Source organism: Spermophilus citellus (assembly GCF_964194105.1).
Source record: "Spermophilus citellus genome assembly, chromosome: 7".
In the NCBI taxonomy this organism is placed as follows: Eukaryota; Metazoa; Chordata; class Mammalia; order Rodentia; family Sciuridae; genus Spermophilus; species Spermophilus citellus.
In genome coordinates, this window is record NC_138188.1 from 21,581,357 (window position 1) to 21,869,714 (window position 288,358).

The window sequence follows — 288,358 nt, forward strand, 5'->3', positions numbered from 1 at the left end:
CAAATCACTTTCATGGAAAGGGTTTGCCAAGCTTCCAAAAAACTAGGAGTTTCCTGAAATCTCAGCACAAATTTTTTCACCCAATCTTGATGACACTTTCAGGTAATGATCAGAACCCCAATCCCACTTGGCTCACCAAATTTCGTTCTTCTAGTTTAAACCGTTCGCTGGCAGTAACAGTTTTAATTTTTAGGTTTCACTCTGTTTTCTCCTATATGGATACATGTAGTTGGAACTCTAAATCAAACACGGTGTGTGCTAGCTCTTTGAAACTTAACACAATCAAGTAGTTCCAAGTTCTATCTCTATGGTTTGTTTCCTATTGATGTAGCCATATGCAGAGACTGTCGCAAATCACTTTCATGGAAAGGGGTTGCCAAGCTTCCAAAAAACTACGAGTTTCCTGAAATCTCAGCACACATTTTTTCAAGCAATCTTGATGACACTTTCAGGTAATGATCAGGACCCCAATCCCACTTGGCTCACCAAATTTCGTTCTTCTAGGTTAAACAGTTCGTTGGCAGTAACAGTTTTAATTTTTAGGTTTCACTCTGTTTTCTCCCATATAGATACTTGTAGTTGGAACTCTAAATCAAACACAGTTTGTGCTAGCTCTTTGTAACTTGACACAATCAAGTAGTTCCAAGTTGTATATCTAGGTTTTTTTTTCCTATTGATATAGCCCTAAGCAGAGACTGGCGCAAATCACGTTCTTGGAAAGGGGTTGCCAAGCTTCCATAAACTACGAGTTTCCTGAAATCTCAGCACACATTTTTTCACCCAATCTTGATGACACTTTCAGGTAATGATCAGTACCCCAATCCCACTTGGCTCACCAAATTTCGTTCTTCTAGGTTAAACCGTTCATTGGCAGTAACAGTTTTAATTTTTAGGTTTCACTCTGTTTTCTCCTATATGGATACATGTACTTGGAACTCTAAATCAAACACTGTTTGTGCTAGCTCTTTGAAACTTGACACAACCAAGTAGTTCCAAGTTCTATCTCTATGGTTTGTTTCCTATTGATGTAGCCCTAAGCAGAGATTGGAGCAAATCACTTTCATGGAAAGGGGTTGCCAAGCTTCCAAAAAACTACGAGTTTCCTGAAATCTCAGCACACATTTTTTCACCCAATCTTGATGACACTTTCAGGTAATGATCAGTACCCAATCCCACTTGGCTCACCAAATTTAGTTCTTCTAGGTTAAACCGTTCGTTGGCAGTAATAGTTTTAATTTTTAGGTTTCACTCTGTTTTCTCCTATATGGATACATGTAGTTGGAACTCTAAATCAAACACGGTTTGTGCTAGGTCTTTGAAACTTGACACTTCCAAGTAGTTCCAAGTTCTATCTTTATGGTTTTTTTCCTATTGATTTAGCCCTTAGCAGAGACTGGTGCAAATCACGTTCATGGAAAGGGTTTGCCAAGCTTCCAAAAAACTACGAGTTTCCTGAAATCTCAGCACAAATTTTTTCACCCAATCTTGATGACACTTTCAGGTAATGATCAGAACCCCAATCCAACTTGGCTCACCAAATTTCGTTCTTCTAGTTTAAACCGTTCGTTGGCAGTAACAGTTTTAATTTTTAGGTTTCACTCTGTTTTCTCCTGTATGGATACATGTAGTTGGAACTCTAAATCAAACACAGTTTGTGCTAGCTCTTTGTAAATTGACACAATCAAGTAGTTCCAAGTTCTATCGCTATGTTTTTTTTTTTTTTTTTTTCCTATTGATATAGCCCTAAGCAGAGACTGGCGCAAATCACGTTCATGGAAAGGGGTTGCCAAGCTTCCAAAAAACTACGAGTTTCCTGAAATCTCAGCACACATTTTTTCACCCAATCTTGATGACACTTTCAGGTAATGATCAGTACCCCAATCCCAATTGGCTCACCAAATTTCGTTCTTCTAGGTTAAACCGTTCGTTTTCAGTAACAGTTTTAATTTTTAGGTTTAACTCTGTTTTCTCCTATATGGATACATATAGTTGGAACTCTAAATCAAACACGGTTTGTGCTAGGTCTTTGAAACTTGACACAACCAAGTAGTTCGGAGTTCTATCTCTATGGTTTGTTTCCTATTGATGTAGCCCTAAGCAGAGACTGGTGCAAATCACTTTCATGGAAAGGGTTTGCCAAGCTTCCAAAAAACTACGAGTTTCCTGAAATCTCAGCACACATTTTTTCACCCAATCTTGATGACACTTTCAGGTAATGATCAGAACCCCAATCCCACTTGGGTCACCAAATTTCGTTCTTCTAGTTTAAACCGTTCGTTGGCAGTAACAGTTTTAATTATTAGGTTTCACTCTGTTTTCTCCTATATGGATACATGTAGTTGGAACTCTAAATCAAACACGGTTTGTGCTAGCTCTATGAAACTTGACACAATCAAGGAGTTCCAAGTTCTATCTCTATGGTTTGTTTCCTATTGATGTAGCCATAAGCAGAGACTGTCACAAATCACTTTCATGGAAAGGGGTTGCCAAGCTTCTAAAAAACTACGAGTTTTCTGAAATCTCAGCACACATTTTTTCAACCAATCTTGATGACACTTTCAGGTAATGATCAGGACCCCAATCCCACTTGGCTCACCAAATTTCGTTCTTCTAGTTTAATCCGTTCGTTGGCAGTAACAGTTTTAATTTTTAGGTTTCACTCTGTTTTCTCCTCTATGGATACATGTAGTTGGAACTCTAAATCAAACACAGTTTGTGCTAGCTCTTTGTAAATTGACACAATCAAGTAGTTCCAAGTTCTATCGCTATGTTTTTTTTTTTCCTATTGATATAGCCCTAAGCAGAGACTGGCGCAAATCACGTTCATGGAAAGGGGTTGCCAAGCTTCCAAAAAACTACGAGTTTCCTGAAATCTCAGCACACATTTTTTCACCCAATCTTGATGACACTTTCAGGTAATGATCAGTACCCCAATCCCACTTGGCTCACCAAATTTCGTTCTTCTAGGTTAAACCGTTCATTGGCAGTAACAGTTTTAAATTTTAGGTTTCACTCTGTTTTCTCCTATATGGATACATATAGTTGGAACTCTAAATCAAACACGGTTTGTGCTAGGTCTTTGAAACTTGACACAACCAAGTAGTTCGGAGTTCTATCTCTATGGTTTGTTTCCTATTGATGTAGCCCTAAGCAGAGACTGGTGCAAATCACTTTCATGGAAAGGGTTTGCCAAGCTTCCAAAAAACTACGAGTTTCCTGAAATCTCAGCACATATTTTTTCACCCAATCTTGATGACACTTTCAGGTAATGATCAGAACCCCAATCCCACTTGGGTCACCAAATTTCGTTCTTCTAGGTTAAACCGTTCATTGGCAGTAACAGTTTTAATTTTTAGGTTTCACTCTGTTTTCTCATATAGGGATACATATAGTTGGAACTCTAAATCAAACACGGTTTGTGCTAGGTCTTTGAAACTTGACACAACCAAGTAGTTCCAAGTTCTATCTCTATGGTTTTTTTCCTATTGATGTAGCCCTAAGCAGAGACTGGTGCAAATCACTTTCATGGAAAGGGTTTGCCAAGCTTCCAAAATACTACGAGTTTCCTGAAATCTCAGCACACATTTTTTCACCCAATCTTGATGACACTTTCAGGTAATGATCAGAACCCCAATCCCACTTGGGTCACCAAATTTCGTTCTTCTACTTTAAACCGTTCGTTGGCAGTAACAGTTTTAATTTTTAGGTTTCACTCTGTTTTCTCCTATATGGATACATGTAGTTGGAACTCTAAATCAAACACGGTTTGTGCTAGCTCTTTGAAACTTGACACAATCAAGTAGTTCCAAGTTCTATCTCTATGGTTTGTTTCCTATTGATGTAGCCATAAGCAGAGACTGTCGCAAATCACTTTCATGGAAAGGGGTTGCCAAGGTTCCAAAAAACTACGAGTTTTCTGAAATCTCAGCACACATTTTTTCACCCAATCTTGATGACACTTTTAGGTAATGATCAGGACCCCAATCCCACTTGGCTCACCAAATTTCGTTCTTCTAGGTTAAACCGTTCATTTTCAGTAACAGTTTTAATTTTTAGGTTTAACTCTGTTTTCTCCTATATGGATACATGTAGTTGGAACTCTAAATCAAACACAGTTTGTGCTAGCTCTTTGTAAATTGACACAATCAAGTAGTTCCAAGTTCTATTTCTATGTTTTTTTTTTTTTTTCCTATTGATGTAGCCCTAAGCAGAGACTGGCGCAAATCACGTTCATGGATAGGGGTTGCCAAGCTTCCAAAAAACTATGAGTTTCCTGAAATCTCAGCACACATTTTTTCACCCAATCTTGATGACACTTTCAGGTAATGATCAGGACCCCAATCCCACTTGGCTCACCAAATTTCGTTCTTCTAGATTAAACCGTTCGTTGGCAGTAACAGTTTTAATTTTTAGGTTTCACTCTGTTTTCTCCTATATGGATACATGTAGTTGGAACACTAAATCAAACACGGTTTGTGCTAGCTCTTTGAAACTTGAAACAATCAAGTAGTTCCAAGTTCTATCTCTATGGTTTGTTTCCTATTGATGTAGCCTTAAGCAGAGACTGGCACAAATCACATTCATTGAAAGGGGTTGCCTGCTTCCAAAAAACTACGAGTTTCCTGAAATCTCAGCACACATTTTTTCACCCAAATTGATGACACTTTCCGGTAATGATCAGTACCCCAATCCCACTTGGCTCACCAAATTTCGTTCTTCTAGGTTAAACAGTTCGTTGGCAGTAACAGTTTTAATTTTTAGGTTTCACTCTGTTTTCTCCTATATGGATACATGTAGTTGGAACTCTAAATCAAACACGGTTTGTGCTAGGTCTTTGAAACTTGACACAACCAAGTAGTTCCAAGTTCTATCTCTATCGTTTGTTTCCTATTGATGTAGCCCTAAGCAGAGACTGGTGCAAATCACTTTCATGGAAAGGGTTTGCCAAGCTTCCAAAAAACTAGGAGTTTCCTGAAATCTCAGCACAAATTTTTTCACCCAATCTTGATGACACTTTCAGGTAATGATCAGAACCCCAATCCCACTTGGCTCACCAAATTTCGTTCTTCTAGTTTAAACCGTTCGCTGGCAGTAACAGTTTTAATTTTTAGGTTTCACTCTGTTTTCTCCTATATGGATACATGTAGTTGGAACTCTAAATCAAACACGGTGTGTGCTAGCTCTTTGAAACTTAACACAATCAAGTAGTTCCAAGTTCTATCTCTATGGTTTGTTTCCTATTGATGTAGCCATATGCAGAGACTGTCGCAAATCACTTTCATGGAAAGGGGTTGCCAAGCTTCCAAAAAACTACGAGTTTCCTGAAATCTCAGCACACATTTTTTCAAGCAATCTTGATGACACTTTCAGGTAATGATCAGGACCCCAATCCCACTTGGCTCACCAAATTTCGTTCTTCTAGGTTAAACAGTTCGTTGGCAGTAACAGTTTTAATTTTTAGGTTTCACTCTGTTTTCTCCCATATAGATACTTGTAGTTGGAACTCTAAATCAAACACAGTTTGTGCTAGCTCTTTGTAACTTGACACAATCAAGTAGTTCCAAGTTGTATATCTAGGTTTTTTTTTCCTATTGATATAGCCCTAAGCAGAGACTGGCGCAAATCACGTTCTTGGAAAGGGGTTGCCAAGCTTCCATAAACTACGAGTTTCCTAAAATCTCAGCACACATTTTTTCACCCAATCTTGATGACACTTTCAGGTAATGATCAGTACCCCAATCCCACTTGGCTCACCAAATTTCGTTCTTCTAGGTTAAACCGTTCATTGGCAGTAACAGTTTTAATTTTTAGGTTTCACTCTGTTTTCTCCTATATGGATACATGTACTTGGAACTCTAAATCAAACACTGTTTGTGCTAGCTCTTTGAAACTTGACACAACCAAGTAGTTCCAAGTTCTATCTCTATGGTTTGTTTCCTATTGATGTAGCCCTAAGCAGAGATTGGAGCAAATCACTTTCATGGAAAGGGGTTGCCAAGCTTCCAAAAAACTACGAGTTTCCTGAAATCTCAGCACACATTTTTTCACCCAATCTTGATGACACTTTCAGGTAATGATCAGTACCCAATCCCACTTGGCTCACCAAATTTAGTTCTTCTAGGTTAAACCGTTCGTTGGCAGTAATAGTTTTAATTTTTAGGTTTCACTCTGTTTTCTCCTATATGGATACATGTAGTTGGAACTCTAAATCAAACACGGTTTGTGCTAGGTCTTTGAAACTTGACACTTCCAAGTAGTTCCAAGTTCTATCTTTATGGTTTTTTTCCTATTGATTTAGCCCTTAGCAGAGACTGGTGCAAATCACGTTCATGGAAAGGGTTTGCCAAGCTTCCAAAAAACTACGAGTTTCCTGAAATCTCAGCACAAATTTTTTCACCCAATCTTGATGACACTTTCAGGTAATGATCAGAACCCCAATCCAACTTGGCTCACCAAATTTCGTTCTTCTAGTTTAAACCGTTCGTTGGCAGTAACAGTTTTAATTTTTAGGTTTCACTCTGTTTTCTCCTGTATGGATACATGTAGTTGGAACTCTAAATCAAACACAGTTTGTGCTAGCTCTTTGTAAATTGACACAATCAAGTAGTTCCAAGTTCTATCGCTATGTTTTTTTTTTTTTTTTCCTATTGATATAGCCCTAAGCAGAGACTGGCGCAAATCACGTTCATGGAAAGGGGTTGCCAAGCTTCCAAAAAACTACGAGTTTCCTGAAATCTCAGCACACATTTTTTCACCCAATCTTGATGACACTTTCAGGTAATGATCAGTACCCCAATCCCACTTGGCTCACCAAATTTCGTTCTTCTAGGTTAAACCGTTCATTGGCAGTAACAGTTTTAAATTTTAGGTTTCACTCTGTTTTCTCCTATATGGATACATATAGTTGGAACTCTAAATCAAACACGGTTTGTGCTAGGTCTTTGAAACTTGACACAACCAAGTAGTTCGGAGTTCTATCTCTATGGTTTGTTTCCTATTGATGTAGCCCTAAGCAGAGACTGGTGCAAATCACTTTCATGGAAAGGGTTTGCCAAGCTTCCAAAATACTACGAGTTTCCTGAAATCTCAGCACACATTTTTTCACCCAATCTTGATGACACTTTCAGGTAATGATCAGAACCCCAATCCCACTTGGGTCACCAAATTTCGTTCTTCTACTTTAAACCGTTCGTTGGCAGTAACAGTTTTAATTTTTAGGTTTCACTCTGTTTTCTCCTATATGGATACATGTAGTTGGAACTCTAAATCAAACACGGTTTGTGCTAGCTCTTTGAAACTTGACACAATCAAGTAGTTCCAAGTTCTATCTCTATGGTTTGTTTCCTATTGATGTAGCCATAAGCAGACACTGTCGCAAATCACTTTCATGGAAAGGGGTTGCCAAGGTTCCAAAAAACTACGAGTTTTCTGAAATCTCAGCACACATTTTTTCACCCAATCTTGATGACACTTTTAGGTAATGATCAGGACCCCAATCCCACTTGGCTCACCAAATTTCGTTCTTCTAGGTTAAACCGTTCATTTTCAGTAACAGTTTTAATTTTTAGGTTTAACTCTGTTTTCTCCTATATGGATACATGTAGTTGGAACTCTAAATCAAACACAGTTTGTGCTAGCTCTTTGTAAATTGACACAATCAAGTAGTTCCAAGTTCTATTTCTATGTTTTTTTTTTTTTCCTATTGATATAGCCCTAAGCAGAGACTGGCGCAAATCACGTTCATGGATAGGGGTTGCCAAGCTTCCAAAAAACTATGAGTTTCCTGAAATCTCAGCACACATTTTTTCACCCAATCTTGATGACACTTTCAGGTAATGATCAGGACCCCAATCCCACTTGGCTCACCAAATTTCGTTCTTCTAGATTAAACCGTTCGTTGGCAGTAACAGTTTTAATTTTTAGGTTTCACTCTGTTTTCTCCTATATGGATACATGTAGTTGGAACACTAAATCAAACACGGTTTGTGCTAGCTCTTTGAAACTTGAAACAATCAAGTAGTTCCAAGTTCTATCTCTATGGTTTGTTTCCTATTGATGTAGCCTTAAGCAGAGACTGGCACAAATCACATTCATTGAAAGGGGTTGCCTGCTTCCAAAAAACTACGAGTTTCCTGAAATCTCAGCACACATTTTTTCACCCAAACTTGATGACACTTTCCGGTAATGATCAGTACCCCAATCCCACTTGGCTCACCAAATTTCGTTCTTCTAGTTTAAACAGTTCGTTGGCAGTAACAGTTTTAATTTTTAGGTTTCACTCTGTTTTCTCCTATATGGATACATGTAGTTGGAACTCTAAATCAAACACGGTTTGTGCTAGGTCTTTGAAACTTGACAAAACCAAGTAGTTCCAAGTTCTATCTCTATGGTTTGTTTCCTATTGATGTACCCCTAAGCAGAGACTGGTGCAAATCACTTTCATGGAAAGGGTTTGCCAAGCTTCCAAAAAACTACGAGTTTCCTGAAATCTCAGCACAAATTTTTTCACCCAATCTTGATGACACTTTCAGGTAATGATCAGAACCCCAATCCCACTTGGCTCCCCAAATTTCGTTCTTCTAGTTTAAACCGTTCGTTGGCAGTAAGAGTTTAAATTTTTAGGTTTCACTCTGTTTTCTCCTGTATTGATACATGTAGTTGGAACTCTAAATCAAACACAGTTTGTGCTAGCTCTTTGTAAATTGACACAATCAAGTAGTTCCAAGTTCTATCGCTATGTTTTTTTTTTTTCCTATTGATATAGCCCTAAGCAGAGACTGGCGCAATTCACGTTCATGGAAAGGGGTTGCCAAGCTTCCAAAAAACTACGAGTTTCCTGAAATCTCAGCACACATTTTTTCACCCAATCTTGATGACACTTTCAGGTAATGATCAGTACCCCAATCCCACTTGGCTCACCAAATTTCGTTTTTCTAGGTTAAACCGTTCGTTTTCAGTAACAGTTTCAATTTTTAGGTTTCACTGTGTTTTCTCCTATATGGATACATATAGTTGGAACTCTAAATCAAACACGGTTTGTGCTAGGTCTTTGAAACTTGACACAACCAAGTAGTTCGGAGTTCTATCTCTATGGTTTGTTTCCTATTGATGTAGCCCTAAGCAGAGACTGGTGCAAATCACTTTCATGGAAAGGGTTTGCCAAGCTTCCAAAAAACTACGAGTTTCCTGAAATCTCAGCACACATTTTTTCACCCAATCTTGATGACACTTTCAGGTAATGATCAGAACCCCAATCCCACTTGGGTCACCAAATTTCGTTCTTCTAGTTTAAACCGTTCGTTGGCAGTAACAGTTTTAATTTTTAGGTTTCACTCTGTTTTCTCCTATATGGATACATGTAGTTGGAACTCTAAATCAAACACGGTTTGTGCTAGCTCTTTGAAACTTGACACAATCAAGTAGTTCCAAGTTCTATCTCTATGGTTTGTTTCCTATTGATGTAGCCATAAGCAGAGACTGTCGCAAATCACTTTCATTGAAAGGGGTTGCCAAGCTTCCAAAAAACTACGAGTTTTCTGAAATCTCAGCACACATTTTTTCACCCAATCTTGATGACACTTTCAGGTAATGATCAGGACCCCAATCCCACTTGGCTCACCAAATTTCGTTCTTCTAGTTTAAACCGTTCGTTGGCAGTAACAGTTTAAATTTTTAGGTTTCACTCTGTTTTCTCCTGTATGGATACATGTAGTTGGAACTCTAAATCAAACACAGTTTGTGCTAGCTCTTTGTAAATTGACACAATCAAGTAGTTCCAAGTTCTATCGCTATGTTTTTTTTTTTTTTTTCCTATTGATATAACCGTAAGCAGAGACTGGCGCAAATCACGTTCATGGAAAGGGGTTGCCAAGCTTCCAAAAAACTACGAGTTTCCTGAAATCTCAGCACACATTTTTTCACCCAATCTTGATGACACTTTCAGGTAATGATCAGTACCCCAATCCCACTTGGCTCACCAAACTTCGTTCTTCTAGGTTAAACCGTTCGTTTTCAGTAACAGTTTTAATTTTTAGGTTTCACTCTGTTTTCTCCTATATGGATACATATAGTTGGAACTCTAAATCAAACACGGTTTGTGCTAGGTCTTTGAAACTTGACACAACCAAGTAGTTCGGAGTTCTATCTCTATGGTTTGTTTCCTATTGATGTAGCCCTAAGCAGAGACTGGTGCAAATCACTTTCATGGAAAGGGTTTGCCAAGCTTCCAAAAAACTACGAGTTTCCTGAAATCTCAGCACACATTTTTTCACCCAATCTTGATGACACTTTCAGGTAATGATCAGAACCCCAATCCCACTTGGGTCACCAAATTTCGTTCTTCTAGTTTAAACCGTTCGTTGGCAGTAACAGTTTTAATTTTTAGGTTTCACTCTGTTTTCTCCTATATGGATACATGTAGTTGGAACTCTAAATCAAACACGGTTTGTGCTAGCTCTTTGAAACCTGACACAATCAAGTAGTTCCAAGTTCTATCTCTATGGTTTGTTTCCTATTGATGTAGCCATAAGCAGAGACTGTCGCAAATCTCTTTCATGGAAAGGGGTTGCCAAGCTTCCAAAAAACTACGAGTTTCCTGAAATCTCAGCACACATTTTTTCACCCAATCTTGATGACACTTTCAGGTAATGATCAGGACCCCAATCCCACTTGGCTCACCAAATTTCGTTCTTCTAGGTTAAACCGTTCGCTGGCAGTAACAGTTTTAATTTTTAGGTTTCACTCTGTTTTCTCCTATATGGATACACGTAGTTGGAACTCTAAATCAAACACAGTTTGTGCTAGCTCTTTGTAACTTGACACAATCAAGTAGTTCCAAGTTCTATCTCTATTGTTTGTTTCCTATTGATGTAGCACTAAGCAGAGACAGGCGCAAATCACTTTCATGGAAAGGGGTTGCCAAGCTTCCAAAAAACTATGAGTTTCCTGAAAACTCAGCACACATTTTTTCACCCAAACTTGATGACACTTTTAGGTAATGATAAGTATCCCAATCCCACTTGGCTCACCAAATTTCATTCTTCTAGATTAAACCGTTCGTTTGCAGTAACAGTTTAAATTTTTAGGTTTCACTCTGTTTTTTCCTATATGGATATATGTAGTTGGAAATCTAAATCAAACACGGTTTGTGCTAGCTGTTTGAAACTTGTCACAATCAAGTATTTCCAAGTTCTATCTCTATGGTTTGTTTCCTATTGATGTAGCCCTAAGCAGAGACTGGCACAAATCACTTTCATGGAAACGGGTTGCCAAGCTTCCAAAAAACTACGAGTTTCCTGAAATCTCAGCACACATTTTTTCACCCAATCTTGATGACACTTTCAGGTAATGATCAGTACCCCAATCGCACTTGGCTCACCAAATTTCGTTCTTCTAGGTTAAACCGTTCGTTGGCAGTAACAGTTTTAATTTTTAGGTTTCACTCTGTTTTCACCTATATGGATACAAGTAGTTGGAAATCTAAATCAAACATGGTTTGTGCTAGCTCTTTTAAACTTGTCACAATCAAGTAGTTCCAAGTTCTATCTCTATGGTTTGTTTCCTATTGATGTAGCCGTAAGCAGAGACTGGCGCAAAGCACTTTCATGGAAATGGGTTGCCAAGCTTCCAAAAATCTACGAGTTTCCTGAAATCTCAGCACACATTTTTTCAAGCAATCTTGATGACACTTTCAGGTAATGATCAGGACCCCAATCCAAATTGGCTCACCAAATTTCGTTCTTCTAGGTTATACCGTTCGTTGGCAGTAACAGTTTTAATTTTTAGGTTTCACTCTGTTTTCTCTTATATGGATACATGTAGTTGGAACTCTAAATCAAACACGGTTTGTGCTAGCTTTTTGAAACTTGGCACAATCAAGTAGTTTCAAGTTCTATCTCTATGGTTTGTTTTCTATTGATGTAGCCCTAAGCAGAGACTGGCGCAAATCACTTTCATGGAAAGTGATTGCGAAGCTTCCAAAAAACTACGAGTTTCCTGAAATCTCAGCACACATTTTTTCACCCAATCTTCATGACACTTTCAGGTAATGATCAGTACCCCAATCCCACTTGGCTCACCATATTTCGTTCTTCTAGGTTAAACTGTTCGTTGGCAGTAACAGTTTTAATTTTTAGGTTTCATTCTGTTTTCTCCTATATGGATACATGTAGTTGGATCTCTAAATCAAACACAGATTGTGCTAGCTCTTTGTAAATTGACACAATCAAGTAGTTCCAAGTTCTATCTCTATGTTTTTTTTTTCCTATTGATATAGCCCTAAGCAGAGACTGGCGCAAATCACGTTCCTGGATAGGGGTTGCCAAGCTTCCAAAAAACTACGAGTTTCCTGAAATCTCAGCACACATTTTTTCACCCAATCTTGATGACACTTTCAGGTAATGATCAGTACCCCAATCCCACTTGGCTCACCAAACTTCGTTCTTCAAGTTTAAACCGTTCATTTTCAGTAACAGTTTTAATTTTTAGGTTTAACTCTGTTTTCTCCTATATGGATACATATAGTTGGAACTCTAAATCAAACACGGTTTGTGCTAGGTCTTTGAAACTTGACACAACCAAGTAGTTCGGAGTTCTATCTCTATGGTTTGTTTCCTATTGATGTAGCCCTAAGCAGAGACTGGTGCAAATCACTTTCATGGAAAGGGGTTGCCAAGCTTCCAAAAAACTACGAGTTTCCAGAAATCTCAGCACACATTTTTTCACCCAATCTTGATGACACTTTCAGGTAATGATCAGAACCCCAATCCCACTTGGGTCACCAAATTTCGTTCTTCTAGTTTAAACCGTTCGTTGGCAGTAACAGTTTTAATTTTTAGGTTTCACTCTGTTTTCTCCTATATGGATACATGTAGTTGGAACTCTAAATCAAACACGGTTTGTGCTAGCTCTTTGAAACCTGACACAATCTAGTAGTTCCAAGTTCTATCTCTATGGTTTGTTTCCTATTGATGTAGCCATAAGCAGAGACTGTCGCAAATCACTTTCATGGAAAGGGGTTGCCAAGCTTCCAAAAAACTACGAGTTTCCTGAAATCTCAGCACACATTTTTTCACCCAATCTTGATGACACTTTCAGGTAATGATCAGGACCCCAATCCCACTTGGCTCACCAAATTTCGTTCTTCTAGGTTAAACCGTTCGCTGGCAGTAACAGTTTTAATTTTTACGTTTCACTCTGTTTTCTCCTATATGGATACACGTAGTTGGAACTCTAAATCAAACACAGTTTGTGCTAGCTCTTTGTAACTTGACACAATCAAGTAGTTCCAAGTTCTATCTCTATTGTTTGTTTCCTATTGATGTAGCACTAAGCAGAGACAGGCGCAAATCACTTTCATGGAAAGGGGTTGCCAAGCTTCCAAAAAACTATGAGTTTCCTGAAAACTCAGCACACATTTTTTCACCCAAACTTGATGACACTTTTAGGTAATGATAAGTATCCCAATCCCACTTGGCTCACCAAATTTCATTCTTCTAGATTAAACCGTTCGTTTGCAGTAACAGTTTAAATTTTTAGGTTTCACTCTGTTTTTTCCTATATGGATATATGTAGTTGGAAATCTAAATCAAACACGGTTTGTGCTAGCTTTTTGAAACTTGTCACAATCAAGTATTTCCAAGTTCTATCTCTATGGTTTGTTTCCTATTGATGTAGCCCTAAGCAGAGACTGGCACAAATCACTTTCATGGAAACGGGTTGCCAAGCTTCCAAAAAAACTACGAGTTTCCTGAAATCTCAGCACACATTTTTTCACCCAATCTTGATGACACTTTCAGGTAATGATCAGTACCCCAATCGCACTTGGCTCACCAAATTTCGTTCTTCTAGGTTAAACCGTTCGTTGGCAGTAACAGTTTTAATTTTTAGGTTTCACTCTGTTTTCACCTATATGGATACAAGTAGTTGGAAATCTAAATCAAACATGGTTTGTGCTAGCTCTTTTAAACTTGTCACAATCAAGTAGTTCCAAGTTCTATCTCTATGGTTTGTTTCCTATTGATGTAGCCGTAAGCAGAGACTGGCGCAAAGCACTTTCATGGAAATGGGTTGCCAAGCTTCAAAAATCTACGAGTTTCCTGAAATCTCAGCACACATTTTTTCACCCAATCTTGATAACACTTTCAGGTAATGGTCAGTACCCAATCCCACTTGGCTCACCAAATTTCGTTCTTCTAGGTTAAACCGTTCGTTGGCAGTAACAGTTTTAATTTTTAGGTTTCACTCTGTTTTCTCTTATATGGATACATGTAGTTGGAACTCTAAATCAAACACGGTTTGTGCTAGCTTTTTGAAACTTGGCACAATCAAGTAGTTTCAAGTTCTATCTCTATGGTTTGTTTTCTATTGATGTAGCCCTAAGCAGAGACTGGCGCAAATCACTTTCATGGAAAGTGGTTGCGAAGCTTCCAAAAAACTACGAGTTTCCTGAAATCTCAGCACACATTTTTTCACCCAATCTTCATGACACTTTCAGGTAATGATCAGTACCCCAATCCCACTTGGCTCACCATATTTCGTTCTTCTAGGTTAAACTGTTCGTTGGCAGTAACAGTTTTAATTTTTAGGTTTCATTCTGTTTTCTCCTATATGGATACATGTAGTTGGATCTCTAAATCAAACACAGATTGTGCTAGCTCTTTGTAAATTGACACAATCAAGTAGTTCCAAGTTCTATCTCTATGTTTTTTTTTCCTATTGATATAGCCCTAAGCAGAGACTGGCCCAAATCACGTTCATGGATAGGGGTTGCCAAGCTTCCAAAAAACTACGAGTTTCCTGAAATCTCAGCACACATTTTTTCAAGCAATCTTGATGACACTTTCAGGTAATGATCAGGACCCCAATCCCACTTGGCTCACCAAATTTCGTTCTTCTAGGTTAAACCGTTCGTTGGCAGTAACAGTTTTAATTTTTAGGTTTCACTCTGTTTTCTCCTGTATGGATACATGTAGTTGGAACTCTAAATCAAACACAGTTTGTGCTAGCTCTTTGTAAATTGACACAATCAAGTAGTTCCAAGTTCTATCGCTATGTTTTTTTTTTTTTTTCCTATTGATATAGCCCTAAGCAGAGACTGGCGCAAATCACGTTCATGGAAAGGGGTTGCCAAGCTTCCAAAAAACTACGAGTTTCCTGAAATCTCAGCACACATTTTTTCACCCAATCTTGATGACACTTTCAGGTAATGATAAGTACCCCAATCCCACTTGGCTCACCAAATTTCGTTCTGCTAGGTTAAACCGTTCGTTTTCAGTAACAGTTTTAATTTTTAGGTTTAACTCTGTTTTCTCCTATATGGATACATATAGTTGGAACTCTAAATCAAACACGGTTTGTGCTAGGTCTTTGAAACTTGACACAACCAAGTAGTTCGGAGTTCTATCTCTATGGTTTGTTTCCTGTTGATGTAGCCCTAAGCAGAGACTGGTGCAAATCACTTTCATGGAAAGGGTTTGCCAAGCTTCCAAAAAACTACGAGTTTCCTGAAATCTCAGCACACATTTTTTCACCCAATCTTGATGACACTTTCAGGTAATGATCAGAACCCCAATCCCACTTGGGTCACCAAATTTCGTTCTTCTAGTTTAAACCGTTCATTGGCAGTAACAGTTTTAATTTTTAGGTTTCACTCTGTTTTCTCCTATATGGATACATGTAGTTGGAACTCTAAATCAAACACGGTGTGTGCTAGCTCTTTGAAACTTGACACAACCAAGTAGTTCCAAGTTCTATCTCTAGGTTTTTTTTTTCCTATTGATATAGCCCTAACAGATACTGGCGCAAAACACGTTCTTGTAAAGGGGTTCCCAAGCTTCCATAAACTACGAGTTTCCTGAAATCTCAGCACACATTTTTTCAACCAATCTTGATGACACTTTCAGGTAATGATCAGTACCCCAATCCCACTTGGCTCACCAAATTTTGTTCTTCTAGGTTAAACCGTTCATTGGCAGTAACAGTTTTAATTTTTAGGTTTCACTCTGTTTTCTCCTTTATGGATACAAGTAGTTGGAACTCTAAATCAAACATGGTTTGTGCTAGCTCTTTGAAATTTGTCACAATCAAGTAGTTCCAAGTTCTATCTCTATGGTTTGTTTCCTATTGATGTAGCCCTAAGAAGAGACTGGCGCAAATCACTTACATGGAAAGGGGTTGCCAAGCTTCCAAAAAACTACGAGTTTCCTGAAATCTCAGCACACATTTTTTCACCCAATCTTGATGACACTTTCAGGTAATGGTCAGTACCCAATCCCACTTGGCTCACCAAATTTCGTTCTTCTTGGTTAAACCGTTCGTTGGTATTAACAGTTTTAATTTTTAGGTTTCACTCTGTTTTCACCTATATGGATACAAGTATTTGGAAATCTAAATCAAACATGGTTTGTGCTAGCTCTTTTAAACTTGTCACAATCAAGTAGTTCCAAGTTCTATCTCTATGGTTTGTTTCCTATTGATGTAGCCCTAAGCAGAGACTGGCCCAAATCACGTTCATGGATAGGGGTTGCCAAGCTTCCAAAAAACTACGAGTTTCCTGAAATCTCAGCACACATTTTTTCAAGCAATCTTGATGACACTTTCAGGTAATGATCAGGACCCCAATCCCACTTGGCTCACCAAATTTCGTTCTTCTAGGTTAAACCGTTCGTTGGCAGTAACAGTTTTAATTTTTAGGTTTCACTCTGTTTTCTCCTATATGGATACATGTACTTGGAACTCTAAATCAAACACGGTTTGTGCTAGCTCTTTGAAACTTGACACAACCAAGTAGTTCCAAGTTCTATCTCTATGGTTTGTTTCCTATTGATGTAGCCCTAAGCAGAGATTGGTGCAAATCACTTTCATGGAAAGGGGTTGCCAAGCTTCCAAAAAACTATGAGTTTCCTGAAATCTCAGCACACATTTTTTCACCCAATCTTGATAACACTTTCAGGTAAAGATCAGTACCCCAATCCCACTTGGCTCACCAAATTTCGTTCTTCTAGTTTAAACCGTTCGTTGGCAGTAACAGTTTTAATTTTTAGGTTTAACTCTGTTTTCTCTTATATGGATACATGTAGTTGGAACTCTAAATGAAACACGGTTTTTGCTAGCTCTTTGAAACTTGTCACAATCAAGTAGTTCCAAGTTCTATCTCTATGGTTTGTTTCCTATTGATGTAGCCCTATGCAGAGAATGGCGCAAATCACTTTCATGGAAAGGGGTTGCCAAGCTTCCAAAAAACTATGAGTTTCCTGAAATCTCAGCACACATTTTTTCACCCAATCTTGATGACACTTTCAGGTAATGATCAGTACCCCAATCCCACTTGGCTCAACAAATTTCGTTCTTCTAGGTTAAACCGTTCGTTGGAAGACAGTTTTAATTTTTAGGTTTCACTCTGTTTTCTCCTTTATGGATACAAGTAGTTGGAACTCTAAATCAAACATGGTTTTTGCTATCTCTTTGAAACTTGTCACAATCAAGTAGTTCCTAGTTCTATCTCTATGGTTTGTTTCCTATTGATGTAGCCCTAAGCAGAGACTGGCGCAAATCACTTACATCAAAGGGGTTGCCAAGCTTCCAAAAAACTACGAGTTTCCTGAAATCTCAGCACACATTTTTTCACCCAATCTTGATGACACTTTCAGGTAATGGTCAGTACCCAATCCCACTTGGCTCATCAAATTTCGTTCTTCTAGGTTAAACCGTTCGTTGGCAGTAATAGTTTTAATTTTTAGATTTCACTCTGTTTTCTCCTATATGGATACATGTAGTTGGAACTCTAAATAAAACACGGTTTGTGCTAGCTCTTTGAAACTTGACACAATCAAGTAGTTCCAAGTTCTATCTCTATGGTTTGTTTCCTATTGATGTAGCCCTAAGCAGAGACTGGCGCAAATCACTTTCATGGAAAGGGGTTGCCAAGCTTCCAAAAAACTACGAGTTTCCTGAAATCTCAGCACACATTTTTTCACCCAATCTTGATAACACTTTCAGGTAATGATCAGTACCCCAATCCCACTTGGCTCACCAAATTTCGTTCTTCTAGGTTAAACCGTTCGTTTTCAGTAACAGTTTTAATTTTTAGGTTTAACTCTGTTTTCTCCTATATGGATACATGTAGTTGGAACTCTAAATCAAACACAGTTTGTGCTAGCTCTTTGTAAATTGACACAATCAAGTAGTTCCAAGTTCTATCTCTATGTTTTTTTTTTTCCTATTGATATAGCCCTAAGCAGAGACTGGCGCAAATCACGTTCATGGAAAGGGGTTGCCAAGCTTCCAAAAAACTATGAGTTTCCTGAAATCTCAGCACACATTTTTTCACCCAATCTTGATGACACTTTCAGGTAATGATCAGGACCCCAATCCCACTTGGCTCACCAAATTTCGTTCTTCTAGATTAAACCATTCGTTGGCAGTAACAGTTTTAATTTTTAGGTTTCACTCTGTTTTCTCCTATATGGATACATGTAGTTGGAACACTAAATCAAACACGGTTTGTGCTAGCTCTTTGAAACTTGACACAATCAAGTAGTTCCAAGTTCTATCTGTATGGTTTGTTTCCTATTGATGTAGCCCTAAGCAGAGACTGGCACAAATCACATTCATTGAAAGGGGTTGCCTGCTTCCAAAAAACTACGAGTTTCCTGAAATCTCAGCACACATTTTTTCACCCAATCTTGATGACACTTTCAGGTAATGATAAGTACCCCAATCCCACTTGGCTCACCAAATTTCGTTCTGCTAGGTTAAACCGTTCGTTTTCAGTAACAGTTTTAATTTTTAGGTTTAACTCTGTTTTCTCCTATATGGATACATATAGTTGGAACTCTAAATCAAACACGGTTTGTGCTAGGTCTTTGAAACTTGACACAATCAAGTAGTTCCAAGTTCTATCTCTATGGTTTGTTTCCTATTGATGTAGCCATAAGCAGAGACTGTCGCAAATCACTTTCATGGAAAGGGTTTGCCAAGCTTCCAAAAAACTACGAGTTTCCTGAAATCTCAGCACACATTTTTTCACCCAATGTTGATGACACTTTCAGGTAATGATCAGAACCCCAATCCCACTTGGGTCACCAAATTTCGTTCTTCTAGTTTAAACCGTTCGTTGGCAGTAACAGTTTTAATTTTTAGGTTTCACTCTGTTTTCTCCTATATGGATACATGTAGTTGGAACTCTAAATCAAACACGGTTTGTGCTAGCTCTTTGAAACTTGACACAATCAAGTAGTTCCAAGTTCTATCTCTATGGTTTGTTTCCTATTGATGTAGCCATAAGCAGAGACTGTCGCAAATCACTTTCATGGAAAGGGGTTGCCAAGCTTCCAAAAAACTACGAGTTTTCTGAAATCTCAGCACACATTTTTTCACCCAATCTTGATGACACTTTCAGGTAATGATCAGTACCCCAATCGCACTTGGCTCACCAAATTTCGTTCTTCTTGGTTAAACCATTCGTTGGTATTAACAGTTTTAATTTTTAGGTTTCACTCTGTTTTCACCTATATGGATACAAGTATTTGGAAATCTAAATCAAACATGGTTTGTGCTAGCTCTTTTAAACTTGTCACAATCAAGTAGTTCCAAGTTCTATCTCTATGGTTTGTTTCCTATTGATGTAGCCCTAAGCAGAGACTGGCCCAAATCACGTTCATGGATAGGGGTTGCCAAGCTTCCAAAAAACTACGAGTTTCCTGAAATCTCAGCACACATTTTTTCAAGCAATCTTGATGACACTTTCAGGTAATGATCAGGACCCCAATCCCACTTGGCTCACCAAATTTCGTTCTTCTAGGTTAAACCGTTCGTTGGCAGTAACAGTTTTAATTTTTAGGTTTCACTCTGTTTTCTCCTATATGGATACTTGTAGTTGGAACTCTAAAGCAAACTCAGTTTGTGCTAGCTCTTTGTAACTTGACACAATCAAGTAGTTCCAAGTTCTATCTCTATGTTTTTTTTTTTTCCTATTGATATAGCCCTAAGCAGATACTGGCGCAAATCACGTTCATTGAAACGGGTTCCCAAGCTTCCATAAACTACGAGTTTCCTGAAATCTCAGCACACATTTTTTCACCCAATCTTGATGACACTTTCAGGTAATGATCAGTACCCCAATCCCACTTGGCTCACCAAATTTTGTTCTTCTAGGTTAAACCGTTCATTGGCAGTAACAGTTTAAATTTTTAGGTTTCACTCTGTTTTCTCCTATATGGATACATGTACTTGGAACTCTAAATCAAACACGGTTTGTGCTAGCTCTTTGAAACTTGACACAACCAAGTAGTTCCAAGTTCTATCTCTATGGTTTGTTTCCTATTGATGTAGCCCTAAGCAGAGATTGGTGCAAATCACTTTCATGGAAAGGGGTTGCCAAGCTTCCAAAAAACTATGAGTTTCCTGAAATCTCAGCACACATTTTTTCACCCAATCTTGATAACACTTTCAGGTAAAGATCAGTACCCCAATCCCACTTGGCTCACCAAATTTCGTTCTTCTAGTTTAAACCGTTCGTTGGCAGTAACAGTTTTAATTTTTAGGTTTCACTCTGTTTTCTCTTATATGGATACATGTAGTTGGAACTCTAAATGAAACACGGTTTTTGCTAGCTCTTTGAAACTTGTCACAATCAAGTAGTTCCAAGTTCTATCTCTATGGTTTGTTTCCTATTGATGTAGCCATAAGCAGAGACTGTCGCAAATCACTTTCATGGAAAGGGGTTGCCAAGCTTCCAAAAAACTACGAGTTTCCTGAAATCTCAGCACACATTTTTTCACCCAATCTTGATGACACTTTCAGGTAATGATCAGGACCCCAATCCCACTTGGCTCACCAAATTTCGTTCTTCTAGGTTAAACCGTTCGCTGGCAGTAACAGTTTTAATTTTTACGTTTCACTCTGTTTTCTCCTATATGGATACACGTAGTTGGAACTCTAAATCAAACACAGTTTGTGCTAGCTCTTTGTAACTTGACACAATCAAGTAGTTCCAAGTTCTATCTCTATTGTTTGTTTCCTATTGATGTAGCACTAAGCAGAGACAGGCGCAAATCACTTTCATGGAAAGGGGTTGCCAAGCTTCCAAAAAACTATGAGTTTCCTGAAAACTCAGCACACATTTTTTCACCCAAACTTGATGACACTTTTAGGTAATGATAAGTATCCCAATCCCACTTGGCTCACCAAATTTCATTCTTCTAGATTAAACCGTTCGTTTGCAGTAACAGTTTAAATTTTTAGGTTTCACTCTGTTTTTTCCTATATGGATATATGTAGTTGGAAATCTAAATCAAACACGGTTTGTGCTAGCTTTTTGAAACTTGTCACAATCAAGTATTTCCAAGTTCTATCTCTATGGTTTGTTTCCTATTGATGTAGCCCTAAGCAGAGACTGGCACAAATCACTTTCATGGAAACGGGTTGCCAAGCTTCCAAAAAAACTACGAGTTTCCTGAAATCTCAGCACACATTTTTTCACCCAATCTTGATGACACTTTCAGGTAATGATCAGTACCCCAATCGCACTTGGCTCACCAAATTTCGTTCTTCTAGGTTAAACCGTTCGTTGGCAGTAACAGTTTTAATTTTTAGGTTTCACTCTGTTTTCACCTATATGGATACAAGTAGTTGGAAATCTAAATCAAACATGGTTTGTGCTAGCTCTTTTAAACTTGTCACAATCAAGTAGTTCCAAGTTCTATCTCTATGGTTTGTTTCCTATTGATGTAGCCGTAAGCAGAGACTGGCGCAAAGCACTTTCATGGAAATGGGTTGCCAAGCTTCAAAAATCTACGAGTTTCCTGAAATCTCAGCACACATTTTTTCACCCAATCTTGATAACACTTTCAGGTAATGGTCAGTACCCAATCCCACTTGGCTCACCAAATTTCGTTCTTCTAGGTTAAACCGTTCGTTGGCAGTAACAGTTTTAATTTTTAGGTTTCACTCTGTTTTCTCTTATATGGATACATGTAGTTGGAACTCTAAATCAAACACGGTTTGTGCTAGCTTTTTGAAACTTGGCACAATCAAGTAGTTTCAAGTTCTATCTCTATGGTTTGTTTTCTATTGATGTAGCCCTAAGCAGAGACTGGCGCAAATCACTTTCATGGAAAGTGGTTGCGAAGCTTCCAAAAAACTACGAGTTTCCTGAAATCTCAGCACACATTTTTTCACCCAATCTTCATGACACTTTCAGGTAATGATCAGTACCCCAATCCCACTTGGCTCACCATATTTCGTTCTTCTAGGTTAAACTGTTCGTTGGCAGTAACAGTTTTAATTTTTAGGTTTCATTCTGTTTTCTCCTATATGGATACATGTAGTTGGATCTCTAAATCAAACACAGATTGTGCTAGCTCTTTGTAAATTGACACAATCAAGTAGTTCCAAGTTCTATCTCTATGTTTTTTTTTCCTATTGATATAGCCCTAAGCAGAGACTGGCCCAAATCACGTTCATGGATAGGGGTTGCCAAGCTTCCAAAAAACTACGAGTTTCCTGAAATCTCAGCACACATTTTTTCAAGCAATCTTGATGACACTTTCAGGTAATGATCAGGACCCCAATCCCACTTGGCTCACCAAATTTCGTTCTTCTAGGTTAAACCGTTCGTTGGCAGTAACAGTTTTAATTTTTAGGTTTCACTCTGTTTTCTCCTATATGGATACTTGTAGTTGGAACTCTAAAGCAAACTCAGTTTGTGCTAGCTCTTTGTAACTTGACACAATCAAGTAGTTCCAAGTTCTATCTCTATGTTTTTTTTTTTTCCTATTGATATAGCCCTAAGCAGATACTGGCGCAAATCACGTTCATTGAAACGGGTTCCCAAGCTTCCATAAACTACGAGTTTCCTGAAATCTCAGCACACATTTTTTCACCCAATCTTGATGACACTTTCAGGTAATGATCAGTACCCCAATCCCACTTGGCTCACCAAATTTTGTTCTTCTAGGTTAAACCGTTCATTGGCAGTAACAGTTTAAATTTTTAGGTTTCACTCTGTTTTCTCCTATATGGATACATGTACTTGGAACTCTAAATCAAACACGGTTTGTGCTAGCTCTTTGAAACATGACACAACCAAGTAGTTCCAAGTTCTATCTCTATGGTTTGTTTCCTATTGATGTAGCCCTAAGCAGAGATTGGTGCAAATCACTTTCATGGAAAGGGGTTGCCAAGCTTCCAAAAAACTATGAGTTTCCTGAAATCTCAGCACACATTTTTTCACCCAATCTTGATAACACTTTCAGGTAAAGATCAGTACCCCAATCCCACTTGGCTCACCAAATTTCGTTCTTCTAGTTTAAACCGTTCGTTGGCAGTAACAGTTTTAATTTTTAGGTTTCACTCTGTTTTCTCTTATATGGATACATGTAGTTGGAACTCTAAATGAAACACGGTTTTTGCTAGCTCTTTGAAACTTGTCACAATCAAGTAGTTCCAAGTTCTATCTCTATGGTTTGTTTCCTATTGATGTAGCCATAAGCAGAGACTGTCGCAAATCACTTTCATGGAAAGGGGTTGCCAAGCTTCCAAAAAACTACGAGTTTCCTGAAATCTCAGCACACATTTTTTCACCCAATCTTGATGACACTTTCAGGTAATGATCAGGACCCCAATCCCACTTGGCTCACCAAATTTCGTTCTTCTAGGTTAAACCGTTCGCTGGCAGTAACAGTTTTAATTTTTACGTTTCACTCTGTTTTCTCCTATATGGATACACGTAGTTGGAACTCTAAATCAAACACAGTTTGTGCTAGCTCTTTGTAACTTGACACAATCAAGTAGTTCCAAGTTCTATCTCTATTGTTTGTTTCCTATTGATGTAGCACTAAGCAGAGACAGGCGCAAATCACTTTCATGGAAAGGGGTTGCCAAGCTTCCAAAAAACTATGAGTTTCCTGAAAACTCAGCACACATTTTTTCACCCAAACTTGATGACACTTTTAGGTAATGATAAGTATCCCAATCCCACTTGGCTCACCAAATTTCATTCTTCTAGATTAAACCGTTCGTTTGCAGTAACAGTTTAAATTTTTAGGTTTCACTCTGTTTTTTCCTATATGGATATATGTAGTTGGAAATCTAAATCAAACACGGTTTGTGCTAGCTTTTTGAAACTTGTCACAATCAAGTATTTCCAAGTTCTATCTCTATGGTTTGTTTCCTATTGATGTAGCCCTAAGCAGAGACTGGCACAAATCACTTTCATGGAAACGGGTTGCCAAGCTTCCAAAAAAACTACGAGTTTCCTGAAATCTCAGCACACATTTTTTCACCCAATCTTGATGACACTTTCAGGTAATGATCAGTACCCCAATCGCACTTGGCTCACCAAATTTCGTTCTTCTAGGTTAAACCGTTCGTTGGCAGTAACAGTTTTAATTTTTAGGTTTCACTCTGTTTTCACCTATATGGATACAAGTAGTTGGAAATCTAAATCAAACATGGTTTGTGCTAGCTCTTTTAAACTTGTCACAATCAAGTAGTTCCAAGTTCTATCTCTATGGTTTGTTTCCTATTGATGTAGCCGTAAGCAGAGACTGGCGCAAAGCACTTTCATGGAAATGGGTTGCCAAGCTTCAAAAATCTACGAGTTTCCTGAAATCTCAGCACACATTTTTTCACCCAATCTTGATAACACTTTCAGGTAATGGTCAGTACCCAATCCCACTTGGCTCACCAAATTTCGTTCTTCTAGGTTAAACCGTTCGTTGGCAGTAACAGTTTTAATTTTTAGGTTTCACTCTGTTTTCTCTTATATGGATACATGTAGTTGGAACTCTAAATCAAACACGGTTTGTGCTAGCTTTTTGAAACTTGGCACAATCAAGTAGTTTCAAGTTCTATCTCTATGGTTTGTTTTCTATTGATGTAGCCCTAAGCAGAGACTGGCGCAAATCACTTTCATGGAAAGTGGTTGCGAAGCTTCCAAAAAACTACGAGTTTCCTGAAATCTCAGCACACATTTTTTCACCCAATCTTCATGACACTTTCAGGTAATGATCAGTACCCCAATCCCACTTGGCTCACCATATTTCGTTCTTCTAGGTTAAACTGTTCGTTGGCAGTAACAGTTTTAATTTTTAGGTTTCATTCTGTTTTCTCCTATATGGATACATGTAGTTGGATCTCTAAATCAAACACAGATTGTGCTAGCTCTTTGTAAATTGACACAATCAAGTAGTTCCAAGTTCTATCTCTATGTTTTTTTTTCCTATTGATATAGCCCTAAGCAGAGACTGGCCCAAATCACGTTCATGGATAGGGGTTGCCAAGCTTCCAAAAAACTACGAGTTTCCTGAAATCTCAGCACACATTTTTTCAAGCAATCTTGATGACACTTTCAGGTAATGATCAGGACCCCAATCCCACTTGGCTCACCAAATTTCGTTCTTCTAGGTTAAACCGTTCGTTGGCAGTAACAGTTTTAATTTTTAGGTTTCACTCTGTTTTCTCCTGTATGGATACATGTAGTTGGAACTCTAAATCAAACACAGTTTGTGCTAGCTCTTTGTAAATTGACACAATCAAGTAGTTCCAAGTTCTATCGCTATGTTTTTTTTTTTTTTTTTCCTATTGATATAGCCCTAAGCAGAGACTGGCGTAAATCACGTTCATGGAAAGGGGTTGCCAAGCTTCCAAAAAACTACGAGTTTCCTGAAATCTCAGCACACATTTTTTCACCCAATCTTGATGACACTTTCAGGTAATGATAAGTACCCCAATCCCACTTGGCTCACCAAATTTCGTTCTGCTAGGTTAAACCGTTCGTTTTCAGTAACAGTTTTAATTTTTAGGTTTAACTCTGTTTTCTCCTATATGGATACATATAGTTGGAACTCTAAATCAAACACGGTTTGTGCTAGGTCTTTGAAACTTGACACAACCAAGTAGTTCGGAGTTCTATCTCTATGGTTTGTTTCCTGTTGATGTAGCCCTAAGCAGAGACTGGTGCAAATCACTTTCATGGAAAGGGTTTGCCAAGCTTCCAAAAAACTACGAGTTTCCTGAAATCTCAGCACACATTTTTTCACCCAATCTTGATGACACTTTCAGGTAATGATCAGAACCCCAATCCCACTTGGGTCACCAAATTTCGTTCTTCTAGTTTAAACCGTTCATTGGCAGTAACAGTTTTAATTTTTAGGTTTCACTCTGTTTTCTCCTATATGGATACATGTAGTTGGAACTCTAAATCAAACACGGTTTGAGCTAGCTCTTTGAAACTTGACACAATCAAGTAGTTCCAAGTTCTATCTCTATGGTTTGTTTCCTATTGATGTAGCCATAAGGAGAGACTGTCGCAAATCACTTTCATGGAAAGGGGTTGCCAAGCTTCCAAAAAACTACGAGTTTTCTGAAATCTCAGCACACATTTTTTCACCCAATCTTGATGACACTTTCAGGTAATGATCAGGACCCCAATCCCACTTGGCTCACCAAATTTCGTTCTTCTAGGTTAAACCGTTCGCTGGCAGTAACAGTTTTAATTTTTAGGTTTCACTCTGTTTTCTCCTATATGGATATATGTAGTTGGAAATCTAAATCAAACACGGTTTGTGCTAGCTTTTTGAAACTTGTCACAATCAAGTATTTCCAAGTTCTATCTCTATGGTTTGTTTCCTATTGATGTAGCCCTAAGCAGAGACTGGCACAAATCACTTTCATGGAAACGGGTTGCCAAGCTTCCAAAAAAACTACGAGTTTCCTGAAATCTCAGCACACATTTTTTCACCCAATCTTGATGACACTTTCAGGTAATGATCAGTACCCCAATCGCACTTTGCTCACCAAATTTCGTTCTTCTAGGTTAAACCGTTCGTTGGCAGTAACAGTTTTAATTTTTAGGTTTCACTCTGTTTTCACCTATATGGATACAAGTAGTTGGAAATCTAAATCAAACATGGTTTGTGCTAGCTCTTTTAAACTTGTCACAATCAAGTAGTTCCAAGTTCTATCTCTATGGTTTGTTTCCTATTGATGTAGCCGTAAGCAGAGACTGGCGCAAAGCACTTTCATGGAAATGGGTTGCCAAGCTTCAAAAATCTACGAGTTTCCTGAAATCTCAGCACACATTTTTTCACCCAATCTTGATAACACTTTCAGGTAATGGTCAGTACCCAATCCCACTTGGCTCACCAAATTTCGTTCTTCTAGGTTAAACCGTTCGTTGGCAGTAACAGTTTTAATTTTTAGGTTTCACTCTGTTTTCTCTTATATGGATACATGTAGTTGGAACTCTAAATCAAACACGGTTTGTGCTAGCTTTTTGAAACTTGGCACAATCAAGTAGTTTCAAGTTCTATCTCTATGGTTTGTTTTCTATTGATGTAGCCCTAAGCAGAGACTGGCGCAAATCACTTTCATGGAAAGTGGTTGCGAAGCTTCCAAAAAACTACGAGTTTCCTGAAATCTCAGCACACATTTTTTCACCCAATCTTCATGACACTTTCAGGTAATGATCAGTACCCCAATCCCACTTGGCTCACCATATTTCGTTCTTCTAGGTTAAACTGTTCGTTGGCAGTAACAGTTTTAATTTTTAGGTTTCATTCTGTTTTCTCCTATATGGATACATGTAGTTGGATCTCTAAATCAAACACAGATTGTGCTAGCTCTTTGTAAATTGACACAATCAAGTAGTTCCAAGTTCTATCTCTATGTTTTTTTTTCCTATTGATATAGCCCTAAGCAGAGACTGGCCCAAATCACGTTCATGGATAGGGGTTGCCAAGCTTCCAAAAAACTACGAGTTTCCTGAAATCTCAGCACACATTTTTTCAAGCAATCTTGATGACACTTTCAGGTAATGATCAGGACCCCAATCCCACTTGGCTCACCAAATTTCGTTCTTCTAGGTTAAACCGTTCGTTGGCAGTAACAGTTTTAATTTTTAGGTTTCACTCTGTTTTCTCCTGTATGGATACATGTAGTTGGAACTCTAAATCAAACACAGTTTGTGCTAGCTCTTTGTAAATTGACACAATCAAGTAGTTCCAAGTTCTATCGCTATGTTTTTTTTTTTTTTTTTCCTATTGATATAGCCCTAAGCAGAGACTGGCGTAAATCACGTTCATGGAAAGGGGTTGCCAAGCTTCCAAAAAACTACGAGTTTCCTGAAATCTCAGCACACATTTTTTCACCCAATCTTGATGACACTTTCAGGTAATGATAAGTACCCCAATCCCACTTGGCTCACCAAATTTCGTTCTGCTAGGTTAAACCGTTCGTTTTCAGTAACAGTTTTAATTTTTAGGTTTAACTCTGTTTTCTCCTATATGGATACATATAGTTGGAACTCTAAATCAAACACGGTTTGTGCTAGGTCTTTGAAACTTGACACAACCAAGTAGTTCGGAGTTCTATCTCTATGGTTTGTTTCCTGTTGATGTAGCCCTAAGCAGAGACTGGTGCAAATCACTTTCATGGAAAGGGTTTGCCAAGCTTCCAAAAAACTACGAGTTTCCTGAAATCTCAGCACACATTTTTTCACCCAATCTTGATGACACTTTCAGGTAATGATCAGAACCCCAATCCCACTTGGGTCACCAAATTTCGTTCTTCTAGTTTAAACCGTTCATTGGCAGTAACAGTTTTAATTTTTAGGTTTCACTCTGTTTTCTCCTATATGGATACATGTAGTTGGAACTCTAAATCAAACACGGTTTGAGCTAGCTCTTTGAAACTTGACACAATCAAGTAGTTCCAAGTTCTATCTCTATGGTTTGTTTCCTATTGATGTAGCCATAAGGAGAGACTGTCGCAAATCACTTTCATGGAAAGGGGTTGCCAAGCTTCCAAAAAACTACGAGTTTTCTGAAATCTCAGCACACATTTTTTCACCCAATCTTGATGACACTTTCAGGTAATGATCAGGACCCCAATCCCACTTGGCTCACCAAATTTCGTTCTTCTAGGTTAAACCGTTCGCTGGCAGTAACAGTTTTAATTTTTAGGTTTCACTCTGTTTTCTCCTATATGGATACATGTAGTTGGAACTCTAAATCAAACACGGTGTGTGCTAGCTCTTTGAAACTTGACACAACCAAGTAGTTCCAAGTTCTATCTCTAGGTTTTTTTTTTCCTATTGATATAGCCCTAACAGAGACTGGCGCAAAACACGTTCTTGGAAAGGGGTTCCCAAGCTTCCATAAACTACGAGTTTCCTGAAATCTCAGCACACATTTTTTCACCCAATCTTGATGACACTTTCAGGTAATGATCAGTACCCCAATCCCACTTGGCTCACCAAATTTTGTTCTTCTAGGTTAAACCGTTCATTGGCAGTAACAGTTTTAATTTTTAGGTTTCACTCTGTTTTCTCCTTTATGGATACAAGTAGTTGGAACTCTAAATCAAACATGGTTTGTGCTAGCTCTTTGAAATTTGTCACAATCAAGTAGTTCCAAGTTCTATCTCTATGGTTTGTTTCCTATTGATGTAGCCCTAAGAAGAGACTGGCGCAAATCACTTACATGGAAAGGGGTTGCCAAGCTTCCAAAAAACTACGAGTTTCCTGAAATCTCAGCACACATTTTTTCACCCAATCTTGATGACACTTTCAGGTAATGGTCAGTACCCAATCCCACTTGGCTCACCAAATTTCGTTCTTCTTGGTTAAACCGTTCGTTGGTATTAACAGTTTTAATTTTTAGGTTTCACTCTGTTTTCACCTATATGGATACAAGTATTTGGAAATCTAAATCAAACATGGTTTGTGCTAGCTCTTTTAAACTTGTCACAATCAAGTAGTTCCAAGTTCTATCTCTATGGTTTGTTTCCTATTGATGTAGCCCTAAGCAGAGACTGGCCCAAATCACGTTCATGGATAGGGGTTGCCAAGCTTCCAAAAAACTACGAGTTTCCTGAAATCTCAGCACACATTTTTTCAAGCAATCTTGATGACACTTTCAGGTAATGATCAGGACCCCAATCCCACTTGGCTCACCAAATTTCGTTCTTCTAGGTTAAACCGTTCGTTGGCAGTAACAGTTTTAATTTTTAGGTTTCACTCTGTTTTCTCCTATATGGATACATGTACTTGGAACTCTAAATCAAACACGGTTTGTGCTAGCTCTTTGAAACTTGACACAACCAAGTAGTTCCAAGTTCTATCTCTATGGTTTGTTTCCTATTGATGTAGCCCTAAGCAGAGATTGGTGCAAATCACTTTCATGGAAAGGGGTTGCCAAGCTTCCAAAAAACTATGAGTTTCCTGAAATCTCAGCACACATTTTTTCACCCAATCTTGATAACACTTTCAGGTAAAGATCAGTACCCCAATCCCACTTGGCTCACCAAATTTCGTTCTTCTAGTTTAAACCGTTCGTTGGCAGTAACAGTTTTAATTTTTAGGTTTAACTCTGTTTTCTCTTATATGGATACATGTAGTTGGAACTCTAAATGAAACACGGTTTTTGCTAGCTCTTTGAAACTTGTCACAATCAAGTAGTTCCAAGTTCTATCTCTATGGTTTGTTTCCTATTGATGTAGCCCTATGCAGAGAATGGCGCAAATCACTTTCATGGAAAGGGGTTGCCAAGCTTCCAAAAAACTATGAGTTTCCTGAAATCTCAGCACACATTTTTTCACCCAATCTTGATGACACTTTCAGGTAATGATCAGTACCCCAATCCCACTTGGCTCAACAAATTTCGTTCTTCTAGGTTAAACCGTTCGTTGGAAGACAGTTTTAATTTTTAGGTTTCACTCTGTTTTCTCCTTTATGGATACAAGTAGTTGGAACTCTAAATCAAACATGGTTTTTGCTATCTCTTTGAAACTTGTCACAATCAAGTAGTTCCTAGTTCTATCTCTATGGTTTGTTTCCTATTGATGTAGCCCTAAGCAGAGACTGGCGCAAATCACTTACATCAAAGGGGTTGCCAAGCTTCCAAAAAACTACGAGTTTCCTGAAATCTCAGCACACATTTTTTCACCCAATCTTGATGACACTTTCAGGTAATGGTCAGTACCCAATCCAACTTGGCTCATCAAATTTCGTTCTTCTAGGTTAAACCGTTCGTTGGCAGTAATAGTTTTAATTTTTAGATTTCACTCTGTTTTCTCCTATATGGATACATGTAGTTGGAACTCTAAATAAAACACGGTTTGTGCTAGCTCTTTGAAACTTGACACAATCAAGTAGTTCCAAGTTCTATCTCTATGGTTTGTTTCCTATTGATGTAGCCCTAAGCAGAGACTGGCGCAAATCACTTTCATGGAAAGGGGTTGCCAAGCTTCCAAAAAACTACGAGTTTCCTGAAATCTCAGCACACATTTTTTCACCCAATCTTGATAACACTTTCAGGTAATGATCAGTACCCCAATCCCACTTGGCTCACCAAATTTCGTTCTTCTAGGTTAAACCGTTCGTTTTCAGTAACAGTTTTAATTTTTAGGTTTAACTCTGTTTTCTCCTATATGGATACATGTAGTTGGAACTCTAAATCAAACACAGTTTGTGCTAGCTCTTTGTAAATTGACACAATCAAGTAGTTCCAAGTTCTATCTCTATGTTTTTTTTTTTCCTATTGATATAGCCCTAAGCAGAGACTGGCGCAAATCACGTTCATGGAAAGGGGTTGCCAAGCTTCCAAAAAACTATGAGTTTCCTGAAATCTCAGCACACATTTTTTCACCCAATCTTGATGACACTTTCAGGTAATGATCAGGACCCCAATCCCACTTGGCTCACCAAATTTCGTTCTTCTAGATTAAACCATTCGTTGGCAGTAACAGTTTTAATTTTTAGGTTTCACTCTGTTTTCTCCTATATGGATACATGTAGTTGGAACACTAAATCAAACACGGTTTGTGCTAGCTCTTTGAAACTTGACACAATCAAGTAGTTCCAAGTTCTATCTGTATGGTTTGTTTCCTATTGATGTAGCCCTAAGCAGAGACTGGCACAAATCACATTCATTGAAAGGGGTTGCCTGCTTCCAAAAAACTACGAGTTTCCTGAAATCTCAGCACACATTTTTTCACCCAATCTTGATGACACTTTCAGGTAATGATAAGTACCCCAATCCCACTTGGCTCACCAAATTTCGTTCTGCTAGGTTAAACCGTTCGTTTTCAGTAACAGTTTTAATTTTTAGGTTTAACTCTGTTTTCTCCTATATGGATACATATAGTTGGAACTCTAAATCAAACACGGTTTGTGCTAGGTCTTTGAAACTTGACACAATCAAGTAGTTCCAAGTTCTATCTCTATGGTTTGTTTCCTATTGATGTAGCCATAAGCAGAGACTGTCGCAAATCACTTTCATGGAAAGGGTTTGCCAAGCTTCCAAAAAACTACGAGTTTCCTGAAATCTCAGCACACATTTTTTCACCCAATGTTGATGACACTTTCAGGTAATGATCAGAACCCCAATCCCACTTGGGTCACCAAATTTCGTTCTTCTAGTTTAAACCGTTCGTTGGCAGTAACAGTTTTAATTTTTAGGTTTCACTCTGTTTTCTCCTATATGGATACATGTAGTTGGAACTCTAAATCAAACACGGTTTGTGCTAGCTCTTTGAAACTTGACACAATCAAGTAGTTCCAAGTTCTATCTCTATGGTTTGTTTCCTATTGATGTAGCCATAAGCAGAGACTGTCGCAAATCACTTTCATGGAAAGGGGTTGCCAAGCTTCCAAAAAACTACGAGTTTTCTGAAATCTCAGCACACATTTTTTCACCCAATCTTGATGACACTTTCAGGTAATGATCAGTACCCCAATCCCACTTGGCTCACCAAATTTCGTTCTTCTTGGTTAAACCATTCGTTGGTATTAACAGTTTTAATTTTTAGGTTTCACTCTGTTTTCACCTATATGGATACAAGTATTTGGAAATCTAAATCAAACATGGTTTGTGCTAGCTCTTTTAAACTTGTCACAATCAAGTAGTTCCAAGTTCTATCTCTATGGTTTGTTTCCTATTGATGTAGCCCTAAGCAGAGACTGGCCCAAATCACGTTCATGGATAGGGGTTGCCAAGCTTCCAAAAAACTACGAGTTTCCTGAAATCTCAGCACACATTTTTTCAAGCAATCTTGATGACACTTTCAGGTAATGATCAGGACCCCAATCCCACTTGGCTCACCAAATTTCGTTCTTCTAGGTTAAACCGTTCGTTGGCATTAACAGTTTTAATTTTTAGGTTTCACTCTGTTTTCTCCTATATGGATACTTGTAGTTGGAACTCTAAAGCAAACTCAGTTTGTGCTAGCTCTTTGTAACTTGACACAATCAAGTAGTTCCAAGTTCTATCTCTATGTTTTTTTTTTTCCTATTGATATAGCCCTAAGCAGATACTGGCGCAAATCACGTTCATTGAAACGGGTTCCCAAGCTTCCATAAACTACGAGTTTCCTGAAATCTCAGCACACATTTTTTCACCCAATCTTGATGACACTTTCAGGTAATGATCAGTACCCCAATCCCACTTGGCTCACCAAATTTTGTTCTTCTAGGTTAAACCGTTCATTGGCAGTAACAGTTTTAATTTTTAGGTTTCACTCTGTTTTCTCCTATATGGATACATGTACTTGGAACTCTAAATCAAACACGGTTAGTGCTAGCTCTTTGAAACTTGACACAACCAAGTAGTTCCAAGTTCTATCTCTATGGTTTGTTTCCTATTGATGTAGCCCTAAGCAGAGATTGGTGCAAATCACTTTCATGGAAAGGGGTTGCCAAGCTTCCAAAAAACTATGAGTTTCCTGAAATCTCAGCACACATTTTTTCACCCAATCTTGATGACACTTTCAGGTAATGATCAGTACCCCAATCCCACTTGGCTCAACAAATTTCGTTCTTCTAGGTTAAACCGTTCGTTGGAAGACAGTTTTAATTTTTAGGTTTCACTCTGTTTTCTCCTTTATGGATACAAGTAGTTGGAACTCTAAATCAAACATGGTTTTTGCTAGCTCTTTGAAACTTGTCACAATCAAGTAGTTCCTAGTTCTATCTCTATGGTTTGTTTCCTATTGATGTAGCCCTAAGCAGAGACTGGCGCAAATCACTTACATCAAAGGGGTTGCCAAGCTTCCAAAAAACTACGAGTTTCCTGAAATCTCAGCACACATTTTTTCAAGCAATCTTGATGACACTTTCAGGTAATGATCAGGACCCCAATCCCACTTGGCTCACCAAATTTCGTTCTTCTAGGTTAAACCGTTCGTTGGCAGTAACAGTTTTAATTTTTAGGTTTCACTCTGTTTTCTCCTATATGGATACTTGTAGTTGGAACTCTAAAGCAAACTCAGTTTGTGCTAGCTCTTTGTAACTTGACACAATCAAGTAGTTCCAAGTTCTATCTCTATGTTTTTTTTTTTCCTATTGATATAGCCCTAAGCAGAGACTGGCGCAAATCACGTTCATGGAAAGGGGTTGCCAAGCTTCCAAAAAACTATGAGTTTCCTGAAATCTCAGCACACATTTTTTCACCCAATCTTGATGACACTTTCAGGTAATGATCAGGACCCCAATCCCACTTGGCTCACCAAATTTCGTTCTTCTAGATTAAACCATTCGTTGGCAGTAACAGTTTTAATTTTTAGGTTTCACTCTGTTTTCTCCTATATGGATACATGTAGTTGGAACACTAAATCAAACACGGTTTGTGCTAGCTCTTTGAAACTTGACACAATCAAGTAGTTCCAAGTTCTATCTCTATGGTTTGTTTCCTATTTATGTAGCCATAAGCAGAGACTGTCGCAAATCACTTTCATGGAAAGGGTTTGCCAAGCTTCCAAAAAACTACGAGTTTCCTGAAATCTCAGCACACATTTTTTCACCCAATCTTGATGACACTTTCAGGTAATGATCAGAACCCCAATCCCACTTGGGTCACCAAATTTCGTTCTTCTAGTTTAAACCGTTCGTTGGCAGTAACAGTTTTAATTTTTAGGTTTCACTCTGTTTTCTCCTATATGGATACATGTAGTTGGAACTCTAAATCAAACACGGTTTGTGCTAGCTCTTTGAAACTTGACACAATCAAGTAGTTCCAAGTTCTATCTCTATGGTTTGTTTCCTATTGATGTAGCCATAAGCAGAGACTGTCGCAAATCACTTTCATGGAAAGGGGTTGCCAAGCTTCCAAAAAACTACGAGTTTTCTGAAATCTCAGCACACATTTTTTCACCCAATCTTGATGACACTTTCAGGTAATGATCAGGACCCCAATCCCACTTGGCTCACCAAATTTCGTTCTTCTAGGTTAAACCGTTCGCTGGCAGTAACAGTTTTAATTTTTAGGTTTCACTCTGTTTTCTCCTATATGGATACATGTAGTTGGAACTCTAAATCAAACACGGTGTGTGCTAGATCTTTGAAACTTAACACAATCAAGTAGTTCCAAGTTCTATCTCTATGGTTTGTTTCCTATTGATGTAGCCATAAGCAGAGACTGTCGCAAATCACTTTCATGGAAAGGGGTTGCCAAGCTTCCAAAAAACTACGAGTTTCCTGAAATCTCAGCACACATTTTTTCACCCAATCTTGATGACACTTTCAGGTAATGATCAGGACCCCAATCCAAATTGGCTCACCAAATTTCGTTCTTCTAGGTTAAACCGTTCGTTGGCAGTAACAGTTTTAATTTTTAGGTTTCACTCTGTTTTCTCCTATATGGATACTTGTAGTTGGAACTCTAAATCAAACACAGTTTGTGCTAGCTCTTTGTAACTTGACACAATCAAGTAGTTCCAAGTTCTATCTCTAGGTTTTTTTTTTTTTCCTATTGATATAGCCCTAACAGAGACTGGCGCAAATCACATTCTTGGAAAGGGGTTCCCAAGCTTCCATAAACTACGAGTTTCCTGAAATCTCAGCACACATTTTTTCACCCAATCTTGATGACACTTTCAGGTAATGATCAGTACCCCAATCCCACTTGGCTCACCAAATTTCGTTCTTCTAGTTTAAACCGTTCATTGGCAGTAACAGTTTTAATTTTTAGGTTTCACTCTGTTTTCTCCTATATGGATACATTTACTTGGAACTCTAAATCAAACACGGTTTGTGCTAGCTCTTTGAAACTTGACACAACCAAGTAGTTCCAAGTTCTATCTCTATGGTTTGTTTCCTATTGATGTAGCCCTAAGCAGAGATTGGCGCAAATCACTTTCATTGAAAGGGGTTGCCAAGCTTCCAAAAAACTACGAGTTTCCTGAAATCTCAGCACACATTTTTTCACCCAATCTTGATAACACTTTCAGGTAAAGATCAGTACCCCAATCCCACTTGGCTCACCAAATTTCGTTCTTCTAGTTTAAACCGTTCGTTGGCAGTAACAGTTTTAATTTTTAGGTTTCACTCTGTTTTCTCTTATATGGATACATGTAGTTGGAACTCTAAATGAAACATGGTTTGTGCTAGCTCTTTGAAACTTGTCACAATCAAGTAGTTCCAAGTTCTATCTCTATGGTTTGTTTCCTATTGATGTAGCCCTATGCAGAGAATGGCACAAATCACTTTCATGGAAATGAGTTGCCAAGCTTCCAAAAAACTACGAGTTTCCTGAAATCTCAACACACATTTTTTCACCCAATCTTGATGACACTTTCAGGTAATGATCAGTACACCAATCCCACTTGGCTCACCAAATTTCGTTCTTCTAGGTTAAACCGTTCGTTGGCAGTAACAGTTTTAATTTTTAGGTTTCACTCTGTTTTCTCCTTTATGGATACAAGTAGTTGGAACTCTAAATCAAACATGGTTTGTGCTAGCTCTTTGAAACTTGTCACAATCAAGTAGTTCCAAGTTCTATCTCTATGTTTTTTTTTTTTTTTTCCTATTGATATAGCCCTAAGCAGAGACTGGCGCAAATCACTTTCATGGAAAGGTGTTGCCAAGCTTCCAAAAAACTACGAGTTTCCTGAAATCTCAGCACACATTTTTTCACCCAATCTTGATAACACTTTCAGGTAATGGTCAGTACCCAAACCCACTTGGCTCACCAAATTTCGTTCTTCTAGGTTAAACCCTTCATTGGCAGTAACAGTTTTAATTTTTAGATTTCACTCTGTTTTCTCCTATATGGATACATGTAGTTGGAACTCTAAATCAAACACGGTTTGTGCTAGCTCTTTTAAACTTGGCACAATCAAGTAGTTCCAAGTTCTATCTCTATGGTTTGTTTCCTATTGATGTAGCCCTAAGCAGAGACTGGCGCAAATCACTTTCATGGAAGGGGTTGCCAAGCTTCCAAAAAACTACGAGTTTCCTGAAATCTCAGCACACATTTTTTCACCCAATCTTGATGACACTTTCAGGTAATGATCAGTACCCCAATCCCACTTGGCTCACCAAATTTCGTTCTTCTAGGTTAAACCGTTCGTTGGCAGTAACAGTTTTAATTTTTAGTTTTCACTCTGTTTTCTCTTATATGGATACATGTATTTGGAACTCTAAATCAAACACGGTTTTTGCTAGCTCTTTGAAACTTGACACAACCAAGTAGTTCCAAGTTCTATCTCTATGGTTTGTTTCCTATTGATGTAGCCCTAAGCAGAGACTGGCGCAAATCACTTTCATGGAAAGGGGTTGCCAAGCTTCCAAAAAACTACGAGTTTCCTGAAATCTCAGCACACATTTTTTCACCCAATCTTGATGACACTTTCAGGTAATGATCAGTACCCCAATCCGACTTGGCTCACCAAATTTCGTTCTTCTAGGTTAAACCGTTCATTGGCAGTAACAGTTTTAATTTTTAGGTTTCACTCTGTTTTCTCCTATATGGATACATGTAGTTGGAACTCTAAATCAAACACGGTTTGTGCTAGCTCTTTGAAACTTGACACAATCAAGTAGTTCCAAGTTCTATCTCTATGGTTTGTTTCCTATTGATGTAGCCCTAAGCAGAGACTGGCGCAAATCACTTTCATGGAAAGGTGTTGCCAAGCTTCCAAAAAACTACGAGTTTCCTGAAATCTCAGCACACATTTTTTCACCCAATCTTGATAACACTTTCAGGTAATGGTCAGTACCCAAACACACTTGGCTCACCAAATTTCGTTCTTCTAGGTTAAACCCTTCATTGGCAGTAACAGTTTTAATTTTTAGATTTCACTCTGTTTTCTCCTATATGGATACATGTAGTTGGAACTCTAAATCAAACACGGTTTGTGCTAGCTCTTTTAAACTTGGCACAATCAAGTAGTTCCAAGTTCTATCTCTATGGTTTGTTTCCTATTGATGTAGCCCTAAGCAGAGACTGGCGCAAATCACTTTCATGGAAGGGGTTGCCAAGCTTCCAAAAAACTACGAGTTTCCTGAAATCTCAGCACACATTTTTTCACCCAATCTTCATGACACTTTCAGGTAAGGATCAATACCCCAATCCCACTTGGCTCACCAAATTTCGTTCTTCTAGGTTAAACCGTTCGTTGGCAGTAACAGTTTTAATTTTTAGTTTTCACTCTGTTTTCTCTTATATGGATACATGTAGTTGGAACTCTAAATCAAACACGGTTTTTGCTAGCTCTTTGAAACTTGACACAACCAAGTAGTTCCAAGTTCTATCTCTATGGTTTGTTTCCTATTGATGTAGCCCTAAGCAGAGACTGGCGCAAATCCCTTTCATGGAAAGGGGTTGCCAAGCTTCCAAAGAACTACGAGTTTCCTGAAATCTAAGCACACATTTTTTCACCCAATCTTGATGACACTTTCAGGTAATGGTCAGTACCCAAACCCACTTGGCTCACCAAATTTCGTTCTTCTAGGTTAAACCCTTCGTTGGCAGTAACAGTTTTAATTTTTAGATTTCACTCTGTTTTCTCCTATATGGATAAATGTAGTTGGAACTCTAAATCAAACACGGTTTGTGCTAGCTCTTTTAAACTTGGCACAATCAAGTAGTTCCAAGTTCTATCTCTATGGTTTGTTTCCTATTGATGTAGCCCTAAGCAGAGACTGGCGCAAATCACTTTCATGGAAGGGGTTGCCAAGCTTCCAAAAAACTACGAGTTTCCTGAAATCTCAGCACACATTTTTTCACCCAATCTTGATGACACTTTCAGGTAATGATCAGTACCCCAATCCCACTTGGCTCACCAAATTTCGTTCTTCTAGGTTAAACCGTTCGTTGGCAGTAACAGTTTTAATTTTTAGTTTTCACTCTGTTTTCTCTTATATGGATACATGTATTTGGAACTCTAAATCAAACACGGTTTTTGCTAGCTCTTTGAAACTTGACACAACCAAGTAGTTCCAAGTTCTATCTCTATGGTTTGTTTCCTATTGATGTAGCCCTAAGCAGAGACTGGTGCAAATCACTTTCATGGAAAGGGGTTGCCAAGCTTCCAAAAAACTACGAATTTCCTGAAATCTCAGCACACATTTTTTCACCCAATCTTGATGACACTTTCAGGTAATGATCAGTACCCCAATCCGACTTGGCTCACCAAATTTCGTTCTTCTAGGTTAAACCGTTCATTGGCAGTAACAGTTTTAATTTTCAGGTTTCACTCTGTTTTCTCCTATATGGATACATGTAGTTGGAACTCTAAATCAAACACGGTTTGTGCTAGCTCTTTGAAACTTGACACAATCAAGTAGTTCCAAGTTCTATCTCTATGGTTTGTTTCCTATTGATGTAGCCCTAAGCAGAGACTGGCGCAAATCACTTTCATGGAAAGGTGTTGCCAAGCTTCCAAAAAACTACGAGTTTCCTGAAATCTCAGCACACATTTTTTCACCCAATCTTGATAACACTTTCAGGTAATGGTCAGTACCCAAACACACTTGGCTCACCAAATTTCGTTCTTCTAGGTTAAACCCTTCATTGGCAGTAACAGTTTTAATTTTTAGATTTCACTCTCTTTTCTCCTATATGGATACATGTAGTTGGAACTCTAAATCAAACACGGTTTGTGCTAGCTCTTTTAAACTTGGCACAATCAAGTAGTTCCAAGTTCTATCTCTATGGTTTGTTTCCTATTGATGTAGCCCTAAGCAGAGACTGGCGCAAATCACTTTCATGGAAGGGGTTGCCAAGCTTCCAAAAAACTACGAGTTTCCTGAAATCTCAGCACACATTTTTTCACCCAATCTTCATGACACTTTCAGGTAAGGATCAATACCCCAATCCCACTTGGCTCACCAAATTTCGTTCTTCTAGGTTAAACCGTTCGTTGGCAGTAACAGTTTTAATTTTTAGTTTTCACTCTGTTTTCTCTTATATGGATACATGTAGTTGGAACTCTAAATCAAACACGGTTTTTGCTAGCTCTTTGAAACTTGACACAACCAAGTAGTTCCAAGTTCTATCTCTATGGTTTGTTTCCTATTGATGTAGCCCTAAGCAGAGACTGGCGCAAATCCCTTTCATGGAAAGGGGTTGCCAAGCTTCCAAAGAACTACGAGTTTCCTGAAATCTAAGCACACATTTTTTCACCCAATCTTGATGACACTTTCAGGTAATCGTCAGTACCCAATCCCACTTGGCTCACCAAATTTCGTTCTTCTAGGTTAAACCGTTCGTTGGCAGTAATAGTTTTCATTTTTAGGTTTCACTCTGTTTTCTCCTATATGGATACATGTAGTTGGAACTCTAAATCAAACACGGTTTGTGCTAGCTCTTTGAAACTTGACACAATCAAGTAGTTCCAAGTTCTATCTCTATGGTTTGTTTCCTATTGATGTAGCCCTAAGCACAGACTGGCGCAAATCACTTTCATGGAAAGGGGTTGCCAAGCTTCCAAAAAACTACGAGTTTCCTGAAATCACAGAACACATTTTTTCACCCAATCTTCATGACACTTTCAGGTAATGATCAGTACCCGAATCCCACTTGGCTCACCAAATTTCATTCTTCTAGGTTAAACAAATCTTTGGCAGTAACAGTGTTAATTTTTAGGTTTCACTCTGTTTTCTCCTATATGGATACATGTAGTTGGAACTCTAAATCAAACACGGTTTGTACTAGCTCTTTGAAACTTGACACAATAAAGTAGTTCCAAGTTCTATCTCTATTGTTTGTTTCCTATTGATGTAGCACTAAGCACAGACAGGCGCAAATCACTTTCATAGAAAGGGGTTGCCAAGCTTCCAAAAAACTACGGGTTTCCTGAAAACTCAGCACACATTTCTTCAACAAATCTTGATGATACTTTCAGGTAATGATAAGTATCCCAATCCCACTTGGCTCACCAAATTTCATTCTTCTAGATTAAACCGTTCGTTGGCAGTAACAGTTTAAATTTTTAGGTTTCACTCTGTTTTCTCCTATATGGATATATGTAGTTGGAACTCTAAATCAAACACGGTTTGTGCTAGCTCTTTGAAACTTGGCACAATCAAGTAGTTCCAAGTTCTATCTCTATGGTTTGTTTCCTATTGATGTAGCCGTAAGCAGAGACTGGCGCAAATCACTTTCATGGAAAGGGGTTGCCAAGCTTCCAAAAACTACGAGTTTCCTGAAATCTAAGCACACATTTTTTCACCCAATCTTGATGACACTTTCAGGTAATGGTCAGTACCCAATCCCACTTGGCTCACCAAATTTCATTCTTCTAGGTTAAACCGTTCGTTGGCAGTAATAGTTTTAATTTTTAGGTTTCAATCTGTTTTCTCCTATATGGATACATGTAGTTGGAACTCTAAATCAAACACGGTTTGTGCTAGCTCTTTGAAACTTGACACAATCAAGTAGTTCCAAGTTCTATCTCTATGGTTTGTTTCCTATTGATGTAGCCCTAAGCAGAGACTGGCACAAATCACTTTCATGGAAAGGTGTTGCCAAGCTTCCAAAAAACTACGAGTTTCCTGAAATCTCAGCACACATTTTTTCACCCAATCTTGATGACACTTTCAGGTAATGATCAGTACCCCAATCCGACTTGGCTCACCAAATTTCATTCTTCTAGGTTAAACCGTTCATTGGCAGTAACAGTTTTAATTTTTAGGTTTCACTCTGTTTTCTCCTATATGGATACATATAGTTGGAACTCAAAATCAAACACGGTTTGTGCTAGGTCTTTGAAACTTGATACAACCAAGTAGTTCCAAGTTCTATCTCTATGGTTTTTTTTTTTCCTATTGATATAGCCCTAAGCAGAGACTGGCGCAAATCACGTTCATGGAAAGGGGTTCCCAAGCTTCCAAAAAACTACGAGTTTCCTGAAATCTCAGCACACATTTCTTCACCCAATCTTGATGACACTTTCAGGTAATGATAAGTATCCAAATCCCACTTGGCTCACCAAATTTCATTCTTCTAGATTAAACCGTTCGTTGGCAGTAACAGTTTAAATTTTTAGGTTTCACTCTGTTTTCTCCTATATGGATATATGTATTTGGAACTCTAAATCAAACACGGTTTGTGCTAGCTCTTTGAAACTTGTCACAATCAAGTAGTTCCAAGTTCTATCTCTATGGTTTGTTTCCTATTGATGTAGTCCTAAGCAGAGACTGGCACAAATCACTTTCATGGAAAGGGGTTGCCAAGCTTCCAAAAAACTATGAGTTTCCTGAAATTTCAGCACACATTTTTTCACCCAATCTTGATGACACTTTCAGGTAATGATCAGTACCCCAATCCCACTTGGCTCACCAAATTTCGTTCTTCTAGGTTAAACCGTTCGTTGGCAGTAACAGTTTTAATTTTTAGGTTTCACTCTGTTTTCTCCTATATGGATACAAGTAGTTGGAACTCTAAATCAAACATAGTTTGTGTTAGCTCTTTGAAACTTGTCACAATCAAGTAGTTCCAAGTTCTATCTCTATGGTTTGTTTCCTATTGATGTAGCCGTAAGCAGAGACTGGCGCAAATCACTTTCATGGAAAGGTGTTTCCAAGCTTCCAAAAAACTACGAGTTTCCTGAAATCTCAGCACACATTTTTTCACCCTATCTTGATAACACTTTCAGGTAATGGTCAGTACCCAAACCCACTTGGCTCACCAAATTTCGTTCTTCTAGGTTAAACCCTTCGTTGGCAGTAACAGTTTTAATTTTTAGATTTCACTCTGTTTTCTCCTATATGGATACATGTAGTTGGAACTCTAAATCAAACACGGTTTGTGCTAGCTCTTTTAAACTTGGCACAATAAAGTAGTTCCAAGTTCTATCTCTATTGTTTGTTTCCTATTGATGTAGCACTAAGCAAGGACATGCGCAAATCACTTTCATGGAAAGGGGTTGCAAAGCTTCAAAAAAATTACGGGTTTCCTGAAAACTCAGCACACATTTCTTCACCCAATCTTGATGACACTTTCAGGTAATGATCAGTACCCCAATCCCACTTGGCTAACCAAATTTCATTCTTCTAGATTAAACCGTTCGTTGGCAGTAACAGTTTAAATTTTTAGGTTTCACTCTGTTTTCTCCTATATGGATATATGTATTTGGAACTCTAAATCAAACACGGTTTGTGCTAGCTCTTTGAAACTTGTCACAATCAAGTAGTTCCAAGTTCTATCTCTATGGTTTGTTTCCTATTGATGTAGTCCTAAGCAGAGACTGGCACAAAACACTTTCATGGAAAGGGGTTGCCAAGCTTCCAAAAAACTATGAGTTTTTTGAAATTTCAGCACACATTTTTTCACCCAATCTTGATGACACGTTCAGGTAATGATCAGTACCCCAATCCCACTTGGCTCACCAAATTTCGTTCTTCTAGGTTAAACCGTTCGTTGGCAGTAACAGTTTTAATTTTTAGGTTTCACTTTGTTTTCTCCTATATGGATACAAGTAGTTGGAACTCTAAATCAAACATAGTTTGTGTTAGCTCTTTGAAACTTGTCACAATCAAGTAGTTCCAAGTTCTATCTCTATGGTTTGTTTCCTATTGATGTAGCCCTAAGCAGAGACTGGCGCAAATCACTTTCATGGAAAGGGGTTGCCAAGCTTCCAAAAAACTACGAGTTTCCTGAAATCTCAGCACACATTTTTTCACCCAATCTTGATAACACTTTCAGGTAATGGTCAGTACCCAATCCCACTTGGCTCACCAAATTTCGTTCTTCTAGGTTAAACCGTTCGTTGGCAGTAATAGTTTTAATTTTTAGGTTTCACTCTGTTTTCTCCTATATGGATACATGTAGTTGGAACTCTAAATCAAACACGGTTTGTACTAGCTCTTTGAAACTTGACACAATAAAGTAGTTCCAAGTTCTATCTCTATTGTTTGTTTCCTATTGATGTAGCCCTAAGCACAGACTGGCGCAAATCACTTTCATGGAAAAGGGTTGCCAAGCTTCCAAAAAACTACGAGTTTCCGGAAATCACAGAACACATTTTTTCACCCAATCTTCATGACACTTTCAGGTAATGATCAGTACCCGAATCCCACTTGGCTCACCAAATTTCATTCTTCTAGGTTAAACCAATCTTTGGCAGTAACAGTGTTAATTTTTAGGTTTCACTCTGTTTTCTCCTATATAGATACATGTAGTTGGAACTCTAAATCAAACACGGTTTGTACTAGCTCTTTGAAACTTGACACAACAAAGTAGTTCCAAGTTCTATCTCTATTGTTTGTTTCCTATTGATGTAGCACTAAGCACAGACAGGCGCAAATCACTTTCATGGAAAGGGGTTGCAAATCTTCAAAAAAACTACGGGTTTCCTGAAAACTCAGCACACATTTCTTCACCCAATCTTGATGACACTTTCAGGTAATGATAAGTATCCCAATCCCACTTGGCTCACCAAATTTCATTCTTCTAGATTAAACCGTTCGTTGGCAGTAACAGTTTAAATTTTTAGGTTTCACTCTGTTTTCTCCTATATGGATATATGTAGTTGGAACTCTAAATCAAACACGGTTTGTGCTAGCTCTTTGAAACTTGTCACAATCAAGTAGTTCCACGTTCTATCTCTATGGTTTGTTTCCTATTGATGTAGTCCTAAGCAGAGACTGGCACAAATCACTTTCATGGAAAGGGGTTGCCAAGCTTCCAAAAAACTATGAGTTTCCTGAAATTTCAGCACACATTTTTTCACCCAATCTTGATGACACGTTCAGGTAATGATCAGTACCCCAATCCCACTTGGCTCACCAAATTTCGTTCTTCTAGGTTAAACCGTTCGTTGGCAGTAACAGTTTTAATTTTTAGGTTTCACTCTGTTTTCTCCTATATGGATACAAGTAGTTGGAACTCTAAATCAAACATAGTTTGTGTTAGCTCTTTGAAACTTGTCACAATCAAGTAGTTCCAAGTTCTATCTCTATGGTTTGTTTCCTATTGATGTAGCCGTAAGCAGAGACTGGCGCAAATCACTTTCATGTAAAGGGGTTGCCAAGCTTCCAAAAAACTACGAGTTTCCTGAAATCTCAGCACACATTTTTTCACCCAATCTTGATGACACTTTCAGGTAATGATCAGTACCCCAATCCCACTTGGCTCACCAAATTTCGTTCTTCTAGGTTAAACCGTTCGTTGGCAGTAACAGTTTTAATTTTTAGATTTCACTCTGTTTTCTCCTATATGGATACAAGTAGTTGGAACTCTAAATCAAACATAGTTTGTGTTAGCTCTTTGAAACTTGTCACAATCAAGTAGTTCCAAGTTCTATCTCTATGGTTTGTTTCCTATTGATGTAGCCGTAAGCAGAGACTGGCGCAAATCACTTTCATGTAAAGGGGTTGCCAAGCTTCCAAAAAACTACGAGTTTCCTGAAATCTCAGCACACATTTTTTCACCCAATCTTGATGACACTTTCAGGTAATGATCAGTACCCCAATCCCACTTGGCTCACCAAATTTCGTTCTTCTAGGTTAAACCGTTCGTTGGCAGTAACAGTTTTAATTTTTAGATTTCACTCTGTTTTCTCCTATATGGATACAAGTAGTTGGAACTCTAAATCAAACATAGTTTGTGTTAGCTCTTTGAAACTTGTCACAATCAAGTAGTTCCAAGTTCTATCTCTATGGTTTGTTTCCTATTGATGTAGCCGTAAGCAGAGACTGGCGCAAATCACTTTCATGGAAAGGTGTTGCCAAGCTTCCAAAAAACTACGAGTTTCCTGAAATCTCAGCACACATTTTTTCACCCTATCTTGATAACACATTCAGGTAATGGTCAGTACCCAAACCCACTTGGCTCACCAAATTTCGTTCTTCTAGGTTAAACCCTTCGTTGGCAGTAACAGTTTTAATTTTTAGATTTCACTCTGTTTTCTCCTATATGGATACATGTAGTTGGAACTCTAAATCAAACACGGTTTGTGCTAGCTCTTTTAAACTTGGCACAATAAAGTAGTTCCAAGTTCTATCTCTATTGTTTGTTTCATATTGATGTAGCACTAAGCACAGACATGCGCAAATCACTTTCATGGAAAGGGGTTGCAAAGCTTCAAAAAAATTACGGGTTTCCTGAAAACTCAGCACACATTTCTTCACCCAATCTTGATGACACTTTCAGGTAATGATAAGTATCCCAATCCCACTTGGCTAACCAAATTTCATTCTTCTAGATTAAACCGTTCGTTGGCAGTAACAGTTTTAATTTTTAGAATTCACTCTGTTTTCTCCTATATGGATACATGTAGTTGGAACTCTAAATCAAACACGGTTTGTGCTAGCTCTTTTAAACTTTGCACAATCAAGTAGTTCCAAGTTCTATCTCTATGGTTTGTTTCCTATTGATGTAGCCCTAAGCAGAGACTGGCGCAAATCACTTTCATGGAAGGGGTTGCCAAGCTTCCAAAAAACTACGAGTTTCCTGAAATCTCAGCACACATTTTTTCACCCAATCTTGAAGACACTTTCAGGTAATGATCAGTACCCCAATCCCACTTGGCTCACCAAATTTCGTTCTTCTAGGTTAAACCGTTCGTTGGCAGTAACAGTTTTAATTTTTAGTTTTCACTCTGTTTTCTCTTATATGGATACATGTAGTTGGAACTCTAAATCAAACACGGTTTTTGCTAGCTCTTTGAAACTTGACACAACCAAGTAGTTCCAAGTTCTATCTCTATGGTTTGTTTCCTATTGATGTAGCCCTAAGCAGAGACTGGCGCAAATCACTTTCATGGAAAGGGGTTGCCAAGCTTCCAAAGAACTACGAGTTTCCTGAAATCTAAGCACACATTTTTTCACCCAATCTTGATGACACTTTCAGGTAATCGTCAGTACCCAATCCCACTTGGCTCACCAAATTTCGTTCTTCTAGGTTAAACCGTTCGTTGGCAGTAATAGTTTTCATTTTTAGGTTTCACTCTGTTTTCTCCTATATGGATACATGTAGTTGGAACTCTAAATCAAACACGGTTTGTGCTAGCTCTTTGAAACTTGACACAATCAAGTAGTTCCAAGTTCTATCTCTATGGTTTGTTTCCTATTGATGTAGCCCTAAGCAGAGACTGGCGCAAATCACTTTCATGGAAATGGGTTGCCAAGCTTCCAAAAAACTACGAGTTTCCTGAAATCACAGAACACATTTTTTCACCCAATCTTCATGACACTTTCAGGTAATGATCAGTACCCGAATCCCACTTGGCTCACCAAATTTCATTCTTCTAGGTTAAACAAATCTTTGGCAGTAAGAGTGTTAATTTTTAGGTTTCACTCTGTTTTCTCCTATATGGATACATGTAGTTGGAACTCTAAATCAAACACGGTTTGTACTAGCTCTTTGAAACTTGACACAATAAAGTAGTTCCAAGTTCTATCTCTATTGTTTGTTTCCTATTGATGTAGCACTAAGCACAGACATGCGCAAATCACTTTCATAGAAAGGGGTTGCCAAGCTTCCAAAAAACTACGGGTTTCCTGAAAACTCACCACACATTTCTTCACCAAATCTTTATGATACTTTCAGGTAATGATAAGTATCCCAATCCCACTTGGCTCACCAAATTTCATTCTTCTAGTTTAAACCGTTCGTTGGCAGTAACAGTTTAAATTTTTAGGTTTCACTCTGTTTTCTCCTATATGGATATATGTAGTTGGAACTCTAAATCAAACACGGTTTGTGCTAGCTCTTTGAAACTTGACACAATCAAGTAGTTCCAAGTTCTATCTCTATGGTTTGTTTCCTATTGATGTAGCCATAAGCAGAGACTGGCACAAATCACTTTCATGGAAAGGGGTTGCCAAGCTTCCAAAAAACTACGAGTTTCCTGAAATCTAAGCACACATTTTTTCACCCAATCTTGATGACACTTTCAGGTAATGGTCAGTACCCAATCCCACTTGGCTCACCAAATTTCATTCTTCTAGGTTAAACCGTTCGTTGGCAGTAATAGTTTTAATTTTTAGGTTTCAATCTGTTTTCTCCTATATGGATACATGTAGTTGGAACTCTAAATCAAACACGGTTTGTGCTAGCTCTTTGAAACTTGACACAATCAAGTAGTTCCAAGTTCTATCTCTATGGTTTGTTTCCTATTGATGTAGCCCTAAGCAGAGACTGGCGCAAATCACTTTCATGGAAAGGTGTTGCCAAGCTTCCAAAAAACTACGAGTTTCCTGAAATCTCAGCACACATTTTTTCACCCAATCTTGATGACACTTTCAGGTAATGATCAGTACCCCAATCCGACTTGGCTCACCAAATTTCATTCTTCTAGGTTAAACCGTTCATTGGCAGTAACAGTTTTAATTTTTAGGTTTCACTCTGTTTTCTCCTATATGGATACACATAGTTGGAACTCAAAATCAAACACGGTTTGTGCTAGGTCTTTGAAACTTGATACAACCAAGTAGTTCCAAGTTCTATCTCTATGGTTTTTTTTTTCCTATTGATATAGCCCTAAGCAGAGACTGGCGCAAATCACGTTCATGGAAAGGGGTTCCCAAGCTTCCAAAAAACTACGAGTTTCCTGAAATCTCAGCACACATTTCTTCACCCAATCTTGATGACACTTTCAGGTAATGATAAGTATCCAAATCCCACTTGGCTCACCAAATTTCATTCTTCTAGATTAAACCGTTCGTTGGCAGTAACAGTTTAAATTTTTAGGTTTCACTCTGTTTTCTCCTATATGGATATATGTATTTGGAACTCTAAATCAAACACGGTTTGTGCTAGCTCTTTGAAACTTGTCACAATCAAGTAGTTCCAAGTTCTATCTCTATGGTTTGTTTCCTATTGATGTAGTCCTAAGCAGAGACTGGCACAAATCACTTTCATGGAAAGGGGTTGCCAAGCTTCCAAAAAACTATGAGTTTCCTGAAATTTCAGCACACATTTTTTCACCCAATCTTGATGACACTTTCAGGTAATGATCAGTACCCCAATCCCACTTGGCTCACCAAATTTCGTTTTCTAGGTTAAACCGTTCGTTGGCAGTAACAGTTTTAATTTTTAGGTTTCACTCTGTTTTCTCCTATATGGATACAAGTAGTTGGAACTCTAAATCAAACATAGTTTGTGTTAGCTCTTTGAAACTTGTCACAATCAAGTAGTTCCAAGTTCTATCTCTATGGTTTGTTTCCTATTGATGTAGCCGTAAGCAGAGACTGGCGCAAATCACTTTCATGGAAAGGTGTTGCCAAGCTTCCAAAAAACTACGAGTTTCCTGAAATCTCAGCACACATTTTTTCACCCTATCTTGATAACACTTTCAGGTAATGGTCAGTACCCAAACCCACTTGGCTCACCAAATTTCGTTCTTCTAGGTTAAACCCTTCGTTGGCAGTAACAGTTTTAATTTTTAGATTTCACTCTGTTTTCTCCTATATGGATACATGTAGTTGGAACTCTAAATCAAACACGGTTTGTGCTAGCTCTTTTAAACTTGGCACAATAAAGTAGTTCCAAGTTCTATCTCTATTGTTTGTTTCCTATTGATGTAGCACTAAGCAAGGACATGCGCAAATCACTTTCATGGAAAGGGGTTGCAAAGCTTCAAAAAAATTACGGGTTTCCTGAAAACTCAGCACACATTTCTTCACCCAATCTTGATGACACTTTCAGGTAATGATAAGTATCCCAATCCCACTTGGCTAACCAAATTTCATTCTTCTAGATTAAACCGTTCGTTGGCAGTAACAGTTTAAATTTTTAGGTTTCACTCTGTTTTCTCCTATATGGATATATGTATTTGGAACTCTAAATCAAACACGGTTTGTGCTAGCTCTTTGAAACTTGTCACAATCAAGTAGTTCCAAGTTCTATCTCTATGGTTTGTTTCCTCTTGATGTAGTCCTAAGCAGAGACTGGCACAAAACACTTTCATGGAAAGGGGTTGCCAAGCTTCCAAAAAACTATGAGTTTCCTGAAATTTCAGCACACATTTTTTCACCCAATCTTGATGACACGTTCAGGTAATGATCAGTACCCCAATCCCACTTGGCTCACCAAATTTCGTTCTTCTAGGTTAAACCGTTCGTTGGCAGTAACAGTTTTAATTTTTAGGTTTCACTCTGTTTTCTCCTATATGGATACAAGTAGTTGGAACTCTAAATCAAACATAGTTTGTGTTAGCTCTTTGAAACTTGTCACAATCAAGTAGTTCCAAGTTCTATCTCTATGGTTTGTTTCCTATTGATGTAGCCCTAAGCAGAGACTGGCGCAAATCACTTTCATGGAAAGGGGTTGCCAAGCTTCCAAAGAACTACGAGTTTCCTGAAATCTAAGCACACATTTTTTCACCCAATCTTGATGACACTTTCAGGTAATGGTCAGTACCCAATCCCACTTGGCTCACCAAATTTCGTTCTTCTAGGTTAAACCGTTCGTTGGCAGTAATAGTTTTCATTTTTAGGTTTCACTCTGTTTTCTCCTATATGGATACATGTAGTTGGAACTCTAAATCAAACACGGTTTGTGCTAGCTCTTTGAAACTTGACACAATCAAGTAGTTCCAAGTTCTATCTCTATGGTTTGTTTCCTATTGATGTAGCCGTAAGCAGAGACTGGCGCAAATCACTTTCATGGAAAGGGGTTGCCAAGCTTCCAAAAAACTACGAGTTTCCTGAAATCTCAGCACACATTTTTTCACCCAATCTTGATAACACTTTCAGGTAATGGTCAGTACCCAATCCCACTTGGCTCACCAAATTTCGTTCTTCTAGGTTAAACCGTTCGTTGGCAGTAATAGTTTTAATTTTTAGGTTTCACTCTGTTTTCTCCTATATGGATACATGTAGTTGGAACTCTAAATCAAACACGGTTTGTACTAGCTCTTTGAAACTTGACACAATAAAGTAGTTCCAAGTTCTATCTCTATTGTTTGTTTCCTATTGATGTAGCCCTAAGCACAGACTGGAGCAAATCACTTTCATGGAAAGGGGTTGCCAAGCTTCCAAAAAACTACGAGTTTCCTGAAATCACAGAACACATTTTTTCACCCAATCTTCATGACACTTTCAGGTAATGATCAGTACCCGAATCCCACTTGGCTCACCAAATTTCATTCTTCTAGGTTAAACCAATCTTTGGCAGTAACAGTGTTAATTTTTAGGTTTCACTCTGTTTTCTCCTATATAGATACATGTAGTTGGAACTCTAAATCAAACACGGTTTGTACTAGCTCTTTGAAACTTGACACAACAAAGTAGTTCCAAGTTCTATCTCTATTGTTTGTTTCCTATTGATGTAGCACTAAGCACAGACAGGCGCAAATCACTTTCATGGAAAGGGGTTGCAAATCTTCAAAAAAACTACGGGTTTCCTGAAAACTCAGCACACATTTCTTCACCCAATCTTGATGACACTTTCAGGTAATGATAAGTATCCCAATCCCACTTGGCTCACCAAATTTCATTCTTCTAGATTAAACCGTTCGTTGACAGTAACAGTTTAAATTTTTAGGTTTCACTCTGTTTTCTCCTATATGGATATATGTAGTTGGAACTCTAAATCAAACACGGTTTGTGCTAGCTCTTTGAAACTTGTCACAATCAAGTAGTTCCACGTTCTATCTCTATGGTTTGTTTCCTATTGATGTAGTCCTAAGCAGAGACTGGCACAAATCACTTTCATGGAAAGGGGTTGCCAAGCTTCCAAAAAACTATGAGTTTCCTGAAATTTCAGCACACATTTTTTCACCCAATCTTGATGACACGTTCAGGTAATGATCAGTACCCCAATCCCACTTGGCTCACCAAATTTCGTTCTTCTAGGTTAAACCGTTCGTTGGCAGTAACAGTTTTAATTTTTAGGTTTCACTCTGTTTTCTCCTATATGGATACAAGTAGTTGGAACTCTAAATCAAACATAGTTTGTGTTAGCTCTTTGAAACTTGTCACAATCAAGTAGTTCCAAGTTCTATCTCTATGGTTTGTTTCCTATTGATGTAGCCCTAAGCAGAGACTGGCGCAAATCACTTTCATGGAAAGGGGTTGCCAAGCTTCCAAAGAACTACGAGTTTCCTGAAATCTAAGCACACATTTTTTCACCCAATCTTGATGACACTTTCAGGTAATGGTCAGTACCCAATCCCACTTGGCTCACCAAATTTCGTTCTTCTAGGTTAAACCGTTCGTTGGCAGTAATAGTTTTCATTTTTAGGTTTCACTCTGTTTTCTCCTATATGGATACATGTAGTTGGAACTCTAAATCAAACACGGTTTGTGCTAGCTCTTTGAAACTTGACACAATCAAGTAGTTCCAAGTTCTATCTCTATGGTTTGTTTCCTATTGATGTAGCCGTAAGCAGAGACTGGCGCAAATCACTTTCATGGAAAGGGGTTGCCAAGCTTCCAAAAAACTACGAGTTTCCTGAAATCTCAGCACACATTTTTTCACCCTATCTTGATAACACTTTCAGGTAATGGTCAGTACCCAAACCCACTTGGCTCACCAAATTTCGTTCTTCTAGGTTAAACCCTTCGTTGGCAGTAACAGTTTTAATTTTTAGATTTCACTCTGTTTTCTCCTATATGGATACATGTAGTTGGAACTCTAAATCAAACACGGTTTGTGCTAGCTCTTTTAAACTTGGCACAATAAAGTAGTTCCAAGTTCTATCTCTATTGTTTGTTTCCTATTGATGTAGCACTAAGCACAGACATGCGCAAATCACTTTCATGGAAAGGGGTTGCAAAGCTTCAAAAAAATTACGGGTTTCCTGAAAACTCAGCACACATTTCTTCACCCAATCTTGATGACACTTTCAGGTAATGATAAGTATCCCAATCCCACTTGGCTAACCAAATTTCATTCTTCTAGATTAAACCGTTCGTTGGCAGTAACAGTTTAAATTTTTAGGTTTCACTCTGTTTTCTCCTATATGGATATATGTATTTGGAACTCTAAATCAAACACGGTTTGTGCTAGCTCTTTGAAACTTGTCACAATCAAGTAGTTCCAAGTTCTATCTCTATGGTTTGTTTCCTATTGATGTAGTCCTAAGCAGAGACTGGCACAAAACACTTTCATGGAAAGGGGTTGCCAAGCTTCCAAAAAACTATGAGTTTCCTGAAATTTCAGCACACATTTTTTCACCCAATCTTGATGACACGTTCAGGTAATGATCAGTACCCCAATCCCACTTGGCTCACCAAATTTCGTTCTTCTAGGTTAAACCGTTCGTTGGCAGTAACAGTTTTAATTTTTAGGTTTCACTCTGTTTTCTCCTATATGGATACAAGTAGTTGGAACTCTAAATCAAACATAGTTTGTGTTAGCTCTTTGAAACTTGTCACAATCAAGTAGTTCCAAGTTCTATCTCTATGGTTTGTTTCCTATTGATGTAGCCCTAAGCAGAGACTGGCGCAAATCACTTTCATGGAAAGGGGTTGCCAAGCTTCCAAAGAACTACGAGTTTCCTGAAATCTAAGCACACATTTTTTCACCCAATCTTGATGACACTTTCAGGTAATGGTCAGTACCCAATCCCACTTGGCTCACCAAATTTCGTTCTTCTAGGTTAAACCGTTCGTTGGCAGTAATAGTTTTCATTTTTAGGTTTCACTCTGTTTTCTCCTATATGGATACATGTAGTTGGAACTCTAAATCAAACACGGTTTGTGCTAGCTCTTTGAAACTTGACACAATCAAGTAGTTCCAAGTTCTATCTCTATGGTTTGTTTCCTATTGATGTAGCCGTAAGCAGAGACTGGCGCAAATCACTTTCATGGAAAGGGGTTGCCAAGCTTCCAAAAAACTACGAGTTTCCTGAAATCTCAGCACACATTTTTTCACCCAATCTTGATAACACTTTCAGGTAATGGTCAGTACCCAATCCCACTTGGCTCACCAAATTTCGTTCTTCTAGGTTAAACCGTTCGTTGGCAGTAATAGTTTTAATTTTTAGGTTTCACTCTGTTTTCTCCTATATGGATACATGTAGTTGGAACTCTAAATCAAACACGGTTTGTACTAGCTCTTTGAAACTTGACACAATAAAGTAGTTCCAAGTTCTATCTCTATTGTTTGTTTCCTATTGATGTAGCCCTAAGCACAGACTGGCGCAAATCACTTTCATGGAAAGGGGTTGCCAAGCTTCCAAAAAACTACGAGTTTCCTGAAATCACAGAACACATTTTTTCACCCAATCTTCATGACACTTTCAGGTAATGATCAGTACCCGAATCCCACTTGGCTCACCAAATTTCATTCTTCTAGGTTAAACCAATCTTTGGCAGTAACAGTGTTAATTTTTAGGTTTCACTCTGTTTTCTCCTATATAGATACATGTAGTTGGAACTCTAAATCAAACACGGTTTGTACTAGCTCTTTGAAACTTGACACAACAAAGTAGTTCCAAGTTCTATCTCTATTGTTTGTTTCCTATTGATGTAGCACTAAGCACAGACAGGCGCAAATCACTTTCATGGAAAGGGGTTGCAAATCTTCAAAAAAACTACGGGTTTCCTGAAAACTCAGCACACATTTCTTCACCCAATCTTGATGACACTTTCAGGTAATGATAAGTATCCCAATCCCACTTGGCTCACCAAATTTCATTCTTCTAGATTAAACCGTTCGTTGGCAGTAACAGTTTAAATTTTTAGGTTTCACTCTGTTTTCTCCTATATGGATATATGTAGTTGGAACTCTAAATCAAACACGGTTTGTGCTAGCTCTTTGAAACTTGTCACAATCAAGTAGTTCCACGTTCTATCTCTATGGTTTGTTTCCTATTGATGTAGTCCTAAGCAGAGACTGGCACAAATCACTTTCATGGAAAGGGGTTGCCAAGCTTCCAAAAAAGTATGAGTTTCCTGAAATTTCAGCACACATTTTTTCACCCAATCTTGATGACACGTTCAGGTAATGATCAGTACCCCAATCCCACTTGGCTCACCAAATTTCGTTCTTCTAGGTTAAACCGTTCGTTGGCAGTAACAGTTTTAATTTTTAGGTTTCACTCTGTTTTCTCCTATATGGATACAAGTAGTTGGAACTCTAAATCAAACATAGTTTGTGTTAGCTCTTTGAAACTTGTCACAATCAAGTAGTTCCATGTTCTATTTCTATGGTTTGTTTCCTATTGATGTAGCCATAAGCAGAGACTGGCGCAAATCACTTTCATGGAAAGGGGTTGCCAAGCTTCCAAAAAACTACGAGTTTCCTGAAATCTCAGCACACATTTTTTCACCCTATCTTGATAACACTTTCAGGTAATGGTCAGTACCCAAACCCACTTGGCTCACCAAATTTCGTTCTTCTAGGTTAAACCCTTTGTTGGCAGTAACAGTTTTAATTTTTAGATTTCACTCTGTTTTCTCCTATATGGATACATGTAGTTGGAACTCTAAATCAAACACGGTTTGTGCTAGCTCTTTTAAACTTGGCACAATCAAGTAGTTCCAAGTTCTATCTCTATGGTTTGTTTCCTATTGATGTAGCCCTAAGCAGAGACTGGCGCAAATCACTTTCATGGAAGGGGTTACCAAGCTTCCAAAAAACTACGAGTTTCCTGAAATCTCAGCACACATTTTTTCACCCAATCTTCATGACACTTTCAGGTAATGATCAGTACCCCAATCCCACTTGGCTCACCAAATTTCGTTCTTCTAGGTTAAACCGTTCGTTGGCAGTAACAGTTTTCATTTTTAGTTTTCACTCTGTTTTCTCTTATATGGATACATGTAGTTGGAACTCTAAATCAAACACGGTTTTTGCTAGCTCTTTGAAACTTGACACAACCAAGTAGTTCCAAGTTCTATCTCTATGGTTTGTTTCCTATTGATGTAGCCCTAAGCAGAGACTGGCGCAAATCACTTTCATGGAAAGGGGTTGCCAAGCTTCCAAAAAACTACGAGTTTCCTGAAATCTCAGCACACATTTTTTCCCCCAATCTTGATGACACTTTCAGGTAATGATCAGTACCCCAATCCGACTTGGCTCACCAAATTTCGTTCTTCTAGGTTAAACCGTTCGTTGGCAGTAACAGTTTTAATTTTTAGGTTTCACTCTGTTTTCTCCTATATGGATACATATAGTTGGAACTCTAAATCAAACACGGTTTGTGCTAGGTCTTTGAAACTTGACACAACCAAGTAGTTCCAAGTTCTATCTCTATGGTTTGTTTCCTATTGATGTAGCCCTAAGCAGATACTGGCGCAAATCACTTTCATGGAAAGGGGTTGCCAAGCTTCCAAAAAACTACGAGTTTCCTGAAATCTCAGCACACATTTTTTCACCCAATCTTGATGACACTTTCAGGTAATGGTCAGTACCCAATCCCACTTGGCTCACCAAATTTCGTTCTTCTAGGTTAAACCGTTCGTTGGCAGTAATAGTTTTAATTTTTAGGTTTCACTCTGTTTTCTCCTATATGGATACATGTAGTTGGAACTCTAAATCAAACACGGTTTGTACTAGCTCTTTGAAACTTGACACAATAAAGTAGTTCCAAGTTCTATCTCTATTGTTTGTTTCCTATTGATGTAGCACTAAGCACAGACATGCGCAAATCACTTTCATGGAAAGGGGTTGCAAAGCTTCAAAAAAATTACGGGTTTCCTGAAAACTCAGCACACATTTCTTCACCCAATCTTGATGACACTTTCAGGTAATGATAAGTATCCCAATCCCACTTGGCTAACCAAATTTCATTCTTCTAGATTAAACCGTTCGTTGGCAGTAACAGTTTAAATTTTTAGGTTTCACTCTGTTTTCTCCTATATGGATATATGTATTTGGAACTCTAAATCAAACACGGTTTGTGCTAGCTCTTTGAAACTTGTCACAATCAAGTAGTTCCAAGTTCTATCTCTATGGTTTGTTTCCTATTGATGTTGTCCTAAGCAGAGACTGGCACAAAACACTTTCATGGAAAGGGGTTGCCAAGCTTCCAAAAAACTATGAGTTTCCTGAAATTTCAGCACACATTTTTTCACCCAATCTTGATGACACGTTCAGGTAATGATCAGTACCCCAATCCCACTTGGCTCACCAAATTTCGTTCTTCTAGGTTAAACCGTTCGTTGGCAGTAACAGTTTTAATTTTTAGGTTTCACTCTGTTTTCTCCTATATGGATACAAGTAGTTGGAACTCTAAATCAAACATAGTTTGTGTTAGCTCTTTGAAACTTGTCACAATCAAGTAGTTCCAAGTTCTAACTCTATGGTTTGTTTCCTATTGATGTAGCCCTAAGCAGAGACTGGCGCAAATCACTTTCATGGAAAGGGGTTGCCAAGCTTCCAAAGAACTACGAGTTTCCTGAAATCTAAGCACACATTTTTTCACCCAATCTTGATGACACTTTCAGGTAATGGTCAGTACCCAATCCCACTTGGCTCACCAAATTTCGTTCTTCTAGGTTAAACCGTTCGGTGGCAGTAATAGTTTTCATTTTTAGGTTTCACTCTGTTTTCTCCTATATGGATACATGTAGTTGGAACTCTAAATCAAACACGGTTTGTGCTAGCTCTTTGAAACTTGACACAATCAAGTACTTCCAAGTTCTATCTCTATGGTTTGTTTCCTATTGATGTAGCCGTAAGCAGAGACTGGCGCAAATCACTTTCATGGAAAGGGGTTGCCAAGCTTCCAAAAAACTACGAGTTTCCTGAAATCTCAGCACACATTTTTTCACCCAATCTTGATAACACTTTCAGGTAATGGTCAGTACCCAATCCCACTTGGCTCACCAAATTTCGTTCTTCTAGGTTAAACCGTTCGTTGGCAGTAATAGTTTTAATTTTTAGGTTTCACTCTGTTTTCTCCTATATGGATACATGTAGTTGGAACTCTAAATCAAACACGGTTTGTACTAGCTCTTTGAAACTTGACACAATAAAGTAGTTCCAAGTTCTATCTCTATTGTTTGTTTCCTATTGATGTAGCCCTAAGCACAGACTGGCGCAAATCACTTTCATGGAAAGGGGTTGCCAAGCTTCCAAAAAACTACGAGTTTCCTGAAATCACAGAACACATTTTTTCACCCAATCTTCATGACACTTTCAGGTAATGATCAGTACCCGAATCCCACTTGGCTCACCAAATTTCATTCTTCTAGGTTAAACCAATCTTTGGCAGTAACAGTGTTAATTTTTAGGTTTCACTCTGTTTTCTCCTATATAGATACATGTAGTTGGAACTCTAAATCAAACACGGTTTGTACTAGCTCTTTGAAACTTGACACAATAAAGTAGTTCCAAGTTCTATCTCTATTGTTTGTTTCCTATTGATGTAGCCCTAAGCACAGACTGGCGCAAATCACTTTCATGGAAAGGGGTTGCCAAGCTTCCAAAAAACTACGAGTTTCCTGAAATCACAGAACACATTTTTTCACCCAATCTTCATGACACTTTCAGGTAATGATCAGTACCCGAATCCCACTTGGCTCACCAAATTTCATTCTTCTAGGTTAAACCAATCTTTGGCAGTAACAGTGTTAATTTTTAGGTTTCACTCTGTTTTCTCCTATATAGATACATGTAGTTGGAACTCTAAATCAAACACGGTTTGTACTAGCTCTTTGAAACTTGACACAACAAAGTAGTTCCAAGTTCTATCTCTATTGTTTGTTTCCTATTGATGTAGCACTAAGCACAGACAGGCGCAAATCACTTTCATGGAAAGGGGTTGCAAATCTTCAAAAAAACTACGGGTTTCCTGAAAACTCAGCACACATTTCTTCACCCAATCTTGATGACACTTTCAGGTAATGATAAGTATCCCAATCCCACTTGGCTCACCAAATTTCATTCTTCTAGATTAAACCGTTCGTTGGCAGTAACAGTTTAAATTTTTAGGTTTCACTCTGTTTTCTCCTATATGGATATATGTAGTTGGAACTCTAAATCAAACACGGTTTGTGCTAGCTCTTTGAAACTTGTCACAATCAAGTAGTTCCACGTTCTATCTCTATGGTTTGTTTCCTATTGATGTAGTCCTAAGCAGAGACTGGCACAAATCACTTTCATGGAAAGGGGTTGCCAAGCTTCCAAAAAAGTATGAGTTTCCTGAAATTTCAGCACACATTTTTTCACCCAATCTTGATGACACGTTCAGGTAATGATCAGTACCCCAATCCCACTTGGCTCACCAAATTTCGTTCTTCTAGGTTAAACCGTTCGTTGGCAGTAACAGTTTTAATTTTTAGGTTTCACTCTGTTTTCTCCTATATGGATACAAGTAGTTGGAACTCTAAATCAAACATAGTTTGTGTTAGCTCTTTGAAACTTGTCACAATCAAGTAGTTCCATGTTCTATTTCTATGGTTTGTTTCCTATTGATGTAGCCATAAGCAGAGACTGGCGCAAATCACTTTCATGGAAAGGGGTTGCCAAGCTTCCAAAAAACTACGAGTTTCCTGAAATCTCAGCACACATTTTTTCACCCTATCTTGATAACACTTTCAGGTAATGGTCAGTACCCAAACCCACTTGGCTCACCAAATTTCGTTCTTCTAGGTTAAACCCTTTGTTGGCAGTAACAGTTTTAATTTTTAGATTTCACTCTGTTTTCTCCTATATGGATACATGTAGTTGGAACTCTAAATCAAACACGGTTTGTGCTAGCTCTTTTAAACTTGGCACAATCAAGTAGTTCCAAGTTCTATCTCTATGGTTTGTTTCCTATTGATGTAGCCCTAAGCAGAGACTGGCGCAAATCACTTTCATGGAAGGGGTTACCAAGCTTCCAAAAAACTACGAGTTTCCTGAAATCTCAGCACACATTTTTTCACCCAATCTTCATGACACTTTCAGGTAATGATCAGTACCCCAATCCCACTTGGCTCACCAAATTTCGTTCTTCTAGGTTAAACCGTTCGTTGGCAGTAACAGTTTTCATTTTTAGTTTTCACTCTGTTTTCTCTTATATGGATACATGTAGTTGGAACTCTAAATCAAACACGGTTTTTGCTAGCTCTTTGAAACTTGACACAACCAAGTAGTTCCAAGTTCTATCTCTATGGTTTGTTTCCTATTGATGTAGCCCTAAGCAGAGACTGGCGCAAATCACTTTCATGGAAAGGGGTTGCCAAGCTTCCAAAAAACTACGAGTTTCCTGAAATCTCAGCACACATTTTTTCCCCCAATCTTGATGACACTTTCAGGTAATGATCAGTACCCCAATCCGACTTGGCTCACCAAATTTCGTTCTTCTAGGTTAAACCGTTCGTTGGCAGTAACAGTTTTAATTTTTAGGTTTCACTCTGTTTTCTCCTATATGGATACATATAGTTGGAACTCTAAATCAAACACGGTTTGTGCTAGGTCTTTGAAACTTGACACAACCAAGTAGTTCCAAGTTCTATCTCTATGGTTTGTTTCCTATTGATGTAGCCCTAAGCAGATACTGGCGCAAATCACTTTCATGGAAAGGGGTTGCCAAGCTTCCAAAAAACTACGAGTTTCCTGAAATCTCAGCACACATTTTTTCACCCAATCTTGATGACACTTTCAGGTAATGGTCAGTACCCAATCCCACTTGGCTCACCAAATTTCGTTCTTCTAGGTTAAACCGTTCGTTGGCAGTAATAGTTTTAATTTTTAGGTTTCACTCTGTTTTCTCCTATATGGATACATGTAGTTGGAACTCTAAATCAAACACGGTTTGTACTAGCTCTTTGAAACTTGACACAATAAAGTAGTTCCAAGTTCTATCTCTATTGTTTGTTTCCTATTGATGTAGCACTAAGCACAGACATGCGCAAATCACTTTCATGGAAAGGGGTTGCAAAGCTTCAAAAAAATTACGGGTTTCCTGAAAACTCAGCACACATTTCTTCACCCAATCTTGATGACACTTTCAGGTAATGATAAGTATCCCAATCCCACTTGGCTAACCAAATTTCATTCTTCTAGATTAAACCGTTCGTTGGCAGTAACAGTTTAAATTTTTAGGTTTCACTCTGTTTTCTCCTATATGGATATATGTATTTGGAACTCTAAATCAAACACGGTTTGTGCTAGCTCTTTGAAACTTGTCACAATCAAGTAGTTCCAAGTTCTATCTCTATGGTTTGTTTCCTATTGATGTTGTCCTAAGCAGAGACTGGCACAAAACACTTTCATGGAAAGGGGTTGCCAAGCTTCCAAAAAACTATGAGTTTCCTGAAATTTCAGCACACATTTTTTCACCCAATCTTGATGACACGTTCAGGTAATGATCAGTACCCCAATCCCACTTGGCTCACCAAATTTCGTTCTTCTAGGTTAAACCGTTCGTTGGCAGTAACAGTTTTAATTTTTAGGTTTCACTCTGTTTTCTCCTATATGGATACAAGTAGTTGGAACTCTAAATCAAACATAGTTTGTGTTAGCTCTTTGAAACTTGTCACAATCAAGTAGTTCCAAGTTCTAACTCTATGGTTTGTTTCCTATTGATGTAGCCCTAAGCAGAGACTGGCGCAAATCACTTTCATGGAAAGGGGTTGCCAAGCTTCCAAAGAACTACGAGTTTCCTGAAATCTAAGCACACATTTTTTCACCCAATCTTGATGACACTTTCAGGTAATGGTCAGTACCCAATCCCACTTGGCTCACCAAATTTCGTTCTTCTAGGTTAAACCGTTCGGTGGCAGTAATAGTTTTCATTTTTAGGTTTCACTCTGTTTTCTCCTATATGGATACATGTAGTTGGAACTCTAAATCAAACACGGTTTGTGCTAGCTCTTTGAAACTTGACACAATCAAGTACTTCCAAGTTCTATCTCTATGGTTTGTTTCCTATTGATGTAGCCGTAAGCAGAGACTGGCGCAAATCACTTTCATGGAAAGGGGTTGCCAAGCTTCCAAAAAACTACGAGTTTCCTGAAATCTCAGCACACATTTTTTCACCCAATCTTGATAACACTTTCAGGTAATGGTCAGTACCCAATCCCACTTGGCTCACCAAATTTCGTTCTTCTAGGTTAAACCGTTCGTTGGCAGTAATAGTTTTAATTTTTAGGTTTCACTCTGTTTTCTCCTATATGGATACATGTAGTTGGAACTCTAAATCAAACACGGTTTGTACTAGCTCTTTGAAACTTGACACAATAAAGTAGTTCCAAGTTCTATCTCTATTGTTTGTTTCCTATTGATGTAGCCCTAAGCACAGACTGGCGCAAATCACTTTCATGGAAAGGGGTTGCCAAGCTTCCAAAAAACTACGAGTTTCCTGAAATCACAGAACACATTTTTTCACCCAATCTTCATGACACTTTCAGGTAATGATCAGTACCCGAATCCCACTTGGCTCACCAAATTTCATTCTTCTAGGTTAAACCAATCTTTGGCAGTAACAGTGTTAATTTTTAGGTTTCACTCTGTTTTCTCCTATATAGATACATGTAGTTGGAACTCTAAATCAAACACGGTTTGTACTAGCTCTTTGAAACTTGACACAACAAAGTAGTTCCAAGTTCTATCTCTATTGTTTGTTTCCTATTGATGTAGCACTAAGGACAGACAGGCGCAAATCACTTTCATGGAAAGGGGTTGCAAATCTTCAAAAAAACTACGGGTTTCCTGAAAACTCAGCACACATTTCTTCACCCAATCTTGATGACACTTTCAGGTAATGATAAGTATCCCAATCCCACTTGGCTCACCAAATTTCATTCTTCTAGATTAAACCGTTCGTTGGCAGTAACAGTTTAAATTTTTAGGTTTCACTCTGTTTTCTCCTATATGGATATATGTAGTTGGAACTCTAAATCAAACACGGTTTGTGCTAGCTCTTTGAAACTTGTCACAATCAAGTAGTTCCAAGTTCTAACTCTATGGTTTGTTTCCTATTGATGTAGCCCTAAGCAGAGACTGGCGCAAATCACTTTCATGGAAAGGGGTTGCCAAGCTTCCAAAGAACTACGAGTTTCCTGAAATCTAAGCACACATTTTTTCACCCAATCTTGATGACACTTTCAGGTAATGGTCAGTACCCAATCCCACTTGGCTCAACAAATTTCGTTCTTCTAGGTTAAACCGTTCGTTGGCAGTAATAGTTTTCATTTTTAGGTTTCACTCTGTTTTCTCATATATGGATACATGTAGTTGGAACTCTAAATCAAACACGGTTTGTGCTAGCTCTTTGAAACTTGACACAATCAAGTAGTTCCAAGTTCTATCTCTATGGTTTGTTTCCTATTGATGTAGCCGTAAGCAGAGACTGGCGCAAATCACTTTCATGGAAAGGGGTTGCCAAGCTTCCAAAAAACTACGAGTTTCCTGAAATCTCAGCACACATTTTTTCACCCAATCTTGATAACACTTTCAGGTAATGGTCAGTACCCAATCCCACTTGGCTCACCAAATTTCGTTCTTCTAGGTTAAACCGTTCGTTGGCAGTAATAGTTTTAATTTTTAGGTTTCACTCTGTTTTCTCCTATATGGATACATGTAGTTGGAACTCTAAATCAAACACGGTTTGTACTAGCTCTTTGAAACTTGACACAATAAAGTAGTTCCAAGTTCTATCTCTATTGTTTGTTTCCTATTGATGTAGCCCTAAGCACAGACTGGCGCAAATCTCTTTCATGGAAAGGGGTTGCCAAGCTTCCAAAAAACTACGAGTTTCCTGAAATCACAGAACACATTTTTTCACCCAATCTTCATGACACTTTCAGGTAATGATCAGTACCCGAATCCCACTTGGCTCACCAAATTTCATTCTTCTAGGTTAAACCAATCTTTGGCAGTAACAGTGTTAATTTTTAGGTTTCACTCTGTTTTCTCCTATATAGATACATGTAGTTGGAACTCTAAATCAAACACGTTTTGTACTAGCTCTTTGAAACTTGACACAACAAAGTAGTTCCAAGTTCTATCTCTATTGTTTGTTTCCTATTGATGTAGCACTAAGGACAGACAGGCGCAAATCACTTTCATGGAAAGGGGTTGCAAATCTTCAAAAAAACTACGGGTTTCCTGAAAACTCAGCACACATTTCTTCACCCAATCTTGATGACACTTTCAGGTAATGATAAGTATCCCAATCCCACTTGGCTCACCAAATTTCATTCTTCTAGATTAAACCGTTCGTTGGCAGTAACAGTTTAAATTTTTAGGTTTCACTCTGTTTTCTCCTATATGGATATATGTAGTTGGAACTCTAAATCAAACACGGTTTGTGCTAGCTCTTTGAAACTTGTCACAATCAAGTAGTTCCACGTTCTATCTCTATGGTTTGTTTCCTATTGATGTAGTCCTAAGCAGAGACTGGCACAAATCACTTTCATGGAAAGGGGTTGCCAAGCTTCCAAAAAAGTATGAGTTTCCTGAAATTTCAGCACACATTTTTTCACCCAATCTTGATGACACGTTCAGGTAATGATCAGTACCCCAATCCCACTTGGCTCACCAAATTTCGTTCTTCTAGGTTAAACCGTTCGTTGGCAGTAACAGTTCAAATTTTTAGGTTTCAATCTGTTTTCTCCTATATGGATACATGTAGTTGGAACTCTAAATCAAACATGGTTTGTGCTAGCTCTTTGAAACTTGACACAATCAAGTAGTTCCAGGTTCTATCTCTATGGTTTGTTTCCTATTGATGTAGCCCTAAGCAGAGACTGGCGCAAATCACTTTCATGGAAAGGTGTTGCCAACCTTCCAAAAAACTACGAGTTTCCTGAAATCTCAGCACACATTTTTTCACCCAATCTTGATAACACTTTCAGGTAATGGTCAGTACCCAAACCCACTTGGCTCACCAAATTTCGTTCTTCTAGGTTAAACCCTTTGTTGGCAGTAACAGTTTTAATTTTTAGATTTCACTCTGTTTTCTCCTATATGGATACATGTAGTTGGAACTCTAAATCAAACACGGTTTGTGCTAGCTCTTTTAAACTTGGCACAATCAAGTAGTTCCAAGTTCTATCTCTATGGTTTGTTTCCTATTGATGTAGCCCTAAGCAGAGACTGGCGCAAATCACTTTCATGGAAGGGGTTGCCAAGCTTCCAAAAAACTACGAGTTTCCTGAAATCTCAGCACACATTTTTTCACCCAATCTTCATGACACTTTCAGGTAATGATCAGTACCCCAATCCCACTTGGCTCACCAAATTTCGTTCTTCTAGGTTAAACCGTTCGTTGGCAGTAACAGTTTTCATTTTTAGTTTTCACTCTGTTTTCTCTTATATGGATACATGTAGTTGGAACTCTAAATCAAACACGGTTTTTGCTAGCTCTTTGAAACTTGACACAACCAAGTAGTTCCAAGTTCTATCTCTATGGTTTGTTTCCTATTGATGTAGCCCTAAGCAGAGACTGGCGCAAATCACTTTCATGGAAAGGGGTTGCCAAGCTTCCAAAAAACTACGAGTTTCCTGAAATCTCAGCACACATTTTTTCACCCAATCTTGATGACACTTTCAGGTAATGATCAGTACCCCAATCCGACTTGGCTCACCAAATTTCGTTCTTCTAGGTTAAACCGTTCGTTGGCAGTAACAGTTTTAATTTTTAGGTTTCACTCTGTTTTCTCCTATATGGATACATATAGTTGGAACTCTAAATCAAACACGGTTTGTGCTAGGTCTTTGAAACTTGACACAACCAAGTAGTTCCAAGTTCTATCTCTATGGTTTGTTTCCTATTGATGTAGCCCTAAGCAGAGACTGGCGCAAATCACTTTCATGGAAAGGGGTTGCCAAGCTTCCAAAAAACTACGAGTTTCCTGAAATCTCAGCACACATTTTTTCACCCAATCTTGATGACACTTTCAGGTAATGGTCAGTACCCAATCCCACTTGGCTCACCAAATTTCGTTCTTCTAGGTTAAACCGTTCGTTGGCAGTAATAGTTTTAATTTTTAGGTTTCACTCTGTTTTCTCCTATATGGATACATGTAGTTGGAACTCTAAATCAAACACGGTTTGTACTAGCTCTTTGAAACTTGACACAATAAAGTAGTTCCAAGTTCTATCTCTATTGTTTGTTTCCTATTGATGTAGCCCTAAGCAGAGACTGGCGCAAATCACTTTCATGGAAAGGGGTTGCCAAGCTTACAAAAAACTACGAGTTTCCTGAAATCACAGAACACATTTTTTCACCCAATCTTCATGACACTTTCAGGTAATGATCAGTACCCGAATCCCACTTGGCTCACCAAATTTCATTCTTCTAGGTTAAACCAATCTTTGGCAGTAACAGTGTTAATTTTTAGGTTTCACTCTGTTTTCTCCTATATGGATACATGTAGTTGGAACTCTAAATCAAACACGGTTTGTACTAGCTCTTTGAAACTTGACACAATCAAGTAGTTCCAAGTTCTATCTCTATTGTTTGTTTCCTATTGATGTAGCACTAAGCACAGACAGGCGCAAATCACTTTCATGGAAAGGGGTTGCAAAGCTTCAAAAAAACTACGGGTTTCCTGAAAACTCAGCACACATTTCTTCACCCAATCTTGATGACACTTTCAGGTAATGATAAGTATCCCAATCCCACTTGGCTAACCAAATTTCATTCTTCTAGATTAAACCGTTCGTTGGCAGTAACAGTTTAAATTTTTAGGTTTCACTTTGTTTTCTCCTATATGGATATATGTAGTTGGAACTCTAAATCAAACACGGTTTGTGCTAGCTCTTTGAAACTTGTCACAATCAAGTAGTTCCAAGTTCTATCTCTATGGTTTGTTTCCTATTGATGTAGTCCTAAGCAGAGACTGGCACAAATCACTTTCATGGAAAGGGGTTGCCAAGCTTTTAAAAAAACTATGAGTTTCCTGATATCTCAGCACACATTTTTTCACCCAATCTTGATGACACGTTCAGGTAATGATCAGTACCCCAATCCCACTTGGCTCACCAAATTTCGTTCTTCTAGGTTAAACCGTTCGTTGCAAGTAACAGTTTTAATTTTTAGGTTTCACTCTGTTTTCTCCTATATGGATACATGTAGTTGGAACTCTAAATCAAACATAGTTTGTGTTAGCTCTTTGAAACTTGTCACAATCAAGTAGTTCCAAGTTCTATCTCTATGGTTTGTTTCCTATTGATGTAGCCGTAAGCAGAGACTGGCGCAAAGCACTTTCATGGAAAGGGGTTGCCAAGCTTCCAAAAATCTACGAGTTTCCTGAAATCTCAGCACACATTTTTTCACCCAATCTTGATAACACTTTCAGGTAATGGTCAGTACCCAAACCCACTTGGCTCACCAAATTTCGTTCTTCTAGGTTAAACCCTTTGTTGGCAGTAACTTTTTTAATTTTTAGATTTCACTCTGTTTTCTCCTATATGGATACATGTAGTTGGAACTCTAAATCAAACACGGTTTGTGCTAGCTCTTTTAAACTTGGCACAATCAAGTAGTTCCAAGTTCTATCTCTATGGTTTGTTTCCTATTGATGTAGCCCTAAGCAGAGACTGGCGCAAATCACTTTCATGGAAGGGGTTGCCAAGCTTCCAAAAAACTACGAGTTTCCTGAAATCTCAGCACACATTTTTTCACCCAATCTTCATGACACTTTCAGGTAATGATCAGTACCCCAATCCCACTTGGCTCACCAAATTTCGTTCTTCTAGGTTAAACCGTTCGTTGGCAGTAACAGTTTTCATTTTTAGTTTTCACTCTGTTTTCTCTTATATGGATACATGTAGTTGGAACTCTAAATCAAACACGGTTTTTGCTAGCTCTTTGAAAGTTGACACAACCAAGTAGTTCCAAGTTCTATCTCTATGGTTTGTTTCCTATTGATGTAGCCCTAAGCAGAGACTGGCGCAAATCACTTTCATGGAAAGGGGTTGCCAAGCTTCCAAAAAACTACGAGTTTCCTGAAATCTCAGCACACATTTTTTCCCCCAATCTTGATGACACTTTCAGGTAATGATCAGTACCCCAATCCGACTTGGCTCACCAAATTTCGTTCTTCTAGGTTAAACCGTTCGTTGGCAGTAACAGTTTTAATTTTTAGGTTTCACTCTGTTTTCTCCTATATGGATACATATAGTTGGAACTCTAAATCAAACACGGTTTGTGCTAGGTCTTTGAAACTTGACACAACCAAGTAGTTCCAAGTTCTATCTCTATGGTTTGTTTCCTATTGATGTAGCCCTAAGCAGAGACTGGCGCAAATCACTTTCATGGAAAGGGGTTGCCAAGCTTCCAAAAAACTACGAGTTTCCTGAAATCTCAGCACACATTTTTTCACCCAATCTTGATGACACTTTCAGGTAATGGTCAGTACCCAATCCCACTTGGCTCACCAAATTTCGTTCTTCTAGGTTAAACCGTTCGTTGGCAGTAATAGTTTTAATTTTTAGGTTTCACTCTGTTTTCTCCTATATGGATACATGTAGTTGGAACTCTAAATCAAACACGGTTTGTACTAGCTCTTTGAAACTTGACACAATAAAGTAGTTCCAAGTTCTATCTCTATTGTTTGTTTCCTATTGATGTAGCCCTAAGCAGAGACTGGCGCAAATCACTTTCATGGAAAGGGGTTGCCAAGCTTACAAAAAACTACGAGTTTCCTGAAATCACAGAACACATTTTTTCACCCAATCTTCATGACACTTTCAGGTAATGATCAGTACCCGAATCCCACTTGGCTCACCAAATTTCATTCTTCTAGGTTAAACCAATCTTTGGCAGTAACAGTGTTAATTTTTAGGTTTCACTCTGTTTTCTCCTATATGGATACATGTAGTTGGAACTCTAAATCAAACACGGTTTGTACTAGCTCTTTGAAACTTGACACAATCAAGTAGTTCCAAGTTCTATCTCTATTGTTTGTTTCCTATTGATGTAGCACTAAGCACAGACAGGCGCAAATCACTTTCATGGAAAGGGGTTGCAAAGCTTCAAAAAAACTACGGGTTTCCTGAAAACTCAGCACACATTTCTTCACCCAATCTTGATGACACTTTCAGGTAATGATAAGTATCCCAATCCCACTTGGCTAACCAAATTTCATTCTTCTAGATTAAACCGTTCGTTGGCAGTAACAGTTTAATTTTTTAGGTTTCACTTTGTTTTCTCCTATATGGATATATGTAGTTGGAACTCTAAGTCAAACACGGTTTGTGCTAGCTCTTTGAAACTTGTCACAATCAAGTAGTTCCAAGTTCTATCTCTATGGTTTGTTTCCTATTGATGTAGTCCTAAGCAGAGACTGGCACAAATCACTTTCATGGAAAGGGGTTGCCAAGCTTCCAAAAAACTATGAGTTTCCTGAAATCTCAGCACACATTTTTTCACCCAATCTTGATGACACGTTCAGGTAATGATCAGTACCCCAATCCCACTTGGCTCACCAAATTTCGTTCTTCTAGGTTAAACCGTTCGTTGCAAGTAACAGTTTTAATTTTTAGGTTTCACTCTGTTTTCTCCTATATGGATACATGTAGTTGGAACTCTAAATCAAACATGGTTTGTGCTAGCTCTTTGAAACTTGTCACAATCAAGTAGTTCCAAGTTCTATCTCTATGGTTTGTTTCCTATTGATGTAGCCCTAAGCAGAGACTGGCGCAAATCACTTTCATGGAAAGGGGTTGCCAAGCTTCCAAAAATCTACGAGTTTCCTGAAATCTCAGCACACATTTTTTCACCCAATCTTGATGACATTTTCAGGTAATGGTCAGTACCCAATCCCACTTGGCTCACCAAATTTCTTTCTTCTAGGTTAAACCGTTCGTTGGCAGTAATAGTTTAAATTTTTAGGTTTCAATCTGTTTTCTCCTATATGGATACATGTAGTTGGAACTCTAAATCAAACATGGTTTGTGCTAGCTCTTTGAAACTTGACACAATCAAGTAGTTCCAAGTTCTATCTCTATGGTTTGTTTCCTATTGATGTAGCCCTAAGCAGAGACTGGCGCAAATCACTTTCATCGAAAGGGGTTGCCAAGCTTCCAAAAAACTATGAGTTTCCTGAAATCTCAGCACACATTTTTTCACCCAATCTTCATGACACTTTCAGGTAATGATCAGTACCCCAATCCCACTTGGCTCACCAAATTTCGTTCTTCTAGGTTAAACCGTTCGTTGGCAGTAACAGTTTTAATTTTTAGTTTTCACTCTGTTTTCTCTTATATGGATACATGTAGTTGGAACTCTAAATCAAACACGGTTTTTGCTAGCTCTTTGAAACTTGACACAACCAAGTAGTTCCAAGTTCTATCTCTATGGTTTGTTTCCTATTGATGTAGCCCTAAGCAGAGACTGGCGCAAATCACTTTCATGGAAAGGGGTTGCCAAGCTTCCAAAAAACTACGAGTTTCCTGAAATCTCAGCACACATTTTTTCCCCCAATCTTGATGACACTTTCAGGTAATGGTCAGTACCCAATCCCACTTGGCTCACCAAATTTCGTTCTTCTAGGTTAAACCGTTCGTTGGCAGTAATAGTTTTAATTTTTAGGTTTCACTCTGTTTTCTCCTATATGGATACATGTAGTTGGAACTCTAAATCAAACACGGTTTGTACTAGCTCTTTGAAACTTGACACAATAAAGTAGTTCCAAGTTCTATCTCTATTGTTTGTTTCCTATTGATGTAGCCCTAAGCAGAGACTGGCGCAAATCACTTTCATGGAAAGGGGTTGCCAAGCTTACAAAAAACTACGAGTTTCCTGAAATCACAGAACACATTTTTTCACCCAATCTTCATGACACTTTCAGGTAATGATCATTACCCGAATCCCACTTGGCTCACCAAATTTCATTCTTCTAGGTTAAACCAATCTTTGGCAGTAACAGTGTTAATTTTTAGGTTTCACTCTGTTTTCTCCTATATAGATACATGTAGTTGAAACTCTAAATCAAACACGGTTTGTACTAGCTCTTTGAAACTTGACACAATAAAGTAGTTCCAAGTTCTATCTCTATTGTTTGTTTCCTATTGATGTAGCACTAAGCACAGACAGGCGCAAATCACTTTCATGGAAAGGGGTTGCAAAGCTTCCAAAAAACTATGGGTTTCCTGAAAACTCAGCACACATTTCTTCACCCAATCTTGATGACACTTTCAGGTAATGATAAGTATCCCAATCCCACTTGGCTCACCAAATTTCATTCTTCTAGATTAAACCGTTCGTTGGCAGTAACAGTTTAAATTTTTAGGTTTCACTCTGTTTTCTCCTATATGGATATATGTATTTGGAACTCTAAATCAAACACGGTTTGTGCTAGCTCTTTGAAACTTGTCACAATCAAGTAGTTCCAAGTTCTATCTCTATGGTTTGTTTCCTATTGATGTAGCCCTAAGCAGAGACTGGCGCAAATCACTTTCATGGAAAGGGGTTGCCAAGCTTCCAAAAAACTACGAGTTTCCTGAAATTTCAGCACACATTTTTTCACCCAATCTTGATGACACGTTCAGGTAATGATCAGTACCCCAATCCCACTTGGCTCACCAAATTTCGTTCTTCTAGGTTAAACCGTTCGTTGGCAGTAACAGTTCAAATTTTTAGGTTTCAATCTGTTTTCTCCTATATGGATACATGTAGTTGGAACTCTAAATCAAACATGGTTTGTGCTAGCTCTTTGAAACTTGACACAATCAAGTAGTTCCAGGTTCTATCTCTATGGTTTGTTTCCTATTGATGTAGCCCTAAGCAGAGACTGGCGCAAATCACTTTCATGGAAAGGTGTTGCCAACCTTCCAAAAAACTACGAGTTTCCTGAAATCTCAGCACACATTTTTTCACCCAATCTTGATAACACTTTCAGGTAATGGTCAGTACCCAAACCCACTTGGCTCACCAAATTTCGTTCTTCTAGGTTAAACCCTTTGTTGGCAGTAACAGTTTTAATTTTTAGATTTCACTCTGTTTTCTCCTATATGGATACATGTAGTTGGAACTCTAAATCAAACACGGTTTGTGCTAGCTCTTTTAAACTTGGCACAATCAAGTAGTTCCAAGTTCTATCTCTATGGTTTGTTTCCTATTGATGTAGCCCTAAGCAGAGACTGGCGCAAATCACTTTCATGGAAGGGGTTGCCAAGCTTCCAAAAAACTACGAGTTTCCTGAAATCTCAGCACACATTTTTTCACCCAATCTTCATGACACTTTCAGGTAATGATCAGTACCCCAATCCCACTTGGCTCACCAAATTTCGTTCTTCTAGGTTAAACCGTTCGTTGGCAGTAACAGTTTTCATTTTTAGTTTTCACTCTGTTTTCTCTTATATGGATACATGTAGTTGGAACTCTAAATCAAACACGGTTTTTGCTAGCTCTTTGAAACTTGACACAACCAAGTAGTTCCAAGTTCTATCTCTATGGTTTGTTTCCTATTGATGTAGCCCTAAGCAGAGACTGGCGCAAATCACTTTCATGGAAAGGGGTTGCCAAGCTTCCAAAAAACTACGAGTTTCCTGAAATCTCAGCACACATTTTTTCACCCAATCTTGATGACACTTTCAGGTAATGATCAGTACCCCAATCCGACTTGGCTCACCAAATTTCGTTCTTCTAGGTTAAACCGTTCGTTGGCAGTAACAGTTTTAATTTTTAGGTTTCACTCTGTTTTCTCCTATATGGATACATATAGTTGGAACTCTAAATCAAACACGGTTTGTGCTAGCTCTTTGAAACTTGACACAACCAAGTAGTTCCAAGTTCTATCTCTATGGTTTGTTTCCTATTGATGTAGCCCTAAGCAGAGACTGGCGCAAATCACTTTCATGGAAAGGGGTTGCCAAGCTTCCAAAAAACTACGAGTTTCCTGAAATCTCAGCACACATTTTTTCACCCAATCTTGATGACACTTTCAGGTAATGGTCAGTACCCAATCCCACTTGGCTCACCAAATTTCGTTCTTCTAGGTTAAACCGTTCGTTGGCAGTAATAGTTTTAATTTTTAGGTTTCACTCTGTTTTCTCCTATATGGATACATGTAGTTGGAACTCTAAATCAAACACGGTTTGTACTAGCTCTTTGAAACTTGACACAATAAAGTAGTTCCAAGTTCTATCTCTATTGTTTGTTTCCTATTGATGTAGCCCTAAGCAGAGATTGGCGCAAATCACTTTCATGGAAAGGGGTTGCCAAGCTTACAAAAAACTACGAGTTTCCTGAAATCACAGAACACATTTTTTCACCCAATCTTCATGACACTTTCAGGTAATGATCAGTACCCGAATCCCACTTGGCTCACCAAATTTCATTCTTCTAGGTTAAACCAATCTTTGGCAGTAACAGTGTTAATTTTTAGGTTTCACTCTGTTTTCTCCTATATGGATACATGTAGTTGGAACTCTAAATCAAACACGGTTTGTACTAGCTCTTTGAAACTTGACACAATCAAGTAGTTCCAAGTTCTATCTCTATTGTTTGTTTCCTATTGATGTAGCACTAAGCACAGACAGGCGCAAATCACTTTCATGGAAAGGGGTTGCAAAGCTTCAAAAAAACTACGGGTTTCCTGAAAACTCAGCACACATTTCTTCACCCAATCTTGATGACACTTTCAGGTAATGATAAGTATCCCAATCCCACTTGGCTAACCAAATTTCATTCTTCTAGATTAAACCGTTCGTTGGCAGTAACAGTTTAAATTTTTAGGTTTCACTTTGTTTTCTCCTATATGGATATATGTAGTTGGAACTCTAAATCAAACACGGTTTGTGCTAGCTCTTTGAAACTTGTCACAATCAAGTAGTTCCAAGTTCTATCTCTATGGTTTGTTTCCTATTGATGTAGTCCTAAGCAGAGACTGGCACAAATCACTTTCATGGAAAGGGGTTGCCAAGCTTTTAAAAAAACTATGAGTTTCCTGATATCTCAGCACACATTTTTTCACCCAATCTTGATGACACGTTCAGGTAATGATCAGTACCCCAATCCCACTTGGCTCACCAAATTTCGTTCTTCTAGGTTAAACCGTTCGTTGCAAGTAACAGTTTTAATTTTTAGGTTTCACTCTGTTTTCTCCTATATGGATACATGTAGTTGGAACTCTAAATCAAACATAGTTTGTGTTAGCTCTTTGAAACTTGTCACAATCAAGTAGTTCCAAGTTCTATCTCTATGGTTTGTTTCCTATTGATGTAGCCGTAAGCAGAGACTGGCGCAAAGCACTTTCATGGAAAGGGGTTGCCAAGCTTCCAAAAATCTACGAGTTTCCTGAAATCTCAGCACACATTTTTTCACCCAATCTTGATAACACTTTCAGGTAATGGTCAGTACCCAAACCCACTTGGCTCACCAAATTTCGTTCTTCTAGGTTAAACCCTTTGTTGGCAGTAACTTTTTTAATTTTTAGATTTCACTCTGTTTTCTCCTATATGGATACATGTAGTTGGAACTCTAAATCAAACACGGTTTGTGCTAGCTCTTTTAAACTTGGCACAATCAAGTAGTTCCAAGTTCTATCTCTATGGTTTGTTTCCTATTGATGTAGCCCTAAGCAGAGACTGGCGCAAATCACTTTCATGGAAGGGGTTGCCAAGCTTCCAAAAAACTACGAGTTTCCTGAAATCTCAGCACACATTTTTTCACCCAATCTTCATGACACTTTCAGGTAATGATCAGTACCCCAATCCCACTTGGCTCACCAAATTTCGTTCTTCTAGGTTAAACCGTTCGTTGGCAGTAACAGTTTTCATTTTTAGTTTTCACTCTGTTTTCTCTTATATGGATACATGTAGTTGGAACTCTAAATCAAACACGGTTTTTGCTAGCTCTTTGAAAGTTGACACAACCAAGTAGTTCCAAGTTCTATCTCTATGGTTTGTTTCCTATTGATGTAGCCCTAAGCAGAGACTGGCGCAAATCACTTTCATGGAAAGGGGTTGCCAAGCTTCCAAAAAACTACGAGTTTCCTGAAATCTCAGCACACATTTTTTCCCCCAATCTTGATGACACTTTCAGGTAATGATCAGTACCCCAATCCGACTTGGCTCACCAAATTTCGTTCTTCTAGGTTAAACCGTTCGTTGGCAGTAACAGTTTTAATTTTTAGGTTTCACTCTGTTTTCTCCTATATGGATACATATAGTTGGAACTCTAAATCAAACACGGTTTGTGCTAGGTCTTTGAAACTTGACACAACCAAGTAGTTCCAAGTTCTATCTCTATTGTTTGTTTCCTATTGATGTAGCACTAAGCACAGACAGGCGCAAATCACTTTCATGGAAAGGGGTTGCAAAGCTTCAAAAAAACTACGGGTTTCCTGAAAACTCAGCACACATTTCTTCACCCAATCTTGATGACACTTTCAGGTAATGATAAGTATCCCAATCCCACTTGGCTAACCAAATTTCATTCTTCTAGATTAAACCGTTCGTTGGCAGTAACAGTTTAAATTTTTAGGTTTCACTTTGTTTTCTCCTATATGGATATATGTAGTTGGAACTCTAAGTCAAACACGGTTTGTGCTAGCTCTTTGAAACTTGTCACAATCAAGTAGTTCCAAGTTCTATCTCTATGGTTTGTTTCCTATTGATGTAGTCCTAAGCAGAGACTGGCACAAATCACTTTCATGGAAAGGGGTTGCCAAGCTTCCAAAAAACTATGAGTTTCCTGAAATCTCAGCACACATTTTTTCACCCAATCTTGATGACACGTTCAGGTAATGATCAGTACCCCAATCCCACTTGGCTCACCAAATTTCGTTCTTCTAGGTTAAACCGTTCGTTGCAAGTAACAGTTTTAATTTTTAGGTTTCACTCTGTTTTCTCCTATATGGATACATGTAGTTGGAACTCTAAATCAAACATGGTTTGTGCTAGCTCTTTGAAACTTGTCACAATCAAGTAGTTCCAAGTTCTATCTCTATGGTTTGTTTCCTATTGATGTAGCCCTAAGCAGAGACTGGCGCAAATCACTTTCATGGAAAGGGGTTGCCAAGCTTCCAAAAATCTACGAGTTTCCTGAAATCTCAGCACACATTTTTTCACCCAATCTTGATGACATTTTCAGGTAATGGTCAGTACCCAATCCCACTTGGCTCACCAAATTTCTTTCTTCTAGGTTAAACCGTTCGTTGGCAGTAATAGTTTAAATTTTTAGGTTTCAATCTGTTTTCTCCTATATGGATACATGTAGTTGGAACTCTAAATCAAACATGGTTTGTGCTAGCTCTTTGAAACTTGACACAATCAAGTAGTTCCAAGTTCTATCTCTATGGTTTGTTTCCTATTGATGTAGCCCTAAGCAGAGACTGGCGCAAATCACTTTCATCGAAAGGGGTTGCCAAGCTTCCAAAAAACTATGAGTTTCCTGAAATCTCAGCACACATTTTTTCACCCAATCTTCATGACACTTTCAGGTAATGATCAGTACCCCAATCCCACTTGGCTCACCAAATTTCGTTCTTCTAGGTTAAACCGTTCGTTGGCAGTAACAGTTTTAATTTTTAGTTTTCACTCTGTTTTCTCTTATATGGATACATGTAGTTGGAACTCTAAATCAAACACGGTTTTTGCTAGCTCTTTGAAACTTGACACAACCAAGTAGTTCCAAGTTCTATCTCTATGGTTTGTTTCCTATTGATGTAGCCCTAAGCAGAGACTGGCGCAAATCACTTTCATGGAAAGGGGTTGCCAAGCTTCCAAAAAACTACGAGTTTCCTGAAATCTCAGCACACATTTTTTCCCCCAATCTTGATGACACTTTCAGGTAATGGTCAGTACCCAATCCCACTTGGCTCACCAAATTTCGTTCTTCTAGGTTAAACCGTTCGTTGGCAGTAATAGTTTTAATTTTTAGGTTTCACTCTGTTTTCTCCTATATGGATACATGTAGTTGGAACTCTAAATCAAACACGGTTTGTACTAGCTCTTTGAAACTTGACACAATAAAGTAGTTCCAAGTTCTATCTCTATTGTTTGTTTCCTATTGATGTAGCCCTAAGCAGAGACTGGCGCAAATCACTTTCATGGAAAGGGGTTGCCAAGCTTACAAAAAACTACGAGTTACCTGAAATCACAGAACACATTTTTTCACCCAATCTTCATGACACTTTCAGGTAATGATCATTACCCGAATCCCACTTGGCTCACCAAATTTCATTCTTCTAGGTTAAACCAATCTTTGGCAGTAACAGTGTTAATTTTTAGGTTTCACTCTGTTTTCTCCTATATAGATACATGTAGTTGAAACTCTAAATCAAACACGGTTTGTACTAGCTCTTTGAAACTTGACACAATAAAGTAGTTCCAAGTTCTATCTCTATTGTTTGTTTCCTATTGATGTAGCACTAAGCACAGACAGGCGCAAATCACTTTCATGGAAAGGGGTTGCAAAGCTTCCAAAAAACTATGGGTTTCCTGAAAACTCAGCACACATTTCTTCACCCAATCTTGATGACACTTTCAGGTAATGATAAGTATCCCAATCCCACTTGGCTCACCAAATTTCATTCTTCTAGATTAAACCGTTCGTTGGCAGTAACAGTTTAAATTTTTAGGTTTCACTCTGTTTTCTCCTATATGGATATATGTATTTGTAACTCTAAATCAAACACGGTTTGTGCTAGCTCTTTGAAACTTGTCACAATCAAGTAGTTCCAAGTTCTATCTCTATGGTTTGTTTCCTATTGATGTAGCCCTAAGCAGAGACTGGCGCAAATCACTTTCATGGAAAGGGGTTGCCAAGCTTCCAAAAAACTACGAGTTTCCTGAAATCTCAGCACACATTTTTTCACCCAATCTTGATGACACTTTAAGGTAATGATCAGAACCCCAATCCCACTTGGCTCACCAAATTTCGTTCTTCTAGGTTAAACCGTTCGTTGTCAGTAACAGTTTTAATTTTTAGGTTTCACTCTGTTTTCTTCTATATGGATATATGTAGTTGGAACTCTAAATCAAACACAGTTTGTGCTAGCTCTTTGTAACTTGACACAATCAAGTAGTTCCAAGTTCTATCTCTAGGTTTTTTTTTTTCCTATTGATATAGCCCTAAGCAGAGACTGGTGCAAATCACGTTCATGGAAAGGGGTTCCCAAGCTTCCAAAAAACTACGAGTTTCCTGAAATCTCAGCACAGATTTTTTCACCCAATCTTGATGACACTTTCAGGTAATGATCAGTACCCCAATCCCACTTGGCTCACCAGATTTCGTTCTTCTAGGTTAAACCGTTCATTGGCAGTAACAGTTTTAATTTTTAGGTTTCACTCTGTTTTCTCCTATATTGATACATGTACTTGGAACTCTAAATCAAACACGGTTTGTGCTAGCTCTTTGAAACTTGACAAAACCAAGTAGTTCCAAGTTCTATCTCTGTGGTTTGTTTCCTATTGATGTAGCCCTAAGCAGAGATTGGCGCAAATCACTTTCATGGAAAGGGGTTGCCAAGCTTCCAAAAAACTACGAGTTTCCTGAAATCTCAGCACATATTTTTTCTCCCAATCTTGATAACACTTTCAGGTAATGATCAGTACCCCAATCCCACTTAGCTCACCAAATTTCGTTCTTCTAGGTTAAACCGTTCGTTGGCAGTAACAGTTTTAATTTTTAGGTTTCACTCTGTTTTCTCTTATATGGATACATGTAGTTGGAACTCTAAATCAAACACGGTTTGTGCTAGCTCTTTGAAACTTGACACAATCAAGTAGTTCCAAGTTCTGTCTCTATGGTTTGTTTCCTATTGATGTAGCCCTAAGAAGAGACTGGCGCAAATCACTTTAATGGAAAGGGGTTGCCAAGCTTCCAAAAAACTACGAGTTTCCTGAAATCTCAGCACACATTTTTTCACCCAATCTTGATGACACTTTCAGGTAATGATCAGTACCCCAATCCCACTTGGCTCACCAAATTTCGTTCTTCTATGTTAAACCGTTCGTTGGCAGTAACAGTTTTAATTTTTAGGTTTCACTCTGTTTTCTCCTATATGGATACAAGTAGTTGGAACTCTAAATCAAACATGGTTTGTGCTAGCTCTTTGAAACTTGTCACAATCAAGTAGTTCCAAGTTCTATCTCTATGGTTTGTTTCCTATTGATGTAGCCCTAAGCAGAGACTGGCGCAAATCACTTTCATGGAAAGGGGTTGCCAAGCTTCCAAAAAACTACGAGTTTCCTGAAATCTCAGCACACATTTTTTCACCCAATCTTGATGACACTTTCAGGTAATGGTCAGTACCCAATCCCACTTGGCTCACCAAATTTCGTTCTTCTAGGTTAAACCGTTCGTTGGCAGTAATAGTTTTCATTTTTAGGTTTCACTCTGTTTTCTCCTATATGGATACATGTAGTTGGAACTCTAAATCAAACACGGTTTGTGCTAGCTCTTTGAAACTTGACACAATCAAGTAGTTCCAAGTTCTATCTCTATGGTTTGTTTCCTATTGATGTAGCCCTAAGCAGAGACTGGCGCAAATCACTTTCATGGAAAGGGGTTGCCAAGCTTCCAAAAAACTACGAGTTTCCTGAAATCTCAGCACACATTTTTTCACCCAATCTTGATAACACTTTCAGGTAATGGTCAGTACCCAATCCCACTTGGCTCACCAAATTTCATTCTTCTAGGTTAAACCGTTCGTTGGCAGTAATAGTTTTAATTTTTAGGTTTCACTCTGTTTTCTCCTATATGGATACATGTAGTTGGAACTCTAAATCAAACACGGTTTGTACTAGCTCTTTGAAACTTGACACAATAAATTAGTTCCAAGTTCTATCTCTATTGTTTGTTTCCTATTGATGTAGCCCTAAGCAGAGACTGGCGCAAATCACTTTCATGGAAAGGGGTTGCCAAACTTCCAAAAACTACGAGTTTCCTGAAATCACAGAACACATTTTTTCACCCAATCTTCATGACACTTTCAGGTAATGATCAGTACCCGAATACCACTTGGCTCACCAAATTTCATTCTTCTAGGTTAAACCAATCTTTGGCAGTAACAGTGTTAATTTTTAGGTTTCACTCTGTTTTCTCCTATATGGATACATGTAGTTGGAACTCTAAATCAAACACGGTTTGTACTAGCTCTTTGAAACTTGACACAATAAAGTAGTTCCAAGTTCTATTTCCATTTTTTGTTTCCTATTGATGTAGCACTAAGCACAGACAGGCGCAAATCACTTTCATGGAAAGGGGTTGCAAAGCTTCCAAAAAACTACGGGTTTCCTGAAAACTCAGCACACATTTCTTCACCCAATCTTGATGACACTTTCAGGTAATGATAAGTATCCCAATCCCACCTGGCTCACCAAATTTCATTCTTCTAGATTAAACCGTTCGTTGGCAGTAACAGTTTAAATTTTTAGGTTTCACTCTGATTTCTCCTATATGGATATATGTAGTTGGAACTCTAAATCAAACACGGTTTGTGCTAGCTCTTTGAAACTTGTCACAATCAAGTAGTTCCAAGTTCTATCTCTATGGTTTGTTTCCTATTGATGTAGTCCTAAGCAGAGACTGGCACAAATCACTTTCATGGAAAGGGGTTGCCAAGCTTCCAAAAAACTATGAGTTTCCTGAAATCTCAGCACACATTTTTTCACCCAATCTGGATGACACTTTCAGGTAATCGTCAGTACCCAATCCCACTTGGCTCACCAAATTTCGTTCTTCTAGGTTAAACCGTTCGTTGGCTGTAACAGTTTTAATTTTTAGGTTTCACTCTGTTTTCTCCTATATGGATACAAGTAGTTGGAACTCTAAATCAAACATAGTTTGTGTTAGCTCTTTGAAACTTGTCACAATCAAGTAGTTCCAAGTTCTATCTCTATGGTTTGTTTCCTATTGATGTAGCCGTAAGCAGAGACTGGCGCAAATCACTTTCATGGAAAGGGGTTGCCAAGCTTCCAAAAAACTACGAGTTTCCTGAAATCTCAGCACACATTTTTTCACCCAATCTTGATGACACTTTCAGGTAATGGTCAGTACCCAATCCCACTTGGCTCACCAAATTTTGTTCTTCTAGGTTAAACCGTTCGTTGGTAGTAATAGTTTTAATTTTTAGGTTTCAATCTGTTTTCTCCTATATGGATACATGTAGTTGGAACTCTAAATCAAACATGGTTTGTGCTAGCTCTTTGAAACTTGACACAATCAAGTAGTTCCAAGTTCTATCTCTATGGTTTGTTTCCTATTGATGTAGCCCTAAGCAGAGACTGGCGCAAATCACTTTCATGGAAAGGTGTTGCCAAGCTTCCAAAAAACTACGAGTTTCCTGAAATCTCAGCACACATTTTTTCACCCAATATTGATAACACTTTCAGGTAATGGTCAGTACCCAAACCCACTTGGCTCACCAAATTTCGTTCTTCTAGGTTAAACCCTTCGTTGGCAGTAACAGTTTTAATTTTTAGATTTCACTCTGTTTTCTCCTATATGGATACATGTAGTTGGAACTCTAAATCAAACACGGTTTGTGCTAGCTCCTTTAAACTTGGCACAATCAAGTAGTTCCAAGTTCTATCTCTATGGTTTGTTTCCTATTGATGTAGTCCTAAGCAGAGACTGGCACAAATCACTTTCATGGAAAGGGGTTGCCAAGCTTCCAAAAAACTATGAGTTTCCTGAAATTTCAGCACACATTTTTTCACCCAAACTTGATGACACTTTCAGGTAATGATCAGTACCCCAATCCCACTTGGCTCACCAAATTTCGTTCTTCTAGGTTAAACCGTTCGTTGGCAGTAACAGTTTTAATTTTTAGGTTTCACTCTGTTTTCTCCTATATGGATACAAGTATTTGGAACTCTAAATCAAACATAGTTTGTGTTAGCTCTTTGAAACTTGTCACAATCAAGTAGTTCCAAGTTCTATCTCTATGGTTTGTTTCCTATTGATGTAGCCGTAAGCAGAGACTGGCGCAAATCACTTTCATGGAAAGGGGTTGCCAAGCTTCCAAAAAACTACGAGTTTCCTGAAATCTCAGCACACATTTTTTCACCCAATATTGATGACACTTTCAGGTAATGGTCAGTACCTAATCCCACTTGGCTCACCAAATTTCGTTCTTCTAGGTTAAACCGTTCGTTGGCAGTAATAGTTTTAATTTTTAGGTTTCAATCTGTTTTCTCCTATATGGATACATGTAGTTGGAACTCTAAATCAAACATGGTTTGTGCTAGCTCTTTGAAACTTGACACAATCAAGTAGTTCCAAGTTCTATCTCTATGGTTTGTTTCCTATTGATGTAGCCCTAAGCAGAGACTGGCGCAAATCACTTTCATGGAAAGGTGTTGCCAACCTTCCAAAAAACTACGAGTTTCCTGAAATCTCAGCACACATTTTTTCACCCAATCTTCATGACACTTTCAGGTAATGATCAGTACCCCAATCCCACTTGGCTCACCAAATTTCGTTCTTCTAGGTTAAACCGTTCGTTGGCAGTAACAGTTTTAATTTTTAGTTTTCACTCTGTTTCCTCTTATATGGATACATGTAGTTGGAACTCTAAATCAAACACGGTTTTTGCTAGCTCTTTGGAACTTGACACAACCAAGTAGTTCCAAGTTCTATCTCTATGTTTTGTTTCCTATTGATGTAGCCCTAAGCAGAGACTGGCGCAAATCACTTTCATGGAAATGGGTTGCCAAGCTTCCAAAAAACTACGAGTTTCCTGAAATCTCAGCACACATTTTTTCCCCCAATCTTGATGACACTTTCAGGTAATGATCAGTACCCCAATCCGACTTGGCTCACCAAATTTCGTTCTTCTAAGTTAAACCGTTCATTGGCAGTAACAGTTTTAATTTTTAGGTTTCCCTCTGTTTTCTCCTATATGGATACATATAGTTGGAACTCTAAATCAAACACGGTTTGTGCTAGCTCTTTGAAACTTGACACAATCAAGTAGTTCCAAGTTCTATCTCTATGGTTTGTTTCCTATTGATGTAGCCCTAAGCAGAGACTGGCGCAAATCACTTTCATGGAAAGGGGTTGCCAAGCTTCCAAAAAACTACGAGTTTCCTGAAATTTCAGCACACATTTTTTCACCCAATCTTGATGACACTTTCAGGTAATGATAAGTATCCCAATCACACTTGGCTCACCAAATTTCATTCTTCTAGATTAAACCGTTCGTTGGCAGTAACAGTTTAAATTTTTAGGTTTCACTCTGTTTTCTCCTATATGGATATATGTAGTTGGAACTCTAAATCAAACACGGTTTGTGCTAGCTCTTTGAAACTTGTCACAATCAAGTAGTTCCAAGTTCTATCTCTATGGTTTGTTTCCTATTGATGTAGCCCTAAGCAGAGACTGGCGCAAATCACTTTCATGGAAAGGGGTTGCCAAGCTTCCAAAAAACTACGAGTTTCCTGAAATCTCAGCACACATTTTTTCACCCAATCTTGATGACACTTTAAGGTAATGATCAGAACCCCAATCCCACTTGGCTCACCAAATTTCGTTCTTCTAGGTTAAACCGTTTGTTGTCAGTAACAGTTTTAATTTTTAGGTTTCACTCTGTTTTCTTCTATATGGATACATGTGGTTGGAACTCTAAATCAAACACAGTTTGTGCTAGCTCTTTGTAACTTGACACAATCAAGTAGTTCCAAGTTCTATCTCTAGGTTTTTTTTTTCCTATTGATATAGCCCTAAGCAGAGACTGGCGCAAATCACGTTCATGGAAAGGGGTTCCCAAGCTTCCAAAAAACTACGAGTTTCCTGAAATCTCAGCACACATTTTTTCACCCAATCTTGATGACACTTTCAGGTAATGATCAGTACCCCAATCCCACTTGGCTCACCAGATTTCGTTCTTCTAGGTTAAACCGTTCATTGGCAGTAACAGTTTTAATTTTTAGGTTTCACTCTGTTTTCTCCTATATGGATACATGTACTTGGAACTCTAAATCAAACACGGTTTGTGCTAGCTCTTTGAAACTTGACAAAACCAAGTAGTTCCAAGTTCTATCTCTGTGGTTTGTTTCCTATTGATGTAGCCCTAAGCAGAGATTGGCGCAAATCACTTTCATGGAAAGGGGTTGCCAAGCTTCCAAAAAACTACGAGTTTCCTGAAATCTCAGCACACATTTTTTCACCCAATCTTGATAACACTTTCAGGTAATGATCAGAACCTCAATCCCACTTGGCTCACCAAATTTCGTTCTTCTAGGTTAAACCGTTCGTTGGCAGTAACAGTTTTAATTTTTAGGTTTCACTCTGTTTTCTCTTATATGGATACATGTAGTTGGAACTCTAAATAAAACACGGTTTGTGCTAGCTCTTTGAAACTTGACACAATCAAGTAGTTCCAAGTTCTGTCTCTATGGTTTGTTTCCTATTGATGTAGCCCTAAGCAGAGACTGGCGCAAATCACTTTAATGGAAAGGGGTTGACAAGCTTCCAAAAAACTACGAGTTTCCTGAAATCTCAGCACAAATTTTTTCACCCAATCTTGATGACACTTTCAGGTAATGATCAGTACCCCAATCCCACTTGGCTCACCAAATTTCGTTCTTCTATGTTAAACCATTCGTTGGCAGTAACAGTTTTAATTTTTAGGTTTCACTCTGTTTTCTCCTATATGGATACAAGTAGTTGGAACTCTAAATCAAACATGGTTTGTGCTAGCTCTTTGAAACTTGTCACAATCAAGTAGTTCCAAGTTCTATCTCTATGGTTTGTTTCCTATTGATGTAGCCCTAAGCAGAGACTGGCGCAAATCACTTTCATGGAAAGGGGTTGCCAAGCTTCCAAAGATCTACGAGTTTCCTGAAATCTAAGCACACATTTTTTCACCCAATCTTGATGACACTTTCAGGTAATGGTCAGTACCCAATCCCACTTGGCTCACCAAATTTCGTTCTTCTAGGTTAAACCGTTCGTTGGCAGTAATAGTTTTCATTTTTAGGTTTCACTCTGTTTTCTCCTATATGGATACATGTAGTTGGAACTCTAAATCAAACACGGTTTGTGCTAGCTCTTTGAAACTTGACACAATCAAGTAGTTCCAAGTTCTATCTCTATGGTTTGTTTCCTATTGATGTAGCCCTAAGCAGAGACTGTCGCAAATCACTTTCATGGAAAGGGGTTGCCAAGCTTCCAAAAAACTACGAGTTTCCTGAAATATCAGCACACATTTTTTCACCCAATCTTGATGACACTTTCAGGTAATGGTCAGTACCCAATCCCACTTGGCTCACCAAATTTCGTTCTTCTAGGTTAAACCGTTTGTTGGCAGTAATAGTTTTAATTTTTAGGTTTCACTCTGTTTTCTCTTATATGGATACATGTAGTTGGAACTCTAAATCAAACACGGTTTTTGCTAGCTCTTTGAAACTTGACACAATCAAGTAGTTCCAAGTTCTATCTCTATGGTTTGTTTCCTATTGATGTAGCCCTAAGCAGAGACTGTCGCAAATCACTTTCATGGAAAGGGGTTGCCAAGCTTCCAAAAAACTACGAGTTTCCTGAAATCACAGAACACATTTTTTCACCCAATCTTCATGACACTTTCAGGTAATGATCAGTACCCGAATCCCACTTGGCTCACCAAATTTCATTCTTCTAGGTTAAACCAATCTTTGGCAGTAACAGTGTTAATTTTTAGGTTTCACTCTGTTTTCTCCTATATAGATACATGTAGTTGGAACTCTAAATCAAACACGGTTTGTACTAGCTCTTTGAAACTTGACACAATAAAGTAGTTCCAAGTTCTATCTCTATTGTTTGTTTCCTATTGATGTAGCACTAAGCACAGACAGGCGCAAATCACTTTCATGGAAAGGGGTTGCAAAGCTTCCAAAAAACTACGGGTTTCCTGAAAACTCAGCACACATTTCTTCACCCAATCTTGATGACACTTTCAGGTAATGATAAGTATCCCAATCCCACTTGGCTCACCAAATTTCATTCTTCTAGATTAAACCGTTCGTTGGCAGTAACAGTTTAAATTTTTAGGTTTCACTCTGTTTTCTCCTATATGGATATATGTAGTTGGAACTCTAAATCAAACACGGTTTGTGCTAGCTCTTTGAAACTTGTCACAATCAAGTAGTTCCAAGTTCTATCTCTATGGTTTGTTTCCTATTGATGTAGCCCTAAGCAGAGACTGGCGCAAATCACTTTCATGGAAGGGGTTGCCACGCTTCCAAAAAACTACGAGTTTCCTGAAATCTCAGCACACATTTTTTCACCCAATCTTGATGACACTTTCAGGTAATGATCAGTACCCCAATCCGACTTGGCTCACCAAATTTCGTTCTTCTAGGTTAAACCGTTCATTGGCAGTAACAGTTTTAATTTTTAGGTTTCACTCTGTTTTCTCCTATATGGATACATATAGTTGGAACTCTAAATCAAACACTGTTTGTGCTAGGTCTTTGAAACTTGACACAACCAAGTAGTTCCAAGTTCTATCTCTATTGTTTGTTTCCTATTGATGTAGCACTAAGCACAGACAGGCGCAAATCACTTTCATGGAAAGGGGTTGCAAAGCTTCCAAAAAACTATGGGTTTCCTGAAAACTCAGCACACATTTCTTCACCCAATCTTGATGACACTTTCAGGTAATGATAAGTATCCCAATCCCACTTGGCTCACCAAATTTCATTCTTCTAGATTAAACCGTTCGTTGGCAGTAACAGTTTAAATTTTTAGGTTTCACTCTGTTTTCTCCTATATGGATATATGTAGTTGGAACTCTAAATAAAACACGGTTTGTGCTAGCTCTTTGAAACTTGTCACAATCAAGTAGTTCCAAGTTCTATCTCTATGGTTTGTTTCCTATTGATGTAGCCCTAAGCAGAGACTGGCGCAAATCACTTTCATGGAAAGGTGTTGCCAACCTTCCAAAAAACTACGAGTTTCCTGAAATCTCAGCACACATTTTTTCACCCAATCTTCATGACACTTTCAGGTAATGATCAGTACCCCAATCCCACTTGGCTCACCAAATTTCGTTCTTCTAGGTTAAACCGTTCGTTGGCAGTAACAGTTTTAATTTTTAGTTTTCACTCTGTTTCCTCTTATATGGATACATGTAGTTGGAACTCTAAATCAAACACGGTTTTTGCTAGCTCTTTGGAACTTGACACAACCAAGTAGTTCCAAGTTCTATCTCTATGGTTTGTTTCCTATTGATGTAGCCCTAAGCAGAGACTGGCGCAAATCACTTTCATGGAAATGGGTTGCCAAGCTTCCAAAAAACTACGAGTTTCCTGAAATCTCAGCACACATTTTTTCACCCAATCTTGATGACACTTTCAGGTAATGATCAGTACCCCAATCCGACTTGGCTCACCAAATTTCGTTCTTCTAAGTTAAACCGTTCATTGGCAGTAACAGTTTTAATTTTTAGGTTTCACTCTGTTTTCTCCTATATGGATACATATAGTTGGAACTCTAAATCAAACACGGTTTGTGCTAGCTCTTTGAAACTTGACACAATCAAGTAGTTCCAAGTTCTATCTCTATGGTTTGTTTCCTATTGATGTAGCCCTAAGCAGAGACTGGCGCAAATCACTTTCATGGAAAGGGGTTGCCAAGCTTCCAAAAAACTACGAGTTTCCTGAAATTTCAGCACACATTTTTTCACCCAATCTTGATGACACTTTCAGGTAATGATAAGTATCCCAATCACACTTGGCTCACCAAATTTCATTCTTCTAGATTAAACCGTTCGTTGGCAGTAACAGTTTAAATTTTTAGGTTTCACTCTGTTTTCTCCTATATGGATATATGTAGTTGGAACTCTAAATCAAACACGGTTTGTGCTAGCTCTTTGAAACTTGTCACAATCAAGTAGTTCCAAGTTCTATCTCTATGGTTTGTTTCCTATTGATGTAGCCCTAAGCAGAGACTGGCGCAAATCACTTTCATGGAAAGGGGTTGCCAAGCTTCCAAAAAACTACGAGTTTCCTGAAATCTCAGCACACATTTTTTCACCCAATCTTGATGACACTTTAAGGTAATGATCAGAACCCCAATCCCACTTGGCTCACCAAATTTCGTTCTTCTAGGTTAAACCGTTTGTTGTCAGTAACAGTTTTAATTTTTAGGTTTCACTCTGTTTTCTTCTATATGGATACATGTAGTTGGAACTCTAAATCAAACACAGTTTGTGCTAGCTCTTTGTAACTTGACACAATCAAGTAGTTCCAAGTTCTATCTCTAGGTTTTTTTTTTTCCTATTGATATAGCCCTAAGCAGAGACTGGCGCAAATCACGTTCATGGAAAGGGGTTCCCAAGCTTCCAAAAAACTACGAGTTTCCTGAAATCTCAGCACACATTTTTTCACCCAATCTTGATGACACTTTCAGGTAATGATCAGTACCCCAATCCCACTTGGCTCACCAGATTTCGTTCTTCTAGGTTAAACCGTTCATTGGCAGTAACAGTTTTAATTTTTAGGTTTCACTCTGTTTTCTCCTATATGGATACATGTACTTGGAACTCTAAATCAAACACGGTTTGTGCTAGCTCTTTGAAACTTGACAAAACCAAGTAGTTCCAAGTTCTATCTCTGTGGTTTGTTTCCTATTGATGTAGCCCTAAGCAGAGATTGGCGCAAATCACTTTCATGGAAAGGGGTTGCCAAGCTTCCAAAAAACTACGAGTTTCCTGAAATCTCAGCACATATTTTTTCACCCAATCTTGATAACACTTTCAGGTAATGATCAGAACCTCAATCCCACTTGGCTCACCAAATTTCGTTCTTCTAGGTTAAACCGTTCGTTGGCAGTAACAGTTTTAATTTTTAGGTTTCACTCTGTTTTCTCTTATATGGATACATGTAGTTGGAACTCTAAATAAAACACGGTTTGTGCTAGCTCTTTGAAACTTGACACAATCAAGTAGTTCCAAGTTCTGTCTCTATGGTTTGTTTCCTATTGATGTAGCCCTAAGCAGAGACTGGCGCAAATCACTTTAATGGAAAGGGGTTGACAAGCTTCCAAAAAACTACGAGTTTCCTGAAATCTCAGCACAAATTTTTTCACCCAGTCTTGATGACACTTTCAGGTAATGATCAGTACCCCAATCCCACTTGGCTCACCAAATTTCGTTCTTCTATGTTAAACCGTTCGTTGGCAGTAACAGTTTTAATTTTTAGGTTTCACTCTGTTTTCTCCTATATGGATACAAGTAGTTGGAACTCTAAATCAAACATGGTTTGTGCTAGCTCTTTGAAACTTGTCACAATCAAGTAGTTCCAAGTTCTATCTCTATGGTTTGTTTCCTATTGATGTAGCCCTAAGCAGAGACTGGCGCAAATCACTTTCATGGAAAGGGGTTGCCAAGCTTCCAAAGATCTACGAGTTTCCTGAAATCTAAGCACACATTTTTTCACCCAATCTTGATGACACTTTCAGGTAATGGTCAGTACCCAATCCCACTTGGCTCACCAAATTTCGTTCTTCTAGGTTAAACCGTTCGTTGGCAGTAATAGTTTTCATTTTTAGGTTTCACTCTGTTTTCTCCTATATGGATACATGTAGTTGGAACTCTAAATCAAACACGGTTTGTGCTAGCTCTTTGAAACTTGACACAATCAAGTAGTTCCAAGTTCTATCTCTATGGTTTGTTTCCTATTGATGTAGCCCTAAGCAGAGACTGGCGCAAATCACTTTCATGGAAAGTGGTTGCCAAGCTTCCAAAAAACTACGAGTTTCCTGAAATCTCAGCACACATTTTTTCACCCAATCTTGATAACACTTTCAGGTAATGGTCAGTACCCAATCCCACTTGGCTCACCAAATTTCGTTCTTCTAGGTTAAACCGTTCGTTGGCAGTAATAGTTTTAATTTTTAGGTTTCACTCTGTTTTCTCCTATATGGATACATGTAGTTGGAACTCTAAATCAAACACGGTTTGTACTAGCTCTTTGAAACTTGACACAATAAAGTAGTTCCAAGTTCTATCTCTATTGTTTGTTTCCTATTGATGTAGCCCTAAGCAGAGACTGGCGCAAATCACTTTCATGGAAAGGGGTTGCCAAGCTTCCAAAAAACTAAGAGTTTCCTGAAATCACAGAACACATTTTTTCACCCAATCTTCATGACACTTTCAGGTAATGATCAGTACCCGAATCCCACTTGGCTCACCAAATTTCATTCTTCTAGGTTAAACCAATCTTTGGCAGTAACAGTGTTAATTTTTAGGTTTCACTCTGTTTTCTCCTATATAGATACATGTAGTTGGAACTCTAAATCAAACACGGTTTGTACTAGCTCTTTGAAACTTGACACAATAAAGTAGTTCCAAGTTCTATCTCTATTGTTTGTTTCCTATTGATGTAGCACTAAGCACAGACAGGCGCAAATCACTTTCATGGAAAGGGGTTGCAAAGCTTCCAAAAAACTACGGGTTTCCCGAAAACTCAGCACACATTTCTTCACCCAATCTTGATGACACTTTCAGGTAATGATAAGTATCCCAATCCCACTTGGCTCACCAAATTTCGTTCCTCTAGATTAAAACTTTCGTTGGCAGTAACAGTTTAAATTTTTAGGTTTCACTCTGTTTTCTCCTATATGGATATATGTAGTTGGAACTCTAAATCAAACACGGTTTGTGCTAGCTCTTTGAAACTTGTCACAATCAAGTAGTTCCAAGTTCTATCTCTATGGTTTGTTTCCTATTGATGTAGTCCTAAGCAGAGACTGGCACAAATCACTTTCATGGAAAGGGGTTGCCAAGCTTCCAAAAAACTATGAGTTTCCTGAAATTTCAGCACACATTTTTTCACCCAAACTTGATGACACTTTCAGGTAATGATCAGTACCCCAATCCCACTTGGCTCACCGAATTTCGTTCTTCTAGGTTAAACCGTTCGTTGGCAGTAACAGTTTTAATTTTTAGGTTTCACTCTGTTTTCTCCTATATGGATACAAGTAGTTGGAACTCTAAATCAAACATAGTTTGTGTTAGCTCTTTGAAACTTGTCACAATCAAGTAGTTCCAAGTTCTATCTCTATGGTTTGTTTCCTATTGATGTAGCCGTAAGCAGAGACTGGCGCAAATCACTTTCATGGAAAGGGGTTGCCAAGCTTCCAAAAAACTACGAGTTTCATGAAATCTCAGCACACATTTTTTCACCCAATATTGATGACACTTTCAGGTAATGGTCAGTACCTAATCCCACTTGGCTCACCAAATTTCGTTCTTCTAGGTTAAACCGTTCGTTGGCAGTAATAGTTTTAATTTTTAGGTTTCAAACTGTTTTCTCCTATATGGATACATGTAGTTGGAACTCTAAATCAAACATGGTTTGTGCTAGCTCTTTGAAACTTGACACAATCAAGTAGTTCCAAGTTCTATCTCTATGGTTTGTTTCCTATTGATGTAGCCCTAAGCAGAGACTGGCGCAAATCACTTTCATGGAAAGGTGTTGCCACGCTTCCAAAAAACTACGAGTTTCCTGAAATCTCAGCACACATTTTTTCACCCAATCTTCATGACACTTTCAGGTAATGATCAGTACCCCAATCCCACTTGGCTCACCAAATTTTGTTCTTCTAGGTTAAACCGTTCGTTGGCAGTAACAGTTTTAATTTTTAGTTTTCACTCTGTTTCCTCTTATATGGATACATGTAGTTGGAACTCTAAATCAAACACGGTTTTTGCTAGCTCTTTGGAACTTGACACAACCAAGTAGTTCCAAGTTCTATCTCTATGGTTTGTTTCCTATTGATGTAGCCCTAAGCAGAGACTGGCGCAAATCACTTTCATGGAAATGGGTTGCCAAGCTTCCAAAAAACTACGAGTTTCCTGAAATCTCAGCACACATTTTTTCACCCAATCTTGATGACACTTTCAGGTAATGATCAGTACCCCAATCCGACTTGGCTCACCAAATTTCGTTCTTCTAAGTTAAACCGTTCATTGGCAGTAACAGTTTTAATTTTTAGGTTTCACTCTGTTTTCTCCTATATGGATACATATAGTTGGAACTCTAAATCAAACACGGTTTGTGCTAGCTCTTTGAAACTTGACACAATCAAGTAGTTCCAAGTTCTATCTCTATGGTTTGTTTCCTATTGATGTAGCCCTAAGCAGAGACTGGCGCAAATCACTTTCATGGAAAGGGGTTGCCAAGCTTCCAAAAAACTACGAGTTTCCTGAAATTTCAGCACACATTTTTTCACCCAATCTTGATGACACTTTCAGGTAATGATAAGTATCCCAATCACACTTGGCTCACCAAATTTCATTCTTCTAGATTAAACCGTTCGTTGGCAGTAACAGTTTAAATTTTTAGGTTTCACTCTGTTTTCTCCTATATGGATATATGTAGTTGGAACTCTAAATCAAACACGGTTTGTGCTAGCTCTTTGAAACTTGTCACAATCAAGTAGTTCCAAGTTCTATCTCTATGGTTTGTTTCCTATTGATGTAGCCCTAAGCAGAGACTGGCGCAAATCACTTTCATGGAAAGGGGTTGCCAAGCTTCCAAAAAACTACGAGTTTCCTGAAATCTCAGCACACATTTTTTCACCCAATCTTGATGACACTTTAAGGTAATGATCAGAACCCCAATCCCACTTGGCTCACCAAATTTCGTTCTTCTAGGTTAAACCGTTTGTTGTCAGTAACAGTTTTAATTTTTAGGTTTCACTCTGTTTTCTTCTATATGGATACATGTAGTTGGAACTCTAAATCAAACACAGTTTGTGCTAGCTCTTTGTAACTTGACACAATCAAGTAGTTCCAAGTTCTATCTCTAGGTTTTTTTTTTCCTATTGATATAGCCCTAAGCAGAGACTGGCGCAAATCACGTTCATGGAAAGGGGTTCCCAAGCTTCCAAAAAACTACGAGTTTCCTGAAATCTCAGCACACATTTTTTCACCCAATCTTGATGACACTTTCAGGTAATGATCAGTACCCCAATCCCACTTGGCTCACCAGATTTCGTTCTTCTAGGTTAAACCGTTCATTGGCAGTAACAGTTTTAATTTTTAGGTTTCACTCTGTTTTCTCCTATATGGATACATGTACTTGGAACTCTAAATCAAACACGGTTTGTGCTAGCTCTTTGAAACTTGACAAAACCAAGTAGTTCCAAGTTCTATCTCTGTGGTTTGTTTCCTATTGATGTAGCCCTAAGCAGAGATTGGCGCAAATCACTTTCATGGAAAGGGGTTGCCAAGCTTCCAAAAAACTACGAGTTTCCTGAAATCTCAGCACACATTTTTTCACCCAATCTTGATAACACTTTCAGGTAATGATCAGAACCTCAATCCCACTTGGCTCACCAAATTTCGTTCTTCTAGGTTAAACCGTTCGTTGGCAGTAACAGTTTTAATTTTTAGGTTTCACTCTGTTTTCTCTTATATGGATACATGTAGTTGGAACTCTAAATAAAACACGGTTTGTGCTAGCTCTTTGAAACTTGACACAATCAAGTAGTTCCAAGTTCTGTCTCTATGGTTTGTTTCCTATTGATGTAGCCCTAAGCAGAGACTGGCGCAAATCACTTTAATGGAAAGGGGTTGACAAGCTTCCAAAAAACTACGAGTTTCCTGAAATCTCAGCACAAATTTTTTCACCCAGTCTTGATGACACTTTCAGGTAATGATCAGTACCCCAATCCCACTTGGCTCACCAAATTTCGTTCTTCTATGTTAAACCGTTCGTTGGCAGTAACAGTTTTAATTTTTAGGTTTCACTCTGTTTTCTCCTATATGGATACAAGTAGTTGGAACTCTAAATCAAACATGGTTTGTGCTAGCTCTTTGAAACTTGTCACAATCAAGTAGTTCCAAGTTCTATCTCTATGGTTTGTTTCCTATTGATGTAGCCCTAAGCAGAGACTGGCGCAAATCACTTTCATGGAAAGGGGTTGCCAAGCTTCCAAAGATCTACGAGTTTCCTGAAATCTAAGCACACATTTTTTCACCCAATCTTGATGACACTTTCAGGTAATGGTCAGTACCCAATCCCACTTGGCTCACCAAATTTCGTTCTTCTAGGTTAAACCGTTCGTTGGCAGTAATAGTTTTCATTTTTAGGTTTCACTCTGTTTTCTCCTATATGGATACATGTAGTTGGAACTCTAAATCAAACACGGTTTGTGCTAGCTCTTTGAAACTTGACACAATCAAGTAGTTCCAAGTTCTATCTCTATGGTTTGTTTCCTATTGATGTAGCCCTAAGCAGAGACTGGCGCAAATCACTTTCATGGAAAGTGGTTGCCAAGCTTCCAAAAAACTACGAGTTTCCTGAAATCTCAGCACACATTTTTTCACCCAATCTTGATAACACTTTCAGGTAATGGTCAGTAACCAATCCCACTTGGCTCACCAAATTTCGTTCTTCTAGGTTAAACCGTTCGTTGGCAGTAATAGTTTTAATTTTTAGGTTTCACTCTGTTTTCTCCTATATGGATACATGTAGTTGGAACTCTAAATCAAACACGGTTTGTACTAGCTCTTTGAAACTTGACACAATAAAGTAGTTCCAAGTTCTATCTCTATTGTTTGTTTCCTATTGATGTAGCCCTAAGCAGAGACTGGCGCAAATCACTTTCATGGAAAGGGGTTGCCAAGCTTCCAAAAAACTAAGAGTTTCCTGAAATCACAGAACACATTTTTTCACCCAATCTTCATGACACTTTCAGGTAATGATCAGTACCCGAATCCCACTTGGCTCACCAAATTTCATTCTTCTAGGTTAAACCAATCTTTGGCAGTAACAGTGTTAATTTTTAGGTTTCACTCTGTTTTCTCCTATATAGATACATGTAGTTGGAACTCTAAATCAAACACGGTTTGTACTAGCTCTTTGAAACTTGACACAATAAAGTAGTTCCAAGTTCTATCTCTATTGTTTGTTTCCTATTGATGTAGCACTAAGCACAGACAGGCGCAAATCACTTTCATGGAAAGGGGTTGCAAAGCTTCCAAAAAACTATGGGTTTCCTGAAAACTCAGCACACATTTCTTCACCCAATCTTGATGACACTTTCAGGTAATGATAAGTATCCCAATCCCACTTGGCTCACCAAATTTCATTCTTCTAGATTAAACCGTTCGTTGGCAGTAACAGTTTAAATTTTTAGGTTTCACTCTGTTTTCTCCTATATGGATATATGTAGTTGGAACTCTAAATAAAACACGGTTTGTGCTAGCTCTTTGAAACTTGTCACAATCAAGTAGTTCCAAGTTCTATCTCTATGGTTTGTTTCCTATTGATGTAGCCCTAAGCAGAGACTGGCGCAAATCACTTTCATGGAAGGGGTTGCCACGCTTCCAAAAAACTACGAGTTTCCTGAAATCTCAGCACACATTTTTTCACCCAATCTTGATGACACTTTAAGGTAATGATCAGAACCCCAATCCCACTTGGCTCACCAAATTTCGTTCTTCTAGGTTAAACCGTTCGTTGGCAGTAACAGTTTTAATTTTTAGGTTTCACTCTGTTTTCTCCTATATGGATACATGTAGTTGGAACTCTAAATCAAACATGGTTTGTGCTAGCTCTTTGAAACTTGACACAATCAAGTAGTTCCAAGTTCTATCTCTATGGTTTGTTTCCTATTGATGTAGCCATAAGCAGAGACTGTCGCAAATCACTTTCATGGAAAGGGGTTGCCAAGCTTCCAAAAAACTACGAGTTTCCTGAATTCTCAGCACACATTTTTCACCCAATCTTGATGACACTTTCAGGTAATGATCAGGACCCCAATCCCACTTGGCTCACCAAATTTCGTTCTTCTAGGTTAAACCGTTCGTTGGCAGTAACAGTTTTAATTTTTAGGTTTCACTCTGTTTTCTCCTATATGGATACATGTATTTGGAACTCTAAATCAAACACAGTTTGTGCTAGCTCTTTGTAACTTGACACAATCAAGTAGTTCCAAGTTCTATCTCTAGGTTTTTTTTTTTTTCAAAATGATATAGCCCTAAGCAGAGACTGGCGCAAATCACGTTCATGGAAAGGGGTTCCCGAGCTTCCAAAAAACTACGAGTTTCCTGTAATCTCAGCACACATTTTTGCACCCAATCTTGATGACACTTTCAGGTAATGATCAGTACCCCAATCCCACTTGGCTCACCAAATTTCGTTCTTCTAGGTTAAACCGTTCGTTGGCAGTAACAGTTTTAATTTTTAGGTTTCACTCTGTTTTCTCCTATATGGATACAAGTAGTTGGAACTCTAAATCAAACATGGTTTGTGCTAGCTCTTTGAAACTTGTCACAATCAAGTATTTCCAAGTTCTATCTCTATGGTTTGTTTCCTATTGATGTAGCCCTAAGCAGAGACTTGCGCAAATCACTTTCATGGAAAGAGGTTGCCAAGCTTTTAAAAAACTACGAGTTTCCTGAAATCTCAGCACACATTTTTTCACCCAATCTTGATGACACTTTCATGTAATGATCAGTACCCCAATCCCACTTTTCTCACCAAATTTCATTCTTCTAGGTTAAACCGATCTTTGGCAGTAACAGTTTTAGTTTTAGGTTTCACTCTGTTTTCTCCTATATGGATACATGTAGTTGGAACACTAAATCAAACACGGTTTGTGCTAGCTCTTTGAAACTTGACACAACCAAGAAGTTCCAAGTTCTATCTCTATGGTTTGTTTCCTATTGATGTAGCCCTAAGCAGAGATTGGCGCAAATCACTTTCATGGAAAGGGGTTGCCAAGCTTCCAAAAAACTACGAGTTTCCTGAAATCTCAGCACACATTTTTTCACCCAATCTTGATAACACTTTCAGGTAATGATCAGTATCCCAATCACACTTGGCTCACCAAATTTCTTTCTTCTAGATTAAACCGTTCGTTGGCAGTAACAGTTTTAATTTTTAGGTTTCACTCTGTTTTCTCCTATATGGATACATGTAGTTGGAACACTAAATCAAACACGGTTTGTGCTAGCTCTTTGAAACTTGACACAATCAAGTAGTTCCAAGTTCTATCTTTATGGTTTGTTTCCTATTGATGTAGCCATAAGCAGAGACTGTTTCAAATCACTTTCATGGAAAGGGGTTGCCAAGCTTCCAAAAAACTACGAGTTTCCTGAAATCTCAGAACACATTTTTTCACCCAAACTTGATGACACTTTCAGGTAATGATCAGTACCCCAATCCCACTTGGCTCACCAAATTTCGTTCTTCTAGGTTAAACCGTTCGTTGGCAGTAACAGTTTTAATTTTTAGGTTTCACTCTGTTTTCTCCTATATGGATACAAGTAGTTGGAACTCTAAATCAAACATAGTTTGTGTTAGCTCTTTGAAACTTGTCACAATCAAGTAGTTCCAAGTTCTATCTCTATGGTTTGTTTCCTATTGATGTAGCCGTAAGCAGAGACTGTCGCAAATCACTTTCATGGAAAGGGGTTGCCAAGCTTCCAAAAAACTACGAGTTTCCTGAAATATCAGCACACATTTTTTCACCCAATCTTGATGACACTTTCAGGTAATGGTCAGTACCCAATCCCACTTGGCTCACCAAATTTCGTTCTTCTAGGTTAAACCGTTTGTTGGCAGTAATAGTTTTAATTTTTAGGTTTCACTCTGTTTTCTCTTATATGGATACATGTAGTTGGAACTCTAAATCAAACACGGTTTTTGCTAGCTCTTTGAAACTTGACACAATCAAGTAGTTCCAAGTTCTATCTCTATGGTTTGTTTCCTATTGATGTAGCCCTAAGCAGAGACTGTCGCAAATCACTTTCATGGAAAGGGGTTGCCAAGCTTCCAAAAAACTACGAGTTTCCTGAAATCACAGAACACATTTTTTCACCCAATCTTCATGACACTTTCAGGTAATGATCAGTACCCGAATCCCACTTGGCTCACCAAATTTCATTCTTCTAGGTTAAACCAATCTTTGGCAGTAACAGTGTTAATTTTTAGGTTTCACTCTGTTTTCTCCTATATAGATACATGTAGTTGGAACTCTAAATCAAACACGGTTTGTACTAGCTCTTTGAAACTTGACACAATAAAGTAGTTCCAAGTTCTATCTCTATTGTTTGTTTCCTATTGATGTAGCACTAAGCACAGACAGGCGCAAATCACTTTCATGGAAAGGGGTTGCAAAGCTTCCAAAAAACTACGGGTTTCCTGAAAACTCAGCACACATTTCTTCACCCAATCTTGATGACACTTTCAGGTAATGATAAGTATCCCAATCCCACTTGGCTCACCAAATTTCATTCTTCTAGATTAAACCGTTCGTTGGCAGTAACAGTTTAAATTTTTAGGTTTCACTCTGTTTTCTCCTATATGGATATATGTAGTTGGAACTCTAAATCAAACACGGTTTGTGCTAGCTCTTTGAAACTTGTCACAATCAAGTAGTTCCAAGTTCTATCTCTATGGTTTGTTTCCTATTGATGTAGCCCTAAGCAGAGACTGGCGCAAATCACTTTCATGGAAGGGGTTGCCACGCTTCCAAAAAACTACGAGTTTCCTGAAATCTCAGCACACATTTTTTCACCCAATCTTGATGACACTTTCAGGTAATGATCAGTACCCCAATCCGACTTGGCTCACCAAATTTCGTTCTTCTAGGTTAAACCGTTCATTGGCAGTAACAGTTTTAATTTTTAGGTTTCACTCTGTTTTCTCCTATATGGATACATATAGTTGGAACTCTAAATCAAACACTGTTTGTGCTAGGTCTTTGAAACTTGACACAACCAAGTAGTTCCAAGTTCTATCTCTATTGTTTGTTTCCTATTGATGTAGCACTAAGCACAGACAGGCGCAAATCACTTTCATGGAAAGGGGTTGCAAAGCTTCCAAAAAACTATGGGTTTCCTGAAAACTCAGCACACATTTCTTCACCCAATCTTGATGACACTTTCAGGTAATGATAAGTATCCCAATCCCACTTGGCTCACCAAATTTCATTCTTCTAGATTAAACCGTTCGTTGGCAGTAACAGTTTAAATTTTTAGGTTTCACTCTGTTTTCTCCTATATGGATATATGTAGTTGGAACTCTAAATAAAACACGGTTTGTGCTAGCTCTTTGAAACTTGTCACAATCAAGTAGTTCCAAGTTCTATCTCTATGGTTTGTTTCCTATTGATGTAGCCCTAAGCAGAGACTGGCGCAAATCACTTTCATGGAAGGGGTTGCCACGCTTCCAAAAAACTACGAGTTTCCTGAAATCTCAGCACACATTTTTTCACCCAATCTTGATGACACTTTAAGGTAATGATCAGAACCCCAATCCCACTTGGCTCACCAAATTTCGTTCTTCTAGGTTAAACCGTTCGTTGGCAGTAACAGTTTTAATTTTTAGGTTTCACTCTGTTTTCTCCTATATGGATACATGTAGTTGGAACTCTAAATCAAACATGGTTTGTGCTAGCTCTTTGAAACTTGACACAATCAAGTAGTTCCAAGTTCTATCTCTATGGTTTGTTTCCTATTGATGTAGCCATAAGCAGAGACTGTCGCAAATCACTTTCATGGAAAGGGGTTGCCAAGCTTCCAAAAAACTACGAGTTTCCTGAATTCTCAGCACACATTTTTCACCCAATCTTGATGACACTTTCAGGTAATGATCAGGACCCCAATCCCACTTGGCTCACCAAATTTCGTTCTTCTAGGTTAAACCGTTCGTTGGCAGTAACAGTTTTAATTTTTAGGTTTCACTCTGTTTTCTCCTATATGGATACATGTATTTGGAACTCTAAATCAAACACAGTTTGTGCTAGCTCTTTGTAACTTGACACAATCAAGTAGTTCCAAGTTCTATCTCTAGGTTTTTTTTTTTTTCAAAATGATATAGCCCTAAGCAGAGACTGGCGCAAATCACGTTCATGGAAAGGGGTTCCCGAGCTTCCAAAAAACTACGAGTTTCCTGTAATCTCAGCACACATTTTTGCACCCAATCTTGATGACACTTTCAGGTAATGATCAGTACCCCAATCCCACTTGGCTCACCAAATTTCGTTCTTCTAGGTTAAACCGTTCGTTGGCAGTAACAGTTTTAATTTTTAGGTTTCACTCTGTTTTCTCCTATATGGATACAAGTAGTTGGAACTCTAAATCAAACATGGTTTGTGCTAGCTCTTTGAAACTTGTCACAATCAAGTATTTCCAAGTTCTATCTCTATGGTTTGTTTCCTATTGATGTAGCCCTAAGCAGAGACTTGCGCAAATCACTTTCATGGAAAGAGGTTGCCAAGCTTTTAAAAAACTACGAGTTTCCTGAAATCTCAGCACACATTTTTTCACCCAATCTTGATGACACTTTCATGTAATGATCAGTACCCCAATCCCACTTTTCTCACCAAATTTCGTTCTTCTAGGTTAAACCGATCTTTGGCAGTAACAGTTTTAGTTTTAGGTTTCACTCTGTTTTCTCCTATATGGATACATGTAGTTGGAACACTAAATCAAACACGGTTTGTGCTAGCTCTTTGAAACTTGACACAACCAAGAAGTTCCAAGTTCTATCTCTATGGTTTGTTTCCTATTGATGTAGCCCTAAGCAGAGATTGGCGCAAATCACTTTCATGGAAAGGGGTTGCCAAGCTTCCAAAAAACTACGAGTTTCCTGAAATCTCAGCACACATTTTTTCACCCAATCTTGATAACACTTTCAGGTAATGATCAGTATCCCAATCACACTTGGCTCACCAAATTTCTTTCTTCTAGATTAAACCGTTCGTTGGCAGTAACAGTTTTAATTTTTAGGTTTCACTCTGTTTTCTCCTATATGGATACATGTAGTTGGAACACTAAATCAAACACGGTTTGTGCTAGCTCTTTGAAACTTGACACAATCAAGTAGTTCCAAGTTCTATCTTTATGGTTTGTTTCCTATTGATGTAGCCATAAGCAGAGACTGTTGCAAATCACTTTCATGGAAAGGGGTTGCCAAGCTTCCAAAAAACTACGAGTTTCCTGAAATCTCAGAACACATTTTTTCACCCAAACTTGATGACACTTTCAGGTAATGATCAGTACCCCAATCCCACTTGGCTCACCAAATTTCGTTCTTCTAGGTTAAACCGTTCGTTGGCAGTAACAGTTTTAATTTTTAGGTTTCACTCTGTTTTCTCCTATATGGATACAAGTAGTTGGAACTCTAAATCAAACATAGTTTGTGTTAGCTCTTTGAAACTTGTCACAATCAAGTAGTTCCAAGTTCTATCTCTATGGTTTGTTTCCTATTGATGTAGCCATAAGCAGAGACTGTCGCAAATCACTTTCATGGAAAGGGGTTGCCAAGCTTCCAAAAAACTACGAGTTTCCTGAAATATCAGCACACATTTTTTCACCCAATCTTGATGACACTTTCAGGTAATGGTCAGTACCCAATCCCACTTGGCTCACCAAATTTCGTTCTTCTAGGTTAAACCGTTTGTTGGCAGTAATAGTTTTAATTTTTAGGTTTCACTCTGTTTTCTCTTATATGGATACATGTAGTTGGAACTCTAAATCAAACACGGTTTTTGCTAGCTCTTTGAAACTTGACACAATCAAGTAGTTCCAAGTTCTATCTCTATGGTTTGTTTCCTATTGATGTAGCCCTAAGCAGAGACTGTCGCAAATCACTTTCATGGAAAGGGGTTGCCAAGCTTCCAAAAAACTACGAGTTTCCTGAAATCACAGAACACATTTTTTCACCCAATCTTCATGACACTTTCAGGTAATGATCAGTACCCGAATCCCACTTGGCTCACCAAATTTCATTCTTCTAGGTTAAACCAATCTTTGGCAGTAACAGTGTTAATTTTTAGGTTTCACTCTGTTTTCTCCTATATAGATACATGTAGTTGGAACTCTAAATCAAACACGGTTTGTACTAGCTCTTTGAAACTTGACACAATAAAGTAGTTCCAAGTTCTATCTCTATTGTTTGTTTCCTATTGATGTAGCACTAAGCACAGACAGGCGCAAATCACTTTCATGGAAAGGGGTTGCAAAGCTTCCAAAAAACTACGGGTTTCCTGAAAACTCAGCACACATTTCTTCACCCAATCTTGATGACACTTTCAGGTAATGATAAGTATCCCAATCCCACTTGGCTCACCAAATTTCATTCTTCTAGATTAAACCGTTCGTTGGCAGTAACAGTTTAAATTTTTAGGTTTCACTCTGTTTTCTCCTATATGGATATATGTAGTTGGAACTCTAAATCAAACACGGTTTGTGCTAGCTCTTTGAAACTTGTCACAATCAAGTAGTTCCAAGTTCTATCTCTATGGTTTGTTTCCTATTGATGTAGCCCTAAGCAGAGACTGGCGCAAATCACTTTCATGGAAGGGGTTGCCACGCTTCCAAAAAACTACGAGTTTCCTGAAATCTCAGCACACATTTTTTCACCCAATCTTGATGACACTTTCAGGTAATGATCAGTACCCCAATCCGACTTGGCTCACCAAATTTCGTTCTTCTAGGTTAAACCGTTCATTGGCAGTAACAGTTTTAATTTTTAGGTTTCACTCTGTTTTCTCCTATATGGATACATATAGTTGGAACTCTAAATCAAACACTGTTTGTGCTAGGTCTTTGAAACTTGACACAACCAAGTAGTTCCAAGTTCTATCTCTATGGTTTGTTTCCTATTGATGTAGCCCTAAGCAGAGACTGGCGCAAATCACTTTCATGGAAAGGGGTTGCCAAGCTTCCAAAAAACTACGAGTTTCCTGAAATCTCAGCACACATTTTTTCACCCAATCTTGATGACACTTTAAGGTAATGATCAGAACCCCAATCCCACTTGGCTCACCAAATTTCGTTCTTCTAGGTTAAACCGTTCGTTGGCAGTAACAGTTTTAATTTTTAGGTTTCACTCTGTTTTCTCCCATATGGATACATGTAGTTGGAACTCTAAATCAAACACGGTTTGTGCTAGCTCTTTGAAACTTGACACAATCAAGTAGTTCCAAGTTCTATCTCTATGGTTTGTTTTCTATTGATGTAGCCATAAGCAGAGACTGTCGCAAATCACTTTCATGGAAAGGGGTTGCCAAGCTTCCAAAAAACTACGAGTTTCCTGAAATCTCAGCACACATTTTTCACCCAATCTTGATGACACTTTCAGGTAATGATCAGGACCCCAATCCCACTTGGCTCACCAAATTTCGTTCTTCTAGGTTAAACCGTTCGTTGGCAGTAACAGTTTTAATTTTTAGGTTTCACTCTGTTTTCTCCTATATGGATACATGTAGTTGGAACTCTAAATCAAACACAGTTTGTGCTAGCTCTTTGTAACTTGACACAATCAAGTAGTTCCAAGTTCTATCTCTAGGTTTTTTTTTTTTCAAAATGATATAGCCCTAAGCAGAGACTGGCGCAAATCACGTTCATGGAAAGGGGTTCCCGAGCTTCCAAAAAACTACGAGTTTCCTGTAATCTCAGCACACATTTTTGCACCCAATCTTGATGACACTTTCAGGTAATGATCAGTACCCCAATCCCACTTGGCTCACCAAATTTCGTTCTTCTAGGTTAAACCGTTCGTTGGCAGTAACAGTTTTAATTTTTAGGTTTCACTCTGTTTTCTCCTATATGGATACAAGTAGTTGGAACTCTAAATCAAACACGGTTTGTGCTAGCTCTTTGAAACTTGACACAATCAAGTAGTTCCAAGTTCTATCTCTATGGTTTGTTTCCTATTGATGTAGCCCTAAGCAGAGACTTGCGCAAATCACTTTCATGGAAAGAGGTTGCCAAGCTTTTAAAAAACTACGAGTTTCCTGAAATATCAGCACACATTTTTTCACCCAATCTTGATGACACTTTCAGGTAATGATCAGTACCCCATTCCCACTTTTCTCACCAAATTTCGTTCTTCTAGGTTAAACCGATCTTTGGCAGTAACAGTTTTAATTTTTAGGTTTCACTCTGTTTTCTCCTATATGGATACATGTACTTGGAACACTAAATCAAACACGGTTTGTGCTAGCTCTTTGAAACTTGACACAACCAAGTAGTTCCAAGTTCTATCTCTATGGTTTGTTTCCTATTGATGTAGCCCTAAGCAGAGATTGGCGCAAATCACTTTCATGGAAAGGGGTTGCCAAGCTTCCAAAAAACTACGAGTTTCCTGAAATCTCAGCACACATTTTTTCACCCAATCTTGATGACACTTTCAGGTAATGATCAGTATCCCAATCACACTTGGCTCACCAAATTTCGTTCTTCTAGATTAAACCGTTCGTTGGCAGTAACAGTTTTAATTTTTAGGTTTCACTCTGTTTTCTCCTATATGGATACATGTATTTGGAACACTAAATCAAACACGGTTTGTGCTAGCTCTTTGAAACTTGACACAATCAAGGAGTTCCAAGTTCTATCTCTATGGTTTGTTTCCTAATGATGTAGCCCTAAGCAGAGATTGGCACAAATCACATTCATTGAAAGGGGTTGCCTGCTTCCAAAAAACTACGATTTTTCTGAAATCTCAGCACACATTTTTTCAACCAATCTTGATGACACTTTCAGGTAATGATCAGTATCCCAATCACACTTGGCTCACCAAATTTCGTTCTTCTAGATTAAACCGTTCGTTGGCAGTAACAGTTTTAATTTTTAGGTTTCACTCTGTTTTCTCCTATATGGATACATGTAGTTGGAACACTAAATCAAACACGGTTTGTGCTAGCTCTTTGAAACTTGACACAATCAAGTAGTTCCAAGTTCTATCTCTGTGGTTTGTTTCCTATTGATGTAGCCCTAAGCAGAGATTGGCGCAAATCACTTTCATGGAAAGGGGTTGCCAAGCTTCCAAAAAACTACGAGTTTCCTGAAATCTCAGCACACATTTTTTCACCCAATCTTGATAACACTTTCAGGTAATGATCAGTACCCCAATCCCACTTGGCTCACCAAATTTCGTTCTATTATGTTAAACCGTTCGTTGGCAGTAACAGTTTTAATTTTTAGGTTTCACTCTGTTTTCTCTTATATGGATACATGTAGTTGGAACTCTAAATCAAACACGGTTTGTGCTAGCTCTTTGAAACTTGACAAAATCAAGTAGTTCCAAGTTCTGTCTCTATGGTTTGTTTCCTATTGATGTAGCCCTAAGCAGAGACTGGCGCAAATCACTTTAATGGAAAGGGGTTGCCAAGCTTCCAAAAAACTACGAGTTTCCTGAAATCTCAGCACACATTTTTTCACCCAATCTTGATGACACTTTCAGGTAATGATCAGTACCCTAATCCCACTTGGCTCACCAAATTTCGTTCTTCTATGTTAAACCGTTCGTTGGCAGTAACAGTTTTAATTTTAAGTTTCACTCTGTTTTCTCCTATATGGATACAAGTAGTTGGAACTCTAAATCAAACATGGTTTGTGCTAGCTCTTTGAAACTTGTCACAATCAAGTAGTTCCGAGTTCTATCTCGAAGGTTTGTTTCCTATTGATGTAGCCCTAAGCAGAGACTGGCGCAAATCACTTTCATGGAAAGGGGTTGCCAAGCTTCCAAAGAACTACGAGTTTCCTGAAATCTAAGCACACATTTTTTCACCCAATCTTGATGACACTTTCAGGTAATGGTCAGTACCCAATCCCACTTGGCTCACCAAATTTCGTTCTTCTAGGTTAAACCGTTCGTTGGCAGTAATAGTTTTCATTTTTAGGTTTCACTCTGTTTTCTCCTATATGGATACATGTAGTTGGAACTCTAAATCAAACACGGTTTGTGCTAGCTCTTTGAAACTTGACACAATCAAGTAGTTCCAAGTTCTATCTCTATGGTTTGTTTCCTATTGATGTAGCCCTAAGCAGAGACTGGCGCAAATCACTTTCATGGAAAGGGGTTGCCAAGCTTCCAAAAAACTACGAGTTTCCTGAAATCTCAGCACACATTTTTTCACCCATTCTTGATAACACTTTCAGGTAATGGTCAGTACCCAATCCCACTTGGCTCACCAAATTTCGTTCTTCTAGGTTAAACCGTTCGTTGGCAGTAATAGTTTTAATTTTTAGGTTTCACTCTGTTTTCTCCTATATGGATACATGTAGTTGGAACTCTAAATCAAAGACGGTTTGTGCTAGCTCTTTGAAACTTGACACAATCAAGTAGTTCCAAGTTCTATCTCTATGGTTTGTTTCCTATTGATGTAGCCCTAAGCAGAGACTTGCGCAAATCACTTTCATGGAAAGGGGTTGCCAAGCTTCCAAAAAACTACGAGTTTCCTGAAATCACAGAACACATTTTTTCACGCAATCTTGATAACACTTTCAGGTAATGATCAGTACCCCAATCCCACTTGGCTCACCAGATTTCGTTCTTCTAGGTTAAACCGTTCATTGGCAGTAACAGTTTTAATTTTTAGGTTTCACTCTGTTTTCTCCTATATGGACACATGTACTTGGAACTCTAAATCAAACACGGTTTGTGCTAGCTCTTTGAAACTTGACACAACCAAGTAGTTCCAAGTTCTATCTCTATGGTTTGTTTCCTATTGATGTAGCACTAAGCACAGACAGGCGCAAATCACTTTCATGGAAATGGGTTGCCAAGCTTCCAAAAAACTACGGGTTTCCTGAAAACTCAGCACACATTTCTTCACCCAATCTTGATGACATTTTCAGGTAATGATAAGTATCCCAATCCCACTTGGCTCACCAAATTTCATTCTTCTAGATTAAACCGTTCGTTGGCAGTAACAGTTTAAATTTTTAGGTTTCACTCTGTTTTCTCCTATATGGATATATGTATTTGGAACTCTAAATCAAACACGGTTTGTGCTAGCTCTTTGAAACTTGTCACAATCAAGTAGTTCCAAGTTCTATCTCTATGGTTTGTTTCCTATTGATGTAGTCCTAAGCAGAGACTGGCACAAATCACTTTCATGGAAAGGGGTTGCCAAGCTTCCAAAAAACTATGAGTTTCCTGAAATTTCAGCACACATTTTTTCACCCAATCTTGATGACACTTTCAGGTAATGATCAGTACCCCAATCCCACTTGGCTCACCAAATTTCGTTCTTCTAGGTTAAACCGTTCGTTGGCAGTAACAGTTTTAATTTTTAGGTTTCACTCTGTTTTCTCCTATATGGATACAAGTAGTTGGAACTCTAAATCAAACATGGTTTGTGCTAGCTTTTTGAAACTTGTCACAATCAAGTAGTTCCAAGTTCTATCTCTATGTATTTTTTTTCTATTGATATAGCCCTAAGCAGAGACTGGCGCAAATCACGTTCATGGATAGGGGTTGCCAAGCTTCCAAAAAACTACGAGTTTCCTGAAATCTCAGCACACATTTTTTCACGCAATCTTGATAACACTTTCAGGTAATGATCAGTACCCCAATCCCACTTGGCTCACCAGATTTCGTTCTTCTAGGTTAAACCGTTCACTGGCAGTAACAGTTTTAATTTTTAGGTTTCACTCTGTTTTCTCCTATATGGACACATGTACTTGGAACTCTAAATCAAACACGGTTTGTGCTAGCTCTTTGAAACTTGACACAACCAAGTAGTTCCAAGTTCTATCTCTATGGTTTGTTTCCTATTGTTGTAGCCCTAAGCAGAGATTGGCGCAAATCACTTTCATGGAAAGGGGTTGCCAAGTTTCCAAAAAACTACGAGTTTCCTGAAATCTCAGCACACATTTTTTCACCCAATCTTGATAACACTTTCAGGTAATGATCAGTACCCCAATCCCACTTGGCTCACCAAATTTCGTTCTTCTAGGTTAAACCGTTCGTTGGCAGTAACAGTTTTAATTTTTAGTTTTCACTCTGTTTTCTCTTATATGGATACATGTAGTTGGAACTCTAAATCAAACACGGTTTGTGCTAGCTCTTTGAAACTTGGCACAATCAAGTAGTTCCAAGTTCTATCTCTATGGTTTGTTTCCTATTGATGTAGCCCTAAGCAGAGACTGGCACAAATCACTTTCATGGAAAGTGGTTGCCAAGCTTCCAAAAAACTACGAGCTTCCTGAAATCTCAGCACACATTTTTTCACCCAATCTTCATGACACATTCAGGTAATGATCAGAACCCCAATCCCACTTGGCTCACCAAATTTCGTTCTTCTAGGTTAAACCGTTCGTTGGCAGTAACAGTTTTAATTTTTAGGTTTCACTCTGTTTTCTCTTATATGGATACATGTAGTTGGAGCTCTAAATCAAACACGGATTGTGCTAGCTCTTTGAAACTTGACACAATCAAGTAGTTCCAAGTTCTCTCTCTATGGTTTGTTTCCTATTGATGTAGCCCTAAGCAGAGATTGGCACAAATCACATTCATTGAAAGGGGTTGCCTGCTTCCAAAAAACTACGATTTTTCTGAAATCTCAGCACACATTTTTTCAACCAATCTTGATGACACTTTCAGGTAATGATCAGTATCCCAATCACACTTGGCTCACCAAATTTCGTTCTTCTAGATTAAACCGTTCGTTGGCAGTAACAGTTTTAATTTTTAGGTTTCACTCTGTTTTCTCCTATATGGATACATGTAGTTGGAACACTAAATCAAACACGGTTTGTGCTAGCTCTTTGAAGCTTGACACAATCAAGTAGTTCCAAGTTCTATCTCTATGGTTTGTTTCCTATTGATGTAGCCATAAGCAGAGACTGTCGCAAATCACTTTCATGGAAAGGGGTTGCCAAGCTTCCAAAAAACTACGAGTTTCCTGAAATCTCAGCACACATTTTTTCACCCAATCTTGATGACACTTTCAGGTAATGATCAGGACCCCAATCCCACTTGGCTCACCAAATTTCGTTCTTCTAGGTTAAACCGTTCGTTGGCAGTAACAGTTTTAATTTTTACGTTTCACTCTGTTTTCTCCTATATGGATACATGTAGTTGCAACTCTAAATCAAACACAGTTTGTGCTAGCACTTTGTAACTTGACACAATCAAGTAGTTCCAAGTTCTATCTCTAGGTTTTTTTTTCCTATTGATATATCCCTAAGCAGAGACTGGCGCAAATCACGTTCATGGAAAAAGGTTCCCAAGCTTCCAAAAAACTACGAGTTTCCTGAAATCTCAGCACACATTTTTTCACCCAATCTTGATGACACTTTCAGGTAATGGTCAGTACCCAATCCCACTTGGCTCACCAAATTTCGTTCTTCTAGGTTAAACCGTTGGTTGGCAGTAATAGTTTTAATTTTTAGGTTTCACTCTGTTTTCTCCTATATGGATACATGTAGTTGGAACTCTAAATCAAACACGGTTTGTGCTAGCTCTTTGAAACTTGACACAATCAAGTAGTTCCAAGTTCTATCTCTATGGTTTGTTTCCTATTGATGTAGCCCTAAGCAGAGACTGGCGCAAATCACTTTCATGGAAAGAGGTTGCCAAGCTTCCAAAAAACTACGAGTTTCCTGAAATCTCAGCACATATTTTTTCACCCAATCTTGATGACACTTTCAGGTAATGATCAGTACCCCAATCCCACTTGGCTCACCAAATTTCGTTCTTCTAGGTTAAACCGTTCGTTGGCAGTAACAGTTTTAATTTTTAGGTTTCACTCTGTTTTCTCCTATATGGATACAAGTAGTTGGAACTCTAAATCAAACACGGTTTGTGCTAGCTCTTTGAAACTTGTCACAATCAAGTATTTCCAAGTTCTATCTCTATGGTTTGTTTCCTATTGATGTAGCCCTAAGCAGAGACTTGCGCAAATCACTTTCATGGAAAGAGGTTGCCAAGCTTTTAAAAAACTACGAGTTTCCTGAAATCTCAGCACCCATTTTTTCACCCAATCTTGATGACACTTTCAGGTAATGATCAGTATCCCAATCACACTTGCCTCACCAAATTTCGTTCTTCTAGATTAAACCGTTCGTTGGCAGTAACAGTTTTAATTTTTAGGTTTCACTCTGTTTTCTCCTATATGGATACATGTATTTGGAACACTAAATCAAACACGGTTTGTGCTAGCTCTTTGAAACTTGACACAATCAAGGAGTTCAGAGTTCTATCTCTATGGTTTGTTTCCTATTGATGTAGCCCTAAGCAGAGATTGGCACAAATCACATTCATTGAAAGGGGTTGCCTGCTTCAAAAAAACTACGAATTTTCTGAAATCTCAGCACACATTTTTTCAACCAATCTTGATGACACTTTCAGGTAATGATCAGTATCCCAATCACACTTGGCTCACCAAATTTCATTCTTCTAGATTAAACCGTTCGTTGGCAGTAACAGTTTTAATTTTTAGGTTTCACTCTGTTTTCTCCTATATGGATACATGTAGTTGGAACTCTAAATCAAACACGGTTTGTGCTAGCTCTTTGAAACTTGACACAATCAAGTAGTTCCAAGTTCTATCTCTCTGGTTTGTTTCCTATTGATGTAGCCCTAAGCAGAGACTGGCGCAAATCACTTTCATGGAAAGGGGTTGCCAAGCTTCCAAAAAACTACGAGTTTCCTGAAATCTCAGCACACATTTTTTCACCCAATCTTGATAACACTTTCAGGTAATGGTCAGTACCCAATCCCACTTGGCTCACCAAATTTCGTTCTTCTAGGTTAAACCGTTGGTTGGCAGTAATAGTTTTAATTTTTAGGTTTCACTCTGTTTTCTCCTATATGGATACATGTAGTTGGAACTCTAAATCAAACACGGTTTGTGCTAGCTCTTTGAAACTTGACACAATCAAGTAGTTCCAAGTTCTATCTCTATGGTTTGTTTCCTATTGATGTAGCCCTAAGCAGAGACTGGCGCAAATCACTTTCATGGAAAGAGGTTGCCAAGCTTCCAAAAAACTACGAGTTTCCTGAAATCTCAGCACATATTTTTTCACCCAATCTTGATGACACTTTCAGGTAATGATCAGTACCCCAATCCCACTTGGCTCACCAAATTTCGTTCTTCTAGTTTAAACCGTTCGTTGGCAGTAACAGTTTTAATTTTTAGGTTTCACTCTGTTTTCTCCTATATGGATACATGTAGTTGGAACTCTAAATCAAACACGGTTTGTGCTAGCTCTTTGAAACTTGACACAATCAAGTAGTTCCAAGTTCTATCTCTATGGTTTGTTTCCTATTGATGTAGCCCTAAGCAGAGACTGGCGCAAATCACTTTCATGGAAAGAGGTTGCCAAGCTTTTAAAAAACTACGAGTTTCATGAAATCTCAGCATCCATTTTTTCACCCAATCTTGATGAAACTTTCAGGTAATGATCAGTATCCCAATCACACTTGGCTCACCAAATTTCGTTCTTCTAGATTAAACCGTTCGTTGGCAGTAACAGTTTTAATTTTTAGGTTTCACTCTGTTTTCTCCTATATGGATACATGTATTTGGAACACTAAATCAAACACGGTTTGTGCTAGCTCTTTGAAACTTGACACAATCAAGGAGTTCAGAGTTCTATCTCTATGGTTTGTTTCCTATTGATGTAGCCCTAAGCAGAGATTGGCACAAATCACATTCATTGAAAGGGGTTGCCTGCTTCCAAAAAACTACGATTTTTCTGAAATCTCAGCACACATTTTTTCAACCAATCTTGATGACACTTTCAGGTAATGATCAGTATCCCAATCACACTTGGCTCACCAAATTTCGTTCTTCTAGATTAAACCGTTCGTTGGCAGTAACAGTTTTAATTTTTAGGTTTCACTCTGTTTTCTCCTATATGGATACATGTAGTTGGAACTCTAAATCAAACACGGTTTGTGCTAGCTCTTTGAAACTTGACACAATCAAGTAGTTCCAAGTTCTATCTCTCTGGTTTGTTTCCTATTGATGTAGCCCTAAGCAGAGACTGGCGCAAATCACTTTCATGGAAAGGGGTTGCCAAGCTTCCAAAAAACTACGAGTTTCCTGAAATCTCAGCACACATTTTTTCACCCAATCTTGATAACACTTTCAGGTAATGGTCAGTACCCAATCCCACTTGGCTCACCAAATTTCGTTCTTCTAGGTTAAACCGTTGGTTGGCAGTAATAGTTTTAATTTTTAGGTTTCACTCTGTTTTCTCCTATATGGATACATGTAGTTGGAACTCTAAATCAAACACGGTTTGTGCTAGCTCTTTGAAACTTGACACAATCAAGTAGTTCCAAGTTCTATCTCTATGGTTTGTTTCCTATTGATGTAGCCCTAAGCAGAGACTGGCGCAAATCACTTTCATGGAAAGAGGTTGCCAAGCTTCCAAAAAACTACGAGTTTCCTGAAATCTCAGCACATATTTTTTCACCCAATCTTGATGACACTTTCAGGAAATGATCAGTACCCCAATCCCACTTGGCTCACCAAATTTCGTTCTTCTAGGTTAAACCGTTCGTTGGCAGTAACAGTTTTAATTTTTAGGTTTCACTCTGTTTTCTCCTATATGGATACAAGTAGTTGGAACTCTAAATCAAACACGGTTTGTGCTAGCTCTTTGAAACTTGTCACAATCAAGTATTTCCAAGTTCTATCTCTATGGTTTGTTTCCTATTGATGTAGCCCTAAGCAGAGACTTGCGCAAATCACTTTCATGGAAAGAGGTTGCCAAGCTTTTAAAAAACTACGAGTTTACTGAAATCTCAGCACCCATTTTTTCACCCAATCTTGATGACACTTTCAGGTAATGATCAGTATCCCAATCACACTTGGCTCACCAAATTTCGTTCTTCTAGATTAAACCGTTCGTTGGCAGTAACAGTTTTAATTTTTAGGTTTCACTCTGTTTTCTCCTATATGGATACATGTATTTGGAACACTAAATCAAACACGGTTTGTGCTAGCTCTTTGAAACTTGACACAATCAAGGAGTTCCAAGTTCTATCTCTATGGTTTGTTTCCTATTGATGTAGCCCTAAGCAGAGATTGGCACAAATCACATTCATTGAAAGGGGTTGCCTGCTTCCAAAAAACTACGATTTTTCTGAAATCTCAGCACACATTTTTTCAACCAATCTTGATGACACTTTCAGGTAATGATCAGTATCCCAATCACACTTGGCTCACCAAATTTCGTTCTTCTAGATTAAACCGTTCGTTGGCAGTAACAGTTTTAATTTTTAGGTTTCACTCTGTTTTCTCCTATATGGATACATGTAGTTGGAACACTAAATCAAACACGGTTTGTGCTAGCTCTTTGAAACTTGACACAATCAAGTAGTTCCAAGTTCTATCTCTATGGTTTGTTTCCTATTGATGTAGCCATAAGCAGAGACTGTCGCAAATCACTTTCATGGAAAGGGGTTGCCAAGCTTCCAAAAAACTACGAGTTTCCTGAAATCTCAGCACACATTTTTTCACCCAATCTTGATGACACTTTCAGGTAATGATCAGGACCCCAATCCCACTTGGCTCACCAAATTTCGTTCTTCTAGGTTAAACCGTTCGTTGGCAGTAACAGTTTTAATTTTTACGTTTCACTCTGTTTTCTCCTATATGGATACATGTAGTTGCAACTCTAAATCAAACACAGTTTGTGCTAGCACTTTGTAACTTGACACAATCAAGTAGTTCCAAGTTCTATCTCTAGGTTTTTTTTTTCCTATTGATATATCCCTAAGCAGAGACTGGCGCAAATCACGTTCATGGAAAGGGGTTGCCAAGCTTCCAAAAAACTACGAGTTTCCTGAAATCTCAGCACACATTTTTTCACCCAATCTTGATGACACTTTAAGGTAATGATCAGTACCCCAATCCCACTTGGCTCACCAAATTTCGTTCTTCTATGTTAAACCGTTCGATGGCAGTAACAGTTTTAATTTTTAGGTTTCACTCTGTTTTCTCCTATATGGATACAAGTAGTTGGAACTCTAAATCAAACATGGTTTGTGCTAGCTCTTTGAAACTTGTCACAATCAAGTAGTTCCAAGTTCTATCTCTATGGTTTGTTTCCTATTGATGTAGCCCTAAGCAGAGACTGGCGCAAATCACTTTCATGGAAAGGGGTTGCCAAGCTTCCAAAGAACTACGAGTTTCCTGAAATCTAAGCACACATTTTTTCACCCAATCTTGATGACACTTTCAGGTAATGGTCAGTACCCCAATCCCACTTGGCTCACCAGATTTCGTTCTTCTAGGTTAAACCGTTCGTTGGCAGTAATAGTTTTAATTTTTAGGTTTCACTCTGTTTTCTCCTATATGGATACATGTACTTGGAACTCTAAATCAAACACGGTTTGTGCTAGCTCTTTGAAACTTGACACAACCAAGTAGTTCCAAGTTCTATCTCTATGGTTTGTTTCCTATTGATGTAGCCCTAAGCAGAGACTGGTGCAAATCACTTTCATGGAAAGGGTTTGCCAAGCTTCCAAAAAACTACGAGTTTCCTGAAATCTCAGCACACATTTTTTCACCCAATCTTGATGACACTTTCAGGTAATGATCAGAACCCCAATCCCACTTGGCTCACCAAATTTCGTTTTTCTAGGTTAAACCGTTCATTGGCAGTAACAGTTTTAATTTTTAGGTTTCACTCTGTTTTCTCCTTTATGGATACATGTAGTTGGAACTCTAAATCAAACACGGTTTGTGCTAGCTCTTTGAAACTTGACACAATCAAGTAGTTCCAAGTTCTATCTCTATGGTTTGTTTCCTATTGATGTAGCCCTAAGCAGAGACTGGTGCAAATCACTTTCATGGAAAGGGTTTGCCAAGCTTCCAAAAAACTACGAGTTTCCTGAAATCTCAGCACACATTTTTTCACCCAATCTTGATGACACTTTCAGGTAATGATCAGTACCCCAATCCCACTTGGCTCACCAAATTTCGTTCTTCTAGGTTAAACCGTTCGTTGGCAGTAACAGTTTTAATTTTTAGGTTTCACTCTGTTTTCTCCTATATGGATACATGTAGTTGGAACACTAAATAAAACACGGTTTGTGCTAGCTCTTTGAAACTTGCCACAATCAAGTAGTTCCAAGTTCTATCTCTATGGTTTGTTTCCTATTGATGTAGCCCTAAGCAGAGACTGGCACAAATCACATTCATTGAAAGGGGTTGCCTGCTTCCAAAAAACTACGAGTTTTCTGAAATCTCAGCAAACATTTTTTCACCCTATCTTGATGACACTTTCCGGTAATGATCAGTACCACAATCCCACTTGGCTCACCAAATTTCGTTCTTCTAGGTTAAACCGTTCGTTGGCAGTAACAGTTTTAATTTTTAGGTTTCACTCTGTTTTCTCCTATATGGATACATGTAGTTGGAACTCTAAATCAAACACAGTTTGTGCTAGCTCTTTGAAACTTGGCACAATCAAGTAGTTCCAAGTTCTATCTCTATGGTTTGTTTCCTATTGATGTAGCCCTAAGCAGAGACTGGCACAAATCACTTTCATTGAAAGAGGTTGCCAAGCTTCCAAAAAACTACGAGTTTCCTGAAATCTCAGCACACATTTTTTCACCCAATCTTCATGACACTTTCAGGTAATGATCAGTACCCCAATCCCACTTGGCTCACCAAATTTCGTTCTTCTAGGTTAAACTCTTCGTTGGCTGTAACAGTTTTAATTTTTAGGTTTCACTCTGTTTTCTCCTATATGGATACATGTAGTTGGAACTCTAATTCAAACACAGTTTGTGCTAGCTCTTTGTAAATTGACACAATCAAGTAGTTCCAAGTTCTATCTCTATGTTTTTTTTTTTTTTCCTATTGATATAGCCCTAAGCAGAGACTGGCGCAAATCACCTTCATGGAAAAGGGTTGCCAAGCTTCCAAAAAACTGTGAGTTTCCTGAAATCTCAGCACACATTTTTTCACCCAATCTTGATGACACTTTCAGGTAAAGATCATTTCCCCAATCCCACTTGGCTCACCAAATTTCATTCTTCTAGTTTAAACCGTTCATTGGCAGTAACAGTTTTAAATTTTAGGTTTCACTCTGTTTTCTCTTATATGGATACATGTAGTTGGAACTCTAAATGAAACACGGTTTGTGCTAGCTCTTTGAAACTTGTCACAATCAAGTAGTTCCAAGTTCTATCTCTATGGTTTGTTTCCTATTGATGTAGCCCTAAGCAGAGACTGGCGCAAATCACATTCAAGGAAAGGGGTGGCCAAGCTTCCAAAAAACTACGAGTTTCCTGAAATCTCAGCACACATTTATTCACCCAATCTTCATGACACTTTCAGGTAATGATCAGTACCCCAATCCCACTTGGCTCACCAAATTTCGTTCTTCTAGGTTAAACCGTTCGTTGGCAGTAACAGTTGTAATTTTTAGGTTTCACTCTGTTTTCTCCTATATGGATACATGTAGTTGGAACTCTAAATCAAACACAGTTTGTGCTAGCTCTTTGAAACTTGGCACAATCAAGTAGTTCCAAGTTCTATCTCTATGGTTTGTTTCCTATTGATGTAGCCCTAAGCAGAGACTGGCACAAATCACTTTCATTGAAAGAGGTTGCCAAGCTTCCAAAAAACTACGAGTTTCCTGAAATCTCAGCACACATTTTTTCACCCAATCTTCATGACACTTTCAGGTAATGATCAGTACCCCAATCCCACTTGGCTCACCAAATTTCGTTCTTCTAGGTTAAACTCTTCGTTGGCTGTAACAGTTTTAATTTTTAGGTTTCACTCTCTTTTCTCCTATATGGATACATGTAGTTGGAACTCTAATTCAAACACAGTTTGTGCTAGCTCTTTGTAAATTGACACAATCAAGTAGTTCCAAGTTCTATCTCTATGTTTTTTTTTTTTTTCCTATTGATATAGCCCTAAGCAGAGACTGGCGCAAATCACCTTCATGGAAAAGGGTTGCCAAGCTTCCAAAAAACTGTGAGTTTCCTGAAATCTCAGCACACATTTTTTCACCCAATCTTGATGACACTTTCAGGTAAAGATCATTTCCCCAATCCCACTTGGCTCACCAAATTTCATTCTTCTAGTTTAAACCGTTCATTGGCAGTAACAGTTTTAAATTTTAGGTTTCACTCTGTTTTCTCTTATATGGATACATGTAGTTGAAACTCTAAATGAAACACGGTTTGTGCTAGCTCTTTGAAACTTGTCACAATCAAGTAGTTCCAAGTTCTATCTCTATGGTTTGTTTCCTATTGATGTAGCCCTAAGCAGAGACTGGCGCAAATCACTTTCAAGGAAAGGGGTGGCCAAGCTTCCAAAAAACTACGAGTTTCCTGAAATCTCAGCACACATTTATTCACCCAATCTTCATGACACTTTCAGGTAATGATCAGTACCCCAATCCCACTTGGCTCACCAAATTTCGTTCTTCTAGGTTAAACCGTTCGTTGGCAGTAACAGTTGTAATTTTTAGGTTTCACTCTGTTTTCTCCTTTATGGATACATGTAGTTGGAACTCTAAATCAAACATGGTTTGTGCTAGCTCTTTGAAACTTGTCACAATCAAGTAGTTCCAAGTTCTATCTCTATGGTTTGTTTCCTATTGATGTAGCCCTAAGCAGAGACTGGCGCAAATCACTTTCATGGAAAGGGGTTGCCAAGCTTCCAAAAAACTACGAGTTTCCTGAAATCTCAGCACACATTTTTTCACCCAATCTTGATAACACTTTCAGGTAATGATCAGTACCCCAATCCCACTTGGCTCACCAAATTTCGTTCTTCTAGGTTAAACCGTTCGTTGGCAGAAACAGTTTTAATTTTTAGGTTTCACTCTGTTTTCTCTTATATGGATACATGTAGTTGGAACTCTAAATCAAACACGGTTTGTGCTAGCTCTTTGAAACTTGTCACAATCAAGTAGTTCCAAGTTCTATCTCTATGGTTTGTTTCATATTGATGTAGCCCTAAGCAGAGACTGGCGCAAATCACTTTAATGGAAAGTGGTTGCCAAACTTCCAAAAAACTACGAGTTTCCTGAAATCTCAGCACACATTTTTTCACCCAATCTTGATGACACTTTCAGGTAATGATCAGTACCCCAATCCCACTTGGCTCATCAAATTTCATTCTTCTTGGTTAAACCGTTCGTTGGCAGAAACAGTTTTAATTTTTAGGTTTCACTCTGTTTTCTCTTATATGGATACATGTAGTTGGAACTCTAAATCAAACACGGTTTGTGCTAGCTCTTTGAAACTTGTCACAATCAAGTAGTTCCAAGTTCTATCTCTATGGTTTGTTTCCTATTGATGTAGCCCTAAGCAGAGACTGGCGCAAATCACTTTAATGGAAAGTGGTTGCCAAACTTCCAAAAAACTACGAGTTTCCTGAAATCTCAGCACACATTTTTTCACCCAATCTTGATGACACTTTCAGGTAATGATCAGTACCCCAATCCCACTTGGCTCACCAAATTTCGTTCTTCTATGTTAAACCGTTCGTTGGCAGTAACAGTTTTAATTTTTAGGTTTCACTCTGTTTTCTCCTATATGGATACAAGTAGTTGGAACTCTAAATCAAACATGGTTTGTGCTAGCTCTTTGAAACTTGACACAATAAAGTAGTTCCAAGTTCTATCTCTATTGTTTGTTTCCAATTGATGTAGCCCTAAGCAGAGACTGGTGCAAATCACTTTCATGGAAAGAAGTTGCCAAGCTTCCAAAAAACTACGAGTTTCCTGAAATCTCAGCACACATTTTTTCACCCAATCTTGATGACACTTTCAGGTAATGATCAGTATCCCAATCACACTTGGCTCACCAAATTTCGTTCTTCTAGATTAAACCGTTCGTTGGCAGTAACAGTTTTAATTTTTAGGTTTCACTCTGTTTTCTCCTATATGGATACATGTAGTTGGAACACTAAATCAAACACGGTTTGTGCTAGCTCTTTGAAACTTGACACAATCAAGGAGTTCCAAGTTCTATCTCTATAATTTGTTTCCTATTGATGTAGCCCTAAGCAGAGACTGGCACAAATCACATTCATTGAAAGGGGTTGCCTGCTTCCAAAAAACTACGAGTTTCCTGAAATCTCAGCACACATTTTTTCACCCAATCTTGATGACACTTTCCGGTAATGATCAGTACCACAATCCCACTTGGCTCACCAAATTTCGTTCTTCTAGGTTAAACCGTTCGTTGGCAGTAACAGTTTTAATTTTTAGGTTTCACTCTGTTTTCTCCTATATGGATACATGTAGTTGGAACTCTAAATCAAACACGGTTTGTGCTAGCTCTTTGAAACTTGGCACAATCAAGTAGTTCCAAGTTCTATCTCTATGGTTTGTTTCCTATTGATGTAGACCTAAGCAGAGACTGGCACAAATCACTTTCATGGAAGAGGTTGCCAAGCTTCCAAAAAACTACGAGTTTCCTGAAATCTCAGCACACATTTTTTCACCCAATCTTCATGACACTTTCAGGTAATGATCAGTACCCCAATCCCACTTGGCTCAACAAATTTCGTTCTTCTATATTAAACTCTTCGTTGGCTGTAACAGTTTTAATTTTTAGGTTTCACTCTGTTTTCTCCTATATGGATACATGTAGTTGGAACTCTAATTCAAACACAGTTTGTGCTAGCTCTTTGTAAATTGACACAATCAAGTAGTTCCAAGTTCTATCTCTATGTTTTTTTTTTTTTTCCTATTGATATAGCCCTAAGCAGAGACTGGCGCAAATCACGTTCATGGAAAAGGGTTGCCAAGCTTCCAAAAAACTATGAGTTTCCTGAAATCTCAGCACACATTTTTTCACCCAATCTTGATGACACTTTCAGGTAAAGATCAGTTCCCCAATCCCACTTGGCTCACCAAATTTCGTTCTTCTAGTTTAAACCGTTCGTTGGCAGTAACAGTTTTAAATTTTAGGTTTCACTCTGTTTTCTCTTATATGGATACATGTAGTTGGAACTCTAAATGAAACACGGTTTGTGCTAGCTCTTTGAAACTTGTCACAATCAAGTAGTTCCAAGTTCTATCTCTATGGTTTGTTTCCTATTGATGTAGCCCTAAGCAGAGACTGGCGCAAATCACTTTCATGGAAAGGGGTTGCCAAGCTTCCAAAAAACTACGAGTTTCCTGAAATCTCAGCACACATTTTTTCACCCAATCTTGATAACACTTTCAGTTAATGATCAGTACCCCAATCCCACTTGGCTCACCAAATTTCGTTCTTCTAGGTTAAACCTTTCGTTGGCAGTAACAGTTTTAATTTTTAGGTTTCACTCTGTTTTCTCCTATATGGATACATGTAGTTGGAACTCTAAATCAAACACGGTTTGTGCTAGCTCTTTGAAACTTGACACAATCAAGTAGTTCCAAGTTCTATCTCTATGGTTTGTTTCCTATTGATGTACCCCTAAGCAGAGACTGGCGCAAATCACTTTCATGGAAAGGGGTTGCCAAGCTTCCAAAAAACTACGAGTTTCCTGAAATCTCAGCACACATTTTTTCACCCAATCTTGAAGACACTTTCAGGTAATGATCAGTACCCCAATCCCACTTTTCTCACCAAATTTCGTTCTTCTAGGTTAAACCGTTCGTTGGCAGTAACAGTTTGAAATTTTAGGTTTCACTCTGTTTTCTCCTATATGGATACATATTTGGAACTCGAATTCAAACACAGTTTGTGCTAGCTCTTTGTAAATTGACACAATCAAGTAGATCCAAGTTCTATCTCTATGTTTTTTTTTTCCTATTGATATAGCCCTAAGCAGAGACTGGCGCAAATCACGTTCATGGAAAAGGGTTGCCAAGCTTCCAAAAAACTATGAGTATCCTGAAATCTCAGAACACATTTTTTCACCCAATCTTGATGACACTTTCAGATAAAGATCAGTTCCCCAATCCCACTTGGCTCACCAAATTTCGTTCTTCTAGTTTAAACCGTTCGTTGGCAGTAACAGTTTTAAATTTTAGGTTTCACTCTGTTTTCTCTTATATGGATACATGTAGTTGGAACTCTAAATGAAACACGGTTTGTGCTAGCTCTTTGAAACTTGTCACAATCAAGTAGTTCCAAGTTCTATCTCTATGGTTTCTTTCCTATTGATGTAGCCCTAAGCAAAGACTGGCGCAAATCACTTTCATGGAAAGGGGTTGCCAAGCTTCCAAAAAACTACGAGTTTCCTGAAATCTCAGCACACATTTTTTCACCCAATCTCCATGACACTTTCAGGTAATGATCAGTACCCCAATCCCACTTGGCTCACCAAATTTCGTTCTTCTAGGTTAAACCGTTCGTTGGCAGTAACAGTTTTAATTTTTAGGTTTCACTCTGTTTTCTCCTTTATGGATACATGTAGTTGGAACTCTAAATCAAACATGGTTTGTGCTAGCTCTTTGAAACTTGACACAATCAAGTAGTTCCAAGTTCTATCTCTATGGTTTGTTTCCTATTGATGTAGCCCTAAGCAGAGACTGGCGCAAATCACTTTCATGGAAAGGGGTTGCCAAGCTTCCAAAAAACTACGAGTTTCCTGAAATCTCAGCAAACATTTTTTCACCCAATCTTGATGACACTTTCAGGTAATGGTCAGTACCCAATCCCACTTGGCTCACCAAATTTCGTTCTTCTAGGTTAAACCGTTCGTTGGCAGTAATAGTTTTAATTTTTAGGTTTCACTCTGTTTTCTCCTATATGGATACATGTAGTTGGAACTCTAAATCAAACACGGTTTGTGCTAGCTCTTTGAAACTTGACACAATCAAGTAGTTCCAAGTTCTATCTCTATGGTTTGTTTCCTATTGATGTAGCCCTAAGCAGAGACTGGCGCAAATCACTTTCATGGAAAGGGGTTGCCAAGCTTCCAAAAAACTATGAGTTTCCTGAAATCTCACCACACATTTTTTCACCCAATCTTGATAACACTTTCAGGTAATGGTCAGTACCCAATCCCACTTGGCTCACCAAATTTCGTTCTTCTAGGTTAAACCGTTCGTTGGCAGTAATAGTTTTAATTTTTAGGTTTAACTCTTTTTTCTCCTATATGGATACATGTAGTTGGAACTCTAAATCAAACACGGTTTGTGCTAGCTCTTTGAAATTTGACACAATCAAGTAGTTCCAAGATCTATCTCTATGGTTTGTTTCGTATTGTTGTAGCCCTAAGCAGAGACTGGCGCAAATCTCTTTCATAAAAAGGGGTTGCCAAGCTTCCAAAAAACTACGAGTTTCCTGAAATCTCAGAACACATTTTTTCACCTAATCTTCATGACACTTTCAGGTAATGATCAGTACCCCAATCCCACTTGGCTCACCAAATTTCATTCTTCTAGGTTAAACCGTTCGTTGGCAGTAACAGTTTTAATATTTAGGTTTCACTCTGTTTTCTCCTATATGGATACATGTAGTTGGAACTCTAAATCAAACACGGTTTGTGCTAGCTTTTTGAAACTTGTCACAATCAAGTAGTTCCAAGTTCTATCTCTATGGTTTGTTTCCTATTGATGTAGCCCTAAGCAGAGACTTGCGCAAATCACTTTCATGGAAAGGGGTTGCCAAGCTTCCAAAAAACTACAAATTTCCTGAAATCTCAGAACACATTTTTTTGACCCAATCTTCATGACACTTTCAGGTAATGATCAGTACCCCAATCCCACTTGGCTAACCAAATTTCATTCTTCTAGGTTAAACCGTTCGTTCGCAGTAACAGTTTTAATTTTTAGGTTTCACTCTGTTTTCTCCTATATGGATACATGTAGTTGGAACTCTAAATCAAACACAGTTTGTGCTAGCTCTTTGTAACTTGACACAATCAAGTAGTTCCAAGTTCTATCTCTATGTTTTTTTTTTCCTATTGTTATAGCCCTAAGCAGAGACTGGCACAAATCACGTTCATGGAAAGGGGTTCCCAAGCTTCCAAAAAACTACGAGTTTCCTGAAATCTCAGCACACATTTTTTCACCCAATCTTGATGACACTTTCAGGTAATGATCAGTACCCTAATCCCACTTGGCTCACCAAATTTCGTTCTTCTAGTTTAAACCGTTCGTTTTCAGTAACAGTTTTAATTTTTAGGTTTAACTCTGTTTTCTCCTATATGGATAAATGTAGTTGGAACTCTAAATCAAACACGGTTTGTGCTAGCTCTTTGAAACTTGGCACAATCAAGTAGTTCCAAGTTCTATCTCTATGGTTTGTTTCCTATTGATGTAGCCCTAAGCAGAGAATTGTGCAAATCACTTTCATGGAAAGAGGTTGCCAAGCTTCCAAAAAACTACGAGTTTCCTAAATCTCAGCACACATTTTTTCACCCAATCTTGATGACACTTTCAGGTAATGATCAGTACCCCAATCCCACTTTTCTCACCAAATTTCGTTCTTCTAGGTTAAACCGTTCGTTGGCAGTAACAGTTTTAATTTTTAGGTTTCACTCTGTTTTCTCCTATATGGATACATGTAGTTGGAACTCTAAATCAAACACAGTTTGTGCTAGCTCTTTGTAACTTGACACAATCAAGTAGTTCCAAGTTCTATTTCTATGTTTTTTTTTTTCCTATTGTTACAGCCCTAAGCAGAGACTGGCGCAAATCACGTTCATGGAAAGGGGTTCCCAAGCTTCCAAAAAACTACGAGTTTCCTGAAATCTCAGCACACATTTTTTGACCCAATCTTGATGACACTTTCAGGTAATGATCAGTACCCCAATCCCACTTGGCTCACCAAATTTCGTTTCTAGGTTAAACTGTTCACTGGCAGTAACAGTTTTACTTTTTAGGTTTCACTCTCTTTTCTCCTATATGGATACATGTATTTGGAACTCTAAAACAAACAAGGTTTGTGCTAGCTCTTTGAAATTTGACACAACCAAGTAGTTCCAAGTTCTATCTCTATGGTTTGTTTCCTATTGATGTAGCCCTAAGCAGAGATTGGCGCAAATCACTTTCATAGAAAGGGGTTGCCAAGCTTCCAAAAAACTACGAGTTTCCTGAAATCTCAGCACACATTTTTTCACCCAATCTTGATAACACTTTCAGGTAATGATCAGTACCCCAATCCCACTTGGCTCACCAAATTTCGTTCTTCTAGGTTAAACCGTTCGTTTTCAGTAACAGTTTTAATTTTTAGATTTAACTCTGTTTTCTCCTATATGGATACATGTAGTTGGAACTCTAAATCAAACACGGTTTGTGCTAGCTCTTTGAAACTTGTCAAAATCAAGTAGTTCCAAGTTCTATCTCTATGGTTTGTTTCCTATTGATGTAGTCCTAAGCAGAGACTGGCACAAATCACTTTCATGGAAAGGGGTTGCCAAGCTTCCAAAAAACTATGAGTTTCCTGAAATTTCAGCACACATTTTTTCACCCAATCTTGATGACACTTTCAGGTAATGATCAGTAACCCAATCCCACTTGGCTCACCAAATTTCGTTCTTCTAGGTTAAACCATTCGTTGGCAGTAACAGTTTTAATTTTTAGGTTTCACTCTGTTTTCTCCTATATGGATACAAGTAGTTGGAACTCTAAATCAAACATAGTTTGTGTTAGCTCTTTGAAACTTGTCACAATCAAGTAGTTCCAAGTTCTATCTCTATGTATTTTTTTTTCTATTGAAATAGCCCTAAGCAGAGACTGGCGCAAATCACTTTCATGGAAAGGGGTTGCCAAGCTTCCAAAAAACTACGAGTTTCCTGAAATCTCAGCACACATTTTTTCACCCAATCTTGATAACACTTTCAGGTAATGATCAGTACCCCAAACCCACTTGGCTCACCAGATTTCGTTCTTCTAGGTTAAACCGTTTGTTGGCAGTAACAGTTTTAATTTTTAGGTTTCACTCTGTTTTCTCCTATATGGATACATGTACTTGGAACTCTAAATCAAACACGGTTTGTGCTAGCTCTTTGAAACTTGACACAACCAAGTTGTTCCAAGTTCTATCTCTATGGTTTGTTTCCTATTGATGTAGCCCTAAGCAGAGACTGGTGCAAATCACTTTCATGGAAAGGGTTTGCCAAGCTTCCAAAAAACTACGAGTTTCCTGAAATCTCAGCACACAATTTGCTCCCAATCTTGATGACACTTTCAGGTAATGATCAGTACCCCAATCCCACTTGGCTCACCAAATTTCGTTCTTCTAGGTTAAACCTAGCAGAGATTGGTGCAAATCACTTTCATGGAAAGGGGTTGGCGCAAATCACTTTCATGGAAAGGGGTTGCCAAGCTTCCAAAAAACTACGAGTTTCCTGAAATCTCAGCACACATTTTTTCACCCAATCTTCATGACACTTTCAGGTAATGATCAGTACCCCAATCCGACTTGGCTCACCAAATTTCGTTCTTCTAGGTTAAACCGTTCATTGGCAGTAACAGTTTTAATTTTTAGGTTTCACTCTGTTTTCTCCTATATGGATACATATAGTTGGAACTCTAAATCAAACACGGTTTCTGCTAGGTCTTTGAAACTTGACACAACCAAGTAGTTCCAAGTTCTATCACTATGGTTTGTTTCCTATTGATGTAGCCCTAAGCAGAGACTGGTGCAAATCACTTTCATGGAAAGGGTTTGCCAAGCTTCCAAAAAACTACGAGTTTCCTGAAATCTCAGCACACATTTTTTCACCCAATCTTGATGACACTTTCAGGTAATGATCAGAACCCCAATCCCACTTGGCTCACCAAATTTCGTTCTTCTAGGTTAAACCGTTCATTGGCAGTAACAGTTTTAATTTTTAGGTTTCACTCTGTTTTCTCCTTTATGGATACATGTAGTTGGAACTCTAAATCAAACACGATTTGTGCTAGCTCTTTGAAACTTGACACAATCAAGTAGTTCCAAGTTCTATCTCTATGGTTTGTTTCCTATTGATGTAGCCCTAAGCAGAGACTGTTGCAAATCACTTTCATGGAAAGGGTTTGCCAAGCTTCCAAAAAACTACGAGTTTCCTGAAATCTCAGCACACATTTTTTCACCCAATCTTGATGACACTTTCAGGTAATGATCAGTACCCCAATCCCACTTGGCTGATCAAATTTCGTTCTTCTTGGTTAAACCGTTCGTTGACAGTAACAGTTTTAATTTTTAGGTTTCACTCTGTTTTCTCCTATATGGATACATGTAGTTGGAACTCTAAATCAAACACAGTTTGTGCTAGCTCTTTGAAACTTGCCACAATCAAGTAGTTCCAAGTTCTATCTCTATGGTTTGTTTCCTATTGATGTACCCCTAAGCAGGGACTGGCGCAAATCACTTTCATGGAAAGGGGTTGCCAAGCTTCCAAAAAACTACGAGTTTCCTGAAATTTCAGCACACATTTTTTCACCCAATCTTGATGACACTTTCAGGTAATGATCAGTACCCCAATCCCACTTGGCTCACCAAATTTCGTTTCTAGGTTAAACTGTTCACTGGCAGTAACAGTTTTACTTTTTAGGTTTCACTCTCTTTTCTCCTATATGGATACATGTATTTGGAACTCTAAAACAAACAAGGTTTGTGCTAGCTCTTTGAAATTTGACACAACCAAGTAGTTCCAAGTTCTATCTCTATGGTTTGTTTCCTATTGATGTAGCCCTAAGCAGAGATTGGCGCAAATCACTTTCATGGAAAGGGGTTGCCAAGCTTCCAAAAAACTACGAGTTTCCTGAAATCTCAGCACACATTTTTTCACCCAATCTTGATAACACTTTCAGGTAATGATCAGTACCCCAATCCCACTTGGCTCACCAAATTTCGTTCTTCTAGGTTAAACCGTTCGTTTTCAGTAACAGTTTTAATTTTTAGATTTAACTCTGTTTTCTCCTATATGGATACATGTAGTTGGAACTCTAAATCAAACACGGTTTGTGCTAGCTCTTTGAAACTTGTCAAAATCAAGTAGTTCCAAGTTCTATCTCTATGGTTTGTTTCCTATTGATGTAGTCCTAAGCAGAGACTGGCACAAATCACTTTCATGGAAAGGGGTTGCCAAGCTTCCAAAAAACTATGAGTTTCCTGAAATTTCAGCACACATTTTTTCACCCAATCTTGATGACACTTTCAGGTAATGATCAGTAACCCAATCCCACTTGGCTCACCAAATTTCGTTCTTCTAGGTTAAACCATTCGTTGGCAGTAACAGTTTTAATTTTTAGGTTTCACTCTGTTTTCTCCTATATGGATACAAGTAGTTGGAACTCTAAATCAAACATAGTTTGTGTTAGCTCTTTGAAACTTGTCACAATCAAGTAGTTCCAAGTTCTATCTCTATGTATTTTTTTTTCTATTGAAATAGCCCTAAGCAGAGACTGGCACAAATCACGTTCATGGATAGGGGTTGCCAAGCTTCCAAAAAACTACGAGTTTCCTGAAATCTCAGCACACATTTTTTCACCCAATCTTGATAACACTTTCAGGTAATGATCAGTACCCCAAACCCACTTGGCTCACCAGATTTCGTTCTTCTAGGTTAAACCGTTCGTTGGCAGTAACAGTTTTAATTTTTAGGTTTCACTCTGTTTTCTCCTATATGGATACATGTACTTGGAACTCTAAATCAAACACGGTTTGTGCTAGCTCTTTGAAACTTGACACAACCAAGTAGTTCCAAGTTCTATCTCTATGGTTTGTTTCCTATTGATGTAGCCCTAAGCAGAGACTGGTGCAAATCACTTTCATGGAAAGGGTTTGCCAAGCTTCCAAAAAACTACGAGTTTCCTGAAATCTCAGCACACATTTTTGCTCCCAATCTTGATGACACTTTCAGGTAATGATCAGTACCCCAATCCCACTTGGCTCACCAAATTTCGTTCTTCTAGGTTAAACCTAGCAGAGATTGGTGCAAATCACTTTCATGGAAAGGGGTTGGCGCAAATCACTTTCATGGAAAGGGGTTGCCAAGCTTCCAAAAAACTACGAGTTTCCTGAAATCTCAGCACACATTTTTTCACCCAATCTTGATAACACTTTCAGGTAATGATCAGAACCCCAATCCCACTTGGCTCACCAAATTTCGTTCTTCTAGGTTAAACCGTTCGTTGGCAGTAACAGTTTTAATTTTTAGGTTTCACTCTGTTTTCTCTTATATGGATACATGTAGTTGGAACTCTAAATCAAACACGGTTTGTGCTAGCTCTTTGAAACTTGTCACAATCAAGTAGTTCCAAGTTCTATCTCTATGGTTTGTTTCCTATTGATGTAGCCCTAAGCAGAGACTGGCACAAATCACTTTCATGGAAAGAGGTTGCCAAGCTTCCAAAAAACTACGAGTTTCCTGAAATCTCAGCACACATTTTTTCACCCAATCTTCATGACACTTTCAGGTAATGATCAGTACCCCAATCCGACTTGGCTCACCAAATTTCGTTCTTCTAGGTTAAACCGTTCATTGGCAGTAACAGTTTTAATTTTTAGGTTTCACTCTGTTTTCTCCTATATGGATACATATAGTTGGAACTCTAAATCAAACACGGTTTCTGCTAGGTCTTTGAAACTTGACACAACCAAGTAGTTCCAAGTTCTATCACTATGGTTTGTTTCCTATTGATGTAGCCCTAAGCAGAGACTGGTGCAAATCACTTTCATGGAAAGGGTTTGCCAAGCTTCCAAAAAACTACGAGTTTCCTGAAATCTCAGCACACATTTTTTCACCCAATCTTGATGACACTTTCAGGTAATGATCAGAACCCCAATCCCACTTGGCTCACCAAATTTCGTTCTTCTAGGTTAAACCGTTCATTGGCAGTAACAGTTTTAATTTTTAGGTTTCACTCTGTTTTCTCCTTTATGGATACATGTAGTTGGAACTCTAAATCAAACACGATTTGTGCTAGCTCTTTGAAACTTGACACAATCAAGTAGTTCCAAGTTCTATCTCTATGGTTTGTTTCCTATTGATGTAGCCCTAAGCAGAGACTGTTGCAAATCACTTTCATGGAAAGGGTTTGCCAAGCTTCCAAAAAACTACGAGTTTCCTGAAATCTCAGCACACATTTTTTCACCCAATCTTGATGACACTTTCAGGTAATGATCAGAACCCCAATCCCACTTGGCTCACCAAATTTCGTTCTTCTAGGTTAAACCGTTCGTTGGCAGTAACAGTTTTAATTTTTAGGTTTCACTCTGTTTTCACCTTTATGGATACATGTAGTTGGAACTCTAAATCAAACACGGTTTGTGCTAGCTCTTTGAAACTTGACACAATCAAGTAGTTCCAAGTTCTATCTCTATGGTTTGTTTCCTATTGATGTAGCCCTAAGCAGAGACTGGCGCAAATCACTTTCATGGAAAGGGTTTGCCAAGCTTCCAAAAAACTACGAATTTCCTGAAATCTCAGCACACATTTTTTCACCCAACCTTGATGACACTTTCAGGTAATGATCAGTACCCCAATCCCACTTGGCTGATCAAATTTCGTTCTTCTTGGTTAAACCGTTCGTTGACAGTAACAGTTTTAATTTTTAGGTTTCACTCTGTTTTCTCCTATATGGATACATGTAGTTGGAACTCTAAATCAAACACAGTTTGTGCTAGCTCTTTGAAACTTGCCACAATCAAGTAGTTCCAAGTTCTATCTCTATGGTTTGTTTCCTATTGATGTACCCCTAAGCAGGGACTGGCGCAAATCACTTTCATGGAAAGGGGTTGCCAAGCTTCCAAAAAACTACGAGTTTCCTGAAATCTCAGCACACATTTTTTCACCCAATCTTGATGACACTTTCAGGTAATGATCAGTACCCCAATCCCACTTGGCTCACCAAATTTCGTTCTTCTAGGTTAAACCGTTCGTTGGCAGTAACAGTTTTAATTTTTAGGTTTCACTCTGTTTTCTCCTATATGGATACATGTAGTTGGAACTCTAAATCAAACACGGTTTGTGCTAGCTCTTTGAAACTTGGCACAATCAAGTAGTTCCAAGTTCTATCTCTATGGTTTGTTTCCTATTGATGTAGCCCTAAGCAGAGACTGGCACAAATCACTTTCATGGAAAGAGGTTGCCAAGCTTCCAAAAAACTACGAGTTTCCTGAAATCTCAGCACACATTTTTTCACCCAATCTTCATGACACTTTCAGGTAATGATCAGTACCCCAATCCGACTTGGCTCACCAAATTTCGTTCTTCTAGGTTAAACCGTTCATTGGCAGTAACAGTTTTAATTTTTAGGTTTCACTCTGTTTTCTCCTATATGGATACATATAGTTGGAACTCTAAATCAAACACGGTTTCTGCTAGGTCTTTGAAACTTGACACAACCAAGTAGTTCCAAGTTCTATCACTATGGTTTGTTTCCTATTGATGTAGCCCTAAGCAGAGACTGGTGCAAATCACTTTCATGGAAAGGGTTTGCCAAGCTTCCAAAAAACTACGAGTTTCCTGAAATCTCAGCACACATTTTTTCACCCAATCTTGATGACACTTTCAGGTAATGATCAGAACCCCAATCCCACTTGGCTCACCAAATTTCGTTCTTCTAGGTTAAACCGTTCATTGGCAGTAACAGTTTTAATTTTTAGGTTTCACTCTGTTTTCTCCTTTATGGATACATGTAGTTGGAACTCTAAATCAAACACGATTTGTGCTAGCTCTTTGAAACTTGACACAATCAAGTAGTTCCAAGTTCTATCTCTATGGTTTGTTTCCTATTGATGTAGCCCTAAGCAGAGACTGGTGCAAATCACTTTCATGGAAAGGGTTTGCCAAGCTTCCAAAAAACTACGAGTTTCCTGAAATCTCAGCACACATTTTTTCACCCAATCTTGATGACACTTTCAGGTAATGATCAGTACCCCAATCCCACTTGGCTCACCAAATTTCGTTCTTCTAGGTTAAACCGTTCGTTGGCAGTAACAGTTTTAATTTTTAGGTTTCACTCTGTTTTCTCCTATATGGATACATGTAGTTGGAACACTAAATAAAACACGGTTTGTGCTAGTTCTTTGAAACTTGACACAATCAAGGAGTTCCAAGTTCTATCTCTATGGTTTGTTTCCTATTGATGTAGCCCTAAGCAGAGACTGGCACAAATCACATTCATTGAAAGGGGTTGCCTGCTTCCAAAAAACAACGAGTTTTCTGAAATCTCAGCACACATTTTTTCACCCAATCTTGATGACACTTTCCGGTAATGATCAGTACCACAATCCCACTTGGCTCACCAAATTTCGTTCTTCTAGGTTAAACCGTTCGTTGGCAGTAACAGTTTTAATTTTTAGGTTTCACTCTGTTTTCTCCTATATGGATACATGTAGTTGGAACTCTAAATCAAACACAGTTTGTGCTAGCTCTTTGAAACTTGGCACAATCAAGTAGTTCCAAGTTCTATCTCTATGGTTTGTTTCCTATTGATGTAGCCCTAAGCAGAGACTGGCACAAATCACTTTCATGGAAAGAGGTTGCCAAGCTTCCAAAAAACTACGAGTTTCCTGAAATCTCAGCACACATTTTTTCACCCAATCTTGATGACACGTTCAGGTAATGATCAGTACCCCAATCCCACTTGGCTCACCAAATTTCGTTCTTCTAGGTTAAACCGTTCGTTGGCAGTAACAGTTCAAATTTTTAGGTTTCAATCTGTTTTCTCCTATATGGATACATGTAGTTGGAACTCTAAATCAAACATGGTTTGTGCTAGCTCTTTGAAACTTGACACAATCAAGTAGTTCCAAGTTCTATCTCTATGGTTTGTTTCCTATTGATGTAGCCCTAAGCAGAGACTGGCGCAAATCACTTTCATGGAAATGGATTGCCAAGCTTCCAAAAAACTACGAGTTTCCTGAAATCTCAGCACACATATTTTCACCCAGTCTTGATGACACTTTCAGGTAATGATCAGTACCCCAATCCCACTTGGCTCACCAAATTTCGTTCTTCTAGGTTAAACCGTTCGTTGGCAGTAACAGTTTTAATTTTTAGGTTTCACTCTGTTTTCTCCTATATGGATACATGTAGTTGGAACTCTAATTCAAACACAGTTTGTGCTAGCTCTTTGTAAATTGACACAATCAAGTAGTTCCATGTTCTATCTCTATGTTTTTTTTTTTTCCTATTGATATAGCCCTAAGCAGAGACTGGCGCAAATCACCTTCATGGAAAAGAGTTGCCAAGCTTCCAAAAAACTGTGAGTTTCCTGAAATCTCAGCACACATTTTTTCACCCAATCTTGATGACACTTTCAGGTAAAGATCATTTCCCCAATCCCACTTGGCTCACCAAATTTCATTCTTCTAGTTTAAACCGTTCGTTGGCAGTAACAGTTTTAAACTTTAGGTTTCACTCTGTTTTCTCTTATATGGATACATGTAGTTGGAACTCTAAATGAAACACGGTTTGTGCTAGCTCTTTGAAACTTGTCACAATCAAGTAGTTCCAAGTTCTAACTCTATGGTTTGTTTCCTATTGATGTAGCCCTAAGCAGAGACTGGCGCAAATCACTTTCAAGGAAAGGGGTGGCCAAGCTACCAAAAAACTACGAGTTTCCTGAAATCTCAGCACACATTTTTTCACCCAATCTTCATGACACTTTCAGGTAATGATCAGTACCCCAATCCCAATTGGCTCACCAAATTTCGTTCTTCTAGGTTAAACCGTTCGTTGGCAGTAACAGTTGTAATTTTAGGTTTCACTCTGTTTTCTCCTTTATGGATACATGTAGTTGGAACTCTAAATCAAACATGGTTTGTGCTAGCTCTTTGAAACTTGTCACAATCAAGTAGTTCCAAGTTCTATCTCTATGGTTTGTTTCCTATTGATGTAGCCCTAAGCAGAGACTGGCGCAAATCACTTTCATGGAAAGGGGTTGCCAAGCTTCCAAAAAACTACGAGTTTCCTGAAATCTCAGCACACATTTTTTCACCCAATCTTGATGACACTTTCAGGTAATGATCAGTACCCCAATCCCACTTGGCTCACCAAATTTCGTTCTTCTAGGTTAAACCGTTCGTTGGCAGTAACAGTTTTAATTTTTCGGTTTCACTCTGTTTTCTCCTATATGGATACATGTAGTTGGAACTCTAAATCAAACACGGTTTGTGCTAGCTCTTTGAAACTTGCCACAATCAAGTAGTTCCAAGTTCTATCTCTATTGTTTGTTTCCTATTGATGTACCCCTAAGCAGAGACTGGCGCAAATCACTTTCATGGAAAGGGGTTGCCAAGCTTCCAAAAAACTACGAGTTTCCTGAAATCTCAGCACACATTTTTTCACCCAATCTTGATGACACTTTCAGGTAATGATCAGTATCCCAATCACACTTGGCTCACCAAATTTCGTTCTTCTAGATTAAACTGTTCGTTGGCAGTAACAGTTTTAATTTTTAGGTTTCACTTTGTTTTCTCCTATATGGATACATGTAGTTGGAACACTAAATCAAACACGGTTTGTGCTAGCTCTTTGAAACTTGTCACAATCAAGTAGTTCCAAGTTCTATCTCTATGGTTTGTTTCCTATTGATGTAGCCCTAAGCAGAGACTGGCGCAAATCACTTTCATGGAAAGGGGTTGCCAAGCTTCCAAAAAACTACGAGTTTCCTGAAATCTCAGCACACATTTTTTCACCCAATCTTGATGACACTTTCAGGTAATGGTCAGTACCCAATCCCACTTGGCTCACCAAATTTTGTTCTTCTAGGTTAAACCGTTCGTTGGCAGTAATAGTTTTAATTTTTAGGTTTCACTCTGTTTTCTCCTATATGGATACATGTAGTTGGAACTCTAAATCAAACACGGTTTGTGGTAGCTCTTTGAAACTTGACACAATCAAGTAGTTCCAAGTTCTATCTCTATGGTTTGTTTCCTATTGATGTAGCCCTAAGCAGAGACTGGCGCAAATCACTTTCATGGAAAGGGGTTGCCAAGCTTCCAAAAAACTACGAGTTTCCTGAAATCTGACCACACATTTTTTCACCCAATCTTGATAACACTTTCAGGTAATGGTCAGTACCCAATCCCACTTGGCTCACCAAATTTCGTTCTTCTAGGTTAAACCGTTCGTTGGCAGTAATAGTTTTAATTTTTAGGTTTAACTCTTTTTTCTCCTATATGGATACATGTAGTTGGAACTCTAAATCAAACACGGTTTGTGCTAGCTCTTTGAAATTTGACACAATCAAGTAGTTCCAAGTTCTATCTCTATGGTTTGTTTCGTATTGTTGTAGCCCTAAGCAGAGACTGGCGCAAATCTCTTTCATAAAAAGGGGTTGCCAAGCTTCCAAAAAACTACGAGTTTCCTGAAATCTCAGAACACATTTTTTCACCCAATCTTCATGACACTTTCAGGTAATGATCAGTACCCCAATCCCACTTGGCTCACCAAATTTCATTCTTCTAGGTTAAACCGTTCGTTGGCAGTAACAGTTTTAATATTTAGGTTTCACTCTGTTTTCTCCTATATGGATACATGTAGTTGGAACTCTAAATCAAACACAGTTTGTGCTAGCTTTTTGAAACTTGTCACAATCAAGTAGTTCCAAGTTCTATCTCTATGGTTTGTTTCCTATTGATGTAGCCCTAAGCAGAGACTTGCGCAAATCACTTTCATGGAAAGGGGTTGCCAAGCTTCCAAAAATCTACGAATTTCCTGAAATCTCAGAACACATTTTTTCACCCAAACTTCATGACACTTTCAGGTAATGATCAGTACCCCAATCCCACTTGGCTAACCAAATTTCATTCTTCTAGGTTAAACCGTTCGTTGGCAGTAACAGTTTTAAATTTTAGGTTTCACTCTGTTTTCTCCTATATGGATACATATAGTTGGAACTCTAATTCAAACACAGTTTGTGCTAGCTCTTTGTAAATTGACACAATCAAGTAGATCCAAGTTCTATCTCTATGTTTTTTTTTTCCTATTGATATAGCCCTAAGCAGAGACTGGCGCAAATCACGTTCATGGAAAAGGGTTGCCAAGCTTCCAAAAAACTATGAGTTTCCTGAAATCTCAGAACACATTTTTTCACCCAATCTTGATGACACTTTCAGGTAAAGATCAGTTCCCCAATCCCACTTGGCTCACCAAATTTCGTTCTTCTAGTTTAAACCGTTCGTTGGCAGTAACAGTTTTAAATTTTAGGTTTCACTCTGTTTTCTCTTATATGGATACATGTAGTTGGAACTCTAAATGAAACACGGTTTGTGCTAGCTCTTTGAAACTTGTCACAATCAAGTAGTTCCAAGTTCTATCTCTATGCTTTGTTTCCTATTGATGTAGCCCTAAGCAAAGACTGGCGCAAATCACTTTCATGGAAAGGGGTTGCCAAGCTTCCAAAAAACTACGAGTTTCCTGAAATCTCAGCACACATTTTTTCACCCAATCTTCATGACACTTTCAGGTAATGATCAGTACCCCAATCCCACTTGGCTCACCAAATTTCGTTCTTCTAGGTTAAACCGTTCGTTGGCAGTAACAGTTTTAATTTTTAGGTTTCACTCTGTTTTCTCCTTTATGGATACATGTAGTTGTAACTCTAAATCAAACATGGTTTGTGCTAGCTCTTTGAAACTTGTCACAATCAAGTAGTTCCAAGTTCTATCTCTATGGTTTGTTTCCTATTGATGTAGCCCTAAGCAGAGACTGGCGCAAATCACTTTCATGGAAAGGGGTTGCCAAGCTTCCAAAAAACTACGAGTTTCCTGAAATCTCAGCACACATTTTTTCACCCAATCTTGATGACACTTTCAGGTAATGGTCAGTACAAAATCCCACTTGGCTCAATAATTTTGTTCTTCTAGGTTAAACCGTTCGTTGGCAGTAATAGTTTTAATTTTTAGGTTTCACTCTGTTTTCTCCTATATGGATACATGTAGTTGGAACTCTAAATCAAACACGGTTTGTGGTAGCTCTTTGAAACTTGACACAATCAAGTAGTTCCAAGTTCTATCTCTATGGTTTGTTTCCTATTGATGTAGCCCTAAGCAGAGACTGGCGCAAATCACTTTCATGGAAAGGGGTTGCCAAGCTTCCAAAAAAATACGAGTTTCCTGAAATCTCACCACACATTTTTTCACCCAATCTTGATAACACTTTCAGGTAATGGTCAGTACCCAATCCCACTTGGCTCACCAAATTTCGTTCTTCTAGGTTAAACCGTTCGTTGGCAGTAATAGTTTTAATTTTTAGGTTTAACTCTTTTTTCTCCTATATGGATACATGTATTTGGAACTCTAAATCAAACACGGTTTGTGCTAGCTCTTTGAAATTTGACACAATCAAGTAGTTCCAAGTTCTATCTCTATGGTTTGTTTCGTATTGTTGTAGCCCTAAGCAGAGACTGGCGCAAATCTCTTTCATAAAAAGGGGTTGCCAAGCTTCCAAAAAACTACGAGTTTCCTGAAATCTCAGAACACATTTTTTCACCCAATCTTCATGACACTTTCAGGTAATGATCAGTACCCCAATCCCACTTGGCTCACCAAATTTCATTCTTCTAGGTTAAACCGTTCGTTGGCAGTAACAGTTTTAATATTTAGGTTTCACTCTGTTTTCTCCTATATGGATACATGTAGTTGGAACTCTAAATCAAACACGGTTTGTGCTAGCTTTTTGAAACTTGTCACAATCAAGTAGTTCCAAGTTCTATCTCTATGGTTTGTTTCCTATTGATGTAGCCCTAAGCAGAGACTTGCGCAAATCACTTTCATGGAAAGGGGTTGCCAAGCTTCCAAAAAACTACGAATTTCCTGAAATCTCAGAACACATTTTTTCACCCAAACTTCATGACACTTTCAGGTAATGATCAGTACCCCAATCCCACTTGGCTCACCAAATTTCGTTCTTCTAGGTTAAACCGTTCGTTGGCAGTAACAGTTTTAATTTTTCGGTTTCACTCTGTTTTCTCTTATATGGATACATGTAGTTGGAACTCTAAATCAAACACGGTTTGTGCTAGCTCTTTGAAACTTGGCACAATCAAGTAGTTCCAAGTTCTATCTCTATGGTTTGTTTCCTATTGATGTAGCCCTAAGCAGAGACTGGCACAAATCACTTTCATGGAAAGAGGTTGCCAAGCTTCCAAAAAACTACGAGTTTCCTGAAATCTCAGCACACATCTTTTCACCCAATCTTCATGACACATTCAGGTAATGATCAGTACCCCAATCCCACTTGGCTCACCAAATTTCGTTCTTCTAGGTTAAACTCTTCGTTGGCTGTAACAGTTTTAATTTTTAGGTTTCACTCTGTTTTCTCCTATATGGATACATGTAGTTGGAACTCTAAATCAAACACAGTTTGTGCTAGCTCTTTGAAACTTGCCACAATCAAGTAGTTCCAAGTTCTATCTCTATGGTTTGTTTCCTATTGATGTACCCCTAAGCAGAGACTGGCGCAAATCACTTTCATGGAAAGGGGTTGCCAAGCTTCCAAAAAACTACGAGTTTCCTGAAATCTCAGCACACATTTTTTCACCCAATCTTGATGACACTTTCAGGTAATGATCAGTACCCCAATCCCACTTGGCTCACCAAATTTCGTTCTTCTAGGTTAAACCGTTCGTTGGCAGTAACAGTTTTAATTTTTAGGTTTCACTCTGTTTTCTCCTATATGGATACAAGTAGTTGGAACTCTAAATCAAACATGGTTTGTGCTAGCTCTTTGAAACTTGACACAATAAAGTAGTTCCAAGTTCTATCTCTATTGTTTGTTTCCAATTGATGTAGCCCTAAGCAGAGACTGGTGCAAATCACTATCATGGAAAGGGGTTGCCAAGCTTCCAAAAAACTACGAGTTTCCTGAAATCTCAGCACACATTTTTTCACCCAATCTTGATGACACTTTCAGGTAATGATCAGAACCCCAATCCCACTTGGCTCACCAAATTTCTTTCTTCTAGTTTAAACCGTTCGTTGGCAGTAACAGTTTTAATTTTTAGGTTTCACTCTGTTTTCACCTTTATGGATACATGTAGTTGGAACTCTAAATCAAACACGGTTTGTGCTAGCTCTTTGAAACTTGACACAATCAAGTAGTTCCAAGTTCTATCTCTATGGTTTGTTTCCTATTGGTGTAGCCATAAGCAGAGACTGGCGCAAATCACTTTCATGGAAAGGGGTTGCCAAGCTTCCAAAAAACTACGAGTTTCCTGAAATCTCAGCACACATTTTTTTACCAAACCTTGATGACACTTTCAGGTAATGATCAGTACCCCAATCCCACTTGGCTGATCAAATTTCATTCTTCTAGTTTAAACCGTTCGTTGGCAGTAACAGTTTTAATATTTAGGTTTCACTCTGTTTTCTCCTATATGGATACATGTAGTTGGAACTCTAAATCAAACACGGTTTGTGCTAGCTCTTTGAAACTTGACACAATCAAGTAGTTCCAAGTTCTATCTCTATGGTTTGTTTCCTATTGATGTAGCCATAAGCAGAGACTGGCGCAAATCACTTTCATGGAAAGGGGTTGCCAAGCTTCCAAAAAACTACGAGTTTCCTGAAATCTCAGCACACATTTTTTCACCCAATCTTGGTGACACTTTCAGGTAATGATCAGGACCCCAATCCCACTTGGCTCACCAAATTTCGTTCTTCTAGGTTAAAACGTTCGTTGGCAGTAACAGTTTTAATTTTTAGGTTTCACTCTGTTTTCTCCTATATGGATACATGTAGTTGGAACTCTAAATCAAACACAGTTTGTGCTAGCTCTTTGTAACTTGACACAATCAAGTAGTTCCAAGTTCTATCTCTAGGTTTTTTTTTTTCCTATTGATATAGCCCTAAGCAGAGACTGGCGCAAATCACGTTCATGGAAAGGGGTTCCCGAGCTTCCAAAAAACTACGAGTTTCCTGAAATCTCAGCACACATTTTTGCACCCAATCTTGATGACACTTTCAGGTAATGATCAGTACCCCAATCCCACTTGGCTCACCAAATTTCGTTCTTCTAGTTTAAACCTAGCAGAGATTGGCGCAAATCACTTTCATGGAAAGGGGTTGGCGCAAATCACTTTCATGGAAAGGGGTTGCCAAGCTTCCAAAAAACTACGAGTTTCCTGAAATCTCAGCACACATTTTTTCACCCAATCTTCATAACACTTTCAGGTAATGATCAGAACCCCAATCCCCCTTGGCTCACCAAATTTCGTTCTTCTAGGTTAAACCGTTCGTTGGCAGTAACAGTTTTAATTTTTAGGTTACACTCTGTTTTCTCTTATATGGATACATGTAGTTGGAACTCTAAATCAAACACGGTTTGTGCTAGCTCTTTGAAACTTGTCACAATCAAGTAGTTCCAAGTTCTATCACTATGGTTTGTTTCCTATTGATGTAGCCCTAAGCAGAGACTGGCGCAAATCACTTTCATGGAAAGGGGTTGCCAAGCTTCCAAAAAACTACGAGTTTCCTGAAATCTCAGCACACATTTTTTTACCAAACCTTGATGACACTTTCAGGTAATGATCAGTACCCCAATCCCACTTGGCTGATCAAATTTCATTCTTCTAGTTTAAACCGTTCGTTGGCAGTAACAGTTTTAATATTTAGGTTTCACTCTGTTTTCTCCTATATGGATACATGTAGTTGGAACTCTAAATCAAACACGGTTTGTGCTAGCTCTTTGAAACTTGACACAATCAAGTAGTTCCAAGTTCTATCTCTATGGTTTGTTTCCTATTGATGTAGCCATAAGCAGAGACTGGCGCAAATCACTTTCATGGAAAGGGGTTGCCAAGCTTCCAAAAAACTACGAGTTTCCTGAAATCTCAGCACACATTTTTTCACCCAATCTTGGTGACACTTTCAGGTAATGATCAGGACCCCAATCCCACTTGGCTCACCAAATTTCGTTCTTCTAGGTTAAACCGTTCGTTGGCAGTAACAGTTTTAATTTTTAGGTTTCACTCTGTTTTCTCCTATATGGATACATGTAGTTGGAACTCTAAATCAAACACAGTTTGTGCTAGCTCTTTGTAACTTGACACAATCAAGTAGTTCCAAGTTCTATCTCTAGGTTTTTTTTTTTCCTATTGATATAGCCCTAAGCAGAGACTGGCGCAAATCACGTTCATGGAAAGGGGTTCCCGAGCTTCCAAAAAACTACGAGTTTCCTGAAATCTCAGCACACATTTTTGCACCCAATCTTGATGACACTTTCAGGTAATGATCAGTACCCCAATCCCACTTGGCTCACCAAATTTCGTTCTTCTAGTTTAAACCTAGCAGAGATTGGCGCAAATCACTTTCATGGAAAGGGGTTGGCGCAAATCACTTTCATGGAAAGGGGTTGCCAAGCTTCCAAAAAACTACGAGTTTCCTGAAATCTCAGCACACATTTTTTCACCCAATCTTCATAACACTTTCAGGTAATGATCAGAACCCCAATCCCCCTTGGCTCACCAAATTTCGTTCTTCTAGGTTAAACCGTTCGTTGGCAGTAACAGTTTTAATTTTTAGGTTACACTCTGTTTTCTCTTATATGGATACATGTAGTTGGAACTCTAAATCAAACACGGTTTGTGCTAGCTCTTTGAAACTTGTCACAATCAAGTAGTTCCAAGTTCTATCACTATGGTTTGTTTCCTATTGATGTAGCCCTAAGCAGAGACTGGCGCAAATCACTTTAATGGAAAGTGGTTGCCAAGCTTCCAAAAAACTACGAGTTTCCTGAAATCTCAGCACACATTTTTTCACCCAACCTTGATGACACTTTCAGGTAATGATCAGTACCCGAATCCCACTTGGCTCATCAAATTTCGTTCTTCTTGGTTAAACCGTTCGTTGGCAGTAACAGTTTTAATTTTTAGGTTTCACTCTGTTTTCTCCTATATGGATACATGTATTTGGAACTCTAAATCAAACACAGTTTGTGCTAGCTCTTTGTAACTTGACACAACCAAGTAGTTCCAGGTTCTATCTCTATGGTTTGTTTCCTATTGATGTACCCCTAAGCAGAGATTGGCGCAAATCACTTTCATGGAAAGGGGTTGCCAAGCTTCCAAAAAACTACGAGTTTCCTGAAATCTCAGCACACATCTTTTCACCCAATCTTGATAACACTTTCAGTTAATGATCAGTACCCCAATCCCACTTGGCTCACCAAATTTCGTTCTTCTAGGTTAAGCCGTTCGTTGGCAGTAACAGTTTTAATTTTTAGGTTTCACTCTGTTTTCTCCTATATGGATACATGTAGTTGGAACTCTAAATCAAACACAGTTTGTGCTAGCTCTTTGAAACTTGCCACAATCAAGGAGTTCCAAGTTCTATCTCTATGGTTTGTTTCCTATTGATGTACCCCTAAGCAGAGACTGGCGCAAATCACTTTCATGGAAAGGGGTTGCCAAGCTTCCAAAAAACTACGAGTTTCCGGAAATCTCAGCACACATTTTTTCACCCAATCTTGATGACACTTTCAGGTAATGATCAGTACCCCAATCCCACTTGGCTCACCAAATTTCGTTCTTCTAGGTTAAACCGTTCGTTGGCAGTAACAGTTTTAATTTTTAGGTTTCACTCTGTTTTCTCCTATATGGATACAAGTAGTTGGAACTCTAAATCAAACATGGTTTGTGCTAGCTCTTTGAAACTTGGCACAATCAAGTAGTTCCAAGTTCTATCTCTATGGTTTGTTTCCTATTGATGTAGCCCTAAGCAGAGACTGGCACAAATCACTTTCATGGAAAGAGGTTGCCAAGGTTCCAAAAAACTACGAGTTTCCTGAAATCTCAGCACACATTTTTTCACCCAATCTTCATGACACTTTCAGGTAATGATCAGTACCCCAATCCCACTTGGCTCACCAAATTTCGTTCTTCTAGGTTAAACTCTTCGTTGGCTGTAACAGTTTTAATTTTTAGGTTTCACTCTGTTTTCTCCTATATGGATACATGTAGTTGGAACTCTAATTCAAACACAGTTTGTGTTAGCTCTTTGTAAATTGACACAATCAAGTAGTTCCAAGTTCTATCTCTATGTTTTTTTTTTTTTCCTATTGATATAGCCCTAAGCAGAGACTGGCGCAAATCACCTTCATGGAAAAGGGTTGCCAAGCTTCCAAAAAACTATGAGTTTCCTGAAATCTCAGCACACATTTTTTCACCCAATCTTGATGACACTTTCAGGTAAAGATCATTTCCCCAATCCCACTTGGCTCACCAAATTTCGTTCTTCTAGGTTAAACCGTTCATTGGCAGTAACAGTTTTAATTTTTAGGTTTCACTCTGTTTTCTCCTATATGGATACATATAGTTGGAACTCTAAATCAAACACGGTTTCTGCTAGGTCTTTGAAACTTGACACAACCAAGTAGTTCCAAGTATTATCACTATGGTTTGTTTCCTATTGATGTAGCCCTAAGCAGAGACTGGTGCAAATCACTTTCATGGAAAGGGGTTGCCAAGCTTCCAAAAAACTACGAGTTTCCTGAAATCTCAGCACACATCTTTTCACCCAATCTTGATAACACTTTCAGTTAATGATCAGTACCCCAATCCCACTTGGCTCACCAAATTTCGTTCTTCTAGGTTAAGCCGTTCGTTGGCAGTAACAGTTTTAATTTTTAGGTTTCACTCTGTTTTCTCCTATATGGATACATGTAGTTGGAACTCTAAATCAAACACAGTTTGTGCTAGCTCTTTGAAACTTGCCACAATCAAGGAGTTCCAAGTTCTATCTCTATGGTTTGTTTCCTATTGATGTACCCCTAAGCAGAGACTGGCGCAAATCACTTTCATGGAAAGGGGTTGCCAAGCTTCCAAAAAACTACGAGTTTCCTGAAATCTCAGCACACATTTTTTCACCCAATCTTGATGACACTTTCAGGTAATGATCAGTACCCCAATCCCACTTGGCTCACCAAATTTCGTTCTTCTAGGTTAAACCGTTCGTTGGCAGTAACAGTTTTAATTTTTAGGTTTCACTCTGTTTTCTCCTATATGGATACAAGTAGTTGGAACTCTAAATCAAACATGGTTTGTGCTAGCTCTTTGAAACTTGGCACAATCAAGTAGTTCCAAGTTCTATCTCTATGGTTTGTTTCCTATTGATGTAGCCCTAAGCAGAGACTGGCACAAATCACTTTCATGGAAAGAGGTTGCCAAGGTTCCAAAAAACTACGAGTTTCCTGAAATCTCAGCACACATTTTTTCACCCAATCTTCATGACACTTTCAGGTAATGATCAGTACCCCAATCCCACTTGGCTCACCAAATTTCGTTCTTCTAGGTTAAACTCTTCGTTGGCTGTAACAGTTTTAATTTTTAGGTTTCACTCTGTTTTCTCCTATATGGATACATGTAGTTGGAACTCTAATTCAAACACAGTTTGTGTTAGCTCTTTGTAAATTGACACAATCAAGTAGTTCCAAGTTCTATCTCTATGTTTTTTTTTTTTTTCCTATTGATATAGCCCTAAGCAGAGACTGGCGCAAATCACCTTCATGGAAAAGGGTTGCCAAGCTTCCAAAAAACTATGAGTTTCCTGAAATCTCAGCACACATTTTTTCACCCAATCTTGATGACACTTTCAGGTAAAGATCATTTCCCCAATCCCACTTGGCTCACCAAATTTCGTTCTTCTAGGTTAAACCGTTCATTGGCAGTAACAGTTTTAATTTTTAGGTTTCACTCTGTTTTCTCCTATATGGATACATATAGTTGGAACTCTAAATCAAACACGGTTTCTGCTAGGTCTTTGAAACTTGACACAACCAAGTAGTTCCAAGTATTATCACTATGGTTTGTTTCCTATTGATGTAGCCCTAAGCAGAGACTGGTGCAAATCACTTTCATGGAAAGGGTTTGCCAAGCTTCCAAAAAACTACGAGTTTCCTGAAATCTCAGCACACATTTTTTCACCCAATCTTGATGACACTTTCAGGTAATGATCAGAACCCCAATCCCACTTGGCTCACCAAATTTCGTTCTTCTAGGTTAAACCGTTCATTGGCAGTAACAGTTTTAATTTTTAGGTTTCACTCTGTTTTCTCCTTTATGGATACATGTAGTTGGAACTCTAAATCAAACACGGTTTGTGCTAGCTCTTTGAAACTTGACACAATCAAGTAGTTCCAAGTTCTATCTCTATGGTTTGTTTCCTATTGATGTAGCCCTAAGCAGAGACTGGTGCAAATCACTTTCATGGAAAGGGTTTGCCAAGCTTCCAAAAAACTACGAGTTTCCTGAAATCTCAGCACACATTTTTTCACCCAATCTTGATGACACTTTCAGGTAATGATCAGAACCCCAATCCCACTTGGCTCACCAAATTTCGTTCTTCTAGGTTAAACCGTTCGTTGGCAGTAACAGTTTTAATTTTTAGGTTTCACTCTGTTTTCTCCTTTATGGATACATGTAGTTGGAACTCTAAATCAAACACGGTTTGTGCTAGTACTTTGAAACTTGACACAATCAAGTAGTTCCAAGTTCTATCTCTATGGTTTGTTTCCTATTGATGTAGCCCTAAGCAGAGACTGGCGCAAATCACTTTCATGGAAAGGGGTTGCCAAGCTTCCAAAAAACTACGAGTTTCCTGAAATCTCAGCACACATTTTTTCACCCAACCTTGATGACACTTTCAGGTAATGATCAGTACCCGAATCCCACTTGGCTCATCAAATTTCGTTCTTCTTGGTTAAACCGTTCGTTGGCAGTAACAGTTTTAATTTTTAGGTTTCACTCTGTTTTCTCCTATATGGATACATGTAGTTGGAACTCTAAATCAAACACAGTTTGTGCTAGCTCTTTGAAACTTGCCACAATCAAGTAGTTCCAAGTTCTATCTCTATGGTTTGTTTCCTATTGATGTACCCCTAAGCAGAGACTGGCGCAAATCACTTTCATGGAAAGGGGTTGCCAAGCTTCCAAAAAACTACGAGTTTCCTGAAATCTCAGCACACATTTTTTCACCCAATCTTGATGACACTTTCAGGTAATGATCAGTACCCCAATCCCACTTGGCTCACCAAATTTCGTTCTTCTAGTTTAAACCGTTCGTTGGCAGTAACAGTTTTAATTTTTAGGTTTCACTCTGTTTTCTCCTATATGGATACATGTAGTTTCAACACTAAATCAAACACGGTTTGTGCTAGCTCTTTGAAACTTGACACAATCAAGGAGTTCCAAGTTCTATCTCTATGGTTTGTTTCCTATTGATGTAGCCCTAAGCAGAGACTGGCACAAATCACATTCATTGAAAGGGGTTGCCTGCTTCCAAAAAACTACGAGTTTCCTGAAATCTCAGCACACATTTTTGCACCCAATCTTGATGACACTTTCAGGTAATGATCAGTACCCCAATCCCACTTGGCTCACCAAATTTCGTTCTTCTAGTTTAAACCTAGCAGAGATTGGCGCAAATCACTTTCATGGAAAGGGGTTGGCGCAAATCACTTTCATGGAAAGGGGTTGCCAAGCTTCCAAAAAACTACGAGTTTCCTGAAATCTCAGCACACATTTTTTCACCCAATCTTCATAACACTTTCAGGTAATGATCAGAACCCCAATCCCCCTTGGCTCACCAAATTTCGTTCTTCTAGGTTAAACCGTTCGTTGGCAGTAACAGTTTTAATTTTTAGGTTACACTCTGTTTTCTCTTATTGGATACATGTAGTTGGAACTCTAAATCAAACACGGTTTGTGCTAGCTCTTTGAAACTTGTCACAATCAAGTAGTTCCAAGTTCTATCACTATGGTTTGTTTCCTATTGATGTAGCCCTAAGCAGAGACTGGCGCAAATCACTTTAATGGAAAGTGGTTGCCAAGCTTCCAAAAAACTACGAGTTTCCTGAAATCTCAGCACACATTTTTTCACCCAACCTTGATGACACTTTCAGGTAATGATCAGTACCCGAATCCCACTTGGCTCATCAAATTTCGTTCTTCTTGGTTAAACCGTTCGTTGGCAGTAACAGTTTTAATTTTTAGGTTTCACTCTGTTTTCTCCTATATGGATACATGTAGTTGGAACTCTAAATCAAACACGGTTTGTGCTAGCTCTTTGAAATTTGACACAATCAAGTAGTTCCAAGTTCTATCTCTATGGTTTGTTTCGTATTGTTGTAGCCCTAAGCAGAGACTGGCGCAAATCTCTTTCATAAAAAGGGGTTGCCAAGCTTCCAAAAAACTACGAGTTTCCTGAAATCTCAGAACACATTTTTTCACCCAATCTTCATGACACTTTCAGGTAATGATCAGTACCCCAATCCCACTTGGCTCACCAAATTTCATTCTTCTAGGTTAAACCGTTCGTTGGCAGTAACAGTTTTAATATTTAGGTTTCACTCTGTTTTCTCCTATATGGATACATGTAGTTGGAACTCTAAATCAAACACAGTTTGTGCTAGCTTTTTGAAACTTGTCACAATCAAGTAGTTCCAAGTTCTATCTCTATGGTTTGTTTCCTATTGATGTAGCCCTAAGCAGAGACTTGCGCAAATCACTTTCATGGAAAGGGGTTGCCAAGCTTCCAAAAAACTACGAATTTCCTGAAATCTCAGAACACATTTTTTCACCCAAACTTCATGACACTTTCAGGTAATGATCAGTACCCCAATCCCACTTGGCTAACCAAATTTCATTCTTCTAGGTTAAACCGTTCGTTGGCAGTAACAGTTTTAAATTTTAGGTTTCACTCTGTTTTCTCCTATATGGATACATATAGTTGGAACTCTAATTCAAACACAGTTTGTGCTAGCTCTTTGTAAATTGACACAATCAAGTAGATCCAAGTTCTATCTCTATGTTTTTTTTTTTCCTATTGATATAGCCCTAAGCAGAGACTGGCGCAAATCACGTTCATGGAAAAGGGTTGCCAAGCTTCCAAAAAACTATGAGTTTCCTGAAATCTCAGAACACATTTTTTCACCCAATCTTGATGACACTTTCAGGTAAAGATCAGTTCCCCAATCCCACTTGGCTCACCAAATTTCGTTCTTCTAGTTTAAACCGTTCGTTGGCAGTAACAGTTTTAAATTTTAGGTTTCACTCTGTTTTCTCTTATATGGATACATGTAGTTGGAACTCTAAATGAAACACGGTTTGTGCTAGCTCTTTGAAACTTGTCACAATCAAGTAGTTCCAAGTTCTATCTCTATGCTTTGTTTCCTATTGATGTAGCCCTAAGCAAAGACTGGCGCAAATCACTTTCATGGAAAGGGGTTGCCAAGCTTCCAAAAAACTACGAGTTTCCTGAAATCTCAGCACACATTTTTTCACCCAATCTTCATGACACTTTCAGGTAATGATCAGTACCCCAATCCCACTTGGCTCACCAAATTTCGTTCTTCTAGGTTAAACCGTTCGTTGGCAGTAACAGTTTTAATTTTTAGGTTTCACTCTGTTTTCTCCTTTATGGATACATGTAGTTGGAACTCTAAATCAAACATGGTTTGTGCTAGCTCTTTGAAACTTGTCACAATCAAGTAGTTCCAAGTTCTATCTCTATGGTTTGTTTCCTATTGATGTAGCCCTAAGCAGAGACTGGCGCAAATCACTTTCATGGAAAGGGGTTGCCAAGCTTCCAAAAAACTACGAGTTTCCTGAAATCTCAGCACACATTTTTTCACCCAATCTTGATGACACTTTCAGGTAATGGTCAGTACAAAATCCCACTTGGCTCACCAAATTTTGTTCTTCTAGGTTAAACCGTTCGTTGGCAGTAATAGTTTTAATTTTTAGGTTTCACTCTGTTTTCTCCTATATGGATACATGTAGTTGGAACTCTAAATCAAACACGGTTTGTGGTAGCTCTTTGAAACTTGACACAATCAAGTAGTTCCAAGTTCTATCTCTATGGTTTGTTTCCTATTGATGTAGCCCTAAGCAGAGACTGGCGCAAATCACTTTCATGGAAAGGGGTTGCCAAGCTTCCAAAAAAATACGAGTTTCCTGAAATCTCACCACACATTTTTTCACCCAATCTTGATAACACTTTCAGGTAATGGTCAGTACCCAATCCCACTTGGCTCACCAAATTTCGTTCTTCTAGGTTAAACCGTTCGTTGGCAGTAATAGTTTTAATTTTTAGGTTTAACTCTTTTTTCTCCTATATGGATACATGTAGTTGGAACTCTAAATCAAACACGGTTTGTGCTAGCTCTTTGAAATTTGACACAATCAAGTAGTTCCAAGTTCTATCTCTATGGTTTGTTTCGTATTGTTGTAGCCCTAAGCAGAGACTGGCGCAAATCTCTTTCATAAAAAGGGGTTGCCAAGCTTCCAAAAAACTACGAGTTTCCTGAAATCTCAGAACACATTTTTTCACCCAATCTTCATGACACTTTCAGGTAATGATCAGTACCCCAATCCCACTTGGCTCACCAAATTTCATTCTTCTAGGTTAAACCGTTCGTTGGCAGTAACAGTTTTAATATTTAGGTTTCACTCTGTTTTCTCCTATATGGATACATGTAGTTGGAACTCTAAATCAAACACGGTTTGTGCTAGCTTTTTGAAACTTGTCACAATCAAGTAGTTCCAAGTTCTATCTCTATGGTTTGTTTCCTATTGATGTAGCCCTAAGCAGAGACTTGCGCAAATCACTTTCATGGAAAGGGGTTGCCAAGCTTCCAAAAAACTACGAATTTCCTGAAATCTCAGAACACATTTTTTCACCCAAACTTCAAGACACTTTCAGGTAATGATCAGTACCCCAATCCCACTTGGCTAACCAAATTTCATTCTTCTAGGTTAAACCGTTCGTTGGCAGTAACAGTTTTAATTTTTAGGTTTCACTCTGTTTTCTCTTATATGGATACATGTAGTTGGAACTCTAAATCAAACACGGTTTGTGCTAGCTCTTTGAAACTTGTCACAATCAAGTAGTTCCAAGTTCTATCTCTATGGTTTGTTTCCTATTGATGTAGCCCTAAGCAGAGACTGGCGCAAATCACTTTAATGGAAAGTAGTTGCCAAGCTTCCAAAAAACTACGAGTTTCCTGAAATCTCAGCACACATTTTTTCACCCAATCTTGATAACACTTTCAGGTAATGATCAGTACCCCAATCCCACTTGGCTCACCAAATTTCGTTCTTCTAGGTTAAACCGTTCGTTGGCAGTAACAGTTTTAATTTTTCGGTTTCACTCTGTTTTCTCTTATATGGATACATGTAGTTGGAACTCTAAATCAAACACGGTTTGTGCTAGCTCTTTGAAACTTGGCACAATCAAGTAGTTCCAAGTTCTATCTCTATGGTTTGTTTCCTATTGATGTAGCCCTAAGCAGAGACTGGCACAAATCACTTTCATGGAAAGAGGTTGCCAAGCTTCCAAAAAACTACGAGTTTCCTGAAATCTCAGCACACATCTTTTCACCCAATCTTCATGACACATTCAGGTAATGATCAGTACCCCAATCCCACTTGGCTCACCAAATTTCGTTCTTCTAGGTTAAACTCTTCGTTGGCTGTAACAGTTTTAATTTTTAGGTTTCACTCTGTTTTCTCCTATATGGATACATGTAGTTGGAACTCTAAATCAAACACAGTTGTGCTAGCTCTTTGAAACTTGCCACAATCAAGTAGTTCCAAGTTCTATCTCTATGGTTTGTTTCCTATTGATGTACCCCTAAGCAGAGACTGGCGCAAATCACTTTCATGGAAAGGGGTTGCCAAGCTTCCAAAAAACTACGAGTTTCCTGAAATCTCAGCACACATTTTTTCACCCAATCTTGATGACACTTTCAGGTAATGATCAGTACCCCAATCCCACTTGGCTCACCAAATTTCGTTCTTCTAGGTTAAACCGTTCGTTGGCAGTAACAGTTTTAATTTTTAGGTTTCACTCTGTTTTCTCCTATATGGATACAAGTAGTTGGAACTCTAAATCAAACATGGTTTGTGCTAGCTCTTTGAAACTTGACACAATAAAGTAGTTCCAAGTTCTATCTCTATTGTTTGTTTCCAATTGATGTAGCCCTAAGCAGAGACTGGTGCAAATCACTATCATGGAAAGGGGTTGACAAGCTTCCAAAAAACTACGAGTTTCCTGAAATCTCAGCACACATTTTTTCACCCAATCTTGATGACACTTTCAGGTAATGATCAGAACCCCAATCCCACTTGGCTCACCAAATTTCGTTCTTCTAGTTTAAACCGTTCGTTGGCAGTAACAGTTTTAATTTTTAGGTTTCACTCTGTTTTCACCTTTATGGATACATGTAGTTGGAACTCTAAATCAAACACGGTTTGTGCTAGCTCTTTGAAACTTGACACAATCAAGTAGTTCCAAGTTCTATCTCTATGGTTTGTTTCCTATTGGTGTAGCCATAAGCAGAGACTGGCGCAAATCACTTTCATGGAAAGGGGTTGCCAAGCTTCCAAAAAACTACGAGTTTCCTGAAATCTCAGCACACATTTTTTCACCCAACCTTGATGACACTTTCAGGTAATGATCAGTACCCCAATCCCACTTGGCTGATCAAATTTCATTCTTCTAGTTTAAACCGTTCGTTGGCAGTAACAGTTTTAATATTTAGGTTTCACTCTGTTTTCTCCTATATGGATACATGTAGTTGGAACTCTAAATCAAACACGGTTTGTGCTAGCTCTTTGAAACTTGACACAATCAAGTAGTTCCAAGTTCTATCTCTATGGTTTGTTTCCTATTGATGTAGCCATAAGCAGAGACTGTCGCAAATCACTTTCATGGAAAGGGGTTGCCAAGCTTCCAAAAAACTACGAGTTTCCTGAAATCTCAGCACACATTTTTTCACCCAATCTTGGTGACACTTTCAGGTAATGATCAGGACCCCAATCCCACTTGGCTCACCAAATTTCGTTCTTCTAGGTTAAACCGTTCGTTGGCAGTAACAGTTTTAATTTTTAGGTTTCACTCTGTTTTCTCCTATATGGATACATGTAGTTGGAACTCTAAATCAAACACAGTTTGTGCTAGCTCTTTGTAACTTGACACAATCAAGTAGTTCCAAGTTCTATCTCTAGGTTTTTTTTTTCCTATTGATATAGCCCTAAGCAGAGACTGGCGCAAATCACGTTCATGGAAAGGGGTTCCCGAGCTTCCAAAAAACTACGAGTTTCCTGAAATCTCAGCACACATTTTTGCACCCAATCTTGATGACACTTTCAGGTAATGATCAGTACCCCAATCCCACTTGGCTCACCAAATTTCGTTCTTCTAGTTTAAACCTAGCAGAGATTGGCGCAAATCACTTTCATGGAAAGGGGTTGGCGCAAATCACTTTCATGGAAAGGGGTTGCCAAGCTTCCAAAAAACTACGAGTTTCCTGAAATCTCAGCACACATTTTTTCACCCATTCTTCATAACACTTTCAGGTAATGATCAGAACCCCAATCCCCCTTGGCTCACCAAATTTCGTTCTTCTAGGTTAAACCGTTCGTTGGCAGTAACAGTTTTAATTTTTAGGTTACACTCTGTTTTCTCTTATATGGATACATGTAGTTGGAACTCTAAATCAAACACGGTTTGTGCTAGCTCTTTGAAACTTGTCACAATCAAGTAGTTCCAAGTTCTATCACTATGGTTTGTTTCCTATTGATGTAGCCCTAACCAGAGACTGGCGCAAATCACTTTAATGGAAAGGGGTTGCCAAGCTTCCAAAAAACTACGAGTTTCCTGAAATCTCAGCACACATTTTTTCACCCAATCTTGATGACACTTTCAGGTAATGATCAGTACCCCAATCCCACTTGGCTCACCAAATTTCGTTCTTCTAGGTTAAACCGTTCGTTGGCAGTAACAGTTTTAATTTTTAGGTTTCACTCTGTTTTCTCCTATATGGATACAAGTAGTTGGAACTCTAAATCAAACATGGTTTGTGCTAGCTCTTTGAAACTTGGCACAATCAAGTAGTTCCAAGTTCTATCTCTATGGTTTGTTTCCTATTGATGTAGCCCTAAGCAGAGACTGGCACAAATCACTTTCATGGAAAGAGGTTGCCAAGCTTCCAAAAAACTACGAGTTTCCTGAAATCTCAGCACACATTTTTTCACCCAATCTTCATGACACTTTCAGGTAATGATCAGTACCCCAATCCCACTTGGCTCACCAAATTTCGTTCTTCTAGGTTAAACTCTTCGTTGGCTGTAACAGTTTTAATTTTTAGGTTTCACTCTGTTTTCTCCTATATGGATACATGTAGTTGGAACTCTAATTCAAACACAGTTTGTGTTAGCTCTTTGTAAATTGACACAATCAAGTAGTTCCAAGTTCTATCTCTATGTTTTTTTTTTTTTTTCCTATTGATATAGCCCTAAGCAGAGACTGGCGCAAATCACCTTCATGGAAAAGGGTTGCCAAGCTTCCAAAAAACTATGAGTTTCCTGAAATCTCAGCACACATTTTTTCACCCAATCTTGATGACACTTTCAGGTAAAGATCATTTCCCCAATCCCACTTGGCTCACCAAATTTCGTTCTTCTAGGTTAAACCGTTCATTGGCAGTAACAGTTTTAATTTTTAGGTTTCACTCTGTTTTCTCCTATATGGATACATATAGTTGGAACTCTAAATCAAACACGGTTTCTGCTAGGTCTTTGAAACTTGACACAACCAAGTAGTTCCAAGTATTATCACTATGGTTTGTTTCCTATTGATGTAGCCCTAAGCAGAGACTGGTGCAAATCACTTTCATGGAAAGGGTTTGCCAAGCTTCCAAAAAACTACGAGTTTCCTGAAATCTCAGCACACATTTTTTCACCCAATCTTGATGACACTTTCAGGTAATGATCAGAACACCAATCCCACTTGGCTCACCAAATTTCGTTCTTCTAGGTTAAACCGTTCATTGGCAGTAACAGTTTTAATTTTTAGGTTTCACTCTGTTTTCTCCTTTATGGATACATGTAGTTGGAACTCTAAATCAAACACGGTTTGTGCTAGCTCTTTGAAACTTGACACAATCAAGTAGTTCCAAGTTCTATCTCTATGGTTTGTTTCCTATTGATGTAGCCCTAAGCAGAGACTGGTGCAAATCACTTTCATGGAAAGGGTTTGCCAAGCTTCCAAAAAACTACGAGTTTCCTGAAATCTCAGCACACATTTTTTCACCCAATCTTGATGACACTTTCAGGTAATGATCAGAACCCCAATCCCACTTGGCTCACCAAATTTCGTTCTTCTAGGTTAAACCGTTCGTTGGCAGTAACAGTTTTAATTTTTAGGTTTCACTCTGTTTTCTCCTTTATGGATACATGTAGTTGGAACTCTAAATCAAACACGGTTTGTGCTAGTACTTTGAAACTTGACACAATCAAGTAGTTCCAAGTTCTATCTCTATGGTTTGTTTCCTATTGATGTAGCCCTAAGCAGAGACTGGCGCAAATCACTTTCATGGAAAGGGGTTGCCAAGCTTCCAAAAAACTACGAGTTTCCTGAAATCTCAGCACACATTTTTTCACCCAACCTTGATGACACTTTCAGGTAATGATCAGTACCCGAATCCCACTTGGCTCATCAAATTTCGTTCTTCTTGGTTAAACCGTTCGTTGGCAGTAACAGTTTTAATTTTTAGGTTTCACTCTGTTTTCTCCTATATGGATACATGTAGTTGGAACTCTAAAACAAACACAGTTTGTGCTAGCTCTTTGAAACTTGCCACAATCAAGTAGTTCCAAGTTCTATCTCTATGGTTTGTTTCCTATTGATGTACCCCTAAGCAGAGACTGGCGCAAATCACTTTCATGGAAAGGGGTTGCCAAGCTTCCAAAAAACTACGAGTTTCCTGAAATCTCAGCACACATTTTTTCACCCAATCTTGATGACACTTTCAGGTAATGATCAGTACCCCAATCCCACTTGGCTCACCAAATTTCGTTCTTCTAGGTTAAACCGTTCGTTGGCAGTAACAGTTTTAATTTTTAGGTTTCACTCTGTTTTCTCCTATATGGATACATGTAGTTGGAACACTAAATCAAACACGGTTTGTGCTAGCTCTTTGAAACTTGACACAATCAAGGAGTTCCAAGTTCTATCTCTATGGTTTGTTTCCTATTGATGTAGCCCTAAGCAGAGACTGGCACAAATCACATTCATTGAAAGGGGTTGCCTGTTTCCAAAAAACTACGAGTTTCCTGAAATCTCAGCACACATTTTTGCACCCAATCTTGATGACACTTTCAGGTAATGATCAGTACCCCAATCCCACTTGGCTCACCAAATTTCGTTCTTCTAGTTTAAACCTAGCAGAGATTGGCGCAAATCACTTTCATGGAAAGGGGTTGGCGCAAATCACTTTCATGGAAAGGGGTTGCCAAGCTTCCAAAAAACTACGAGTTTCCTGAAATCTCAGCACACATTTTTTCACCCAATCTTCATAACACTTTCAGGTAATGATCACAACCCCAATCCCCCTTGGCTCACCAAATTTCGTTCTTCTAGGTTAAACCGTTCGTTGGCAGTAACAGTTTTAACTTTTAGGTTACACTCTGTTTTCTCTTATTGGATACATGTAGTTGGAACTCTAAATCAAACACGGTTTGTGCTAGCTCTTTGAAACTTGTCACAATCAAGTAGTTCCAAGTTCTATCACTATGGTTTGTTTCCTATTGATGTAGCCCTAAGCAGAGACTGGCGCAAATCACTTTAATGGAAAGTGGTTGCCAAGCTTCCAAAAAACTACGAGTTTCCTGAAATCTCAGCACACATTTTTTCACCCAACCTTGATGACACTTTCAGGTAATGATCAGTACCCGAATCCCACTTGGCTCATCAAATTTCGTTCTTCTTGGTTAAACCGTTCGTTGGCAGTAACAGTTTTAATTTTTAGGTTTCACTCTGTTTTCTCCTATATGGATACATGTAGTTGGAACTCTAAATCAAACACAGTTTGTGCTAGCTCTATGTAACTTGACACAACCAAGTAGTTCCAGGTTCTATCTCTATGGATTGTTTCCTATTGATGTACCCCTAAGCAGAGATTGGCGCAAATCACTTTCATGGAAAGGGGTTGCCAAGCTTCCAAAAAACTACGAGTTTCCTGAAATCTCAGCACACATCTTTTCACCCAATCTTGATAACACTTTCAGTTAATGATCAGTACCCCAATCCCACTTGGCTCACCAAATTTCGTTCTTCTAGGTTAAGTCGTTCGTTGGCAGTAACAGTTTTAATTTTTAGGTTTCACTCTGTTTTCTCCTATATGGATACATGTAGTTGGAACTCTAAATCAAACACAGTTTGTGCTAGCTCTTTGAAACTTGCCACAATCAAGGAGTTCCAAGTTCTATCTCTATGGTTTGTTTCCTATTGATGTACCCCTAAGCAGAGACTGGCGCAAATCACTTTCATGGAAAGGGGTTGCCAAGCTTCCAAAAAACTACGAGTTTCCTGAAATCTCAGCACACATTTTTTCACCCAATCTTGATGACACTTTCAGGTAATGATCAGTACCCCAATCCCACTTGGCTCACCAAATTTCGTTCTTCTAGGTTAAACCGTTCGTTGGCAGTAACAGTTTTAATTTTTAGGTTTCACTCTGTTTTCTCCTATATGGATACAAGTAGTTGGAACTCTAAATCAAACATGGTTTGTGCTAGCTCTTTGAAACTTGACACAATAAAGTAGTTCCAAGTTCTATCTCTATTGTTTGTTTCCAATTGATGTAGCCCTAAGCAGAGACTGGTGCAAATCACTTTCATGGAAAGGGGTTGCCAAGCTTCCAAAAAACTACGAGTTTCCTGAAATCTCAGCACACATTTTTTCACCCAATCTTGATGACACTTTCAGGTAATGATCAGTATCCCAATCACACTTGGCTCACCAAATTTCGTTCTTCTAGATTAAACCGTTCGTTGGCAGTAACAGTTTTAGTTTTTAGGTTTCACTCTGTTTTCTCCTATATGGATACATGTAGTTGGAACACTAAATCAAACACGGTTTGTGCTAGCTCTTTGAAACTTGACACAATCAAGGAGTTCCAAGTTCTATCTCTATGGTTTGTTTCCTATTGATGTAGCCCTAAGCAGAGACTGGCACAAATCACATTCATTGAAAGGGGTTGCCTGCTTCCAAAAAACTACGAGTTTTCTGAAATCTCAGCACACATTTTTTCACCCAATCTTGATGACACTTTCCGGTAATGATCAGTACCACAATCCCACTTGGCTCACCAAATTTCGTTCTTCTAGGTTAAACCGTTCGTTGGCAGTAACAGTTTTAATTTTTAGGTTTCACTCTGTTTTCTCCTATATGGATACATGTAGTTGGAATTCTAAATCAAACACGGTTTGTGCTAGCTCTTTGAAACTTGGCACAATCAAGTAGTTCCAAGTTCTATCTCTATGGTTTGTTTCCTATTGATGTAGCCCTAAGCAGAGACTGGCACAAATCACTTTCATGGAAAGAGGTTGCCAAGCTTCCAAAAAACTACGAGTTTCCTGAAATCTCAGCACACATTTTTTCACCCAATCTTCATGACACTTTCAGGTAATGATCAGTACCCCAATCCCACTTGGCTCACCAAATTTCGTTCTTCTAGGTTAAACTCTTCGTTGGCTGTAACAGTTTTAATTTTTAGGTTTCACTCTGTTTTCTCCTATATGGATACATGTAGTTGGAACTCTAATTCAAACACAGTTTGTGTTAGCTCTTTGTAAATTGACACAATCAAGTAGTTCCAAGTTCTATCTCTATGTTTTGTTTTTTTTTTCCTATTGATATAGCCCTAAGCAGAGACTGGCGCAAATCACCTTCATGGAAAAGGGTTGCCAAGCTTCCAAAAAACTATGAGTTTCCTGAAATCTCAGCACACATTTTTTCACCCAATCTTGATGACACTTTCAGGTAAAGATCATTTCCCCAATCCCACTTGGCTCACCAAATTTCGTTCTTCTAGGTTAAACCGTTCATTGGCAGTAACAGTTTTAATTTTTAGGTTTCACTCTGTTTTCTCCTATATGGATACATATAGTTGGAACTCTAAATCAAACACGGTTTCTGCTAGGTCTTTGAAACTTGACACAACCAAGTAGTTCCAAGTATTATCACTATGGTTTGTTTCCTATTGATGTAGCCCTAAGCAGAGACTGGTGCAAATCACTTTCATGGAAAGGGTTTGCCAAGCTTCCAAAAAACTACGAGTTTCCTGAAATCTCAGCACACATTTTTTCACCCAATCTTGATGACACTTTCAGGTAATGATCAGAACCCCAATCCCACTTGGCTCACCAAATTTCGTTCTTCTAGGTTAAACCGTTCATTGGCAGTAACAGTTTTAATTTTTAGGTTTCACTCTGTTTTCTCCTTTATGGATACATGTAGTTGGAACTCTAAATCAAACACGGTTTGTGCTAGCTCTTTGAAACTTGACACAATCAAGTAGTTCCAAGTTCTATCTCTATGGTTTGTTTCCTATTGATGTAGCCCTAAGCAGAGACTGGTGCAAATCACTTTCATGGAAAGGGTTTGCCAAGCTTCCAAAAAACTACGAGTTTCCTGAAATCTCAACACACATTTTTTCACCCAATCTTGATGACACTTTCAGGTAATGATCAGAACCCCAATCCCACTTGGCTCACCAAATTTCGTTCTTCTATGTTAAACCGTTCGTTGGCAGTAACAGTTTTAATTTTTAGGTTTCACTCTGTTTTCTCCTTTATGGATACATGTAGTTGGAACTCTAAATCAAACACGGTTTGTGCTAGTACTTTGAAACTTGACACAATCAAGTAGTTCCAAGTTCTATCTCTATGGTTTGTTTCCTATTGATGTAGCCCTAAGCAGAGACTGGCGCAAATCACTTTCATGGAAAGGGGTTGCCAAGCTTCCAAAAAACTACGAGTTTCCTGAAATCTCAGCACACATTTTTTCACCCAACCTTGATGACACTTTCAGGTAATGATCAGTACCCGAATCCCACTTGGCTCATCAAATTTCGTCCTTCTTGGTTAAACCGTTCGTTGGCAGTAACAGTTTTAATTTTTAGGTTTCACTCTGTTTTCTCCTATATGGATACATGTAGTTGGAACTCTAAATCAAACACAGTTTGTGCTAGCTCTTTGAAACTTGCCACAATCAAGTAGTTCCAAGTTCTATCTCTATGGTTTGTTTCCTATTGATGTACCCCTAAGCAGAGACTGGCGCAAATCACTTTCATGGAAAGGGGTTGCCAAGCTTCCAAAAAACTACGAGTTTCCTGAAATCTCAGCACACATTTTTTCACCCAATCTTGATGACACTTTCAGGTAATGATCAGTACCCCAATCCCACTTGGCTCACCAAATTTCGTTCTTCTAGGTTAAACCGTTCGTTGGCAGTAACAGTTTTAATTTTTAGGTTTCACTCTGTTTTCTCCTATATGGATACATGTAGTTGGAACACTAAATCAAACACGGTTTGTGCTAGCTCTTTGAAACTTGACACAATCAAGGAGTTCCAAGTTCTATCTCTATGGTTTGTTTCCTATTGATGTAGCCCTAAGCAGAGACTGGCACAAATCACATTCATTGAAAGGGGTTGCCTGCTTCCAAAAAACTACGAGTTTTCTGAAATCTCAGCACACATTTTTTCACCCAATCTTGATGACACTTTCCGGTAATGATCAGTACCACAATCCCACTTGGCTCACCAAATTTCGTTCTTCTAGGTTAAACCGTTCGTTGGCAGTAACAGTTTTAATTTTTAGGTTTCACTCTGTTTTTTCCTATATGGATACATGTAGTTGGAACTCTAAATCAAACACAGTTTGTGCTAGCTCTTTGAAACTTGGCACAATCAAGTAGTTCCAAGTTCTATCTCTATGGTTTGTTTCCTATTGATGTAGCCCTAAGCAGAGACTGGCGCAAATCACTTTCATGGAAAGGGGTTGCCAAGCTTCCAAAAAACTACGAGTTTCCTGAAATCTCAGCACACATTTTTTCACCCAACCTTGATGACACTTTCAGGTAATGATCAGTACCCGAATCCCACTTGGCTCATCAAATTTCGTTCTTCTTGGTTAAACCGTTCGTTGGCAGTAACAGTTTTAATTTTTAGGTTTCACTCTGTTTTCTCCTATATGGATACATGTAGTTGGAACTCTAAATCAAACACAGTTTGTGCTAGCTCTTTGAAACTTGCCACAATCAAGTAGTTCCAAGTTCTATCTCTATGGGTTGTTTAATATTGATGTAGCCCTAAGCAGAGACTGGTGCAAATCACTTTTTTGGAAAGGGGTTGATAAGCTTCCAAAAAACAACGAGTTTCTGAAATCTCAGCACACATTTTTTCACCCAATCTTGATGACACTTTCAGGTAATGATCAGTACCCCAATCCCACTTGGCTCACCAAATTTCGTTCTTCTAGGTTAAAGCGTTCGTTGGCAGTAACAGTTTTAATTTTTAGGTTTCACTCTGTTTTCTCCTATATGGATACATGTAGTTGGAACACTAAATCAAACACGGTTTGTGCTAGCTCTTTGAAACTTGACACAATCAAGGAGTTCCAAGTTCTATCTCTATGGTTTGTTTCCTATTGATGTAGCCCTAAGCAGAGACTGGCACAAATCACATTCATTGAAAGGGGTTGCCTGCTTCCAAAAAACGACGAGTTTTCTGAAATCTCAGCACACATTTTTTCACCCAATCTTGATGACACTTTCCGGTAATGATCAGTACCACAATCCCACTTGGCTCACCAAATTTCGTTCTTCTAGGTTAAACCGTTCGTTGGCAGTAACAGTTTTAATTTTTAGGTTTCACTCTGTTTTTTCCTATATGGATACATGTAGTTGGAACTCTAAATCAAACACAGTTTGTGCTAGCTCTTTGAAACTTGGCACAATCAAGTAGTTCCAAGTTCTATCTCTATGGTTTGTTTCCTATTGATGTAGCCCTAAGCAGAGACTGGCACAAATCACTTTCATGGAAAGAGGTTGCCAAGCTTCCAAAAAACTACGAGTTTCCTGAAATCTCAGCACACATTTTTTCACCCAATCTTCATGACACTTTCAGGTAATGATCAGTACCCCAATCCCACTTGGCTCACCAAATTTCGTTCTTCTAGGTTAAACTCTTCGTTGGCTGTAACAGTTTTAATTTTTAGGTTTCACTCTGTTTTCTCCTATATGGATACATGTAGTTGGAACTCTAATTCAAACACAGTTTGTGCTAGCTCTTTGTAAATTGACACAATCAAGTAGTTCCAAGTTCTATCTCTATGTTTTTTTTTTCCTATTGATATAGCCCTAAGCAGAGACTGGTGCAAATCACCTTCATGGAAAAGGGTTGCCAAGCTTCCAAAAAACTGTGAGTTTCCTGAAATCTCAGCACACATTTTTTCACCCATCTTGATGACACTTTCAGGTAAAGATCATTTCCCCAATCCCACTTGGCTCACCAAATTTCGTTCTTCTAGGTTAAACAGTTCGTTGGCAGAAACAGTTTTAATTTTTAGGTTTCACTCTGTTTTCTCTTATATGGATACATGTAATTGGAACTCTAAATCAAACACGGTTTGTGCTAGCTCTTTGAAACTTGTCACAATCAAGTAGTTCCAAGTTCTATCTCTATGGTTTGTTTCCTATTGATGTAGCCCTAAGCAGAGACTGGCGCAAATCACTTTCATGGAAAGGGGTTGCCAAGCTTCCAAAAAACTACGAGTTTCCTGAAATCTCAGCACACATTTTTTCACCCAATCTTGATGACACTTTAAGGTAATGATCAGAACCCCAATCCCACTTGGCTCACCAAATTTCGTTCTTCTAGGTTAAACCTTTCGTTGGCAGTAACAGTTTTAATTTTTAGGTTTCACTCTGTTTTCTCCTATATGGATACATGTAGTTGGAACTCTAAATCAAACACGGTTTGTGCTAGCTCTTTGAAACTTGACACAATCAAGTAGTTCCAAGTTCTATCTCTATGGTTTGTTTCCTATTGATGTAGCCATAAGCAGAGACTGTCGCAAATCACTTTCATGGAAAGGGGTTGCCAAGCTTCCAAAAAACTACGAGTTTCCTGAAATCTCAGCACACATTTTTTCACCCAAACTTGATGACACTTTCACGTAATGATCAGTACCCCAATCCCACTTGGCTCATCAAATTTCATTCTTCTTGGTTAAACCGTTCGTTGGCAGTAACAGTTTTAATTTTTAGGTTTCACTCTGTTTTCTCCTATATGGATACATGTAGTTGGAACTCTAAATCAAACACAGTTTGTGCTAGCTCTTTGTAACTTGACACAACCAAGTAGTTCCAGGTTCTATCTCTATGGTTTGTTTCCTATTGATGTACCCCTAAGCAGAGATTGGCGCACATCACTTTCATGGAAAGGGGTTGCCAAGCTTCCAAAAAACTACGAGTTTCCTGAAATCTCAGCACACATTTTTTCCCCCAATCTTGATGACACTTTCAGGTAATGATCAGTACCCCAATCCCACTTGGCTCACCAAATTTCGTTCTTCTAGGTTAAACCGTTCGTTGGCAGTAACAGTTTTAATTTTTAGGTTTCACTCTGTTTTCTCCTATATGGATACAAGTAGTTGGAACTCTAAATCAAACATGGTTTTTGCTAGCTCTTTGAAACTTGACACAATAAAGTACTTCCAAGTTCTATCTCTATGGTTTGTTTCCTGTTGATGTAGCCCTAAGCAGAGACTGGCGCAAATCACTTTCATGGAAAGGGGTTGCCAAGCTTCCAAAAAACTACGAGTTTCCTGAAATCTCAGCACACATTTTTTCACCCAATCTTGATGACACTTTAAGGTAATGATCAGAACCCCAATCCCACTTGGCTCACCAAATTTCGTTCTTCTAGGTTAAACCTTTCGTTGCTAGTAACAGTTTTAATTTTTAGGTTTCACTCTGTTTTCTCCTATATGGATACATGTAGTTGGAACTCTAAATCAAACACGGTTTGTGCTAGCTCTTTGAAACTTGACACAATCAAGTAGTTCCAAGTTCTATCTCTATGGTTTGTTTCCTATTGATGTAGCCATAAGCAGAGACTGTCGCAAATCACTTTCATGGAAAGGGGTTGCCAAGCTTCCAAAAAACTACGAGTTTCCTGAAATCTCAGCACACATTTTTTCACCCAATCTTGGTGACACTTTCAGGTAATGATCAGGACCCCAATCCCACTTGGCTCACCAAATTTCGTTCTTCTAGGTTAAACCGTTCGTTGGCAGTAACAGTTTTAATTTTTAGGTTTCACTCTGTTTTCTCCTATATGGATACATGTAGTTGGAACTCTAAATCAAACACAGTTTGTGCTAGCTCTTTGTAACTTGACACAATCAAGTAGTTCCAAGTTCTATCTCTAGGTTTTTTTTTTCCTATTGATATAGCCCTAAGCAGAGACTGGCGCAAATCACGTTCATGGAAAGGGGTTCCCGAGCTTCCAAAAAACTACGAGTTTCCTGAAATCTCAGCACACATTTTTGCACCCAATCTTGATGACACTTTTAGGTAATGATCAGTACCCCAATCCCACTTGGCTCACCAAATTTCGTTCTTCTAGTTTAAACCTAGCAGAGATTGGCGCAAATCACTTTCATGGAAAGGGGTTGGCGCAAATCACTTTCATGGAAAGGGGTTGCCAAGCTTCCAAAAAACTACGAGTTTCCTGAAATCTCAGCACACATTTTTTCACCCAATCTTGATGACACTTTCAGGTAATGATCAGTACCCCAATCCCACTTGGCTCACCAAATTTCGTTCTTCTAGGTTAAACCGTTCGTTGGCAGTAACAGTTTTAATTTTTAGGTTTCACTCTGTTTTCTCCTATATGGATACAAGTAGTTGGAACTCTAAATCAAACATGGTTTGTGCTAGCTCTTTGAAACTTGACACAATAAAGTAGTTCCAAGTTCTATCTCTATTGTTTGTTTCCAATTGATGTAGCCCTAAGCAGAGACTGGTGCAAATCACTTTCATGGAAAGGGGTTGCCAAGCTTCCAAAAAACTACGAGTTTCCTGAAATCTCAGCACACATTTTTTCACCCAATCTTGATGACACTTTCAGGTAATGATCAGTATCCCAATCACACTTGGCTCACCAAATTTCGTTCTTCTAGATTAAACCGTTCGTTGCCAGTAACAGTTTTAGTTTTTAGGTTTCACTCTGTTTTCTCCTATATGGATACATGTAGTTGGAACACTAAATCAAACACGGTTTGTGCTAGCTCTTTGAAACTTGACACAATCAAGGAGTTCCAAGTTCTATCTCTATGGTTTGTTTCCTATTGATGTAGCCCTAAGCAGAGACTGGCACAAATCACATTCATTGAAAGGGGTTGCCTGCTTCCAAAAAACTACGAGTTTTCTGAAATCTCAGCACACATTTTTTCACCCAATCTTGATGACACTTTCCGGTAATGATCAGTACCACAATCCCACTTGGCTCACCAAATTTCGTTCTTCTAGGTTAAACCGTTCGTTGGCAGTAACAGTTTTAATTTTTAGGTTTCACTCTGTTTTCTCCTATATGGATACATGTAGTTGGAATTCTAAATCAAACACGGTTTGTGCTAGCTCTTTGAAACTTGGCACAATCAAGTAGTTCCAAGTTCTATCTCTATGGTTTGTTTCCTATTGATGTAGCCCTAAGCAGAGACTGGCACAAATCACTTTCATGGAAAGAGGTTGCCAAGCTTCCAAAAAACTACGAGTTTCCTGAAATCTCAGCACACATTTTTTCACCCAATCTTCATGACACTTTCAGGTAATGATCAGTACCCCAATCCCACTTGGCTCACCAAATTTCGTTCTTCTAGGTTAAACTCTTCGTTGGCTGTAACAGTTTTAATTTTTAGGTTTCACTCTGTTTTCTCCTATATGGATACATGTAGTTGGAACTCTAATTCAAACACAGTTTGTGTTAGCTCTTTGTAAATTGACACAATCAAGTAGTTCCAAGTTCTATCTCTATGTTTTTTTTTTTTTTTTCCTATTGATATAGCCCTAAGCAGAGACTGGCGCAAATCACCTTCATGGAAAAGGGTTGCCAAGCTTCCAAAAAACTATGAGTTTCCTGAAATCTCAGCACACATTTTTTCACCCAATCTTGATGACACTTTCAGGTAAAGATCATTTCCCCAATCCCACTTGGCTCACCAAATTTCGTTCTTCTAGGTTAAACCGTTCATTGGCAGTAACAGTTTTAATTTTTAGGTTTCACTCTGTTTTCTCCTATATGGATACATATAGTTGGAACTCTAAATCAAACACGGTTTGTGCTAGCTCTTTGAAACTTGACACAATCAAGGAGTTCCAAGTTCTATCTCTATGGTTTGTTTCCTATTGATGTAGCCCTAAGCAGAGACTGGCACAAATCACATTCATTGAAAGGGGTTGCCTGCTTCCAAAAAACTACGAGTTTTCTGAAATCTCAGCACACATTTTTTCACCCAATCTTGATGACACTTTCCGGTAATGATCAGTACCACAATCCCACTTGGCTCACCAAATTTCGTTCTTCTAGGTTAAACCGTTCGTTGGCAGTAACAGTTTTAATTTTTAGGTTTCACTCTGTTTTCTCCTATATGGATACATGTAGTTGGAACTCTAAATCAAACACGGTTTGTGCTAGCTCTTTGAAACTTGGCACAATCAAGTAGTTCCACGTTCTATCTCTATGGTTTGTTTCCTATTGATGTAGCTCTAAGCAGAGACTGGCAGAAATCACTTTCATGGAAAGAGGTTGCCAAGCATCAAAAAACTATGAGTTTCCTGAAATCTCAGCACACATTTTTTCACCCAATCTTGATGACACTTTCAGGTAAAGATCATTTCCCCAATCCCACTTGGCTCACCAAATTTCGTTCTTCTAGGTTAAACCGTTCATTGGCAGTAACAGTTTTAATTTTTAGGTTTCACTCTGTTTTCTCCTATATGGATACATATAGTTGGAACTCTAAATCAAACACGGTTTCTGCTAGGTCTTTGAAACTTGACACAACCAAGTAGTTCCAAGTTCTATCACTATGGTTTGTTTCCTATTGATATAGCCCTAAGCAGAGACTGCTGCAAATCACTTTCATGGAAAGGGTTTGCCAAGCTTCCAAAAAACTACGAGTTTCCTGAAATCTCAGCACACATTTTTTCACCCAATCTTGATGACACTTTCAGGTAATGATCAGAACCCCAATCCCACTTGGCTCACCAAATTTCGTTCTTCTAGGTTAAACCGTTCATTGGCAGTAACAGTTTTAATTTTTAGGTTTCACTCTGTTTTCTCCTTTATGGATACATGTAGTTGGAACTCTAAATCAAACACGGTTTGTGCTAGCTCTTTGAAACTTGCCACAATCAAGTAGTTCCAAGTTCTATCTCCATGATTTGTTTCCTATTGATGTACCCCTAAGCAGAGACTGGCGCAAATCACTTTCATGGAAAGGGGTTGCCAAGCTTCCAAAAAACTACGAGTTTCCTGAAATCTCAGCACACATTTTTTCACCCAATCTTGATGACACTTTCAGGTAATGATCAGTACCCCAATCCCACTTGGCTCACCAAATTTCCTTCTTCTAGGTTAAACCGTTCGTTGGCAGTAACAGTTTTAATTTTTAGGTTTCACTCTGTTTTCTCCTATATGGATACATGTAGTTGGAACACTAAATCAAACACGGTTTGTGCTAGCTCTTTGAAACTTGCCACAATCAAGTAGTTCCAAGTTCTATCTCTATGGTTTGTTTCCTATTGATGTAGCCCTAAGCAGAGACTGGCACAAATCACATTCATTGAAAGGGGTTGCCTGCTTCCAAAAAACTACGAGTTTTCTGAAATCTCAGCAAACATTTTTTCACCCTATCTTGATGACACTTTCCGGTAATGATCAGTACCACAATCCCACTTGGCTCACCAAATTTCGTTCTTCTAGGTTAAACCGTTCGTTGGCAGTAACAGTTTTAATTTTTAGGTTTCACTCTGTTTTCTCCTATATGGATACAAGTAGTTGGAACTCTAAATCAAACATGGTTTTTGCTAGCTCTTTGAAACTTGACACAATAAAGTAGTTCCAAGTTCTATCTCTATTGTTTGTTTCCAATTGATGTAGCCCTAAGCAGAGACTGGTGCAAATCACTTTCATGGAAAGGGGTTGCCAAGCTTCCAAAAAACTACGAGTTTCCTGAAATCTCAGCACACATTTTTTCACCCAATCTTGATGACACTTTCAGGTAATGATCAGTATCCCAATCACACTTGGCTCACCAAATTTCGTTCTTCTAGATTAAACCGTTCGTTGGCAGTAACAGTTTTAATTTTTAGGTTTCACTCTGTTTTCTCCTATATGAATACATGTAGTTGGAACACTAAATCAAACACGGTTTGTGCTAGCTCTTTGAAACTTGACACAATCAAGTAGTTCCAAGTTCTATCTCTATGGTTTGTTTCCTATTGATGTAGCCCTAAGCAGAGACTGGCACAAATCACGTTCATGGAAAAGGGTTGCCAAGCTTCCAAAAAACTATGAGTTTCCTGAAATCTCAGCACACATTTTTTCACCCAATCTTGATGACACTTTCAGGTAAAGATCAGTTCCCCAATCCCACTTGGCTCACCAAATTTCGTTCTTCTAGTTTAAACCGTTCGTTGGCAGTAACAGTTTTAAATTTTAGGTTTCACTCTGTTTTCTCTTATATGGATACATGTAGTTGGAACTCTAAATGAAACACGGTTTGTGCTAGCTCTTTGAAACTTGTCACAATCAAGTAGTTCCAAGTTCTATCTCTATGGTTTGTTTCCTATTGATGTAGCCCTAAGCAGAGACTGGCGCAAATCACTTTCATGGAAAGGGGTTGCCAAGCTTCCAAAAAACTACGAGTTTCCTGAAATCTCAGCACACATTTTTTCACCCAATCTTGATAACACTTTCAGTTAATGATCAGTACCCCAATCCCACTTGGCTAACCAAATTTCGTTCTTCTAGGTTAAACCTTTCGTTGGCAGTAACAGTTTTAATTTTTAGGTTTCACTCTGTTTTCTCCTATATGGATACATGTATTTGGAACTCTAAATCAAACACGGTTTTTGCTAGCTCTTTGAAACTTGACACAGTCAAGTAGTTCCAAGTTCTATCTCTATGGTTTGTTTCCTATTGATGTACCCCTAAGCAGAGACTGGCGCAAATCACTTTAATGGAAAGGGGTTGCCAAGCTTCCAAAAAACTACGAGTTTCCTGAAATCTCAGCACACATTTTTTCACCCAATCTTGAAGACACTTTCAGGTAATGATCAGTACCCCAATCCCACTTTTCTCACCAAATTTCGTTCTTCTAGGTTAAACCGTTCGTTGGCAGTAACAGTTTGAAATTTTAGGTTTCACTCTGTTTTCTCCTATATGGATACATATAGTTGGAACGCGAATTCAAACACAGTTTGTGCTAGCTCTTTGTAAATTGACACAATCAAGTTGATCCAAGTTCTATCTCTATGTTTTTTTTTTCCTATTGATATAGCCCTAAGCAGAGACTGGCGCAAATCACGTTCATGGAAAGGGGTTGCCAAGCTTCCAAAAAACTATGAGTTTCCTGAAATCTCAGCACACATTTTTTCACCCAATCTTGATGACACTTTCAGGTAATGATCAGTACCCCAATCCGACTTGGCTCACCAAATTTCGTTCTTCTAGGTTAAACCGTTCATTGGCAGTAACAGTTTTAATTTTTAGGTTTCACTCTGTTTTCTCCTATATGGATACATGTAGTTGGAACTCTAATTCAAACACAGTTTGTGCTAGCTCTTTGTAAATTGACACAATCAAGTAGTTCCAAGTTCTATCTCTATGTTTTTTTTTTTTTCCTATTGATATAGCCCTAAGCAGAGACTGGCGCAAATCACGTTCATGGAAAAGGGTTGCCAAGCTTCCAAAAAACTATGAGTTTCCTGAAATCTCAGCACACATTTTTTCACCCAATCTTGATGACACTTTCAGGTAAAGATCAGTTCCCCAATCCCACTTGGCTCACCAAATTTCGTTCTTCTAGTTTAAACCGTTCGTTGGCAGTAACAGTTTTAAATTTTAGGTTTCACTCTGTTTTCTCTTATATGGATACATGTAGTTGGAACTCTAAATGAAACACGGTTTGTGCTAGCTCTTTGAAACTTGTCACAATCAAGTAGTTCCAAATTCTATCTCTATGGTTTGTTTCCTATTGATGTAGCCCTAAGCAGAGACTGGCGCAAATCACTTTCATGGAAAGGGGTTGCCAAGCTTCCAAAAAACTACGAGTTTCCTGAAATCTCAGCACACATTTTTTCACCCAATCTTGATAACACTTTCAGTTAATGATCAGTACCCCAATCCCACTTGGCTCACCAAATTTCGTTCTTCTAGGTTAAACCTTTCGTTGGCAGTAACAGTTTTAATTTTTAGGTTTCACTCTGTTTTCTCCTATATGGATACATGTAGTTGGAACTCTAAATCAAACACGGTTTGTGCTAGCTCTTTGAAACTTGACACAATCAAGAAGTTCCAAGTTCTATCTCTATGGTTTGTTTCCTATTGATGTACCCCTAAGCAGAGACTGGCGCAAATCACTTTCATGGAAAGGGGTTGCCAAGCTTCCAAAAAACTACGAGTTTCCTGAAATCTCAGCACACATTTTTTCACCCAATCTTGAAGACACTTTCAGGTAATGATCAGTACCCCAATCCCACTTTTCTCACCAAATTTCGTTCTTCTAGTTTAAACCGTTCGTTGGCAGTAACAGTTTGAAATTTTAGGTTTCACTCTGTTTTCTCCTATATGGATACATATAGTTGGAACTCGAATTCAAACACAGTTTGTGCTAGCTCTTTGTAAATTGACACAATCAAGTTGATCCAAGTTCTATCTCTATGTTTTTTTTTTTTCCTATTGATATAGCCCTAAGCAGAGACTGGCGCAAATCACGTTCATGGAAAAGGGTTGCCAAGCTTCCAAAAAACTACGAGTTTCCTGAAATCTCAGCACACATTTTTTCACCCAATCTTGATGACACTTTCAGGTAATGATCACTATCCCAATCACACTTGGCTCACCAAATTTCGTTCTTCTAGATTAAACCGTTCGTTGACAGTAACAGTTTTAGTTTTTAGGTTTCACTCTGTTTTCTCCTATATGGATACATGTAGTTGGAACACTAAATCAAACACGGTTTGTGCTAGCTCTTTGAAACTTGACACAATCAAGGAGTTCCAAGTTCTATCTCTATGGTTTGTTTCCTATTGATGTAGCCCTAAGCAGAGACTGGCACAAATCACATTCATTGAAAGGGGTTGCCTGCTTCCAAAAAACTACGAGTTTTCTGAAATCTCAGCACACATTTTTTCACCCAATCTTGATGACACTTTCCGGTAATGATCAGTACCACAATCCCACTTGGCTCACCAAATTTCGTTCTTCTAGGTTAAACCGTTCGTTGGCAGTAATAGTTTTAAATTTTAGGTTTAACTCTTTTTTCTCCTATATGGATACATGTAGTTGGAACTCTAAATCAAACACGGTTTGTGCTAGCTCTTTGAAATTTGACACAATCAAGTAGTTCCAAGTTCTATCTCTATGGTTTGTTTCGTATTGTTGTAGCCCTAAGCAGAGACTGGCGCAAATCTCTTTCATAAAAAGGGGTTGCCAAGCTTCCAAAAAACTACGAGTTTCCTGAAATCTCAGAACACATTTTTTCACCTAATCTTCATGACACTTTCAGGTAATGATCAGTACCCCAATCCCACTTGGCTCACCAAATTTCATTCTTCTAGGTTAAACCGTTCGTTGGCAGTAACAGTTTTAATATTTAGGTTTCACTCTGTTTTCTCCTATATGGATACATGTAGTTGGAACTCTAAATCAAACACGGTTTGTGCTAGCTTTTTGAAACTTGTCACAATCAAGTAGTTCCAAGTTCTATCTCTATGGTTTGTTTCCTATTGATGTAGCCCTAAGCAGAGACTTGCGCAAATCACTTTCATGGAAAGGGGTTGCCAAGCTTCCAAAAAACTACGAATTTCCTGAAATCTCAGAACACATTTTTTTCACCCAATCTTCATGACACTTTCAGGTAATGATCAGTACCCCAATCCCACTTGGCTAACCAAATTTCATTCTTCTAGGTTAAACCGTTCGTTCGCAGTAACAGTTTTAATTTTTAGGTTTCACTCTGTTTTCTCCTATATGGATACATGTAGTTGGAACTCTAAATCAAACACAGTTTGTGCTAGCTCTTTGTAACTTGACACAATCAAGTAGTTCCAAGTTCTATCTCTATGTTTTTTTTTTCCTATTGTTATAGCCCTAAGCAGAGACTGGCGCAAATCACGTTCATGGAAAGGGGTTCCCAAGCTTCCAAAAAACTACGAGTTTCCTGAAATCTCTGCACACATTTTTTCACCCAATCTTGATGACACTTTCAGGTAATGATCAGTACCCCAATCCCAATTGGCTCACCAAATTTCGTTTCTAGGTTAAACTGTTCATTGGCAGTAACAGTTTTACTTTTTAGGTTTCACTCTCTTTTCTCCTATATGGATACATGTATTTTGAACTCTAAACAAACACGGTTTGTGCTAGCTCTTTGAAACTTGACACAACCAAGTAGTTCCAAGTTCTATCTCTATGGTTTGTTTCCTATTGATGTAGCCCTAAGCAGAGATTGGCACATATCACTTTCATGGAAAGGGGTTGCCAAGCTTCCAAAAAACTACGAGTTTCCTGTAATATCAGCACACATTTTTTCACCCAATCTTGATAACACTTTCAGGTAATGATCAGTACCCCAATCCCACTTGGCTCACCAAATTTCGTTCTTCTAGTTTAAACCGTTCGTTTTCAGTAACAGTTTTAATTTTTAGGTTTAACTCTGTTTTCTCCTATATGGATAAATGTAGTTGGAACTCTAAATCAAACACGGTTTGTGCTAGCTCTTTGAAACTTGTCGCAATCAAGTAGTTCCAAGTTCTATCTCTATGGTTTGTTTCCTATTGATGTAGCCCTAAGCAGAGACTGGCGCAAATCACTTTCATGGAAAGGGGTTGCCAAGCTTCCAAAAAACTACGAGTTTCCTGAAACCTAAGCACACATTTTTTCACCCAAATTGATGACACTTTCTGGTAATGATCATTACCCCAATCCCACTTGGCTCACCAAATTTCGTTCTTCTATGTTAAACCGTTCGTTGGCAGTAACAGTTTTAATTTTTAGGTTTCACTCTGTTTTCTCCTATATGGATACAAGTAGTTGGAACTCTGAATCAAACTTGGTTTGTGCTAGCTCTTTGAAACTTGTCACAATCAAGTAGTTCCAAGTTCTATCTCTATGGTTTGTTTCCTATTGATGTAGCCCTAAGCAGAGAATTGTGCAAATCACTTTCATGGAAATAGGTTGCCAAGCTTCCAAAAAACTATGAGTTTCCTAAATCTCAGCACACATTTTTTCACCCAATCTTGATGACACTTTCAGGTAATGATCAGTACCCCAATCCCACTTTTCTCACCAAATTTCGTTCTTCTAGGTTAAACCGTTCGTTGGCAGTAACAGTTTTAATTTTTAGGTTTCACTCTGTTTTCTCCTATATGGATACATGTAGTTGGAACTCTAAATCAAACACAGTTTGTGCTAGCTCTTTGAAACTTGGCACAATCAAGTAGTTCCAAGTTCTATCTCTATGGTTTGTTTCCTATTGATGTAGCCCTAAGCAGAGACTGGCACAAATCACTTTCATGGAAAGAGGTTGCCAAGCTTCCAAAAAACTACGAGTTTCCTGAAATCTCAGCACACATTTTTTCACCCAATCTTCATGACACTTTCAGGTAATGATCAGTACCCCAATCCCACTTGGCTCACCAAATTTCGTTCTTCTAGGTTAAACTCTTCGTTGGCTGTAACAGTTTTAATTTTTAGGTTTCACTCTGTTTTCTCCTATATGGATACATGTAGTTGGAACTCTAATTCAAACACAGTTTGTGCTAGCTCTTTGTAAATTGACACAATCAAGTAGTTCCAAGTTCTATCTCTATGTTTTTTTTTTTTTTCCTATTGATATAGCCCTAAGCAGAGACTGGCGCAAATCACCTTCATGGAAAAGGGTTGCCAAGCTTCCAAAAAACTGTGAGTTTCCTGAAATCTCAGCACACATTTTTTCACCCAATCTTGATGACACTTTCAGGTAAAGATCATTTCCCCAATCCCACTTGGCTCACCAAATTTCATTCTTCTAGTTTAAACCGTTCGTTGGCAGTAACAGTTTTAAATTTTAGGTTTCACTCTGTTTTCTCTTATATGGATACATGTAGTTGGAACTCTAAATGAAACACGGTTTGTGCTAGCTCTTTGAAACTTGTCACAATCAAGTAGTTCCAAGTTCTAACTCTATGGTTTGTTTCCTATTGATGTAGCCCTAAGCAGAGACTGGCGCAAATCACTTTCAAGGAAAGGGGTGGCCAAGCTACCAAAAAACTACGAGTTTCCTGAAATCTCAGCACACATTTTTTCACCCAATCTTCATGACACTTTCAGGTAATGATCAGTACCCCAATCCCACTTGGCTCACCAAATTTCGTTCTTCTAGGTTAAACCGTTCGTTGGCAGTAACAGTTGTAATTTTTAGGTTTCACTCTGTTTTCTCCTTTATGGATACATGTAGTTGGAACTCTAAATCAAACACGATTTGTGCTAGCTCTTTGAAACTTGACACAATCAAGTAGTTCCAAGTTCTATCTCTATGGTTTGTTTCCTATTGATGTAGCCCTAAGCAGAGACTGGTGCAAATCACTTTCATGGAAAGGGTTTGCCAAGCTTCCAAAAAACTATGAGTTTCCTGAAATCTCAGCACACATTTTTTCACCCAATCTTGATGACACTTTCAGGTAATGATCAGAACCCCAATCCCACTTTTCTCACCAAATTTCGTTCTTCTAGGTTAAACCGTTCGTTGGCAGTAACAGTTTTAATTTTTAGGTTTCACTCTGTTTTCTCCTATATGGATACATGTAGTTGGAACTCTAAATCAAACACAGTTTGTGCTAGCTCTTTGTAACTTTACACAATCAAGTAGTTCCAAGTTCTATTTCTATGTTTTTTTTTCCTATTGTTACAGCCCTAAGCAGAGACTCGCGCAAATCACGTTCATGGAAAGGGGTTCCCAAGCTTCCAAAAAACTACGAGTTTCCTGAAATCTCAGCACACATTTTTTCACCCAATCTTGATGACACTTTCAGGTAATGATCAGTACCCCAATCCCACTTGGCTCACCAAATTTCGTTTCTAGGTTAAACTGTTCACTGTCAGTAACAGTTTTACTTTTTAGGTTTCACTCTCTTTTCTCCTATATGGATACATGTATTTGGAACTCTAAAACAAACAAGGTTTGTGCTAGCTCTTTGAAATTTGACACAACCAAGTAGTTCCAAGTTCTATCTCTATGGTTTGTTTCCTATTGATGTAGCCCTAAGCAGAGATTGGCGCAAATCACTTTCATGGAAAGGGGTTGCCAAGCTTCCAAAAAACTACGAGTTTCCTGAAATCTCAGCACACATTTTTTCACCCAATCTTGATAACACTTTCAGGTAATGATCAGTACCCCAATCCCACTTGGCTCACCAAATTTCGTTCTTCTAGGTTAAACCGTTCGTTTTCAGTAACAGTTTTAATTTTTAGATTTAACTCTGTTTTCTCCTATATGGATACATGTAGTTGGAACTCTAAATCAAACACGGTTTGTGCTAGCTCTTTGAAACTTGTCAAAATCAAGTAGTTCCAAGTTCTATCTCTATGGTTTGTTTCCTATTGATGTAGTCCTAAGCAGAGACTGGCACAAATCACTTTCATGGAAAGGGGTTGCCAAGCTTCCAAAAAACTATGAGTTTCCTGAAATTTCAGCACACATTTTTTCACCCAATCTTGATGACACTTTCAGGTAATGATCAGTAACCCAATCCCACTTGGCTCACCAAATTTCGTTCTTCTAGGTTAAACCGTTCGTTGGCAGTAAAAGTTTTAATTTTTAGGTTTCACTCTGTTTTCTCCTATATGGATACAAGTAGTTGGAACTCTAAATCAAACATAGTTTGTGTTAGCTCTTTGAAACTTGTCACAATCAAGTAGTTCCAAGTTCTATCTCTATGTATTTTTTTTTCTATTGATATAGCCCTAAGCAGAGACTGGCACAAATCACGTTCATGGATAGGGGTTGCCAAGCTTCCAAAAAACTACGAGTTTCCTGAAATCTCAGCACACATTTTTTCACCCAATCTTGATAACACTTTCAGGTAATGATCAGAACCCCAATCCCACTTGGCTCACCAAATTTCGTTCTTCTAGGTTAAACCGTTCGTTGGCAGTAACAGTTTTAATTTTTAGGTTTCACTCTGTTTTCTCTTATATGGATACATGTAGTTGGAACTCTAAATCAAACACGGTTTGTGCTAGCTCTTTGAAACTTGTCACAATCAAGTAGTTCCAAGTTCTATCTCTATGGTTTGTTTCCTATTGATGTAGCCCTAAGCACAGACTGGCGCAAATCACTTTAATGGAAAGTGGTTGCCAAGCTTCCAAAAAACTACGAGTTTCCTGAAATCTCAGCACACATTTTTTCACCCAATCTTGATAACACTTTCAGGTAATGATCAGTACCCCAATCCCACTTGGCTCACCAAATTTCGTTCTTCTAGGTTAAACCGTTCGTTGGCAGTAACAGTTTTAATTTTTAGTTTTCACTCTGTTTTCTCTTATATGGATACATGTAGTTGGAACTCTAAATCAAACACGGTTTTTGCTAGCTCTTTGAAACATGGCACAATCAAGTAGTTCCAAGTTCTATCTCTATGGTTTGTTTCCTATTGATGTAGCCCTAAGCAGAGACTGGCACAAATCACTTTCATGGAAAGAGGTTGCCAAGCTTCCAAAAAACTACGAGTTTCCTGAAATCTCAGCACACATCTTTTCACCCAATCTTCATGACACATTCAGGTAATGATCAGTACCCCAATCCCACTTGGCTCACCAAATTTCTTTCTTCTAGGTTAAACACTTCGTTGGCTGTAAGAGTTTTAATTTTTAGGTTTCACTCTGTTTTCTCCTATATGGATACATGTAGTTGGAACTCTAAATCAAACACAGTTTGTGCTAGCTCTTTGAAACTTGCCACAATCAAGTAGTTCCAAGTTCTATCTCTATGGTTTGTTTCCTATTGATGTACCCCTAAGCAGAGACTGGCGCAAATCACTTTCATGGAAAGGGGTTGCCAAGCTTCCAAAAAACTACGAGTTTCCTGAAATCTCAGCACACATTTTTTCACCCAATCTTGATGACACTTTCAGGTAATGATCAGTACCCCAATCCCACTTGGCTCACCAAATTTCGTTCTTCTAGGTTAAACCGTTCGTTGGCAGTAACAGTTTTAATTTTTAGGTTTCACTCTGTTTTCTCCTATATGGATACAAGTAGTTGGAACTCTAAATCAAACATGGTTTGTGCTAGCTCTTTGAAACTTGACACAATAAAGAAGTTCCAAGTTCTATCTCTATTGTTTGTTTCCAATTGATGTAGGCCTAAGCAGAGACTGGTGCAAATCACTTTCATGGAAAGGGGTTGCCAAGCTTCCAAAAAACTACGAGTTTCCTGAAATCTCAGCACACATTTTTTCACCCAATCTTGATGACACTTTCAGGTAATGATCACTATCCCAATCACACTTGGCTCACCAAATTTCGTTCTTCTAGATTAAACCGTTCGTTGACAGTAACAGTTTTAGTTTTTAGGTTTCACTCTGTTTTCTCCTATATGGATACATGTAGTTGGAACACTAAATCAAACACGGTTTGTGCTAGCTCTTTGAAACTTGGCACAATCAAGTAGTTCCAAGTTCTATCTCTATGGTTTGTTTCCTATTGATGTAGCCCTAAGCAGAGACTGGCACAAATCACTTTCATGGAAAGAGGTTGCCAAGCTTCCAAAAAACTACGAGTTTCCTGAAATCTCAGCACACATTTTTTCACCCAATCTTCATGACACTTTCAGGTAATGATCAGTACCCCAATCCCACTTGGCTCACCAAATTTCGTTCTTCTAGGTTAAACTCTTCGTTGGCTGTAACAGTTTTAATTTTTAGGTTTCACTCTGTTTTCTCCTATATGGATACATGTAGTTGGAACTCTAATTCAAACACAGTTTGTGCTAGCTCTTTGTAAATTGACACAATCAAGTAGTTCCAAGTTCTATCTCTATGTTTTTTTTTTTTTTTTTTTTCCTATTGATATAGCCCTAAGCAGAGACTGGCGCAAATCACCTTCATGGAAAAGGGTTGCCAAGCTTCCAAAAAACTATGAGTTTCCTGAAATCTCAGCACACATTTTTTCACCCAATCTTGATGACACTTTCAGGTAAAGATCAGTTCCCCAATCCGACTTGGCTCACCAAATTTCGTTCTTCTAGGTTAAACCGTTCATTGGCAGTAACAGTTTTAATTTTTAGGTTTCACTCTGTTTTCTCCTATATGGATACATATAGTTGGAAATCTAAATCAAACACGGTTTCTGCTAGGTCTTTGAAACTTGACACAACCAAGTAGTTCCAAGTTCTATCACTATGGTTTGTTTCCTATTGATGTAGCCCTAAGCAGAGACTGGTGCAAATCACTTTCATGGAAAGGGTTTGCCAAGCTTCCAAAAAACTACGAGTTTCCTGAAATCTCAGCACACATTTTTTCACCCAATCTTGATGACACTTTCAGGTAATGATCAGAACCCCAATCCCACTTGGCTCACCAAATTTCGTTCTTCTAGGTTAAACCGTTCGTTGGCAGTAAAAGTTTTAATTTTTAGGTTTCACTCTGTTTTCTCCTATATGGATACAAGTAGTTGGAACTCTAAATCAAACATAGTTTGTGTTAGCTCTTTGAAACTTGTCACAATCAAGTAGTTCCAAGTTCTATCTCTATGTATTTTTTTTTCTATTGATATAGCCCTAAGCAGAGACTGGCGCAAATCACGTTCATGGATAGGGGTTGCCAAGCTTCCAAAAAACTACGAGTTTCCTGAAATCTCAGCACACATTTTTTCACCCAATCTTGATAACACTTTCAGGTAATGATCAGTACCCCAATCCCACTTGGCTCACCAGATTTCGTTCTTCTAGGTTAAACCGTTCGTTGGCAGTAACAGTTTTAATTTTTAGGTTTCACTCTGTTTTCTCCTATATGGATACATGTACTTGGAACTCTAAATCAAACACGGTTTGTGCTAGCTCTTTGAAACTTGACACAACCAAGTAGTTCCAAGTTCTATCTCTATGGTTTGTTTCCTATTGATGTAGCCCTAAGCAGAGACTGGTGCAAATCACTTTCATGGAAAGGGGTTGCCAAGCTTCCAAAAAACTACGAGTTTCCTGAAATCTCAGCACACATTTTTGCACCCAATCTTGATGACACTTTCAGGTAATGATCAGTACACCAATCCCACTTGGCTCACCAAATTTCGTTCTTCTAGGTTAAACCTAGCAGAGATTGGCGCAAATCACTTTCATGGAAAGGGGTTGGCGCAAATCACTTTCATGGAAAGGGGTTGCCAAGCTTCCAAAAAACTACGAGTTTCCTGAAATCTCAGCACACATTTTTTCACCCAATCTTGATAACACTTTCAGGTAATGATCAGAACCCCAATCCCACTTGGCTCACCAAATTTCGTTCTTCTAGGTTAAACCGTTCGTTGGCAGTAACAGTTTTAATTTTTAGGTTTCACTCTGTTTTCTCTTATATGGATACATGTAGTTGGAACTCTAAATCAAACACGGTTTGTGCTAGCTCTTTGAAACTTGTCACAATCAAGTAGTTCCAAGTTCTATCTCTATGGTTTGTTTCCTATTGATGTAGCCCTAAGCACAGACTGGCGCAAATCACTTTAAAGGAAAGTGGTTGCCAAGCTTCCAAAAAACTACGAGTTTCCTGAAATCTCAGCACACATTTTTTCACCCAATCTTGATAACACTTTCAGGTAATGATCAGTACCCCAATCCCACTTGGCTCACCAAATTTCGTTCTTCTAGGTTAAACCGTTCGTTGGCAGTAACAGTTTTAATTTTTAGTTTTCACTCTGTTTTCTCTTATATGGATACATGTAGTTGGAACTCTAAATCAAACACGGTTTGTGCTAGCTCTTTGAAACTTGGCACAATCAAGTAGTTCCAAGTTCTATCTCTATGGTTTGTTTCCTATTGATGTAGCCCTAAGCAGAGACTGGCACAAATCACTTTCATGGAAAGAGGTTGCCAAGCTTCCAAAAAACTACGAGTTTCCTGAAATCTCAGCACACATCTTTTCACCCAATCTTCATGACACATTCAGGTAATGATCAGTACCCCAATCCCACTTGGCTCACCAAATTTCTTTCTTCTAGGTTAAACACTTCGTTGGCTGTAAGAGTTTTAATTTTTAGGTTTCACTGTGTTTTCTCCTATATGGATACATGTATTTGGAACTCTAAATCAAACACAGTTTGTGCTAGCTCTTTGAAACTTGCCACAATCAAGTAGTTCCAAGTTCTATCTCTATGGTTTGTTTCCTATTGATGTACCCCTAAGCAGAGACTGGCGCAAATCACTTTCATGGAAAGGGGTTGCCAAGCTTCCAAAAAACTACGAGTTTCCTGAAATCTCAGCACACATTTTTTCACCCAATCTTGATGACACTTTCAGGTAATGATCAGTACCCCAATCCCACTTGGCTCACCAAATTTCGTTCTTCTAGGTTAAACCGTTCGTTGGCAGTAACAGTTTTAATTTTTAGGTTTCACTCTGTTTTCTCCTATATGGATACAAGTAGTTGGAACTCTAAATCAAACATGGTTTGTGCTAGCTCTTTGAAACTTGACACAATAAAGTAGTTCCAAGTTCTATCTCTATTGTTTGTTTCCAATTGATGTAGGCCTAAGCAGAGACTGGTGCAAATCACTTTCATGGAAAGGGGTTGCCAAGCTTCCAAAAAACTACGAGTTTCCTGAAATCTCAGCACACATTTTTTCACCCAATCTTGATGACACTTTCAGGTAATGATCACTATCCCAATCACACTTGGCTCACCAAATTTCGTTCTTCTAGATTAAACCGTTCGTTGACAGTAACAGTTTTAGTTTTTAGGTTTCACTCTGTTTTCTCCTATATGGATACATGTAGTTGGAACACTAAATCAAACACGGTTTGTGCTAGCTCTTTGAAACTTGACACAATCAAGGAGTTCCAAGTTCTATCTCTATGGTTTGTTTCCTATTGATGTAGCCCTAAGCAGAGACTGGCACAAATCACATTCATTGAAAGGGGTTGCCTGCTTCCAAAAAACTACGAGTTTTCTGAAATCTCAGCACACATTTTTTCACCCAATCTTGATGACACTTTCCGGTAATGATCAGTACCACAATGCCACTTGGCTCACCAAATTTCGTTCTTCTAGGTTAAACCGTTCGTTGGCAGTAACAGTTTTAATTTTTAGGTTTCACTCTGTTTTCTCCTATATGGATACATGTAGTTGGAACTCTAAATCAAACACGGTTTGTGCTAGCTCTTTGAAACTTGGCACAATCAAATAGTTCCAAGTTCTATCTCTATGGTTTGTTTCCTATTGATGTAGCCCTAAGCAGAGACTGGCACAAATCACTTTCATGGAAAGAGGTTGCCAAGCTTCCAAAAAACTACGAGTTTCCTGAAATCTCAGCACACATTTTTTCACCCAATCTTGATGACACTTTCAGGTAAAGATCAGTTCCCCAATCCGACTTGGCTCACCAAATTTCGTTCTTCTAGGTTAAACCGTTCATTGGCAGTAACAGTTTTAATTTTTAGGTTTCACTCTGTTTTCTCCTATATGGATACATATAGTTGGAAATCTAAATCAAACACGGTTTCTGCTAGGACTTTGAAACTTGACACAACCAAGTAGTTCCAAGTTCTATCACTATGGTTTGTTTCCTATTGATGTAGCCCTAAGCAGAGACTGGTGCAAATCACTTTCATGGAAAGGGTTTGCCAAGCTTCCAAAAAACTACGAGTTTCCTGAAATCTCAGCACACATTTTTTCACCCAATCTTGATGACACTTTCAGGTAATGATCAGAACCCCAATCCCACTTGGCTCACCAAATTTCGTTCTTCTAGGTTAAACCGTTCATTGGCAGTAACAGTTTTAATTTTTAGGTTTCACTCTGTTTTCTCCTTTATGGATACATGTAGTTGGAACTCTAAATCATACACGATTTGTGCTAGCTCTTTGAAACTTGTCACAATCAAGTAGTTCCAAGTTCTAACTCTATGGTTTGTTTCCTATTGATGTAGCCCTAAGCAGAGACTGGCGCAAATCACTTTCAAGGAAAGGGGTGGCCAAGCTACCAAAAAACTACGAGTTTCCTGAAATCTCAGCACACATTTTTTCACCCAATCTTCAGGACACTTTCAGGTAATGATCAGTACCCCAATCCCACTTGGCTCACCAAATTTCGTTCTTCTAGGTTAAACCGTTCGTTGGCAGTAACAGTTGTAATTTTTAGGTTTCACTCTGTTTTCTCCTTTATGGATACATGTAGTTGGAACTCTAAATCAAACATGGTTTGTGCTAGCTCTTTGAAACTTGTCACAATCAAGTAGTTCCAAGTTCTATCTCTATGGTTTGTTTCCTATTGATGTAGCCCTAAGCAGAGACTGGCGCAAATCACTTTCATGGAAAGGGGTTGCCAAGCTTCCAAAAAACTACGAGTTTCCTGAAATCTCAGCACACATTTTTTCACCCAATCTTGATGACACTTTCAGGTAATGATCAGTATCCCACTCACACTTGGCTCACCAAATTTCGTTCTTCTAGATTAAACCGTTCGTTGGCAGTAACAGTTTTAATTTTTAGGTTTCACTTTGTTTTCTCCTATATGGATACATGTAGTTGGAACACTAAATCAAACACGGTTTGTGCTAGCTCTTTGAAACTTGACACAATCAAGGAGTTCCAAGTTCTATCTCTGTGGTTTGTTTCCTATTGATGTAGCCCTAAGCAGAGACTGGCACAAATCACATTCATTGAAAGGGTTTGCCTGCTTCCAAAAAACTACGAGTTTCCTGAAATCTCAGCACACATTTTTTCACCCAATCTTGATGACACTTTCCGGTAATGATCAGTACCATAATGCCACTTGGCTCACCAAATTTCGTTCTTCTAGGTTAAACCGTTCGTTGGCAGTAACAGTTTTAATTTTTAGGTTTCACTCTGTTTTCTCCTATATGGATACATGTAGTTGGAACTCTAAATCAAACACGGTTTGTGCTAGCTCTTTGAAACTTGGCACAATCAAGTAGTTCCAAGTTCTATCTCTATGGTTTGTTTCCTATTGATGTAGCCCTAAGCAGAGACTGGCACAAATCACTTTCATGGAAAGAGGTTGCCAAGCTTCCAAAAAACTACGAGTTTCCTGAAATCTCAGCACACATTTTTTCACCCAATCTTCATGACACTTTCAGGTAATGATCAGTACCCCAATCCCACTTGGCTCACCAAATTTCGTTCTTCTAGGTTAAACTCTTCGTTGGCTGTAACAGTTTTAATTTTTAGGTTTCACTCTGTTTTCTCCTATATGGATACATGTAGTTGGAACTCTAATTCAAACACAGTTTGTGCTAGCTCTTTGTAAATTGACACAATCAAGTAGTTCCAAGTTCTATCTCTATGTTTTTTTTTTTTTTTTCCTATTGATATAGCCCTAAGCAGAGACTGGCGCAAATCACCTTCATGGAAAAGGGTTGCCAAGCTTCCAAAAAACTATGAGTTTCCTGAAATCTCAGCACACATTTTTTCACCCAATCTTGATGACACTTTCAGGTAAAGATCAGTTCCCCAATCCGACTTGGCTCACCAAATTTCGTTCTTCTAGGTTAAACCGTTCATTGGCAGTAACAGTTTTAATTTTTAGGTTTCACTCTGTTTTCTCCTATATGGATACATATAGTTGGAAATCTAAATCAAACACGGTTTCTGCTAGGACTTTGAAACTTGACACAACCAAGTAGTTCCAAGTTCTATCACTATGGTTTGTTTCCTATTGATGTAGCCCTAAGCAGAGACTGGTGCAAATCACTTTCATGGAAAGGGTTTGCCAAGCTTCCAAAAAACTACGAGTTTCCTGAAATCTCAGCACACATTTTTTCACCCAATCTTGATGACACTTTCAGGTAATGATCAGAACCCCAATCCCACTTGGCTCACCAAATTTCGTTCTTCTAGGTTAAACCGTTCATTGGCAGTAACAGTTTTAATTTTTAGGTTTCACTCTGTTTTCTCCTTTATGGATACATGTAGTTGGAACTCTAAATCATACACGATTTGTGCTAGCTCTTTGAAACTTGTCACAATCAAGTAGTTCCAAGTTCTAACTCTATGGTTTGTTTCCTATTGATGTAGCCCTAAGCAGAGACTGGCGCAAATCACTTTCAAGGAAAGGGGTGGCCAAGCTACCAAAAAACTACGAGTTTCCTGAAATCTCAGCACACATTTTTTCACCCAATCTTCAGGACACTTTCAGGTAATGATCAGTACCCCAATCCCACTTGGCTCACCAAATTTCGTTCTTCTAGGTTAAACCGTTCGTTGGCAGTAACAGTTGTAATTTTTAGGTTTCACTCTGTTTTCTCCTTTATGGATACATGTAGTTGGAACTCTAAATCAAACATGGTTTGTGCTAGCTCTTTGAAACTTGTCACAATCAAGTAGTTCCAAGTTCTATCTCTATGGTTTGTTTCCTATTGATGTAGCCCTAAGCAGAGACTGGCGCAAATCACTTTCATGGAAAGGGGTTGCCAAGCTTCCAAAAAACTACGAGTTTCCTGAAATCTTAGCACACATTTTTTCACCCAATCTTGATAACACTTTCAGGTAATGATCAGTACCCCAATCCCACTTGGCTCACCAAATTTCGTTCTTCTAGGTTAAACCGTTCGTTGGCAGTAACAGTTTTAATTTTTCGGTTTCACTCTGTTTTCTCCTATATGGATACATGTAGTTGGAACTCTAAATCAAACACGGTTTGTGCTAGCTCTTTGAAACTTGCCACAATCAAGTAGTTCCAAGTTCTATCTCTATTGTTTGTTTCCTATTGATGTACCCCTAAGCAGAGACTGGCGCAAATCACTTTCATGGAAAGGGGTTGCCAAGCTTCCAAAAAACTACGAGTTTCCTGAAATCTCAGCACACATTTTTTCACCCAATCTTGATGACACTTTCAGGTAATGATCAGTATCCCACTCACACTTGGCTCACCAAATTTCGTTCTTCTAGATTAAACCGTTCGTTGGCAGTAACAGTTTTAATTTTTAGGTTTCACTTTGTTTTCTCCTATATGGATACATGTAGTTGGAACACTAAATCAAACACGGTTTGTGCTAGCTCTTTGAAACTTGACACAATCAAGGAGTTCCAAGTTCTATCTCTGTGGTTTGTTTCCTATTGATGTAGCCCTAAGCAGAGACTGGCAAAAATCACATTCATTGAAAGGGTTTGCCTGCTTCCAAAAAACTACGAGTTTCCTGAAATCTCAGCACACATTTTTTCACCCAATCTTGATGACACTTTCCGGTAATGATCAGTACCACAATCCCACAAGGCTCACCAAATTTCGTTCTTCTAGGTTAAACCGTTCGTTGGCAGTAACAGTTTTAATTTTTAGGTTTCACTCTGTTTTCTCCTATATGGATACATGCAGTTGGAACTCTAAATCAAACACGGTTTGTGCTAGCTCTTTGAAACTTGGCACAATCAAGTAGTTCCAAGTTCTATCTCTATGGTTTGTTTCCTATTGATGTAGCCCTAAGCAGAGACTGGCACAAATCACTTTCATGGAAGAGGTTGCCAAGCTTCCAAAAAACTACGAGTTTCCTGAAATCTCAGCACACATTTTTTCACCCAATCTTCATGACACTTTCAGGTAATGATCAGTACCCCAATCCCACTTGGCTCAACAAATTTCGTTCTTCTAGGTTAAACTCTTCGTTGGCTGTAACAGTTTTAATTTTTAGGTTTCACTCTGTTTTCTCCTATATGGATACATGTAGTTGGAACTCTAATTCAAACACAGTTTGTGCTAGCTCTTTGTAAATTGACACAATCAAGTAGTTCCAAGTTCTATCTCTATGTTTTTTTTTTTCCTATTGATATAGCCCTAAGCAGAGACTGGCGCAAATCACGTTCATGGAAAAGGGTTGCCAAGCTTCCAAAAAACTATGAGTTTCCTGAAATCTCAGCACACATTTTTTCACCCAATCTTGATGACACTTTCAGGTAAAGATCAGTTCCCCAATCCCACTTGGCTCACCAAATTTCGTTCTTCTAGTTTACACCGTTCGTTGGCAGTAACAGTTTTAAATTTTAGGTTTCACTCTGTTTTCTCTTATATGGATACATGTAGTTGGAACTCTAAATGAAACACGGTTTGTGCTAGCTCTTTGAAACTTGTCACAATCAAGTAGTTCCAAGTTCTATCTCTATGGTTTGTTTCCTATTGATGTAGCCCTAAGCAGAGACTGGCGCAAATCACTTTCATGGAAAGGGGTTGCCAAGCTTCCAAAAAACTACGAGTTTCCTGAAATCTCAGCACACATTTTTTCACCCAATCTTGATAACACTTTCAGTTAATGATCAGTACCCCAATCCCACTTGGCTCACCAAATTTCGTTCTTCTATGTTAAACCTTTCGTTGGCAGTAACAGTTTTAATTTTTAGGTTTCACACTGTTTTCTCCTATATGGATACATGTACTTGGAACTCTAAATCAAACACGGTTTGTGCTAGCTCTTTGAAACTTGACACAATCAAGTAGTTCCAAGTTCTATCTCTATGGTTTGTTTCCTATTGATGTACCCCTAAGCAGAGACTGGCGCAAATCACTTTCATGGAAAGGGGTTGCCAAGCTTCCAAAAAACTACGAGTTTCCTGAAATCTCAGCACACATTTTTTCACCCAATCTTGAAGACACTTTCAGGTAATGATAAGTACCCCAATCCCACTTTTCTCACCAAATTTCGTTCTTCTAGGTTAAACCGTTCGTTGGCAGTAACAGTTTTAAATTTTAGGTTTCACTCTGTTTTCTCCTATATGGATACATATAGTTGGAACTCTAATTCAAACACAGTTTGTGCTAGCTCTTTGTAAATTGACACAATCAAGTAGATCCAAGTTCTATCTCTATGTTTTTTTTTTTCCTATTGATATAGCCCTAAGCAGAGACTGGCGCAAATCACGTTCATGGAAAAGGGTTGCCAAGCTTCCAAAAAACTACGAGTTTCCTGAAATCTCAGCACACATTTTTTCACCCAATCTTGATGACACTTTCAGGTAAAGATCATTTCCCCAATCCCACTTGGCTCACCAAATTTCATTCTTCTAGTTTAAACCGTTCGTTGGCAGTAACAGTTTTAAATTTTAGGTTTCACTCTGTTTTCTCCTATATGGATACATGTAGTTGGAACTCTAAATCAAACACGGTTTGTGCTAGCTCTTTGAAACTTGTCACAATCAAGTAGTTCCAAGTTCTAACTCTATGGTTTGTTTCCTATTGATGTAGCCCTAAGCAGAGACTGGCGCAAATCACTTTCAAGGAAAGGGGTGGCCAAGCTACCAAAAAACTACGAGTTTCCTGAAATCTCAGCACACATTTTTTCACCCAATCTTCATGACACTTTCAGGTAATGATCAGTACCCCAATCCCACTTGGCTCACCAAATTTCGTTCTTCTAGGTTAAACCGTTCGTTGGCAGTAACAGTTGTAATTTTTAGGTTTCACTCTGTTTTCTCCTTTATGGATACATGTAGTTGGAACTCTAAATCAAACATGGTTTGTGCTAGCTCTTTGAAACTTGTCACAATCAAGTAGTTCCAAGTTCTATCTCTATGGTTTGTTTCCTATTGATGTAGCCCTAAGCAGAGACTGGCGCAAATCACTTTCATGGAAAGGGGTTGCCAAGCTTCCAAAACACTACGAGTTTCCTGAAATCTTAGCACACATTTTTTCACCCAATCTTGATAACACTTTCAGGTAATGATCAGTACCCCAATCCCACTTGGCTCACCAAATTTCGTTCTTCTAGGTTAAACCGTTCGTTGGCAGTAACAGTTTTAATTTTTCGGTTTCACTCTGTTTTCTCCTATATGGATACATGTAGTTGGAACTCTAAATCAAACACGGTTTGTGCTAGCTCTTTGAAACTTGCCACAATCAAGTAGTTCCAAGTTCTATCTCTATTGTTTGTTTCCTATTGATGTACCCCTAAGCAGAGACTGGCGCAAATCACTTTCATGGAAAGGGGTTGCCAAGCTTCCAAAAAACTACGAGTTTCCTGAAATCTCAGCACACATTTTTTCACCCAATGTTGATGACATTTTCAGGTAATGATCAGTATCCCAATCACACTTGGCTCACCAAATTTCGTTCTTCTAGATTAAACCGTTCGTTGGCAGTAACAGTTTTAATTTTTAGGTTTCACTTTGTTTTCTCCTATATGGATACATGTAGTTGGAACACTAAATCAAACACGGTTTGTGCTAGCTCTTTGAAACTTGACACAATCAAGGAGTTCCAAGTTCTATCTCTATGGTTTGTTTCCTATTGATGTAGCCCTAAGCAGAGACTGGCACAAATCACATTCATTGAAAGGGTTTGCCTGCTTCCAAAAAACTACGAGTTTCCTGAAATCTCAGCACACATTTTTTCACCCAATCTTGATGACACTTTCCGGTAATGATCAGTACCACAATCCCACTTGGCTCACCAAATTTCGTTCTTCTAGGTTAAACCGTTCGTTGGCAGTAACAGTTTTAATTTTTAGGTTTCACTCTGTTTTCTCCTATATGGATACATGCAGTTGGAACTCTAAATCAAACACGGTTTGTGCTAGCTCTTTGAAACTTGGCACAATCAAGTAGTTCCAAGTTCTATCTCTATGGTTTGTTTCCTATTGATGTAGCCCTAAGCAGAGACTGGCACAAATCACTTTCATGGAAAGAGGTTGCCAAGCTTCCAAAAAACTACGAGTTTCCTGAAATCTCAGCACACATTTTTTCACCCAATCTTCATGACACTTTCAGGTAATGATCAGTACCCCAATCCCACTTGGCTCACCAAATTTCGTTCTTCTAGGTTAAACTCTTCGTTGGCTGTAACAGTTTTAATTTTTAGGTTTCACTCTGTTTTCTCCTATATGGATACATGTAGTTGGAACTCTAATTCAAACACAGTTTGTGCTAGCTCTTTGTAAATTGACACAATCAAGTAGTTCCAAGTTCTTTCTCTATGTTTTTTTTTTTTCCTATTGATATAGCCCTAAGCAGAGACTGGCGCAAATCACCTTCATGGAAAAGGGTTGCCAAGCTTCCAAAAAACTATGAGTTTCCTGAAATCTCAGCACACATTTTTTCACCCAATCTTGATGACACTTTCAGGTAAAGATCAGTTCCCCAATCCGACTTGGCTCACCAAATTTCGTTCTTCTAGGTTAAACCGTTCATTGGCAGTAACAGTTTTAATTTTTAGGTTTCACTCTGTTTTCTCCTATATGGATACATATAGTTGGAAATCTAAATCAAACACGGTTTCTGCTAGGTCTTTGAAACTTGACACAACCAAGTAGTTCCAAGTTCTATCACTATGGTTTGTTTCCTATTGATGTAGCCCTAAGCAGAGACTGGTGCAAATCACTTTCATGGAAAGGGTTTGCCAAGCTTCCAAAAAACTACGAGTTTCCTGAAATCTCAGCACACATTTTTTCACCCAATCTTGATGACACTTTCAGGTAATGATCAGAACCCCAATCCCACTTGGCTCACCAAATTTCGTTCTTCTAGGTTAAACCGTTCATTGGCAGTAACAGTTTTAATTTTTAGGTTTCACTCTGTTTTCTCCTTTATGGATACATGTAGTTGGAACTCTAAATCAAACACGATTTGTGCTAGCTCTTTGAAACTTGTCACAATCAAGTAGTTCCAAGTTCTAACTCTATGGTTTGTTTCCTATTGATGTAGCCCTAAGCAGAGACTGGCGCAAATCACTTTCATGGAAAGGGGTGGCCAAGCTACCAAAAAACTACGAGTTTCCTGAAATCTCAGCACACATTTTTTCACCCAATCTTCATGACACTTTCAGGTAATGATCAGTACCCCAATCCCACTTGGCTCACCAAATTTCGTTCTTCTAGGTTAAACCGTTCGTTGGCAGTAACAGTTGTAATTTTTAGGTTTCACTTTGTTTTCTCCTATATGGATACATGTAGTTGGAACACTAAATCAAACACGGTTTGTGCTAGCTCTTTGAAACTTGGCACAATCAAGTAGTTCCAAGTTCTATCTCTATGGTTTGTTTCCTATTGATGTAGCCCTAAGCAGAGACTGGCACAAATCACTTTCATGGAAGAGGTTGCCAAGCTTCCAAAAAACTACGAGTTTCCTGAAATCTCAGCACACATTTTTTCACCCAATCTTCATGACACTTTCAGGTAATGATCAGTACCCCAATCCCACTTGGCTCAACAAATTTCGTTCTTCTAGGTTAAACTCTTCGTTGGCTGTAACAGTTTTAATTTTTAGGTTTCACTCTGTTTTCTCCTATATGGATACATGTAGTTGGAACTCTAATTCAAACACAGTTTGTGCTAGCTCTTTGTAAATTGACACAATCAAGTAGTTCCAAGTTCTATCTCTATGTTTTTTTTTTTCCTATTGATATAGCCCTAAGCAGAGACTGGCGCAAATCACGTTCATGGAAAAGGGTTGGCAAGCTTCCAAAAAACTATGAGTTTCCTGAAATCTCAGCACACATTTTTTCACCCAATCTTGATGACACTTTCAGGTAAAGATCAGTTCCCCAATCCCACTTGGCTCACCAAATTTCGTTCTTCTAGTTTACACCGTTCGTTGGCAGTAACAGTTTTAAATTTTAGGTTTCACTCTGTTTTCTCTTATATGGATACATGTAGTTGGAACTCTAAATGAAACACGGTTTGTGCTAGCTCTTTGAAACTTGTCACAATCAAGTAGTTCCAAGTTCTATCTCTATGGTTTGTTTCCTATTGATGTAGCCCTAAGCAGAGACTGGCGCAAATCACTTTCATGGAAAGGGGTTGCCAAGCTTCCAAAAAACTACGAGTTTCCTGAAATCTCAGCACACATTTTTTCACCCAATCTTGATAACACTTTCAGTTAATGATCAGTACCCCAATCCCACTTGGCTCACCAAATTTCGTTCTTCTATGTTAAACCTTTCGTTGGCAGTAACAGTTTTAATTTTTAGGTTTCACACTGTTTTCTCCTATATGGATACATGTACTTGGAACTCTAAATCAAACACGGTTTGTGCTAGCTCTTTGAAACTTGACACAATCAAGTAGTTCCAAGTTCTATCTCTATGGTTTGTTTCCTATTGATGTACCCCTAAGCAGAGACTGGCGCAAATCACTTTCATGGAAAGGGGTTGCCAAGCTTCCAAAAAACTACGAGTTTCCTGAAATCTCAGCACACATTTTTTCACCCAATCTTGAAGACACTTTCAGGTAATGATCAGTACCCCAATCCCACTTTTCTCACCAAATTTCGTTCTTCTAGGTTAAACCGTTCGTTGGCAGTAACAGTTTTAAATTTTAGGTTTCACTCTGTTTTCTCCTATATGGATACATATAGTTGGAACTCTAATTCAAACACAGTTTGTGCTAGCTCTTTGTAAATTGACACAATCAAGTAGATCCAAGTTCTATCTCTATGTTTTTTTTTTTCCTATTGATATAGCCCTAAGCAGAGACTGGCGCAAATCACGTTCATGGAAAAGGGTTGCCAAGCTTCCAAAAAACTACGAGTTTCCTGAAATCTCAGCACACATTTTTTCACCCAATCTTGATGACACTTTCAGGTAAAGATCATTTCCCCAATCCCACTTGGCTCACCAAATTTCATTCTTCTAGTTTAAACCGTTCGTTGGCAGTAACAGTTTTAAATTTTAGGTTTCACTCTGTTTTCTCTTATATGGATACATGTAGTTGGAACTCTAAATCAAACACGGATTGTGCTAGCTCTTTGAAACTTGTCACAATCAAGTAGTTCCAAGTTCTAACTCTATGGTTTGTTTCCTATTGATGTAGCCCTAAGCAGAGACTGGCGCAAATCACTTTCAAGGAAAGGGGTGGCCAAGCTACCAAAAAACTACGAGTTTCCTGAAATCTCAGCACACATTTTTTCACCCAATCTTCATGACACTTTCAGGTAATGATCAGTACCCCAATCCCACTTGGCTCACCAAATTTCGTTCTTCTAGGTTAAACCGTTCGTTGGCAGTAACAGTTGTAATTTTTAGGTTTCACTCTGTTTTCTCCTTTATGGATACATGTAGTTGGAACTCTAAATCAAACATGGTTTGTGCTAGCTCTTTGAAACTTGTCACAATCAAGTAGTTCCAAGTTCTATCTCTATGGTTTGTTTCCTATTGATGTAGCCCTAAGCAGAGACTGGCGCAAATCACTTTCATGGAAAGGGGTTGCCAAGCTTCCAAAAAACTACGAGTTTCCTGAAATCTCAGCACACATTTTTTCACCCAATGTTGATGACATTTTCAGGTAATGATCAGTATCCCAATCACACTTGGCTCACCAAATTTCGTTCTTCTAGATTAAACCGTTCGTTGGCAGTAACAGTTTTAATTTTTAGGTTTCACTTTGTTTTCTCCTATATGGATACATGTAGTTGGAACACTAAATCAAACACGGTTTGTGCTAGCTCTTTGAAACTTGACACAATCAAGGAGTTCCAAGTTCTATCTCTATGGTTTGTTTCCTATTGATGTAGCCCTAAGCAGAGACTGGCACAAATCACATTCATTGAAAGGGTTTGCCTGCTTCCAAAAAACTACGAGTTTCCTGAAATCTCAGCACACATTTTTTCACCCAATCTTGATGACACTTTCCGGTAATGATCAGTACCCCAATCCCACTTGGCTCACCAAATTTCGTTCTTCTAGGTTAAACCGTTCGTTGGCAGTAACAGTTTTAATTTTTAGGTTTCACTCTGTTTTCTCCTATATGGATACATGCAGTTGGAACTCTAAATCAAACACGGTTTGTGCTAGCTCTTTGAAACTTGGCACAATCAAGTAGTTCCAAGTTCTATCTCTATGGTTTGTTTCCTATTGATGTAGCCCTAAGCAGAGACTGGCACAAATCACTTTCATGGAAGAGGTTGCCAAGCTTCCAAAAAACTACGAGTTTCCTGAAATCTCAGCACACATTTTTTCACCCAATCTTCATGACACTTTCCGGTAATGATCAGTACCCCAATCACACTTGGCTCACCAAATTTCGTTCTTCTAGGTTAAACCGTTCGTTGGCAGTAACAGTTTTAATTTTTCGGTTTCACTCTGTTTTCTCCTATATGGATACATGTAGTTGGAACTCTAAATCAAACACGGTTTGTGCTAGCTCTTTGAAACTTGCCACAATCAAGTAGTTCCAAGTTCTATCTCTATTGTTTGTTTCCTATTGATGTACCCCTAAGCAGAGACTGGCGCAAATCACTTTCATGGAAAGGGGTTGCCAAGCTTCCAAAAAACTACGAGTTTCCTGAAATCTCAGCACACATTTTTTCACCCAATGTTGATGACATTTTCAGGTAATGATCAGTATCCCAATCACACTTGGCTCACCAAATTTCGTTCTTCTAGATTAAACCGTTCGTTGGCAGTAACAGTTTTAATTTTTAGGTTTCACTTTGTTTTCTCCTATATGGATACATGTAGTTGGAACACTAAATCAAACACGGTTTGTGCTAGCTCTTTGAAACTTGACACAATCAAGGAGTTCCAAGTTCTATCTCTATGGTTTGTTTCCTATTGATGTAGCCCTAAGCAGAGACTGGCACAAATCACATTCATTGAAAGGGTTTGCCTGCTTCCAAAAAACTACGAGTTTCCTGAAATCTCAGCACACATTTTTTCACCCAATCTTGATGACACTTTCCGGTAATGATCAGTACCACAATCCCACTTGGCTCACCAAATTTCGTTCTTCTAGGTTAAACCGTTCGTTGGCAGTAACAGTTTTAATTTTTAGGTTTCACTCTGTTTTCTCCTATATGGATACATGCAGTTGGAACTCTAAATCAAACACGGTTTGTGCTAGCTCTTTGAAACTTGGCACAATCAAGTAGTTCCAAGTTCTATCTCTATGGTTTGTTTCCTATTGATGTAGCCCTAAGCAGAGACTGGCACAAATCACTTTCATGGAAAGAGGTTGCCAAGCTTCCAAAAAACTACGAGTTTCCTGAAATCTCAGCACACATTTTTTCACCCAATCTTCATGACACTTTCAGGTAATGATCAGTACCCCAATCCCACTTGGCTCACCAAATTTCGTTCTTCTAGGTTAAACTCTTCGTTGGCTGTAACAGTTTTAATTTTTAGGTTTCACTCTGTTTTCTCCTATATGGATACATGTAGTTGGAACTCTAATTCAAACACAGTTTGTGCTAGCTCTTTGTAAATTGACACAATCAAGTAGTTCCAAGTTCTATCTCTATGTTTTTTTTTTTTCCTATTGATATAGCCCTAAGCAGAGACTGGCGCAAATCACCTTCATGGAAAAGGGTTGCCAAGCTTCCAAAAAACTATGAGTTTCCTGAAATCTCAGCACACATTTTTTCACCCAATCTTGATGACACTTTCAGGTAAAGATCAGTTCCCCAATCCGACTTGGCTCACCAAATTTCGTTCTTCTAGGTTAAACCGTTCATTGGCAGTAACAGTTTTAATTTTTAGGTTTCACTCTGTTTTCTCCTTTATGGATACATGTAGTTGGAACTCTAAATCAAACACGATTTGTGCTAGCTCTTTGAAACTTGTCACAATCAAGTAGTTCCAAGTTCTAACTCTATGGTTTGTTTCCTATTGATGTAGCCCTAAGCAGAGACTGGCGCAAATCACTTTCATGGAAAGGGGTGGCCAAGCTACCAAAAAACTACGAGTTTCCTGAAATCTCAGCACACATTTTTTCACCCAATCTTCATGACACTTTCAGGTAATGATCAGTACCCCAATCCCACTTGGCTCACCAAATTTCGTTCTTCTAGGTTAAACCGTTCGTTGGCAGTAACAGTTGTAATTTTTAGGTTTCACTTTGTTTTCTCCTATATGGATACATGTAGTTGGAACACTAAATCAAACACGGTTTGTGCTAGCTCTTTGAAACTTGGCACAATCAAGTAGTTCCAAGTTCTATCTCTATGGTTTGTTTCCTATTGATGTAGCCCTAAGCAGAGACTGGCACAAATCACTTTCATGGAAGAGGTTGCCAAGCTTCCAAAAAACTACGAGTTTCCTGAAATCTCAGCACACATTTTTTCACCCAATCTTCATGACACTTTCAGGTAATGATCAGTACCCCAATCCCACTTGGCTCAACAAATTTCGTTCTTCTAGGTTAAACTCTTCGTTGGCTGTAACAGTTTTAATTTTTAGGTTTCACTCTGTTTTCTCCTATATGGATACATGTAGTTGGAACTCTAATTCAAACACAGTTTGTGCTAGCTCTTTGTAAATTGACACAATCAAGTAGTTCCAAGTTCTATCTCTATGTTTTTTTTTTTCCTATTGATATAGCCCTAAGCAGAGACTGGCGCAAATCACGTTCATGGAAAAGGGTTGCCAAGCTTCCAAAAAACTATGAGTTTCCTGAAATCTCAGCACACATTTTTTCACCCAATCTTGATGACACTTTCAGGTAAAGATCAGTTCCCCAATCCCACTTGGCTCACCAAATTTCGTTCTTCTAGTTTACACCGTTCGTTGGCAGTAACAGTTTTAAATTTTAGGTTTCACTCTGTTTTCTCTTATATGGATACATGTAGTTGGAACTCTAAATGAAACACGGTTTGTGCTAGCTCTTTGAAACTTGTCACAATCAAGTAGTTCCAAGTTCTATCTCTATGGTTTGTTTCCTATTGATGTAGCCCTAAGCAGAGACTGGCGCAAATCACTTTCATGGAAAGGGGTTGCCAAGCTTCCAAAAAACTACGAGTTTCCTGAAATCTCAGCACACATTTTTTCACCCAATCTTGATAACACTTTCAGTTAATGATCAGTACCCCAATCCCACTTGGCTCACCAAATTTCGTTCTTCTATGTTAAACCTTTCGTTGGCAGTAACAGTTTTAATTTTTAGGTTTCACACTGTTTTCTCCTATATGGATACATGTACTTGGAACTCTAAATCAAACACGGTTTGTGCTAGCTCTTTGAAACTTGACACAATCAAGTAGTTCCAAGTTCTATCTCTATGGTTTGTTTCCTATTGATGTACCCCTAAGCAGAGACTGGCGCAAATCACTTTCATGGAAAGGGGTTGCCAAGCTTCCAAAAAACTACGAGTTTCCTGAAATCTCAGCACACATTTTTTCACCCAATCTTGAAGACACTTTCAGGTAATGATCAGTACCCCAATCCCACTTTTCTCACCAAATTTCGTTCTTCTAGGTTAAACCGTTCGTTGGCAGTAACAGTTTTAAATTTTAGGTTTCACTCTGTTTTCTCCTATATGGATACATATAGTTGGAACTCTAATTCAAACACAGTTTGTGCTAGCTCTTTGTAAATTGACACAATCAAGTAGATCCAAGTTCTATCTCTATGTTTTTTTTTTTCCTATTGATATAGCCCTAAGCAGAGACTGGCGCAAATCACGTTCATGGAAAAGGGTTGCCAAGCTTCCAAAAAACTACGAGTTTCCTGAAATCTCAGCACACATTTTTTCACCCAATCTTGATGACACTTTCAGGTAAAGATCATTTCCCCAATCCCACTTGGCTCACCAAATTTCATTCTTCTAGTTTAAACCGTTCGTTGGCAGTAACAGTTTTAAATTTTAGGTTTCACTCTGTTTTCTCTTATATGGATACATGTAGTTGGAACTCTAAATGAAACACGGATTGTGCTAGCTCTTTGAAACTTGTCACAATCAAGTAGTTCCAAGTTCTAACTCTATGGTTTGTTTCCTATTGATGTAGCCCTAAGCAGAGACTGGCGCAAATCACTTTCAAGGAAAGGGGTGGCCAAGCTACCAAAAAACTACGAGTTTCCTGAAATCTCAGCACACATTTTTTCACCCAATCTTCATGACACTTTCAGGTAATGATCAGTACCCCAATCCCACTTGGCTCACCAAATTTCGTTCTTCTAGGTTAAACCGTTCGTTGGCAGTAACAGTTGTAATTTTTAGGTTTCACTCTGTTTTCTCCTTTATGGATACATGTAGTTGGAACTCTAAATCAAACATGGTTTGTGCTAGCTCTTTGAAACTTGTCACAATCAAGTAGTTCCAAGTTCTATCTCTATGGTTTGTTTCCTATTGATGTAGCCCTAAGCAGAGACTGGCGCAAATCACTTTCATGGAAAGGGGTTGCCAAGCTTCCAAAAAACTACGAGTTTCCTGAAATCTCAGCACACATTTTTTCACCCAATGTTGATGACATTTTCAGGTAATGATCAGTATCCCAATCACACTTGGCTCACCAAATTTCGTTCTTCTAGATTAAACCGTTCGTTGGCAGTAACAGTTTTAATTTTTAGGTTTCACTTTGTTTTCTCCTATATGGATACATGTAGTTGGAACACTAAATCAAACACGGTTTGTGCTAGCTCTTTGAAACTTGACACAATCAAGGAGTTCCAAGTTCTATCTCTATGGTTTGTTTCCTATTGATGTAGCCCTAAGCAGAGACTGGCACAAATCACATTCATTGAAAGGGTTTGCCTGCTTCCAAAAAACTACGAGTTTCCTGAAATCTCAGCACACATTTTTTCACCCAATCTTGATGACACTTTCCGGTAATGATCAGTACCCCAATCCCACTTGGCTCACCAAATTTCGTTCTTCTAGGTTAAACCGTTCGTTGGCAGTAACAGTTTTAATTTTTAGGTTTCACTCTGTTTTCTCCTATATGGATACATGCAGTTGGAACTCTAAATCAAACACGGTTTGTGCTAGCTCTTTGAAACTTGGCACAATCAAGTAGTTCCAAGTTCTATCTCTATGGTTTGTTTCCTATTGATGTAGCCCTAAGCAGAGACTGGCACAAATCACTTTCATGGAAGAGGTTGCCAAGCTTCCAAAAAACTACGAGTTTCCTGAAATCTCAGCACACATTTTTTCACCCAATCTTCATGACACTTTCAGGTAATGATCAGTACCCCAATCCCACTTGGCTCAACAAATTTCGTTCTTCTAGGTTAAACTCTTCGTTGGCTGTAACAGTTTTAATTTTTAGGTTTCACTCTGTTTTCTCCTATATGGATACATGTAGTTGGAACTCTAATTCAAACACAGTTTGTGCTAGCTCTTTGTAAATTGACACAATCAAGTAGTTCCAAGTTCTATCTCTATGTTTTTTTTTTCCTATTGATATAGCCCTAAGCAGAGACTGGCGCAAATCACGTTCATGGAAAAGGGTTGCCAAGCTTCCAAAAAACTATGAGTTTCCTGAAATCTCAGCACACATTTTTTCACCCAATCTTGATGACACTTTCAGGTAAAGATCAGTTCCCCAATCCCACTTGGCTCACCAAATTTCGTTCTTCTAGTTTAAACCGTTCGTTGGCAGTAACAGTTTTATATTTTAGGTTTCACTCTGTTTTCTCTTATATGGATACATGTAGTTGGAACTCTAAATGAAACACGGTTTGTGCTAGCTCTTTGAAACTTGTCACAATCAAGTAGTTCCAAGTTCTATCTCTATGGTTTGTTTCCTATTGATGTAGCCCTAAGCAGAGACTGGCGCAAATCACTTTCATGGAAAGGGGTTGCCAAGCTTCCAAAAAACTACGAGTTTCCTGAAATCTCAGCACACATTTTTTCACCCAATCTTGATAACACTTTCAGTTAATGATCAGTACCCCAATCCCACTTTTCTCACCAAATTTCGTTCTTCTAGGTTAAACCGTTCGTTGGCAGTAACAGTTTTAAATTTTAGGTTTCACTCTGTTTTCTCCTATATGGATACATATAGTTGGAACTCTAATTCAAACACAGTTTGTGCTAGCTCTTTGTAAATTGACACAATCAAGTAGATCCAAGTTCTATCTCTATGTTTTTTTTTTCCTATTGATATAGCCCTAAGCAGAGACTGGCGCAAATCACGTTCATGGAAAAGGGTTGCCAAGCTTCCAAAAAACTATGAGTTTCCTGAAATCTCAGAACACATTTTTTCACCCAATCTTGATGACACTTTCAGGTAAAGATAAGTTCCCCAAAACCACTTGGCTCACCAAATTTCGTTCTTCTAGTTTAAACCGTTCGTTGGCAGTAACAGTTTTAAATTTTAGGTTTCACTCTGTTTTCTCTTATATGGATACATGTAGTTGGAACTCTAAATGAAACACGGTTTGTGCTAGCTCTTTGAAACTTGTCACAATCAAGTAGTTCCAAGTTCTATCTCTATGCTTTGTTTCCTATTGATGTAGCCCTAAGCAAAGACTGGCGCAAATCACTTTCATGGAAAGGGGTTGCCAAGCTTCCAAAAAACTACGAGTTTCCTGAAATCTCAGCACACATTTTTTCACCCAATCTTGAAGACACTTTCAGGTAATGATCAGTACCCCAATCCCACTTGGCTCACCAAATTTCGTTCTTCTAGGTTAAATCGTTCGTTGGCAGTAACAGTTTTAATTTTTAGGTTTCACTCTGTTTTCTCCTTTATGGATACATGTAGTTGGAACTCTAAATCAAACATGGTTTGTGCTAGCTCTTTGAAACTTGTCACAATCAAGTAGTTCCAAGTTCTATCTCTATGGTTTGTTTCCTATTGATGTAGCCCTAAGCAGAGACTGGCGCAAATCACTTTCATGGAAAGGGGTTGCCAAGCTTCCAAAAAACTACGAGTTTCCTGAAATCTCAGCACACATTTTTTCACCCAATCTTGATGACACTTTCAGGTAATGGTCAGTACCCAATCCCACTTGGCTCACCAAATTTTGTTCTTCTAGGTTAAACCGTTCGTTGGCAGTAATAGTTTTAATTTTTAGGTTTCACTCTGTTTTCTCCTATATGGATACATGTAGTTGGAACTCTAAATCAAACACGGTTTGTGGTAGCTCTTTGAAACTTGACACAATCAAGTAGTTCCAAGTTCTATCTCTATGGTTTGTTTCCTATTGATGTAGCCCTAAGCAGAGACTGGCGCAAATCACTTTCATGGAAAGGGGTTGCCAAGCTTCCAAAAAACTACGAGTTTCCTGAAATCTCACCACACATTTTTTCACCCAATCTTGATAACACTTTCAGGTAATGGTCAGTACCCAATCCCACTTGGCTCACCAAATTTCGTTCTTCTAGGTTAAACCGTTCGTTGGCAGTAATATTTTTATTTTTTAGGTTTAACTCTTTTTTCTCCTATATGGATACATGTAGTTGGAACTCTAAATCAAACACGGTTTGTGCTAGCTCTTTGAAATTTGACACAATCAAGTAGTTCCAAGTTCTATCTCTATGGTTTGTTTCGTATTGTTGTAGCCCTAAGCAGAGACTGGCGCAAATCTCTTTCATAAAAAGGGGTTGCCAAGCTTCCAAAAAACTACGAGTTTCCTGAAATCTCAGAACACATTTTTTTAACCAATCTTCATGACACTTTCAGGTAATGATCAGTACCCCAATCCCACTTGGCTCACCAAATTTCATTCTTCTAGGTTAAACCGTTCATTGGCAGTAACAGTTTTAATATTTAGGTTTCACTCTGTTTTCTCCTATATGGATACATGTAGTTGGAACTCTAAATCAAACACGGTTTGTGCTAGCTTTTTGAAACTTGTCACAATCAAGTAGTTCCAAGTTCTATCTCTATGGTTTGTTTCCTATTGATGTAGCCCTAAGCAGAGACTTGCGCAAATCACTTTCATGGAAAGGGGTTGCCAAGCTTCCAAAAAACTACGAATTTCCTGAAATCTCAGAACACATTTTTTCACCCAAACTTCATGACACTTTCAGGTAATGATCAGTACCCCAATCCCACTTGGCTAACCAAATTTTATTCTTCTAGGATAAACCGTTCGTTGGCAGTAACAGTTTTAATTTTTAGGTTTCACTCTGTTTTCTCCTATATGGATACATGTAGTTGGAACTCTAAATCAAACACGGTTTGTGCTAGCTCTTTGAAACTTGACACAATCAAGTAGTTCCAAGTTCTATCTCTATGGTTTGTTTCCTATTGATGTAGCCCTAAGCAGAGACTGGCGCAAATCACTTTCATGGAAAGGGTTTGCCAAGCTTCCAAAAAACTACGAGTTTCCTGAAATCTCACCACACATTTTTTCACCCAATCTTGATAACACTTTCAGGTAATGGTCAGTACCCTATCCCACTTGGCTCACCAAATTTCGTTCTTCTAGGTTAAACCGTTCGTTGGCAGTAATAGTTTTAATTTTTAGGTTTAACTCTTTTTTCTCCTATATGGATACATGTAGTTGGAACTCTAAATCAAACACAGTTTGTGCTAGCTCTTTGTAACTTGACACAATCAAGTAGTTCCAAGTTCTATCTCTATGGTTTGTTTCCTATTGATGTAGCCCTAAGCAGAGACTTGTGCAAATCACTTTCATGGAAAGGGGTTGCCAAGCTTCCAAAAAACTACGAATTTCCTGAAATCTCAGAACACATTTTTTCACCCAATCTTCATGACACTTTCAGGTAATGATCAGTACCCCAATCCCACTTGGCTAACCAAATTTCATTCTTCTAGGTTAAACCGTTCGTTCGCAGTAACAGTTTTAATTTTTAGGTTTCACTCTGTTTTCTCCTATATGGATACATGTAGTTGGAACTCTAAATCAAACACAGTTTGTGCTAGCTCTTTGTAACTTGACACAATCAAGTAGTTCCAAGTTCTATCTCTATGTTTTTTTTTTCCTATTGTTATAGCCCTAAGCAGAGACTGGCGCAAATCACGTTCATGGAAAGGGGTTCCCAAGCTTCCAAAAACCTACGAGTTTCCTGAAATCTCAGCACACATTTTTTCACCCAATCTTGATGACACTTTCAGGTAATGATCAGTACCCCAATCCCACTTGGCTCACCAAATTTCGTTTCTAGGTTAAACTGTTCATTGGCAGTAACAGTTTTACTTTTTAGGTTTCACTCTCTTTTCTCCTATATGGATACACGTATTTTGAACTCTAAACAAACACGGTTTGTGCTAGCTCTTTGAAACTTGACACAACCAAGTAGTTCCAAGTTCTATCTCTATGGTTTGTTTCCTATTGATGTAGCCCTAAGCAGAGATTGGCGCATATCACTTTCATGGAAAGGGGTTGCCAAGCTTCCAAAAAACTACGAGTTTCCTATAATATCAGCACACATTTTTTCACCCAATCTTGATAACACTTTCAGGTAATGATCAGTACCCCAATCCCACTTGGCTCACCAAATTTCGTTCTTCTAGTTTAAACCGTTCGTTGGCAGTAACAGTTTTAAATTTTAGGTTTCACTCTGTTTTCTCCTATATGGATACATGTAGTTGGAACTCTAAATCAAACACGGTTTGTGCTAGCTCTTTGAAACTTGTCGCAATCAAGTAGTTCCAAGTTCTATCTCTATGGTTTGTTTCCTATTGATGTAGCCCTAAGCAGAGACTGGCGCAAATCACTTTCATGGAAAGGGGTTGCCAAGCTTCCAAAAAACTACGAGTTTCCTGAAATCTCAGCACACATTTTTTCACCCATATTGATGACACTTTCAGGTAATGATCAGTACCCCAATCCCACTTGGCTCACCAAATTTCGTTCTTCTAGGTTAAACCGTTCGTTGGCAGTAACAGTTTTAATTTTTAGGTTTCACTCTGTTTTCTCCTATATGGATACAAGTAGTTGGAACTCTAAATCAAACGTAGTTTGTGTTAGCTCTTTGAAACTTGTCACAATCAAGTAGTTCCAACTTCTATCTCTATGTATTTTTTTTCTATTGATATAGCCCTAAGCAGAGACTGGCGCAAATCACGTTCATGGATAGGGGTTGCCAAGCTTCCAAAAAACTACGAGTTTCCTGAAATCTCAGCACACATTTTTTCACCCAATCTTGATAACACTTTCAGGTAATGATCAGTACCCCAATCCCACTTGGCTCACCAGATTTCGTTCTTCTAGGTTAAACCGTTCATTGGCAGTAACAGTTTTAATTTTTAGGTTTCACTCTGTTTTCTCCTATATGGATACATGTACTTGGAACTCTAAATCAAACACGGTTTGTGCTAGCTCTTTGAAACTTGACACAACCAAGTAGTTCCAAGTTCTATCTCTATGGTTTGTTTCCTATTGATGTAGCCCTAAGCAGAGACTGGTGCAAATCACTTTCATAGAAATTGTTTGCCAAGCTTCCAAAAAACTACGAGTTTCCTGAAATCTCAGCACACATTTTTGCACCCAATCTGGATGACACTTTCAGGTAATGATCAGTACCCCAATCCCACTTGGCTCACCAAATTTCGTTCTTCTAGGTTAAACCTAGCAGAGATTGGCGCAAATCACTTTCATGGAAAGGGGTTGGCGCAAATCACTTTCATGGAAAGGGGTTGCCAAGCTTCCAAAAAACTACGAGTTTCCTGAAATCTCAGCACACATTTTTTCACCCAATCTTGATAACACTTTCAGGTAATGATCAGAACCCCAATCCCACTTGGCTCACCAAATTTCGTTCTTCTAGGTTAAACCGTTCGTTGGCAGTAACAGTTTTAATTTTTAGGTTTCACTCTGTTTTCTCTTATATGGATACATGTAGTTGGAACTCTAAATCAAACACGGTTTGTGCTAGCTCTTTAAATCTTGTCACAATCAAGTAGTTCCAAGTTCTATCTCTATGGTTTGTTTCCTATTGATGTAGCCCTAAGCAGAGACTGGCGCAAATCACTTTAATGGAAAGTGGTTGCCAAGCTTCCAAAAAACTACGAGTTTCCTGAAATCTCAGCACACATTTTTTCACCCAATCTTGATAACACTTTCAGGTAATGATCAGTACCCCAATCCCACTTGGCTCACCAAATTTCGTTCTTCTAGGTTAAACCGTTCGTTGGCAGTAACAGTTTTAATTTTTAGTTTTCACTCTGTTTTCTCTTATATGGATACATGTAGTTGGAACTCTAAATCAAACACGGTTTGTGCTAGCTCTTTGAAACTTGTCACAATCAAGTAGTTCCAAGTTCTATCTCTATGGTTTGTTTCCTATTGATGTAGCCCTAAGCAGAGACTGGCACAAATCACTTTCATGGAAAGAGGTTGCCAAGCTTCCAAAAAACTACGAGTTTCCTGAAATCTCAGCACACATTTTTTCACCCAATCTTCATGACACATTCAGGTAATGATCAGTACCCCAATCCCACTTGGCTCACCAAATTTCGTTCTTCTAGGTTAAACTCTTCGTTGGCTGTAACAGTTTTAATTTTTAGGTTTCACTCTGTTTTCTCCTATATGGATACATGTAGTTGGAACTCTAAATCAAACACAGTTTGTGCTAGCTCTTAGTAAATTGACACAATCAAGAAGTTCCAAGTTCTATCTCTATGTTTTTTTTTTTTTCCTATTGATATAGCCCTAAGCAGAGACTGGCGCAAATCACGTTCATGGAAAGGGGTTGCCAAGCTTCCAAAAAACTATGAGTTTCCTGAAATCTCAGCACACATTTTTTCACCCAATCTTGATGACACTTTCAGGTAATGATCAGTACCCCAATCCGACTTGGCTCACCAAATTTCGTTCTTCTAGGTTAAACCGTTCATTGGCAGTAACAGTTTTAATTTTTAGGTTTCACTCTGTTTTCTCCTATATGGATACATATAGTTGGAACTCTAAATCAAACACGGTTTGTGCTAGGTCTTTGAAACTTGACACAACCAAGTAGTTCCAAGTTCTATCTCTATGGTTTGTTTCCTATTGATGTAGCCCTAAGCAGAGACTGGTGCAAATCACTTTCATGGAAAGGGTTTGCCAAGCTTCCAAAAAACTACGAGTTTCCTGAAATCTCAGCACACATTTTTGCACCCAATCTTGATGACACTTTCAGGTAATGATCAGTACCCCAATCCCACATGGCTCACCAAATTTCGTTCTTCTAGGTTAAACCTAGCAGAGATTGGCGCAAATCACTTTCATGGAAAGGGGTTGGCGCAAATCACTTTCATGGAAAGGGGTTGCCAAGCTTCCAAAAAACTACGAGTTTCCTGAAATCTCAGCACACATTTTTTCACCCAATCTTGATAACACTTTCAGGTAATGATCAGAACCCCAATCCCACTTGGCTCACCAAATTTCGTTCTTCTAAGTTAAACCGTTCGTTGGCAGTAACAGTTTTAATTTTTAGGTTTCACTCTGTTTTCTCCTATATGGATACATGTAGTTGGAACTCTAAATCAAACACAGTTTGTGCTAGCTCTTAGTAAATTGACACAATCAAGAAGTTCCAAGTTCTATCTCTATGTTTTTTTTTTTTTTCCTATTGATATAGCCCTAAGCAGAGACTGGCGCAAATCACGTTCATGGAAAGTGGTTGCCAAGCTTCCAAAAAACTATGAGTTTCCTGAAATCTCAGCACACATTTTTTCACCCAATCTTGATGACACTTTCAGGTAATGATCAGTACCCCAATCCGACTTGGCTCACCAAATTTCGTTCTTCTAGGTTAAACCGTTCATTGGCAGTAACAGTTTTAATTTTTAGGTTTCACTCTGTTTTCTCCTATATGGATACATATAGTTGGAACTCTAAATCAAACACGGTTTGTGCTAGGTCTTTGAAACTTGACACAACCAAGTAGTTCCAAGTTCTATCTCTATGGTTTGTTTCCTATTGATGTAGCCCTAAGCAGAGACTGGTGCAAATCACTTTCATAGAAATTGTTTGCCAAGCTTCCAAAAAACTACGAGTTTCCTGAAATCTCAGCACACATTTTTGCACCCAATCTGGATGACACTTTCAGGTAATGATCAGTACCCCAATCCCACTTGGCTCACCAAATTTCGTTCTTCTAGGTTAAACCTAGCAGAGATTGGCGCAAATCACTTTCATGGAAAGGGGTTGGCGCAAATCACTTTCATGGAAAGGGGTTGCCAAGCTTCCAAAAAACTACGAGTTTCCTGAAATCTCAGCACACATTTTTTCACCCAATCTTGATAACACTTTCAGGTAATGATCAGAACCCCAATCCCACTTGGCTCACCAAATTTCGTTCTTCTAGGTTAAACCGTTCGTTGGCAGTAACAGTTTTAATTTTTAGGTTTCACTCTGTTTTCTCTTATATGGATACATGTAGTTGGAACTCTAAATCAAACACGGTTTGTGCTAGCTCTTTAAAACTTGTCACAATCAAGTAGTTCCAAGTTCTATCTCTATGGTTTGTTTCCTATTGATGTAGCCCTAAGCAGAGACTGGCGCAAATCACTTTAATGGAAAGTGGTTGCCAAGCTTCCAAAAAACTACGAGTTTCCTGAAATCTCAGCACACATTTTTTCACCCAATCTTGATAACACTTTCAGGTAATGATCAGTACCCCAATCCCACTTGGCTCACCAAATTTCGTTCTTCTAGGTTAAACCGTTCGTTGGCAGTAACAGTTTTAATTTTTAGTTTTCACTCTGTTTTCTCTTATATGGATACATGTAGTTGGAACTCTAAATCAAACACGGTTTGTGCTAGCTCTTTGAAACTTGGCACAATCAAGTAGTTCCAAGTTCTATCTCTATGGTTTGTTTCCTATTGATGTAGCCCTAAGCAGAGACTGGCACAAATCACTTTCATGGAAAGAGGTTGCCAAGCTTCCAAAAAACTACGAGTTTCCTGAAATCTCAGCACACATTTTTTCACCCAATCTTCATGACACATTCAGGTAATGATCAGTACCCCAATCCCACTTGGCTCACCAAATTTCGTTCTTCTAGGTTAAACTCTTCGTTGGCTGTAACAGTTTTAATTTTTAGGTTTCACTCTGTTTTCTCCTATATGGATACATGTAGTTGGAACTCTAAATCAAACACAGTTTGTGCTAGCTCTTAGTAAATTGACACAATCAAGAAGTTCCAAGTTCTATCTCTATGTTTTTTTTTTTTTCCTATTGATATAGCCCTAAGCAGAGACTGGCGCAAATCACGTTCATGGAAAGGGGTTGCCAAGCTTCCAAAAAACTATGAGTTTCCTGAAATCTCAGCACACATTTTTTCACCCAATCTTGATGACACTTTCAGGTAATGATCAGTACCCCAATCCGACTTGGCTCACCAAATTTCGTTCTTCTAGGTTAAACCGTTCATTGGCAGTAACAGTTTTAATTTTTAGGTTTCACTCTGTTTTCTCCTATATGGATACATATAGTTGGAACTCTAAATCAAACACGGTTTGTGCTAGGTCTTTGAAACTTGACACAACCAAGTAGTTCCAAGTTCTATCTCTATGGTTTGTTTCCTATTGATGTAGCCCTAAGCAGAGACTGGTGCAAATCACTTTCATGGAAAGGGTTTGCCAAGCTTCAAAAAAACTACGAGTTTCCTGAAATCTCAGCACACATTTTTGCACCCAATCTTGATGACACTTTCAGGTAATGATCAGTACCCCAATCCCACATGGCTCACCAAATTTCGTTCTTCTAGGTTAAACCTAGCAGAGATTGGCGCAAATCACTTTCATGGAAAGGGGTTGGCGCAAATCACTTTCATGGAAAGGGGTTGCCAAGCTTCCAAAAAAGTACGAGTTTCCTGAAATCTCAGCACACATTTTTTCACCCAATCTTGATAACACTTTCAGGTAATGATCAGAACCCCAATCCCACTTGGCTCACCAAATTTCGTTCTTCTAAGTTAAACCGTTCGTTGGCAGTAACAGTTTTAATTTTTAGGTTTCACTCTGTTTTCTCCTATATGGATACATGTAGTTGGAACTCTAAATCAAACACAGTTTGTGCTAGCTCTTAGTAAATTGACACAATCAAGAAGTTCCAAGTTCTATCTCTATGTTTTTTTTTTTTTCCTATTGATATAGCCCTAAGCAGAGACTGGCGCAAATCACGTTCATGGAAAGTGGTTGCCAAGCTTCCAAAAAACTATGAGTTTCCTGAAATCTCAGCACACATTTTTTCACCCAATCTTGATGACACTTTCAGGTAATGATCAGTACCCCAATCCAACTTGGCTCACCAAATTTCGTTCTTCTAGGTTAAACCGTTCATTGGCAGTAACAGTTTTAATTTTTAGGTTTCACTCTGTTTTCTCCTATATGGATACATATAGTTGGAACTCTAAATCAAACACGGTTTGTGCTAGGTCTTTGAAACTTGACACAACCAAGTAGTTCCAAGTTCTATCTCTATGGTTTATTTCCTATTGATGTAGCCCTAAGCAGAGACTGGTGCAAATCACTTTCATGGAAATTGTTTGCCAAGCTTCCAAAAAACTACGAGTTTCCTGAAATCTCAGCACACATTTTTGCACCCAATCTGGATGACACTTTCAGGTAATGATCAGTACCCCAATCCCACTTGGCTCACCAAATTTCGTTCTTCTAGGTTAAACCTAGCAGAGATTGGCGCAAATCACTTTCATGGAAAGGGGTTGGCGCAAATCACTTTCATGGAAAGGGGTTGCCAAGCTTCCAAAAAACTACGAGTTTCCTGAAATCTCAGCACACATTTTTTCACCCAATCTTGATAACACTTTCAGGTAATGATCAGAACCCCAATCCCACTTGGCTCACCAAATTTCGTTCTTCTAGGTTAAACCGTTCGTTGGCAGTAACAGTTTTAATTTTTAGGTTTCACTCTGTTTTCTCTTATATGGATACAGGTAGTTGGAACTCTAAATCAAACACGGTTTGTGCTAGCTCTTTGAAACTTGTCACAATCAAGTAGTTCCAAGTTCTATCTCTATGGTTTGTTTCCTATTGATGTAGCCCTAAGCAGAGACTGGCACAAATCACTTTCATGGAAAGAGGTTGCCAAGCTTCCAAAAAACTACGAGTTTCCTGAAATCTCAGCACACATTTTTTCACCCAATCTTCATGACACATTCAGGTAATGATCAGTACCCCAATCCCACTTGGCTCACCAAATTTCGTTCTTCTAGGTTAAACTCTTCGTTGGCTGTAACAGTTTTAATTTTTAGGTTTCACTCTGTTTTCTCCTATATGGATACATGTAGTTGGAACTCTAAATCAAACACAGTTTGTGCTAGCTCTTAGTAAATTGACACAATCAAGAAGTTCCAAGTTCTATCTCTATGTTTTTTTTTTTTTTCCTATTGATATAGCCCTAAGCAGAGACTGGCGCAAATCACGTTCATGGAAAGGGGTTGCCAAGCTTCCAAAAAACTATGAGTTTCCTGAAATCTCAGCACACATTTTTTCACCCAATCTTGATGACACTTTCAGGTAATGATCAGTACCCCAATCCGACTTGGCTCACCAAATTTCGTTCTTCTAGGTTAAACCGTTCATTGGCAGTAACAGTTTTAATTTTTAGGTTTCACTCTGTTTTCTCCTATATGGATACATATAGTTGGAACTCTAAATCAAACACGGTTTGTGCTAGGTCTTTGAAACTTGACACAACCAAGTAGTTCCAAGTTCTATCTCTATGGTTTGTTTCCTATTGATGTAGCCCTAAGCAGAGACTGGTACAAATCACTTTCATGGAAAGGGTTTGCCAAGCTTCCAAAAAACTACGAGTTTCCTGAAATCTCAGCACACATTTTTGCACCCAATCTTGATGACACTTTCAGGTAATGATCAGTACCCCAATCCCACATGGCTCACCAAATTTCGTTCTTCTAGGTTAAACCTAGCAGAGATTGGCGCAAATCACTTTCATGGAATGGGGTTGGCGCAAATCACTTTCATGGAAAGGGGTTGCCAAGCTTCCAAAAAACTACGAGTTTCCTGAAATCTCAGCACACATTTTTTCACCCAATCTTGATAACACTTTCAGGTAATGATCAGAACCCCAATCCCACTTGGCTCACCAAATTTCGTTCTTCTAAGTTAAACCGTTCGTTGGCAGTAACAGTTTTAATTTTTAGGTTTCACTCTGTTTTCTCCTATATGGATACATGTAGTTGGAACTCTAAATCAAACACAGTTTGTGCTAGCTCTTAGTAAATTGACACAATCAAGAAGTTCCAAGTTCTATCTCTATGTTTTTTTTTTTCCTATTGATATAGCCCTAAGCAGAGACTGGCGCAAATCACGTTCATGGAAAGTGGTTGCCAAGCTTCCAAAAAACTATGAGTTTCCTGAAATCTCAGCACACATTTTTTCACCCAATCTTGATGACACTTTCAGGTAATGATCAGTACCCCAATCCGACTTGGCTCACCAAATTTCGTTCTTCTAGGTTAAACCGTTCATTGGCAGTAACAGTTTTAATTTTTAGGTTTCACTCTGTTTTCTCCTATATGGATACATATAGTTGGAACTCTAAATCAAACACGGTTTGTGCTAGGTCTTTGAAACTTGACACAACCAAGTAGTTCCAAGTTCTATCTCTATGGTTTGTTTCCTATTGATGTAGCCCTAAGCAGAGACTGGTGCAAATCACTTTCATGGAAATTGTTTGCCAAGCTTCCAAAAAACTACGAGTTTCCTGAAATCTCAGCACACATTTTTGCACCCAATCTGGATGACACTTTCAGGTAATGATCAGTACCCCAATCCCACTTGGCTCACCAAATTTCGTTCTTCTAGGTTAAACCTAGCAGAGATTGGCGCAAATCACTTTCATGGAAAGGGGTTGGCGCAAATCACTTTCATGGAAAGGGGTTGCCAAGCTTCCAAAAAACTACGAGTTTCCTGAAATCTCAGCACACATTTTTTCACCCAATCTTCATGACACATTCAGGTAATGATCAGTACCCCAATCCCACTTGGCTCACCAAATTTCGTTCTTCTAGGTTAAACTCTTCGTTGGCTGTAACAGTTTTAATTTTTAGGTTTCACTCTGTTTTCTCCTATATGGATACATGTAGTTGGAACTCTAAATCAAACACAGTTTGTGCTAGCTCTTAGTAAATTGACACAATCAAGAAGTTCCAAGTTCTATCTCTATGTTTTTTTTTTTCCTATTGATATAGCCCTAAGCAGAGACTGGCGCAAATCACGTTCATGGAAAGGGGTTGCCAAGCTTCCAAAAAACTATGAGTTTCCTGAAATCTCAGCACACATTTTTTCACCCAATCTTGATGACACTTTCAGGTAATGATCAGTACCCCAATCCGACTTGGCTCACCAAATTTCGTTCTTCTAGGTTAAACCGTTCATTGGCAGTAACAGTTTTAATTTTTAGGTTTCACTCTGTTTTCTCCTATATGGATACATATAGTTGGAACTCTAAATCAAACACGGTTTGTGCTAGGTCTTTGAAACTTGACACAACCAAGTAGTTCCAAGTTCTATCTCTATGGTTTGTTTCCTATTGATGTAGCCCTAAGCAGAGACTGGTGCAAATCACTTTCATGGAAAGGGTTTGCCAAGCTTCCAAAAAACTACGAGTTTCCTGAAATCTCAGCACACATTTTTGCACCCAATCTTGATGACACTTTCAGGTAATGATCAGTACCCCAATCCCACATGGCTCACCAAATTTCGTTCTTCTAGGTTAAACCTAGCAGAGATTGGCGCAAATCACTTTCATGGAAAGGGGTTGGCGCAAATCACTTTCATGGAAAGGGGTTGCCAAGCTTCCAAAAAACTACGAGTTTCCTGAAATCTCAGCACACATTTTTTCACCCAATCTTGATAACACTTTCAGGTAATGATCAGAACCCCAATCCCACTTGGCTCACCAAATTTCGTTCTTCTAAGTTAAACCGTTCGTTGGCAGTAACAGTTTTAATTTTTAGGTTTCACTCTGTTTTCTCCTATATGGATACATGTAGTTGGAACTCTAAATCAAACACAGTTTGTGCTAGCTCTTAGTAAATTGACACAATCAAGAAGTTCCAAGTTCTATCTCTATGTTTTTTTTTTTTTTTTCCTATTGATATAGCCCTAAGCAGACACTGGCGCAAATCACGTTCATGGAAAGGGGTTGCCAACCTTCCAAATAACTATGAGTTTCCTGAAATCACAGCAAATATTTTTTCACCCAATCTTGATGACACTTTCAGGTAATGATCAGTACCCCAATCCCACTTGGCTCACCAAATTTCGTTTCTAGGTTAAACTGTTCATTGGCAGTAACAGTTTTACTTTTTAGGTTTCACTCTCTTTTCTCCTATATGGATACATGTATTTGGAACTCTAAAACAAACACGGTTTGTGCTAGCTCTTTGAAATTTGACACAACCAAGTAGTTCCAAGTTCTATCTCTATGGTTTGTTTCCTATTGATGTAGCCCTAAGCAGAGATTGGCGCAAATCACTTTCATGGAAAGGGGTTGCCAAGCTTCCAAAAAACTACGAGTTTCCTGAAATCTCAGCACACATTTTTTCACCCAATCTTGATAACACTTTCAGGTAATGATCAGTACCCCAATCCCACTTGGCTCACCAAATTTCGTTCTTCTAGGTTAAACCGTTCGTTTTCAGTAACAGTTTTAATTTTTAGATATAACTCTGTTTTCTCCTATATGGATACATGTAGTTGGAACTCTAAATCAAACACGGTTTTTGCTAGCTCTTTGAAACTTGTCAAAATCAAGTAGTTCCAAGTTCTATCTTTATGGTTTGTTTCCTATTGATGTAGTCCTAAGCAGAGACTGGCACAAATCACTTTCATGGAAAGGGGTTGCCAAGCTTCCAAAAAACTATGTGTTTCCTGAAATTTCAGCACACATTTTTTCACCCAATCTTGATGACACTTTCAGGTAATGATCAGTACCCCAATCCCACTTGGCTCACCAAATTTCGTTCTTCTAGGTTAAACCGTTCGTTGGCAGTAACAGTTTTAATTTTTAGGTTTCACTCTGTTTTCTCCTATATGGATACAAGTAGTTGGAACTCTAAATCAAACATAGTTTGTGTTAGCTCTTTGAAACTTGTCACAATCAAGTAGTTCCAAGTTCTATCTCTATGTATTTTTTTTCTATTGATATAGCCCTAAGCAGAGACTGGCGCAAATCACGTTCATGGATAGGGGTTGCCAAGCTTCCAAAAAACTACGAGTTTCCTGAAATCTCAGCACACATTTTTTCACCCAATCTTGATAACACTTTCAGGTAATGATCAGTACCCCAATCCCACTTGGCTCACCAGATTTCGTTCTTCTAGGTTAAACCGTTCATTGGCAGTAACAGTTTTAATTTTTAGGTTTCACTCTGTTTTCTCCTATATGGATACATGTACTTGGAACTCTAAATCAAACACGGTTTGTGCTAGCTCTTTGAAACTTGACACAACCAAGTAGTTCCAAGTTCTATCTCTATGGTTTGTTTCCTATTGATGTAGCCCTAAGCAGAGACTGGTGCAAATCACTTTCATGGAAAGGGTTTGCCAAGCTTCCAAAAAACTACGAGTTTCCTGAAATCTCAGCACACATTTTTGCACCCAATCTTGATGACACTTTCAGGTAATGATCAGTACCCCAATCCCACTTGGCTCACCAAATTTCGTTCTTCTAGGTTAAACCTAGCAGAGATTGGTGCAAATCACTTTCATGGAAAGGGGTTGGCGCAAATCACTTTCTTGGAAAGGGGTTGCCAAACTTCCAAAAAACTACGAGTTTCCTGAAATCTCAGCACACATTTTTTCACCCAATCTTGATAACACTTTCAGGTAATGATCAGAACCCCAATCCCACTTGGCTCACCAAATTTCGTTCTTCTAGGTTAAACCGTTCGTTGGCAGTAACAGTTTTAATTTTTAGGTTTCACTCTGTTTTCTCTTATATGGATACATGTAGTTGGAACTCTAAATCAAACACGGTTTGTGCTAGCTCTTTGAAACTTGTCACAATCAAGTAGTTCCAAGTTCTATCTCTATGGTTTGTTTCCTATTGATGTAGCCCTAAGCAGAGACTGGCGCAAATCACTTTAATGGAAAGTGGTTGCCAAGCTTCCAAAAAACTACGAGTTTCCTGAAATCTCAGCACACATTTTTTCACCCAATTTTGATAACACTTTCAGGTAATGATCAGTACCCTAATCCCACTTGGATCACCAAATTTTGTTCTTCTAGGTTAAACCGTTCGTTGGCAGTAACAGTTTTAATTTTTAGTTTTCACTCTGTTTTCTCTTATATGGATACATGTAGTTGGAACTCTAAATCAAACACGGTTTGTGCTGGCTCTTTGAAACTTGGCACAATCAAGTAGTTCCAAATTCTATCTCTATGGTTTGTTTCCTATTGATGTAGCCCTAAGCAGAGACTGGCACAAATCACTTTCATGGAAAGAGGTTGCCAAGCTTCCAAAAAACTACGAGTTTCCTGAAATCTCAGCACACATTTTTTCACCCAATCTTCATGACACATTCAGGTAATGATCAGTACCCCAATCCCACTTGGCTCACCAAATTTCGTTCTTCTAGGTTAAACTCTTCGTTGGCTGTAACAGTTTTAATTTTTAGGTTTCACTCTGTTTTCTCCTATATGGATACATGTAGTTGGAACTCTAAATCAAACACAGTTTGTGCTAGCTCTTAGTAAATTGACACAATCAAGAAGTTCCAAGTTCTATCTCTATGATTTTTTTTTTCCTATTGATATAGCCCTAAGCAGAGACTGGTGCAAATCACGTTCATGGAAAGGGGTTGCCAAGCTTCCAAAAAACTATGAGTTTCCTGAAATCTCAGCACACATTTTTTCACCCAATCTTGATGACACTTTCAGGTAATGATCAGTACCCCAATCCGACTTGGCTCACCAAATTTCGTTCTTCTAGGTTAAACCTTTCATTGACAGTAACAGTTTTAATTTTTAGGTTTCACTCTGTTTTCTCCTATATGGATACATATAGTTGTAACTCTAAATCAAACACGGTTTGTGCTAGGTCTTTGAAACTTGACACAACCAAGTAGTTCCAAGTTCTATCTCTATGGTTTGTTTCCTATTGATGTAGCCCTAAGCAGAGACTGGTGCAAATCACTTTCATGGAAATTGTTTGCCAAGCTTCCAAAAAACTACGAGTTTCCTGAAATCTCAGCACACATTTTTGCACCCAATCTGGATGACACTTTCAGGTAATGATCAGTACCCCAATCCCACTTGGCTCACCAAATTTCGTTCTTCTAGGTTAAACCTAGCAGAGATTGGCGCAAATCACTTTCATGGAAAGGGGTAGGCGCAAATCACTTTCATGGAAAGGGGTTGCCAAGCTTCCAAAAAACTATGAGTTTCCTGAAATCTCAGCACACATTTTTTCACCCAATCTTGATAACACTTTCAGGTAATGATCAGAACCCCAATCCCACTTGGCTCACCAAATTTCGTTCTTCTAGGTTAAACCGTTCGTTGGCAGTAACAGTTTAAATTTTTAGGTTTCACTCTGTTTTCTCTTATATGGATACATGTAGTTGGAACTCTAAATCAAACACGGTTTATGCTAGCTCTTTGAAACTTGTCACAATCAAGTAGTTCCAAGTTCTATCTCTATGGTTTGTTTCCTATTGATGTAGCCCTAAGCAGAGACTGGCGCAAATCACTTTAATGGAAAGTGGTTGCCAAGCTTCCAAAAAACTACGAGTTTTCTGAAATCTCAGCACACATTTTTTCACCCAATCTTGATAACACTTTCAGGTAATGATCAGTACCCCAATCCCACTTGGCTCACCAAATTTCGTTCTTCTAGGTTAAACCGTTCGTTGGCAGTAACAGTTTTAATTTTTAGTTTTCACTCTGTTTTCTCTTATATGGATACATGTAGTTGGAACTCTAAATCAAACACGGTTTGTGCTAGCTCTTTGAAACTTGGCACAATCAAGTAGTTCCAAGTTCTATCTCTATGGTTTGTTTCCTATTGATGTAGCCCTAAGCAGAGACTGGCACAAATCACTTTCATGGAAAGAGGTTGCCAAGCTTCCAAAAAACTACGAGTTTCCTGAAATCTCAGCACACATTTTTTCACCCAATCTTCATGACACATTCAGGTAATGATCAGTACCCCAATCCCACTTGGCTCACCAAATTTCGTTCTTCTAGGTTAAACTCTTCGTTGGCTGTAACAGTTTTAATTTTTAGGTTTCACTCTGTTTTCTCCTATATGGATACATGTAGTTGGAACTCTAAATCAAACACAGTTTGTGCTAGCTCTTAGTAAATTGACACAATCAAGAAGTTCCAAGTTCTATCTCTATGTTTTTTTTTTTTCCTATTGATATAGCCCTAAGCAGAGACTGGCGCAAATCACGTTCATGGAAAGGGGTTGCCAAGCTTCCAAAAAACTATGAGTTTCCTGAAATCTCAGCACACATTTTTTCACCCAATCTTGATGACACTTTCAGGTAATGATCAGTACCCCAATCCGACTTGGCTCACCAAATTTCGTTCTTCTAGGTTAAACCGTTCATTGGCAGTAACAGTTTTAATTTTTAGGTTTCACTCTGTTTTCTCCTATATGGATACATATAGTTGGAACTCTAAATCAAACACGGTTTGTGCTAGGTCTTTGAAACTTTACACAACCAAGTAGTTCCAAGTTCTATCTCTATGGTTTGTTTCCTATTGATGTAGCCCTAAGCAGAGACTGGTGCAAATCACTTTCATGGAAAGGGTTTGCCAAGCTTCCAAAAAACTACGAGTTTCCTGAAATCTCAGCACACATTTTTGCACCCAATCTTGATGACACTTTCAGGTAATGATCAGTATCCCAATCCCACTTGGCTCACCAAATTTCGTTCTTCTAGGTTAAACCTAGCAGAGATTGGCGCAAATCACTTTCATGGAAAGGGGTTGGCGCAAATCACTTTCATGGAAAGGGGTTGCCAAGCTTCCAAAAAACTACGAGTTTCCTGAAATCTCAGCACACATTTTTTCACCCAATCTTGATAACACTTTCAGGTAATGATCAGAACCCCAATCCCACTTGGCTCACCAAATTTCGTTCTTCTAAGTTAAACCGTTCGTTGGCAGTAACAGTTTTAATTTTTAGGTTTCACTCTGTTTTCTCCTATATGGATACATGTAGTTGGAACTCTAAATCAAACACAGTTTCTGCTAGCTCTTAGTAAATTGACACAATCAAGAAGTTCCAAGTTCTATCTCTATGTTTTTTTTTTTTTCCTATTGATATAGCCCTAAGCAGAGACTGGCGCAAATCACGTTCATGGAAAGGGGTTGCCAAGCTTCCAAAAAACTATGAGTTTCCTGAAATCTCAGCACACATTTTTTCACCCAATCTTGATGACACTTTCAGGTAATGATCAGTACCCCAATCCGACTTGGCTCACCAAATTTCGTTCTTCTAGGTTAAACCGTTCATTGGCAGTAACAGTTTTAATTTTTAGGTTTCACTCTGTTTTCTCCTATATGGATACATATAGTTGGAACTCTAAATCAAACACGGTTTGTGCTAGGTCTTTGAAACTTGACACAACCAAGTAGTTCCAAGTTCTATCTCTATGGTTTGTTTCCTATTGATGTAGCCCTAAGCAGAGACTGGTGCAAATCACTTTCATGGAAAGGGTTTGCCAAGCTTCCAAAAAACTACGATTTTCCTGAAATCTCAGCACACATTTTTGCACCCAATCTTGATGACACTTTCAGGTAATGATCAGTACCCCAATCCCACTTGGCTCACCAAATTTCGTTCTTCTAGGTTAAACCTAGAAGAGATTGGCGCAAATCACTTTCATGGAAAGGGGTTGGCGCAAATCACTTTCATGGAAAGGGGTTGCCAAGCTTCCAAAAAACTACGAGTTTCCTGAAATCTCAGCACACATTTTTTCACCCAATCTTGATAACACTTTCAGGTAATGATCAGAACCCCAATCCCACTTGGCTCACCAAATTTCGTTCTTCTAGGTTAAACCGTTCGTTGGCAGTAACAGTTTTAATTTTTAGGTTTCACTCTGTTTTCTCTTATATGGATACATGTAGTTGGAACTCTAAATCAAACACGGTTTGTGCTAGCTCTTTGAAACTTGTCACAATCAAGTAGTTCCAAGTTCTATCTCTATGGTTTGTTTCCTATTGATGTAGCCCTAAGCAGAGACTGGCGCAAATCACTTTAATGGAAAGTGGTTGCCAAGCTTCCAAAAAACTACGAGTTTCCTGAAATCTCAGAACACATTTTTTCACCCAATCTTGATAACACTTTCAGGTAATGATCAGTACCCCAATCCCACTTGGCTCACCAAATTTCGTTCTTCTAGATTAAACCGTTCGTTGGCAGTAACAGTTTTAATTTTTAGTTTTCACTCTGTTTTCTCTTATATGGATACATGTAGTTGGAACTCTAAATCAAACACGGTTTGTGCTAGCTCTTTGAAACTTGGCACAATCAAGTAGTTCCAAGTTCTATCTCTATGGTTTGTTTCCTATTGATGTAGCCCTAAGCAGAGACTGGCACAAATCACTTTCATGGAAAGAGGTTGCCAAGCTTCCAAAAAACTACGAGTTTCCTGAAATCTCAGCACACATTTTTGCACCCAATCTGGATGACACTTTCAGGTAATGATCAGTACCCCAATCCCACTTGGCTCACCAAATTTCGTTCTTCTAGGTTAAACTCTTCGTTGGCTGTAACAGTTTTAATTTTTAGGTTTCACTCTGTTTTCTCCTATATGGATACATGTAGTTGGAACTCTAAATCAAACACAGTTTGTGCTAGCTCTTAGTAAATTGACACAATCAAGAAGTTCCAAGTTCTATCTCTATGATTTTTTTTTCCTATTGATATAGCCCTAAGCAGAGACTGGCGCAAATCACGTTCATGGAAAGGGGTTGCCAAGCTTCCAAAAAACTATGAGTTTCCTGAAATCTCAGCACACATTTTTTCACCCAATCTTGATGACACTTTCAGGTAATGATCAGTACCCCAATCCGACTTGGCTCACCAAATTTCGTTCTTCTAGGTTAAACCTTTCATTGGCAGTAACAGTTTTAATTTTTAGGTTTCACTCTGTTTTCTCCTATATGGATACATATAGTTGGAACTCTAAATCAAACACGGTTTGTGCTAGGTCTTTGAAACTTGACACAACCAAGTAGTTCCAAGTTCTATCTCTATGGTTTGTTTCCTATTGATGTAGCCCTAAGCAGAGACTGGTGCAAATCACTTTCATGGAAATTGTTTGCCAAGCTTCCAAAAAACTACGAGTTTCCTGAAATCTCAGCACACATTTTTGCACCCAATCTGGATGACACTTTCAGGTAATGATCAGTACCCCAATCCCACTTGGCTCACCAAATTTCGTTCTTCTAGGTTAAACCTAGCAGAGATTGGCGCAAATCACTTTCATGGAAAGGGGTTGGCGCAAATCACTTTCATGGAAAGGGGTTGCCAAGCTTCCAAAAAACTATGAGTTTCCTGAAATCTCAGCACACATTTTTTCACCCAATCTTGATAACACTTTCAGGTAATGATCAGAACCCCAATCCCACTTGGCTCACCAAATTTCGTTCTTCTAGGTTAAACCGTTCGTTGGCAGTAACAGTTTTAATTTTTAGGTTTCACTCTGTTTTCTCTTATATGGATACATGTAGTTGGAACTCTAAATCAAACACGGTTTGTGCTAGCTCTTTGAAACTTGTCACAATCAAGTAGTTCCAAGTTCTATCTCTATGGTTTGTTTCCTATTGATGTAGCCCTAAGCAGAGACTGGCGCAAATCACTTTAATGGAAAGTGGTTGCCAAGCTTCCAAAAAACTACGAGTTTCCTGAAATCTCAGCACACATTTTTTCACCCAATCTTGATAACACTTTCAGGTAATGATCAGTACCCCAATCCCACTTGGCTCACCAAATTTCGTTCTTCTAGGTTAAACCGTTCGTTGGCAGTAACAGTTTTAATTTTTAGTTTTCACTCTGTTTTCTCTTATATGGATACATGTAGTTGGAACTCTAAATCAAACACGGTTTGTGCTAGCTCTTTGAAACTTGGCACAATCAAGTAGTTCCAAGTTCTATCTCTATGGTTTGTTTCCTATTGATGTAGCCCTAAGCAGAGACTGGCACAAATCACTTTCATGGAAAGAGGTTGCCAAGCTTCCAAAAAACTACGAGTTTCCTGAAATCTCAGCACACATTTTTTCACCCAATCTTCATGACACATTCAGGTAATGATCAGTACCCCAATCCCACTTGGCTCACCAAATTTCGTTCTTCTAGGTTAAACTCTTCGTTGGCTGTAACAGTTTTAATTTTTAGGTTTCACTCTGTTTTCTCCTATATGGATACATGTAGTTGGAACTCTAAATCAAACACAGTTTGTGCTAGCTCTTAGTAAATTGACACAATCAAGAAGTTCCAAGTTCTATCTCTATGTTTTTTTTTTTTCCTATTGATATAGCCCTAAGCAGAGACTGGCGCAAATCACGTTCATGGAAAGGGGTTGCCAAGCTTCCAAAAAACTATGAGTTTCCTGAAATCTCAGCACACATTTTTTCACCCAATCTTGATGACACTTTCAGGTAATGATCAGTACCCCAATCCGACTTGGCTCACCAAATTTCGTTCTTCTAGGTTAAACCGTTCATTGGCAGTAACAGTTTTAATTTTTAGGTTTCACTCTGTTTTCTCCTATATGGATACATATAGTTGGAACTCTAAATCAAACACGGTTTGTGCTAGGTCTTTGAAACTTTACACAACCAAGTAGTTCCAAGTTCTATCTCTATGGTTTGTTTCCTATTGATGTAGCCCTAAGCAGAGACTGGTGCAAATCACTTTCATGGAAAGGGTTTGCCAAGCTTCCAAAAAACTACGAGTTTCCTGAAATCTCAGCACACATTTTTGCACCCAATCTTGATGACACTTTCAGGTAATGATCAGTATCCCAATCCCACTTGGCTCACCAAATTTCGTTCTTCTAGGTTAAACCTAGCAGAGATTGGCGCAAATCACTTTCATGGAAAGGGGTTGGCGCAAATCACTTTCATGGAAAGGGGTTGCCAAGCTTCCAAAAAACTACGAGTTTCCTGTAATCTCAGCACACATTTTTTCACCCAATCTTGATAACACTTTCAGGTAATGATCAGAACCCCAATCCCACTTGGCTCACCAAATTTCGTTCTTCTAAGTTAAACCGTTCGTTGGCAGTAACAGTTTTAATTTTTAGGTTTCACTCTGTTTTCTCCTATATGGATACATGTAGTTGGAACTCTAAATCAAACACAGTTTGTGCTAGCTCTTAGTAAATTGACACAATCAAGAAGTTCCAAGTTCTATCTCTATGTTTTTTTTTTTCCTATTGATATAGCCCTAAGCAGAGACTGGCGCAAATCACGTTCATGGAAAGGGGTTGCCAAGCTTCCAAAAAACTATGAGTTTCCTGAAATCTCAGCACACATTTTTTCACCCAATCTTGATGACACTTTCAGGTAATGATCAGTACCCCAATCCGACTTGGCTCACCAAATTTCGTTCTTCTAGGTTAAACCGTTCATTGGCAGTAACAGTTTTAATTTTTAGGTTTCACTCTGTTTTCTCCTATATGGATACATATAGTTGGAACTCTAAATCAAACACGGTTTGTGCTAGGTCTTTGAAACTTGACACAACCAAGTAGTTCCAAGTTCTATCTCTATGGTTTGTTTCCTATTGATGTAGCCCTAAGCAGAGACTGGTGCAAATCACTTTCATGGAAAGGGTTTGCCAAGCTTCCAAAAAACTACGAGTTTCCTGAAATCTCAGCACACATTTTTGCACCCAATCTTGATGACACTTTCAGGTAATGATCAGTACCCCAATCCCACTTGGCTCACCAAATTTCGTTCTTCTAGGTTAAACCTAGCAGAGATTGGCGCAAATCACTTTCATGGAAAGGGGTTGGCGCAAATCACTTTCATGGAAAGGGGTTGCCAAGCTTCCAAAAAACTACGAGTTTCCTGAAATCTCAGCACACATTTTTTCACCCAATCTTGATAACACTTTCAGGTAATGATCAGAACCCCAATCCCACTTGGCTCACCAAATTTCGTTCTTCTAGGTTAAACCGTTCGTTGGCAGTAACAGTTTTAATTTTTAGGTTTCACTCTGTTTTCTCTTATATGGATACATGTAGTTGGAACTCTAAATCAAACACGGTTTGTGCTAGCTCTTTGAAACTTGTCACAATCAAGTAGTTCCAAGTTCTATCTCTATGGTTTGTTTCCTATTGATGTAGCCCTAAGCAGAGACTGGCGCAAATCACTTTAATGGAAAGTAGTTGCCAAGCTTCCAAAAAACTACGAGTTTCCTGAAATCTCAGCACACATTTTTTCACCCAATCTTGATAACACTTTCAGGTAATGATCAGTACCCCAATCCCACTTGGCTCACCAAATTTCGTTCTTCTAGATTAAACCGTTCGTTGGCAGTAACAGTTTTAATTTTTAGTTTTCACTCTGTTTTCTCTTATATGGATACATGTAGTTGGAACTCTAAATCAAACACGGTTTGTGCTAGCTCTTTGAAACTTGGCACAATCAAGTAGTTCCAAGTTCTATCTCTATGGTTTGTTTCCTATTGATGTAGCCCTAAGCAGAGACTGGCACAAATCACTTTCATGGAAAGAGGTTGCCAACCTTCCAAAAAACTACGAGTTTCCTGAAATCTCAGCACACATTTTTTCACCCTATCTTCATGACACATTCAGGTAATGATCAGTACCCCAATCCCACTTGGCTCACCAAATTTCGTTCTTCTAGGTTAAACTCTTCGTTGGCTGTAACAGTTTTAATTTTTAGGTTTCACTCTGTTTTCTCCTATATGGATACATGTAGTTGGAACTCTAAATCAAACACAGTTTGTGCTAGCTCTTAGTAAATTGACACAATCAAGAAGTTCCAAGTTCTATCTCTATGTTTTTTTTTTTTTTCCTATTGATATAGCCCTAAGCAGAGACTGGCGCAAATCACGTTCATGGAAAGGGGTTGCCAAGCTTCCAAAAAACTATGAGTTTCCTGAAATCTCAGCACAAATTTTTTCACCCAATCTTGATGACACTTTCAGGTAATGATCAGTACCCCAATCCGACTTGGCTCACCAAATTTCGTTCTTCTAGGTTAAACCGTTCATTGGCAGTAACAGTTTTAATTTTTAGGTTTCACTCTGTTTTCTCCTATATGGATACATATAGTTGGAACTCTAAATCAAACACGGTTTGTGCTAGGTCTTTGAAACTTGACACAACCAAGTAGTTCCAAGTTCTATCTCTATGGTTTGTTTCCTATTGATGTAGCCCTAAGCAGAGACTGGTGCAAATCACTTTCATGGAAAGGGTTTGCCAAGCTTCCAAAAAACTACGAGTTTCCTGAAATCTCAGCACACATTTTTGCACCCAATCTTGATGACACTTTCAGGTAATGATCAGTACCCCAATCCCACTTGGCTCACCAAATTTCGTTCTTCTAGGTTAAACCTAGCAGAGATTGGCGCAAATCACTTTCATGGAAAGGGGTTGGCGCAAATCACTTTCATGGAAAGGGGTTGCCAAGCTTCCAAAAAACTACGAGTTTCCTGAAATATCAGCACACATTTTTTCACCCAATCTTGATAACACTTTCAGGTAATGATCAGAACCCCAATCCCACTTGGCTCACCAAATTTCGTTCTTCTAGGTTAAACCGTTCGTTGGCAGTAACAGTTTTAATTTTTAGGTTTCACTCTGTTTTCTCTTATATGGATACATGTAGTTGGAACTCTAAATCAAACACGGTTTGTGCTAGCTCTTTGAAACTTGTCACAATCAAGTAGTTCCAAGTTCTATCTCTATGGTGTGTTTCCTATTGATGTAGCCCTAAGCAGAGACCGGCGCAAATCACTTTAATGGAAAGTGGTTGCCAAGCTTCCAAAAAACTACGAGTTTCCTGAAATCTCAGCACACATTTTTTCACCCAATCTTGATAACACTTTCAGGTAATGATCAGTACCCCAATCCCACTTGGCTCACCAAATTTCGTTCTTCTAGGTTAAACCGTTCGTTGGCAGTAACAGTTTTAATTTTTAGTTTTCACTCTGTTTTCTCTTATATGGATACATGTAGTTGGAACTCTAAATCAAACACGGTTTGTGCTAGCTCTTTGAAACTTGGCACAATCAAGTAGTTCCAAGTTCTATCTCTATGGTTTGTTTCCTATTGATGTAACCCTAAGCAGAGACTGGCACAAATCACTTTCATGGAAAGAGGTTGCCAAGCTTCCAAAAAACTACGAGTTTCCTGAAATCTCAGCACACATTTTTTCACCCAATCTTCATGACACATTCAGGTAATGATCAGTACCCCAATCCCACTTGGCTCACCAAATTTCGTTCTTCTAGGTTAAACTCTTCGTTGGCTGTAACAGTTTTAATTTTTAGGTTTCACTCTGTTTTCTCCTATATGGATACATGTAGTTGGAACTCTAAATCAAACACAGTTTGTGCTAGCTCTTAGTAAATTGACACAATCAAGAAGTTCCAAGTTCTATCTCTATGTTTTTTTTTTTTTCCTATTGATATATCCCTAAGCAGAGACTGGCGCAAATCACGTTCATGGAAAGGGGTTGCCAAGCTTCCAAAAAACTATGAGTTTCCTGAAATCTCAGCACACATTTTTTCACCCAATCTTGATGACACTTTCAGGTAATGATCAGTACCCCAATCCGACTTGGCTCACCAAATTTCGTTCTTCTAGGTTAAACCGTTCATTGGCAGTAACAGTTTTAATTTTTAGGTTTCAGTCTGTTTTCTCCTATATGGATACATATAGTTGGAACTCTAAATCAAACACGGTTTGTGCTAGGTCTTTGAAACTTGACACAACCATGTAGTTCCAAGTTCTATCTCTATGGTTTGTTTCCTATTGATGTAGCCCTAAGCAGAGACTGGTGCAAATCACTTTCATGGAAAGGGTTTGCCAAGCTTCAAAAAACTACGAGTTTCCTGAAATCTCAGCACACATTTTTCACCCAATCTTGATGACACTTTCAGGTAATGATCAGTACCCCAATCCCACTTGGCTCACCAAATTTCGTTCTTCTAGGTTAAACCTAGCAGAGATTGGCGCAAATCACTTTCATGGAAAGGGGTTGGCGCAAATCACTTTCATGGAAAGGGGTTGCCAAGCTTCCAAAAAACTACGAGTTTCCTGAAATCTCAGCACACATTTTTTCACCCAATCTTGATAACACTTTCAGGTAATGATCAGTACCCCAATCCCACTTGACTCACCAAATTTCGTTCTTCTAGGTTAAACCGTTCGTTGGCAGTAACAGTTTTAATTTTTAGTTTTCACTCTGTTTTCTCTTATATGGATACATGTAGTTGGAACTCTAAATCAAACACGGTTTGTGCTAGCTCTTTGAAACTTGGCACAATCAAGTAGTTCCAAGTTCTATCTCTATGGTTTGTTTCCTATTGATGTAGCCCTAAGCAGAGACTGGCACAAATCACTTTCATGGAAAGAGGTTGCCAAGCTTCCAAAAAACTACGAGTTTCCTGAAATCTCAGCACACATTTTTTCACCCAATCTTCATGACACATTCAGGTAATGATCAGTACCCCAATCCCACTTGGCTCACCAAATTTCGTTCTTCTAGGTTAAACTCTTCGTTGGCTGTAACAGTTTTAATTTTTAGGTTTCACTCTGTTTTCTCCTATATGGATACATGTAGCTGGAACTCTAAATCAAACACAGTTTGTGCTAGCTCTTAGTAAATTGACACAATCAAGAAGTTCCAAGTTCTATCTCTATGTTTTTTTTTTTCCTATTGATATAGCCCTAAGCAGAGACTGGCGCAAATCACGTTCATGGAAAGGGGTTGCCAAGCTTCCAAAAAACTATGAGTTTCCTGAAATCTCAGCACAAATTTTTTCACCCAATCTTGATGACACTTTCAGGTAATGATCAGTACCCCAATCCGACTTGGCTCACCAAATTTCGTTCTTCTAGGTTAAACCGTTCATTGGCAGTAACAGTTTTAATTTTTAGGTTTCACTCTGTTTTCTCCTATATGGATACATATAGTTGGAACTCTAAATCAAACACGGTTTGTGCTAGGTCTTTGAAACTTGACACAACCAAGTAGTTCCAAGTTCTATCTCTATGGTTTGTTTCCTATTGATGTAGCCCTAAGCAGAGACTGGTGCAAATCACTTTCATGGAAAGGGTTTGCCAAGCTTCCAAAAAACTACGAGTTTCCTGAAATCTCAGCACACATTTTTGCACCCAATCTTGATGACACTTTCAGGTAATGATCAGTACCCCAATCCCACTTGGCTCACCAAATTTCGTTCTTCTAGGTTAAACCTAGCAGAGATTGGCGCAAATCACTTTCATGGAAAGGGGTTGGCGCAAATCACTTTCATGGAAAGGGGTTGCCAAGCTTCCAAAAAACTACGAGTTTCCTGAAATCTCAGCACACATTTTTTCACCCAATCTTGATAACACTTTCAGGTAATGATCAGAACCCCAATCCCACTTGGCTCACCAAATTTCGTTCTTCTAGGTTAAACCGTTCGTTGGCAGTAACAGTTTTAATTTTTAGGTTTCACTCTGTTTTCTCTTATATGGATACATGTAGTTGGAACTCTAAATCAAACACGGTTTGTGCTAGCTCTTTGAAACTTGTCACAATCAAGTAGTTCCAAGTTCTATCTCTATGGTGTGTTTCCTATTGATGTAGCCCTAAGCAGAGACCGGCGCAAATCACTTTAATGGAAAGTGGTTGCCAAGCTTCCAAAAAACTACGAGTTTCCTGAAATCTCAGCACACATTTTTTCACCCAATCTTGATAACACTTTCAGGTAATGATCAGTACCCCAATCCCACTTGGCTCACCAAATTTCGTTCTTCTAGGTTAAACCGTTCGTTGGCAGTAACAGTTTTAATTTTTAGTTTTCACTCTGTTTTCTCTTATATGGATACATGTAGTTGGAACTCTAAATCAAACACGGTTTGTGCTAGCTCTTTGAAACTTGGCACAATCAAGTAGTTCCAAGTTCTATCTCTATGGTTTGTTTCCTATTGATGTAACCCTAAGCAGAGACTGGCACAAATCACTTTCATGGAAAGAGGTTGCCAAGCTTCCAAAAAACTACGAGTTTCCTGAAATCTCAGCACACATTTTTTCACCCAATCTTCATGACACATTCAGGTAATGATCAGTACCCCAATCCCACTTGGCTCACCAAATTTCGTTCTTCTAGGTTAAACTCTTCGTTGGCTGTAACAGTTTTAATTTTTAGGTTTCACTCTGTTTTCTCCTATATGGATACATGTAGTTGGAACTCTAAATCAAACACAGTTTGTGCTAGCTCTTAGTAAATTGACACAATCAAGAAGTTCCAAGTTCTATCTCTATGTTTTTTTTTTTTTCCTATTGATATATCCCTAAGCAGAGACTGGCGCAAATCACGTTCATGGAAAGGGGTTGCCAAGCTTCCAAAAAACTATGAGTTTCCTGAAATCTCAGCACACATTTTTTCACCCAATCTTGATGACACTTTCAGGTAATGATCAGTACCCCAATCCGACTTGGCTCACCAAATTTCATTCTTCTAGGTTAAACCGTTCATTGGCAGTAACAGTTTTAATTTTTAGGTTTCAGTCTGTTTTCTCCTATATGGATACATATAGTTGGAACTCTAAATCAAACACGGTTTGTGCTAGGTCTTTGAAACTTGACACAACCAAGTAGTTCCAAGTTCTATCTCTATGGTTTGTTTCCTATTGATGTAGCCCTAAGCAGAGACTGGTGCAAATCACTTTCATGGAAAGGGTTTGCCAAGCTTCAAAAAACTACGAGTTTCCTGAAATCTCAGCACACATTTTTCACCCAATCTTGATGACACTTTCAGGTAATGATCAGTACCCCAATCCCACTTGGCTCACCAAATTTCGTTCTTCTAGGTTAAACCTAGCAGAGATTGGCGCAAATCACTTTCATGGAAAGGGGTTGGCGCAAATCACTTTCATGGAAAGGGGTTACCAAGCTTCCAAAAAACTACGAGTTTCCTGAAATCTCAGCACACATTTTTTCACCCAATCTTGATAACACTTTCAGGTAATGATCAGAACCCCAATCCCACTTGGCTCACCAAATTTCGTTCTTCTATGTTAAACCGTTCGTTGGCAGTAACAGTTTTAATTTTTAGGTTTCACTCTGTTTTCTCTTATATGGATACATGTAGTTGGAACTCTAAATCAAACACGGTTTGTGCTAGGTCTTAGTAAATTGACACAATCAAGAAGTTCCAAGTTCTATCTCTATGTTTTTTTTTTTTTTTCCTATTGATATAGCCCTAAGCAGAGACTGGCGCAAATCACGTTCATGGAAAGGGGTTGCCAAGCTTCCAAAAAACTATGAGTTTCCTGAAATCTCAGCACACATTTTTTCACCCAATCTTGATGACACTTTCAGGTAATGATCAGTACCCCAATCCGACTTGGCTCACCAAATTTCGTTCTTCTAGGTTAAACCGTTCATTGGCAGTAACAGTTTTAATTTTTAGGTTTCACTCTGTTTTCTCCTATATGGATACATATAGTTGGAACTCTAAATCAAACACGGTTTGTGCTAGGTCTTTGAAACTTGACACAACCAAGTAGTTCCAAGTTCTATCTCTATGGTTTGTTTCCTATTGATGTAGCCCTAAGCAGAGACTGGTGCAAATCACTTTCATGCAAAGGGTTTGCCAAGCTTCCAAAAAACTACGAGTTTCCTGAAATCTCAGCACACATTTTTGCACCCAATCTTGATGACACTTTCAGGTAATGATCAGTACCCCAATCCCACTTGGCTCACCAAATTTCGTTCTTCTAGGTTAAACCTAGCAGAGATTGGCGCAAATCACTTTCATGGAAAGGGGTTGGCACAAATCACTTTCATGGAAAGGGGTTGCCAAGCTTCAAAAACACTACGAGTTTCCTGAAATCTCAGCACACATTTTTTCACCCAATCTTGATAACACTTTCAGGTAATGATCAGAACCCCAATCCCACTTGGCTCACCAAATTTCGTTCTTCTAGGTTAAACCGTTCGTTGGCAGTAACAGTTTTAATTTTTAGTTTTCACTCTGTTTTTTCTTATATGGATACATGTAGTTGGAACTCTAAATCAAACACGGTTTGTGCTAGCTCTTTGAAACTTGGCACAATCAAGTAGTTCCAAGTTCTATCTCTATGGTTTGTTTCCTATTGATGTAGCCCTAAGCAGAGACTGGCACAAATCACTTTCATGGAAAGAGGTTGCCAAGCTTCCAAAAAACTACGAGTTTCCTGAAATCTCAGCACACATTTTTTCACCCAATCTTCATGACACATTCAGGTAATGATCAGTACCCCAATCCCACTTGGCTCACCAAATTTCGTTCTTCTAGGTTAAACTCTTCGTTGGCTGTAACAGTTTTAATTTTTGTTTCACTCTGTTTTCTCCTATATGGATACATGTAGTTGGAACTCTAAATCAAACACAGTTTGTGCTAGCTCTTAGTAAATTGACACAATCAAGAAGTTCCAAGTTCTATCTCTATGTTTTTTTTTTTCCTATTGATATAGCCCTAAGCAGAGACTGGCGCAAATCACTTTCATGGAAAGGGATTGCCAAGCTTCCAAAAAACTATGAGTTTCCTGAAATTTCAGCACACATTTTTTCACCCAATCTTGATGACACTTTCAGGTAATGATCAGTACCCCAATCCGACTTGGCTCACCAAATTTCGTTCTTCTAGGTTAAACCGTTCATTGGCAGTAACAGTTTTAATTTTTAGGTTTCACTCTGTTTTCTCCTATATGGATACATATAGTTGGAACTCTAAATCAAACACGGTTTGTGCTAGGTCTTTGAAACTTGACACAACCAAGTAGTTCCAAGTTCTATCTCTATGGTTTGTTTCCTATTGATGTAGCCCTAAGCAGAGACTGGTGCAAATCACTTTCATGGAAAGGGTTTGCCAAGCTTCAAAAAACTATGAGTTTCCTGAAATCTCAGCACACATTTTTCACCCAATCTTGATGACACTTTCAGGTAATGATCAGTACCCCAATCCCACTTGCCTCACCAAATTTCGTTCTTCTAGGTTAAACCTAGCAGAGATTGGCGCAAATCACTTTCATGGAAAGGGGTTGGCGCAAATCACTTTCATGGAAAGGGGTTGCCAAGCTTCCAAAAAACTACGAGTTTCCTGAAATCTCAGCACACATTTTTTCACCCAATCTTGATAACACTTTCAGGTAATGATCAGAACCCCAATCCCACTTGGCTCACCAAATTTCGTTCTTCTAGGTTAAACCGTTCGTTGGCAGTAACAGATTAAATTTTTAGGTTTCACTCTGTTTTCTCTTATATGGATACATGTAGTTGGAACTCTAAATCAAACACGGTTTGTGCTAGCTCTTTGAAACTTTTCACAATCAAGTAGTTCCAAGTTCTATCTCTATGGTTTGTTTCCTATTGATGTAGCCCTAAGCAGAGACTGGCGCAAATCACTTTAATGGAAAGTGGTTGCCAAGCTTCCAAAAAACTACGAGTTTCCTGAAATCTCAGAACACATTTTTTCACCCAATCTTGATAACACTTTCAGGTAATGATCAGTACCCCAATCCCACTTGGCTCACCAAATTTCGTTCTTCTAGGTTAAACCGTTCGTTGGCAGTAACAGTTTTAATTTTTAGTTTTCACTCTGTTTTCTCTTATATGGATACATGTAGTTGGAACTCTAAATCAAACACGGTTTGTGCTAGCTCTTTGAAACTTGGCACAATCAAGTAGTTCCAAGTTCTATCTCTATGGTTTGTTTCCTATTGATGTAACCCTAAGCAGAGACTGGCACAAATCACTTTCATGGAAAGAGGTTGCCAAGCTTCCAAAAAACTACGAGTTTCCTGAAATCTCAGCACACATTTTTTCACCCAATCTTCATGACACATTCAGGTAATGATCAGTACCCCAATCCCACTTGGCTCACCAAATTTCGATCTTCTAGGTTAAACTCTTCGTTGGCTGTAACAGTTTTAATTTTTAGGTTTCACTCTGTTTTCTCCTATATGGATACATGTAGTTGGAACTCTAAATCAAACACAGTTTGTGCTAGCTCTTAGTAAATTGACACAATCAAGAAGTTCCAAGTTCTATCTCTATGTTTTTTTTTTTCCTATTGATATAGCCCTAAGCAGAGACTGGCGCAAATCACGTTCATGGAAAGGGGTTGCCAAGCTTCCAAAAAACTATGAGTTTCCTGAAATCTCAGCACACATTTTTTCACCCAATCTTGATGACACTTTCAGGTAATGATCAGTACCCCAATCCGACTTGGCTCACCATATTTCGTTCTTCTAGTTTAAACCGTTCATTGGCAGTAACAGTTTTAATTTTTAGGTTTCACTCTGTTTTCTCCTATATGGATACATGTAGTTGGAACTCTAAATCAAACACGGTTTGTGCTAGGTCTTTGAAACTTGACACAACCAAGTAGTTCCAAGTTCTATCTCTATGGTTTGTTTCCTATTGATGTAGCCCTAAGCAGAGACTGGTGCAAATCACTTTCATGGAAAGGGTTTGCCAAGCTTCCAAAAAACTACGAGTTTCCTGAAATCTCAGCACACATTTTTGCACCCAATCTTGATGACACTTTCAGGTAATGATCAGTACCCCAATCCCACTTGGCTCACCAAATTTCGTTCTTCTAGGTTAAACCTAGCAGAGATTGGTGCAAATCACTTTCATGGAAAGGGGTTGGCGCAAATCACTTTCATGGAAAGGGGTTGCCAAGCTTCCAAAAAACTACGAGTTTCCTGAAATCTCAGCACACATTTTTTCACCCAATCTTGATAACACTTTCAGGTAATGATCAGAACCCCAATCCCACTTGGCTCACCAAATTTCGTTCTTCTAAGTTAAACCGTTCGTTGGCAGTAACAGTTTTAATTTTTAGGTTTCACTCTGTTTTCTCTTATATGGATACATGTAGTTGGAACTCTAAATCAAACACGGTTTGTGCTAGGTCTTAGTAAATTGACACAATCAAGAAGTTCCAAGTTCTATCTTTATGTTTTTTTTTTTTTTCCTATTGATATAGCCCTAAGCAGAGACTGGCGCAAATCACGTTCATGGAAAGGGGTTGCCAAGCTTCCAAAAAACTATGAGTTTCCTGAAATCTCAGCACACATTTTTTCACCCAATCTTGATGACACTTTCAGGTAATGATCAGTACCCCAATCCGACTTGGCTCACCAAATTTCGTTCTTCTAGGTTAAACCGTTCATTGGCAGTAACAGTTTTAATTTTTAGGTTTCACTCTGTTTTCTCCTATATGGATACATATAGTTGGAACTCTAAATCAAACACGGTTTGTGCTAGGTCTTTGAAACTTGACACAACCAAGTAGTTCCAAGTTCTATCTCTATGGTTTGTTTCCTATTGATGTAGGCCTAAGCAGAGACTGGTGCAAATCACTTTCATGCAAAGGGTTTGCCAAGCTTCCAAAAAACTACGAGTTTCCTGAAATCTCAGCACACATTTTTGCACCCAATCTTGATGACACTTTCAGGTAATGATCAGTACCCCAATCCCAATTGGCTCACCAAATTTCGTTCTTCTAGGTTAAACCTAGCAGAGATTGGCGCAAATCACTTTCATGGAAAGGGGTTGGCGCAAATCACTTTCATGGAAAGGGGTTGCCAAGCTTCCAAAAAACTACGAGTTTCCTGAAATCTCAGCACACATTTTTTCACCCAATCTTGATAACACTTTCAGGTAATGATCAGAACCCCAATCCCACTTGGCTCACCAAATTTCGTTCTTCTAGGTTAAACCGTTCGTTGGCAGTAACAGTTTTAATTTTTAGGTTTCACTCTGTTTTCTCTTATATGGATCCATGTAGTTGGAACTCTAAATCAAACACGGTTTGTGCTAGCTCTTTGAAACTTGTCACAATCAAGTAGTTCCAAGTTCTATCTCTATGGTTTGTTTCCTATTGATGTAGCCCTAAGCAGAGACTGGCGCAAATCACTTTAATGGAAAGTGGTTGCCAAGCTTCCAAAAAACTACGAGTTTCCTGAAATCTCAGCACACATTTTTTCACCCAATCTTGATAACACTTTCAGGTAATGATCAGTACCCCAATCCCACTTGGCTCACCAAATTTCGTTCTTCTAGGTTAAACCGTTCGTTGGCAGTAACAGTTTTAATTTTTAGTTTTCACTCTGTTTTCTCTTATATGGTACATGTAGTTGGAACTCTAAATCAAACACGGTTTGTGCTAGCTCTTTGAAACTTGGCACAATCAAGTAGTTCCAAGTTCTATCTCTATGGTTTGTTTCTTATTGATGTAGCCCTAAGCAGAGACTGGCACAAATCACTTTCATGGAAAGAGGTTGCCAAGCTTCCAAAAAACTACGAGTTTCCTGAAATCTCAGCACACATTTTTTCACCCAATCTTCATGACACACTCAGGTAATGATCAGTACCCCAATCCCACTTGGCTCACCAAATTTCGTTCTTCTAGGTTAAACTCTTCGTTGGCTGTAACAGTTTTAATTTTTAGGTTTCACTCTGTTTTCTCCTATATGGATACATGTAGTTGGAACTCTAAATCAAACACAGTTTGTGCTAGCTCTTAGTAAATTGACACAATCAAGAAGTTCCAAGTTCTATCTCTATGTTTTTTTTTTTTTTTTCCTATTGATATAGCCCTAAGCAGAGACTGGCGCAAATCACGTTCATGGAAAGGGGTTGCCAAGCTTCCAAAAAACTATGAGTTTCCTGAAATCTCAGCACACATTTTTTCACCCAATCTTGATGACACTTTCAGGTAATGATCAGTACCCCAATCCGACTTGGCTCACCAAATTTCATTCTTCTAGGTTAAACCGTTCATTGGCAGTAACAGTTTTAATTTTTAGGTTTCACTCTGTTTTCTCCTATATGGATACATATAGTTGGAACTCTAAATCAAACACGGTTTGTGCTAGGTCTTTGAAACTTGACACAACCAAGTAGTTCCAAGTTCTATCTCTATGGTTTGTTTCCTATTGATGTAGCCCTAAGCAGAGACTGGTGCAAATCACTTTCATGGAAAGGGTTTGCCAAGCTTCCAAAAAACTACGAGTTTCCTGAAATCTCAGCACACATTTTTGCACCCAATCTTGATGACACTTTCAGGTAATGATCAGTACCCCAATCCCACTTGGCTCACCAAATTTCGTTCTTCTAGGTTAAACCTAGCAGAGATTGGCGCAAATCACTTTCATGGAAAGGGGTTGGCGCAAATCACTTTCATGGAAAGGGGTTGCCAAGCTTCCAAAAAACTACGAGTTTCCTGAAATCTCAGCACACATTTTTTCACCCAATCTTGATAACACTTTCAGGTAATGATCAGAACCCCAATCCCACTTGGCTCACCAAATTTCGTTCTTCTAAGTTAAACCGTTCGTTGGCAGTAACAGTTTTAATTTTTAGGTTTCAGTCTGTTTTCTCCTATATGGATACATGTAGTTGGAACTCTAAATCAAACACAGTTTGTGCTAGCTCTTAGTAAATTGACACAATCAAGAAGTTCCAAGTTCTATCTCTATGTTTTTTTTTTTTCCTATTGATATAGCCCTAAGCAGAGACTGGCGCAAATCACGTTCATGGAAAGGGGTTGCCAAGCTTCCAAAAAACTATGAGTTTCCTGAAATCTCAGCACACATTTTTTCACCCAATCTTGATGACACTTTCAGGTAATGATCAGTACCCCAATCCGACTTGGCTCACCAAATTTCGTTCTTCTAGGTTAAACCGTTCATTGGCAGTAACAGTTTTAATTTTTAGGTTTCACTCTGTTTTCTCCTATATGGATACATATAGTTGGAACTCTAAATCAAACACGGTTTGTGCTAGGTCTTTGAAACTTGACACAACCAAGTAGTTCCAAGTTCTATCACTATGGTTTGTTTCCTATTGATGTAGCCCTAAGCAGAGACTGGTGCAAATCACTTTCATGGAAAGGGTTTGCCAAGCTTCCAAAAAACTACGAGTTTCCTGAAATCTCAGCACACATTTTTACACCCAATCTTGATGACACTTTCAGGTAATGATCAGAACCCCAATCCCACTTGGCTCACCAAATTTCGTTCTTCTAGGTTAAACCTAGCAGAGATTGGCGCAAATCACTTTCATGGAAAGGGGTTGGCGCAAATCACTTTCATGGAAAGGGGTTGCCAAGCTTCCAAAAAACTACGAGTTTCCTGAAATCTCAGCACACATTTTTTCACCCAATCTTGATGACACTTTCCGGTAATGATCAGTACCACAATCCCACTTGGCTCACCAAATTTCGTTCTTCTAGGTTAAACCGTTCGTTGGCAGTAACAGTTTTAATTTTTAGGTTTCACTCTGTTTTCTCTTATATGGATACATGTAGTTGGAACTCTAAATCAAACACGGTTTGTGCTAGCTTTTTGAAAATTGTCACAATCAAGTAGTTCCAAGTTCTATCTCTATGGTTTGTTTCCTATTGATGTAGCCCTAAGCAGAGACTGGCGCAAATCACTTTAATGGAAAGTGGTTGCCAAGCTTCCAAAAAACTACGAGTTTCCTGAAATCTCAGCACACATTTTTTCACCCAATCTTGATGACACTTTCAGGTAATGATCAGTACCCGAATCCCACTTGGCTCATCAAATTTCGTTCTTCTTGGTTAAACCGTTCGTTGGCAGTAACAGTTTTAATTTTTAGGTTTCACTCTGTTTTCTCCTATATGGATACATGTAGTTTGAACTCTAAATCAAACACAGTTTGAGCTAGCTCTTTGTAACTTGACACAATCAAGTAGTTCCAGGTTCTATCTCTATGGTTTGTTTCCTATTGATGTACCCCTAAGCAGAGATTGGCGCAAATCACTTTCATGGAAAGGGGTTGCCAAGCTTCCAAAAAACTACGAGTTTCCTGAAATCTCAGCACACATTTTTTCACCCAATCTTGATGACACTTTCAGGTAATGATCAGTACCCCAATCCGACTTGGCTCACCAAATTTCGTTCTTCTAGGTTAAACCGTTCATTGGCAGTAACAGTTTTAATTTTTAGGTTTCACTCTGTTTTCTCCTATATGGATACATATAGTTGGAACTCTAAATCAAACACGGTTTGTGCTAGGTCTTTGAAACTTGACACAACCAAGTAGTTCCAAGTTCTATCTCTATGGTTTGTTTCCTATTGATGTAGCCCTAAGCAGAGACTGGTGCAAATCACTTTCATGCAAAGGGTTTGCCAAGCTTCCAAAAAACTACGAGTTTCCTGAAATCTCAGCACACATTTTTGCACCCAATCTTGATGACACTTTCAGGTAATGATCAGTACCCCAATCCCAATTGGCTCACCAAATTTCGTTCTTCTAGGTTAAACCTAGCAGAGATTGGCGCAAATCACTTTCATGGAAAGGGGTTGGCGCAAATCACTTTCATGGAAAGGGGTTGCCAAGCTTCCAAAAAACTACGAGTTTCCTGAAATCTCAGCACACATTTTTTCACCCAATCTTGATAACACTTTCAGGTAATGATCAGAACCCCAATCCCACTTGGCTCACCAAATTTCGTTCTTCTAGGTTAAACCGTTCGTTGGCAGTAACAGTTTTAATTTTTAGGTTTCACTCTGTTTTCTCTTATATGGATCCATGTAGTTGGAACTCTAAATCAAACACGGTTTGTGCTAGCTCTTTGAAACTTGTCACAATCAAGTAGTTCCAAGTTCTATCTCTATGGTTTGTTTCCTATTGATGTAGCCCTAAGCAGAGACTGGCGCAAATCACTTTAATGGAAAGTGGTTGCCAAGCTTCCAAAAAACTACGAGTTTCCTGAAATCTCAGCACACATTTTTTCACCCAATCTTGATAACACTTTCAGGTAATGATCAGTACCCCAATCCCACTTGGCTCACCAAATTTCGTTCTTCTAGGTTAAACCGTTCGTTGGCAGTAACAGTTTTAATTTTTAGTTTTCACTCTGTTTTCTCTTATATGGATACATGTAGTTGGAACTCTAAATCAAACACGGTTTGTGCTAGCTCTTTGAAACTTGGCACAATCAAGTAGTTCCAAGTTCTATCTCTATGGTTTGTTTCTTATTGATGTAGCCCTAAGCAGAGACTGGCACAAATCACTTTCATGGAAAGAGGTTGCCAAGCTTCCAAAAAACTACGAGTTTCCTGAAATCTCAGCACACATTTTTTCACCCAATCTTCATGACACATTCAGGTAATGATCAGTACCCCAATCCCACTTGGCTCACCAAATTTTGTTCTTCTAGGTTAAACTCTTCGTTGGCTGTAACAGTTTTAATTTTTAGGTTTCACTCTGTTTTCTCCTATATGGATACATGTAGTTGGAACTCTAAATCAAACACAGTTTGTGCTAGCTCTTAGTAAATTGACACAATCAAGAAGTTCCAAGTTCTATCTCTATGTTTTTTTTTTTTTTTTCCTATTGATATAGCCCTAAGCAGAGACTGGCGCAAATCACGTTCATGGAAAGGGGTTGCCAAGCTTCCAAAAAACTATGAGTTTCCTGAAATCTCAGCACACATTTTTTCACCCAATCTTGATGACACTTTCAGGTAATGATCAGTACCCCAATCCGACTTGGCTCACCAAATTTCATTCTTCTAGGTTAAACCGTTCATTGGCAGTAACAGTTTTAATTTTTAGGTTTCACTCTGTTTTCTCCTATATGGATACATATAGTTGGAACTCTAAATCAAACACGGTTTGTGCTAGGTCTTTGAAACTTGACACAACCAAGTAGTTCCAAGTTCTATCTCTATGCTTTGTTTCCTATTGATGTAGCCCTAAGCAGAGACTGGTGCAAATCACTTTCATGGAAAGGGTTTGCCAATCTTCCAAAAAACTACGAGTTTCCTGAAATCTCAGCACACATTTTTGCACCCAATCTTGATGACACTTTCAGGTAATGATCAGTACCCCAATCCCACTTGGCTCACCAAATTTCGTTCTTCTAGGTTAAACCTAGCAGAGATTGGCGCAAATCACTTTCATGGAAAGGGGTTGGCGCAAATCACTTTCATGGAAAGGGGTTGCCAAGCTTCCAAAAAACTACGAGTTTCCTGAAATCTCAGCACACATTTTTTCACCCAATCTTGATAACACTTTCAGGTAATGATCAGAACCCCAATCCCACTTGGCTCACCAAATTTCGTTCTTCTAAGTTAAACCGTTCGTTGGCAGTAACAGTTTTAATTTTTAGGTTTCAGTCTGTTTTCTCCTATATGGATACATGTAGTTGGAACTCTAAATCAAACACAGTTTGTGCTAGCTCTTAGTAAATTGACACAATCAAGAAGTTCCAAGTTCTATCTCTATGTTTTTTTTTTTTCCTATTGATATAGCCCTAAGCAGAGACTGGCGCAAATCACGTTCATGGAAAGGGGTTGCCAAGCTTCCAAAAAACTATGAGTTTCCTGAAATCTCAGCACACATTTTTTCACCCAATCTTGATGACACTTTCAGGTAATGATCAGTACCCCAATCCGACTTGGCTCACCAAATTTCGTTCTTCTAGGTTAAACCGTTCATTGGCAGTAACAGTTTTAATTTTTAGGTTTCACTCTGTTTTCTCCTATATGGATACATATAGTTGGAACTCTAAATCAAACACGGTTTGTGCTAGGTCTTTGAAACTTGACACAACCAAGTAGTTCCAAGTTCTATCACTATGGTTTGTTTCCTATTGATGTAGCCCTAAGCAGAGACTGGTGCAAATCACTTTCATGGAAAGGGTTTGCCAAGCTTCCAAAAAACTACGAGTTTCCTGAAATCTCAGCACACATTTTTACACCCAATCTTGATGACACTTTCAGGTAATGATCAGAACCCCAATCCCACTTGGCTCACCAAATTTCGTTCTTCTACGTTAAAACTAGCAGAGATTGGCGCAAATCACTTTCATGGAAAGGGGTTGGCGCAAATCACTTTCATGGAAAGGGGTTGCCAAGCTTCCAAAAAACTACGAGTTTCCTGAAATCTCAGCACACATTTTTTCACCCAATCTTGATGACACTTTCCGGTAATGATCAGTACCACAATCCCACTTGGCTCACCAAATTTCGTTCTTCTAGGTTAAACCGTTCGTTGGCAGTAACAGTTTTAATTTTTAGGTTTCACTCTGTTTTCTCTTATATGGATACATGTAGTTGGAACTCTAAATCAAACACGGTTTGTGCTAGCTTTTTGAAAATTGTCACAATCAAGTAGTTCCAAGTTCTATCTCTATGGTTTGTTTCCTATTGATGTAGCCCTAAGCAGAGACTGGCGCACATCACTTTAATGGAAAGTGGTTGCCAAGCTTCCAAAAAACTACGAGTTTCCTGAAATCTCAGCACACATTTTTTCACCCAATCTTGATGACACTTTCAGGTAATGATCAGTACCCGAATCCCACTTGGCTCATCAAATTTCGTTCTTCTTGGTTAAACCGTTCGTTGGCAGTAACAGTTTTAATTTTTAGGTTTCACTCTGTTTTCTCCTATATGGATACATGTAGTTTGAACTCTAAATCAAACACAGTTTGAGCTAGCTCTTTGTAACTTGACACAATCAAGTAGTTCCAGGTTCTATCTCTATGGTTTGTTTCCTATTGATGTACCCCTAAGCAGAGATTGGCGCAAATCACTTTCATGGAAAGGGGTTGCCAAGCTTCCAAAAAAATACGAGTTTCCTGAAATCTCAGCAAACATTTTTTCACCCAATCTTGATGACACTTTCAGGTAATGATCAGTACCCCAATCCCACTTGGCTCACCAAATTTCGTTTTCTAGGTTAAACCATTCGTTGGCAGTAACAGTTTTAATTTTTAGGTTTCACTCTGTTTTCTCCTATATGGATACAAGTAGTTGGAACTCTAAATCAAACATGGTTTGTGCTAGCTCTTTGAAACTTGACACAATAAAGTAGTTCCAAGTTCTATCTCTATTGTTTGTTTCCAATTGATGTAGCCCTAAGCAGAGACTGGTGCAAATCACTTTCATGGAAAGGGGTTGCCAAGCTTCCAAAAAACTACGAGTTTCCTGAAATCTCAGCACACATTTTTTCACCAAATCTTGATGACACTTTCAGGTAATGATCAGTATCCCAATCACACTTGGCTCACCAAATTTCGTTCTTCTAGATTAAACCGTTCGTTGGCAGTAACAGTTTTAGTTTTAGGTTTCACTCTGTTTTCTCCTATATGGATACATGTAGTTGGAACACTAAATCAAACACGGTTTGTGCTAGCTCCTTGAAACTTGTCACAATCAAGGAGTTCCAAGTTCTATCTCTATGGTTTGTTTCCTATTGATTTAGCCTTAATCAGAGACTGGCACAAATCACATTCATTGAAAGGGGTTGCCTGCTTCCAAAAAACTACGAGTTTTCTGAAATCTCAGCACACATTTTTTCACCCAATCTTGATGACACTTTCCGGTAATTATCAGTACCATAATCCCACTTGGCTCACCAAATTTCGTTCTTCTAGGTTAAACCGTTCGTTGGCAGTAACAGTTTTAATTTTTAGGTTTCACTCTGTTTTCTCCGATATGGATACATGTAGTTGGAACTCTAAATCAAACACGGTTTGTGGTATCTCTTTGATACTTGGCACTATCAAGTAGTTCCAAGTTCTGTCTCTATTGTTTGTTTCCTATTGATGTAGCCCTAAGCAGAGACTGGCGCAAAACACTTTCATGGAAAGGGGTTGCCAAGCTTCCAAAAAACTACGAGTTTTCTGAAATCTCAGCACACATTTTTTCAACCAATCTTGATGACACTTTCAGGTAATGATCAGTATCCCAATCACATTTGGCTCACCAAATTTCGTTCTTCTAGATTAAACCGTTCGTTGGCAGTAACAGTTTTAATTTTTAGGTTTCACTCTGTTTTCTCCTATATGGATACATGTAGTTGCAACACTAAATCAAACACGGTTTGTGCTAGCTCTTTGAAACTTGACACAATCAAGTAGTTCCAAGTTCTATCTCTAGGTTTTTTTTTTCCTATTGATATAGCCCTAAGCAGAGACTGGCGCAAATCACGTTCATGGAAAGGGGTTCCCAAGCTTCCAAAAAACTACGAGTTTCCTGAAATCTCAGCACACATTTTTTCACCCAATCTTGATGACACTTTCAGGTAATGATCAGTACCCCAATCCCACTTGGCTCACCAGATTTCGTTCTTCTACGTTAAACCGTTCATTGGCAGTAACAGTTTTAATTTTTAGGTTTCACTCTGTTTTCTCCTATATGGATACATGTACTTGGAACTCTAAATCAAACACGGTTTGTGCTAGCTCTTTGAAACTTGACAAAACCAAGTATTTCCAAGTTCTATCTCTATGGTTTGTTTCCTATTGATGTAGCCCTAAGCAGAGACTGGTGCAAATCACTTTCATGGAAAGGGTTTGACAAGCTTCCAAAAAACTACGAGTTTCCTGAAATCTCAGCACACATTTTTTCACCCAATCTTGATAACACTTTCAGGTAATGATCAGTACCCCAATCCCACTTGGCTCACCAAATTTCGTTCTTCTAGGTTAAACCGTTCGTTGGCAGTAACAGTTTTAATTTTTAGGTTTCACTCTGTTTTCTCCTATATGGATACATGTAGTTGGAACTCTAAATCAAACACAGTTTGTGCTAGCTCTTTGTAAATTGACACAATCAAGTAGTTCCAAGTTCTATCTCTATGTTTTTTTTTTTTTCCTATTGATATAGCCCTAAGCAGAGACAGGCGCAAATCACGTTCATGGAAAGGGGTTGCCAAGCTTCCAAAAAACTATGAGTTTCCTGAAATCTCAGCACACATTTTTTCACCCAATCTTGATGACACTTTCAGGTAATGATCAGTACCCCAATCCGACTTGGCTCACCAAATTTCGTTCTTCTACGTTAAACCGTTCATTGGCAGTAACAGTTTTAATTTTTAGGTTTCACTCTGTTTTCTCCTATATGGATACATATAGTTGGAACTCTAAATCAAACACGGTTTGTGCTAGGTCTTTGAAACTTAAAACAACCAAGTAGTTCCACGTTCTATCTCTATGGTGTGTTTCCTATTGATATAGCCCTAAGCAGAGACTGCTGCAAATCACTTTCATGGAAAGGGTTTGCCAAGCTTCCAAAAAACTACAAGTTTCCGGAAATCTCAGAACACATTTTTTCACCCAATCTTGATGACACTTTCAGGTAATGATCAGAACCCCAATCCCACTTGGCTCACCAAATTTCGTCCTTCTAGGTTAAACCGTTCGTTGGCAGTAACAGTTTTAATTTTTAGGTTTCACTCTGTTTTCTCCTTTATGGATACATGTAGTTGGAACTCTAAATCAAACACGGTTTGTGCTAGCTCTTTGAAACTTGACACAATCAAGTAGTTCCAAGTTCTATCTCTATGGTTTGTTTCCTATTGATGTAGCCCTAAGCAGAGACTGGCGCAAATCACTTTCATGGAAAGGGGTTGCCAAGCTTCCAAAAAACTACGAGTTTCCTGAAATCTCAGCACACATTTTTTCACCCAATCTTGATGACACTTTCAGGTAATGATCAGTACCCCAATCCCACTTGGCTCACCAAATTTCGTTTCTAGGTTAAACTGTTCATTGGCAGTAACAGTTTTACTTTTTAGGTTTCACTCTCTTTTCTCCTATATGGATACATGTATTTTGAACTCTAAACAAACACGGTTTGTGCTAGCTCTTTGAAACTTGACACAACCAAGTAGTTCCAAGTTCTATCTCTATGGTTTGTTTCCTATTGATGTAGCCCTAAGCAGAGATTGGCGCATATCACTTTCATGGGAAGGGGTTGCCAAGCTTCCAAAAAACTACGAGTTTCCTGTAATATCAGCACACATTTTTTCACCCAATCTTGATAACACTTTCAGGTAATGATCAGTACCCCAATCCCACTTGGCTCACCAAATTTCGTTCTTCTAGTTTAAACCGTTTGTTTTCAGTAACAGTTTTAATTTTTAGGTTTCACTCTGTTTTCTCCTATATGGATACATGTAGTTGGAACTCTAAATCAAACACGGTTTGTGCTAGCTCTTTGAAACTTGTCGCAATCAAGTAGTTCCAAGTTCTATCTCTATGGTTTGTTTCCTATTGATGTAGCCCTAAGCAGAGACTGGCGCAAATCACTTTCATGGAAAGGGGTTGCCAAGCTTCCAAAAAACTACGAGTTTCCTGAAATCTCAGCACACATTTTTTCACCCAAATTGATGACACTTTCAGGTAATGATCAGTACCCCAATCCCACTTTTCTCACCAAATTTCGTTCTTCTAGGTTAAACCGTTCGTTGGCAGTAACAGTTTTAATTTTTAGGTTTCACTCTGTTTTCTCCTATATGGATACAAGTAGTTGGAACTCTGAATCAAACTTGGTTTGTGCTAGGTCTTTGAAACTTGTCACAATCAAGTAGTTCCAACTTCTATCTCTATGGTTTGTTTCCTATTGATGTAGCCCTAAGCAGAGAATTGCGCAAATCACTTTCATGGAAAGAGGTTGCCAAGCTTCCAAAAAACTACGAGTTTCCTAAATCTCAGCACACATTTTTTCACCCAATCTTGATGACACTTTCAGGAAATGATCAGTACCCCAATCCCACTTTTCTCACCAAATTTCGTTCTTCTAGGTTAAACCGTTCGTTGGCAGTAACAGTTTTAATTTTTAGGTTTCACTCTGTTTTCTCCTATATGGATACATGTAGTTGGAACTCTAAATCAAACACAGTTTGTGCTAGCTCTTTGTAACTTGACACAATCAAGTAGTTCCAAGTTCTATTTCTATGTTTTTTTTTTCCTATTGTTACAGCCCTAAGCAGAGACTGGCGCAAATCACGTTCATGGAAAGGGGTTCCCAAGCTTCCAAAAAACTACGAGTTTCCTGAAATCTCAGCACACATTTTTTGACCCAATCTTGATGACACTTTCAGGTAATGATCAGTACCCCAATCCCACTTGGCTCACCAAATTTCGTTTCTAGGTTAAACCGTTCATTGGCACTAACAGTTTTAATTTTTAGGATTCACTCTTCTTTCTCCTATATGGATACATGTATTTGGAACTCTAAAACAAACACGGTTTGTGCTAGCTCTTTGAAATTTGACACAACCAAGTAGTTCCAAGTTCTATCTCTATGGTTTGTTTCCTATTGATGTAGCCCTAAGCAGAGATTGGCGCAAATCACTTTCATGGAAAGGGGTTGCCAAGCTTCCAAAAAACTACGAGTTTCCTGAAATCTCAGCACACATTTTTTCACCCAATCTTGATGACACTTTCAGGTAATGATCAGTACCCCAATTTCACTTGGCTCACCAAATTTCGTACTTCTAGGTTAAACCGTTCATTGGCAGTAACAGTTTTAATTTTTAGGTTTCACTCTGTTTTCTCCTATATGGATACAAGTAGTTGGAACTCTAAATCAAACATGGTTTCTGCTAGCTCATTGAAACTTGACACAATCAAGTAGTTCCAAGTTCTGTCTCTATGGTTTGTTTCCTATTGATGTAGCCCTAAGCAGAGACTTGCGCAAATCACTTTCATGGAAAGAGGTTGCCAAGCTTTTAAAAAACTACGAGTTTCCTGAAATCTCAGCACATATTTTTGCACCCAATCTGATGACACTTTCAGGTAATGATCAGTACCCCAATCCCACTTTTCTCACCAAATTTCGTTCTTCTAGGTTAAACCGATCTTTGGCAGTAACAGTTTTAATTTTTAGGTTTCACTCTGTTTTCTCCTATATGGATACATGTAGTTGGAACTCTAAATCAAACACGGTTTGTGCTAGCTCTTTGAAACTTGACACAATCAAGTAGTTCCAAGTTCTATCTCTATGGTTTGTTTCCTATTGATGTAGCCCTAAGCAGAGACTAACGCAAATCACTTTCATGGAAAGGGGTTGCCAAGCTTCCAAAAAACTACGAGTTTCCTGAAATCTCACCACACATTTTTTCACCCAATCTTGATAACACTTTCAGGTAATGGTCAGTACCCAATCCCACTTGGCTCACCAAATTTCGTTCTTCTAGGTTAAACCGTTCGTTGGCAGTAATAGTTTTAATTTTTAGGTTTAACTCTTTTTTCTCCTATATGGATACATGTAGTTGGAACTCTAAATCAAACACGGTTTGTGCTAGCTCTTTGAAACTTGACACAATCAAGTAGTTCCAAGTTCTATCTCTATGGTTTGTTTCCTATTGATGTAGCCCTAAGCAGAGACTGGCGCAAATCACTTTCATAAAAAGGGGTTGCCAAGCTTCCAAAAAACTACGAGTTTCCTGAAATCTCAGCACACATTTTTTCACCCAATCTTCATGACACTTTCAGGTAATGATCAGTACCCCAATCCCACTTGGCTCACCAAATTTCATTCTTCTAGGTTAAACCGTTCGTTGGCAGTAACAGTTTTAATATTTAGGTTTCACTCTGTTTTCTCCTATATGGATACATGTAGTTGGAACTCTAAATCAAACACGGTTTGTGCTAGCTTTTTGAAACTTGTCACAATCAAGTAGTTCCAAGTTCTATCTCTATGGTTTGTTTCCTATTGATGTAGCCCTAAGCAGAGACTTGCGCAAATCACTTTTATGGAAAGGGGTTGCCATGCTTCCAAAAAACTACGAATTTCCTGAAATCTCAGAACACATTTTTTCACCCAATCTTGATGACACTTTCAGGTAATGATCAGTACCCCAATCCAACTTGGCTAACCAAATTTCATTCTTCTAGGTTAAACCGTTCGTTCGCAGTAGCAGTTTTAATTTTTAGGTTTCACTCTGTTTTCTCCTATATGGATACATGTAGTTGGAACTCTAAATCAAACACAGTTTGTGCTAGCTCTTTGTAACTTGACACAATCAAGTAGTTCCAAGTTCTATCTCTATGTTTTTTTTTTCCTATTGTTATAGCCCTAAGCAGAGACTGGCGCAAATCACGTTCATGGAAAGGGGTTCCCAAGCTTCCAAAAAACTACGAGTTTCCTGAAATCTCAGCACACATTTTTTCACCCAATCTTGATGACACTTTCAGGTAATGATCAGTACCCCAATCCCACTTGGCTCACCAAATTTCGTTTCTAGGTTAAACTGTTCATTGGCAGTAACAGTTTTACTTTTTAGGTTTCACTCTCTTTCTCCTATATGGATACATGTATTTTGAACTCTAAACAAACACGGTTTGTGCTAGCTCTTTGAAACTTGACACAACCAAGTAGTTCCAAGTTCTATCTCTATGGTTTGTTTCCTATTGATGTAGCCCTAAGCAGAGATTGGCGCATATCACTTTCATGGAAAGGGGTTGCCAAGCTTCCAAAAAACTACGAGTTTCCTGTAATATCAGCACACATTTTTTCACCCAATCTTGATAACACTTTCAGGTAATGATCAGTACCCCAATCCCACTTGGCTCACCAAATTTCGTTCTTCTAGTTTAAACCGTTCGTTTTAAGTAACAGTTTTAATTTTTAGGTTTCACTCTGTTTTCTCCTATATGGATACATGTAGTTGGAACTCTAAATCAAACACGGTTTGTGCTAGCTCTTTGAAACTTGTCGCAATCAAGTAGTTCCAAGTTCTATCTCTATGGTTTGTTTCCTATTGATGTAGCCCTAAGCAGAGACTGGCGCAAATCACTTTCATGGAAAGGGGTTGCCAAGCTTCCAAAAAACTACGAGTTTCCTGAAATCTCAGCACACATTTTTTCACCCAAATTGATGACACTTTCAGGTAATGATCAGTACCCCAATCCCACTTGGCTCACCAAATTTCGTTCTTCTATGTTAAACCGTTCGTTGGCAGTAACAATTTTAATTTTTAGGTTTCACTCTGTTTTCTCCTATATGGATACAAGTAGTTGGAACTCTGAATCAAACTTGGTTTTTGCTAGCTCTTTGAAACTTGTCACAATTAAGTACTTCCAAGTTCTATCTCTATGGTTTGTTTCCTATTGATGTAGCCCTAAGCAGAGAATTGCGCAAATCACTTTCATGGAAAGAGGTTGCCAAGCTTCCAAAAAACTACGAGTTTCCTAAATCTCAGCACACATTTTTTCACCCAATCTTGATGACACTTTCAGGTAATGATCAGTACCCCAATCCCACTTTTCTCACCAAATTTCCTTCTTCTAGGTTACACCGTTCGTTGGCAGTAACAGTTTTAATTTTTAGGTTTCACTCTGTTTTGTCCTATATGGATACATGTAGTTGGAACTCTAAATCAAACACAGTTTGTGCTAGCTCTTTGTAACTTGACACAATCAAGTAGTTCCAAGTTCTATTTCTATGTTTTTTTTTTTCCTATTGTTATAGCCCTAAGCAGAGACTGGCGCAAATCACGTTCATGGAAAGGGGTTCCCAAGCTTCCAAAAAACTACGAGTTTCCTGAAATCTCAGCACACATTTTTTGACCCAATCTTGATGACACTTTCAGGTAATGATCAGTACCCCAATCCCACTTGGCTCACCAAATTTCGTTTCTAGGTTAAACCGTTCATTGGCACTAACAGTTTTAATTTTTAGGATTCACTCTATTTTCTCCTATATGGATACATGTATTTGGAACTCTAAAACAAACACGGTTTGTGCTAGCTCTTTGAAATTTGACACAACCAAGTAGTTCCAAGTTCTATCTCTATGGTTTGTTTCCTATTGATGTAGCCCTAAGCAGAGATTGGCGCAAATCACTTTCATGGAAAGGGGTTGCCAAGCTTCCAAAAAACTACGAGTTTCCTGAAATCTCAGCATACATTTTTTCACCCAATCTTGATAACACTTTCAGGTAATGATCAGTACCCCAATCCCACTTGGCTCACCAAATTTCGTTCTTCTAGGTTAAACCGTTCGTTTTCAGTAACAGTTTTAATTTTTAGATTTAACTCTGTTTTCTCCTATATGGATACATGTAGTTGGAACTCTAAATCAAACACGGTTTGTGCTAGCTCTTTGAAACTTGTCAAAATCAAGTAGTTCCAAGTTCTATCTCTATGGTTTGTTTCCTATTGATGTAGCCCGAAGCAGAGACTGGCGCAAATCACTTTCATGGAAAGGGGTTGCCAAGCTTCCAAAAAACTACGAGTTTCCTGAAATCTCAGCACACATTTTTTCACCCAATCTTGATGACACTTTCAGGTAATGATCAGTACCCCAATTTCACTTGGCTCACCAAATTTCGTACTTCTAGGTTAAACCGTTCATTGGCAGTAACAGTTTTAATTTTTAGATTTAACTCTGTTTTCTCCTATATGGATACAAGTAGTTGGAACTCTAAATCAAACATGGTTTCTGCTAGCTCTTTGAAACTTGTCACAATCAAGTATTTCCAAGTTCTATCTCTATGGTTTGTTTCCTATTGATGTAGCCCTAAGCAGAGACTTGCGCAAATCACTTTCATGGAAAGAGGTTGGCAAGCTTTTAAAAAACTACGAGTTTCCTGAAATCTCAGCACATATTTTTTCACCCAATCTGATGACACTTTCAGGTAATGATCAGTACCCCAATCCCACTTTTCTCACCAAATTTCGTTCTTCTAGGTTAAACCAATCTTTGGCAGTAACAGTTTTAATTTTTAGGTTTCACTCTGTTTTCTCCTATATGGATACATGTAGTTGGAACTCTAAATCAAACACGGTTTGTGCTAGCTCTTTGAAACTTGACACAATAAAGTAGTTCCAAGTTCTATCTCTATTGTTTGTTTCCTATTGATGTAGCCCTAAGCAGAGACTGGCGCAAAACACTTTCATGGAAAGGGGTTGCCAAGCTTCCAAAAAACTACGAGTTTTCTGAAATCTCAGCACACATTTTTTCAACCAATCTTGATGACACTTTCAGGTAATGATCAGTATCCCAATCACACTTGGCTCACCAAATTTCGTTCTTCTAGATTAAACCGTTCATTGGCAGTAACAGTTTTAATTTTTAGGTTTCACTCTGTTTTCTCCTATATGGATACATGTAGTTGGAACTCTAAATCAAACACGGTTTGTGCTAGCTCTTTGAAACTTGACACAATCAAGTAGTTCCAAGTTCTATCTCTATGGTTTGTTTCCTATTGATGTAGCCCGAAGCAGAGACTGGCGCAAATCACTTTCATGGAAAGGGGTTGCCAAGCTTCCAAAAAACTATGAGTTTCCTGAAATCTCACCACACATTTTTTCACCCAATCTTGATAACACTTTCAGGTAATGGTCAGTACCCAATCCCACTTGGCTCACCAAATTTCGTTCTTCTAGGTTAAACCGTTCATTGGCAGTAACAGTTTTAATTTTTAGGTTTCACTCTGTTTTCTCCTATATGGATACATGTAGTTGGAACTCTAAATCAAACACGGTTTGTGCTAGCTCTTTGAAATTTGACACAATCAAGTAGTTCCAAGTTCTATCTCTATGGTTTGTTTCGTATTGTTGTAGCCCTAAGCAGAGACTGGCGCAAATCACTTTCATAAAAAGGGGTTGCCAAGCTTCCAAAAAACTACGAGTTTCCTGAAATCTCAGCACACATTTTTTCACCCAATCTTGATGACACTTTCAGGTAATGATCAGTACCCCAATCCCACTTGGCTCACCAGATTTCGTTCTTCTAGGTTAAACCGTTCATTGGCAGTAACAGTTTTAATTTTTAGGTTTCACTCTGTTTTCTCCTATATGGATACATGTACTTGGAACTCTAAATCAAACACGGTTTGTGCTAGCTCTTTGAAACTTGACAAAACCAAGTAGTTCCAAGATCTATCTCTATGGTTTGTTTCCTATTGATGTAGCCCTAAGCAGAGATTGGCGCAAATCACTTTCATGGAAAGGGGTTGCCAAGCTTCCAAAAAACTACGAGTTTCCTGAAATCTCAGCACACATTTTTTCACCCAATCATGATAACACTTTCAGGTAATGATCAATACCCCAATCCCACTTGGCTCACCAAATTTCGTTCTTCTAGGTTAAACCGTTCGTTGGCAGTAACAGTTTTAATTTTTAGGTTTCACTCTGTTTTCTCCTATATGGATACATGTAGTTGGAACTCTAAATCAAACACAGTTTGTGCTAGCTCTTTGTAAATTGACACAATCAAGTAGTTCCAAGTTCTATCTCTATGTTTTTTTTTTTTTTTTTTCCTATTGATATAGCCCTAAGCAGAGACTGGCGCAAATCACGTTCATGGAAAGGGGTTGCCAAGCTTCCAAAAAACTATGAGTTTCCTGAAATCTCAGCACACATTTTTTCACCCAATCTTGATGACACTTTCAGGTAATGATCAGTACCCCAATCCCACTTGGCTCACCAAATTTCGTCCTTCTAGGTTAAACCGTTCGTTGGCAGTAACAGTTTTAATTTTTAGGTTTCACTCTGTTTTCTCCTATATGGATACATGTAGTTGGAACACTAAATCAAACACGGTTTGTGCTAGCTCTTTGAAACTTGACACAATCAAGTAGTTCCAAGTTCTATCTCTATGGTTTGTTTCCTATTGATGTAGCCATAAGCAGAGACTGTCGCAAATCACTTTCATGGAAAGGGGTTGCCAAGCTTCCAAAAAACTACGAGTTTCCTGAAATCTCAGCACACATTTTTTCACCCAATCTTGATGACACTTTCAGGTAATGATCAGGACCCCAATCCCACTTGGCTCACCAAATTTCGTTCTTCTAGGTTAAACCGTTCGTTGGCAGTAACAGTTTTAATTTTTACGTTTCACTCTGTTTTCTCCTATATGGATACATGTAGTTGGAACTCTAAATCAAACACAGTTTGTGCTAGCTCTTTGTAACTTGACACAATCAAGTAGTTCCAAGTTCTATCTCTAGGTTTTTTTTTTCCTATTGATATAGCCCTAAGCAGAGACTGGCGCAAATCACGTTCATGGAAAGGGGTTCCCAAGCTTCCAAAAAACTACGAGTTTCCTGAAATCTCAGCACACATTTTTTGACCCAATCTTGATGACACTTTCAGGTAATGATCAGTACCCCAATCCCACTTGGCTCACCAGATTTCGTTCTTCTAGGTTAAACCGTTCATTGGCAGTAACAGTTTTAATTTTTAGGTTTCACTCTGTTTTCTCCTATATGGATACATGTACTTGGAACTCTAAATCAAACACGGTTTGTGCTAGCTCTTTGAAACTTGACAAAACCAAGTAGTTCCAAGTTCTATCTCTATGGTTTGTTTCCTATTGATGTAGCCCTAAGCAGAGACTTGCGCAAATCACTTTCATGGAAAGGGGTTGCCAAGCTTCCAAAAAACTACGAGTTTCCTGAAATCTCAGCACACATTTTTTCACCCAATCATGATAACACTTTCAGGTAATGATCAGTACCCCAATCCCACTTGGCTCACCAAATTTCGTTCTTCTAGGTTAAACCGTTCGTTGGCAGTAACAGTTTTAATTTTTAGGTTTCACTCTGTTTTCTCCTATATGGATACATGTAGTTGGAACTCTAAATCAAACACAGTTTGTGCTAGCTCTTTGTAACTTGACACAATCAAGTAGTTCCAAGTTCTATCTCTAGGTTTTTTTTTTTTTCCTATTGATATAGCCCTAAGCAGAGACTGGCGCAAATCACGTTCATGGAAAGGGGTTGCCAAGCTTCCAAAAAACTATGAGTTTCCTGAAATCTCAGCACACATTTTTTCACCCAATCTTGATGACACTTTCAGGTAATGATCAGTACCCCAATCCGACTTGGCTCACCAAATTTCGTTCTTCTACGTTAAACCGTTCATTGGCAGTAACAGTTTTAATTTTTAGGTTTCACTCTGTTTTCTCCTATATGGATACATATAGTTGGAACTCTAAATCAAACACGGTTTGTGCTAGGTCTTTGAAACTTGACACATCCAAGTAGTTCCAAGTTCTATCTCTATGGTTTGTTTCCTATTGATATAGCCCTAAGCAGAGACTGCTGCAAATCACTTTCATGGAAAGGGTTTGCCAAGCTTCCAAAAAACTACGAGTTTCCTGAAATCTCAGCACACATTTTTTCACCCAATCTTGATGACACTTTCAGGTAATGATCAGTACCCCAATCCCACTTGGCTCACCAAATTTCGTTCTTCTAGGGTAAACCGTTCGTTGGCAGTAACAGTTTTAATTTTTAGGTTTCACTCTGTTTTCTCCTTTATGGATACATGTAGTTGGAACTCTAAATCAAACACGGTTTGTGCTAGCACTTTGAAACTTGACACAATCAAGTAGTTCCAAGTTCTATCTCTATGGTTTGTTTCCTATTGATGTAGCCCTAAGCAGAGACTGGCGCAAATCACTTTCATGGAAAGGGGTTGCCAAGCTTCCAAAAAACTACGAGTTTCCTGAAATCTCAGCACACATTTTTTCACCCAATCTTGATGACACTTTAAGGTAATGATCAGAACCCCAATCCCACATGGCTCACCAAATTTCGTTCTTCTAGGTTAAACCGTTCGTTGGCAGTAACAGTTTTAATTTTTAGGTTTCACTCTGTTTTCTCCTATATGGATACATGTAGTTGGAACTCTAAATCAAACACGGTTTGTGCTAGCTCTTTGAAACTTGACACAATCAAGTAGTTCCAAGTTCTATCTCTATGGTTTGTTTCCTATTGATGTAGCCATAAGCAGAAACTGTCGCAAATCACTTTCATGGAAAGGGGTTGCCAAGCTTCCAAAAAATACGAGTTTCCTGAAATCTCAGCACACATTTTTTCACCAAACCTTGATGACACTTTCAGGTAATGATCAGGACCCCAATCCCACTTGGCTCACCAAATTTCGTTCTTCTAGGTTAAACCGTTCGTTGGCAGTAACAGTTTTAATTTTTAGGTTTCACTCTGTTTTCTCCTATATGAATACATGTAGTTGGAACTCTAAATCAAACACAGTTTGTGCTAGCTCTTTGTAACTTGACACAATCAAGTAGTTCCAAGTTCTATCTCTATGTTTTTTTTTTTTCCTATTGTTATAGCCCCAAGCAGAGACTGGCGCAAATCACGTTCATGGAAAGGGGTTCCCAAGCTTCCAAAAAACTACGAGTTTCCTGAAATCTCAGCACACATTTTTTCACCCAATCTTGATGACACTTTCAGGTAATGATCAGTACCCCAATCCCACTTGGCTCACCAAATTTCGTTTCTAGGTTAAACTGTTCATTGGCAGTAACAGTTTTACTTTTTAGGTTTCACTCTCTTTTCTCCTATATGGATACATGTATTTTGAACTCTAAACAAACACGGTTTGTGCTAGCTCTTTGAAACTTGACACAACCAAGTAGTTCCAAGTTCTATCTCTATGGTTTGTTTCCTATTGATGTAGCCCTAAGCAGAGATTGGCGCATATCACTTTCATGGAAAGGGGTTGCCAAGCTTCCAAAAAACTACGAGTTTCCTAAATCTCAGCACACATTTTTTCACCCAATCTTGATGACACTTTCAGGTAATGATCAGTACCCCAATCCCACTTTTCTCACCAAATTTCGTTCTTCTAGGTTAAACCGTTCGTTGGCAGTAACAGTTTTAATTTTTAGGTTTCACTCTGTTTTCTCCTATATGGATACAAGTAGTTGGAACTCTAAATCAAACATGGTTTCTGCTAGCTCTTTGAAACTTGTCACAATCAAGTATTTCCAAGTTCTATCTCTATGGTTTGTTTCCTATTGATGTAGCCCTAAGCAGAGACTTGCGCAAATCACTTTCATGGAAAGAGGTTGCCAAGCTTTTAAAAAACTACGAGTTTCCTGAAATCTCAGCACATATTTTTTCACCCAATCTGATGACACTTTCAGGTAATGATCAGTATCCCAATCACACTTGGCTCACCAAATTTCGTTCTTCTAGATTAAACCGTTCGTTGACAGTAACAGTTTTAATTTTTAGGTTTCACTCTGTTTTCTCCTATATGGATACATGTAGTTGGAACACTAAATCAAACACGGTTTGTGCTAGCTCTTTGAAACTTGACACAATCAAGTAGTTCCAAGTTCTATCTCTATGGTTTGTTTCCTATTGATGTAGCCATAAGCAGAGACTGTCGCAAATCACTTTCATGGAAAGGGGTTGCCATCTTCCAAAAAACTACGAGTTTCCTGAAATCTCAGCACACATTTTTTCACCCAATCTTGATGACACTTTCAGGTAATGATCAGGACCCCAATCCCACTTGGCTCACCAAATTTCGTTCTTCTAGGTTAAACCGTTCGTTGGCAGTAACAGTTTTAATTTTTACGTTTCACTGTGTTTTCTCCTATATGGATACATGTAGTTGGAACTCTAAATCAAACACAGTTTGTGCTAGCTCTTTGTAACTTGACACAATCAAGTAGTTCCAAGTTCTATCTCTAGGTTTTTTTTTTTTTCCTATTGATATAGCCCTAAGCAGAGACTGGCGCAAATCACGTTCATGGAAAGGGGTTCCCAAGCTTCCAAAAAACTACGAGTTTCCTGAAATCTCAGCACACATTTTTTCACCCAATCTTGATGACAATTTCCGGTAATGATCAGTACCCCAATCCCACTTGGCTCACCAGATTTCGTTCTTCTAGGTTAAACCGTTCGTTGGCAGTAACAGTTTTAATTTTTACGTTTCACTGTGTTTTCTCCTATATGGATACATGTAGTTGGAACTCTAAATCAAACACAGTTTGTGCTAGCTCTTTGTAACTTGACACAATCAAGTAGTTCCAAGTTCTATCTCTAGGTTTTTTTTTTTCCTATTGATATAGCCCTAAGCAGAGACTGGCGCAAATCACGTTCATGGAAAGGGGTTCCCAAGCTTCCAAAAAACTACGAGTTTCCTGAAATCTCAGCACACATTTTTTCACCCAATCTTGATGACACTTTCAGGTAATGATCAGTACCCCAATCCCACTTGGCTCACCAGATTTCGTTCTTCTAGGTTAAACCGTTCATTGGCAGTAACAGTTTTAATTTTTAGGTTTCACTCTGTTTTCTCCTATATGGATACATGTACTTGGAACTCTAAATCAAACACGGTTTGTGCTAGCTCTTTGAAACTTGACAAAACCAAGTAGTTCCAAGTTCTATCTCTATGGTTTGTTTCCTATTGATGTAGCCCTAAGCAGAGATTGGCGCAAATCACTTTCATGGAAAGGGGATGCCAAGCTTCCAAAAAACTACGAGTTTCCTGAAATCTCAGCACACATTTTTTCACCCAATCATGATAACACTTTCAGGTAATGATCAGTACCCAATCCCACTTGGCTCACCAAATTTCGTTCTTCTAGGTTAAACCGTTCGTTGGCAGTAACAGTTTTAATTTTTAGGTTTCACTCTGTTTTCTCCTATATGGATACATGTAGTTGGAACTCTAAATCAAACACAGTTTGTGCTAGCTCTTTGTAAATTGACACAATCAAGTAGTTCCAAGTTCTATCTCTATGTTTTTTTTTTTTTTCCTATTGATATAGCCCTAAGCAGAGACTGGTGCAAATCACGTTCATAGTAAGGGGTTGCCAAGCTTCCAAAAAACTACGAGTTTCCTGAAATCTCAGCACACATTTTTTCACCCAATCATGATAACACTTTCAGGTAATGATCAGTACCCCAATCCCACTTGGCTCACCAAATTTCGTTCTTCTAGGTTAAACCGTTCGTTGGCAGTAACAGTTTTAATTTTTAGGTTTCACTCTGTTTTCTCCTATATGGATACATGTAGTTGGAACTCTAAATCAAACACAGTTTGTGCTAGCTCTTTGTAAATTGACACAATCAAGTAGTTCCAAGTTCTATCTCTATGTTTTTTTTTTTCCTATTGATATAGCCCTAAGCAGAGACTGGCGCAAATCACGTTCATGGAAAGGGGTTGCCAAGCTTCCAAAAAACTATGAGTTTCCTGAAATCTCAGCACACATTTTTTCACCCAATCTTGATGACACTTTCAGGTAATGATCAGTACCCCAATCCGACTTGGCTCACCAAATTTCGTTCTTCTACGTTAAACCGTTCATTGGCAGTAACAGTTTTAATTTTTAGGTTTCACTCTGTTTTCTCCTATATGGATACATATAGTTGGAACTCTAAATCAAACACGGTTTGTGCTAGGTCTTTGAAACTTGACACATCCAAGTAGTTCCAAGTTCTATCTCTATGGTTTGTTTCCTATTGATATAGCCCTAAGCAGAGACTGCTGCAAATCACTTTCATGGAAAGGGTTTGCCAAGCTTCCAAAAAACTACGAGTTTCCTGAAATCTCAGCACACATTTTTTCACCCAATCTTGATGACACTTTCAGGTAATGATCAGTACCCCAATCCCACTTGGCTCACCAAATTTCGTTCTTCTAGGGTAAACCGTTCGTTGGCAGTAACAGTTTTAATTTTTAGGTTTCACTCTGTTTTCTCCTTTATGGATACATGTAGTTGGAACTCTAAATCAAACACGGTTTGTGCTAGCTCTTTGAAACTTGACACAATCAAGTAGTTCCAAGTTCTATCTCTATGGTTTGTTTCCTATTGATGTAGCCCTAAGCAGAGACTGGCGCAAATCACTTTCATGGAAAGGGGTTGCCAAGCTTCCAAAAAACTACGAGTTTCCTGAAATCTCAGCACACATTTTTTCACCCAATCTTGATGACACTTTAAGGTAATGATCAGAACCCCAATCCCACATGGCTCACCAAATTTCGTTCTTCTAGGTTAAACCGTTCGTTGGCAGTAACAGTTTTAATTTTTAGGTTTCACTCTGTTTTCTCCTATATGGATACATGTAGTTGGAACTCTAAATCAAACACGGTTTGTGCTAGCTCTTTGAAACTTGACACAATCAAGTAGTTCCAAGTTCTATCTCTATGGTTTGTTTCCTATTGATGTAGCCATAAGCAGAAACTGTCGCAAATCACTTTCATGGAAAGGGGTTGCCAAGCTTCCAAAAAATACGAGTTTCCTGAAATCTCAGCACACATTTTTTCACCAAACCTTGATGACACTTTCAGGTAATGATCAGGACCCCAATCCCACTTGGCTCACCAAATTTCGTTCTTCTAGGTTAAACCGTTCGTTGGCAGTAACAGTTTTAATTTTTAGGTTTCACTCTGTTTTCTCCTATATGAATACATGTAGTTGGAACTCTAAATCAAACACAGTTTGTGCTAGCTCTTTGTAACTTGACACAATCAAGTAGTTCCAAGTTCTATCTCTATGTTTTTTTTTTTTTCCTATTGTTATAGCCCCAAGCAGAGACTGGCGCAAATCACGTTCATGGAAAGGGGTTCCCAAGCTTCCAAAAAACTACGAGTTTCCTGAAATCTCAGCACACATTTTTTCACCCAATCTTGATGACACTTTCAGGTAATGATCAGTACCCCAATCCCACTTGGCTCACCAAATTTCGTTTCTAGGTTAAACTGTTCATTGGCAGTAACAGTTTTACTTTTTAGGATTCACTCTCTTTTCTCCTATATGGATACATGTATTTTGAACTCTAAACAAACACGGTTTGTGCTAGCTCTTTGAAACTTTACACAACCAAGTAGTTCCAAGTTCTATCTCTATGGTTTGTTTCCTATTGATGTAGCCCTAAGCAGAGATTGGCGCATATCACTTTCATGGAAAGGGGTTGCCAAGCTTCCAAAAAACTACGAGTTTCCTAAATCTCAGCACACATTTTTTCACCCAATCTTGATGACACTTTCAGGTAATGATCAGTACCCCAATCCCAATTTTCTCACCAAATTTCGTTCTTCTAGGTTACACCGTTCGTTGGCAGTAACAGTTTTAATTTTTAGGTTTCACTCTGTTTTCTCCTATATGGATACATGTAGTTGGAACTCTAAATCAAACACAGTTTGTGCTAGCTCTTTGTAACTTGACACAATCAAGTAGTTCCAAGTTCTATTTCTATGTTTTTTTTTTCCTATTGTTACAGCCCTAAGCAGAGACTGGCGCAAATCACGTTCATGGAAAGGGGTTCCCAAGCTTCCAAAAAACTACGAGTTTCCTGAAATCTCAGCACACATTTTTTGACCCAATCTTGATGACACTTTCAGTTAATGATCAGTACCCCAATCCCACTTGGCTCACCAAATTTCGTTTCTAGGTTAAACCGTTCATTGGCACTAACAGTTTTAATTTTTAGGATTCACTCTGTTTTCTCCTATATGGATACATGTATTTGGAACTCTAAAACAAACACGGTTTGTGCTAGCTCTTTGAAATTTGACACAACCAAGTAGTTCCAAGTTCTATCTCTATGGTTTGTTTCCTATTGATGTAGCCCTACGCAGAGATTGGCGCAAATCACTTTCATGGAAAGGGGTTGCCAAGCTTCCAAAAAACTACGAGTTTCCTGAAATCTCAGCACACATTTTTTCACCCAATCTTGATAACACTTTCAGGTAATGATCAGTACCCCAATCCCACTTGGCTCACCAAATTTCGTTCTTCTAGGTTAAACCGTTCGTTTTCAGTAACAGTTTTAATTTTTAGATTTAACTCTGTTTTCTCCTATATGGATACATGTAGTTGGAACTCTAAATCAAACACGGTTTGTGCTAGCTCTTTGAAACTTGTCAAAATCAAGTAGTTCCAAGTTCTATCTCTATGGTTTGTTTCCTATTGATGTAGCCCTAAGCAGAGACTGGCGCAAATCACTTTCATGGAAAGGGGTTGCCAAGCTTCCAAAAAACTACGAGTTTCCTGAAATCTCAGCACACATTTTTTCACCCAATCTTGATGACACTTTCAGGTAATGATCAGTACCCCAATTTCACTTGGCTCACCAAATTTCGTACTTCTAGGTTAAACCGTTCGTTGGCAGTAACAGTTTTAATTTTTAGGTTTCACTCTGTTTTCTCCTATATGGATACAAGTAGTTGGAACTCTAAATCAAACATGGTTTCTGCTAGCTCTTTGAAACTTGTCACAATCAAGTATTTCCAAGTTCTATCTCTATGGTTTGTTTCCTATTGATGTAGCCCTAAGCAGAGACTTGCGCAAATCACTTTCATGGAAAGAGGTTGCCAAGCTTTTAAAAAACTACGAGTTTCCTGAAATCTCAGCACATATTTTTTCACCCAATCTGATGACACTTTCAGGTAATGATCAGTACCCCAATCCCACTTTTCTCACCAAATTTCGTTCTTCTAGGTTAAACCGATCTTTGGCAGTAACAGTTTTAATTTTTAGGTTTCACTCTGTTTTCTCCTATATGGATACATGTAGTTGGAACTCTAAATCAAACACGGTTTGTGCTAGCTCTTTGAAACTTGACACAATCAAGTAGTTCCAAGTTCTATCTCTATTGTTTGTTTCCTATTGATGTAGACCTAAGCAGAGACTGGCGCAAAACACTTTCATGGAAAGGGGTTGCCAAGCTTCCAAAAAACTACGAGTTTTCTGAAATCTCAGCACACATTTTTTCAACCAATCTTGATGACACTTTCAGGTAATGATCAGTATCCCAATCACACTTGGCTCACCAAATTTCGTTCTTCTAGATTAAACCGTTCGTTGGCAGTAACAGTTTTAATTTTTAGGTTTCACTCTGTTTTCTCCTATATGGATACATGTAGTTGGAACACTAAATCAAACACGGTTTGTGCTAGCTCTTTGAAACTTGACACAATCAAGTAGTTCCAAGTTCTATCTCTATGGTTTGTTTCCTATTGATGTAGCCATAAGCAGAGACTGTCGCAAATCACTTTCATGGAAAGGGGTTGCCATCTTCCAAAAAACTACGAGTTTCCTGAAATCTCAGCACACATTTTTTCACCCAATCTTGATGACACTTTCAGGTAATGATCAGGACCCCAATCCCACTTGGCTCACCAAATTTCGTTCTTCTAGGTTAAACCGTTCGTTGGCAGTAACAGTTTTAATTTTTACGTTTCACTGTGTTTTCTCCTATATGGATACATGTAGTTGGAACTCTAAATCAAACACAGTTTGTGCTAGCTCTTTGTAACTTGACACAATCAAGTAGTTCCAAGTTCTATCTCTAGGTTTTTTTTTTTTCCTATTGATATAGCCCTAAGCAGAGACTGGCGCAAATCACGTTCATGGAAAGGGGTTCCCAAGCTTCCAAAAAACTACGAGTTTCCTGAAATCTCAGCACACATTTTTTCACCCAATCTTGATGACACTTTCCGGTAATGATCAGTACCCCAATCCCACTTGGCTCACCAGATTTCGTTCTTCTAGGTTAAACCGTTCGTTGGCAGTAACAGTTTTAATTTTTACGTTTCACTGTGTTTTCTCCTATATGGATACATGTAGTTGGAACTCTAAATCAAACACAGTTTGTGCTAGCTCTTTGTAACTTGACACAATCAAGTAGTTCCAAGTTCTATCTCTAGGTTTTTTTTTTTCCTATTGATATAGCCCTAAGCAGAGACTGGCGCAAATCACGTTCATGGAAAGGGGTTCCCAAGCTTCCAAAAAACTACGAGTTTCCTGAAATCTCAGCACACATTTTTTCACCCAATCTTGATGACACTTTCAGGTAATGATCAGTACCCCAATCCCACTTGGCTCACCAGATTTCGTTCTTCTAGGTTAAACCGTTCATTGGCAGTAACAGTTTTAATTTTTAGGTTTCACTCTGTTTTCTCCTATATGGATACATGTACTTGGAACTCTAAATCAAACACGGTTTGTGCTAGCTCTTTGAAACTTGACAAAACCAAGTAGTTCCAAGTTCTATCTCTATGGTTTGTTTCCTATTGATGTAGCCCTAAGCAGAGATTGGCGCAAATCACTTTCATGGAAAGGGGATGCCAAGCTTCCAAAAAACTACGAGTTTCCTGAAATCTCAGCACACATTTTTTCACCCAATCATGATAACACTTTCAGGTAATGATCAGTACCCAATCCCACTTGGCTCACCAAATTTCGTTCTTCTAGGTTAAACCGTTCGTTGGCAGTAACAGTTTTAATTTTTAGGTTTCACTCTGTTTTCTCCTATATGGATACATGTAGTTGGAACTCTAAATCAAACACAGTTTGTGCTAGCTCTTTGTAAATTGACACAATCAAGTAGTTCCAAGTTCTATCTCTATGTTTTTTTTTTTTTTTTCCTATTGATATAGCCCTAAGCAGAGACTGGCGCAAATCACGTTCATAGAAAGGGGTTGCCAAGCTTCCAAAAAACTACGAGTTTCCTGAAATCTCAGCACACATTTTTTCAACCAATCTTAGACACTTTAAGGTAATGATCAGTACCCCAATCCCACTTGGCTCACCAAATTTCGTTCTTCTAGGTTAAACCGTTCGTTGGCAGTAACAGTTTAAATTTTTAGGTTTCACTCTGTTTTCTCCTATATGGATACATGTAGTTGGAACTCTAAATCAAACACGGTTTGTGCTAGCTCTTTGAAACTTGACACAATCAAGTAGTTCCAAGTTCTATCTCTATGGTTTGTTTCCTATTGATGTAGCCATAAGCAGAGACTGTCGCAAATCACTTTCATGGAAAAGGGTTGCCAAGCTTCCAAAAAACTACGAGTTTCCTGAAATCTCAGCACATATTTTTTCACCAAATCTTGATGACACTTTCAGGTAATGATCAGGACCGCAATCCCACTTGGCTCACCAAATTTCGTTCTTCTAGGTTAAACCATTCGTTGACAGTAACAGTTTTAATTTTTAGGTTTCACTCTGTTTTCTCCTATATGGATACATGTAGTTGGAACTCTAAATCAAACACAGTTTGTGCTAGCTCTTTGTAACTTGACACAATCAAGTAGTTCCAAGTTCTATCTCTAGGTTTTTTTTTTATCCTATTGATATACCCCTAAGCAGAGACTGGCACAAATCACGTTCATGGAAAGGGGTTCCCGAGCTTCCAAAAAACTACGAGTTTCCTGAAATCTCAGCACACATTTTTGCACCCAATCTTGATGACACTTTCAGGTAATGATCAGTACCCCAATCCCACTTGGCTCACCAAATTTCGTTCTTCTAGGTTAAACCATTCGTTGGCAGTAACAGTTTTAATTTTTAGGATTCACTCTGTCTTCTCTTATATGGATACATGTAGTCGGAACTCTAAATCAAACACGGTTTGTGCTAGCTCTTTGAAACTTGTCACAATCAAGTAGTTCCAAGTTCTATCTCTATGGTTTGTTTCCTATTGATGTAGCCCTAAGCAGAGACTGGCGCAAATCACTTTAATCGAAAGGGGTTGCCAAGCTTCCAAAAAACTACGAGTTTCCTGAAATCTCAGCACACATTTTTTCACCCAATCTTGATGAAACTTTCAGGTAATGATCAGTTCCCCAATCCCACTTGGCTCACCAAATTTCGTTCTTCTAGGTTAAACCGTTCGTTGGCAGTAACAGTTTTAATTTTTAGGTTTCACTCTGTTTTCTCCTATATGGATACAAGTTGGTGGAACTCTAAATCAAACATGGTTTGTGCTAGCTCTTTGAAACTTGTCACAATCAAGTAGTTCCAAGTTCTATCTCTATGATTTGTTTCCTATTGATGTAGCCCTAAGCAGAGACTGGCGCAAATCACTTTCATGGAAAGGGGTTGCCAAGCTTCCAAAAAACTACGAGTTTCCTGAAATCTCAGCACACATTTTTTCACCCAATCTTGATAACACTTTCAGGTAATGGTCAGTACCCAATCCCACTTGGCTCACCAAATTTCGTTCTTCTAAGTTAAACCGTTCCTTGGCAGTAATAGTTTTAATTTTTAGGTTTCACTCTGTTTTCTCCTATATGGATACATGTAGTTGGAACTCTAAATCAAACACGGTTTGTGCTAGCTCTTTGAAACTTGACACAATCAAGTAGTTCCAAGTTCTGTCTCTATGGTTTGTTTCCTATTGATGTAGCCCTAAGCAGAGACTGGCGCAAATCACTTTAATGGAAAGGGGTTGCCAAGCTTCCAAAAAACTACGAGTTTCCTGAAATCTCAGCACACATTTTTTCACCCAATCTTGATGACACTTTCAGGTAATGATCAGTACCCCAATCCCACTTGGCTCACCAAATTTCGTTCTTCTATGTTAAACCGTTCGTTGGCAGTAACAGTTTTAATTTTTAGGTTTCACTCTGTTTTCTCCTATATGGATAAAAGTAGTTGGAACTCTAAATCAAACATGGTTTGTGCTAGCTCTTTGAAACTTGACACAATCAAGTAGTTCCAAGTTCTATCTCTATGGTATGTTTCCTATTGATGTAGCTTTAAGCAGAGACTGGCGCAAATCACGTTCATGGAAAGGGGTTCCCAAGCTTCCAAAAAACTACGAGTTTCCTGAAATCTCAGCACACATTTTTTCAACCAATCTTGATGACACTTTCAGGTAATGATCAGTACCCCAATCCCACTTGGCTCACCAAATTTCGTTCTCCTAGGTTAAACTGTTCATTGGCAGTAACAGTTTAAATTTTTAGGTTTCACTCTGTTTTCTCCTATATGGATACATGTACTTGGAACTCTAAATCAAACACGGTTTGTGCTAGCTCTTTGAAACTTGACACAACCAAGTAGTTCCAAGTTCTATCTCTATGGTTTGTTTCCAATTGATGTAGCCCTAAGCAGAGATTGGCGCAAATCACTTTCATTGAAAGGGGTTGCCAAGCTTCCAAAAAACTACGAGTTTCCTGAAATCTCAGCACACATTTTTTCACCCAATCTTGATAATACTTTCAGGTAATGGTCAGTACCCAATCCCACTTGGCTCACCAAATTTCGTTCTTCTAGGTTAAACCGTTCGTTGGCAGTAATAGTTTTAATTTTTAGGTTTCACTCTGTTTACTCCTATATGGATACATGTAGTTGGAACTCTAAATCAAACACGGTTTGTGCTAGCTCTTTGAAACTTGACACAATCAAGTAGTTCCAAGTTCTATCTCTATGGTTTGTTTCCTATTGATGTAGCCCTAAGCAGAGACTGGCGCAAATCACTTTCATGGAAAGGGGTTGCCAAGCTTCCAAAAAACTACGAGTTTCCTGAAATCTCAGCACACATTTTTTCACCCAATCTTGATGACACATTAAGGTAATGATCAGAACCCCAATCCCACTTTGCTCACCAAATTTCGTTCTTCTAGGTTAAACCGTTCGTTGGCAGTAACAGTTTTAATTTTTAGGTTTCACTCTGTTTTCTCCTATATGGATAAATGTAGTTGGAACTCTAAATCAAACACGGTGTGTGCTAGCTCTTTGAAACTTGACACAATCAAGTAGTTATAAGTTCTATCTCTATGGTTTGTTTCCTATTGATGTAGCCATAAGCAGAGACTGTCGCAAATCACTTTCATGGAAAGGGGTTGCCAAGCTTCCAAAAAACTACGAGTTTCCTGAAATCTCAGCACACATTTTTTCACCCAATCTTGATGACACTTTCAGGTAATGATCAGGTCCCCAATCCCACTTGGCTCACCAAATTTCGTTCTTCTAGGTTAAACCGTTCGTTGGCAGTAACAGTTTTAATTTTTAGGTTTCACTCTGTTTTCTCCTATATGGATACATGTAGTTGGAACTCTAAATCAAACACCGTTTGTGCAAGCTCTTTGTAACTTGACACAATCAAGTAGTTCCAAGTTCTATCTCTAGGTTTTTTTTTTCCTATTGATATAGCCCTAAGCAGAGACTGGCGCAAATCACGTTCATGGAGAGGGGTTCCCAAGCTTCCAAAAAACTACGAGTTTCCAGAAATCTCAGCACACATTTTTTCAACCAATCTTGATGACACTTTCAGGTAATGATCAGTACCCCAATCCCACTTGGCTCACCAAATTTCGTTCTTCTAGGTTAAACTGTTCATTGGCAGTAACAGTTTTAATTTTTAGGTTTCACTCTGTTTTCTCCTATATGGATACATGTACATGGAACTCTAAATCAAACACGGTTTGTGCTATATCTTTGCAACTTGACACAACCAAGTAGTTCCAAGTTCTATCTCTATGGTTTGTTTCCTATTGATGTAGCCCTAAGCAGAGATTGGCGCAAATCACTTTCATGGAAAGGGGTTGCCAAGCTTCCAAAAAACTACGAGTTTCCTGAAATCTCAGCACACATTTTTTCACCCAATCTTGATAACACTTTCAGGTAAAGATCAGTACCCCAATCCCAATTGGCTCACCAAATTTCGTTCTTCTAGTTTAAACCGTTCGTTGGCAGTGACAGTTTTAATTTTTAGGTTTCACTCTGTTTTCATTATATGGATATTGTAGTTGGAACTCTAAATCAAACACGGTTTGTGCTAGCTCTTTGAAACTTGTCAAAATCAAGTAGTTCCAAGTTCTATCTCTATGTTTTGTTTCCTATTGATGTAGCCCTAAGCAGAGACTGGCGCAAATCACTTTCATGGAAAGGGGTTGCCAAGCTTCCAAAAAACTACGAGATTCCTGAAATCTCAGCACACATTTTTTTCACCCAATCTTGATGACACTTTCAGGTAATGATCAGTAGTCCAATCCCACTTGGCTCACCAAATTTCGTTCTTCTAGGTTAAACCGTTCGTTGGCAGTAACAGTTTAAATTTTTAGGTTTCTCTCTGTTTTCTCCTATATGGATACAAGTAGTTGGAACTCTAAATCAAATATGGTTTGTGCTAGCTCTTTGAAACTTGTCACAATCAAGTAGTTCCATGTTCTATCTCTATGGTTTGTTTCCTATTGATGTAGCCCTAAGCAGAGACTGGCGCAAATCACTTTCATGGAAAGGGGTTGCCAAGCTTCCAAAAAACTACGAGTTTCCTGAAATCTCAGCACACATTTTTTCACCCAATCTCCATGACACTTTCAGGTAATGATCACTACCCCAATCCTACTTGGCTCACCAAATTTCGTTCTTCTAGGTTAAACCGTTCGTTGGCAGTCACAGTTTTAATTGTTAGGTCACTCTGTTTTCTCCTATATGGATACATGGAGTTGGAACTCTAAATCAAACACGGTTTGTGCTAGCTCTTTGAAACTTGACACAATCAAGTAGTTCCAAGTTCTATCTCTATGGTTTGTTTCGTATTGATGTAGCCCTAAGCAGAGACTGGCGCAAATCACTTTCATAAAAATGGGTTGCCAAGCTTCCAAAAAACTATGAGTTTCCTGAAATCTCAGAACACATTTTTTCACCCAATCTTCATGACACTTTCAGGAAATGATCAGTACCCCAATCCCACTTGGCTCACCAAATTTCATTCTTCTAGGTTAAACCGTTCGTTGGCAGTATCACTTTTAATTTTTAGGTTTCACTCTGTTTTCTCCTATATGGACACATGTAGTTGGAACTCTAAATCAAACACGGTTTGTGCTAGCTTTTTGAAACTTGTCACAATCAAGTAGTTCCAAGTTCTATCTCTATGGTTTGTTTCCTATTGATGTAGCCCTCAGCAGAGACTTGCGCAAATCACTTTCATGGAAAGAGGTTGCCAAGCTTCCAAAAAACTACGAGTTTCCTGAAATCTCAGCACACATTTTTTCACCCAATCTTGAAGACACTTTCAGGTAATGATCAGTACCCCAATCCCACTTTTCTCACCAAATTTCGTTCTTCTAGGTTACACCGATCTTTGGCAGTAACAGTTTTAATTTTTAGGTTTCACTCTGTTTTCTCCTATATGGATATATGTAGTTGGAACTCTAAATCAAACACGGTTTGTGCTAGCTCTTTGAAACTTGACACAATAAAGTAGTTCCAAGTTCTATCACTGTTGTTTGTTTCCTATTGATGTAGCCATAAGCAGAGACTGGCGCAAATCACTTTCACGGAAAGTGGTTGAAAGCTTCCAAAAAACTACTAGTTTCCTGAAATATCAGCACGCATTTTTTCACCCAATCTTGATGCCACTTTCCGGTAATGATCAGTACCCCAATCCCACTTGGCTCTCCAAATTTCGTTCTTCTAGGTTAAACCATTTGTTTTTCAGTAACAGTTTTAATTTTTAGGTTTCACTCTGTTTTCTCCTATATGGATACATGTAGTTGGAACTCTAAATCAAACACGGTTTCTGCTAGCTCTTTGAAACTTGGCACAATCAAGTAGTTCCAAGTTCTATCTCTATGGTTTGTTTCCCATTGATGTAGCCCTAAGCAGAGACTGGCACAAATCACTTTCATGGAAAGGGGTTGCCAAGCTTCCAAAAAATTACGAGTTTCCTGAAATCTCAGCACACATTTTTTCACCCAATCTTCATGACACTTTCAGGTAATGATCAGTACCCCAATCCCACTTGGCTCACCAAATTTCGTTCTTCTAGGTTAAACTCTTCGTTGGCAGTAACAGTTTTAATTTTTAGGTTTCAGTCTGTTTTCTCCTATATGGATACATGTAGTTGGAACTCTAAATCAAACACAGTTTGTGATAGCTCTTTGTAAATTGACACAATCAAGTAGTTCCAAGTTCTATCCCTCTGTTTTTTTTTTCCTATTGATATAGCCCTAAGCAGAGCCTGGCGCAAATCACGTTCATGGAAAGGGGTTGCCAAGCTTCCAAAAAACTACGAGTTTCCTGAAATCTCAGCACACATTTTTTCACCCAATCTTGATCACACTTTAAGGTAATGATCAGAAACCCAATCCCACTTGGCTCTCCAAATTTCGTTCTTCTAGGTTAAACCATTCGTTTTTCAGTAACAGTTTTAATTTTTAGGTTTCACTCTGTTTTCTCCTATATGGATACATGTAGTTGGAACTCTAAATCAAACACGGTTTGTGCTAGCTCTTTGAAACTTGTCACAATCAAGTAGTTCCAAGTTCTATCTCTATGGTTTGTTTCCTATTGAAGTAGCCCTAAGCAGAGACTGGCGCAAATCACTTTCATGGAAAGGGGTTGCCAAGCTTCCAAAAAACTACGAGTTTCGTGAAATCTGAGCACACATTTTTTCACCCAATCTTGATGACACTTTCAGTTAATGATCAGTACCCCAATCCCACTTGGCTCACCAAATTTCGTTCTTCTAGGGTAAACCGTTCGTTGGCAGTAACAGTTTTAATTTTTAGGTTTCACTCTGTTTCTCCTATATGGATACAAGTATTTGGAACTCTAAATCAAACATGGTTTGTGCTAGCTCTTTGAAAGTTGTCACAATCAAGTAGTTCCAAGTTCTATCTCTATGGTTTGTTTCCTATTGATGTAGCCCTAAGCAGAGACTGGCGCAAATCACTTTCAAGAAAAGTGGTTGCCAAGCTTCCAAAAAACTACGAGTTTCCTGAAATCTCAGCACATATTTTTTCACCCAATCTTGATGACACTTTCAGGTAATGGTCAGTACCCAATCCCACTTGGCTCACCAAATTTCGTTCTTCTAGGTTAAACCGTGGTTGGCAGTAATAGTTTTAATTTTTAGGTTTCACTCTGTTTTCTCCTATATGGATACATGTACTTGGAACTCTAAATCAAACACGGTTTGTGCTAGCTCTTTGAAACTTGACACAATCAAGTAGTTCCAAGTTCTATCTCGATGGTTTGTTTCGTATTGATGTAGCTCTAAGTAGAGACTGGCGCAAATCACTTTCATGGAAAGGGGTTGCCAAGCTTCCAAAAAACTACGAGTTTCCTGAAATCTCAGAACACATTTTTTCACCCAATCTTCATGACACTTTCCGGTAATGATCAGTACCCCAATCCCACTTGGCTCACCAAATTTCGTTCTTCTAGGTTAAACTCTTCGTTGGCAGTAACAGTTTTAATTTTTAGGTTTCACTCTGTTTTCTCCTATATGGATACATGTAGTTGGAACTCTAAATCAAACACAGTTTGTGCTAGCTCTTTGTAAATTGACACAATCAAGTAGTTCCAAGTTCTATCCCTCTGTTTTTTTTTTCCTATTGATATAGCCCTAAGCAGAGACTTGCGCAAATCACGTTCATGGAAAGGGGTTGCCAAGCTTCCAAAAAACTACGAGTTTCCTGAAATCTCAGCACACATTTTTTCACCCAATCTTGATGACACTTTCAGGTAATGATCAGTACCCCAATCCCACTTGGCTCACCAAATTTCGTTCTTCTAGGTTAAACCGTTCGTTGGCAGTAACAGTTTTAATTTTTAGTTTTTACTCTGTTTTCTCTTATATGGATACATGTAGTTGGAACTCTAAATCAAACACGGTTTGTGCTAGCTCTTTGAAACTTGGCACAATCAAGTAGTTCCAAGTTCTATCTCTATGGTTTGTTTCCTATTGATGTAGCCCTAAGCAGAGACTGGTGCAAATCACTTTCATGGAAAGGGTTTGCCAAGCTTCCAAAAAACTACGAGTTTCCTGAAATCTCAGCACACATTTTTTCACCCCATCTTGATGTCACTTTAAGGTAATGATCAGAACCCCAATCCCACTTGGCTCACCAAATTTCGTTCTTCTTTGTAAAACCGTTCGTTGGCAGTAACAGTTTTAATTTTTAGGTTTCACTCTGTTTTCTCCTATATGGGTACATGTAGTTGGAACTCTAAATCAAACACGGTTTGTGCTAGCTCTTTGAAACTTGACACAGTCAAGTAGTTCCAAGTTCTATCTGTATGGTTTGTTTCCTATTGATGTAGCCCTAAGCAGAGACTGGCGCAAATCACTTTCATGGAAAGGGTTTGCCAAGCTTCCAAAAAACTACGTGTTTCCTGAAATCTCAGCACACATTTTCTCACCCCATCTTGATGACACTTTCAGATAATGATCAGTAACCCATTCCACTTGGCTCACCAAATTTCGTTCTTCTAGGATAAACCGTTCATTGGCAGTAACAGTTTTAATTTTTAGGTTTCACTCTGTTTTCTCCTATATGGATACATGTAGTTGGAACTCTAAATTCAACACATTTGTGCTAGCTCTTTGAAACTTGACACAACCAAGTAGTTCCAAGTTCTATCTCTATGGTTTGTTTCCTATTGATGTAGCCCTAAGCAGAGATTGGCGCAAATCACTTTCATGGAAAGGGGTTGCCAAGCTTCCAAAAAACTACGAGTTTCCTGAAATCTCAGCACACATTTTTTCACCCAATCTTCATGACACTTTCAGGTAATGATCAGTACCCCAATCACACTTGGCTCACCAAATTTCGTTCTTCTAAGTTAAACCCTTCGTTGGCTGTAACATTTTTAATTTTTAGGTTTCACTCTGTTTTCTCCTATATGGATACATGTAGTTGGAACACTAAATCAAACACGGTTTGTGCTAGCTCTTTGAAACTTGACACAATCAAGTAGTTCCAAGTTCTATCTCTATGGTTTGTTTCCTATTGATGTAGCCCTAAGCAGAGACTGGCGCAAATCACATTCATTGAAAGGGGTTGCCTGCTTCCAAAAAACTACGACTTTCCTGAAATCTCAGCACACATTTTTTCACCCAATCTTGATGACACTTTCCGGTAATGATCAGTACCCCAATCCCACTTGGCTCACCAAATTTCGTTCTTCTAGGTTAAACCATTCGTTTGCAGTAACAGTTTTAGTTTTTAGGTTTCACTCTGTTTTCTCCTATATGGATACATGTAGTTGGAACTCTAAATCAAACACGGTTTGTGCTAGCTCTTTGAAAATTGGCACAATCAAGTAGTTCCAACTTCTATCTCTATGGTTTGTTTCGTATTGATGTAGCTCTAAGTAGAGACTGGCGCAAATCACTTTCATGGAAAGGGGTTGCCAAGCTTCCAAAAAACTACGAGTTTCCTGAAATCTCAGAACACATTTTTTCACCCAATCTTCATGACACTTTCAGGTAATGATCAGTACCCCAATCCCACTTGGCTCACCAAATTTCATTCTTCTAGGTTAAACCGTTCGTTGGCAGTAACAGTTTTAATTTTTAGGTTTCAGTCTGTTTTCTCCTATATGGATACATGTAGTTGGAACTCTAAATCAAACACGGTTTGTGCTAGCTTTTTGAAACTTGTCACAATCAAGTAGTTCCAAGTTCTATCTCTATGGTTTGTTTCCTATTGATGTAGCCCTAAGCAGAGACTTGCACAAATCACTTTCATGGAAAGAGGTTGCCAAGCTTCCAAAATACTACGAGTTTCCTGAAATCTCAGCACACATTTTTTCACCCAATCTTGATGACACTTTCAGGTAATGATCAGTACCCCAATCCCACTTTTCTCACCAAATTTCGTTCTTCTAGGTTAAACCGATCTTTGGCAGTAACAGTTTTAATTTTTAGGTTTCACTCTGTTTTCTCCTATATGGATACATGTAGTTGGAACTCTAAATCAAACACAGTTTGTGCTAGCTCTTTGTAAATTGACACAATCAAGTAGTTCCAAGTTCTATCTCTATGTTTTTTTTTTCCTATTGATATAGCCCTAAGCAGAGACTGGCGCAAATCACGTTCATGGAAAGGGGTTGCCGAGCTTCCAAAAAACTACGAGTTTCCTGAAATCTCAGCCCACATTTTTTCACCCAATCTTGATGACACTTTCAGGTAATGATAAGTACCCCAATCCCACTTGGCTCACCAAATTTCATTCTTTTAGGTTAAACCGTTCGTTGGCAGTAACAGTTTTAATTTTTAGGTTTCACTCTGTTTTCTCCTATATGGATACATGTAGTTGGAACTCTAATTCAAACACGGTTTGTGCTAGCTTTTTGAGACTTGTCACAATCAAGTAGTTCCAAGTTCTATCTCTATGGTTTGTTTCCTATTGATGTAGCCCTAAGCAGAGACTGGCGCAAATCACTTTCATGGAAAGAGGTTGCCAAGCTTTCAAAAAACTACGAGTTTCCTGAAATCTCAGCACACATTTTTTCACCCAATCTTGATGACACTTTCAGGTAATGATCAGTACCCCAATCCCACTTTTCTCACCAAATTTCTTTCTTCTAAGTTAAACCGATCTTTGGCAGTAACAGTTTTAATTTTTAGGTTTCACTCTGTTTTCTCCTATATGGATACATGTAGTTGGAACTCTAAATCAAACACGGTTTGTGCTAGCTCTTTGAAACTTGACACAATAAAGTAGTTCCAAGTTCTATCTCTATGGTTGGTTTCCTATTGATGTAGCCATAAGCAGAGACTGTCGCAAATCACTTTCATGGAAAGGGGTTGCCAAGCTTCCAAAAAACTACTAGTTTCCTGAAATCTCAGCACACATTTTTTCACCCAATCTTGATGACACTTTCAGGTAATGATCAGGACCCCAATCCCACTTGGCTCACCAAATTTCGTTCTTCTTGGTTAAACCGTTCGTTGGCAGTAACAGTTTTAATTTTTAGGTTTCACTCTGTTTTCTCCTATATGGATACAAGTATTTGGAACTCTAAATCAAACATGGTTTGTGCTAGCTTTTTGAAAGTTGTCACAATCAAGTAGTTCCAAGTTCTATCTCTATGGTTTGTTTCCTATTGATGTAGCCCTAAGCAGAGACTAGCGCAAATCACTTTCATGAAAAGGGGTTGCCAATCTTCCAAAAAACTACGAGTTTCCTGAAATCTCAGCACATATTTTTTCACCCAATCTTGATGACACTTTCAGGTAATGGTCAGTACCCAATCCCACTTGGCTCACCAAATTTCGTTCTTCTAGATTAAACCGTGGTTGGCAGTAATAGTTTTAATTTTTAGGTTTCACTCTGTTTTCTCCTATATGGATACATGTAGTTGGAACTCTAAATCAAACACGGTTTGTGCTAGCTCTTTGAAACTTGAAACAATCAAGTAGTTCCAAGTTCTATCTCTATGGTTTGTTTCGTATTGATGTAGCTCTAAGTAGAGACTGGCACAAATCACTTTCATGGAAAGGGGTTGCCAAGCTTCCAAAAAACTACGAGTTTCCTGAAATCTCAGAACACATTTTTTCACCCAATCTTCATGACACTTTCCGGTAATGATCAGTACCCCAATCCCACTTGGCTCACCAAATTTCGTTCTTCTAGGTTAAACCGTTCATTGGCAGTAACAGTTTTAATTTTTAGGTTTCACTCTGTTTTCTCCTATATGGATACATGTAGTTGGAACTCTAAATCAAACACAGTTTGTGCTAGCTCTTTGTAAATTGACACAATGAAGTAGTGCCATGTTCTATCCCTCTGTTTTTTTTTTTCCTATTGATATAGCCCTAAGCAGAGACTGGCGCAAATCACGTTCATGGAAAGGGGTTGCCAAGCTTCCAAAAAACTACGAGTTTCCTGAAATCTCAGCACACATTTTTTCACCCAATCTTGATGACACTTTCAGGTAATGATCAGTACCCCAATCCCACTTGGCTCACCAAATTTCGTTCTTCTAGGTTAAACCGTTCATTGGCAGTAACAGTTTTAATTTTTAGATTTCACTCTGTTTTCTCCTATATGGATACATATATTTGGAACTCTAAATCAAACACGGTTTGTGCTAGGTCTTTGAAACTTGACACAACCAAGTAGTTCCAAGTTCTATCTCTATGGTTTGTTTCCTATTGATGTAGCCCGAAGCAGAGACTGGCGCAAATCACTTTCATGGAAAGGGGTTGCCAAGCTTCCAAAAAACTATGAGTTTCCTGAAATCTCACCACACATTTTTTCACCCAATCTTGATAACACTTTCAGGTAAAGGTCAGTACCCAATCCCACTTGGCTCACCAAATTTCGTTCTTCTAGGTTAAACCGTTCATTGGCAGTAACAGTTTTAATTTTTAGGTTTCACTCTGTTTTCTCCTATATGGATACATGTAGTTGGAACTCTAAATCAAACACGGTTTGTGCTAGCTCTTTGAAATTTGACACAATCAAGTAGTTCCAAGTTCTATCTCTATGGTTTGTTTCGTATTGTTGTAGCCCTAAGCAGAGACTGGCGCAAATCACTTTCATAAAAAGGGGGGCCAAGCTTCCAAAAAACTACGAGTTTCCTGAAATCTCAGCACACATTTTTTCACCCAATCTTGATGACACTTTCAGGTAATGATCAGTACCCCAATCCCACTTGGCTCACCAGATTTCGTTCTTCTAGGTTAAACCGTTCATTGGCAGTAACAGTTTTAATTTTTAGGTTTCACTCTGTTTTCTCCTATATGGATACATGTACTTGGAACTCTAAATCAAACACGGTTTGTGCTAGCTCTTTGAAACTTGACAAAACCAAGTAGTTCCAAGATCTATCTCTATGGTTTGTTTCCTATTGATGTAGCCCTAAGCAGAGATTGGCGCAAATCACTTTCATGGAAAGGGGTTGCCAAGCTTCCAAAAAACTACGAGTTTCCTGAAATCTCAGCACACATTTTTTCACCCAATCATGATAACACTTTCAGGTAATGATCAGTACCCCAATCCCACTTGGCTAACCAAATTTCGTTCTTCTAGGTTAAACCGTTCGTTGGCAGTAACAGTTTTAATTTTTAGGTTTCACTCTGTTTTCTCCTATATGGATACATGTATTTGGAACTCTAAATCAAACACAGTTTGTGCTAGCTCTTTGTAAATTGACACAATCAAGTAGTTCCAAGTTCTATCTCTATGTTTTTTTTTTTTTTTCCTATTGATATAGCCCTAAGCAGAGACTGGCGCAAATCACGTTCATGGAAAGGGGTTGCCAAGCTTCCAAAAAACTATGAGTTTCCTGAAATCTCAGCACACATTTTTTCACCCAATCTTGATGACACTTTCAGGTAATGATCAGTACCCCAATCCCACTTGGCTCACCAAATTTCGTCCTTCTAGGTTAAACCGTTCGTTGGCAGTAACAGTTTTAATTTTTAGGTTTCACTCTGTTTTCTCCTATATGGATACATGTAGTTGGAACACTAAATCAAACACGGTTTGTGCTAGCTCTTTGAAACTTGACACAATCAAGTAGTTCCAAGTTCTATCTCTATGGTTTGTTTCCTATTGATGTAGCCATAAGCAGAGACTGTCGCAAATCACTTTCATGGAAAGGGGTTGCCAAGCTTCCAAAAAACTACGAGTTTCCTGAAATCTCAGCACACATTTTTTCACCCAATCTTGATGACACTTTCAGGTAATGATCAGGACCCCAATCCCACTTGGCTCACCAAATTTCGTTCTTCTAGGTTAAACCGTTCGTTGGCAGTAACAGTTTTAATTTTTACGTTTCACTCTGTTTTCTCCTATATGGATACATGTAGTTGGAACTCTAAATCAAACACAGTTTGTGCTAGCTCTTTGTAACTTGACACAATCAAGTAGTTCCAAGTTCTATCTCTAGGTTTTTTTTTTTCCTATTGATATAGCCCTAAGCAGAGACTGGCGCAAATCACGTTCATGGAAAGGGGTTCCCAAGCTTCCAAAAAACTACGAGTTTCCTGAAATCTCAGCACACATTTTTTGACCCAATCTTGATGACACTTTCAGGTAATGATCAGTACCCCAATCCCACTTGGCTCACCAAATTTCGTTCTTCTAGGTTAAACCGTTCATTGGCAGTAACAGTTTTAATTTTTAGGTTTCACTCTGTTTTCTCCTATATGGATACATGTACTTGGAACTCTAAATCAAACACGGTTTGTGCTAGCTCTTTGAAACTTGACACATCCAAGTAGTTCCAAGTTCTATCTCTATGGTTTGTTTCCTATTGATATAGCCCTAAGCAGAGACTGCTGCAAATCACTTTCATGGAAAGGGTTTGCCAAGCTTCCAAAAAACTACGAGTTTCCTGAAATCTCAGCACACATTTTTTCACCCAATCTTGATGACACTTTCAGGTAATGATCAGTACCCCAATCCCACTTGGCTCACCAAATTTCGTCCTTCTAGGTTAAACCGTTCGTTGGCAGTAACAGTTTTAATTTTTAGGTTTCACTCTGTTTTCTCCTTTATGGATACATGTAGTTGGAACTCTAAATCAAACACGGTTTGTGCTAGCTCTTTGAAACTTGACACAATCAAGTAGTTCCAAGTTCTATCTCTATGGTTTGTTTCCTATTGATGTAGCCCTAAGCAGAGACTGGCGCAAATCACTTTCATGGAAAGGGGTTGCCAAGCTTCCAAAAAACTACAAGTTTCCTGAAATCTCAGCACACATTTTTTCACCCAATCTTGATGACACTTTAAGGTAATGATCAGAACCCCAATCCCACATGGCTCACCAAATTTCGTTCTTCTAGGTTAAACCGTTCGTTGGCAGTAACAGTTTTAATTTTTAGGTTTCACTCTGTTTTCTCCTATATGGATACATGTAGTTGGAACTCTAAATCAAACACGGTTTGTGCTAGCTCTTTGAAACTTGACACAATCAAGTAGTTCCAAGTTCTATCTCTATGGTTTGTTTCCTATTGATGTAGCCATAAGCAGAAACTGTCGCAAATCACTTTCATGGAAAGGGGTTGCCAAGCTTCCAAAAAATACGAGTTTCCTGAAATCTCAGCACACATTTTTTCACCAAACCTTGATGACACTTTCAGGTAATGATCAGGACCCCAATCCCACTTGGCTCACCAAATTTCGTTCTTCTAGGTTAAACCGTTCGTTGGCAGTAACAGTTTTAATTTTTAGGTTTCACTCTGTTTTCTCCTATATGAATACATGTAGTTGGAACTCTAAATCAAACACAGTTTGTGCTAGCTCTTTGTAACTTGACACAATCAAGTAGTTCCAAGTTCTATCTCTATGTTTTTTTTTTTTTTCCTATTGTTATAGCCCCAAGCAGAGACTGGCGCAAATCACGTTCATGGAAAGGGGTTCCCAAGCTTCCAAAAAACTACGAGTTTCCTGAAATCTCAGCACACATTTTTTCACCCAATCTTGATGACACTTTCAGGTAATGATCAGTACCCCAATCCCACTTGGCTCACCAAATTTCGTTTCTAGGTTAAACTGTTCATTGGCAGTAACAGTTTTACTTTTTAGGTTTCACTCTCTTTTCTCCTATATGGATACATGTATTTTGAACTCTAAACAAACACGGTTTGTGCTAGCTCTTTGAAACTTGACACAACCAAGTAGTTCCAAGTTCTATCTCTATGGTTTGTTTCCTATTGATGTAGCCCTAAGCAGAGATTGGCGCATATCACTTTCATGGAAAGGGGTTGCCAAGCTTCCAAAAAACTACGAGTTTCCTAAATCTCAGCACACATTTTTTCACCCAATCTTGATGACACTTTCAGGTAATGATCAGGACCCCAATCCCACTTTTCTCACCAAATTTCGTTCTTCTAGGTTAAACCGTTCGTTGGCAGTAACAGTTTTAATTTTAAGGTTTCACTCTGTTTTCTCCTATATGGATACATGTAGTTGGAACTCTAAATCAAACACAGTTTGTGCTAGCTCTTTGTAACTTGACACAATCAAGTAGTTCCAAGTTCTATTTCTATGTTTTTTTTTTCCTATTGTTACAGCCCTAAGCAGAGAATGGCGCAAATCACGTTCATGGAAAGGGGTTCCCAAGCTTCCAAAAAACTACGAGTTTCCTGAAATCTCAGCACACATTTTTTGACCCAATCTTGATGACACTTTCAGGTAATGATCAGTACCCCAATCCCACTTGGCTCACCAAATTTCGTTTCTAGGTTAAACCGTTCATTGGCACTAACAGTTTTAATTTTTAGGATTCACTCTGTTTTCTCCTATATGGATACATGTATTTGGAACTCTAAAACAAACACGGTTTGTGCTAGCTCTTTGAAATTTGACACAACCAAGTAGTTCCAAGTTCTATCTCTATGGTTTGTTTCCTATTGATGTAGCCCTACGCAGAGATTGGCGCAAATCACTTTCATGGAAAGGGGTTGCCAAGCTTCCAAAAAACTACGAGTTTCCTGAAATCTCAGCACACATTTTTTCACCCAATCTTGATAACACTTTCAGGTAATGATCAGTACCCCAATCCCACTTGGCTCACCAAATTTCGTTCTTCTAGGTTAAACCGTTCGTTTTCAGTAACAGTTTTAATTTTTAGATTTAACTCTGTTTTCTCCTATATGGATACATGTAGTTGGAACTCTAAATCAAACACGGTTTGTGCTAGCTCTTTGAAACTTGTCAAAATCAAGTAGTTCCAAGTTCTATCTCTATGGTTTGTTTCCTATTGATGTAGCCCTAAGCAGAGACTGGCGCAAATCACTTTCATGGAAAGGGGTTGCCAAGCTTCCAAAAAACTACGAGTTTCCTGAAATCTCAGCACACATTTTTTCACCCAATCTTGATGACACTTTCAGGTAATGATCAGTACCCCAATTTCACTTGGCTCACCAAATTTCGTACTTCTAGGTTAAACCGTTCGTTAGCAGTAACAGTTTTAATTTTTAGGTTTCACTCTGTTTTCTCCTATATGGATACAAGTAGTTGGAACTCTAAATCAAACATGGTTTCTGCTAGCTCTTTGAAACTTGTCACAATCAAGTATTTCCAAGTTCTATCTCTATGGTTTGTTTCCTATTGATGTAGCCCTAAGCAGAGACTTGCGCAAATCACTTTCATGGAAAGAGGTTGCCAAGCTTTTAAAAAACTACGAGTTTCCTGAAATCTCAGCACATATTTTTTCACCCAATCTGATGACACTTTCAGGTAATGATCAGTACCCCAATCCCACTTTTCTCACCAAATTTCGTTCTTCTAGGTTAAACCGATCTTTGGCAGTAACAGTTTTAATTTTTAGGTTTCACTCTGTTTTCTCCTATATGGATACATGTAGTTGGAACTCTAAATCAAACACGGTTTGTGCTAGCTCTTTGAAACTTGACACAATCAAGTAGTTCCAAGTTCTATCTCTATTGTTTGTTTCCTATTGATGTAGACCTAAGCAGAGACTGGCGCAAAACACTTTCATGGAAAGGGGTTGCCAAGCTTCCAAAAAACTACGAGTTTTCTGAAATCTCAGCACACATTTTTTCAACCAATCTTGATGACACTTTCAGGTAATGATCAGTATCCCAATCACACTTGGCTCACCAAATTTCGTTCTTCTATGTTAAACCGTTCGTTGGCAGTAACAGTTTTAATTTTTAGGTTTCACTCTGTTTTCTCCTATATGGATACATGTAGTTGGAACACTAAATCAAACACGGTTTGTGCTAGCTCTTTGAAACTTGACACAATCAAGTAGTTCCAAGTTCTATCTCTATGGTTTGTTTCCTATTGATGTAGCCATAAGCAGAGACTGTCGCAAATCACTTTCATGGAAAGGGGTTGCCAAGCTTCCAAAAAACTACGAGTTTCCTGAAATCTCAGCACACATTTTTTCACCCAATCTTGATGACACTTTCAGGTAATGATCAGGACCCCAATCCCACTTGGCTCACCAAATTTCGTTCTTCTAGGTTAAACCGTTCGTTGGCAGTAACAGTTTTAATTTTTACGTTTCACTGTGTTTTCTCCTATATGGATACATGTAGTTGGAACTCTAAATCAAACACAGTTTGTGCTAGCTCTTTGTAACTTGACACAATCAAGTAGTTCCAAGTTCTATCTCTAGGTTTTTTTTTTTCCTATTGATATAGCCCTAAGCAGAGACTGGCGCAAATCACGTTCATGGAAAGGGGTTCCCAAGCTTCCAAAAAACTACGAGTTTCCTGAAATCTCAGCACACATTTTTTCACCCAATCTTGATGACACTTTCAGGTAATGATCAGTACCCCAATCCCACTTGGCTCACCAGATTTCGTTCTTCTAGGTTAAACCGTTCATTGGCAGTAACAGTTTTAATTTTTAGGTTTCACTCTGTTTTCTCCTATATGGATACATGTACTTGGAACTCTAAATCAAACACGGTTTGTGCTAGCTCTTTGAAACTTGACAAAACCAAGTAGTTCCAAGTTCTATCTCTATGGTTTGTTTCCTATTGATGTAGCCCTAAGCAGAGATTGGCGCAAATCACTTTCATGGAAAGGGGATGCCAAGCTTCCAAAAAACTACGAGTTTCCTGAAATCTCAGCACACATTTTTTCACCCAATCATGATAACACTTTCAGGTAATGATCAGTACCCAATCCCACTTGGCTCACCAAATTTCGTTCTTCTAGGTTAAACCGTTCGTTGGCAGTAACAGTTTTAATTTTTAGGTTTCACTCTGTTTTCTCCTATATGGATACATGTAGTTGGAACTCTAAATCAAACACAGTTTGTGCTAGCTCTTTGTAAATTGACACAATCAAGTAGTTCCAAGTTCTATCTCTATGTTTTTTTTTTTTTCCTATTGATATAGCCCTAAGCAGAGACTGGCGCAAATCACGTTCATAGTAAGGGGTTGCCAAGCTTCCAAAAAACTATGAGTTTCCTGAAATCTCAGCACACATTTTTTCACCCAATCTTGATGACACTTTCAGGTAATGATCAGTACCCCAATCCGACTTGGCTCACCAAATTTCGTTCTTCTACATTAAACCGTTCATTGGCAGTAACAGTTTTAATTTTTAGGTTTCACTCTGTTTTCTCCTATATGGATACATATAGTTGGAACTCTAAATCAAACACGGTTTGTGCTAGGTCTTTGAAACTTGACACAACCAAGTAGTTCCAAGTTCTATCTCTATGGTTTGTTTCCTATTGATATAGCCCTAAGCAGAGACTGCTGCAAATCACTTTCATGGAAAGGGTTTGCCAAGCTTCCAAAAAACTACGAGTTTCCTGAAATCTCAGCACACATTTTTTCACCCAATCTTGATGACACTTTCAGGTAATGATCAGTACCCCAATCCGACTTGGCTCACCAAATATCGTTCTTCTAGGTTAAACCGTTCATTGGCAGTAACAGTTTTAATTTTTAGGTTTCACTCTGTTTTCTCCTATAAGGATACCTATAGTTGGAACTCTAAATCAAACACGGTTTGTGCTAGGTCTTTGAAACTTGACACAACCAAGTAGTTCCAAGTTCTATCTCTATGGTTTGTTTCCTATTGATATAGCCCTAAGCAGAGACTGGTGCAAATCACTTTCATGGAAAGAGTTTGCCAAGCTTCCAAAAAACTACGAGTTTCCTGAAATCTCAGCACACATTTTTTCACCCAATCTTGATGACACTTTCAGGTAATGATCAGAACCCCAATCCCACTTGGCTCACCAAATTTCGTTCTTCTAGGTTAAACCGTTCGTTGGCAGTAACAGTTTAAATTTTTAGGTTTCACTCTGTTTTCTCCTTTATGGATACATGTAGTTGGAACTCTAAATCAAACACGGTTTGTGCTAGCTCTTTGAAACTTGACACAATCATGTAGTTCCAAGTTCTATCTCTATGGTTTGTTTCCTATTGATGTAGCCCTAAGCAGAGACTGGCGCAAATCACTTTCATGGAAAGGGGTTGCCAAGCTTCCAAAAAACTACGAGTTTCCTGAAATCTCAGCACACATTTTTTCACCCAATCTTAGACACTTTAAGGTAATGATCAGTACCCCAATCCCACTTGGCTCACCAAATTTCGTTCTTCTAGGTTAAACCGTTCTTTGGCAGTAACAGTTTAAATTTTTAGGTTTCACTCTGTTTTCTCCTATATGGATACATGTAGTTGGAACTCTAAATCAAACACGGTTTGTGCTAGCTCTTTGAAACTTGACACAATCAAGTAGTTCCAAGTTCTATCTCTATGGTTTGTTTCCTATTGATGTAGCCATAAGCAGAGACTGTCGCAAATCACTTTCATGGAAAAGGGTTGCCAAGCTTCCAAAAAACTACGAGTTTCCTGAAATCTCAGCACATATTTTTTCACCAAATCTTGATGACACTTTCAGGTAATGATCAGGACCGCAATCCCACTTGGCTCACCAAATTTCGTTCTTCTAGGTTAAACCATTCGTTGACAGTAACAGTTTTAATTTTTAGGTTTCACTCTGTTTTCTCCTATATGGATACATGTAGTTGGAACTCTAAATCAAACACAGTTTGTGCTAGCTCTTTGTAACTTGACACAATCAAGTAGTTCCAAGTTCTATCTCTAGGTTTTTTTTTATCCTATTGATATACCCCTAAGCAGAGACTGGCGCAAATCACGTTCATGGAAAGGGGTTCCCGAGCTTCCAAAAAAATACGAGTTTCCTGAAATCTCAGCACACATTTTTGCACCCAATCTTGATGACACTTTCAGGTAATGATCAGTACCCCAATCCCACTTGGCTCACCAAATTTCGTTCTTCTAGGTTAAACCGTTCATTAGCAGTAAGAGTTTTAATTTTTAGGTTTCACTCTGTTTTCTCCTATATGGATACATGTACTTGGAACTCTAAATCAAACACGGTTTGTGCTAGCTCTTTGAAACTTGACACAACCAAGTAGTTCCAAGTTCTATCTCTATGGTTTGTTTCCTATTGATGTAGCCCTAAGCAGAGATTGGCGCAAATCACTTTCATGGAAAGGGGTTGCCAAGCTTCCAAAAAACTACGAGTTTCCTGAAATCTCAGCACACATTTTTTCACCCAATCTTGATAACACTTTCAGGTAATGATCAGTACCCCAATCCCACTTGGCTCACCAAATTTCGTTCTTCTAGGTTAAACCGTTCGTTGGCAGTAACAGTTTTAATTTTTAGGATTCACTCTGTTTTCTCTTATATGGATACATGTAGTCGGAACTCTAAATCAAACACGGTTTGTGCTAGCTCTTTGAAACTTGTCACAATCAAGTAGTTCCAAGTTCTATCTCTATGGTTTGTTTCCTATTGATGTAGCCCTAAGCAGAGACTGGCGCAAATCACTTTAATCGAAAGGGGTTGCCAAGCTTCCAAAAAACTACGAGTTTCCTGAAATCTCAGCACACATTTTTTCACCCAATCTTGATGAAACTTTCAGTTAATGATCAGTTCCCCAATCCCACTTGGCTCACCAAATTTCGTTCTTCTAGGTTAAACCGTTCGTTGGCAGTAACAGTTTTAATTTTTAGGTTTCACTCTGTTTTCTCCTATATGGATACAAGTTGGTGGAACTCTAAATCAAACATGGTTTGTGCTAGCTCTTTGAAACTTGTCACAATCAAGTAGTTCCAAGTTCTATCTCTATGATTTGTTTCCTATTGATGTAGCCCTAAGCAGAGACTGGCGCAAATCACTTTCATGGAAAGGGGTTGCCAAGCTTCCAAAAAACTACGAGTTTCCTGAAATCTCAGCACACATTTTTTCACCCAATCTTGATAACACTTTCAGGTAATGGTCAGTACCCAATCCCACTTGGCTCACCAAATTTCGTTCTTCTAAGTTAAACCGTTCCTTGGCAGTAATAGTTTTAATTTTTAGGTTTCACTCTGTTTTCTCCTATATGGATACATGTAGTTGGAACTCTAAATCAAACACGGTTTGTGCTAGCTCTTTGAAACTTGACACAATCAAGTAGTTCCAAGTTCTGTCTCTATGGTTTGTTTCCTATTGATGTAGCCCTAAGCAGAGACTGGCGCAAATCACTTTAATGGAAAGGTTTTGCCAAGCTTCCAAAAAACTACGAGTTTCCTGAAATCTCAGCACACATTTTTTCACCCAATCTTGATGACACTTTCAGGTAATGATCAGTACCCCAATCCGACTTGGCTCACCAAATATCGTTCTTCTAGGTTAAACCGTTCATTGGCAGTAACAGTTTTAATTTTTAGGTTTCACTCTGTTTTCTCCTATAAGGATACCTATAGTTGGAACTCTAAATCAAACACGGTTTGTGCTAGGTCTTTGAAACTTGACACAACCAAGTAGTTCCAAGTTCTATCTCTATGGTTTGTTTCCTATTGATATAGCCCTAAGCAGAGACTGGTGCAAATCACTTTCATGGAAAGAGTTTGCCAAGCTTCCAAAAAACTACGAGTTTCCTGAAATCTCAGCACACATTTTTTCACCCAATCTTGATGACACTTTCAGGTAATGATCAGAACCCCAATCCCACTTGGCTCACCAAATTTCGTTCTTCTAGGTTAAACCGTTCGTTGGCAGTAACAGTTTAAATTTTTAGGTTTCACTCTGTTTTCTCCTTTATGGATACATGTAGTTGGAACTCTAAATCAAACACGGTTTGTGCTAGCTCTTTGAAACTTGACACAATCATGTAGTTCCAAGTTCTATCTCTATGGTTTTTTCCTATTGATGTAGCCCTAAGCAGAGACTGGCGCAAATCACTTTCATGGAAAGGGGTTGCCAAGCTTCCAAAAAACTACGAGTTTCCTGAAATCTCAGCACACATTTTTTCACCCAATCTTAGACACTTTAAGGTAATGATCAGTACCCCAATCCCACTTGGCTCACCAAATTTCGTTCTTCTAGGTTAAACCGTTCTTTGGCAGTAACAGTTTAAATTTTTAGGTTTCACTCTGTTTTCTCCTATATGGATACATGTAGTTGGAACTCTAAATCAAACACGGTTTGTGCTAGCTCTTTGAAACTTGACACAATCAAGTAGTTCCAAGTTCTATCTCTATGGTTTGTTTCCTATTGATGTAGCCATAAGCAGAGACTGTCGCAAATCACTTTCATGGAAAAGGGTTGCCAAGCTTCCAAAAAACTACGAGTTTCCTGAAATCTCAGCACATATTTTTTCACCAAATCTTGATGACACTTTCAGGTAATGATCAGGACCGCAATCCCACTTGGCTCACCAAATTTCGTTCTTCTAGGTTAAACCATTCGTTGACAGTAACAGTTTTAATTTTTAGGTTTCACTCTGTTTTCTCCTATATGGATACATGTAGTTGGAACTCTAAATCAAACACAGTTTGTGCTAGCTCTTTGTAACTTGACACAATCAAGTAGTTCCAAGTTCTATCTCTAGGTTTTTTTTTATCCTATTGATATACCCCTAAGCAGAGACTGGCGCAAATCACGTTCATGGAAAGGGGTTCCCGAGCTTCCAAAAAACTACGAGTTTCCTGAAATCTCAGCACACATTTTTGCACCCAATCTTGATGACACTTTCAGGTAATGATCAGTACCCCAATCCCACTTGGCTCACCAAATTTCGTTCTTCTAGGTTAAACCGTTCATTAGCAGTAAGAGTTTTAATTTTTAGGTTTCACTCTGTTTTCTCCTATATGGATACATGTACTTGGAACTCTAAATCAAACACGGTTTGTGCTAGCTCTTTGAAACTTGACACAACCAAGTAGTTCCAAGTTCTATCTCTATGGTTTGTTTCCTATTGATGTAGCCCTAAGCAGAGATTGGCGCAAATCACTTTCATGGAAAGGGGTTGCCAAGCTTCCAAAAAACTACGAGTTTCCTGAAATCTCAGCACACATTTTTTTCACCCAATCTTGATAACACTTTCAGGTAATGATCAGTACCCCAATCCCACTTGGCTCACCAAATTTCGTTCTTCTAGGTTAAACCGTTCGTTGGCAGTAACAGTTTTAATTTTTAGGTTTCACTCTGTTTTCTCCTATATGGATACAAGTTGGTGGAACTCTAAATCAAACATGGTTTGTGCTAGCTCTTTGAAACTTGTCACAATCAAGTAGTTCCAAGTTCTATCTCTATGATTTGTTTCCTATTGATGTAGCCCTAAGCAGAGACTGGCGCAAATCACTTTCATGGAAAGGGGTTGCCAAGCTTCCAAAAAACTACGAGTTTCCTGAAATCTCAGCACACATTTTTTCACCCAATCTTGATAACACTTTCAGGTAATGGTCAGTACCCAATCCCACTTGGCTCACCAAATTTCGTTCTTCTAAGTTAAACCGTTCCTTGGCAGTAATAGTTTTAATTTTTAGGTTTCACTCTGTTTTCTCCTATATGGATACATGTAGTTGGAACTCTAAATCAAACACGGTTTGTGCTAGCTCTTTGAAACTTGACACAATCAAGTAGTTCCAAGTTCTGTCTCTATGGTTTGTTTCCTATTGATGTAGCCCTAAGCAGAGACTGGCGCAAATCACTTTAATGGAAAGGGGTTGCCAAGCTTCCAAAAAACTACGAGTTTCCTGAAATCTCAGCACACATTTTTTCACCCAATCTTGATGACACTTTCAGGTAATGATCAGTACCCCAATCCCACTTGGCTCACCAAATTTCGTTCTTCTATGTTAAACCGTTCGTTGGCAGTAACAGTTTTAATTTTTAGGTTTCACTCTGTTTTCTCCTATATGGATAAAAGTAGTTGGAACTCTAAATCAAACATGGTTTGTGCTAGCTCTTTGAAACTTGACACAATCAAGTAGTTCCAAGTTCTATCTCTATGGTATGTTTCCTATTGATGTAGCCTTAAGCAGAGACTGGCGAAAATCACGTTCATGGAAAGGGGTTCCCAAGCTTCCAAAAAACTACGAGTTTCCTGAAATCTCAGCACACATTTTTTCACCCAATCTTGATAACACTTTCAGGTAAAGATCAGTACCCCAATCCCAATTGGCTCACCAAATGTCGTTCTTCTAGTTTAAACCGTTCGTTGGCAGTGACAGTTTTAATTTTTAGGTTTCACTCTGTTTTCATTATATGGATATTGTAGTTGGAACTCTAAATCAAACACGGTTTGTGCTAGCTCTTTGAAACTTGTCACAATCAAGTAGTTCCAAGTTCTATCCCTATGTTTTGTTTCCTATTGATGTAGCCCTAAGCAGAGACTGGCGCAAATCACTTTCATGGAAAGGGGTTGCCAAGCTTCCAAAAAACTACGAGATTCCTGAAATCTCAGCACACATTTTTTTCACCCAATCTTGATGACACTTTCAGGTAATGATCAGTAGTCCAATCCCACTTGGCTCACCAAATTTCGTTCTTCTAGGTTAAACCGTTCGTTGGCAGTAACAGTTTAAATTTTTAGGTTTCTCTCTGTTTTCTCCTATATGGATACAAGTAGTTGGAACTCTAAATCAAACATGGTTTGTGCTAGCTCTTTGAAACTTGTCACAATCAAGTAGTTCCAAGTTCTATCTCTATGGTTTGTTTCCTATTGATGTAGCCCTAAGCAGAGACTGGCGCAAATCACTTTCATGGAAAGGGGTTGCCAAGCTTCCAAAAAACTACGAGTTTCCTGAAATCTCAGCACACATTTTTTCACCCAATCTCCATGACACTTTCAGGTAATGATCACTACCCCAATCCTACTTGGCTCACCAAATTTCGTTCTTCTAGGTTAAACCGTTCGTTGGCAGTCACAGTTTTAATTGTTAGGTCACTCTGTTTTCTCCTATATGGATACATGGAGTTGGAACTCTAAATCAAACACGGTTTGTGCTAGCTCTTTGAAACTTGACACAATCAAGTAGTTCCAAGTTCTATCTCTATGGTTTGTTTCGTATTGATGTAGCCCTAAGCAGAGACTGGCGCAAATCACTTTCATAAAAATGGGTTGCCAAGCTTCCAAAAAACTATGAGTTTCCTGAAATCTCAGAACACATTTTTTCACCCAATCTTCATGACACTTTCAGGTAATGATCAGTACCCCAATCCCACTTGGCTCACCAAATTTCATTCTTCTAGGTTAAACCGTTCGTTGGCAGTATCACATTTAATTTTTAGGTTTCACTCTGTTTTCTCCTATATGGACACATGTAGTTGGAACTCTAAATCAAACACGGTTTGTGCTAGCTTTTTGAAACTTGTCACAATCAAGTAGTTCCAAGTTCTATCTCTATGGTTTGTTTCCTATTGATGTAGCCCTCAGCAGAGACTTGCGCAAATCACTTTCATGGAAAGAGGTTGCCAAGCTTCCAAAAAACTATGAGTTTCCTGAAATCTCAGCACACATTTTTTCACCCAATCTTGATGACACTTTCAGGTAATGATCAGTACCCCAATCCCACTTTTCTCACCAAATTTCGTTCTTCTAGGTTACACCGATCTTTGGCAGTAACAGTTTTAATTTTTAGGTTTCACTCTGTTTTCTCCTATATGGATATATGTAGTTGGAACTCTAAATCAAACACGGTTTGTGCTAGCTCTTTGAAACTTGACACAATAAAGTAGTTCCAAGTTCTATCACTGTTGTTTGTTTCCTATTGATGTAGCCATAAGCAGAGACTGGCGCAAATCACTTTCACGGAAAGTGGTTGAAAGCTTCCAAAAAACTACTAGTTTCCTGAAATCTCAGCACACATTTTTTCACCCAATCTTGATGCCACTTTCCGGTAATGATCAGTACCCCAATCCCACTTGGCTCTCCAAATTTCGTTCTTCTAGGTTAAACCATTCGTTTTTCAGTAACAGTTTTAATTTTTAGGTTTCACTCTGTTTTCTCCTATATGGATACATGTAGTTGGAACTCTAAATCAAACACGGTTTCTGCTAGCTCTTTGAAACTTGGCACAATCAAGTAGTTCCAAGTTCTATCTCTATGGTTTGTTTCCCATTGATGTAGCCCTAAGCAGAGACTGGCACAAATCACTTTCATGGAAAGGGGTTGCCAAGCTTCCAAAAAATTACGAGTTTCCTGAAATCTCAGCACACATTTTTTCACCCAATCTTCATGACACTTTCAGGTAATGATCAGTACCCCAATCCCACTTGGCTCACCAAATTTCGTTCTTCTAGGTTAAACTCTTCGTTGGCAGTAACAGTTTTAATTTTTAGGTTTCACTCTGTTTTCTCCTATATGGATACATGTAGTTGGAACTCTAAATCAAACACAGTTTGTGATAGCTCTTTGTAAATTGACACAATCAAGTAGTTCCAAGTTCTATCCCTCTGTTTTTTTTTTCCTATTGATATAGCCCTAAGCACAGACTGGCGCAAATCACTTTCATGGAAAGGGGTTGCCAAGCTTCCAAAAAACTACGAGTTTCCTGAAATCTCAGCACACATTTTTTCACCCAATCTTGATCACACTTTAAGGTAATGATCAGAAACCCAATCCCACTTGGCTCTCCAAATTTCGTTCTTCTAGGTTAAACCATTCGTTTTTCAGTAACAGTTTTAATTTTTAGGTTTCACTCTGTTTTCTCCTATATGGATACATGTAGTTGGAACTCTAAATCAAACACGGTTTGTGCTAGCTCTTTGAAACTTGTCACAATCAAGTAGTTCCAAGTTCTATCTCTATGGTTTGTTTCCTATTGAAGTAGCCCTAAGCAGAGACTGGCGCAAATCACTTTCATGGAAAGGGGTTGCCAAGCTTCCAAAAAACTACGAGTTTCGTGAAATCTGAGCACACATTTTTTCACCCAATCTTGATGACACTTTCAGTTAATGATCAGTACCCCAATCCCACTTGGCTCACCAAATTTCGTTCTTCTAGGGTAAACCGTTCGTTGGCAGTAACAGTTTTAATTTTTAGGTTTCACTCTGTTTCTCCTATATGGATACAAGTATTTGGAACTCTAAATCAAACATGGTTTGTGCTAGCTCTTTGAAAGTTGTCACAATCAAGTAGTTCCAAGTTCTATCTCTATGGTTTGTTTCCTATTGATGTAGCCCTAAGCAGAGACTGGCGCAAATCACTTTCAAGAAAAGTGGTTGCCAAGCTTCCAAAAAACTACGAGTTTCCTGAAATCTCTGCACATATTTTTTCACCCAATCTTGATGACACTTTCAGGTAATGGTCAGTACCCAATCCCACTTGGCTCACCAAATTTCGTTCTTCTAGGTTAAACCGTGGTTGGCAGTAATAGTTTTAATTTTTAGGTTTCACTCTGTTTTCTCCTATATGGATACATGTACTTGGAACTCTAAATCAAACACGGTTTGTGCTAGCTCTTTGAAACTTGACACAATCAAGTAGTTCCAAGTTCTATCTCGATGGTTTGTTTCGTATTGATGTAGCTCTAAGTAGAGACTGGCGCAAATCACTTTCATGGAAAGGGGTTGCCAAGCTTCCAAAAAACTACGAGTTTCCTGAAATCTCAGAACACATTTTTTCACCCAATCTTCATGACACTTTCCGGTAATGATCAGTACCCCAATCCCACTTGGCTCACCAAATTTCGTTCTTCTAGGTTAAACTCTTCGTTGGCAGTAACAGTTTTAATTTTTAAGTTTCACTCTGTTTTCTCCTATATGGATACATGTAGTTGGAACTCTAAATCAAACACAGTTTGTGCTAGCTCTTTGTAAATTGACACAATCAAGTAGTTCCAAGTTCTATCCCTCTGTTTTTTTTTTCCTATTGATATAGCCCTAAGCAGAGACTTGCGCAAATCACGTTCATGGAAAGGGGTTGCCAAGCTTCCAAAAAACTACGAGTTTCCTGAAATCTCAGCACACATTTTTTCACCCAATCTTGATGACACTTTCAGGTAATGATCAGTACCCCAATCCCACTTGGCTCACCAAATTTCGTTCTTCTAGGTTAAACCGTTCATTGGCAGTAACAGTTTTAATTTTTAGATTTCACTCTGTTTTCTCCTATATGGATACATGTAGTTGGAACTCTAAATCAAACACGGTTTGTGGTAGCTCTTTGAAACTTGGCACAATAAAGTAGTTCCAAGTTCTATCTCTATGGTTTGTTTCCTATTGATGTAGCCCTAAGCAGAGACTGGTGCAAATCACTTTCATGGAAAGGGTTTGCCAAGCTTCCAAAAAACTACGAGTTTCCTGAAATCTCAGCACACATTTTTTCACCCCATCTTGATGACACTTTAAGGTAATGATCAGAACCCCAATCCCACTTGGCTCACCAAATTTCGTTCTTCTTTGTAAAACCGTTCGTTGGCAGTAACAGTTTTAATTTTTAGGTTTCACTCTGTTTTCTCCTATATGGGTACATGTAGTTGGAACTCTAAATCAAACACGGTTTGTGCTAGCTCTTTGAAACTTGACACAGTCAAGTAGTTCCAAGTTCTATCTGTATGGTTTGTTTCCTATTGATGTAGCCCTAAGCAGAGACTGGCGCAAATCACTTTCATGGAAAGGGTTTGCCAAGCTTCCAAAAAACTACGTGTTTCCTGAAATCTCAGCACACATTTTCTCACCCCATCTTGATGACACTTTCAGATAATGATCAGTAACCCATTCCACTTGGCTCACCAAATTTCGTTCTTCTAGGATAAACCGTTCATTGGCAGTAACAGTTTTAATTTTTAGGTTTCACTCTGTTTTCTCCTATATGGATACATGTAGTTGGAACTCTAAATTCAACACATTTGTGCTAGCTCTTTGAAACTTGACACAACCAAGTAGTTCCAAGTTCTATCTCTATGGTTTGTTTCCTATTGATGTAGCCCTAAGCAGAGATTGGCGCAAATCACTTTCATGGAAAGGGGTTGCCAAGCTTCCAAAAAACTACGAGTTTCCTGAAATCTCAGCACACATTTTTTCACCCAATCTTCATGACACT